The sequence below is a fragment of the Mus musculus genome, chromosome 19 (assembly GCF_000001635.26).
Source record: "Mus musculus strain C57BL/6J chromosome 19, GRCm38.p6 C57BL/6J".
In the NCBI taxonomy this organism is placed as follows: Eukaryota; Metazoa; Chordata; class Mammalia; order Rodentia; family Muridae; genus Mus; species Mus musculus.
The window spans coordinates 45,785,125-46,051,079 of record NC_000085.6 but is presented as its reverse complement, the minus strand read 5'-3'; the positions used below and the strand labels follow the sequence as shown (position 1 = coordinate 46,051,079).

Genomic DNA, 265,955 nt, shown 5'->3' with positions numbered 1-265,955 from the left:
GAACTTACAGAGAATCCACCTGTTTCTGCCTCCTAAGCGATTAAAGGTGTGGGCCAACACTACCTAGCAATTGCCAAACTGGTGTACAAAGGGAGTTTCAGGACAACCAGGGCTACATAGAGAAACCATGTCTGAAAAACAAAATCCAAGCAAAATGAGAATGAGAGAGAGAGAGAGAGAGAGAGAGAGAGAGAGAGAGAGAGGGAGAGAAAGAGAGAGAAATTCCTGAGTGTCCAGTGTGTAGGGAGGAGATGATTTCCTGAGTGGATGTGTATTGCTGATACAAGCACAGCATGTCGGGGACTCACAGCCTTGGATCCATAGGAAAGGCAAGTTCTGCCCTTGCACCCTCAGAAAATGTTGATAGTGTGCACAGAAACTATCAACCACAGCTTCCTGCTCCTACATGACTGCTCCCCTGCAGACACAGAAGCAAAACTAGTGACCCCGCTTCCTGATCCAGGTTCAGCTGTGTCTAGCAAACCAGCTGTGTTTCCTGGCTGCTTGTACATCTTCATCAGAGTGACAGCCCACCCACCCAACTCCAGCTTTCTGTATGTGTTTCTTTAATTCCCCATCATCCATGTCAGGCCAGACCCTAAAGCCATGCAGGTCTAAATGCCAGTACCAGACATGAGTCTGTGGCGCTAGTTTGTCTACAACCTGGCTGCCACAGCACCCTCTTTGCATGTACATGTCCTTGGGGTCACTCCTGAGCACCACAAAACAAAGTACTCCCAAAGGCCAAGAAGAAAATCCTCAGAGACAGGATACCCTAACACTGGGACTTGCCTTCATTTGTCTGGGTGCATGCCCACCAAAGACTGATCTGATTATACTGATGGGTATACTTATCTTTTTGTTACTTGAATAGAGTCTCCCCCTAGAGCTCCAGTTGGTCTAGAGGTGGCCTCTTGGAAACTCTTCCCCAGCTCTCGAATTCCCCAGGGCTCTGTCAGCAAATCCACTTCTTAAAGAACTGGGATTGTGTTTGTTTATCTGTCTGTTTGTTTTGTTCTTTAAAGATTTTTTTTTTTTTTTTTTTTTTTTTTTTTTTGGTTTTTCAAAACAGGGTTTCTCTGTGTAGTCCTGGCTGTCCTGGAACTCACTCTGTAGACCAGGCTGGCCTCGAACTCAGAAATCCGCCTGCCTCTGCCTCTGAGTGCTGGGATTAAAGGTGTGTGCCACCTGGCAGGATGTAAATAAACCTTTTAAAGAAAGGAAGAAAGGAAGGGAGGGTGGGAGGAAGGAAGGAAGGAAGGAAGGAAGGAAGGAAGGAAGGAAGGAAGGAAGGAAGGAAGGAAGTTAATTCAGAGCCTTGCACTTGGTACCGCAGGCCCTCAACCCCAACCTCTCAGGAGGCTGAGGCAAGAGTCTGGGCTACATAGCAAGCTCCACTTCAGCTGAGAGAAGTTTCAAACCCTATCTAGGAAAGCAAAATCGACAGGCATGGGACACACTCAAGAGGTGTCAAGGGCAGGAAAATAGCTGTTGTTTCAAGGCAAACTTGCTCTACAGGAAGAGAGATTCTGTTTCAAACACTCCTTCTCAAAAAAAAAAAAAAAAAAAAAAAGCTTTCCCAATGGCACCCCTCCACCTTTGCCTCTTCCCAGGTCTACCTGCCAAGCCCTGGACAGCTCTTCCCGTTTTGGTTTGGTTTTTTGCTGGTGCCATAATCCCCAAGGCTGCTGTATGCCTGATCCCTGCTGAGAAGGAAGAAGGGGTGGACTAGTTTGTTAGCTCTGTGACCTTCAGGAAAATTTCAATTACACACATTCTCAAGGCACGGTTCCTCTAACTGCCGAATTCCGACCTTAACCACTCATTCAACACTTACTGAGAAGATCATTCCTTACTGGGAAACTAAGTCACCTAGGGTGGGAGTGGAAGAATCAAAGAACACAGTAAGGACACATTTCCTAGGTGGAGAAGAGTGAGAAATGGTTTTGTTGTTGTTTTTTGTTTTGTTTTTATTTATTGTTTTTATTTATTTTAGTTTTTTCGGGAGTTTTTTTTTTTTTTTTTCCTGAGACAGGGTTTCTATGTATAGCCCTGGCTGTCCAGGAACTCACTTTGTAAACCAGGCTGGCCTCGAACTCAGAAATTCGCCTGCCTCTGCCTCCCGAGTGCTCGGATTAAAGGCATGCGTCACCGCCCGGCTTTTAAAGATTTATGTATTTATTTTATTTTATTTTATTTTTTTTTTTTTTTTTTTTTTTTGGTTTTAAGAGACAGGGTTTCTCTGTATAGCCCTGGCTGTCCTGGAACTCACTTTGTAGACCAGGCTGGCCTCGAACTCAGAGATCCACCTGCCTCTGCCTCCTGAGTGCTGGGATTAAAGGCGTGTGCCACCACGCCCGGCTTGTATTTATTTTATGCATGAGTACATTGTAGCTGTCCTCAGACACACCCGAAGAGGGCACTGAATAGCATTGCAGATGGTTGTGAGCCACCGTGTGGTTGCTGGGATTTGAACTCAGGACCTCTGCAAGAGCAGTCATTGCTCTTGACCGCTGAGCCATCTCTCCAGCCCCCATTAATGTTGTTTTCTTAAATAGTTTATTTTTACTTTATGTACATTGGTGTTCTGACTGCATGTATTACTGTGAGCTGCCATGTGGGTGCCGGCAATTGAACCCTAGTCGCCTTTTTTGATTTTTCAAGACAGGGTTTCTCTGTGTAGTCCTGGCTGTCCTGGAACTCACTCTGTAGACCAGACTGGCCTTGAACTCAGAAATCTGCCTGCCTCTGCCTCCCAAGCCTGGCCCCCAGTCTTTTTCTAAGAAGAGCCTGTGTGAGCCAGGGGGACACACCTTTAACTCAGGCACAGGAGAGGCAGGCAGGCGGGTCTCTAAGGCCAGCTACAGAGTCATCTCTCCAGCCATGTACTTTTTTTTTTTTTTTTTTTTTTTTATTCATCCTTCCACTCTTCTTTCCTAGGTCTCTTCTTGCAAGAGACCATATGCATAGAATAACTTCCTCCCCTTTAAATAAGATGTATTCAGCCCTCCGAACCCCAGGGTTTTGGAGCTGACAACAGGCAGAATTGCAAGGGTTGTGGCATGTGCTCCCTACCACTGACTGAGCTGTGTGGCCCAACCCTGACCCTCAGTGTGCTTGCTTGTGCAACATGGGCAATAAGCAGCCCCTTCCAAAGGTCCCCTCGAACTCCAGGTGAGATGCCCCAGCACTTGGGAGGTAGGAGCAGGAGGATCAGTGGTTCCAGGCAAGGGAGAAGCTAAGGTGGTTTGCTCTGCAAGCATGAGGATTTGAGTGTGATTCCACAGCACCTACCTAACAATGCAGATGTGGCCTTAAATGCCTGGAACCCCAGCGGTGGGGATGAACATAGCCTTGGGGCTCCACAGAGGTCAGGGTCAGCCAGCCTAGCCTAATCTGGGAGCCCTACAGCTCACTGTGTGATACTGGATTGTGTGGAAATTAAGATGGTTCCTGAGGAAGTACGCCAGAGGTTGACCTCTGACCTCTGCATGCACACATGAAACTATGCACAGATGTGGGCAGGCATCATTCACACCCAAATGTACAATGTCCTTATAAAGGAGACCACAGGTGTGAACACCCAGCACAGAGCCAGGTCCTTGTTCACTCCTGCAGTTTTATTTTTGTCTCCTTCCTTGCACCTATCTCCACCTCATCTCCGTCCTTGTATTTCACCTTCTACACCTCCAACGTAGAAGAATCTCTCATTCAAAAGGAAGGAAGACCTCTGTGGGGTATGAGAAAATCCCCACAGTCCACCAGGTAGGTGATCGGAATCACCTTGGAATCTGGTCTAGCTAGTTGTTTGGAATGAGTGGCCTTAGGGGCAAGTGGTCCCAGGACTGGGAGAAGGCACATTCACATTCATGGATGATAGAGATTAGGAGTCAAAAGGCTGAAAGATATCCCCCTTCCTCTGTATCAACTCACATTCAGCACCCTCTTGTCATCCTTGAAATAATCTTTACCAAAAAAAAAAAAAGGCATACTTGTACTAATGTCTAACCAGTAGTACTACATGGGGAGAGAGGCTATGCGGGGTACACATTGTCTGGTTCATATCTCATCCAGCTAATTACAGACGGTAAAGCTCAGGGTGGGGCTGTCGGCTGTCATACAGCTCAAGAGGGGTTGTGCAGGGATTCAAATCTGAGCATCCAGAACTCGGGGCTATTTGTTGCCTTAGGTCCTTAGGTCCTCTCCACTCCCTCTAGTGCTGACCTCTGAAAGAAAGTGGAAAGGAGATGGACTCTGGCAGAGGATGCTGCCAAGGAAATGCTGGTGTGTGGATGTCTTTTTTTTTTTTTTTTTGTCAAGTCCTTCTATGCCCTTGGTGGGGACGGGGACGACGGCAGGCGGCGTAATCCCGAGGAGCTCCCCATATTCTAAACACTGGGGGAGGGGTATTCTCATTCCTAGGCACGCCCTCCTTTCAATCATCAGACTCTACTACCATGGTCTCTTGCTCCTTAGCCAAAAAACAAAAACAAAAAAAAACAAAAAAAACCCCTAAGGTTGGGATATGTGGTCTCATGGCACCTTAACCTCCACCTTTGTAACTCTCCCCTGGACAGTCAAGCCAGCTGTGCAAACTCCTAAATCGGGGTAGGGAAATCAAACACCTTTTTCAAACAATCCCCATTTTAGCAACAAAGGGAAGAGGGAAGCCAGTGTAACCAGTCTAGTTCAGATACCTTAGACAGGGAATACCAGCCCCCAGAATCTACCCAGGGAATACACCACGAAGCTTAAGAGAAGCTAAGGCTTGGGGGACACCCCCCCCCCGAACTCCTTCTAGCAGCTCCCCTCCTCCCTGCTAATAGGTATTTCCTGTTTATGAGGCAGCTAGGGCTGGGCTTTGGAGAAGGGATGGAAGAGTTCTTCCCTTCCATGGGTTGGGTTGAGGAGTCCTTGAGGACTGCCTGAAGGTTGGGAGGGTTCTCCCTTTGGAAGATAGACTGACTGTCCAGGATGCCCCACCCCCAACCCTCCCCGCGGCCTCTGCCCCTATGGGTAGGGGGCACTGAAGGAGTAGGTTTCCTGTTCTCCACCTCCAAAACAGGGAGCTGCTTCCAGGGGGCGGAGGATGGGGGTGGGTGGGTAGAAGGCTCCAGGGCTGGAAGAAGAAAGTGGGGGAAGGGAAGTGTCTTAACTGGTGCGTCAGAGCCTGCAAGAGGAAAGGATGGCTTTGGTAGTGCTCCCCCCCTTCCCAGCCTAATGGTCATACCACAGCCCTTGTGTCCCCTTGCAAAATGCGGACCTCAGGCCCTTAGGCGGGGGAGGGTGGGGTCCCTTCTTAATTAACCCTTTTAGCTCTAGTCCCAACTGGTTTAGCAGGCATGGTCTGGTTAATTTAGAAAGGGGATGAGTCTAGGGGTTGCTCTGAGAATTAGGAGAGTGCTCCTTTTCCCACCCAGCTTCGGGTGGAGCGCGCCACACAGGGTCTCCGCAAAGAGCACAGGCAGGGGTCAGCGCCCCATCCCTCCCGGGGGTGGAGAGAGGGTACACCTCACTACCCACCCAGGCTCCGCCTCCCCCAATCCCCGCTCCCGCTCAGCCACGCTCCCAACCCCGCGCACCCGGAGGACGGACGCCGAGCGTGAGGCTTCGCCTCCTCCCGCTCCCCGGCGCCCGCCCTCGCCGGGGTCTCTGCCTCCGTCTCGTTTTTTAAGAGCTGCGTCACACGCATGCCGTTCCCGGGAGCGCTCCCTGCCCCTCGCCGCGCGGCGCACGCACGTCGCCGCTCGCGCCGCGCTCGCCCGGGTCACTTTGACACGGCTCTCCCCTCCCACTACCAGGACAATTAGCATATTAATAAAGCCCGGCCCAGCCCGACTCTGGCCGGAGAGCCGGCGCTTGCGAGAGGGAGAGGACGCGCGAACGAACGGGAGCGAGCGCGAGGGCGGCGGCGGGGAGGGCGGCGGGAGCGCACAGACACGCACACGCACACGCGCACACACGGACACACACTCCGGGGACGCACACCCGCGCGTACACACGCAGAGGCAGCTCGCCTTCCTGCCTGGCTTCCTTCCTGTCTGCTCCGCGCCTGACAGGCCCCTCGCTGCAGGCAGGGGCGGCCCGCACCGGGCAGAGGCCGGGCCGGGCCGGCGGCGCGGGCATCGGGGGCCGCGGGCGGCGGCAGCGGCTCATGCCCGGCCTGTCCCTGCGAGGGGCGGGCATCGTGACTCGGCTGGGCCCCCAGCGGCGGGCGATGTGAAGATGTCAGTGGGCTGTGCCTGTCCTGGTGAGTGGGTCTCGAGGCCGCCTGGCCCCTCCCTCCCTTTCGGCCCCCTAACCCCTGGTTTGGAGAGGATTTGTATGTGGGGGGCATCGAAGGCATGGTGGGGGTCGGGGGCTGTATAGAGTTAGAGGGGCCTCGATCGGGGCCGGGTTTTCTCATCTGTATAAATACGCAGCAGCCCAGCGGCACGGGAAGGGGGTGCTAAGGATGGCTTGTAATTTTTTTTTGAGGGGGGGGAGGCTAACTGGGGAGGGATGGGGGGGGACTGAAATTCCCAGAATTCCAGGGTGTTAGCCAATCAGAAGTGACTTTGGACTTTTGACCCCCCCCTCAGGTCATCGTAGAGTTCTGATTGGCTGATTTGGGTTTCCCCCCCTTCCCTGCTGTTTATTGCCTCTTACATATTTTGTGACATTCCCCCCCTCGGGCTGTTTCTTAGGATGCTGTTTGGGGGAGGAGTTGATTGGAGCCCATCTTACCCCCCTTTAACTTTTCCTGTCTGTTGCCAGGGTAGGTTGGCCCTCCTGAGGGACAAAAAGCACTCCTAGGGGGTGTCAGATAATTGGGCCCTTGGGTCTGCTATCTCAGTCTTCGTGGGAGGGGGAGTGTAGCAGTTCCAGGTAGGCCGTGAAGTTAAGAGTGGTTTGCAGATTCGAGTTGGGGGAGCAATGCTTGACACCCCCCCCCCAGTGAAAACTTGAGGACTCAAATTCAAATCACAACCCTCTCTAACAGGTATCAGAGCTTGCCAGGGAACACCTGTGTCTGAGAGTGCCTTGAGATTTTTCTTGTACGGTCGGGGTATAAGGCCACAAGTGCTAGGAGGGAACAGTTGAGCCATGTGATGGGAGAGGTTAGTCTAAAGAGAATCCCAGAATATAGTCGGTCCCCTTCCTTATAACTCTGTGTCCTCAAACTGGCCTTCCTTCCAGGATGGAGGCAGCTTTCTCTAGAAAGTCAGTGGTCAGTGTCCTGGGTCTAGCCTGGCTGGATCTCTTGCCCCTCTGTATGTCCTGTATTCTGAGAAGCCTAAACTTCAGAACTAGGAGCCCCCCCCCCCCCGCCGTATCCCCGCACCCCAACATTCATACAAATACACAATCCCCCCAGGGAAGCTGCTAGTGCAGAATCTTCTTTGGAAATCACGTGACTCTGGCCAAGTTGGACTGGGTTGGGCCCACACTTCAAGTGGCTGCTGTGGCTGACATTTTAGGGGCATAGGGCCCAGGAGGAGGAAAGCCTGAGGATCCTGGACTATCCGGGTGTGGGAATCCCTGGCTCCTGCTGCAGAGGGTGGAGAAGAGGAGGAGAGAAGAGCTTGCCAAGCTGGAATCCTGCCTAGCTTCATAGCCTTCCCACCAATTTGACTTGTGTGTTTGTGTATGTGTTTTCGCTTTTACAATTTGGCCAATGCTAGACAAGGTAGTTCATGCTCTTAGCCCACCGGTGGGTCATTTCCCTACAACGTGATGTATGAAGACCCAAAGTAAGGCAGGGCTTTAAACAAGCTAGTGGGCTGAAACTTATTTATTTTTTTCCCCTCGAAGACAGGGCTTCTCTGTGTAACAATCCTGGTTATCCTGGAACTTGCTCTGTAGACCAGGAACTGCAGGGCTCGAACTCAGAGATCCACCTGCCTCTGCCTCCTGAGTGCTGGGACTCAAGGCATGCGCCAACCACCACCTGGCCGAAACTTAAATTTTTATTCGTAGAGGTTTTATATGGAGAAGTTGCCAGGCTGGGGGAAGATGGGAGATTGGTCCTGGAATTGGGGCAACTACCTGCATGCATTAGTGGGAAGAGTCTTTGTGGCTGATATGGAGACAGGAAGAGGACCCATGCACAGAAGTGTGTGTGTAGGAGGACCCAAAACTCACGGTCTGTCTGTATGTCTGATAGCTTGGCAGAGGGAGAGAGAGGGAGAGGGAGGAAGGAAGGAGAAGAGAGGAGGGGGGGGAAGGATGGCTGAGAGAGTCTTTTTCTTGATTATGAAGAAGTCTGACAGACTGGTGTCTTGTTGAATGGATGGACATTAGACTTCAAGAGGAGACCACGTGGGAAAGGGCTTAAAGAGAGGCCTGGGGGTGGAGAATGGTAGGAGTTGGGGTGAGGAGGGGAGGACCAGGCTTGCACGAATGGGTGAATGGGTTAAGAAGAGCACATGTTTCACTCGACCAAGGGCATTCTGGCAGCATACAGCAGGTTATGTCTGAGGCCCACCACCACCCTGAGCGCTGAGCAGTCCTGGGGCCTAGGCGCTCTGGCAGGCTGTCTGCCTGTCTGCCTGCCTGCCTGCTTGCCTGCCTGAGTCTCTCCTTTGTGCTCTGCTGTCTCTGGGCTCCTCCTCCTCCCCCAGCCCGACAGAGAGACAGCACATGCCCCACACATGTGACTGAGGGAAGCCAGAGCACACGCAGCCACACAAATGCACACGCAGAAACACCACAAGGTTCACATGCACACACCCCTCCAGGCCCCCCCGCCCCCCCCCCCCCCCGTCGCGCCCCTACGATGAAGAACATCTTGGGGCTTAACTGACTAGAAGACCAGGACAAGCCTTTCTAAGGAGCATCAGTCTCCCGGGGCAGGATGCTGAGGGGCTGAGACCTGTCTAGGGCAGCTTGTAGCTCAGAAGGGTTAAGGCAGGGAGAAGGAGGGGGAGGGGAGGAGGCAGCAGTGGTGGCGGCTGGGAGCCAGGAGAGGAGGATGGCAGAGCGCCAGGCCAACGGGAGGCCGGGCACAGACAAAGGAAGGGGGGCAGGCACACTGGAGGCCTGGGTCAGGGGCCCGGGCAGGGGGCAGTGCTGGTACCTCATACTGTGGGCTGCTTTTCTTTGAGCCCCCACCTCTAGAAGTACTCATAGGCCTCTCTCCCCTTTGTCATTCTTTGTTGCCCCCCAGCCCCCATAACAATTTTTAGGGCCTTCTGACATAGACTTCTGACTAGGTGCCTTGGGCTGGACCTCTTCTGCCCTGTGCTGCTCTGGGGGAACTGGGTCAGAGCAGGAGCAGACTTGCTACAGAAAAGGAACTGAGAGCCCTTTGAATGATAGGTCAGAGTCTTGATACATCTTGGTGCTTAAGGGCTCCTCTCTCGGGGAGAGGGGAGGCCCCTTGTGACTCCTGTCTGACTAGGCAGGCAGGATGGGGGGGTACTGAGCTCTGCCCCCATCCCTATGTGGACAGTCATTTGAAGCCCGGAGAGGGAGGGAATGGACCGGCTACACAGCTGCAGGAGAGAGGGTCTACAAGTCCGACTTCCCAGGCTCAAGCCCTCCGTTGATATTTGTATATTTCATCCTCTGTGCACATGTCCACGTGTGTCTGTGTGTGCACTCAGGTGATGCCTGCCAGCACACTTGGGGAAGTTTATTTGTGTTTTTTGCTGAGGCTGATTTTGAACTCCTTGTTCTTCCTCCAGCCTCTACCTTCTGAGTGTTGGCATGACCCAGGACCCCGTGCTCCATTCCTGTATGTGTTTATTTTAAGACAGGGTCTCACTCTGTGGCCCTGTCTGTCCTGGAACTTGTTATTTAGACCAGGCTGGCCTCAAACTCACAGTGCTGGGATTAAAGGCTTGTGCCACCACATCCAAAAAACATGTATTTATTTTTGAAATGGCCTCTCCATACGGCTGAGGCTGGCCATGGGACTCTGTGGAGTCCAGGCTGTTCTCAAACTCATCGAAATCTTTCTACCTCAGCTTCCCAGAGTTCTGCGCTTCCAGGTGCTTTCACTCTGTCCAGATCCATTTGGAACGTTTAAAGGCACAAATGACAGGCATTACTTTGTTGTTGTTGGAGGAGTGTTTCTTATTTCAGAGTTGGGAATCTAAAACTTAAATCTAAAAAGAATGTCTTCTATCCTGGTGGTATGCTGTCTATTGCAGGTTCTGGCTAAAATGGCATAGATTTCAATGTGAAAGCTGGGGTATAGCATATGAGCAGGCATATATATATATATATATATATATATCTGTATATCTGTGTGTGATAGAGAATGGAGTATGGGTTCCAGGGAAGATGGGGTATGGAGAATGTCTGCATAATAATTGATTAGGATATCCGTGCATAGTCCTAGTTCCTTTATAGATGGAAGCTGGGGGCTTAACTACCTCTGTATTTGTCTACACGCGCCTCTCTGGGCTATGGGTGTATTGAGGGTTTAAGGAGCGTGTGTATCAGACACTGGTTGATGGAAGTGCAAGCTGTATTTATGCGCGGAACATGTTTACAGAGCCAGGTGCAATCGTATCATTTTCTTGCTTCTGTGTGTATGCCATGAAAAATCCCATCCGTGGAGATTGTGCGTGGATATAGTTGGAGAAGGAGGGCAGTAGGGGACACACTCACATGGCAATGGATGAAAGTAGGGGGCCTTCCTCAAGTGCTGCCTGCCTGTGCGTGTGTGTTTCCGTTTCCTGTCTGAAGTAGTAGGGCCTAGACTTCTACCGAAGTTTCAGAAGTATCTCCTCCCCTAGGAAGAGAGATCTGAAGCAAGCCCTATCGCACTAACCAAATACCTGGGGTAGTGAGCAGGATTCTACAGTCTCTTTTAAGGGCCCCTGCTGTAGACCCTTGGATAGGCAAGTTTGCCCTCCTTACCCTGACAGCACCACTTTCTCTAGCATCCACGTGGCTTCAGGGGTGGTGTCAGGGAAGGGTGTTCCCTAGAAAGGGGATCTAATCCAGGGCTTGGGACTTGGTTGGGTTTGTGGCAGGGAAGCCTGGAGTGTCCAGGCTTTTTTCTAGTATTTACAAGATGAACTCAAAATGTGGGTGCGTCAAAAGTAAACCTCCAAGCATCCCACTTAGCTAGCTCCTCTTGGATTTCTCCAGAGTGGCAACTCAGGCTGGCCTTTAAACCTAAGACATCTGTGGGAGGTTTAGCTGACTAGGTTAAGATATTAGGAGTCTGCAGAGACCAACACCTCCCTTCACCCCTGCCTGTGGCTCTGGAGGGTACGTTTCGCTGCTCGTCTCCCCCGGCCTCCCCTCGGTTGGTTCAGGTCTCCAGTAGCCGGATCCCTTCAATCCCCAGTCCCCCGGTCTCAATCTCTTTTGTTTTTCTCAGCAGTCCCTCCTCGCTCCCTCCCTCCGCCCGCTCTTCCTCCTCGCTCGCGGGGAGGGGGCGGGGCCGGCAGGGCAGCTCCACCCTCCGCCCGCCCTGGGGCCTCCTTCGGAGAGAGGCTCGGAGAGCGAGCGAGCGAGCGGGGAGGAGAGGGAGGGAGGAGGGAGAGAAAGGGAGAAAGGAAGGAGCAGGCGGGCGCTGCGTGTGTTTGAGTGTGCCAGTGCGAGTGAGTGTGAGTGCCGGGCCCTGCCTCTGCCGCCTCCCCTGCAGAGGGGCCCGGTGGCCTAGGGAGGGCGGGCGGGCTGCTTGGAGGCAGAGGCAGCGAGAGGCGGCGGCGGGCAGAGCCGAGGAGGAGGAGGAGGAGAGAGGAAAGAGCCGAGCAGCCATTGTTGAGGGAAACCTTGCAAACAAAGAAGGCTCCGGACTCCCCGCGGCCCCCCGCCCCCCAGGCCGGCCCCCCGGCCCCCAGCCCCCGGCCCAGTGGCCATTGTAACTTTCCCCCCGGGCTGTGGACCCCGCGGGGCGGGCGGAGGCTGTGCATGCGAGTCTTTGTGCGGCCTGCGGAGTGGAGCTCCCAGCCAGACCGGCCTGTCCCACTCGGGACATGAGCTGCTGAAGTTGGCTCCACCTTAGTCCTCACCCTTGCCAGGGTCCCTGAGGACTCCCAGGCGCTCCCCGCACCTCCCCTGACCCCCTCAGTTCTCCCAGGTAAGTCTGGACACCTTAAAAGCTTGTCGGGGTGGGCAAAAGGCCCTCTGTCTAGCCCAGGCCTGGTACGTTGGCAGGGGGAGAAGTGCCTCAGTTCTTAGCGTGGGGGCTACAAACGTGCTGACTTATGGTCAGCCCCGAAAGGGAGGAGGCCTGCCTGCAGGTCAGTCTGGTTACCATGGAAATGCCCAACTGGAGGTACCCTCAGCCCCAGGATGCTGCTTCCAACCTCAGCAAACTTTGCTAGTTCTGAGCTCTTCTTTTCAACCCCTTCCTAAAGGCTTCCAGACCGTTGAGGGGCAGGTGTTGACCCTAGGACTGGAAGACACACTTCCTTCACTCCTACCCCCACCTTGGTCCCTGTATTCCTCCTACCGTGGACAGGCAGCAACAGGGACAGATGGTCAGGGTGATGTCCCTCCCCCCTTCTCACTCCCAGCCCCTTGGGCTGGAGCTACTGAGAGTTGCTAAGGCTCTTGGAGAGATGTTGAGTTTGTGTCCATTCACTTGAGGTGTAAATAGAGGCTCCAGCATCTGGGCTTTAGCTCCCCAGAACTTTTAACCTAGTCCCCAACAATGCCCATAAGGAATTCTGCTGTCTTGTTTTCTTTCTTTTCAAGTTCTTGAACTGAGGCATCTCTTCAGGAGGCCCAGAAATTCAGGGCGGAGGAAGTTAGGACAAGAAGAGATGAGGGCCAGTTCTGAGGAAGCCGACTCTTGGTTCACTACCTAGGCTTGGCCCTTGGGCTACATAAGTTCCAACTTTCTGTTGAGTGGAAGAGTCTCGGGGGCTGAGTAGAGACTGTGTGATTTTTCTGAAACACATGTTCAGTCCAGGACTAGCCTGTTTAAAAAACGTGTGGGAAGTGCTTATGAGTGTGGGGACCTGGCCCTGTGAGAGCTCTGCATAAGATGAGGGCCTTTTGTGGGCACCCTGTGACTGCCCGGGGGCTGCTGGGTTCCAGCCCTGGGTAGGCGTGTTGGGGCGAGCTGAAGGTGGAAGCCTGCTAGGCAGGATGAGACGCACGCATGTGCAGGCACACACAAGCTCTGGCACCTTGCGAGACTCTAGTCTGGGCCCCTCTGGGACCCCCCCTTTTGCCCACGTTGTCATATGGGGCCCCTGGAGAGAAAATTAAATGGCACATGTTGGCACAGGGTCTTCCTTTGTCTCTTCCCCCTCAGGAGGAAAATAGATTTTATGTTTAAATTAGGGGGCAGGGCTCAGATGCAGCCAATACAGGTAGCCTTCAAAGTACAATCAAGTTTTAGGGGTAATGAAAGGCCAGAGCCTTCGAGACTGTGCCTTGGTTTCCCCTCTTTCCTGGTGGGGAGGGGAAGAATAGGGTTGCCTGGGTAACTGGCTCCTCTCCAAATATGAATTTAACTGTGGCAGTCAGAAACTAGTATGTCAGGAAGTGTATATGCTGCTTCACAGAGTGGAGGAGGGGCACCCCTGTACATGCCCGGATATACCAGAGACCTCTGTCTAGTTAGTGTTTGCCTCCTGGGCTGAGCTCCTGGGTGGTTGCTTCTTTCCCAGCCTTCTCTCTGTGTTCCCTTTGTAAGTCGAATGCTGTCTAGTAGAGGCTCAGCTGACCTTCCCACCTCAGGTCTCAAAAGAAAAAGCGTTAGACTTTGAGTTTCTGGTCTGGAAACAATACTCTACCCATTATAGGTGTGGGTATGGGGGCTGGGCTGATAAGGGAGTGGCTGTTGGTGGGGAGGCCAAAAGCTCAACTGTTTATCTGGTGGGCCGCACCCAACAGGCACGCCAGCCCCCCTTATCTTTCTATCCCTTGCCCTCCTGAGACCCTGCAGGGTAGCGGAAGAACAGAGAATTCCCTAAATCCCTCTGCCCCCAGCTTGGTCGCTAGGACACACAATTAAAGGGGGATCAGAGGTTAGGATATGGGAACTAGAAGATCTAGGCTCAGGTCCTAGTTTGGCTGGGTCCTACTAATGGTGTGTTCTTCTTGGCAAGTCCCTTTGGAACCCTCAGTTGCTGTATCTTAAAAAACGGGAATGTTATTGTCAATCCCTGCTGCCTCATAAAATTACGAGGATTGAATGAAGCTCTGCAGATGAAAAGGAAGGTTTGTCAGGGTTGTGATGTTTCTGTCGATCCTTCGTCTGTGTCATGGTGTTTCTCCCTTGCTTCCGTTCATCCCTTCGTTTCGTCCAGGCTCAGCCAAAGCCGCAGGATCTTGAGTGTGAACTGGAAGTAGGGCTCAGTACTCCCAGCTTGCTCGCTCCATCCTTCCTTCCTTTCTTTAAAGTTTTGTTTTATTTTTAATTAGGGGGGAGAGGGGTATTAGCCTAAGTGCAAACAAGTGTTGGTACCCGCAGAGGCCAGAAGAGGGTGCCATTTCCCTGGGAACTGGAGTGACCTAGGTTCTTGAGTAGCCTGATAGGCTGGAAACCAAACTGAGGTCCTCAGATAGAGTGAGCAGTTCACGCTATTACTCCTGGGCCAGCTCTCCAGCCCCAGTCCCAGTCTCTTAATAAGATGGGAGCTAGATTTTGAAAGGATGAGAGGTGATCCTCAGAGTAGCTCCCTCCTCTAGTTTACCACTGTCTGGTAAGCAGGCCAGAGACTCCAGAAGACCAGCTCTTTTCTATACAGTCTAGCAGGCTTCCAGGGGACCTCCCAAGGAGCTCAGGGGAGCTGTGCCATTCTCTCTGCTAGGTTGTTCCTCAAAGTCATTCAAGCTGTACTCGCCGAAGGAGCCCCCGAACGGCAACGCCTTCCCTCCCTTCCACCCCGGCACCATGCTGGATCGGGATGTGGGGTGAGTTCTTTCCTTCTTCCTGGTCCTCATTAGACGGGAAACTGCCTGGAAAGGGCCTTCTGCAGTAATTTCTCTTCCACTGTGACTCTCATCATCTCTTCCCTTACACAGCCCAACTCCCATGTACCCACCTACATACCTGGAGCCTGGGATCGGGTAAGTGGATCGCAGCCAGCCAGGAAGCTTTTCCTCTGCATGCGTCTGAGCAGAGAGGGGTGGAACAGCACGGCTCAGCCACTGACCTCAGTTCCTTCCCTCCCCAGGAGGCACACACCATATGGTAACCAAACCGACTATAGAATATTTGAGCTTAACAAACGGCTACAGAACTGGACAGAGGTATGGCAGAGGAAGGGAGCGGGGTCCAGAGGAGCACCCCTGTGAGATATCTTATCACACCCATACTCATCTCTGGGTTTCTTCAGGAGTGTGACAATCTCTGGTGGGATGCTTTCACAACTGAGTTCTTTGAAGATGACGCCATGCTGACCATCACTTTCTGCTTGGAGGATGGACCAAAGAGATATAGTAAGTGCCCTCTGTGGGAGACAGTGTTACGCCTTCTTTGTAGTTCGTGAGTCTGGAAGTGTGAAGGGTACGTCTTGGTCCTTTTTCTCTTCCACTGTGAGACTTATCTCTGTCCTGAAAAAATTTCTCCCATCTCTATAGCCATTGGCCGGACCCTGATACCACGCTACTTCCGAAGCATTTTTGAGGGGGGTGCCACAGAGCTGTACTACGTGCTCAAGCACCCCAAGGAGGCATTCCACAGCAACTTCGTGTCCCTCGACTGTGACCAGGGCAGCATGGTGACCCAGCACGGCAAACCCATGTTTACCCAGGTCAGCAAACCAGCAGGATAGGGAGCCCCAACATGGGCTCCAGCGGTTTCCCCAAGGAGGCGTGGCATAGTGGAAGCAGCCAAATGAGAAGGGAGGGCCTGTAGAGCAACTAGCAGATACCCGTTTAGTTTATTCATGTCAGTTTTCTGGGCCCCGAGGTATATGGTGAACCAGAGCCCGCCCTCATAGAGCGTGTAGTAGATGGGGTTTTCTCTGCCTACTTGGGAACAGGACGAGGTTCTGTTAAGCTTTCCTATGGTGTGTAAGTATATGTGAGTGTGTAAAGGCCAGGTGTGACAGGTGTATGGGATGGGGGCATGCTGCGACAGTTATGCATCCAGATACTCGCACAGGTAGCAGAAGTGTATGCAGGGGGAGAGCCTGTTACTCGTGTGTGTGTTTGTGTGTGTGTGTGTGTGTGTGTGTGAGTGAGAGAAAGAGGGCAGGGATATGATACGACAAACCTATCCCCAGGTGTGTGTGGAAGGCCGGTTGTACCTGGAGTTCATGTTTGACGACATGATGCGGATAAAGACGTGGCACTTCAGCATCCGGCAACACAGAGAGCTCATCCCCAGAAGTATCCTGGCCATGCACGTGAGTTGTGGGCAGGACCTGAGATGGGGGAGGCTGGCTTGAGGGACTGTGCTGTGCTTAGAGAGATGGGTTTGATGATAGCCTTTTTGCTCAGATGACCTGATACCACTGCCCTTCCTCCTCCTCTAGGCCCAGGACCCCCAGATGCTGGATCAGCTGTCCAAAAACATTACCCGGTGTGGGCTGTCCAATTCCACTCTCAACTACCTCCGAGTAAGTCTCTGATGATCCTGGTGTTGTCCCAGCCTCTCTTATCTGAGCTCCAGGTCTCTTCCCCTTAGAGTCTAATCCTCCTTCTGGTCTACCCCCAGCTCTGTGTGATACTAGAGCCCATGCAGGAACTTATGTCCCGCCACAAGACCTACAGCCTCAGCCCCCGAGACTGCCTCAAGACCTGCCTCTTCCAGAAGTGGCAGCGAATGGTAGCGCCTCCCGGTGAGTCCCTTGCCCCAGCCCTCCACAGACTCTTGATGGAACGCCTGAGGCTGTAGCTTTTATCTCCTGACATGAATTTCCCTCCGCTCCTTTCTCACTTCTGGGACTACAAGGCTGAGAACAGGGTAAAGGCGGGTATCTGAGGAGTGGGAATGGAGAACCGGGGTCCAGGGCCCTCTCCCATCTGAGTCTTCTCTCTCTGGCACAGCGGAGCCCGCACGACAGCAGCCCAGCAAACGGAGGAAACGGAAGATGTCAGGGGGTAGCACCATGAGCTCGGGGGGTGGCAACACCAACAACAGCAACAGCAAGAAGAAGAGCCCAGCCAGCACCTTCGCTCTCTCCAGCCAGGTACCTGTAAGCATCTCGGCTTTCTTCTCTTCTGGGCTGCCCCACTGCTCACCCCTGACCCCTGTCTGAGCCTGAGCTTACTAGCAGGCAGAGGAGCAAAGACAGTTCCTCATGTGCTCTAGAGCCAGCATGACCTGACTCCTTCCATTGATGAGAGAATCTTTGCCAGGCACATGCATGCATGGCTGTGGTCACATAAGCTCAGCCATGGGTACCCAGAGCATGGGACAGAATCAGCTGTGAGAATGAACATAAGACGTTCAGAGCAGATTCTGTGTGGCAGACACATAACCATCAGAATACACACGCTGATAGAAGGCTCTGCAGAGTTGGGTGTCACGTATGTAGAATACATGCACATTTGTACACATACACAGTCACCTTCATTTTTGATCTGTTCACACTTACATATATGAACAGAAATTTAAGGGTCCCCTCAAATCTGAGGGAGATGCATTAGGGAGCCAGGGGAGTGAAAGGATATTTCTTTCCAGAATCCAATGGGTAGGGGCTAAAGGCTTTGAGGCTCTGGAGTCCTTTTGTGGGAAGGAATCCAGGAGCTGAGGGTGTCAGGAGTTGGGATTTTAAACTGGGGTGTGAAGAGGGGGCGGGGTGTGGGGGCTCCGGGGATATCTGCTGCCCTGGGTTGGGCGAGCCCCTGCCCCGATTATGTTTGGGGACCTCCGCCACTCTCAGGATGTGATGGTGGTGGGGGAGCCCACCCTGATGGGCGGGGAGTTCGGGGACGAGGACGAGAGGCTCATCACCCGGCTGGAGAACACCCAGTTTGACGCGGCCAACGGCATTGACGACGAGGACAGCTTTAACAACTCCCCCGCACTGGGCGCCAACAGCCCCTGGAACAGCAAGCCTCCATCCAGCCAAGAGAGCAAATCGGAGAATCCCACGTCACAGGCTTCCCAGTGAAGGCCCTACCACGGCCACCCAGCGCTCTGCCTGCCTACCCCTCACAGCTCCAGGGAGCAGAAGACGGAATAAAGAGACTGGGCGTCTGAAATGGGCAGCCTCCATCCACCCACTTCAGGGAGGGACTGGACTCGCTGGGGGCAGGTGCCAAGATTTGCCCCCCAGTTGCCCTGGGCTGGGCCTGGCCCCTGCAGAGCCTTTTGGGGGAAGGGGGTACTCATGTGGATGCCTGTGTGGACCCTGGGCCTCTGAGAAATGTCCCGACCCTCCTCTCCCCAGGGCATTTGCCCTCGTTCTTACCCCAGGTTCTGGGTGCCCCATCTTCCTGATTTCTCCCTTGGATCCTGGGGTTTATACCTACAGCCCTTAGGGGCTAAATGTTGGGGCTGTGGTTGAACGCCCTTCCCCTAGGTGGCTGTCAACAGAGGGTAAAATTCTGGGCTCCTCCCTTTTGCCACTTACCCAGCTCCAAGTTTTTAAAAAAATAATATTATTAAAAATGTAAATTAAAAAAAAAAGTCACTCATGTTCCCCTATTCCCCTGTTGAAAATCCAGCTTCCTCCTTCCTTCTGACGGATGGAGGGCCTAGGGCCCAGGTGGGGGTGAGCATTGGGCAGAGGAGTACACACACAGTTTATACAGTTTGAGCCGCGCTTCAGAACAAGTCTTTGCCATCTCTCTTCTCTTTCCCTCCGGGTGATGAGTTTTGGAGCATGCCATTGGTTGGGGGTGGGATCATTGGTGACCACATCTTTTGACAACCCCCTGTTGTCTGTCTCCCCAACCTCCAGGGCTCTGGCCTGGCCTCCTGGTCCTGGGAGTCCCTCTAGCCCCACCCCTCCACAGTGTGTATTTTTACAGTCCTCTACTAGAGCAGCTGTTTCGGATGGGTGGGGAGGTTCCCTCCCTCAGGGAGCACAGAGGGAAGGGAGCTGCTTTGTTTGTCACTGTGTTTTTGTCTCAGTGTCACGAATAGGATGAGAGGACTTTGTCCCCTCCACCCCAGAACTCTCCCAGCTTTTCAGACTGCATCCAGTCCTAACCTCTCTGAGGGCAGGGAGCCACTAAGGCCATCCAGCTTAAGCCCTTCAGGGAGAGAAAGGCCTCTATCTCCCCCACGTCCCCAACTGAAGCAGACATGCCTCTCCCCATGTCCCCTCAGATGGAGGAGCAGCAGCCAGTGACCTCCGCTCCAGTTCCTAGTTGGAGCCTGTGGAGGCTCAGGGTGAGGCGAGGAGAGGGCAAGAGCAGGGTTCTCGGGCTCGTGGCTCTGCTGCCTCTTCCTGTGGGCAGTCCCAGGGTGTGTGGGTGCCTGCTCTCCCCCCATTCTCCCTTTTAGATTATGGGGTCCCTTGGGTCCTCTGTGCCAGCCACTTTCGGGAGGATGCTCTCAGGAGCCAAAGGAAAGGGTGAGGTGAAGTTGGATGTCCCATCGCCGCTTTTTCCCCCTATTCTTGCCTTTTTTTCTTTTTTCATTTTTCTTTTTTTTTTTCCTTTTTTCCTTTTTTTTTTTTTTTTTTCTTTTTTCTTTTTTTTGGCCATTTGAGTCATGTATGGTACCAATCAATAAAGAGACTTTTTGGGTTGAGAGTGTCCTGGTTAGTCATTGGTAAAGTTTGTCAGGCATGGTAGCACTCAGAGGCAAGAGAATCTTTTTAAACTCAAAACCAGCCTGGTCTCTATAGTGACTTCCAGGGCGACATACACAGAATCCCTCAGGTGGAGGCAGGCCTTCTCCGGAATTTCTTCCTCCTTCCATTTCTCAGCGGAGCTGTCCTGAGTCTGCCTTTCGTTGCAGTTCCCAACCCTTTCTTCCTAGGAGTCCCACCCTAGCCCCGATACCTTAGCTGCTGTCTTTCCTCAGACACCCCCACTTCGATGGCTGCCCCTTACCTCTGGCTCTTCCATGGTCCCTGCTCTCTGAAGCAAGCTCCTAGAAGGAGAGCCCTGGATGAAGATGTAGACTGCTTGTGGGGAGGGGGTCCTTGGAAGGAAATTGTGTTGCAGGACCTTGGGGCAGTTAGAGACTCTGGGATGTTTTCTGGGTGAGTCCTAAAAGAGAAAACAACCCAACCCCTCTTCTCAGATGAGGTCTAAACCAGCCTCCCGCCCCCCCCCCCAAGGCCACCATTAAAGAGACTGTCAAGATAGGTGAGACCCTGCTGTGGGTTACAGCTTGGGTCTTCTATCCATGGTACTCCCTTCCCAGAGCCTTTATCCTGACAGGGGAAGCCATTCCCCTGCCAAGACCTCTGTGGAGCTGCAATTAGACTTGATAGCGAGTACTTCTGCCTTAGCTTCTGAGTTGACAGGAAGATATCGGAGGAAAGAAGTGTCTGGCTGACGTACTCCCATCCCCCTCCACAGTTACCTGTCCTGTTGCCAACCTAAGGCCTTAAGACCCCAAGGACTGCCGGGCGTGGTGGCAGAGGCAGGTAGATTTCTGAGTTCGAGGCCAGCCTGGTTTACAGAGTGAGTTCCAGGACAGCCAGGTATACACAAGAGAAACCCTGTCTTGAAAAACCAAAAAAAAAAAAAAAAAAAAAGAAAGAAAGAAAAAGACCCCAAGGACGATTCACACATGAACATGTGTTCACGCACCCATACACAAGCAGAGGCTTGGCCTGGCCTGACAAGGATCTTGGCCACCCCGCTTTCTCATTCAGCAAACTAGGTAATACCTGCAGGAGGTCTATGTTTGGTGTAGAGTGTACATTTGGCTTTTTTTGCCTGAGTGTGTGCCAGTGTGTTTATGCATCTGACTGAAGCCGAGGAGGTCCTGGGTATGTGTATAAATGTATATACAGTGTGTTAGCATGTATGTGGACATGTGTGGACATGTTTATATATGTGTGTTGGAGAATTCATTTGGCTAGTGTCAATGGAGTCCTCTTAGTTAGCAGACCCAAGTCTACATGCAAAGGGTAAAGTACTGAGAAGGTAAAGAAAGCATGAGCTAGCCTGGCATGATGGCACACGCCTTTGATCCCAGCACTTGGGAGGCAGAGGCAGGCAGATTTCTGAGTTCGAGGCCAGCCTGTTTGTTCTACAGAGTGAGTTCCAGGACAGCCAGGTATACACAGAGAAACCCTGTCTCAAAAAAAAAAAAAAAAAAAAAAAAAAAGAAAGCATGAGGTTCATGGAAGAGGCTCGAAGTATAAATGAAGATGTGTTGAAAGTGAATGTGGCTTAGCCATGAGGTTATGTCAAGTTATTGGGTCCTGGGACATTTTGTTTTGAGACTGAGTTGAACATTAGCTAGCTCACTCTGTGTAAACTCTGTGTATCAGTGAAAGAGAGTTAGTGCAGGCCCTGCCCTGCCCTGCTTTGCTTGGGGAAAAGAGGTGGTCCCAAGAGACAGGGAAACTCAGTATTTGAACTCAGGAAACAGTGGATAGCAGTTTCCTCTGGAGCCCCAGATCTGGTTCCTCCCCATTGTCCCCCCATCAGTCCCTGTGGGAAAGATGCTTGGCAAAAGCAATTTCTGAGGTAAAGAAAGGGAGAAAGACTTTCACACCCTCTATTAGATGTACAGGTTAGTCCCAGGCTCCAGCACGCTGCTGAAGAACGTGTCTCAGTCTGTTCCAGCTGCAACCACAACCTCAACAACCCCAGCTTCTGCCCTCAGCTCCTTTCCCACAGTTCCTGGCTGGATACATCTAACCTGAGTCCTAATGCTTTTCTTCAGATTCCACCTAGCCTTACACAACCTACAGCACTTTGGTTTTGGTTTTGGTTTTGGTTTTTCGAGACAGTGTTTCTCTGTGTAGCCCTGGCTGTCCTGGAACTCACTCTGTAGACCAGGCTGGCCTTGAACTCAGAAATCCGCCTGTCTCTGCCTCCCAAGTGCTGGGATTAAAGGCGTGCTGTTCTGAAGAGAATCAGTTTCCAGCACCTACCGGTCTCCTTGAAACCCCTATTGAAGTCCAGTTCCAAAGCTTCTGGCGCCCTCTTCTGGCTCCAAGAGCAATAGGCATATAGGGAGTGCACATAGGAATGCAGGCAAACACCCACATACATAAAGTAAAAATAAATGCTTAAGAAAGGAGAACTCGGGCTGGCGAGATGGCTCAGTGGTTAAGAGAGCCGACTGCGCTTCCGAAGGTGCAGAGTTCAAATCCCAGCAACCACGTGGTGGCTCACAACCATCTGTAATGATAACTGAATCTCTTCTGGGGTGTCTGAAGACAGCTATGGTATACTTACATATAATAAATAAATAAATCTTTAAAAAAAGGAGAACTCTAGCAGCCTGCACCCTTCAGTCTGATCACAAGCCCCTTCCCCCTAAACAAGAAGCTGGCCTTCCCGGCCCTTCCTGTAGCTCTCTTTGACCAAGTCCAGTTTTATCTTGAGAACTGGTAGCAAGTGAGAGAGGTCAGGAGGAGGGGACCTTAGAAGACAAGGGCTCAGAGATGCTGGCGGTGTTCTGGGTTAGGCTGAAGAGAAGGCAGCCAAAGCAGGGCTTTGGACAGCACTCAGTGCTGATCAGGCCAAATTCGTGGCTAGCCTGACCTGCCTAGCAGACTCTAACTCAAAAAACAAAGCGTTTTGAGACATCACTCCTCTAGTTATAGGCCAGGTTTCAAAGATGTCGCCTTTGTCTTTGCCAACCCTGATGTCTAAGAGCTCAGGATATTACAGTTATCTACTGACTCATCTATAGGTGGCGTGCCAAGAGGCCCATCTCAAGGACTTCTCTGTACGCTCTGGTGTCTTCCATAAAACCTACAAACAATAGGAGATTATACTTTGTGTTTCGTAGCCTGGGAAATATTAACGGAGAGTGTACGCTGATGCCACCCTTCCAGGTTTCTTCTCCAGCCTAGGGAATGGGCTTTTGACACATAGGTAGTTATTTGGAGATGGTCTCCCGTATCCTAGTACAGCCTGAAATTATGTAGTTGGTGAGAACGTTGAACTTTGAACCTCTTGCCTTTACCAGCCAAATGCCAGGATAACAAGGGAGTGCTACAGATCCCCGATTAAGCCACGCTGGGGACCGAAGATGGTGGGGCTTTCTGCATGCTAAGCAAGCACTGAGCTATATCCCCTGACACCACGCTGCCCCATTTTTCTTATTTTTAGATAGAGTCTCACTGTATATCCCTGGCTGGCATATAACTTAATGTATTGACCAGGCTGACCCTGAACTTGTGATCCTCCTGCCTCTGGTTTCTGAGTACTATAAGTATAGGTGTGTACCACTATGCCTGCTCATTTATTAATTTGTGTTTGCGTGGTGTATGTACGTGCTTCTGTGTCTGTCTGCATCTGTGTTTGTAACGCACGTATGTACGTATGTATGTATGTATGTATGTATGTATGTATGTATTTGGAGGCTAGAGGTTGGCATCTGGTTTGTTTGTCAGTTGTCTGCTTTTTTTGTTCATGTGTTTTGCTTTGTCTTTGTTGTTTGTTTGTTTGTTTGTTTGTTTGTTTGTTTGAGACATGGGTTCTCTGTGTAGCCCTATCTGTCTCGAAACTCACTCTGTAGAATAGGCTGGCTTCAAACTTAGAGATTCACTTGGTTCTCTACCACCCAAGTGCTGGGATTAAAGGCTGCCTCTGCCTGCTGCTAAATACTGGGATTAAAGGCTTGTGCCACCACCATCCAGCTTGTGTTCTCTCTCTCTCTCTCTCTCTCTCTCTCTCCCTTCCCTCTCCCTTCCCTCTCCCTCCCTCCCTCCCCCCCTGCCTGTCTCCTCCCCTTCCCCCTTTCCCCAGAACTGAGGACTAAACGTGCGGCCCTCAGTGACCCTGAGCTTCACTGATGTGGCCAGGCTGGCAGTCCAGTGAATTCCAGGCATCCCGTTGCTTCTGCCCCCCTGGCACTGAGATTCCACCCTCACAGCTACAGCCTGCTTTGGGATGTGGGTACTTAGGATCCAAGCTAAGGTCCTAATGTTCACGTGGCAAATGCTTTGCCCGGGTGAGGACTTCCTTGAAAAATAGCTGAAGCCCAACACCACCCTCTTGAAATATGTGGATGGTTACTTGTTTGGTTCCCGTGACAGAACACTAACAAAAGCAACTAAGGGATTTATTTGCGGCCACAGTTCAAGGTTGTAGTCCCCATCTAGGGGAAAGTCAGAGGTCGGAACTCCAGATAGCTGCTCATGTTATCCAGCGTAGAACACCAATGCCTGTATGTCCTTCTTTTCTCCACTTAAACAGTCCAGGGTTCCAGCCAGGCAATGGCCTTGCCCACAGTGGCTGGGTCTTCCCACCTCCATGCCATCAAGACAACCCTCAGTAGGTGTGTCAGAGGCCCGTCTCCTAGGTGATTATAACCTCCGTGCTGCTGACAGTTAAACCCTAGCCATCACCATCACGGCTGGCCGCATGCCTAGAGCATGTCCGGGACTCTCCCTGGTGCTATGCTTGTTTGGGCTGTCACCCTGTGAGACTGTTCCCTCAGTGCGCTCTAAGCACCCTCTACTGCCTACTTCCCGCCAGCCATAGCTGCCCTTTATATGTCCGCTTCCCCCTGACTGTCCACTCCTCATCTCTGGTGGCTCAAGGCTCCTCAGGAGCCCCCACTCTGTGCTGGGATTCCTTTGCACTGCTCTCTCTCTCTCTCTCTCTCTCTCTCTCTCCAAACAGGACCTGTGTAGCTGAGACTGGAATGAACTTTGTGGTTCAGCTGGCCTCAAATTCACTACACACCTTCCTCAATTTCCTGAGTGCAGGGATGCAGCCATGAACCACCCTGGGAGTTGTATGTTTCATTACTAAGAACTTCTCCAGACCAACACCTCACCACATCTGCTCTTCCCTCAGGCCCGGCCCTTCTCCCACTTTCACGAATTGCCCGTGACTTAGACCTCTCTACTCCACCAGTTCCCTAACTTTCCTGCCGCCACCTTTGCCTCTCCCTTGACTCTGCCCCGTCCCCCAGCTTACCTCCCCAGGGGCTGGCAGACCTGTAGTTTCATAGGAAATGAGGACTGGGAGGAAGGCTCCACAAGGAAGACCACTTGCTCCTCACGCAGCACCTACATAAAGGGATGCATGACTGAGTGCACCTGTGTGTCCCCAACACCAAGGGGTTCAGAGGCAGGAGGATCATGGGTTTGCTAACTGACTGCCTATATCCAGGTCTCAAGGGAATAAGGCCAAGAATGAAAGAGCAGGACAATCACTGTCCACCTGGCCTCCGAACACACACTTGCACAAGTGTGCAAACACACAAGACAGATAGATACACACGTGCACACACACACTTAGTGGCCACCTCTAGCCCTCTGAATAGACACACACACACTCAATATCCACTTCTGGCCTCCAAACACACACATTCCCTCTCTCTGCACACGCATACACACACACACACACACACACACACAATCAGCTATATGTAAGCATATCCTTCCTGTGGTTGTCATTTCCCACAGGGACAGCATGTCTAACTTTTATTTATTTGTTTATTTATTTATTTATTTATTTATTATATGTAAGTACACTGTAGCTGTCTTCAGACACTCCAGGAGAGGGCATCAGATTTTGTTACAGATGGTTGTGAGCCACCATGTGGTTGCTGGGATTTGAACTCAGAACCTTTGGAAGAGCAGTCAGCACTCTTAACCGCTGAGCCATCTCTCCAGCCCAGCATGTCTAACTTTTAAGTGCTTAAAAACATTGTCTGTTTAGTTAGGTTGGGGTAGGGGAGCTACCCACATGGTACAATACACGTGTGGAACCAGCATGGTTTAACTTTCCTTCATCTAGAACTTTCTCTCTGGGCCTCTTCCTCAGGTTGCCCCAGAATCCCAGAGCACCAGTGTCCACCCAGAAAGGACCCTCAGATTCTTGGTGTCCTGACTGGCTTATGCCGTCTCATTTCTGTCCCTGCTTCCAAGGGATCCTTCCTGGTCAGGAAACCTTCCCTCAAACTTTCCCATACTCTTGCTATGTTCTGTATGGATAGGTGCCCGTCAGAAAAATCCAGCCGAACCTGTTGAGTGAGTGAGGTAGACACAGCCTGAGCTGGGTGAGGAGGGTGGGGCACTCTGGCGGTGTAGAGTCATCTTATTTTCTCCAGACTTTATGATTAACACGTGGATTGTGCTGCACCAACATCAAACACTCATGCTGGGATCCTTGCCTGACCTGGATTAAGAATCAGTAGTCCAGGGCTGGCGAGATGGCTCAGTGGTTAAGAGCGCCAACTGCTCTTCCGAAGGTCCCAAGTTCAAATCCCAGCAACCACATGGTAGCTCACAACCATCCGTAACGAAATCTGATGCCCTCTTCTGGAGTGTCTGAAGACAGCTACAGTGTACTTACATATAATAAATAAATAAATCTTAAAAAAAAATCAGTAGTCCAGGGCCAGAGAGATAGCTGAGTGGTCAAGAGTGTGTATTAAATGATTCCAGAAGGACCCAAGTTCAATTCCGTGCACCCACATCAGGCAGCCCACACCTTATTCTATTGCTACCTTCTGGGATATCTACCTTTTTGTCATTTGGAGGTACTGGTACATGTGTGGCACACACCTACATACACATGATTAAAAACAAAATAATAAGTACTTAAAAGAAAAATAGAGGTCCAGAAGCCCTTGGGAGGCTGAAGCAGGAGGACTGCCCACAAGTTCAAGGCCAGTCTGGAATATAGAGCAAAAAGACTGTCTCAAAAAAACAAAAACAGGGGGCTGGCGAGATGGCTCAGTGGTTAAGAGCGCCGACTGCTCTTCCGAAGGTCCCGAGTTCAAATCCCAGCAACCACATGGTGGCTCACAACCATCTGTAACGAAATCTGATGCCCTCTTCTGGAGTGTCTGAAGACAGCTACAGTGTACTTACATATAATAAATAAATCTTTAAAAAAAAAAAAACAAAAACAAAAAACAAAAAACAGCCTTAATCCCAGCACTCGGGAGGCAGAGGCAGGCAGATTTCTGAGTTCGAGGCCAGCCTGGTCTACAGAGTGAGTTCCAGGGCTACACAGAGAAACCCTGTCTCAAAAACTTAAAACCAAACCAAACCAAACAAAACAAAACATAAAAACCAAAAAGCGGCTGGGTGGTGGTGGTCCTGTAATCCCAGCACTTGGGAGACAGAGGCATTCGAATCACTGATGAAGGCCAGCCTGTTCTACAGGGCAAGTTCCAGGACAGCCAGGGCTGTTACACAGAGAAATCCTGTCTCAAACAAAACAAAAGCAAAACAAAACGAAACAAAATATTCAACAACAACAAATGTGCAGAGCTTAGAGATGCTCTCCCTTAGTCCCAGCCGGAGACTACATAGCAAGCTCCAGGCCATCAGAGGTTACACAATAAGATCATGACTCAAACAAACAAACAAACAGCAACCACAAAGACCCAGGAGTTTGGCACAGGGCTGTAATCTTAGCACTTAGGAGATAGAGGCAGAAAGATCAGGCTATCGCAGCCCCTTGGGACTCCAGTTCTAGGGGATTCGGTGCCCTGTTCTGCTCTTCAAGGACACCAGCATTGGTGTAGTTGCACATACATACATGCAGGCATTCACACATACAGTAACATAAAGTAACTGATGTGTTAGAATAGTGGCCAAAACAGCTCCACGTGTAAGAGAGGTTTATTGGGGGAGAGAGGAGCAAGAAAGGTGGCTGCGGAAAGAGAAGGGTGGAAGAGGGAGAGGGAAGGGGAGAAGAAGGGGAGGGGGAAGGGGAAGGAGGCGGGGGAGATATTCCTCTTATATATATGGATGGTGATGTGGTCACAGGTAAAGGTGGGAGGTAAGCCAAGGTGGATTCTGGGAATATGGTGGCTGTTGTCTTGGCAACAGGTCTGCAGGACCCGCCTATATGATGTCACAAGTTTCAGAGGTCCTGATGCTAACAATAACAATTGATGAATCTATAAGTAATAAAACTAAACAGAGGCCAGGCTCTCATGGTGCACACCTTTGTTCCCAGCACCTTTGATCATAAAGGAGAGGCAGGCAGATCTCACTGAATCGGAGGCCAGACTGGCCTACAGAGTGAGTTCCAGGACATCCAGGGCTGCACAGAGAAACCCTGTCTTGAAAAACAAAAACAAACCAACAAACACCTAAAACGAAACATCAGTGGTTCATATGCCAATGGATGCTTTGCAAGCACAAGGATTCCAGTTCAAATCAAATCCCTTTGGCTGATGTAGACGCCCTGGGGCAGAGCTAGGTAGATACTCATGCTTAAAGACCAGTCAGTTTGATTAGTAAGCTCCAGGTTCACTGAGAAACCCTTTCTAAAACAAAACAAAACAAAACAAAACAAAACAAAACAAAACAAAACAAAAAAAAAATTAAAAAAAAACCAAAAAAACAAAAAAAACAATGGAGGAGCTAGAGAAAGTACCCTAGGAGCTGAAGGGGCCTGCAACCCTATAGGTGGAACAACATTATGAACTAACCAGTACCCCCCCCCCCCCCCCCCGAGCTCGTGTCTCTAGCTGCATATGTAACAGAAGATGGCCCAGTCGGCCATCACTGGGAAGAGAGGCCCCTTGGTATTGCAAACTTTCTATGCCCCAGTACAGGGGAACACCAGGGCCAAGAAGTAGGAGTGGGTGCGTAGGGGAGCAGGATGGAGGGAGGGTATAGGGGACTTTCGGGATAGCATTTGAAATGTAAATGAAGCCGGGCATGGTGGCGCACGCCTTTAATCCCAGCACTCCAGAGGCAGAGGCAGGCGGATTTCTGAGTTCGAGGCCAGCCTAGTCTACAAAGTGAGCTCCAGGACAGCCAGGGCTATACAGAGAAACCCTGTCTCGAAAAAAAAACAAAAACAAAAAAAACAAACAAACAAAAAAAAACAAAAAAAAGAAATGTAAATGAAGAAAATATCTAATAAAAAAAATTGAAAAAAAAAAAAAAAAGGTGACCAGGTGAGGTGCCTGATGGGCAAAGGCTGGCAAGCCTGACACCTCATTTGGACTCTTGGGACCCACATAACTGAAGGTGAAACCTACTCTTACAGGTATGTCCTTGGCTTCCATTCCAGGGACACTGCATTCATTACACCCAAACACACACCTAAATAATAAATGTCAAAAATGTAAATCTATATAAAATAAGGTGGAAAGCAATACAGTAAGATACCCAACATGGTAGTCTGGCTTCTGTACACCCATGTATACACACACTACATACAAAAGAAGAGAAAGATAGATAGATTAGAAGTTCAAAGTTATCTTCAGCTACATAATGAACCTGAGACCAGCCTGGACTATAAGAGACTTCATCTCAGCAACCCAAGCCCCTGCCAAAATAAACATATATACACACACATATATATACATGAGGGGGAATAAGATTGGCTCCAGCTTTAAAGGTTTAGGGAAGGGCTGGAGTGAACAATCCAGAGCATGGACAGCAAAATGCAATTTGAAAGTTTGAAACTGTCATCACTACCTTCAACTTGAAATAGCTAGCTCTTGGGTAGCTCGTGGGTAGGAGGCACACACAGTAAATAGATCTGAACTTCAATCACAATGGATCTCTCTCTCTCTCCCCTCTCTCTCTCTGTCTCCCCTCTCTCTCCTGTCTCTCTCTCCTGTCTCTCTCTCTGTCTCTCTCTGTCTCCTCTCTCTCCTGTCTCTCGTTCTCTCTGTCTCTCTCTCTGTGTCTCTGTCTCTCTCTCTCTGTCTCCTCTCTGTCTCTCTGTCTCTCCTGTCTCTGTCTCAGTCTCCTCTCTCTGTCTCCTCTCTCTCTCACTCTCTCTCTGTCTCCCCCCTCTCTCTCTTTCTCCTCTCTGTCTCTCTGTCTCTCCTGTCTCTGTCTCCTCTCTCTCTGTCTCCTCTCTCTCTCTTCTCTCTCCTGTCTCTCTTTCTCTCTGTCTCCTCTCTGTCTCTCTCTCTCTGTCTCGCTCTCTCTGTCTCTCCTGTCTCTGTCTCCTGTCTCTGTCTCCTGTCTCTGTCTCCTCTCTCTGTCTCTCTCTCTTCTCTCTCCTGTCTCTTTCTCTCTGTTTCCTCTCTCTCACTCTCTCTCTGTCTCCTCTCTCTTTGTCTCTCTCTGTCTCCTCTCTCTGTCTCGCTCTCTCTGTCTCTCCTGTCTCTGTCTCCTGTCTCTGTCTCCTGTCTCTGTCTCCTCTCTCTGTCTCTCTCTTCTCTCTCTCTCTCCTGTCTCTTTCTCTCTGTCTCCTCTCTCTGTCTCCTCTCTCTGTCTCTCCTGTCTCTGTCTCCTCTCTCTGTCTCTTCTCTCTGTCTCTCTGTCTCCTATCTCTGTCTCCTGTCTCTGTCTCCTGTCTCTGTCTCCTCTCTCTGTCTCCCCTCTCTCTCTGTCTCCTCTCTCTGTCTCTTTCTCTCTCTCTGTCTCCTCTCTCTGTCTCTCTCTCTGTCTCCTCTTTCTCTCCTGTCTCTCTCTCCTCTCACTCTCTCTTTCTGTGCCTCTCTCTGTCTCCTGTCTCTGTCTCTCTCTCTGTCTCCTCTCTCTCTCTCTTCCTTTCTCTCTCTCCTATCTCTCCCTGTCTCTTTGGTTTTCTAGGACAGGGTTTCTCCAGGCTATAAAGGAGCTACAATGGAGCTCTCTTATTGGCACAGTCAACCTGGGTCCAGTACAACTGTGTGTCCTCAGTGAAAGACAAATCTATTCTAAACTGCAGGATCTCAGTGACATCATCGGTTTATTGACTCAAGCATTCTTCATGCTGGGCATAGTGAACCACATCTTTAACTCCAGCTCTTTGGGTTAGAGGCAGGTGGATCTGTGAACTCAAGACCAACTAGGTTCACATGGAAAGTTTCAGGCAAGCCCCTGTCACAGAAACCAAAACCAAGCATTATTTACAAGGTAGACCCAAAAAACAAGTCAACTAAACACCAAACCTAGTATTTAATCATTGACATGTCTCCAGATGAAGGAAAACCTCTCTCAGTTGGACTTTCTAAGTAAAGGATTTAAGGAATTTCCCACAATTAATTTTGACAATATTTAAGTCTTTTTTTTTAAAAAAAAAGATTTATTTATTAATTTTATGTATGTGAGTACATTGTCGCTGTCTTCAGACTAGAAGAGTGCATCTGATTCCGTGACAGATGGTTGTGAGCCACCATGTGATAGCTGAGAATTGAACTCTGAACCTCTGGAAGAGCAGTCAGTGCTCTTAACCACTGAGCCACCTCTCCAGCCCCCAATAATATTCAATTCTTACATATGCATTGACTTTAGAATCTCACTTCTTCATACAATATATTCCATTATTTCTTTTCTTTGTATAATATAATTCTGCTATGTTTACTTTGTGAATTTCCCATAGGATTTAAACGTCTATGTCTCTGTTTTTTCCTGTATAAAAGAATTCCAGAAGCTAGGCATGATTCTGCTCAGTTTTTTTTTGTTGTTGTTTGTTTGTTTTGTTTTTGTTTTGTTTTGTTTTGTTTTGTTTTTTTGAGACAGGGTTTCTCTGTATAGCCCTGACTGTCCTGGAACTCACTTTGTAGACCAGGCTGGCCTCGAACTCAGAAATCCGCCTGCCTCTGCCTCCCAAGTGCTGGGATTAAAGGTGTGCGCCACCACTGCCCGGCGATTCTGCTCAGTTTTAATTCCAGCACTCAGGAAGCAGAGGTAGGAGGCTATGAGTTCCAGGTCAACCAGAGAGATATGGGAAGACTGAAACCTCAAACACTTTCTGTCCTTCTAGAGAATCTCAATTTAGCTCCCCGAACCTAGGCCAGGCAGCTCACAACCACCTATTGCTCCTGCTCCAGGAGATCTGATGCCTCTGCCTCTGCAGATACTGTTGTACACTGCTGTACATCCCCACGTGGAGACACATGCAACTACACAAAAAAATCCAAAAGTAATAAAAGTAAAAAAATCCAAAAGTTGTTGGCTTTTCCTAGATAATGCCTCTGTGTAGCCCTGACTGTCCTGGAACTCACTGTGTAGACCAAGCTGACCTCGAACTCACAGAGAGTCACCTCACCTGTCTCTCTTTGCCTTCCCAGTGTTGGGACTAAAGTTTCATGTGCCAACACCACCCAGATAAAAAATAATTTAAAAAATACTTTATTTTTCATGTATGTTATCTATATGAGTGCTCTATCTGCATGTGTGCCAGAAGAGGGCATCAGATCCCATTACAGGTGGTTGTGAGCCACCATATGGTTCCCGGGAATTGAACTCAGGACCTCTGGAAGAGCAGTCAGTGCTCTTAACTACTGAGCCATCTCTCCAGCCCCCAAAAATTCTTTAATTTTTTTTTTTTTTTTTGGTTTTTCAGGACAGGGTTTCTCTGTGTAGCCCTGGCTGTCCCGGAACTCACTCTGTAGACCAGGCTGGCCTCGAACTCAGAGCACAGCAACTTTCGTTCCAGAGGATCCAATGCCATCAGACCTCTCAGAACACCAGGCATGCAAATGGTGCACAGACACTATTCATGCAAAACACCCAGACACAAAAAAATAAAATAAAAATAAAATTTAAAATAAGTAAATAAGTTCGAAGGCAGTTGGATGTGTGAGACCCTTTCTGATGAAAAAGAGGGAAGGGAATGGGACTTGATGAGACCTTTCCTTGTTTTTGAGACAGGATTTCTCTCTGTGTAGCTCTGGATGCACTGAAACTCACTCTGTAGACCAGGCTGGCCTGGAACACAGAGAGATCTGCCTGCCTCTGCCCCCCAGTGCTGAGATTAAAGGAGTACATCACCACATGTGGTCTCTACAAGCTTTGAAGAAGGTTCTTCAGGGCATGGAGACCTTGTCCCATGTGGGGTCAATTGAACCCAGAGCTTTAGACTCTGGGCAAGTGCCCAGGAGCTCTGTCTAGAAGTTCAAGTTAAACCTAAAGCTGAAGTTTACCCTAAGTCTGGTGAGGAACCGCATGGGAGTCTCAGCTCTTTATTATAAATGTGGCCCGAAAAGATAGCACCCACCCAAGAATGAAGGACGGTCAAGCAAGGAGGACTGGTCACTCTTTTTTTTTTTTTTTTTTTTTTTTTTTTTTTTAAAGATTTATTTATTTATTATATGTAAGTACACTGTAGCTGTCTTCAGACACTCCAGAAGAGGGAGTCAGATCTTGTTACGGATGGTTGTGAGCCACCATGTGGTTGCTGGGATTTGAACTCTGGACCATCGGAAGAGCAGTCGGGTGCTCTAACCCACTGAGCCATCTCACCAGCCCAGGACTGGTCACTCTTGTGAAGGTTTTTTGTTTACTAGAGCTGACATAACAAATTACCATGAGTTTGCTGACATATTATAGAAGTCTATCCCTCATAGCTCTGCAAAGCTAGGAACTGAACCCAAGGACCTGATCATGCTAAGCAAGTACCCGGCCACTCAACTAAGTTCTAAGTTCTTGCACAGACATCATGACCAAGAAACAAGTTGGGGAGGAAAGGGTTTATTCAGCTTACACTTCCACACTGCTGTTCATCACCAAAGGAAGTCAGGACCGGAACTCAAGCAGGTCAGGAAGCAGGAGCTGATGCAGAAGCCATGGAGGGATGTTCCTTACTGGCTTGCTTCCCCTGACTTGCTCAGCTTGCTCTCTTATAGAACCCAAGACTACCAGCCCAGAGATGGTCCCACCCACAAGGGGCCTTTCCCCCTTGATCACTAATTGAGAAAATGCCTTACAGCTGGATCTCGTGGAGGCATTGCCTCAACTGAAGCTCCTTTCTCTCCAGCTTGTGTCAAGTTGATACACAAAACCAGCCTGTTCAGTCCCCATCACTCACCCACAGTTCTGAAGACTAGGAGTCCAAAACTGAAGCTGTCAACAGAGCAAGCTTCTTATGCAGGCATCCAGGGAGAATCCAGTGCTCGATGTTCTCCTAGTTTTTAGTGCCGACCAGAAACCCTCGGTGGACCTTGGGCTATATTTTGATTTTGCCTGTTAAATTGCATTTTCATTTATTCTGTGTGATTGTGTGTGTGTGTGTGTGTGTGTGTGCATCTGCTGTGGTGTGTATAGAGAAATAAAAGAACACCTTTATGAAGTCAGTTCTCTCCTTCTTTTAGCACGGGGGATCAAACGGCCCATCAGACTTAGAAAGCATTTATTTGTTTGTTTGTTTGTTTGTTTGTTTGTTTTTTCGAGACAGGGTTTTCTCTGTGTAGTCCTGGCTGTCCCGGAACTCACTCTGTAGACCAGGCTGGCCTCAAACTCAGAAATCCTCCTCCCTCTGCCTCCCAAGTGTTGGAATTAAAGGTATGTGCCACCACGCCCGGCTAGAAAGCATTTAACTTTACCCACAGACCCATCTCATAGAGCCCCTGTTTGTTTTTTTGTTTTGTTTTGTTTGTTTGTTTTTAAACTTTTCTTTTTAAAAATATTTATATGTATATGAGTGCTTTATTGGCACATGTGCCTGCATGACAGAAGAGGGCATCAGATTCCATTGTAGGTGGCTGTTAGCCACTACCTGGATGCTGGGAATTGAACTTAGGACCTCTGGATCACAGCCATTGCTCTTAGGTGCTGAGCCGTCTCTCCAGCCCCCCAGCCCCTGTATTTCAAGACAGGATCTCACACTGTAGTCCAAGATATACTCAGGATCTCACACTGTAGTCCAAGATATACTCATATAAAACTTATAATAGGGCTGGAGAGATGGCTTAGTGGTTAGGAGCACTGACTGCTCTTCCAGAGGTCCTGAGTTCAAATCCCAGCAACCACATGGTGGCTCACAGCCATCTGTAAGGAGATTGGATGCCCTCTTCTGGTGTGTCTGTAAACAGCTACAGTGTGCTTACATATAATGATAAATAAAGCTTTAAAAAAAACCTCATAATATAGTCCAAGATGGTCTGGAACTCTCAACAATCTTCCTTCCTTAGCCTCCCAAGTGCTGGGGTTCAACCCTTCAGTCCAGGCTAGCCTGTGTCAGCACAACCTCCTTTGCATACCCTCCTCCTCAGGTTATAAGGGCTACTGTTGGATTTAGGGATCATCTTAATCTAGGATAATCTCCCCTTGAGATCCTTAATCACCTCTTCAAAGAGACTTATTTTAAATAAGACCACATTCTGCCAGGCGTGGTGGCGCATGCCTTTGATTCCAGCACTTGGGAGGCAGAGGGAGGAGGATTTCTGAGTTTGAGGCCAGCCTGGTCTACAGAGTTAGTTCCAGGACAGCCAGGGCTATACAGAGAAACCCTGTCTCAAAAAACAAACAAACAAACAAACAAACAAACAAAAAACAAAGACCACATTCTGAAAGTTTGTATGGTATGGAAGTCACAAACTCTATCTCCAAGAAGGTTCTGGTGACCTTTTTAATTTAAAAAAAGTTTTTTTTGGCCTGGTGTGGTGGCACATGCCTTTAATTCCAGCACTTGGGAGGCAGAGGCAGGCGGATTTCTGAGTTCGAGGCCAGCCTGGTCTACAAAGTGAGTTCCAGGACAGCCAGAGCTACACAGAGAAACCCTGTCTCGAAAAACCAAAAAAAAATTATTTATTTTTTTGGTGGTGGTATCCTACCAAGCACACACTCAGCCACTGGACCGTATCTCTACCACATATGTTTCAGTTTGATGGTGAACCCCATTCTTGGAGAGGCCCTGAATTTTGGCATAGAAAAATCACAGCTATTTTAATTTCATTTTAGTTAATTAATGTTCTCAAACAGGGTTTCTCTGTGTAACAGCTCTGGCTGTCCAGTGACTCTAAGGTGGGGTGGCTTTTTCTCCTACTTTTTTTCTTTTGAGATAGGGTCTCATTAGCCCAGGCTGGCCTTGAACTTGCCATGTAACTGAGGACAACCTTGAAATTCTGATCCTCCTGCCTCCAAAGTTCTGGGATTGTCGTCATGGTGATTCCATGTTCAAGGTTTTGTTACTGTTGTTGTTTGTTTGCTTGCTTGCTTTTTACTAGAAGCAGGTTTATCTCTATTTCACACTTTGTGTGTAAAAATGAGACTATATTTATTTTAGAAATAAAGTCTGACAGTCTTGTATTTTATTTTATTTTATTGTTTTGTTTTGTTTTTTCAAGACAGGGTTTCTCTGTATAACCAACCCTGGCTGTCCTGTAACTCACTCTGTAGACCAGGCTGGCCTCGAACTCAGAAATCCACCTGCCTCTGCCTCCCAAGTGCTGGGATTAAAGGTGTGCGCCACCACGCCCGGCTAGTCTTGTATTTTAAATTCATATGCGATATGACCTTTTCCTCTTAGGAAACAGCTGTGGGCGACTCCCTTTCCTCTTCCAGTCCTGAAGAGAATTCCGGTGGCTCAGGTTCCTTTTCCTCCCGGTTCAGTTCTAGGACCCTTTCCTCTTGCCATGACTCTCCTTCCTGAGTTTCCTCCTGGCAGCCTCCCTCTCTTCCTTGTTTTCTCTTGGCTTCTAGAAATTCCTGCTAGTGAACATTTGACGGGTGAAGCTGGCAGTGACAAGAGATGCCCACCAGGAGGCGCCAGTGCCTAAGAAGATGCTGAAGCCCTGTATGGAGGCTCCTGCCTGCAGAGGCTGAAGTCCTGCGCCCTCTAGGACTACACAAGGAGTTCCAGGCCAGCGTGGGCTACAAAGGAGGAGCTAACTCAGTGGCCAAGATTGTTGTTGCTGTTGCAGAGAACCTGAGTTGGGTTTCTAGTATGCATGTCTAGTGCTCACAGTTAACTCTAACTTTAGTTCCAGGGAATCTCAGATGCTCTTCCCACCTCTGAGAGGACATTTGTATATATGTGGTGTACACACACACACACACACACACACACAAATAAAAAGTAATTTTTTAAGATATCTGTAACCCAATTTGCAAAAACACATGAAACTCAAGAAGAACGAAGACCAAAGTGTGGACACTTTGCCCCTTCTTAGAATTGGGAACAAAACACCCATGGAAGGAGTTACAGAGACGAAGTTTGGAGCTGAGACTAAAGGATGGACCATCTAGTGACTGCCATATCCAGGGTTTCATCCCATAATCAGCCTCCAAACGAAGACACCATTGCATACACTAGCAAGATTGTGCTGATAGGACCCTGATATAGCTGTCTCTAGTGAGACTATGCCGGGGCCTAGCAAACACATAAGTGGATGCTCACAGTCAGCTATTGGATAGATCACAGGGCCCCCAATGGAGGAGCTAGAGAAATTACCCAAGGAGCTAAAGGGATCTGCAACCCTATAGGTGGAACAACATTATGAACTAACCAGTACCCCGGAGCTCTTGACTCTAGCTGCATATGTATCAAAAGATGACCTAGTCGGCCATCACTGGAAAGAGAGGCCCATTGGACTTGCAAACTTTATATGCCCCAGTACAGGGGAACGCCAGGGCCAAAAGTGGGAGTGGGGGTGGGGAGGGTATCGGGGAATTTTTGGGATAGCATTGGAAATATAAATGAGGAAATATCTAAAAAAAAAAAAGATATCTGTAACCACAGGGGGCTGGAGAGATGGCTCAGCTGTTAAGAGCACTGACTACTCTTCTAGAGGTCCTGAGTTCAATTCCCAGCAACCACATGGTGGCCCACAGCCATCTATAATGGGATCTGATGCCCTCTTCTGGGGTGTCTGAAGACAGCTACAGTGTACTTCCATATAATAATAAATAAATCTTAAAAAAAAAAAAAAGGTAGGGCTGGAGAGATGGCTCAGTGGTTAAGAGCACCAACTGCTCTGCCAAAGGTCGTGAGTTCAAATCCCAGCAACCACATGGTGGCTCACAACCATCTGCAAGGAGATCTGATGCCCTTTTCTAGGGTGTCTGAAGACAGCTACAGTGTACTTACATATAAATAAATAGATTTAAAAAAAAACAAACAACCCCCTCCCAAAAAAAAGATATCTGTAACCACACTTTTGGCTACTTTATTGGATCGTTTTTCCCACCACTTTTCTCAACCCTTCTAACCTCCCCAACACTAGGTAGGAGAGGAGGTTAGAGGGGAAAGGAGGCGTCCATCTTAGACTAGTTCCTGCTGCAAGCGATGTCCAGTTCCTTGGGGCAGTTTGATCTTGGTAGTCAGGATCTCTCCATCCAGCAGTCCAGCAATGCAGCAGCCTCTGGGGCTATAGCATTTTTATCTTCTCTTAAGACTCCCCAGAATTCCAAACGTAAACTATGTTTAGATGTTAAAAACCATGCCCCTGCCAGGGCATGAGACAAATCATGGGTCAGCTCCTGGGGACATCTAAAGTAGCTGCATACCTCACACCTGGGATTCAAACAAAAACATAGTCACATAACATTTCTGTTTGTTTATTTATTTATTTAATATATGTGACTACATTGTTGCTGTCTTCAGACACACCAGAAGAGGGCATCTGATCACATTACAGATGGTTGTGAGCCACCCTGTGGTTGCTGGGAATTGAGCTCAGGACCTTTGGAAGAGCAGTCAGTGCTCTTAACCACTAAGTCATCTCTCCAGCTCTTTTCTGTGTTTTTTATTTTTATTTATTTATTTATTTTTGTTTCTTTTGTTTTTTTCAAGACAGGGTTTCTCTGTATAGCCCTGGCTGTTCTGGAACTTACTTTGTAGATCAGGCTGGCCTTGAACTCAGAAATCCGACTGCCTCTGCCTCCGGAGTGCTGGGATTAAAGGCGTGTGCTACCACGCCTGGCATTGTTTGTTTGTTTGTTTTTTGTGTTTTAAAAGAAACCAAAATTCTTACTACAGATATTCACACACACACACACACACACAAAAAAAAAAAAAAAAAAAAAAAAAAGAAAGAAAGAAAGAACAAAGAGAAAAAGAAAAGAAAAGGAAGTAAAAGATTTGGGACTGGAGAGAAGGTTCCTTAGAACATAGCTTTCTCTGCTTCTCCAAAGGTCCTGGGTTCAGTTCTCAGAGCCCATGTTGGCTGGCTTATAACTTTAATCTGTCACTCGAATCTAGGCTCCAAAGTCACAAGATAGACACAAGATGGTGAATATACATACGTGTAGGTCAAACACTCATGCATATGACAGACAGCTGCCTGTGGTGGCTCCTGCTTTAATCCCAGTACTCAGGAGGCAGAGGTGGAGGGATTTCGATGGGTTCGAGGTCATGCTGGTCTACAGAGTGAGTTCTAGAACGGTTGGGGCTACACATTGAATCTCCCCGTCTTTTTTTTTTTTTAAAGATTTATTTATTATTTATTATATGTAAGTACACTGTAGCTGTCTTCAGATGTACCAGAAGAGGGCGTCAAATCTCATTACGGGTGGTTGTGAGCCACCATGTGGTTGCGGGGATTTGAACTCCGGACCTTCGGAAGAGCAGTCGGGTGCTCTTACCTGCTGAGCCATCTCACCAGCCCTCTCCCCGTCTTTAAAAATCAAAAATAAATGAATAAATACATACATAAATATTTGAAAAAGACAAAACACCCAGAATGGGATTGGGGAATGGTCTATCACGCAGGGTGGCGGCGGCGGCGGCGGCGGCGGCGGCGGCCAAGCCTAACACTGTGAGTTGGATTCTCAGAACCCACACCCTGGAAGAAGAGCACTGACTTCAGCAAGTTGTCCAAGTTTTTTCTCTGACCTTCATATACTTTCCTTGGTGTCCCAACACAAGCATCCACAAAATAAATAAACTTTAGAAAGAAACCGCAAAAAATCAAAAACAAAAGAAAAAAAAATCAACAACAAAAGTGAGGCACAGGCCTAAAATCCTAACACCAGTCAGAGGTGGGGGGACGGGCATTAATTCGAGGCCAGTCTCAGATACAAAGGAGAGTTTGAGGCTGACTATGGTCACTTGAGACACAGTCTCAATAAGCCAGAAACAGGGTGTGGTGGAGCATCATTCCATTCCTGTAATCACAGAGGCGGGAAGCACTGAAGTTCAAGGCCACCCCTGTCTACATAGCAAAAGTTACCTAGAAGGGAAGAGAGAGAATCAGAAAAAAAGAGCTTTACTGGCCTCCCCCAACCCCCGGAACAGTAAGTATCACACTAATTCAAACTTGGGGTGACTCAATATAGAGCTGAGAGTCTAGAGCTGCCCCAGCCTCCCTCCCTTTCTTTGTGACCACTTAGGTCAGTAGGAACCAAATTTTACTGCATCCGCATACTTGTCTTAGTTAAGGTTTCCATTGCTGTGAAGAGACACCGTGACCAAGACAACTCTTATAAAGGACAACATTTAGTTGGGGCTGGGTTATATTTTCAGAGGTTCAGTTCATTATCATCATAGCAGGAAGCATTGTAACAGGCAAGCAGACATGGTGCTGGAGAAGAAGCTGAGAGCTCTGCATCTTGATTCAAAGGCAACAGAAGGAGACTAAAGCCCACCCCAACAGTGACACACTTCTTCCAAACGAGGCGACACCTATTCCAACAAGGCCACACCTCCTAATAGTGCCACTTCCAATGGGCCTAGCACAGCACATTCAAACATTCAAACCACCACAGTACTATAGAACATTTTTCTTCCTTCCTTCCTTCCTTCTTCCTTTTTTTTTTTTTTTTTTCTTTTGGTTTTTTGAGACAGGGTTTCTCTGTGTAGCCCTGGCTGTCCTGGAACTCACTTTGTAGACCAGGCTGGCCTCGAACTCAGAAATCTGCCTGCCTCTGCCTCCGAGTGCTGGGATTAAGGCGTGGGCCACCACGCCCGGCATGTCCTGCTATTTAATATGTCCTTCTATCCCCTTCTCCCAAGATGATTCTTGCTTAGCTGACCACTTGCTTAGCTGACCACTTGCTTAGCTGACCACTGCTCAGATCTCCTATTCCTTCCCTGAGGCCCACCTGTATTTTGGTGCCTAGATCAATCAGTTGGTCAGTCTGGCTTATGGAGAAATGGGAAGGCGGCCTTTTCAACCAGGCACTAGGAACCCGTTAGATGCTGCATCCAATGATGAGGCTGCAGAACTACAGATAACTATGGTGTCAGCCTTCAAGAAACTTGAATACTAATTAGGGAGACGAACAAATAACTGGGTAACCAAAACATCAAAGAAGAGCACCGGGAAAGAAGACTGGAAGGAAGGAGATGGGACCAGACCTCAAGGAAGGCCTGTGTCGTCTGTCAGGACATTGGCTTTGACATTGAACATTAAAGAACTGAGTGGAACTCCCATCAGATTTGTTTGTTTTACTTTCTGGGTGATTAAGGTGTGGTGGTACACATCATTAAATCCCAGAACTCAGGAAGCAGAGGCAGATAGACAGCTGTGAATTTGAGGCCAGCCTGGTCTACATTGTGAGTTCCAGGATAGCCAGAGCTATGTAGAGAGACTCCATTTCAAACAAACAAACAAACAAGCAAGCAAAAGATTAGCTGTAAGGAGACAGAGCTACCAAGTGAAAGCCGTTGTAATAGTCTCAATGACATGTGGTCTAAGCCATGCCAAAGGACATGTGTCTTACTTTTTTTGTTTCTTTTTAATTTTTTTAAAGGTTTATTTATTATTATATGTAAGTACGCTGTTGCTGCCTTCAGACACTCCAGAAGATCCCATTACAGATGGTTGTGAACCACCATGTGGTTGCTGGGATTTGAACTCAGGACCTTGAAAAGAACAGCCAGTGCTCTTAACCGCTGAGCCATCTTCCCAGCCCCATGTCTTACTTTTCTATTATTGTGATAAGACACCACGACCAATTTATAAGATGAAAGCATGTAATTTGGAACTCCATAGGGTTCGAGTCAATGGCTCCCACAGTGGGGAGCAGGCAGCCATGGCATGGGGGAGGAGCTGAGAGCTTACATCCTGACCCACAAGCACTTGGTCACTGCTCTGAGGGACCTCTCACATACTCCACCAAAACACAGTGGTACATTGACATCTCTCGGATGTTCTCAGAGTCTTGAGATGCAGTTTGGGATTACCTGCATTGTTCACACTGTAGGGACGCCTTTAATCCCAGTACTCAGGAGGCAGAGGCAGGAGGATCTCTGTGAGTCTGAGACTAGCTTGATTTTACAAAGTGAGTTTCAGGACAGCCAGGGCTAGAGAAACCCTGTCTCTAAAAACAAAAACAAGGGAGCTGGAGAGATGGCTCAGTGGTTAAGAACCCCGACTTTACTTCCGAAGGTCCTGAGTTCAAATCCCAGCAACCACATGGTGGTTCACAACCATATGAATGAGATCTGATGCCCTCTTCTGGTGTGTCTGAAGACAGCTACAATGTACTTTACATGTAATAATAAATTAAAAAACAAAAACAAAGGGCTTGAGAGATGGCTCAGCAGTTAAGAACACTGATTGCTTTTCCAGAGGTCATGAGTTCAATTCCCAGAGACCACATGGTGGCTTAAAACCATCTGTAATGGGATCAGCTGCCCTTTTCTGGTCTGTCTGAAGACAGAGACAGTGTAGTCACACATATAAAAAAAAAAAAAAAAAAACCAAAACAACCCAAAACCCAAAAGTAAACAAAAGGGAGGTAAAACTTTACATCTAAGTCTGCCTGCTACCGTCAAAGGGAGCCACATACATAGAAACCTCACTAGTGGGTAGTCATACAACTCTAAGCAAGAAGTTGGCCTGTATGTTCCGTAGGGCCAACCAAGTATAATTCTTTCTTTTCCAGGCACAGGATGAGTCCTGAGCCAAACCCAAAGACTTGAAGAAGATTATAACTCAATAGTATTACAAGCAGTGAGCAGCTTCCCCCTGTGGAGATATAATGGGTCCTAGCTCAAGACCAAGAGGAGGAACCCTTGTCAGACTGGGAAGGGTCTGGTATAGAAACCCAGGGAACGGTTCCTAGTCCTGGGAAAAAGAGCATAAAGTCCAGGAGCTTGGTTCTAGGTGTTAGTAGATAGCCAGGTCAGGACAAGAGCCATCCGAGCGAGCCTTGGATGAGACCGAAGTGTAATCTTAAGACTGTACTGAGGCTAAGAAAGTATTTCCAAACAGGCCGTGCACATGAGCTAGCTGCCTTGGGATCGCCCCGAGACTGAGGAACTAAGACCAAACAACTGTGGCCTTGAGGCAGAAGCTCTGAGGAACTGAGAGGCTGAGGAATCGTCCCCAGACCACTGTGAGCCTAAGTCTAATTTAGGCCCAGAGTGAGGATGAAGAGGATCAAAGCCACAGGCTTTGAGGACAAAATTGGGCAAAGGACTATGTGGTATATGGGATGAGTCCCAGCATGAGGGTCCTAACCGAAGCCACAAGCAGGGCCGGGAAGCCGCAGGGATAGCAGGGATAGTCTTTGTTGTTGTAGTTGCTTAAATTTATGTATAGGAGTGCACTGTCTCTGTCTTCAGACACACCAAAAGAGGGCATCAGATCCCGTTACAGATGGTTGTGAGCCACCATGTGGTTGCTGGGAATTGAACTCAGGACCTCTAGAAGAGCAGTCAGTGCTCTTAACAGTTGAGCCTGTCAGACATCTCTCCAGCCCAGGGATACTTTTTGTACACTGTGTAAAGGTTGTCTTTATATTATTCAAATGCTGACTTCTATTCAGGCAAGGAGTCCGCAAGGTACAGGCCAGACTTTGGTATTGTTATTTTTATGAAGCATCACCTGTCTCAGTATTTTATAAACATTCTTCTCTAGTAACTTCTGATTGGTCAATAAAGAACTGATCAGAGGCTGGTGGTGGCGGCGCACGCCTTTAATCCCAGCACTCGGGAGGCAGAGGCAGGTGGATTTCTGAGTTCGAGGCCAGCCTGGTCTACAGTGAGTTCCAGGACAGCCAGGTCTACACAGAGAAACCCTGTCTCGAAAAACCAAACCAAACCAAAACCAAACCAACCAAACAAAAAAAGAGCTGATCAGACAATTATCTGGGCAGAAGGGAATAGAGAGAGACTACTGATTTGGGTGTGGGGGTATGTGTTCTAGGGGTGGGGGTGGACTTCAGGGAATAGGGGTGGGGGGTGGACTTCAGGGAAGGAAGAGAAGAGGTGAGCATGGTAGAGCGTCCAGGAGGACACCTTACCAAGGGAGTGAGTTCTCTGTGAGGACAGAGGACAGATAGCTACAGTAGAGCGAGCCAAGTAGACACTGAATGCAAGAAACACGAGGCCTGTGGTTGGGATATAGATCTCTCAAAGGGTTAGAATAGCTCAGAACTGGCCCCGTTTAGGCTTGCAGCTTGTTAATAAAAATACCAGCTGGGCATGGTGGCACATGTTTAATCCCAGCACTCGGGAGGCAGAGGCAGGCAGATCTCTGAGTTCAAGGCAAGTCTGGTCTACAGAGTGAGTTCCAGGACAGCCAGGGCTACACAGAGAAAAACCTCTGTCTCATAAAGCCAAAAAACCAAAACCAAAACCAAAACCAAATCAAACCAGCTTTCTGTAGCTATCATTTGGGAGCTAGAACAGGTTGCAGAAACACCCTGTGGTTAATTGGAAGCAAAAGGGGTGTAGCAAACCCCCAGAAAATTCTACTCTAAGAGGCCCCTTGGGTAGAACTGGGCAGAGACCACAGCCTCTTTAGAAGGGTTCTGCTAATGGACCCAGAAAAATAAGAACTTGGTTGTTGCTGCTACTTCTTGGCTTAGGGAGTCACCAGAAGTATGAGGCTTTCTCAAGAGCTTTGCAGTCCGTCTGTCTGTCCCCCAGCTCCCCAGCAGTGACTCATTACTAGTCTGGAGCCCTACAAACAACCCCCTTGTCTGTATAAACCAGGGACTGCTCAAGAATGGGGGGAAGTAAGCAAGGGCTTAGGACAAATATGGGCTTCTTTCCCCAAGGCCAGAAGAGACCCAGGGAAAAAAAAGAGAGCCCTATAGAATTCTCTCCTTGAAGTCCCGGAGAAGCCAGCACTAGGTAAGGAGCTTGCAGGCACTGCTGGGCTATGGAGTGACATGGCTCACATGTTCAAGCCTCTATGTTCTAGGTGATAAACTTGGCCAAGCTCTTTCATCTTTCTAGCCAGCTACTTCTTCTCTCTAGAAAATGGAGACATTAATACTTCATCAGTGGAGTTATGAGAAGCATTAAATAAGGAATTCTATAAAGATCAACAGGTTTCCTAGCACACAGGAAACACACTCAGGACTATTGTTTCCATGACCAGAAGTAGCTGATTTATGCAAGACATCCAGATTCAACCATTCCCTCGATAAGCTACAACCCTTAGCTGTTCAAAACTTAACACGCACAAGAAACCTCTGTGAGTATATTTGGTATTTGCATGTATTTTAAAAATTGTTCCACAACAGACAGTATTGCACACACAAGTCCCACCTTCGTGCTTCATAACCCTAGGTACCCTTCCCTTCGCATCTCTGTGCTCTACAAATGAACTCCCACATCAGCTGCACCGAGCCCTTGTCCAGGTGGTACCCAGGCTTCTTGTCCTGGATGGTCTGATGCCGGGAGAGAAGCAGTGGGTCCACGAGGTGGTGTAGGGGGTGGAGTGCCTGGGTCCCATAAGATGTCCTCATAGGTGCTTTGAACTGGGCCAGACGGCCTTCCTTGAGCCCCAGTCTGTTCTAGCAGGGCTCTGACCAAGCCCACTGTGAGAGGGGGCTCTGCCCCAGGCTCAGGGAAAGGGGTGGTTCCCTCATCATCTGGGAGATGTGTCCTCAGCAGAAGTAGGAGCTCATGTGGAGCCACTTCCGGTGGGCACAGGCGACAGAGGAGAGGGAGGTGTGCATCCAGGCGGCGGTGCTGGGCAAACTCTGCCAGCAGCAGCTTAAAGATCTCACTTCGAAGCAGGGGGCTGGAGGCATCCAGGGCCAGCCCGGCTTCCAGAGCCCGTTCCCACTCTTCTTTCTTTATCAGCTGCCTTACAGCTTGTAGCACGGCTTTGGGTCGCCCACTGCCCAAAAGCAACTCGAGTTCCAGAGCCTCAGGCCTCTTCCCTTCCTCACCTAGCACTGCCAGGGCTCGGCGGTAAAGGGGCAGACTGGGGCCTTCAGCCCCCCAGCCGGGGCCACCCTGCTGCTGTGCCAGTTTCACAAATGGGGGGAGCCACTGAGGCTCGAGCTGGCCCAGGCACTGACACAGGAGTTCAAAGGGCGGCAGTATTCCATTGGGATGTTCCTTTCCAGCTGTTGGAGCCCTTAGGACCTTCTTCCATACATCCGGGGGTGCTTGGGACCTCAGCCTGCCACTCCTATCTGGCTGGAGCTGCAGTGCCTGGAGGGTGGCACCCCAAGCTGCTGTAGGAAGGGCTTGGAAAATGGTGTTGAATTGGGCCAGCTGGTCTCCTGTCAACTGGGTTCTCAGCAGGCGGGCCACCTCGTGCTCCGCTAACTCAGTCCAGCCAGCCTCCTCATCGTCCCCAGCCACCAGCTGGGCCTTGAGCTGTTCTATACTACGATAATCCCGGAGCTCAGCCCTCAGGGTTGTCAGGAGTGTAGACGGGGGCAGGTGGCCCTGGAGGATGGAGGCCAGGGCCTGAGGTGCCCGAAACATGCTGTTGTGTCTCAGTTCTTCTGGGGTAAGCTGGGTACCTCGAAGGCTCCGACGCTGGTAGTACCCACAGGCCTCCTCAAACACCAGGTCCTTGTCTGAAGGCAGCTCAAGGCCTTGGGGAGTTTCCCAACACACACAAAAGAGACCCAAGGCTGAAAGCAATCGTAGGGCTCCTCGGGTCTCCAGCTCTTCCTCGTTCTTCATGCCCGGGGCTGGAGGCTCCAGCAAATGTACTCTGTCTGTACTGAGAACCTTTTTTTCCAACAGCCGCCCACTGCTCATGTCCAGTAGTTCCAAGGTGGAGCCCAGGACACAGGCTAAAGTGCCGTGAAATGTCCCCAGGGCTGCAGACCCTTTTAGGCTTACAGGGGCCTCCTGCAGGATTCCCACGGTTCGAGTACCACCATGGCACTGCACTAGGCTCACCTTCCCTTTCAAGTCAAGCAACAACAAGCCCTGCGAAGATGGGGCCCAAGTGTGTACAGCCAGTGGCTCCCTGGGGGACAGGAATCCAGGAAGGCCTCGCAGCAGGGTCCGGAAGTCCCAAGTGTCCCCTTGTTTGGGATTCAGGCTTTTACTGTGTGAAAGACCAAGAGATGGAGCAGCAACTATTACCTTCCCCTTGCTTGGGCTCCAGATGAGCAGAAGGTGGGCCACACCAGACCAAGTGTTGGTAGTAGGCACCAGGAAGAGGTCCTTGCGGGAGGCTATCAGTCCAAAAAGGGGGCAATGGTGTAGCAGGATGTGGGTGCAGCCTAGTTTGGTGCCAGCCTCCCCGCTGGTTTCCAGGGTCTTGAAGCACACACGGTGGCTGAAGGCCGTTGAAAGCTGCTCTGGTTGGTCCTTAACACCCGGCTGACGCTCCTCGCACCAAACTAGGCGGCCTCGGGTTGCGGCCACGGCCATCACGCGGGCTCCACCATCCGGACACAGCTCAGTGCTCTGAAGTAGCTTCCATCCAGGCTCCATCCCCACGCCCCAAACCTCTGCTAGGCCACTCTCCCATACCAAGATCAGCGCGGGTCGCGCCAGCCACGGCACGAAAAAGACGTCCAGCGGCGAGGGGTCGCCCTCCGGCCAGGCACGCTCCAGCGGCAGGCCGGGCCCACGCACAGCCACTAGAAGCTGTGGGGCGGGCGATCCGGGGGGTCTTAATAGCAGCAAGTGGCGGCCGTCAGGGCTGCAGCGGACTAGGACAGCTGGGTCCCCCGCCAACAACTCGCGGAGCCGGGCCGCGCCGGTGAAGTTGCTCAGATCCGAAAGCAGGCGCAGAGTTCCTGCACGCTTCATGACGCCTCTGCCGCAGGAGCTAGCCAAGGCCTGATCGCCCAGTGGGGCGAGGCCGGACTGCTAGTCCTGGTACCCGGGGGAGTGCAGGGCTGACACTTCCGTCCCTGGTGAATGAGGTGAGCCAAGCCCTGGACTGAACGTCGACTCCGCCCGGCCCCGCCCCGCCAGGCGAGGTCCGGGATTGCCCCAGGGCACGCCCCGCTAGCGCTGCGCGCCGGGGGCGGAGCTGCGGGAAGATGTCCGAGGGAGGAGCATCCGCAGCACCCAAGGGTCCCCGCTCTGGATTCAAGTTTCCTAGGCACCGTGAGAATGTCTCAAAACGTCTCCCTTCTTTCTGAACCTCGCTCTTTCACCTTATTTGTGGTTGAGTACTGACACCGTATCAGCCCTGACCAAATAGCAAATCTCAACCGCCTGGAAATTTAGTGGAAAAACTGTAAGGTTAACAACCCTCCGCTCACCAGGCTGGCCACAAATTCACAGAGATTCTCCTGTCTCTGCCTCCCAAGTGCCGTGATTAAAGTTCATCACTACCATCCCTGGTCTTTATACATATGTTTTAAATTTGAAGTCAGCATACAAAGTAATGAATTTCATGATCGCATCCCCTTCCTCCATATTCTTAGTCCTGTGTGCACCTGTGAAGGCTGGAGGTCAGCCTCAGTGTCTTTCCTCAGAAGCCAACCTTCTACACTGTTTTGAGAGAACTTCTTTCACTAGGACCTCTCACCCACTAGGTTGTGCTAGCCAGCCAATGAGCTCGGGAGATCCTCCTGCTTCAGTCTCCCACGCTGGGATTATAGACTCGAACCACAATACCAAGCATTGAGGATAGAATTAGCGTCTTAAGCTTTTGAGGTATGCACTTTATTGACCAAGCTATGGCTGGCATTTTTACACATATATATATTATTCTACTTTGTTCCTGTTCACTGCCTTCCTCATTAAAAATTTAAATTAAATTATATTGAATGTGTGTGTGTTTGTGTGTGTATCTATGTGTGTCTGTGTTTGTGTGCGTGCAATATTATGGGCATACGCCACAACACCCACTCAGAGGCCAGAGGACAACTTTCGGAGCTGGTTCTTGCCTTGTACCACGTGGTTCCTGTGGTGGTTTGACTAAGAATGGTCTCCCACAGACGCATATATCTGAATAGTTAGTCATCAGAGAGTGGCACTCTCTGAGAAGAACTGGGATTAGTTATGTGTGGCCTCCTTGGAGGAAGTGTGTCACTGGCAGTGAGCTTTGCGATTTCAACCCCCCATGCCAGGTCCAGGTTCCCGTCTGCCTGTGGATGGGACTGGAGCTCTTAGCTACTGCTTCACTGCCGTGTGCATCACCGTGCTCTCTGCCAATGATGATAATGGATTGATGCTCTGAAACTGCAAGCAAGCCCCTCATTAAATGGTTTCTTGTATAAGAGTTGTCCTGGGGCTGGCGAGATGGCTCAGTGGGTAAGAGCACCCGACTGCTCTTCCGAAGGTCTGAAGTTCAAATTCCAGCAACCACATGGTGGCTCACAACCATCTGTAACAAGATCTGACTCCCTCTTCTGGAGTGTCTGAAGACAGCTACAGTGTACTTACATATAATAAATAAATAAATCTTAAAAAAAAAAAAAAAGAGTTGCCCTGGTTGTGGTATTTCTTCACAGCAATAGAAGAGTGACTGAGACAGGTGTCAGGAATCAAACTCAGGTGTGGGAACGTGGTTCACGGATGAAGCTGTGAGGAGCTGAGACCTTGTGGGAGAACTCCGAATAAACGAGTCTATAAACAATAAACAAGATAACCTCTGCACCCTCCCCAGCTGTATCAGAGAGGAGTAAATTAACTTATGTTATTGATTACAACTGACTATTGTTGTCTTTACGCCTCTATGGAAAAACATGTTTTTGTTTTTGCCACATGCGGCTTGTCCTTGTGACTGGACACTTTACTTAGTTGACTCCTTTTAACCCTTAGAGTAAAAACTGTCTGCTGCGAGAAATGAAGTTGGCTATGGCATAAAACTTTAGTTCACGGACGCTTCAGGCTGGCTCTCCCAGGTTCACACCGCCAGCTGGAGTAGCAACATCAGGTTCAGCAGCACTGATGAAAGTCCGTACTCACGCACTGAGGTGTTTCCTCAGCAATATATATATATACATATATATGTATATATGTGTGTGTGTTTATATATATATATATATGTTTATATATATGTTTATATATATATTTTTTGGGGGGGGACACAAATTCTCACTCTGTAGCTCTGTAGCCTGGCTTGTCCTTGAACCCTTGACAATCCGTCGGCCTCAGCTGCCCAAACACTGGAATTATAAACTGTCGTTCCTGTATCTGCATGAACTGCCATACCCTGTTCCCCGAATACTGATTGATTTGTCAGGCTCCCCTGTTTGGGGAGGGCATGCTTTTTTTTTTAAGATTAATTTTTATTTTGGGGTTTTGAAGAGATGGTTCAGCCATTGAGAACACTGTGTTTTTCAAGGGGACTTGAGTTGGCTCTCAGTACCCTCACAAATGCTTACAACTCTAGCTACAGGAATTCACTCTCTTTGGGCCTGCACAATCAGCCAGCCACAACACAAATAGAAAGTATAGAAAGTAAAATCTTGAAAATTTATTTTAATGTATGAATGTGTGTATGCCACATGTGTGTAGCTGCTTAATGAGCCCAGAAGAAGATATCATACCCCCCCAGAAGAGGACATCATATTCCCCTGGAGCTGGAGTTTCGGTGGTTGTCAGCCATTTGATAGTGAGTGCTGGAAACTGAATTCATGCCTCTGGAACTCAGCAGCAAGTACTCTTAACTACTGAGCCATTTCTCTAGCCTTGGTTTTTTTTTTAATGTATGTGCACATCTATGCAGGTGTATGTAGTATGTGTGCAGGTTCCTTTGAAGTTACAGTCAGTTGTAAACTGCCTGACATTGTTGTTGAGAGTCCAACTCAAGTCCTCTCTACAAGAGCACCAAGAATTCTTTGAAAACATTGTTGTTCTTATTTTTGTGAGGCAGGGTTTCTCTGTGTAGCCCTGGCTGCCCTGGAACTCACTATGTAGACCAGGCTGGCTTCAAATTCAGAAATCTGCCTATCTCTGTCTCCAGAGTGCTGGGATTAAAGGTGTGTGCCACCATTGTCTGGCTCACCAAGTATTCTTAACAGCTGAGCTAACCCTCCAGCCTCTGAATTTTGAAACAGGTTTCCCTTTGTAGCTCAGGCTAACTTTGAACTTACTTTGTAGCTTATCTGTGCTTTTAACTCTGCCTCCTCCTGCCTCAGCGTCCCCAGTATTGGTATCACAAGCTTGTGACACCACACACAGCTTCAAAGATCTTTCTTTCTTTCTTTCTCTCTCTCTCTCTCTCTCTTTTTTTTTTTTTTTTTGGTTTTTCGAGACAGGGTTTCTCTGTATAGCCCTGGTTGTCTTGGAACTCACTCTGTAGACCAGGCTGGCCTCGAACTCAGAAATCTGCCTGCCTCTGCCTCCCAAGTGCTGGGATTAAAGGCATGCGCCACCACGCCCGGTTTCAAAGATATTTCTATATCCTTTTCCCTCTGAGGCACTTGACAGCTTTATTGGAAGTTCGTACTGTCATTTCTTCCATTGTGGTTTTTTTTTTTGTTTGTTTGTTTTGCTTTTCCTTTCAGGTATTATTATCCTCAGTGTTAGCCTTGCCTTCGGCTCATCTTCTTCCCATTCCTAAGCCATCCTCTTTTTCTTGGCTTGAGCCGTTACTTCCAAGCCAATGGCTCTAAGGTATAATTTAGCTACAGTCTAATAGCTGGGCTGAGTACCAATAAACGGCATCTAGCAGTCTGCTAGATATTTCTGTCTGGACATCTATCAGGCATTTTGATCCTAATGTGCCCTTAATATCATCTTCCTGCCTAAAACAGTTTTTTCTCCAGGGGCCTTTTGTTGCTATAGGTCTCTTCCCATCTTTTTGTTTGTTTGCTTTTAAGACAAGGTTTCTCTGCATAATCCTGGCTGCCCTGGGACTTGCCCTGTAGATCAGGTTGGTCTAGAACTCCCAGAGATCTGCCTACTTCTGCCTTCAGGGTGCTGGGATTAAAGTCATGCAGCATTGCTGCCTGGCTACCCTTGCATCTCTTGACCAAGAGTTAGAGCCTTTGGAAACTGCACCTAATGACTAAATACAAATCATTTACCCCGATTATTCAAGGCATGGCTCCTTCCTCCCTCCCCTTTCTCCCTCTCTTCCATTTCCTTCTCTTTCTCTCCCCTTGTTTTTTTTTTTTTAATGTGTATGGATGCTCTGCCTTTATCTATGTGTACTTTGTGTGTGCCTGGTGCCCATAGAGGCCAGAGAAAGATGGGAGTTACAGGAATATGGGAGTAACAGACAGTTCTGAGTGCTGGGAATTGAACCTGGGACCTCTGTGAAAATAGCCAGTGTTCTTAATTGCTAAGCCATATCTCCAGTGTGTCTCTGTGACTGTATCTCTCTGTCTCTCTCCGGTGGATCTCTGAGTTTGAGGCCAGCTTGGTCTACAGAGCAAGTTTCAGGACAGCCAGGGCTACACAGACTTTTTCTCGGAAAACCTAAAAAAAAAAAAAAAAAAAAAGACAAGGTTTCTTGTTGCACAGGCTGCCCTTGAATTTGCTATAAAGATGGAGCTAATCTTGAACCTCTCATCCTCCTATCTCTGGTTCCCAAGGGTTGGGATTAACAGACGTGACACATCGTGCATGGCTATGTATATTCTTCTAGACTGCAGCTCCTCGCTCTCACCTGTGCTGGATAATTTTTTGTCAGCTTGATACAGGAATAATCATCCGAGAGAAGGGGACCCCAAATGAGAAAATACCTCCATAAGATTGGGTTGTAGGCTGGTCAGAATTTAAAATAACGAAAACAGCAACAACAACAAACCTCTACTAGAGCCGATTTAAAGCCAGTGACTTCAGGTGAAGGGCTAGTTCTCTCGCGGTGTCTGTTGGGAGTTGTAGTTTTTGCGATGCTTGCTGGGAATCGTGGTCTGAACCCGCTTCAGGAAGAGGGCGTGAAAGAACCTGAAGAGCGGAGGGTTTTAGGACCCGGCGGGGAGCGGCGGCCTGGGGGAAAAGTGTCGGGAGGTCGGGAACGCGCCCGTGATTCCGGAGCAGTGGCGGCGTCGCCGGAGTCGGGAGCGAGCAGGCCTGCGAGCTGCTAGGGTGCTAGAGAAGCCGGGGGCTCGGTAAGCGGCGCGGGCCCTGCCGGGTCCTCGAACCTGGCCGACCTCTGCGGGTCCGCCCTACTAGGCCTGGACGCAGAGGCGGCCCTGGGGGCGGGGCCTGAGTGTGCCGCGGCGACACGGGTGACAGAGCAAGGGGAGGGCTGCGGTTGCTGGGGCCGCTTGCTGTGGGAGGGTCGGGCCTGGGACCTCAGAGTCCGCCTCGCTGCCTTCGATCGCCCGCTACCGGCTGGGTCCGGCCTCTCGGAGGTCCCGCTGGGGCCTCGGGGACGCCGAGGCGCTGACCTTTGACCCCAGCGCGGGGCTGACCCCGAGCCGGTCGGCTCCTGGTGGAAAGCTGCGCCTCGGACGGGAGGTGGCCGGTCCCCGTGAAGTGTTCAGATGCCGGGTCCTGCGCTCTTCCGTTTTTAGCACCCACTTTTTGCAGAGTTAATAAACCCACTGCGCTTTCATGCGAGGAGTGTGTGCCAGCCAGGAAACCCACCCCTTCCCTCGTACGGTGAAGAATGATAGTCACTGGGGAAGTTGTCCCTGGCTAATGGGACAGTGGATATACTTCAGCCATGTCCTAATAAAATGTTGCGGGACTATCGGAACCTCCCCAACTTTTCTTTCTAGAAAAAGTTTTAAACTTAAGTGCATTTTCCTTGAAAATAGGGCAAGCATGGTGTTTAAACATGGCTAGTGTTAGAGCCATCATATGTGTAGCCTTAGGGCCCCTGGCCGGTTCAGAACTAGCTATGTAGACCAGGCTAACCTCGAACTTGTAGCGATCCTTCTGATTCTCCCTCCCAAATGCTGTGATTTCAGTGTACCTCACCAAGCTAGGCTTATCTCCTGCCCATGATTTAGGACAGAGTGACTTGAAATCTTCTTTGGTATGTTTTTGACTGAATGTTGTATGTATGGTCGTTTCCATGGAAACGCTTTCAAGATAGCAGATCTAAGAAAGGTTTTGATAACTTCTCTTCCAATAGTTAAGGAAGTCATTCTTTTCTTAATGAATTAGCAAGCCTTTAATGTGTTCTTATTATGACAGTCATTGTACCTTGTCATGTTTACATTTTTTTGCCTCCCAAGACAGGGTTTCTCTGTGTAGCCCTTGCTGTTAACTCTCTTTGTAGACCAAACTGGCCTCCAACTTAGACCTGCCTGAAATACACATTGAGTTCAAGGCCAGCCTGAACAGCTTAGCGCGGGCTCACACACACACACACACACACACACAATAAAAACAAAACCCAAAAAACTAAAACCAAAACCCACCAAAAATGAAAACAAACCCTGGATAACAACTTAGAACCCAGAATCTGGGATGCGGAGGTGGCTCAGAGGTTTAAGAGCACTTCCTGCTTTTTCAGAAGATCCAAATATGGCTTCCAGCTCCCACACTAGCTAGCTCCTGGCTCACAGGTACCTGTAACTGGCTTCTGTGGGTACTTGCACTCAAACACACATCCACACACAGACACACATATTAAAAAACAATAGCATGGGGTTGGAGAGATGGTTCAGTGGTTAAGAGCACTGACTGCTCTTCTAGAGGTGCTGAGTTCAATTCCCAGCGACCACATGGTGGCTCACAACCATCTGGAATGGGATCCGATTCCCTCTTCTGCTGTGTCTGAAGACACCTACAGCTACAGTATACTCATATAAATAAATCTTTAAAAAAACACAACAACATTAAAAAAATCAGGAAAAATAATAACAGAAACCAACCCAGAATTTGGGGTTTCACACAGCACAGTTTAGGGATCCATAAAACTAGGAAAATGTGACCAAATAACAAATGGATTCAGGGATGTGAGGGTAAATGTTGCTTCAGCACTCATTGAACACTGACTTGAGACGGACACTTAGCTTAAAGTCAGGGTTTTTTTTTTTTTCCCTGCAGTTCCCATTTTATTTTTTAATTTCACAGTATTCAAGTCCAACTTCAAGGCCGATATCAAGTAGCAAATTAATATTACAGCATAACTATTTTCTAAGATAACCAATAAAATTTCCCATACACATTCCTATGGACAGTAGTTTAAAAGTTTAGTTAGAGGAAGAAAAATAATATCCAAAAAAATCTTTGCTTTGTTTTACACAGCTCATAGAGGATGGTGATTCATCTAACTGTGATTACTGAATGGCGAATATTTCATCATACAAGTCTTGAACATTCATGTGACCGAGACAGGGTCTTGCAGTATAGCTTAGGCCAGCCTTGAACTTACAGTGATCCTCCTGCCTCAGCATCTCAACTACTTGGAACATGCATCAAAAGTGAAATATTTTTTTTAAGATTTATTTATTTTTATACCATTGTAGCTGTCTTCTGACACACACCAGAAGAGGGCACCAGATCTCATTACAGATGGTTGTGAGCCACCATGTGGTTGCTGGGAATTGAACTCAACACCTCTGGAAGAGCAGTTCATGCTCTTAACCACTGAGCCATCTCTCCAGGCCCTAGGGTCAGTTTGTTTTTTTTTTTTTTTTGGCTTTGTTTTGTTTTGTTTTTTGTTTTTGTTTTTGTTTCGAGACAGGGTTTCTCTGTATAGCCCTGGCTGTCCTGGAACTCACTTTGTAGACCAGGCTGGCCTCGAACTCAGAAATCCACCTGCCTCTGCCTCCTGAGTGCTGGGATTAAAGGCATGTGTCACCATGCCCTACCCTAGGGTCAGTTTTTAACATCAATCAGAGACACATATTTGGACAAAGTTTTCTCAGGGTGTGTGTTACATATCTGTGTGAAGGCATTTGTCCAGCATGAAGGGAAGACTGCCATTGCCAGAGAAAGTCGGCAGAGCTTTGTAGGGAAGGTGTGTTTGAACCATGTGTTGAAGGTTAAGTAGGAGCTTGCACAATAAGGCGTTTGTGTTGTAGAGAACAGTCTTTGCAGACATGGCATAAACTGTGAAGAGGGAAAAACCAGCATGCTGTGTATATGGGGTAAAAAAATCATCCAAAACAGGCTTTCCGTTGGGGAATTGTCTAGAGGTGAGATCGAAAGGAGGGCAGAATGCCATTGAAACTCAAAAGAAAAACAAACTATTATTTCATGTGTAGTATGCTGCCCATATGTCTCTGTGTACCTTATGTATGCCTGGTGTCTACATAGGCCAGAAGAGGGCATCAGATACCCTGTAACTGGAGCTACAAATGGCTATGAGCTGTCATGAGGGCACCACAGATTGAGCCCTGGTCCTCTTTCTTTATCTGTTTAATTTTACTTTTAGAGACAGAGTTTCTCTGTGTAGCCCTGATTGTTCCTGGAACTGGATCTGTAAACCAGGCTGGTTTCAAACTCACAGAGATCCGCCTGCCTCTGCCTTCCAGCTAAAGATCCAGTACTACTTGTTCTTCTTCTTTTTTTTTTTTTCCGAGACAGAGTTTCTCTGTATAGCTCTGGCTGTCCTGGAGCTCACTTTGTAGACCAGGCTGGCCTCGAACTCAGAAATCCGCCTGCCTCTGCCTCCCGAGTGCTGGGATTAAAGGCATGCGCCACCACACCCGGCCCAGTACTTCTTTTGAAATTATTTTTTCTGTATTTTTTTCATTTTATGTGTATTGGCGTTTTGCCTACATGTATGTCTATATGAGGGTGTCCAATCCCTTGGAACTGGAGTTATAATTTTGAGCTGCCATGTGGGTGTTGGGGATTGAACCTGGGTCCTCTGGAAGAGCAGCCAGTGCTCTTACCGGCTCAGCCATCTTGCCAGCCCTGAAACTGTTTTAGAGAGTGACAGAGTGCAGATTAAAACTCTAGGTAATGAAAGACAGGTCTACAGATGTTATAGTTGAGTAAGACTTGGAAATGTCTCTTAATCTCAGGGTTGTGGGTTCGTGCCCCACTTTGGGCGCCAGATGTTGTGTCCGGCCAGCGGCTCACATGTCTGGGTTCTAGTCTGAAGAGGCATCTTGGAAACCTGGAAGAGAAGAGGGAGCTAGCCGGACGACTGAAAGATGTGTAGCTAAGACAAAATTCTGATCAAAGCTCAATTTTACTATTTCTGACACTCAGTTATGAAGCAGGGGAAGGGATCTGATTCCAGCCAAATCATCTGGAGTAAGGTTGCAGGTGAACACGTGATGGCTCCAGAACAGCTAGGAGGCAGGCAGTGGGAGTGGCAGGACGATAGGGTGGCAAGCTCTACCCCGATGCTCTCAAATACTGAAACCTGAGCAAACAGGTTTCAGACTGGGGAAGGGAGGTTACATCGAGAGAGGTTGGAGACCATACTGTCAGAAGGACAAGTCCTTCACAGCCTCCCACCCTAAAAAGCCAATTGGCCTTGTACTAAGGAGCCGGTCAAGAATGCGGAGGAATATCAGGAATATCCATGTACTCTCCTTCAGTGTTATTCATAATATAGTGCCTTTCAAATTAGTACAGTCAGCCTTCCCCTGGGTTCCAATGCCCTGTAGCTGACTACTTAAAATTCAACTAGGAAGTTACCTATTCAGTACTAATTAGCATTATAAAGTCAGAGCTGAAAGCTCAGGGCTAGTCTGCTTGTGTTTACTAGGACAGAAAGGACAGTCTTATCCAGATATGGTTTACCATAAGAAAAGTTAGGAAATCCCAGAGACAGGTTTCTTCATTAGGCCCTAAAATTCAGGCAGAACTATAGAGCATAAATAAATTTTATGCCTCAGCCCAGCCTTTTCTTTTTTATATTAACAACAGGGAGGAGATGTAACCTCCCCTCCCCAGCCTGAAACCTGTTTGCTCAGGTTTCAGAGTTTGAGAGCAATGGGGCAGAGCTTGCCGCCCTATTGTCCTGCCACTCCCACTGCCTGCCTCCTAGCTGTTCTGGAGCCATCACGTGTTCACCTGCAACCTCACTCCAGATGATTTGGCGGGAATCGGGCCCCTTCCCCTGCTTCATAACTGAGTGTCGGAAATAGTAAAATTGAGCTTTGATCAGAATTTTGTCTTAGCTACATCTTTCAGTTGTCCGGCTAGCTCCCTCTTCTCTTCCAGGTTTTCAAGATGCCTTTCCAGACATGTGAGCCGCTGGACGGACACAACATAACTTGGCTTTGGTAAGGTAGAGAACAGAATGATGTTAGAAATATTTCTGAGGTAGCTGAGACGTGAGTAGGAGGAGAATGGTCTAAGGTTTCAGGCCTGGGGTGGAGGAGATTTCATTTACTAGAATTTGGATATAATAACTAGGAGTCTGTACTTCAGGATACAGAAAAAGAACATTGTTGTTGTGGCATTCAAACCCAGGGGCTTGTTCCTAATGGGCAAATGCTTTACCACTATTTACAACCATAAGGCCTTTCTATCCCAACCTCTAAAGTGATGTGGAGACTTATATTTATTTAAAATAGTGTTAGTCCCTTGATTAGTCTAGTTCCCAAGTAGCACTTGCAATTCATGTTAATCCATTTATATTATTCTATGTTTGCCACATGGCTTCTTACCTATTGGTCTCTAGTACTGGGACTGGGAGTGTTCCCACGCCTGACTTTCCCTGCCTGTCCTCTTCTGCTTCACCAAAAGGCCACCAGCTTTTTTTTTTTTTTTTTTTTTTTAAATAAAACCAGTTAGAAGTTGAGGGGGGGAGTGAGTGCTTACATATATGATGCAGGTGTGAACAGTTGGAATAACAATACCACAGTCCTGCCGATAACCAGATCTCAGTCCCTTTCAGAAACCAGCATCACAGTAATGCAAAGACAATCTTTACATAGTGCACCAAAAGATTATCCTTACAACTATTTTTTTGTTTTGTTTTGTTTTTGTTTTTTCGAGACAGGGTTTCTCTGTGTAGCTCTGGCTGTCCTGGAACTCACTCTATAGACCAGACTGGCCTCGAACTCAGAAATCCACCTGTCTCTGCCTCCCGAGTGCTGGGATCAAAGGCGTGCGCCACCACGCCCGGCTTCCCTACAACTATTTTAATTCTTGAACAGAGCCAACCTTTAAAGGTTAGGTGGTTATGGAAAGAAATTACTTGGGCTTGTCTGGTATATTGAGGTCACATTGCTTGTGGGATATTCAAGGGTAGGTGTCCGTAGGTAGCTGCAACTATGGAGGTCCAGTGAGCTGAATAGGTTGGCAGTAGCTGTGAGGGAAGGGATATGTGAGAAACAATATGGTCAGGGAAAATATTTGCTTATTAGGAAATATCAATATGTGTAGCTTTTTTTGTTTTGTGTTTTTGAGATAGGATGTCACTTGTAGCCTTGGTGGCCTGGAACTCACTATGTAGATCAGGCTGATCTTGAACTCACAGAAGTCCTCCTGCTTCTACCTTCCAAGTGCAAGGTGTAACAATGTGTTTAGCCCGATATGTATCTTTTTCTACCTAATGGTGGGTTCTCAAGGCAGTGATCATAAGTGTGATGTTTTTGTATCCTTTGTCCTATACTGTGCTAGTATAAAGTCTATCAGGATTTGTTGATGTTGTTGTTTGTTTGTTTTAAGATTTATTTATTTATTATATGTAAGTACACTGTAGCTGTCTTCAGACATTCCAGAAGAGGGAGTCAGATCTCATTACAGATGGTTGTGAGCCACCATGTAGTTGCTGGGATTTGAACTCTGGACCTTCGGAAGAGCAGTCGGGTGCTCTTACCCACTGAGCCATCTCACCAGCCCCTGTTGGTTTGTTTTTTAGAGACATGTTTTCTCTGTGTAGGCCTGGCTCTTGTGGGACTCAACGTTGTTTAAGACTGGCCTGGAACTAGCCTAATGAGCCTTGACAGGATTCACCTGTCTCTGCCTTCCTCAGAGTGGGGATTAGAAGTGTGTGTCACCATGCCAGTTTGTTGTTGTTTCTAATGTAGGTTCTGGGTGTCTAACTCAGCACCTTATTCTTGCAAGGCACACACTTTGTCATCAGAGCTGTTCTCTCAGACCCTCCTCTTTAAGTTTATTGTATTGTGTGTGTTTTCGCATTTATGCTCATGTTATGGAGGCCAGAAGAGGATGTTGGGTGTCCTATCATTCTGTCCTGTTCCCTTGAGACAGGGTCTTTCACAGACTCTGGAGCTAGATTTGCAGTCAGCAAGCCCCAGTGATCCTTTTGACCTTGACCTTCGAGGTGCTGGGTTAGAGATGTGTGCGGCCTCACCCAGCTTCTTATGAGAATGCTGGGGATTGGAACTCAAATTCTCATGTCTGCTGAGCCATCCATCTCTCCAGCTACCTCCACCTTTTAAGATTTTGTTTGTGTTTTGAAGCAGGGTCTCAGGTAGCCTGGATTGCTGGTCAGATTTGTTGCATGAGGATATATACCCTGGACTTTCTTTTTTTAACTTAGGTATACGTATGTGTGTCTGTGTATGTGCCTGAGGAGGTGAGAGAGGTGTCAGCTCCCTGACACTGGAGCTCTAGGCAGTAGCAAGCTGCCTGATAGGGGTGCAGGGAAGTGAATCTGGGTCCTACAAGAGCAATGTGCTCTTAATACTGAGCATTTTCCATCCATCCAGCCGAGACCTTGAAGCTCTGATCCTCACGTCTCTTCCTCTGTAGTGAACCACCAATTCCACTGAGAGAGGATATGTCTTTATGTAGCACTGGGTGTCCTGGGACCTGGACCTGTGACTGGCCTCCACCTCAAAGAGATCTGCCTGCCTTTGCTTCCTGAGGTTGGAATTAAAGGCTTGTGCTACTACCAGGTCTGGGCCTTTATAAGATCTGAGTGATAGAACTCAGTTGTCTTCATAAGATGGAAGTTAACTTTGGACGTCTCCTTCATACTCTTCACTGCCTTTCTTTTCTTTCTTTCTTTCTTTCTTTCTTTTTTCTTTTTCTTTTTTTTTTTTTTTCGAGACAGGGTTTCTCTGTATCCCTGGCTGTCCTGGAGCTCACTTTGTAGACCAGGCTGGCCTCGAACTCAGAAATCCTCCTGCCTCTGCCTCCCGAGTGCTGGGATTAAAGGCGTGTGCCACCACGCCAGGCCTTCACTGCCTTTCTTTTTCTCCATCCATGCTAGAGTACTCAGGGCCTCATGCTATGCAGGCTCTTTCCTCCCACTGAGCTATCAGCCCCCTTCACTTTATCTTAGGTGGCTGCTATTCATGTGCTCAGACTGTTGAACAGAACGGAAGTGAGAAGAATAGCATAGGTTGAGAGTTTGAGCATGGTTTTAGTTATATGAGATGAGGAGAGTGTGGCTTTCAATCAGAATGTCCTGAAATCCTGACAATTTGGAACTTGTGAGACAGGTCTTAGGAAGCAGTACTTCTTGTGTAAGATAAGTTGAAAGGGATTCTGAGGTGGTTATGTTTATATAAACCTTTTTGTTTATTTGTTTGTTTTTGTTTTTGGAGGCTAGGTTTCTTTTCTTACCCCTGGATGACCTGGGACTCAGAGATCCACTTGCCACTGTCTCCCAAATGCTGGAATTAATGTTCAGTTTATATATAAACCTCTTTATTTGTGTTGTTGGTTTGTGAAACTAGACAGTTTAGTAAGTGTGTTGTGACTGGAAGTGTGTGTGTGTGTGTGTGTCTATCTGTCTAAGTCCTGGACACAACACCTTAACACAGACAAATCAAAATTCATCTCTTTTAAGATAGTCCACTTGTGGCTGTCTTGGAACTTATTCTGTAGACCAGGCTGGTCTTGAACTCAGATCCTCCTTCTACCTCCCAAGTGCTGGAAATAAAGGCATGTGTCACCAGCGACTTCTGCTTTTATTTATTTGATGTCTTCTGTGTGTGACTTCTGTTCACGCCATGCATGTGTAGGTCAAAGGCCAACTTTCTCCGCTTGGTTTTTACCTTCTACCCTGTGGGATTCTGGAATTGAACTCGGATCTTCAGGCTTAGCAGTAGGCACCGGTCCCCATTGAGCCATCTTACTATCCCTACTTCTGCTTTTAAATACAGACTGAATATAGTCTGAGGTAAGCACTGCGTATAGCACACATGAAATTTGGACACTGACATATATTTATTTATTTATTTATTTACTTTGTAGCTGTCATCAGACACACCGGAAGAGGGCATCAGATCCCATTACAGATGGTCGTGGGCCACCATGCAGTTGCTGGGATGTGAACTCAGGACCTCTGGAAGAGTAGTCAGTGCTCTTAACCTCTGAGCCATCTCTCCAGCCCGAGATGGTGATTTTTTAAGTGTTGTCTTGAGTTAGTAGACTTTTTTGCATCAAGTGGGAATTTTGATTTTAGGGCTTAGTTTGGACTTAGACTTATAAGGTCTGAAGCTGCAGCTCTGCTGTAGAGTTTCCCTGTGTTCAGAGTCCTGCATTCAGTTTTAAGCATTGCCCACTCACTCCCGTAAGTTGTAACTCATACTTGCTGTGGGAATTAATTAAAAAAGAGAACCGTCGCCGGGTGTGGTGGCGCACGCCTTTAATCCCAGCACTTGGGAGGCAGAGGCAGGCGGATTTCTGAGTTCGAGACCAGCCTGGTCTACAGAGTGAGTTCCAGGACAGCCAGGGCTACAGAGAAACCCTGTCTCGAACCCCCCCCCCAAAAAAAAAAAAAAAAAAAAAGAGAACCGGCACGTTCCCTGGCTTGTGCCTCTGCCCTGGAGGCCTGGCCGGCCATGCACTGGCAGGCAATGGCCTACCTGTTTTTATCTTTTGGAGACTCTCTGGCCCGGAGCACCCCAAATGTCTCCACCTGTCTCCACCCAGTTAGGTTGGTTCCCTATGGCGAGTAGCTACCACCTCAACCCCGTGCTTCAAATCCCCCACACCTTTGTGGTGCACCTCAGGCAAACCCACACTTTGCTGCTGTACTTTTCTCTCTTGAACCTGTATGAGCAGCTGTGTGACGGAAAATGCAACACAAACTTAGTTCAGAAACGACGGCAACTCAATTGCTGGGTGCAACAACTAAAATCCTCCTTGTAAGCCTTATTAAATCTAAATCCTCCTGATGAATCCTGATGGACCTACCATTGAAGCCAGGAGATGCTTGTAACTACAGCTTGTCCTCACACTATCCCTGTCCAATAGAGACCTAACTCTCTCACACTTTGTCCAACCCGGAAGTCCCTCTTACTTGCCCAGTGATTGGCCTTTATTCTTTAGGGGATTGGTTCACAACAAGTCATCTGAGTATGACTCACTCCTTGTCAGCAACCCCTCCCAGGAGAGTGGAATTAGCATCAACATACAAACAGCACCAGGTCCTTCCACAACACACACTCAGTCTGCTTTTTAATAATTCACTATTCCTAGAGCCTGATCTTCTATATTCACAAGATATTCTTTTAAAATATATTTAAATTATATATATTTTGTGTATGTGTGTATGTATGTATGTATGATGTATGTATGTCCTTATTTATCATGTTTGTATGTGTTCCTGCTGTGGGTGCCTTCGTGTTGTAGTGTATATGTAGAGGTCAGAAGACAACTGGTGGGAGTCAGTTCTCCTTCCGCCATGGGGGTCCAACTCAGCTTGTCAGGCTTCCCTGCAGGTACCTTTCCTTGCTGAGCCATCTCCTGACTCTATTAGAGTGGATGGCGACCAGAGAAGAACATTTAGTGTCTTTACTATTTGCCAGCTGTGTTATTTTGGGCAAGTAAAATTCATATAAGATTATGACAGTGCTTATTCTATCTGATTATTGTAAAGAATAAATGCAGAGTATTTAAAGCACAGAGAGTAGTGCCAAGTGCATAGTAACTTCTCAGGAGTGTTATCTTAATGTATATCACCTCCCACAAGACCGAAGCAGCGCTCTGAGGATAAGGAGGACTAACTGAAGACTTCCACATCCAGGAATTAAAAGAGCAGCAGCGACGGCATGTGCTCTTCCGTCTCAGTGAAGGCTTTCGGGGAGACGGCTTCAAGAACACAGGCCTAAACGGGCAGCAGTGGCAAAGGCAGGTAGCTCTCTGAGTTGAGGCCAGTTTGGTCTACAAAGTGAGTTCCAGGGTGGCCAGGGCTACACAGAGCCCTGTCTTGACTCTCCTCCACCCCAAAGAAAACTAAGCAAAACAAAAACCCAACCCAAACAAACAAATAGAATCTGGATCTACTCTGTTTTCATTTTGAGGAAAGACTTGGAGTAACTGGCCATAACTGGATGGTTAGCTCAGTTGGTTACAGCATGGTGTGAATAGCCACAGAGACGGAGTGCGGATGACGTTCCATACTTGTTTACCAGTCTTTGGGCTGGAAGTAGGGGAATCTGTTTTCCATGCTAATAAGAGGACCTGTGCCGAGGAAGCCTGTGAAAGTAAGCTAAGTCCACGGGCTGGAGAGATGGGAGGTAGCTTGAAAAGGAAGAGTGGCAGAGGTTGCAAAGCCTGCATCTTCTTAGTGATGTGTGTGGTGGGTCTTGCAATAGACTAACTAAACATAACTAAAGATCTTCTTTCTTCAGTGTTAGGAATAGAACTCAGGCTCTCTTTGAAATGAGTCGTCTCTCTTGGGTGTTGAGTGAATGGGTCACAGCAAAATTGTCTCCTCTGAGAACCACTGACTTGGAATGATAAAAACGACCATGAAAAGTTGACTTTTTTTTTTTTTAAGACTTATTTAATGTGAGTACACTGTTGGTCTTTTCAGACACAACAGAAGAGGTAGGTCATTGGATCCCATTACAGATGGTTGTAAACTACCGTATGGTTGCTGGGATTTGAACTCAGGACCTCTGGAAGAGCAGTCAGTGCTCTTAACTGCTGAGCCATCTCTCCAGCCCCATCTTGTTTGTATTTTGAGACAGGCTCTTGACATGTAGCTCAGGCTGATCTTGATCTGGCAGTGACCCTCCTACTTCAGCCTTTTGAATGTTGCAGTTACAGACACGCCATGTAATCCCTGATGTTGTGCATACCTATGCCCATGTGTCATTTTTTGATGCAGGTCTCTCACTGAATGTGAGGTGGTTCAGCTCCCAGTATTGGGAGTATAGGTGCTCGAACTCATTATGTAGCTGAGGATGACTTGGAACACTTGTTGTTTTTTTTTTTTTTTGGTTTTTTTGAGACAGGGTTTCTCTGTATAGCCCTGGCTGTCCTGGAACTCACTTTGTAGACCAGGCTGGCCTCGAACTCAGAAATCTGCCTGCCTCTGCCTCTGCTGGGATTAAAGGCGTGCGCCACCATAGCCCGGCAACACTTGATTTTCTTGCCACCAATTAATGTTGGAATTACAAGCGTGTGCCAGGAGCCCAGTTTAGATGAGCCCTTCTTAAGCTTTATAGAATTTCTGGAATAGGGTTTGTTAATCTCATCATTCACTCTTGGCATAATGGGGTGGGTACTTCATTGTTGGAGAGGGTTTCCTGTGCATTGTAGAATGCTTAGCAATACCCCTGGTCTTTGGACTCTCTCCAGTAGATTCTATTGATATTTCTCTGGGTTAGGACAACCAGAAATGTCTCTAGACATTGACAAGTGTCTTCTGGGGCAGTTAGGATCCAGTGATCTGGAGTGATTGTTAAAAATGTAGGACTCGGGCTGGTGAGATGGCTCAGTGGGTAAGAGCACCCGACTGCTCTTCCGAAGGTCCAGAGTTCAAATCCCAGCAACCACATGGTGGCTCACAACCATCCGTAATGAGATCTGACTCCCTCTTCTGGAGTGTCTGAAGACAGCTACAGTGTACTTACATATAATCAATAAATAAATCTTTAAAAAAAAAAAATGTAGGACTCCCTCTTCAGCTGTGGATAGCCAGATAGACAGACTGTACCTCAATAGAGGAAAATGTAGACTCCTAGTCTTTATCTTAGCAGTCTGATTCAGTAGTGGGAAGGGTTAGGAGTCTATATAGTTAGGAGGTACTTTAGGGGAATCTAAATCAGGGAATCATCGCTCTGTAGTACTGAATGTACTCTCAGACCTGTACTTGAATTATTCCCCATTTCATCTTTCTCTTCTTGGTTTATAGTGTTTGATGTGAACTTGACACAAACTAGAGTTATTTGAAAGGCGGAAACCTTAATTGAGAAAATGCCTCCATAAGATCTAGTTGTAGGGCCCTTTCTCTCTCTCTCTCTCTCTCTCTCTCTCTCTCTCTCTCCCTCCCTCCCTCCTTCCCTTCCCTTCCCTTCCCTTCCCTTCCCTTCCCTTCCCTTCCCTTCCCTTCCCTTCCCTTCCCTTCCCTTCCCTTCCCTTCCCCCCTTCCCTTCCCCCTTCCCTTCCCCCTTCCCCCTTCCCCCTTCCCCCTTCCCCCTTCCCCCTTCCCCCTTCCCCCTTCCCTTCCCTTCCCCCTTCCCTTCCCTTCCCCCTTCCCTTCCCCCTTCCCCCTTCCCTTCCCCCTTCCCTTCTTCCCCCTTCCCTTCTTCCCCCTTCCCTTCTTCCCCCTTCCCTTCCCCCTTCCCTTCCCCCTTCCCTTCCCCCTTCCCTTCCCCCTTCCCTTCCCCCTTCCCTTCCCCCTTCCCTTCCCCCTTCCCTTCCCCCCTCCCTTCCCCCTTCCCTTCCCCCTTCCCTTCCCCCTTCCCTTCCCCCTTCCCTTCCTTCCTCCCTTCCTTCCTTCCTTCCTTCCTTCCCTCCTTCCCTCCTTCCCTCCTTCCCTCCTTCCTTCCTTCCTTCCTTCCTTCCTTCCTTCCTTCCTTCCTTCCTTCGTTTCTCTTCCCCCACCCTCACTCCCCTCTCCCCCAAGACAGGGTTTCTCTGTGTAGCCTGGTTGTCCTGGAACCCAGACCAGGCTGGCCTAGAACTCACAGAGATCCACCTGACTGCCTTTCCAGAGCTGGAATTAATGGTGTGTGCCACCATGCCCACCTGTAGGCTATTTTTTTAATTAGTGATTCTTTGGAGAGGACCCAGCCATTGTGGGTGGTGCCATCCTTGGGCTGGTGGTCCTGGGTTTTATAAGAAAGCAGGCTGAGCAAGCCATGTGAAACAAGCCAGTAAGCAGGTTCCCACTGTGGCCTCTGCATAGCTCCTGATGCAGGTTTCTGTTCTGCTTGAGTTCCTGTCCTGACTTCCTCAATGATGGACTGTGCAGTGTAAGCCAAATAAACCCTTTCCTCTCCAAGTTGCTTTTGGCCATGGAGTTTCATTACAGTGATAGTAACCCTAAGACAATGTCTTTCCATTTATAATCAAGTTTGGTGGATAATTATGCCCAGAGGACTAAATTTGCTCAATTAACATTGCAGCAGTGAGTTAGTTAGTTAGTTTGTTTTTGTTTCCAACTTGACACAAGCTAGGCTCATCTGAGAAGAGGGGACTTCAACTGATAGAATGCTTCCTTCAGATTGGCCTGTAGGCAAGTCTAGGGGACACTTTCTTGATTGATGGATGATTGGTGTGGAAAGGCCCAATCCACTGTGGTCTCCACTATCCTGGGCAGATGTCCCAGGCGCTATAACAAAGTAGGCTAAGCAAGCCATGGGAGCCTGTTAATGAGTATTGTTCTTTCATGATCCCTGCTTCAACTCCTGCCTCTAGGTTCCTGCCTTGAGTTTGTGCCCTGACTTAATGATGAACTATAAGCTGTAGGCTGACATAAACTCTTTCCTTCCCAAGATGCTTTTGGTCATAGTCTTTTTCACAGCAACAGAAGGCAACCTAAAACGTGCATAAAATTGGGCATAGTGGTGCATGCTTGTCATCTCAGCACCTGCATGGTGGAAGCAGGAGGATTAGCCGTTCATAGTTACCCACAGTTTGAGTCAGCCTGGGCTGTAAGAGATCCTGACTTAAAAAATAAGTTAGTGTGATGTCATCTTTTAAGTAATGTTTACAAGGGATTGGAGAGATGGCTCAGTGGTTAAGAGTACTTGTTGCAGCCAGGCATGGTGGCACATGCCTTTAGTCCCAGCACTTGGTAGGCAGAGGCAGGTGGATCTCTGTGTTCGAGGCCAGCCTGGTCTACAGAGTGAGTTCCAGGACAGCCAGGGCTACACAGAGAAACCCTGTCTCAACCCCTCTAACCCCCCAAAATTTTGCTTAACCCTTACTGACACCAGAGTGACGCATTCCTGGGATCTCAGAAGGTTTTCTTGTGCTTCTTTGCTACTGTCTCCCTGCTGCTGTCCCAGCTCTGTCACTGTAGATGAGTTTTGTCTTTTGATCTTACAGAAATGGAATCAGCAGGCTGTACTCTTCTATGTAGCATTTCTGTGAAGGTTAACTGCTGTTTCATGAATCACTTTTTACTTGTTTGTTTTTGTGTGATTTTTTTGTTTTGTTTTGTTTGTTTGTTTGTTTGTTTGTTTGCTTTGAGACAGGGTTTCTCTGTATAGCCCAAGTTGTCCTGGACTTACTCTGTAGTGAGCCCAGGCTGACCTCAAAGCCAGAGATCTGACTGTCTCTGCCTCTCCAGTCCTGGAATTAAAGGCTTGTGACATCATTCTTCCCAACCCTGGCTGATTTATTTACTTTTATTTTATATGCATTGGTGTTTGCTTGAATGTATATATTCCTGTGTAAGGGTGCCAGATCCCCTGGAATTGGAGTTTCAGACAGTTGTGAGCTGCCATGTGGTTGCTGGAAATTGTTCCAGGGTCCTCTAGAAGTCCACTGGCCATCTCTTTAACCCCCATGTTTCATGTATTATTAATGTCTTTTAATTTTCTGTATATTAAATTGTATGACTGTATTATAATTTTTCCATTTTCTGAGATACTTTTAATAATAATTATTCGAGACAGGAATTCTCTGTGTAGCCTTGATTGTCTTAGAGCTCATTCTTCTTCTTTTTTTTTTTTTTTTTTTTTTTTTTTCCAAGACAGGGTTTTTCTATATAGCCCTGGCTGTCCTGGAACTCACTTTATAGACCAGGCTGATCTTGAACTCAGAAATCTGCCTGCCTCTGCCTCCCAAGTGCTGGGATTAAAGGTACAAGCCACCATCGCCCAGATAGTTTTTATATTCTATGTATGCTCATGTGTTCGAATGTAGGTTTGTTCATGTGAATGAAGGGTCTCCGTTCGTTCCGCCTCCAAGTGCAGTTTGGGTGCTGGAGCCCAATCTCAGGACCTCTGCAAGAGCAGCATCAGTTCTTATGACTGAGCCATCTCTTAAGCCTCTCTGCTGAGAAATATTTCAATACTCTTTTTAAAGAATTTTAAATATTTATTATGTGTAAGTGTACCCATAAGTATATATGTGCACACATGAGTAGTTACTTGCTTGCTGAGGCCAAAGAGTGTGGGCCAGAAGGCAGCATCCGATGTCCTGGAACCAGAGTTGTAGGCTGTTGTGAGCCTCCTGTTTGAGTTCTAGACATCAAACTCTGCAAGAGCAGCAAGCTCTTCTAATGACTGAGCAGTTTCTCCAGCTCCCTTAAAACTTTTTACAAATTATTACATTTACTGCGTGAGTGTGTATTTATTTATGTGTGTTGAGGCGCACATGCAGAGATCAGAGAACAGCTTGCAGGAATCCGTTCCTGTGATCCCAAAATGCACCTGTCCTACTGAGCAGCTTTGCCATCTCTTGAGTTCTCTATATATTTGAAAAGCAAGGGCTAGGAATATAATTCAGTGGTGGATCACTTGTCTGTAATGTGAAAGGCCCTCCCTAAGCCAAACCAAACCAAACCTACACACAACCTAGAAGTATAAGATAACCCCTTCGAGAAACTTCACAGAAGCTTTTCAAAAAGGGTTCACCCTAATGTAGGCTCTGGTGTTTCTGTCTGAACCTGTTTGTGTGCTCAGACCTTGGGTTTATTGTACCTGACCTTCTCTCCATCTTCAACACTTTCCCCCAAGGTTCAGGAGGCTGGTTTCCTCCTGTTATTTAAGTCTAGTGTCTTATTTAGGGTTTTATTGCTGTGAAGAGACACCATGACCAAGGCAACTCCTACAAAGGAAACATTTAATAGGGCTGACTTACAGTTTCAGGCACACATAATGCTGGAGGATCAAGAATTCTACATCTTAACCCCAAGGCAGCCAGGAAGAGACTGTCTTCTGCAGGCACCCGGAGCTACCTTCGCACTGGAGCCTGCGCATAGGAGACCTCAAAGCTCATCTAAACTTAGACACATTTCCTTCAACAAGGCCACATGCATCTTCCTACTAGTGCCACTCTCCATGGCCACACATTCAAACACTTGAACCTATGGGGCCAAACCTATTCAAACCATCACACCTAGTGTCACTTTCTCATTGAGATCTTCTCTAATCTCCTAAAGTGGTCCCCTTAGGCAGTTTGTCTTCAAGGCACTTGAAGATGTCTCATCTTAATTGTTTTATCTCCTTGGATGAAAATTCTATCCACAGGTATCTTTTTTAGTCTGTATTTTGTTGCATCCTGGTGCCTGGTCACCTAAAGAATGCTCACTATATTTGAGGGTTTTTTTTTTTTTTTTGATTTATTTGTTATTCTACATAAGTACACTTTTGCTGTCTTCAGACACACCAGAAGAGGGCATCGGATCCCATTACAGATAGTTGTGAGCCATCATGTGGTTGCTGGGAATTAAACTCAGGACCTCTAGAAGAGCAGTCAGTGTGAGCCATCTTTCCAGTCCCCTACCTTGAACTCTTAATGGTCCTCCTGCCTCAGCTTCTGAGAGGTAGAATTAGAGATGCAAACCATCACATCTGGTCAAAGTGTAAGTATTTTTATTACAGTTATGTCTTTGTGTGGGTGCATGTGACCCACGGCATACAAGCGGAGGTCAGAGGACAACTGGGTGGTTGGTTCTCTCCTTGTACCTTGTAGGTTCCTGAGATATGGATTAAGGTCTTCAGGTTTGGTAGTGTCTTTACCCACTGAGCCATGTCACCTGTTAGGCTATCCTGGAACTTCTATGTATATCTCAGGCTGATCTGGACTGCAAGTGTGCACTTTTTTTTTAGAAGAATTCCTTCCCATCTCAGAATTGGTAAACGACTTCTGGTGAGCATTCCCATGAACCAAGTGTTTCTAAGAGAAGTATATGATGTAGTTCTTAGGATAAAGGTGTTTAATACCTGTTTGGAGAAGTTACCTGTGCCTGGTACATTGTCAGAGGTGGGACTCTCCCTTTTTGGCTGTATATATCAGGGAAAGATGATATCTAAGAATCTTTTGTACTATTGGGTGCATCTCTTATATTCAAGTAAAATTTTGGTTTTTATTTGAGAGGTAGTATATATTTTCAAAATTAATTTTATAAAATGAGTTCAATGTCTTTGAGTTTATCTAGAGGTAAAATCAGACCTTTCCCTAGTGTTCTCCTGTTTGTCTTGTGTGGGCCCAGATTTCATACACAGAGATCAGGATTTAAGAGAGCTGGGACTTGGCTAATAAGAAAACAAATGAGGGAGGGGAGGGAATGTATGTAAATATGCACTGGAGACCTGTGGGATTTTAAGTCTCAGTTGAAAAAGAATTGAGAGTTCCTTGAAGATGTAAAGATTCTAGAACTGCTTTTCTATAGGACCAAAAAATAAGTTTAAGTTTGTTCTACAATAGTATTCTAAATTTATACAGTTAAGTTTGAAAGTAGCATATTACTATTATTTTGAAATCATATTTATTTTTGGCTTCTTAACTTCTGTTTTCTGCCTATAGTCTCTTTCCTAGGACTTGTGAAGACAGTCAAGTGCAGTGTGATTTATGAGGCAGTGAAGGGCAAGTGCCCTGCAGTGGTGAGGACCTGATCGATGGAGCACATGAGTCTGTAGTGGACTTCCTGCCCTAATGGTCCTCAGCGCGATCAATATTTGAAATTTAATTTCACCATCGTTCTGTGGGCACTGCGAGCTCTGCAGCCTGCCTTCTTTCCTCCTCTGATGTGTGTGTGGCCAGACTTCTACAACGCTTTCCTGTTTGCTTTTAGATCAGCCCTAAGCTTCAGCCACTGGCACTTTCTATGGATTTAAAATGTATTGTGTTATGGGGCAATTAATATTTTAAGTCTTGATATTACATGATCTGGGGAGGGGGCTAATGAATAAGATCTATAGCCATTATTTATCATTTCTTCTTCATAAAAAATTCCCATTGAATGATATTTCAATAGATTCTGTAGTATCCTAAAGTGTCTGGCCCTGGCCCTGCCTGTCTGCCTGTTCACCCTCCCTCCCTCTCTCCCTTCTCTCCTTCCATTTTTTTTTTTCTTTTAAGATTTATTAAGCCAGGTGTGGTGGCGCACGCCTTTAATCCCAGCACTCTGGAGGCAGAAGGCAGAGGCAGGCAGATTTCTGAGTTCGAGGCCAGCCTGGTCTACAGAGTGAGTTCCAGGACAGCCAGGGCTACACAGAGAAACCCTGTCTTGAAAAACAAAAAACAAACAAACAAAAAAGATTTATTAATTTATTTTATGTATTTGAGTACTTTAGGCAGATGCACACCTGCATGCCAGAAGAGGGCATCAGACCACATTATAGATGGTTGTGAGCCACTTCGTGGTTGCTGAGAATTGAACTCACAGCCATCTATCTCTCCAGCTCTTTAAGACAGTGTTCCCATAGCTCAGACTGGCCTTGAACTCTGTACAGCTAAGGATGATCCTGAACCTTTGATCATCTTGTCTTTCCCTCTGCCTCCCAGGTACAGGCACGAATCACCAGTAATTCAATGCTCCAATTTGTTTTTCAAATGAGTTTTGTTTTTTACAGGCATTTGGTTCATAGTAAAATTGAGAGAAAGGTGTGGTAGTCCATAAGTTCTGTGGTTTTGCACGTCCACAACTTGTCCCATTCTGTATTTGTTACAGTTGACAAATCTATATTGCCGCACACATCATCACCACCTGGAGTTGGTGTCTGCATTAGGTCTATTCTCTGTGGGTTGGAACAAATGCATCCCGAAGTATTTCTTCTGTTATGGTGTCATATTTACACTGTCCTAAAATGTGTCTCCCCCTCCCCCACAGGTTCTCTAGCCATGGCACAAGTAGAGAAACGGGGAGGCTTGCTCCGGAAATCTTCAGCCTCAAAAAAGCCTCTAAAGGAAAAAGTGGTGCTGATGTATGATGAGATTTTCATGGTAAGGCCTGGGCCCCGCTGTCCTGCACAGCTAGATTGGTTTTCTGTTTCTTTAAAAAAAGAAAAATTAAAGTTGTGTTTAATTTATCTCTATGTATGTACACATATGTGTGTTTGAACAAGTACAGAAGACAAGCCACAGTGCATCCCACTGTTTAGGTTCTGAGGCTGAACTCAGACCCTCTGGCTTGGTTCTTCTACTCAGAGTCATCTGGCTGGTCCTTTGTGTTTAGCAAGAGTCTTGCTGTGTAGTTCAGGCTGGCCTGGAACTCACTGTGTAGCTCAAGCTGTCGTCACACTCAGTGATCCTCCAGCCACATCGCCTGGAGCGCTGCAATTATAGGCATGAACCACCATACCTAACCTTGACTCTTCGGTTTTTTTAGTCCAAATACTCTTTTTTTAAAAATCGAGCCGGGCGTGGTGGCGCACGCCTTTAATCCCAGCACTCCGGAGGCAGAGGCAGGCGGATTTCTGAGTTCAAGGCCAGCCTGGTCTACAGAGTGAGTTCCAGGACAGCCAGGGCTACACAGAGAAACCCTGTCTCGAAAAACCAAAAAAAAAAAAAAAAAAATCGAATTTATTTAATTTTATTTGCATTGGTGCGTTCCTTATATTACACATGTGCCTGTGGGAGGGTGTCAGATCCCCTGGAACTGAAGTTACCTCTGTCTCACTTGGCCCTGCGAGAAGGCTTCAGTTGGGGAATTTTTAAGAAAACTAATAGTAATATGCTTCAGAGTATACCAGGGTATGTGGGCAGCTTGACCCTGCTCTGAGTCAAGCTATTCTTCCGTGTCAGTGACTGGAAGGCATGGAACAAAACGGCTACTGCTTTGCTAAGAGCGCAGCTCAGGGCAACGATTGTGAGCTGCCATAAGGGTGCTGGGAACCAAACTATGGTGTTCTCCGCAAGAGCGAAACTTGCAGTTAATCTCTGAGATATCTTTTCAGCTCCCCAGATATCTTTAAGAAATATTATTTATTTATTATTTCCATGGAGTATGTGTGGAGGTCAGAGGACAAGATTGTGGTAGTACATTCTGTCTTTTCACCTTTGTGTGGGTCCCAGGGGTTGAACTCAGGTCACCAGGTTTTTGAACCTATACTGTCTGAGCTATCCTACTGACCCAACTTTTCTCTTTTAAAAAAGATTTGTCAGTTGGGTGGTGGTGGTGGTACATGCCTTCAATTCTAGCACTCAGGAGGCAGAGGGACAAGCTCAGATTCCTAAGAGTTCTAGGCCATCCTGGTTGGTCTATAGAGTGAGTTCCAGGACAGCCAGGGCTACACAGAGAAACCCTGTCTTGACAAAATGTCAGAAGAGGGAATCGGAATCTGATACCGTGGAGCTGGAGTTACATGTGCTTGTTAGACGCCTGATGTTGGTGTTTGGACTAAAAATCTGGTCCTTTGGAAGAGCAGCAAGTGGTTTTAACTAAGCTGTCTCTTCAGTCTTGTGACTCATTTTTTAAAAAGATTTATTTTATTTATATGAAGTCCCTTGTAGCTGTCTTCAGACACACCAGAAGAGGGCTTAGGATCCCATTACGGATGGTTGTGAGCCACCATGTGGTTGCTGGGAATTGAACTCAGGACCTCTGGAAGAGCAGTCAGTGCTCTTTATCACTGAGCCATCTCTCCAGCCCTCGTGACTCATTTTTTTATGATTATTTTCCTTCCTTCCTTCCTTCCTTCCTTCCTTCCTTCCTTCCTCCCTCCCTTCCCTCCCTCCCTCCCTCCCTCCCTCCCTCCTTCCTTCCTTCCTTCCTTCCTTCCTTCCTTCCTTCCTTCCTTCCTGTGTTTCTTTTTCTTACCTAAAGAGCCTCTCCGTTTTTAAAATGATAGATGTCCTAGGGATTTTCTTTTGTATCTTGAATTCTGTAATTTCAATTTCAGACATTTTAAGAAAGAAGCATTGCTATATTCTATCTCAAGTTATTGGTAGATAGAATAAGTAATCAGACATCCTCACTCTCTAGTTATGTGGGGGACTACAGAATTATTCTGTATTAGATTGGATATTTATTTCAGCCTTCAAATATAAATTAGAAAAATACATACATACATACACACACACACACACACACACACACACACACACACACCATTCCATTTAGGGCTATGTAGTGAGATCCAAGTTGGAGGTGTCAGAGAGCAGCTGTTTTCTTCTTCCATCATGCAGTTCTTAAGGATCAAACTCAGGCCATCAGGGTTGGTGCCAAGGGCCTTTACCTGCTGAGCCATGCTGCTGGTCACAATACTCTCTCATTTCATAGATGAAGTCATTTGTCTCAGAACAGAGGGATGGAACTCCATCTTGACTTGTAACTAACCCCCACTTTCAGCTTTGCCACACTCAAAATAGTGCACTCAGATGAAACACTTCTAATTATTGGCAGGCCTTAAAATCAGAATTTGTGGGTTTTTTTTTTTTTTTTTTGAAACAGTATCTTGTTAGTCTGGCTTGGGACTTAATGATAGTCCTGTCTCAGCACCCTAAGCATTCAGGTTACATTCCTGTGCACCGTATCTGGTTTATTGAGAACAAATTCAGAGTAGATACAATACAGAGAAGATAAAAATAAGTAGATAGTGGAATCTTAACAGGACTACTTCTTATTTTGAGACAGAGTCTCATGTGTCACAGGCTGGCCTTGTTATGTACCTGAGGGTGACAGAGGGTGTGTGTTTGTGCATGTAGTTTTATTTTAAAGATTTATTTTTGTTTTATGTGTGAGGGTATTTTGCCTGCATGTATGTGTACTGTGTGTGACCAGTGCCTGAGAAGGCCAGAAGAAGGCGTTTGGATTTCCCGGAACTGGAGTTAGAGACTTTTGTGAGCTGCTGTGTGGGCGCTGAGAATTGAATCCAGGTCTTTTGGAAGAATAGCCCAGGTTCTTTCCAGCCCTTATTGATTGATTGATTGATTGAGACAAGATCTTTCTATGTATTCCTTGCTGTTCTGGAACTAGATATGTGAACCAGGCTGACCTTGAACTCATAAGAGATCCACCTGCCTCTGCCTTCCAAACACTGGCTTAAAGGCTTGTACTACTATGTCTGCCGGCCTAACTTTTAATTTTTATTTATTTATTTAAAAGAGAAGTATTTAAAGGAAATGTTTTGAGCCATGTTTTACTTTCAGTGTAGGGAATATATATCCATACACTGCCTATGGAAAATGTTGTTCTCTTTCTCTGTTGTTGTAGTTTAAGATAAAGACAGCATTTTCAAAGTTAAATATGACAAGTAAAGCTGACAGTATTTTTTGATGTTTTTTGAGTTTGCAATAAAGTTGAACATGCTTATTTTTTTATTTCAGACGGAGGACCCCAGTAAGTGTAGTCCACGGTTTTGGGAGGAACTCTTCCTCATGAAGGTAGGAGCAGGTGGCATGTTGGAGCTCTCTGCTAGGTAAGATTGTCTTATGTGTTCTGAGTGCTGCCCTGGCAGTCCGCTCAGGCCCTCATTGTCTCTCTGGCAGGTGAATTTGGAGTATCTGGAAGGCAAGCTAGAGTCCCTGGATGGGGAGGAGCTGATGAAGATCAAGGACAACATTAACTGCTTATTTCAACACTGCATCCAGGCTCTGGGGGAGGAGCATCCAATCCGAGTTGTCAACGCCTTGCAGGTACAGGCTGGGAGTCGGGGAGCTCTGTGTACCAGGAGAGCAGAGCTACAGCTCACCTGTAGAAGCTGGCGAGCCTTTAGGTGTCAGATTTGGTTTGGGGTTTTTTTCCTTTTTAGTTCTAATTTTTTAAAATAAAACATCTGTCGTGTTAGCCATCTTCTTGTTATATTTAGTTTTTAAAAAACATTTATTATAGGCTGGAAAGATAGCTTATTGGTTAAGAGCACTGGCTGCTCTTGAGACAACCAGGGTTCAATTCCCAGCACCCATATGGCAGTTTAGAACTGTCTGCAACTGCAGTCCTAAGGGATCCAGTGCGCTCTTCTGGCCTCTGTGGACACATGGCATGTATGTGGTATACAGACAGGTGTTCAGGTAAAACATAAAAATAATTAACACATTTATTACTATTAATTTAAATTATGTGTCTTTGTGTCATACGATTACAGGTATCTGTAAACCAGAAGAGGATATAGAACCCTTTGGTGCTATAATTACAGCTGGTTGTAAATCACCCAACTTGGGTGCTGTGGATCAACCTTGGGTCTTCTGAACGAGCAGCATGTACTCTTACCACTAACCCAGCTCTCCAGTCTAAGCTAAATAGTTTCCTGCATTATTATTATTATTATTACTATTATATTATTATTTGTGTGTGTGTATCTGTGTGTGGTGTATGTATATATGTTTGTATTTGCGGAGGCCAGATACACTGGATATTTTCCACAATTACTTCATACCTTGTTATTTTTATTTTTTTAATAATAAAAAAAAATCTTACTGGAGAGGGGTCTAGAGAGATGGCTTAGGAATCAATAACACTTGTTGCTCTTATAGAGGACCTGGGTTCAGTTCCCAGCAGTTACATGGCTGCTGACAGCTGTTTGTAATTCCAGTTCCAGAGGATCCAACGTCCTTTTCTTCTTACATAGTGGTTTCATAGACACACATGTAGGCAAACATCCATACATGTAAGCTAAAAGATAAATCTCTAAACAAATTTTATTGTGGGTACCCCTTTAATCCCAGTACTTGGGAGGCAGAGGCAGGGGGACTTTTGTGAGTTGGAAGCTAGGATGTTTTGTTTTTTTTTTTTTTTCTTTCGAGACAGGGTTTCTCTGTGTAGCCCTGCTGTCGTGGAACTTATTTGGTAGACCAGGCTGGTCTTGAACTTAGAAATCCACCTGCTTCTGCCTCCCCAGGTGCTGGGATTAAAGGTGTACGCCACCACTGCCCGGCACTAGGTTGATTTATATAGGGAGTTTTAGGCCAGCCACATCTATGTAGTGAGATCCTGTCTCAAAGTAAGCAAAAATAACAAAAACTGTATTTACCTTGTATAGTGTGTATGGGGAGTGGTCATGCCACAGTGCTCCTAGAGGCTGTGTGATGATTGCTTCTTTGCTTCCACTTGTACCTGGTTCCAGGTATCAAGCAGGTCGGGTCACCAGGCTTGTAGGGCAAGCCCTTTGCCATCTGAACCATTTCTCCAGCTCCTCACTTTTTTCCCTTCAGAGATGGAAGTGGTATGTCTATTACTGTCTGCCTTATTCCCCAGATATAGGGTCACCCAGCTATAGCTCACTGTGTTTTAGTTAGGTTAGTGGCCAGAAAACCCAGGCAACCCTCTTGTGTATGTGTACACTCATGAATGTGTGTTTGTATGTATATTCGTATGCATGTTCATGTCACAAGCATCTGTGGAGTCAGAGACCAGCTTGTGAGAGTTGGTTCTTTTGTCAGACTTGGCAGCAAGTGCCTTTATCTGCTCAGCTAGCTCTCTGACCCTCACCTTGAACTACTGATTGTTCTTCCTCCATCTCTTCAGTGCTGGGATTACAGGTGTGCTGTTGTTTATTAATTTTGTGGGTTTTATATGTTAACACTCAAGCTGTTTTCAAATTCAGAGTAACAGAAATTGAAGGCTTGGCTAGTCAAGACGTAGTTCTGTAGTTGCAGTGGGAGGCTACAGACTTAGTGTACCCCTAGTGTGGAGACTTCTTCTCTAGAAAGAATTCTTTTTCTCATTTCTGCAGACCTTGTGTGCACTTATTCGAGGAGTCCACCAGAAGAATAAATCTACGTCTGGATTTGACATCATTAATATGCTGATGGGCTTTGACAAGGCAGAGCTGTGCATGAAGGTGAGGCGCCAGATGTGCGCATGACTGCACAGCTGTCTGACAGCTGATGTGAATATTGCCTGCAGTCAGACATACTAGGAGATTTACCTTCTCTTCTCTTCTCTTCTCTTCTCTTCTCTTCTCTTCTCTTCTCTTCTCTTCTCTTCTCTTCTCTTCTCTTCTCTTCTCTTTTTCCTTTCCTTTCCTTTCCTTTCCTTTCCTTTCCTTTCCTTTCCTTTCCTTTCCTTTCCTTTCCTTTCCTTTCCTTTCCTTTCCTTTCCTTTCCTTTCCTTTTTTGAGACAGGGTCTCTCTACATAACCCTGGCTGTCCTGGAATTCACTATGTAGACGAGGCTTGTTCAAACTTAACAGAGATCCACTTGCCTCTGTCTCTTGAGTTCTGGGTTTAAAGGTGTGAACCGCCATGCCCAGCTTTGTCTGACATTTCTGAACTTAGATAAAATATGAGAAGTTACAAGGTCAGCGATTTGTGGTGCTGGTGATCAGTCCATGGTGTTCGCATGGTGGGGGCTGTCACGCAGAGTCCATCCTCGCCTGCTTTTAGGTATTTGATACAGGGTCTTACAGAGTTGAGGCTGGCTTCAGACTTACAGAGGGTAGAACCTTTTTAAAAAACATTTTTTATACTTTATTTTTAGGTTTATTTATTTTATGTTTATGAGTGTTCGTCTGCATGTAAATCTGTGTACTTCATGTGTGCTTGGTGTCTGAAAGGTCTGAAGAGGGTATTGGATCCTTTCGAATTGGAGTTATGAATGATTTTGAGCCTGTTGAGGGTGCTGGGAACCGATTATGGATCCTCTACAATAACAACGAATGTTTTTAAGCACTCAACCATCTTTTCAGCTTGTCTGTCTCAAGTTTAAAAAAACGAAAACATTAAGTATAAAGAAAAGCCATCAGAGACCACTGTGCAGACAGAGGGAAAAGCCATCAGAGACCACTGTGCAGACAGGGAAACCAGCTCCTGAGGCAGCCTCTTAGTGATGTTTCCTGGGTGCCCTGAGCCTGACGGGCTGGGACTCACTTACACATGGATTCATTGCAGAGGGGATGATCCTCTGGCCATTGGAAGAATTGTTGTGTGCCTGTCTATGTAATGTTTGTGAGCACGCACGCCATGGTGCACACGTGCAGGCCGAAGTCTGACTCAGGTCATCAGGCTTGTGTGGAAGCATCTTTACCTGCTGAGCCATCTTGCTGGCCCTCCTCAGTTTTGTTTTGTTTTGTTTTGTTTTGTTTTGTTTTTTTGAGACAGGGTTTCTCTGTGTAGCCCTGGCTGTCCTGGAACTCACTCTGTAGACCAGGCTGGCCTCGAACTCAAAATCCGCCTGCCTCTGCCTCCCAAGTGCTGGGATTAAAGGCATGTGCCACCACACCCGTCCCCTCCTCAGGTCTTTAGTGTCTTTCTTTGTATGCTTTATACATTTGAAGAGGCAATTAATTATGCAAAGTCTCCAAGTTTGTTCACAGGATAAGTTATTGTTTGAGCCAACTCTCAATGAGGCAACTGATGTATCTCTTCATCAGTTTCTGAAGTAGTCCCAGTTCCTTCTATCGTTGGTCATAAGTGTATAGTCTGCACTGCAGCCCTTGGTCATTTCTCATGTTCAAATAAGCTTCTTCATTTTTGCTGAGTCTGATGAGACCCAAGAGCTCCTCTTGATATTAGCAGTTTGTTGACTATATCTTTTGCTGTGTTTCAGACTTTGTGTCCTTTCTTGCCTCTTGAGATAACTGGACATTAAAGTCTTGATTTTTTTTCCTTCCATCTTCCAACTGTTGGGGTTATGGCTGTACACCACCATGACCACACCAGTTTTCCTTTTGAGATGGGTCTAGTTATGTTGCCCAGGCTGGCCTTGAACCTATGAGTTCAAATAATTCTTCCTGTTCCAACCTCTTAAGTAGGCTCAGATTGTTGGCACATGCTATGATGGTTGGCTTGAATTAAATTTTTGGAAAAGATTTATTTATTTATTTACTTAATATATATGAGTGCTTACTCTATTTGTATGTATGCCTACATGTCAGAAGAGGACGTGGGTAGGATCCCATTCCAGATGGTTGTGAGCCACCATGTAGTTGCTGGGAATAGAACTCAGGACCTCTGGAAGAGCAGCCAATGCTCTTAATTGCTGAGTCATCTCTCCAGTCCCTTGAATTAATTTTTTAGAATTATGCTTATGAATTTATTTATTTGCATACTTGCAAACATGTGGAATAGTTGAGAATTTGGTTCTGTCCTTCCACCCTGTGGGTCTTAAGTATTGAACTTTGGTTGTTAGGCAAGTGCTTTTATTCACTTGCTAACCTTTGAAAAAATTTTTATTAGATTTCTTTTTTTTAAATGCTGTATGTGAGTGTTTTGTGTGCGTATGGTTGATGCCCTTGGAAGTCAGAGAAGGTGGATGTGGAGTTATGGATGGTTGTAAACTGTTATGACAGTGCTAGGAATCCAACCTGGGTCCTCTGTGAGAGCCTCCAGTGCTCTTAGCCTCCGAGTCACTTCTCCAGCCTATGCGCTTCGATTTATTTGTTTATTTTTTGTTTTCAAGACAGGTTTTGGGGTTGGGGATTTAGCTCAGTGGTAGAGCACTTGTCTAGCAAGCACAAGGCCTTGGGTTCGGTCCTCAGCTCCAAAAAAAAAAAAAAAAGAAAAAAAGAAAAAAACCCCAAAATAACAAAAAGATCGGGGCTGGTGAGATGGCTCAGCGGTTAAGAGCGCCGACTGCTCTTCCGAAGGTCCTGAGTTCAAATCCCAGCAACCACATGGTGGCTCACAACCATCCGTAATGAAATCTGATGCCATCTTCTGGAGTGTCTGAAGACAGCTACAGTGTACTTACATATAATAAATAAATAAATAAAATTTCTTTAAAAAAAAAAGAAAAGATCAAGACAGGGTTTTTTGTGTAGCCCTGGCTGTCCTGGAACTTGCTATGTAGACTAGGCTGTCCTGGAACTCACAGAGATCTACCTGTCTTTGTCACCCAAGTGCTGGGATTAAAGGTGTTTGCTACAACCACTTGGCATGGATTTTTATGTCCACTGTTTTGAAACTATGTTAGTTTTTCTTTTTCTTCTCCCCTTACCCCACACTGGGGAATTGAACCTAAGGTTTCATTCATGGTGCATAGACAGGGCTTTAACACTAAGACACTATCTTTTTATTTTTTATAATAACACTTTAATAATTCACATATCATATAGTTGATTCTTTTTTGGGTTTTTTTTTTTTCCCCCCGAGACAGGGTTTCTCTGTATAGCCCTGGCTGTCCTGGAACTCACTCTGTAGACCAGGCTGGCCTCGAACTCAGAAATCCACCTGCCTCTGCCTCCTAAGTGCTGGGATTAAAGGCGTGCGCCACCACCGCCCAGCTCATATAGTTGATTCTTAAATTGAACAAGTATCACCACTATAAATTTTTAAACCAGTTTTGTTTGTTTGTTTGTTTGTTTGTTTCGAGACAGGGTTTCTCTGTGTAGCCCTGGCTGTCCTGGAACTCACTTTGTAGACCAGGCTGGCCTCGAACTCAGAAATCAGCCTGCCCCTGCCTCCCAAGTGCTGGGATTAAAGGCATGCGCCACTGCCGCAGACCCTCTGGTCCCCTGTGCCTGCGTAGGAAAGAGTCTCTAGAGTTGATGGGCAAAGATTATGATGTAGTGACAGACAGCCAAACACACAAGAGAGGTGTTTAATCTGAATGTAATTTTCCAGTCGAGCATCAGACTTTTATAATACAGAATAAATTGCAGAACAAGGCACATTGAATTTTTCCAGGTGCAAAAGGAGTGACTTCAAAAGGAACCAGATAAATGTATAACACTAGAGATTAGCACAGATGCAAGGAGTGACTACAAAGGGAATTTGTAGGGACCAGATAAAAGTTTACATTAGAGATTAGCACTTTCTGCCAGGCAAGAGTTTTGCACTTAGAGTTAATTGCCTCAGGGTAGTTAACTCTTGACACGCCTCAAGAATAATGTAGTGTCACTGACCCCAAAATTCTCTAGGCCTCGTTAATTCTTATCTATATCTGGAGACTGTCCATTTTCAGTATAGTATACTAATTTGCTCTTGGCATGGAATGTAGTCTGTAATAAGAATTTCTATCTCAGTGAGAATTTTAGTCTCTATCTGTAAACAGCTGAGTAAAATGGCAAGTGCTTAATTGTTTACTGAATGGGTTAAGCTCCTTGCTGCTATCTGGAATCTAAGAACACTGGGAAAAGGCTTTAGCTATGTTAGAATACAATCTTAAAAGGCATTTACTATAAGGTGATGCTTAATAAAGTGCACGTGAATCTATACACTAGATTAATGTGGTGGAAATTTGAATATAATGGGTTAGGGAAAGAGATGCCATAACTCTGGGAGTAAAATTTCCCTGGACTCTTATCCTCGTGAAACAGCTTCCAGGCTTTTCACCTGACAAACCGATCCAAACTGGAGAGTTGGCTTTCGCCAGAATATCCAGGAGGAGAGTCCTAGAAATTCATTTCTCATGAGCAGCTTTTTGGCATTTCTGCCTCACAAGCTGACTCCACCAGAGTGCCCTGACACGCCACCACTGCCTGGCTTAAACCAGTTTTGATTGCCTTCTCTCCACCCCAAATTACGTTCCTTCTGACTACTGGGATTATAGACCTGTGTCTTGTTTATGTTCAGGATTGACCCAGGGCCTTGTGAAAGCTAGGCAAGCATTCTGTCACATAGCACATTTCTAGCCTCTGCTCATCCTCATGTGCCTTGAGTATTCCAAAGTCTATCTGTGTGCTTTTCCTTCTCAAGAAAGTCAGTCTCTCTCTCTCTCTCTCTCTCCCTCTCTCTCTCTCTCTCTCTCTCTGTGTGTAAGAGACAGAGAGAGACAGCGAGAGAATGTATGTGTGTGTGTATGTAAGAGAGGGGGGCAGAAACACAGAGAGAGGGAGAAAGAGAGAGAGAGAAAGAGAGAGAGTGTGTGTCAGGGGAAGGGAGAGGTGCCTGTGTATGTGTTTGTGTGTGGGTGCATTGCCTGTAGAAGCCAAAGGTCAACATTGAGTGTCTTCTAATCGAATTCCACTGCATGTTTTTGAAGACAAGGTTTTTTACAGAACCTTGAAACTTGTTAGTTTGGCTCGACTGGCTGGTTCACAAGCCCCAGGGTCTTCCTGTCTTTGTCTTCCTAGTACTGTGATTACAGGATGCACTACTGTGCTAAACCTACATTTTTCTGGTGTGCCGGTGCATGCGTGTGTGCGTGCGTGTACATGTGAGTTGAGGCTAGGAGTTGATATCAAGTGTCTTGTTATTACTTTATTAATAAACTTCACTATATTTATTGATTTGTGTGTGTGTTTGTGCACATGCATGCCATGGTATATGTGTGGAGGTCAGAGAAATTGAAATTGCTTTTGTCTTTCCCATTAAACTAAAAACCTGTTGAAAGTAGATATCTAGGTCTTACTTTGAAAGTATAGGGTAGATGCTCACATGTTCATTTGACTGAAGTATCTTATATTTTATTTTAATTTTGAGACAGGGTCTTTATGTTTCGCAGTCCTGGTTATCCTGGAACTCAGTGACTTGCTATGTATTTTAGACAACGCTTTCCCTGCCTCTGCCCCTGCCCCCCCAGTGCTGGGGTTAAAGGCGGGCATCAGCACATCCAGCTGAAACATCTCGTTTTGAAATCCCAGCATTCTGAGTCCTTAATTTTACTCTTCAAAAAAAAGATTTATTTGTTTTATGTATATGAGGTTTGTTTTGTTTTTGCCTGCATGTATTTATGCACACCATGTGCATACCTGATGCCCTTAGAGTCCAGAAGAGGCTGTTGTATCCTCTGGAATAGGAGTAATAGCTGAACCACCATGTGGTTACTGGGATGCCATTTCTCTAGCCATGAATTCATTTCCTTTATATAATGTAGATTATTTTTTCCTTCCTCCCTCTAGCATAGTATGAAGGCTTCATCTTTCAATTAGTTTATGTCTAAAGGCTATTTTTTAGTGTAAGCCTCACATTGTCAGTTGGAGTTGGTCCTGATGAACCCACCTAGCTTTGTTAGACTGATCAGATGTCACTGATGCTCAGGTGGCCTGTGGTGAATTGATACTATGCCTGTCACCTCTGTAGTGTGCCTGCATCTTGCACTTTCTAAAACAAGTAAGGAAGTTCATGTATGGTTATTAAACCAATAGGTTTCCCTTTTTCAAAATACTTCATTGTTCTGATTTTAAAGTTTCCATATGTACAAAGCTTCAAGCATTCATGTAGTACAAGAGTGAATTCCTTATTGTGCTCTGCAGTTGTTCTAAAACATTTTACCCCAAGTAGTTAGACTTTGAAGTGAAGTCTTTTCTTTAATCTTATAAGGCCTGGACCAGGGCAATGTTACGGTTGATTCCTGTTATTCACATTATCCTTTGTAACATGATACAGTACAAGATGGGGTCTATGTGTTACTTGATTTGCTTTAATGTTTAATGTTTCTTTTCCTCAGAACTTGATGGAGAGTTTGGATTCATTACTTTGTGCAGAAGGTTCTGAAAGTCTGAAGAGTTTATGTCTGAAACTTCTTCTTTGCTTGGTGACTGTAAGTGACCTTGTATGTTTGTCAAGGGTAGTCATTACAGCTGAATCAAGCCTAGTCGAATGATTCCTTCCAAAAATAAAAGAGGAACTCTCTCTTTGGGTATTATAGCATTCCTTTTGGTCTGAACGTATAGAAGGAAGTTAGTTGTATGTAGTTTTGCTATTTGGAATCTATGGAGCAGCTGCTGCAATTTTTAGCCTGTAGGCTCTATGATTCTTAACCACTTTATTTTTTTTATTTTTTATTTTTTGGTTTTTCGAGACAGGGTTTCTCTGTGTAGCCCTGGCTGTCCTGGAACTCATTCTGTAGACCAGGCTGGCCTCGAACTCAGAAATCCACCTGCCTCTGCCTCCGGAGTGCTGGGATTAAAGGTGTGCGCTACCATGCCCGGCTTACCACTTTATTTTTTATTTTACTTAAAAATTTAAAAAATTACTTTTATTTTGTATATCTCCTTCCCCACACATAAGTCATGTTGGTCACAAATTTTAGGAGTTGTTTTTTTTTTCCTTCTACCATGTGTGACCTGGGATAGAACTCAGGTTATTAGGCGTGGTGGCAAATGTCTTAACCCGTGGGACTGTCTCCCTGTTGACACATACCATGTCAGAAGGCTGTTCTAGGAGAACCACCATCTCTAAATTGTCTGAGTTTTCCTTTCCCTTGTGTCTCACTTGAAAATGGTTCTTGGGATATTTTTGTTTGCTCTTGAACATTTCTGTTTCACTTAGCTGCTAGGGTAGGAGTTACACAGGAGCTGTTGTGTGCCTTTTACAGACCTTCAAAAGCTTTCTATTGCATTCAGGTCACAGATAATATCAGCCAGAACACTATCCTGGAATATGTAATGATCAACAGTATATTCGAAGCAATTTTACAGGTAGGTCGACTTTCTGATGACTTTTCTCTTTTACATAGTCTATCCCTTAAAATTTTTCATCTGCCGTCCCAGGAGCCAGGACTTGGTTATACCCTCTGCCTCTGTTTACAGATACTGTCCCATCCCCCAAGTCGTAGAGAGCATGGGTATGATGCTGTCGTCCTCTTGGCTTTACTGGTAAATTACAGAAAATATGAGGTAGGTGGTTTACAGTCGCTGTTTTCCATAATCATTTTGCTGGACTCGGCCATTTCTAAAAGATCGCTTAATGTGGGAGACATGTTCTTGGCAAATTATATTTTTCTCTTTTCACTTAAAAAGTTTTATTTATTTTTATTGTATGTATGTGGGTATTTTGCCTGCATGTATGTCTGTGTACCATGTATGTGCCTGGTGCCCATGCAGGCCAGAAGAGGGCATCAGAGCCCCTTGAATTGGAGTTATACATAATTATGATGGGAGTGGTGTAGGTGTTGGGATGGAATCCACAACTTCTGGAAGAGAAACCAGTGCTCTAAACTGCTGAGCCCTCTCTCCAGCCTCTGCCCCCCAATATTTCTTTTTAAAAAAGAAACAGAGTCTTGCTATATAGCCCTGACTCTGTCTTCATCTCCCTCTCCCTCCCTCCTTCCCTCCATCCCCCCTTTTACTTCTTCCCTCCCTCTTCCCTTCCTCCCTCATTCCCTTAATTCCTTCTTCAGTTCAATACAGAGTTTCACTCTACAGCTCAAGCTGGCCTCAAGTCTGTGGGGAGTTGTCCCTCAGTGCCCGAGTGTTGGGATTACCAGTGTGCCACCATACTCAGGGGTTTTGTTTGTTTGGTTGGTTTGAACTTTTGGCTCTTAGGAACACCCCTCCTCCCCTCTCCTCTCCCCCTCCCGTTTTTGAGACAGGACTTTGCTGATTAGGCCACATGCCTGCTGTTCTTGTACTTGGTTTGTGGCCTAAGCTGGCTTCTACCTTTCAGGAATCTTCCTGCCTCAGCCTCCTCAGCCTACAGACTTGTGCCACCATGCCTGCATCATTGAGTGTAATTCAGATAGCCTGGGAGAGATGGGTAGCTTACCGTAAGGAGGAGAGGCTGTGAGAAGGAAGTACTTGGAGGGACCGGAGTGTGTAGGACAATGCTGATGAACTGGAAATCCCGAGAGCTGGCCACTTTTATTCTCTTGGCAGAACTGACTATGAAGTATAGATCTACAAATAAACAAGTACTTTATCGCCAATACCAGTTTTTTTATTGGCAATCTGAAAGGGCTGGCGAGGTACCCACTGTGGTTGCTGTCCTGTGTAAAGCTTCTGGGCCTTCTGAGAACAGTATAAGGTTCATGACTCACCAAAGGATGGTACCCTGGACTCACAGGCCCTTACAACAGCAAGGAAAACAGCAGAGGAAAGTTAAGAGGTTGTGCTCTGTGTGACAGCAATGTGCTGATGTCAGTACTGAGTGTTTCACAGCATGTTCATGGAAACAGCCATCCTGAGCCAGTGGCTTGGCTTTTCTAAGTGCAAACTGAACCCTGGCTTAGCCCCGTGGGGCCCCGAAATGTCAGCCTGAAAAATGGGAACCAGCCAGTAGCTGGAGAAAACTGTATTTTTACATCTTTGCTGTGTCAGAAACTCCAGGAGAATGAATATACCCGGGAAGGGCAAGGCTAGTGGCTGCAGTTTCTTTGAGATTTGAAGTTTTGAATATGTCACTTACCAGATGCTATTAAAGAATTGCAATTGCAGTAGAATAGGAAGGCTTTGACAAGAGCACCAGTAATGCCAGATGAGCATAGCAAAGTTAAAGGCCAGTGAGATGCAAGCCAGGAGAAGGTGTGCTAGGAAGAGTATTTTAGGGCTGGAGAGATGACTCAGCAAGTAAGAGCAATGACTGCTCTTCTGAAGGCCCTGAGTTCAAATCCCAGCATCCATATGGTGGTTCACAACCATCCATAGTGAGATCTGATGCCCTCTTCTGAGGTGTCTGAAGATAGCTACAATGTACTTACATATAATAAATAAATAAATCTTTGGTCCAGAGTGATCTGGGTCAGAGAGAGAAGAAAAAGTGACTGAAGACAGCTACAGTGTACTTATATATAATAAAGAAAATGAATCTTAAAAAAAGAATATTTTAGCTACTATAGTAGTCAAGCTCATGCCCAGTAAGGCAAGTTATAATCCTTTCTAGAAAGAGGTACAGGTATCAGAGACCAGCTAAAAGCAGAGAAGGCAGAAAAGTGTTAAGATACACGAAATGAGGAAAGAGCTGGGTGTGCTAGGGGACCCCCCCCTCCGCCTGCATTTGAGAGGAGAGGCAGGTGAGTTTCTGAGTTTTAACCTGGTCTACAAGAGCAAGCTTCAGAACAGTAGCCAGGGCTAACACAGAGAGAGCCTGTCCCCAAAAAACCAAACCAAATCAAAGCAAAACAAAAGGAAATCAGGAAAGGACATCATGTGCAGTCATTCCTCATTGTAATAATGCAGTCTGTTTTAGAGACAATGAAAACTGATGGGGAGAACTTGGAAATCTAGGACCCCAAAGTTGAAAACAAATTAACAAGGAAGGAACAGCAAGTATAGTCAGTGAGCTCTACTTCTGTCTGAGCGTCTCTCATCCTCTCTGCTGGGTGAAAAGAGGATCATGCTGGGGGTGCCCTGGTCAGGCAACTAGTGTTTAGGAGAAAGGGATTCTGGCAGGGCTAAGATCCTGGCTTCTGGGCTGGATCTACTGCCCTGAGCATGTTGTTTCCCTAAATTAAAATAGAAAAATTAAATTGTAACTATCTGTAAGTTCTTCCCCCCCCCCCCCGTCTCTCCACCCTTCTTCCCTCCTTCCCTCCCTCCATTTTTCTCTTCCTTTTCCCCTTCTCTCCCTCTCTCATTCTTTTTTTTCCTTTCCCTTTCCTCCTTTTCGTAAAGGACTTTCCTGGGTCGGGGAGATAACCTTGTTGGTAAAGCATGCATAAAATGATGGATGTTCTGGGGAGGGGGATGGAACTCGGGAAAGGGGATACCATTTGAAATGTAAATAAATAAAATACACACACATACACACACACACACACACACACACACACACACACACACACACACGGCAGATGTGATTGCAGTCCACAGCACTCTGAGAAAAGGCTGGAGCATGTGTGTGTAATCCCAGTTTGGAGAGAAGGAGACAAGGAGATCCTTGGAACTTGCTGGCCAGCCAGCCTTCCCGGTTGGCAAGCCTCAAGTCCCAGGTTCCAGTGAGAAACCCAGGGACAGGTCTCTCTCTGTCACTCACACATACACACATACACACACACACACACACACACACACACACACACACACACCCCTCTCAAAATGAAGAGCTTCCTCTGACTAACTATGGAACACAGTAAAGGAACTTTCAGTGTGTCATGTGGTCTGCTAAGGGTTTTATGTGTCTTAACTAAGCTCAGAGCACCAGGGGAGAGGAGACTGAAGATTGAATTAGGTAATTTATGTGGCGTGTCATAATTAGTAAGGGGAATTAGAGTATCAACCTTCCTTGTTCCTCAACTGCTACTCAATCGCATGCTGGTCTTGCTCCTTCCTGAATTCTCACCGTCACCTTACGGTGTTCTTTTGGGAAGGTGAGTGGTTAGTACTTGCAGAAGTCCTGTCAGGACAACGTGCTGTGGCTGGAGAGCGTGCATGCCTCTAATTCCCACCCTCACCAGGGAGATGGGAGGCCAGAGCCAACAGGCGTCTCTGAGAGCCAAAGGCCAGCCTGCACAGTATAGCGAGAGTCAGGGAATCTAAGGCTACATAGTGAGGCCTTGTCTTGGAAAGAAAAAAAGCTTTGCTTTTTCTACTGTTGCTGTCAACATGGTGAGATCTGTAGGTCAGCCAACTGCTGATTTTTCTTTTCCAAGGACCCACCTGCATTGGATCTTGCATGACAGTCTGTAGTGTCATATAAAACACCATAAACATTTGGGTTGTTAAGAAAGCAAAACCTTCATCTGTTCCCAGTTTACTGTGAAAGATGTGCTTTGAAACTTGATTAAATGAGATCTATGTAGGTGATTAGTTTTTCAGTTTTGGTTTTAGGTTTCTTAATAATAAATTTTCTTGGTAGCTGTAAAAGTTGCCAGTCTGAACATTTTGATTACTCGCCCTCCTTGGGCTGGAATTGGTGCTTGGTCCTTAAGAGAACTTTCTTCCTATCCCGTGGGTGGGGGATGTTTTTAAGGGAAGCAGGTCATTGGCTCTCATCTCACTTTAAGAAGTCCTCATATCGTTAATGAGTTTGAATATGTGCCCAGCTGAGACTGCGTCTGGGAAAACTCAAGTCAATCTCCAGTGCTGTAAGTGATGGGACAGCCATTAGACCCCAGTGTCCTGGCCAGATTGTTGCCTGGGTAATAACATCCTTCCTTCAGTGCCCCCTGCCGTGTGATGTGGGGCTCAGAGCTCCATAAACTGCTCTCTGGCTGTTAAGCAGCTGCCACTTCCCACCCCTGAGGTGGCTTTGTTTTCCGGGTGGGTGAATCAGTCCTTGCACGTAGCTCTGAAATGGTTAGGGAGCCTTTGGGGGGAGAGTGTAAGTTAGCAACTTACAAGTACTTGTCTTAAGGGAAAGAAGATGTAATTTCCCCCAGAGGACAGCTATCCCTGAGGACTCAGTAGGGCAGGACAGATTGAGTTTTCAGGATATTCACTTTTTAGAAGCAAGAAGGAAGGAAGAATAGGAGAGGTAGACGAACATAAGCATGAGCTAGCCCAGAGGGAAGTGCAGGAACATAAGCATGAGCTAGCCCAGAGGGAAGTGCAGGTAGGCTGGCGTTTGTGTGCACCAATGCCTGGGTGAGCTCAGAGAGCCTCCGGTGGTGGGGGCTGTCTGTCAGGAGGCAGGATGCTTTGGGAGCATCACCGTGGAAAGAGGGCTGACAGAAGCATTTGTGTTATTACTTTCTTAATTAGCCAGCAGTCTCTCTTAACTTGGTCACACTTACCTTCGTTCCTTTCTCTTAATAGTCTGTGAATCCTTACATTGTGAAGCTGTCTATTGTGGACGACGAGGCTACACTGAATGTGAGTATCTAGAGTCTACATGCTTTGCTGTTGTCTTACTTGCATGCAGAGGCCTTATTTCCAGTGGAGACTGAGAAGAGAGAAGGTGGGTTAGTGGTGCTGGTAATGGAATCTGGTAGGAAAAGTGCAGGTTAAGGCATGTGAGATAGTGTGACCTATCTCAAATGAAAAGAAAAAGGGGATATAACTTACTAGTTTTGGGTTCAATTTCCAGTGCTACACAAACAAATGCAAAATGAATCCCAGGAAGCAAGTGCTTTATTACGAGTTTTTGTTTTCTGAGACAATCCCACTGTTTATCTGTAGCTGGCCTCAAATTCCTGGTCCCTGCTTCAGTGGGGACTACCAGTGTGTGCCATGCACAACCTGTGTGCTGCCTGAAAAGACCAAAAGAAGGTGCCAGATTCCCAGAACTAATAACAGATGGTAGTGAGCCATCATGTGGTGCTGGGAACTAAATCTGGGTCTTTTGCAAGAGCAGCATGGGCTGTTTACAGCCAAGCCATCTCTCCAGCCCTGAAGTTCCTTCTTAAAGAACTAGCTCGATACAATTTGTAGCCTGACTTTAGGAGGCTGAGACATGAAGGATGATATGTGTGTGTGTGTATGTATGTATATATGTATATGTATATGTGTGTGTGTGTGTGTGTGTGTGTGTACGTACAGATATGTATGCTATATGTGTCCTTAAAATTTTGCAAAATAACATCTGCTTTCTAGATATAGGGAGGAAAAAGCTACCAGATATTTGGCTTTACTTCCTTTTATTTCTTTTAAATTCCCTGATTTAAAAAGTCTCTGTATGACTTGCCCTCGTGGCCTTCATAGAGCTTTATGCGATGCTCTACGGATTCTGGAGGAAAGGGAAAGGGACTGCTCACTCTACAAATACTTCTTCCATGCTGCTTTCCTTTACTGCTTGTTTTCTTTACATTTTTAAAATTATGATGGCTTTGGTGCCACATACCTTTAAGCACTTGAAAGGCAGAGGCAGGCAGATTTCTTTGAGTTCATGGCCAGCCTGGTCTACATAGTGAGTTCTAGGATAGCCAAGGCTAGTTTTATAGTGAGACCCTGTCTCAAAAAATAATTTTTACTTTTTTTTAGAGTGTGAGTGTTTGTGTGCATATATGTATGTATGTATGTATTTATGTGTGTATGTGACATATGTCTTATATATATGTCACACACATGACAAGTATGTGTGCATAGAGACACACACACACACACACACACACACACACGCACGCACACACACGTCAAAGGATAACTTGCAGGAGTAAGTTTTCTTCTTTCATTCTATGGGTCTTGGGGATTGAAGTCAGGCCTTCAGACTTCAAAGCAATCTCCTTTCCCCACTAAGCCATCTTACCAGCTCCCTATCCTGTTTTCTTACGTCCTGAGAATGGCTTTCCTAGATTTAGCGTAATTTAATTGGGGACTCACTATCGCCTTTGCTGTGGCTGTGTGATCTGTGAGGTCTCTGTGTTTGAGTCTTCTCATTTACTTGCCTTTTCAGAAGTGAAAACGCTGCTGGTGAACCTCAGTGACCTACACTGGCGTGTTTCGTCTCGTTACTCAATTTTAAGTGGCTTATGGGAACATGAAGCAAAATAATTAGATAAACAATCTTTCTAAAGAGGATGTTCCCTAACCCCCCTTGGTTTAGGAGTTTTGTTGCTTTGACAAAACAAGCAAACAAAATCCTACTAAGAATTTCTGTCCTTCATGTCAGATCTCAGTCAGAACATCCTGGGTACACACTGTAGGGCCTTAATGTTTTCCCTGGCTGAGCTATAGCAATGCAACCAACACCTCAAGGCTCTTTGCTTATTTCAGAATGTTGTATTTTTTTCTTCCAGGGAATGGGGCTTGTGATCACTCAGGCTTTATCTGAGTACAACAGGTAAGTGCTTTTCCATGTTCAGTTGAACAGGGTGAGTCGGGAAGAGGTTTGTTAGAATTCTTAGGTAAAAATTCCTAACCTATCCTAAAGGAATAAAGATATAGCTGCATGCAGACGCATTTGCTTCAGCTTCATATGTCCAAAGGGCTTTTTGCTAACACCAGGGAAAGGCACCCATCAAGTTAGTCTCCACCTTTAGTTTAGCAGTTAGTCACGTTCTTTTCTCGCCTTTGGTATTTTGTTATAGAACATTTCACTAGTCTTTTCTTTTCTTTCTTTTTTTTTGTTTTGTTTTGTTTTTTGTTTTTCGAGACAGGGTTTCTCTGTATAGCCCTGGCTGTCCCGGAACTCACTCTGTAGACCAGGCCAGCCTCGAGCTCAGAAATCCACTTGCCTCTGCCTCCCGAGTGCTGGGATTAAAGGCGTGCACCACCATGCCCAGCTTTTCCACTAGTCTTATAGATAGTAAGCATGCTTTATCCTTTTGCCCAGTGTGTCATGTAAACGCCATTATCACTTTAAAATTCTTTGTTTTTGGTTTTCTGAGACAGGGTTTTGCTGTGTAGCCCTGGCTATCCTGGAACTCACTCTGTAAATCAGGCTGGCCTTGAACCCAGAGATCCTCCTGCCTTTACCTTGTAAATTCAGGGATTAAAGGCATGTGCCTCCACTGCCCAGCTAAAATTATTATTCTTTTAATGGTTTATTTATTTATATTTTATGTGCATTGGTGTTTTATCTGCATGCATGTTTGTGTGATGGTGTCCTATCTGCTGGAGTTACCAATGGTTGTGAGTTGCCGTATGGGTGCTGGACGTTGAACTCAGGTCCTCACGGAGAGCAGCCAGTGCTCTTAACTGATGAGCTATCTCTCTAGCCCCCCTGACTAAAAATTTAAAAGAATAAAAAGAGAAGGTGCATTGAGTTGAGTCTTATTTGACAGATGTGCAAATTTTTCCTTATTCCCTTCTTCTCTCCTCTGAGAGTTGGACCCAGGCCCTTATGCAAGTGAAGGACAACCTCTATTACTGCACTTCACTCGTGAACCAAATGTTTCTTTTTCATTAGTGACTCAGCTTCCCAGAATCTGTGTTTAGTCTCAGGGTCTCATAAATTGATGCTTGATTTTCATCCCATAGATAAGAAAGGATCTGGGGTTCCATGGAGGAAACCAGAAATACTCAAGTCCCACTAAGGCCTGCAGGATCGTTCTTGCTTCTCTGCATATTCCTCACATACTTTTGGGTTTTAAAACTTCAAGTATGCCCCATCTCCTCAGATGTCTTAGCCATTCAACTTTCTTCCTTCTTCAAACACAAACAAGGTTTTCACTGTCACAGCCTGAAAGAATTTTCACTGCCATACTTTTCAAGGAATCATCTGTTTGGGCAATAACTGGATCAGCCGTATGCTAGAGAGTTTCACACTTGTGCAGCTTGCTTTCTAAGTCTCTCCCAAAGTAGCCAGGCTTTTTGGTACACAGTACCTCAAGAGCAGATGGGTTCCTCTCACTTGCGGGGGAACTGCCGTGGCTAGAGCGTCATCGTGCTTCAGATTTCTGGAGTCAGACGTTCTAAGAGTACTCTGCCCTGATTCCCTAGAATGTCAGGGTCGAATAGATATGTGATAAAAAAAAATTCTCAAGTTTAATTTAGTTTCTTTTTAGGCAGTATAAAGACAAGGAAGAAGAACATCAGAGTGGGTTTTTTTCTGCTTTAACAAATATGGTAAGTTCTGCTTGTATTTTTCCCTCCTGTCGAGAAGTCCAGGAAGACCAGGGGTGGGCATCTTGGGACTCAGGAGTTCAGCTGTGTTTGAGGTAATGGTGTAAGGAGGAGAGAACAGATGAGGTTTTATTTGGAACTGCATTTCCTTACTTAAGAGCGTTGGTTGCTCTTCCTCAGCACTCATATGGCAGCTCACAACTATCTGTAACACCAGCAGATCTGACACCATTGTACAAACATATATGCAGACAAAACACCAATGCACATAAAATATGAATAAATAAATCATTAAAAGAAGAATAATTTTAGTTACAGATTGAGATTCTGAGGGACTTGGAACTCATGACAGTCCTGCCCTAGACTTTCAAACGCTGAGGTTACAGTTGTGGGCTGCCATACCCTCTCCAGAACCACAGCGTTTCTAGTAAGTTCCAAAACCAGGGTAAATCGGGTAAAGGGCAGCTTTGGTTTTTCTAGGACCGATTTTTTTTCTCTCTCCCTGATTAATTAGTAAAGAAAAAGTACAACTGGACTTAGTGGCTGCTTAATCCCATCATTGGGAAGACTGAGGCAGAAAAGTAGAAGAATAGCTTGGGTTTCATAAAGAAATCTGGTTTCAAAAAGAAAGAAGCAGGCATGGTGTACAGCTTTAATTCCAACACTTGGGAAGCAGAGCCGGGAGGATCTCTGTGAGGTCCAGGATAGCCAGGGCTACAGGATGAGACCCAGTTTCAAAACAACGACAACAACAACAACCCAAAACAAATAAACCGAAGGAAGGAAGGAAGGAAGGAAGGAAGGAAGGAAGAAGGAAAGAAAGAAACGGTACACATTAATATAGACTTTGGCTGAGGCAGGCAGATGTCTATGAATGTGAGGCCATCCTGGTGAATATATTGAGCTTTAGGCCATCAAAGCTAAGTAGAGAGACTCTTTTTCTCAAACAAAAATAAAAAACCAAAACCCAAAGCCCACCCCCAGTAAAAGAATTGTCTTGGGGCTAGAGAGATGGCTCAGCGGTTAAGAGCACTGACTGCTCTTCCAGAGGTCCTGAGTTCAAATCCCAGCAACCACATGGTGGCTCACAACCATCGGTAATGAGATCTGATGCCCTCTTCTGGTGTGTCTGAAGACAGTGACAGTGTACTTAGATATGATAATAAATCTTAAAAAAAAAAAAAAGAATTGTCTTGCTGTCTGGGCTGCCTAATGAGATGAGGCTTACCTAATCTACATGTTCAAGACCACCTTGAGCACATGGTCAAGACTGACTCTGCTGCCAGGCGTGGTGGCACACGCCTTTAACCCCAGCACTTGGGAGGCAGAGGCAGGAGGATTTCTGAGTTCGTGGCCAGCCTGGTCTACAGAGTGAGTTCCAGGATGGCCAGAACTACACAGAGAAACCCTGTCTGGAAAAACAAACAAACAAACAAACAAAAAAACCCAAAAAACAAAAAGAATCGACTCTGCTTGGAGAATAAGTTGGCTCCATTGACTGGACCACAGGAGTGTGTGGCTATGAGTCCTCCCTAGTGCTGCTCCCTGGTAGCTGAATGAGGAGACACATCACTACCATGCTCTGTTTATATGGTGCTGAGGACTGAACCTGAGCTTTGGGAATGCTAGGCAGGCACTGAACCATCAACACTGTATCAGCCAATGAGATTGATCTTTGAGACAGAAATCTAGAATGGGACAAATACATGTAATGCCAGCATTTGAGAGGCAGAGGACATCCTGAGTCCCTGTCTCAAAAGTACAAAAGAGAGAGCTGCAGAGATGGCTCAGCATTTAGAGCACTGGCTGCTCATGGAGAGGACCCAGGTCCAGTTTCCCAGCACCACATGTCAGTTCCCAGCTGTCGGTTAACTGTCCATTACTCTATTTCCAGTGGCTCTCACACATGTGGCACACACACATACACACGGGTAAAATAACCCCCACACACAAAATACAATAAAACAAATATATTTTTAAATTTTTGTGACAGGGTTTTCAAATTACTGTATCCCTGGCTGTAGACCAGGTTGCCCTTGAACTCACAGAGATCTGCCTGCCTCTGTTTCCTGAGTGCTGGGATTAAAGGTGTATGCCAGCCACTACTACCTGGCAATAAAATCAATCTTTAAAAAGGTTAAAAAAAAATTAAAATATAAAAAGGAGAAAACAAGAGGGGGAGATAAGTATACCTAGTGGGTCCTAAAATGTAGGCAAATTTGGAACCCATTTTGGGGGGCATTAGTATACAAGTGCCCTAGAGTTTAGACAGTTTCTTGAGTTTACTGCACAAAACAACTGTTCCTCCCCCCAGGCAGTTTTTCTCCTGGTACCTATGCATCCTTACCCATTTTTTTTTTTTTTAAAGAGCCTGATTTCAAAAGAATCTTATAAATGCTTTAACTCTAAGACATAAATCACTGAGGGGGTCTCATAGGCTATAGAAATGTGAATTTTATATTAATACTTGATTATGTGAATTAGATATAATTATGTTGTTCTCAGACATTTTCAATTACATTTTCAATTTTTTAGGCCTAGTCTCCTGAAATCCAGGCTGGCCTTGAGCTTGTTATATAGCTGAGAGTGACCTTGAACTCCGGATCCTTCCCCTCCTTAGTGTTTAGTTTAGTTTTTACCGCACCTGACTTCTGAAATCATGTGTATTAGAGGCAGCTTGTGTCAGTTATTTATTTGCTTTCCCTGACTGTGTGTAAGTTAAAATTCTGTGATCTGAAAGGAAAACAGCTTTTCATAGTTGGTATCAGCCTACTTACTCTGAAGTTTAAATAATTATTTTCTTTAATTTTCATTTGAGACAAGTTTCAAGCTGGCTCCCACTCCATATATAGTCCAGACTGAGCTTGAGTTTCAGATTACAGTTGTAGGTTTCAGGACAAGCTTGAAATTCTCTGTGAGTTAGTTTCTGACTGCACTAAACAGCTTCTAGGAAACATACAGCAATGAGAGTGTTTAGGCTGACAGCTACCTTGACACTGTTACAGATTTGAAAGGCTAGATGACTTAGTAGGAATCTCATTTTTACACTTATTACTTGTAAGTCTTTTACAGTTTTCAAGGTCTGACTGATGGTCCAGAGTTCCTTGTTCTCTGTTAGCAGAGGCATGGTTTTTCATGGGTTTAGTCCTTAGGGGCTGAGCCCCTCGCCTGTCCTCCTGGATAAAACCTGCTGTTCCTCTTTTCTTCCACAGGTGGGCAGCATGTTCATAGCAGACGCCCATGAGAAACTCTCAGTACAGTAAGTCCGTGGGCTTCAATGTGGGTTCTCTTGCTGAATATGAGAGCAGAAAATATAACCTTTTAGCAACATTTTGTGAATTAAAAGCTTTTTATGATTTGAGAAGTGTTTCTTGAATTTTAAGCAACTATGGGTTCTTAAAGATCTTTGCTTTAGAGGCTAGGTCTGGTAGAATGCTTGCTTAGCATGCATGAAGCCCTCAGCTTGATCATCCACATTAAATAAACTGAGTGTGATTGGCATATACCTGATATCCCAGTACTCCTGAGGTGGAGGTGGGAGGAGCAGAAGTTTACAAACATCCTCTGCTATGTAGTGAGCCTGAGGCCAGTCTGGGCAGCATGAGACAGTATCGTAAAAAAAGGTCTTGAGACATGATTTTTTATGTGTAACCCTGGCTGCTCTGGAACTCTCGGTATGAATCTTCCTGGCTTCAAACTTGTAGCAATCCTCCTGCTTCTGCCTCGTGAGTGTTCAGGTCACCATTACCAGCTTTGTCTCTGGAATGAAGTGACTGAGGGCTGGGTATCCATCTCTTACAGGTTTAGTTGGGAAGGGGTGGGAAGAACTGGTCCTAGGGTTTCAGGTTCTCAACCTATGTTCATTTGCATAAACCTAAAGGGTGAATGGAGGGCTTGGCAATGAGGAGCTCTTGATGGTTAGAATGTGTCCCATGTCATCTGCTCGTTAGGAAGGAACCTGACTTGTTCTCTTTTTCTTTAGAACCAATGAAGCCATTCTTCTGGCACTCTATGAAGCTGTCCATTTAAATCGAAACTTCATCACAGTTTTAGCTCAGGTTGGTGACCCCAATCCTGGTTGGGGTGGTGGCCTGCACCCTTAATACTAACATTTGAGAGAGAGAAGCAAGTGGATCTCTGAGCTTCAGGACAGACAGGGTTACAAAGTGAGACACCCCCCACCCATCCCTTTCTCCTTCAAATTTAATTTTATTTATTTATCTATCTTTAGTTTTTGTGATGTTGTGGGATCAAATCCAGGGCCTTGTACATATTAGGCAAACGCTTTCTCTGAGCTGTATCCTCAGCCCTCCCCTTGAATTTCACACAGGTTCATTCCATTAAAAAGCCTGTCTGGCCTTGTCTGTCTAAACTCTGCTTTGTGTTAATCAGTGGTAGTAACAGAGTTGCTTCAGTTGCCTTTGCTTTGTGCTATCCTCAAGTGAATGTGTTCAACTGGTGCATGCAAAGTTAGTGGCTGGACTAATCTGCTGATTCTGTTACCCTTTGAAAGAGTTGAGATTGCTGCATTTTATCTATCAGGGTCTGCTGAGGTTATTTGCTCTATGTAGTTTTTGGAGTTTTCTGTCATTATGTCTCTTTTCTAAGTCTTTATGGAATTAGAACTGGGGATAATATAGGCCAAGTCACTTATGCATTATCTTACCAGTTTCCAGAGAACAAAAGTCAAAAAGCCTTCTAGCCAGATGTGTTAGCTGTTAACAGACAAAATAGTGTATACACATTGAAACTAAGAAGACATAAGATACTTGTTCATCTGCCTAAGGGGTATCCTCAGAAGTTGGCACAGGAAGGGACTAAATCAAGCCAGGACTGTAGCCCATGGAAGCCATCTTAAAAGACAGAAGTGTTTTTATCTTAATGACACACTGTTTAAAATATGTAAGTTTCTTTCTTCATATCCACTCCCCCCCCCCCCTTTTTTTTTTTTTTTGGTAAGACTGGATTTCGTGGTGTATGCCTGACTGTCTGTTCTTGAGCTAAGAGATCCATCTGTTTCTGCCTCCTGAACTCTGGGATTAAAAGCATATGCCACCATGCCTGGTGTGTATATTTCTTTTAAAGTAATCTACTAGTAGAATTTTAACCAAAAAGTAAAGCTATGCTTTGAAAACAATGTGCTGTTTGGGGTATGTTTTGGACCCTTACAGTTTTATAAGATAATGTCAGAAAGTTTATCTACTATTCTTGCCAAGTTTCTCGTCTGTCAGATTCCATAAATGGCTTTAGAAGACGTGAGAAAGATGAGGGACTGGCAGAGCTATTGGAAAGTGAAAGGGCTGCTTATAAGCTTTCTTCTTTCAGTTGAGGTGGCCAGGAAAACCAAGGACACAGTGGCCATCTGTGTTGTCTACACTAGATGACTTTCTTTGCCTCTGCCTTGACACTTTACACATTCCTGCTTAACTTTTGTGAGTTGGTTCTCTTCTATCATATGGGTCATGTCATTCAGGTCATTAGCTTGGTAACCAGTACCTTTCCCCTTCAGCCACCTTGCTGGCTCACATGCTCTTGGGTTTTTGTTTTGTGTTGTTGTTGTTGCTCGTGGAACAGCAAGGCTGGACTCAGAACAGCACTTTTATGGTTCCTACCGTTCCCTTGGTCTGTTATGTCTGTCTGTCAATCCTGTGGTCGTGAAAGTAGTCCATACTTCTGAATAATTTTTTTTTTAATTTATATGGCTCAACAGAAAAATCTATAATGGAACCCAAGTTTCATAATGAAAACTAACTCACAGTGTGTCTTGTTAGCTCAGCAGGCACTAATAGTAAGGTATTCAGGAGGACTACATATAGGTCTGCAGGGAGCTGCCAGTCTCATTTTGATTGTGGAAAACCATCTTTGGTAGAGGAGACTTCCCGAGAAGTAGACTTCATGTTTTCTTACCCACCTGTGTCCTCTTTCAGAGCCATCCAGAAATGGGGTTGGTGACAGCCCCTGCCAGCCCTACTCCTACAACCCCAGCCACACCCCTTGGGACTACACCGCCCTCCTCTGACGGTGAGGCCACCACTTTTATTATTGTGTTCTTGATTAATATGATTTTAGATCTTTCTCTCTCTTTTTAGTTCGTTTGTTTTCAAGACAGAGTTTCTCTGTATAGCCCTGGCTGTTCTGGAACTCACTCTATAGACCAGACTGGCTTCAAAATCAGAGATCTGCCTGCCTCTGCTTTCTGGGCGCTGGGATTAAAGGCGTACGCCACCACTGCCTGGCTGATTCTAGATCGCTCAGGGTTAAGCACAGCTGTGTTGAGCAAAGAATACATTTATTAATTCTTTTAATTGTTCTTTTAATTTGTGTAAGTGGGTAATTAGTGTTGGTGTACATCTGTAATCCCAGCTACTTGAAGGCTGAAGTAGAAGGATTATAAATTCAAGGTCTGCTTGGTCTACTTGGTCAACTTTAAATTTAAGAAGGGATGGGGGTATAATGTAGTGATAGAGCTTGCTCATCATGCATGAGCCCTAGGTTTAATCCCCAAGAGGGAGGAGAAAAAGCTGGGAAAGAGAAAGAAAAGGAAAAAGGAAAGGAAGAATTTGTTTGAGCTGGGCTGTGTCATATGCCCAGTACTCCCGGCATGTGGGGTCTGGGATGGAAGGATCGCTTCAGCACAGGGATTTCAGACCAGCCCAGGCAGCAAAGAACACTGTCTCCAACCGAAGAGCATCATACCTGGCCTGGACCAAGCTCCCCCCACCCCCCATCTGTAGCAGAGGGCTGCCTTGACTGGCCTCGGTGGGGGAGGATACACCCAATCCTACAGAGACTTGATGCACCAGGGTTGGGGGATACTCAGAGGGGCCCCACCTTCTCAGAGGTATAGGGATGGGTGAGGGACTCTGAGGGGAAGATGGGGGGCCAGTATTTGGGATGTAAACTAACTAACTAATAATTAATTAAAAAGGAGAAACACTTGTCACCAATGTGTCTCCCCTCAAAAAAAAAAAAAAAAAAAGAGGGGGGGGGGAGTATGTGATGATATGCCTTAGGCTCTGAAGTTCCAGAGGAAAATTTGGAAAGATAGTTGAATGGAGTCTTTCTTCTGTCTGTAAGAAACATGTCGGCTTGCAGAGATGGCTTAGTGGCTAAGAGCACTTCTGTTACAGAGAAGCTGAGTTCAGTTCCCATCACCCATATCAGGCAGCTCTCAACTGGTGTGTACCAGAGGATGTAACACTCCAGCCCTGAAGACTCGGGTGCGTGCACTACTGCCACCTGACCAAAACTAAATCTTAAAGGAAAAAAAAAAAAAGAAAGCTATTTAAAAAGGAGCTATTTAAAGCTATGTGTGGTAGTGCATGCCTGCAGCTGCAGCCGGAGGCACTAGAGGCAGGAGGCACTAGAGGCAGGAGGCACTAGAGGCAGGAGGCACTAGAGGCAGGAGGCACTAGAGGCAGGAGGATCCGTTCAAGGCCAGCCGTAGCTGCATGAAACATCTCAAAACATGAGTAGCCAGGGTTGTGGCAGTGACACACCTTTAATCCTAGCTCTTGGGAGGCAGAGGCAGGTAGAAATCTGTGTGTTTGAGGCCAGCCTGGTCTATATACTGTGTGCCAGGACAGCCAGGTGTTTATAGAGAGTTCTTGTCTTAAATATCCCAAACAATCAAACACAACCCAAGAAACAGTATAAGCTTGGTTTGTCCTCGTTGGGTAGTCTTAGAATTCTGAAAGAGCTGAAAGTGACTACCCCACTGGTTAACACCTGTCCTGCAAGCTCTCTTGGGTTGCTCGAGACGCTCAGGGGAGAGACATTACTTGATTATATATATGGTGGCAGCTGTAGCTCAATGGCAGAGTGCTTGGTTGCCAGCACCTTATAAAAGTCAGCATGGTGGCACATGGTGATGGATGTGGAGGCAGGAGGATCATCTTCAGCTATATAGTGAGTTTGAGACCAACCTGGGCTTTATGATACCCTGTCTGAAACGATTAAAAATATATACATTACTACTTGATGTTATTCTTCAAATGTTGAGCTCATTTTGTGTAATAGTATAACAAATATCCAACTTTGGCATAGGCAGGATGGTTCAGTGAGGAAAGTGCTTGCTCTACAAGCCTGAGAACCCGAACTAGATCCCTAGCTATCGACATAAAGGTAGAAAGAGAGACATGCCCTCACCTTCATATGCATGTTAGAACACACGAGCTCAGCAACAACACTAGTAATGTTTTATTTGTGAAGATTTATTTTTATTTTATGTATGAGTACACTGTCGCTGTCTTCAGACGCACCAGAGAGGGCATCAGATCCCATTACAGATGGTCGTGAGCCACCATGTGGTTGCTGGGAATTGAACTCAGGACCTCTGGAAGAGCAGTCAGTCTTCTTAACCGCTGAGCCATCTCTGCAGCCCTGGCCCCTACATTTTTATGTGGTATTCGTACATTTGCATTCTAAGGCAGTACACACAGCAGAGACGTACAGCACGGAGGTGTCATTGATATCCAGATCTATGACAGCAAATTGGATCTGTTTAGAATTGAAAGCCAAATTCCAAAATATCTTAATGAGAAGAAGCGTAGTGAGGATTGCCTACCCATCTGTTTATTCAGGTCACTGCATAAGCCAATGGAAACACAGTACTTCTTCTTTAAGGATGAAGCTTGCCTAGTTACCATGGATATCCAAAGCCATATATGTGTGGTTGTGAGTGTGAGTGTGTGTATCTATATCTATATCTATCTCAGTTTCATGTGATGTTGGGGTTTGGATGCTTCAGAGCACTGCCTTTCAAACTGTTGATTGTGAACACTTCACCCACACACTTGATTATGCAATGGCAGGATTTGTGCTTACCTACAACCACTGAGCCTTTAGTGTTCTAGTGGGAAGATCAGCCCACTTTCAGATGACTGTCTCCCTCGACAAAAGCTACTGGGAAGAATTATGAAGCCAGCGATTGAGGAATGAAGCTTGCATAGGAAGGAGATTTTAATTTGTGAGGGATTTGATTCTGTCTTTATTTTATTTTTCCTTTTTTAATTCTTCCCTAACTTACTTTCTGTAGGGGTCCTAAAGTATTATAGCCTTGTTTTCAATTTTTGTCTTTTAATTATAGTGCTGCTCAGTAGCCCAGTTATATTTAAAGGTATGTCACTGGCACTATTATTTTTAAAAGCCAGCAGTTAGCTGTAACATTTGTTCGCAGCTCAGACTTGACATTTGACAACTCCGCCTTGGCATGAGAGGACTTTCTGGTAAACTAAAAATACATATAGTTCTATATTTCTACTATATTATGTAAGAGAGTTTTCTAGTTATCACTGTGTGTGAGTAGGGTAAAACTTCCACTTACTAGTTAGATAACAAAGGAATGATCATGGGTTCTGAGTTCAAAATGGCTGTGGTTTGAGATGATAGCCTGTGCTATTGAGCTCTAACATGAATTAAAACCTTTTGGGTTGGTTTGTGTTTGAGACAGGGTCTCACTCCATAGCTCAGTCTGGCTAGGAAATATTTTAATATTTCAATACAAAAGTAAATTTATCTCGTATTTGTTCTTTGCAGCCAAATTATGGGTAAGAGCCAAGGATTAGACATGCTAATTTCTTTTCATAGGGTTTTTTTTTCTGTGTATTGTGGAGCCATAATGTACAGTGCTTCCCATTGTTAATAAATGTCCTCTGCATTGCATTGTAATAACTCCAGAGGGATCCATAATGGCTATGAATATATATTATGACTAATACCCCAAACCTAGCAATGTGTTTATAGTTTAAAATATAGCAGAAAGCTATAGGTTTTCAAACATCCCTGTGCCATCTTGAGGCTCTTTTTGTATATGTATTCTGTTTTAGACATTTAAAACACTTAACAAGCTGACTAATTCTAACGTAAAGTCTTTGAATCTTGGGAGCGCTAAGTTAAAACTGTTGTGGTTGGGTCAGTTCTGGTCTAACTTCCCATTGTTCTCTAAGGCTGTGACTCAGAGAGGGTGGGAGGGTAAGCAAAAGGATCTTTTTTTGCAAACAGAGGCTGCACATGTAAAATTCCAGTTCCAGGGGGCTGGTCGGCGGTGTCCACCTGCTTCCTGTCCGATACTGCGTCCTAGGTCCCTCCCGAGGGGTCGATCTCAAGGGGCAGAGTTTGGACTTAGTTCTTGCCCAGCCCGAGCTCCTTTCCCCTTGGCTACTTCAGACTTGTTCTCAAGACTTCTCTTTATTTGAAGTGAGAGAGCCATCAAAGTCAAGCTCATTTATGCCAGGGTAACTTTTTCCTTTAGTTAGAATTGACAGACTCTCTAAGAGGACCTTGAATTGTTGATTACTTGGGGCCAGAATGGACTCAACATCCTTTTCTAGGGCATTAGGAGAACAACTCTCTATACTGGGCGAAGAAGAAAATTGGCAGGCTTTGGGGGAGTGTGGGGTAGAGGGCCTCCAGAGACCTAGTAAGAGTAGCTGAAAGTCTTATGGAAAGCACTGGGTCCTCCTTCTGTGTGGGGAAAGCTTCTTTAGTCATTTTCTGGCCTGCTGGCAAATTGGCTATGTGGGTAGAAGTGTGAGGTGGAATATGTTATGGGCTAAGTGCTTTATTTGTTCTATTCCAGTTATAAGTTCTGTGGAACTCTCACTGGATGCAGATGTACAGACCAGTAATCTACTGATAACCTTCTTAAAGTATAGCTCAATTGTCATGCAGGACACGAAAGGTAAGACATTCCTTGGGAAGTGTGGCAGGTGGCTCATATCAAAGAGCAGTGGCCATATTGGGGCTTTGACATAGGAATCTTTGGGACCTCCTGTGCGGGTGATGGACCAGGTTTCTGGAAAACAGTGATTTCTCACTTCTGGGCGATAAGTAGGTGCTGTTGGGAAAACCTGGAGTTGGAGGAGAGTGCTTAAAAATAGAAAAGGAAAAAAGCTGATCCCCACAGAAATTACTAAGTCCTCTTAGCGAGGTGGGGTGAGTGGATGCTGGCCCTCCTGTGTGAGAAGCTGGGTGGGTGGGATTAACAGGCACGAGGAGTTCCCTTCTGAGCCAAGCTCTAAGAGCCTCACCTGCATCCCACTGCCGTGTTTGGTTTGCCTCTAAATTCCTTTTTGTACTTTACTCTTGTTTTGGCTGTGCTTCTTTAAAGGAAATCACAAACAACTCTACTTCACATTTAAGGACTTTGGCGTGCATCTTTAAAAATTGAAAATATTTTTCTTGATATCTAAGATGTCATTATATCTAAAAAAAAAATCAACAATGGCTCTCTAATAGCATATGCAATTCAGCCCATATTTAAGTTTCTTCAGTTACCCCTCAAGTCTTTCTCTTTCTTTTTCTTTTTACAAAATCGACAGTTTCATACATTTATATAATGAATTTGAGTAGCTTCCTAGTTAGATTTAAATTTTTTTTGTTTGTATTTGAATTTTGAGTCAGGGACTCACTCTATAGCCCTGTGTGGCCTGGCACTCATTATGTAGACAGGTCTGGCCTTGAACTCATAAAATCTACCTGCTTCTGCCTCAGTTTTCTGGAATTAAAGCATGCAGAAGCATGTCTGGCCTTGATCTTTGATCTTTCTCCTCCCACTGAAGGCCTCTTCTCAACAAGTCCCCATGTTGTTTTCTTCTTTTAAACATATGTTTATTTATGGATAGGAGTGTTTTGTCTCCATGTGTGCATACCAGAAGAGGGCATCAGATCCCATGGGACTACAGTTATAGATGGCTATAAGCCACCATAAGGGTGCCAGAAACTGAAATGAGGCCCTCTGGAAGAGTAGCCGGAGCTTTCAGTTGCTGAGTTGTCCCTGCATACCTCACGCACCCCATCCCCATGTACTTCATGTCTTCCTTTTGTCTACTTGATTTTATGTGTGAATTTTTTTGCTTGATTTTATCTGTGTGTGTGTGTGTTTGTGTGTGCTCACGCCCCTTAGATCATGTTTGTGCACCAAGCACATGTTGTGCTGTTGTGCAGGAGCCTGTGGGGGTCAGAAGAGGGTGTTGGAGCTCCTGGAACTGGGGGTACAGACAGTTGCAAGCTGACTGGTAGGTGCTGGGAATGGAACCCAGGTGATCTGTAGTGCCTCCCCTGCCCCCAGTGTAATTTCAAGTGTCTTGCTCAAGTGTGGAGGGGAAGTTATTTTCTAGAGCAAGAGCAAATCCCAACAGCTGTTAGTTGTCAGCAGTTCTGGCGGGAAGGGTGGGGCCTCATGGGGCCTTCCATATCCATGATGACATGTTAATGTCCAGTCTTGTGTAGGTCTTGTGCTATAACCACAACTATAGTGAGCTCCTGAATGTAATTGTATGTCACATGCAGAAGATACCCCTTTTTCACAGGTCTCCTTATCTTCTGGATCTTACATTTATTTTTTCTGTTCCTTCTTCTCTGAGGTTTCCTGAGCCTTGGAGTGGGTGATAGAGCTGTAGTGTTTAGAGTACTATACCATTGCTTATTTTTGATGCTTTTGTCAGTTACAGGTTTCTGCATTACCATGGTGTCATCATTAGGTTTCTATTGCTGTAAAGAGACAGTGTGACCATGGCAATGTTCACTCTGTTCTTATAAAGAACAACATTTAATTGGGGCTGGCTCAAAGTTCAGAGATTTTGTCCATATATCATTGTGGCAGGAGTCATGACAGCATGTAGGCAGACATAGTGCTGGAATAGGATCTAATCTGGATCTGCAGGCAGCAGGGAGGGAGGATGGGTTTTGACCATCTGAAACCTCAACGCCCACTCCTAGTGACACACTTTGTCCAACAAGACCACGCCTACTTCAGCAAGGCCACACCTACTCTGATAAGGCCACACCTCCTATTAGTGCTATGCCTTGTGGGCCTATGGGGCCCATTTTCATTCAGGCCACCATACCACCGGCTGTTGAGATTAGAAGCTTCTCTGACAAAGGCTAGATTTAACATGAGCCTGTGGGTGCTGAAGCACGAGTGGGTTTTTCCCTCCTCTCCCCTCCCCTCCCCCCCTTCTCTCCTCTCCCTTCTCCTCCTCTCTTCTCTCTCCTCTCCTTTCTCCCCCCTTTCCATCTCCCTCTCTCCCTTTCTCCCTCTCCCTATCCTTTTCTTTTCTCTTTTTTTCTTTCTGGGTCTCAAGTATTCCAGGCTGCCTCAAACTTGTTATGTTGTAGAGTCCAGCCTTGACCCCTTGTTCCTCCCATGTGTTTACAAGCGCTGGGATTACATATGTGTGCTACCATGCCCACTGTGTTATTAACTTATAGTCCATAAGTAACTTCATAGTCCTAGATTTAAAAGCCAACTTGATTATAGAACCAAAAATTATTAAAATTGATTGTTTTACTGCCTTGCTCTTTGTGAGAAGACCATGTATTACCTCTGAGGTTGTCTGAAGCTCTCTTCAGCGTGGTTTGTACTTGAGAAGGCTTTTGTTTGTCAAGTGAGCAGGTTTCTGTTATGAGGGTTTTTAAGAGTTGTAGAAATGAAGGAAAAAGCAGGCTCAGGGACTCTGGAGAGAGAAGAAAAATCTGGTAGACAGAGTTAGGAAGGTGAAGGTCAGTATGGGAAGTAGAGACCGACTAGAGCTACAAGGAGCCTGGCAATGGGCTGAGGCTAACCTGTGCTGTGTTCAGACATTGGGTTTGCTATTGGAGAGTTCTGCCTTGAAAGTGGACTTTTTCCTCTTGTATCTCATGATATTCTTTCAAGAATAAGAGTTACACAGGGGTTAACTACATGCAGATACTCTGTGTTACCACTCCTAACATAACAGTCCATTGGGAGCTGCTGACACGGTTGACTCTTTCAGACTTGGCCAAGTGAGATCTGGCAGGCAAGGATAACAAGACTCCTGTGTATCTGAGTTTCCTGAGGCTATTGCTTCTTTATGGAAACGGCTAACTTCTTCCTTTTTCTGCAAATACTGCAGCAACCACAGAAGAAAGAATTGCTTGGATATGACCCAGAAAAATGAACTTTTACTTTGCTTGATATAACGCAGTGAATTGAGGCTCTTAGAATGTATTTTTAGCTCTTAACAGTTTTATAAGCCCCTGTCCTGGTCACTTCATGGTCATAAATACAAGCCCAGATTAAAGACTATGGGTAGTCACAGTGTCTGTAGAATGCAGTATATTTTTACCAACAAGCAGTTTAAATATGGCTGAGAACAAGGTTAGGTATGATGAATAGTTAATTTCAAAATGTCTGTTTTGTGGCTTTTTCTTTTGGTCAGTCTTTCTCCTTGTCTTGGCTCAAGACCTGCTGTGCTGTGCCCTGGCTACAGGATCTTATTTTAGCTATTATGCCTTTCTTCTGTGGTGCTGGGGATGAGATGTGGGGTCTTCCCCATGAGAGCAAATACCCTACCACCAACCACAACCCAGGCTCACATCATGACCTTAGGAGAGCAGAGCTAACAGTTTCTTTGTCCCAAACAAGACATCTTTTTCTTTTGTTTGTTTTTGTTAGAGAAAGTTTCTCACCTTATAGATGACAGGTCTGGAACTCACTATATAGCCCAGGCTGGCTTTGACCTCACAGACCATCTGCCTATGCCATCCAAGTGCTGGGATTAAAGGTGTTTATTACCATGCCTGGCTCAAAGATACCTTTTTAAAAAAATGTATATATCAGTTGACATCTATAAAATGCTTTCTGTACACTCGCGCGTGCGCACACACACACACACACACACACACACACACACACACACACACACGCATGGGTGCCAGGACAGGTTGTCAGATCCCCTGGAGGTACAGTTACAGACCATGTGAGCTGTCTCACTTATATGTTGGGGACTGAACTTCATTCCTTTGAAACAAACGAACACTCTTAACCAGTGGCCCATGTTTGCAGTGCCTTGTAAAATGCTTCTAGTTGGTTTGTATGTTATGAAGTATGAGAAGATAAATAGTATAGTAATAAAATAAATGTGACCTTCCTACTTAGTTTTTTTTTAAGATTTATTAATTTTATGTATATGAGTAGTACACTGTCTTCAGACACTAGAAGAGGGCATCAGGTCCCATTACAGATGGATGTGGTTGGTCCCATGTGGTTGCTTGGAACTGAACTCAGGAGCTCTGGAAGAACAGTCAGTGCTTTTAACCCCTGAGCCATCTCTCCAGCCCCCTACTACTCAGTTCTTTTTTTTTTTTTAAGATTTATTTATTTATTATACATAAGTACACTGTAGCTGTCTTCAGACACTCCAGAAGATGGCATCAGATTTCGTTACGGACGGTTGTGAGCCACCATGTGGTTGCTGGGATTTGAACTCAGGACCTTCGGAAGAGCAGTCGGCACTCTTAACCACTGAGCCATCTCACCAGCCCCATAAAGTCTGTTTTTAAGAACTGAGTAGGGGGGCTGGATATAATATAATAAATAAATAAATAAAATTTCTTTAAAAACCAGATTTTATTATATTGTTGAATCCATCTCCTCAGTCATTCCTTTTTATACATTCTCTGGAATTATATGTTTTCATTCTGTTTTTAAGGCCTTTTTAAAATCCTTGATATTTGTGTCTTTGGTGTTGTTACCTTAAAGAGAAATCTGCTTGATCTTTAACTAGGCTTTAAGGTTGGGGAGTACGGTGGGGTCGTGGAGATCTTGCTTACCACACGTAACACCCTGGCCTCAACCCCAGCCCTGGAAGAAAAGGCAGGGGCATGATCACAGGAGTGGGTACAGGGTGACGTGCTAGGCACATGTGCTACAAGCTACCAGGATTAAAGACATCTTCTGTGGTAATGCCTTTGTCTAGGAGGAGAGCAAGACTTCAGTACCATCTTGGTTTTGATTCATGTGTGTATGTGTGTTTCAACTGTATACAGGTACGTGCCTGTGTGTGAGTTTGTGTGTGTGTGTTTGTGTATCATTCCTCAGGCACCTTCCACCCTTTTTTTTTTTAAACCTTCTTAGAACTCACCAAGTAGGTAAGGCTGCCTAGGTAGTGATCACTGGGGATCCTGTTTCTGTCTTCACAGAGCTGGGGTACAAGTGTGTATTGCATAAAAGATGTTTTACATAAAATTGGATTGAAATCCACATGCTTGCAAGGCAAGCCCTTCTCTGACTGAACTATCTCCCCAGCCCTTCCTCATGGCTTTGTGGAGTGTGAACTACAATTGCTCCTGTTGATGATGTGTGCCTCTGCTCTTTCTTGGCATGTGGTTTGGATTGTGTACAAAGAAGAGTTTGGTTTGTTTTTCTCTTCACAGATGAACACAGGCTTCACAGTGGCAAGCTCTGTCTGATTATCCTCACATGCATTGCAGAGGTAGGTCTGACTGTGAGTCTTGTGTGAGTTGATGTCTTCTAGAGAACTCTTTTCTGCCCACCCACTTCTGGGTCCTGACTGGAAGGTGTTTTTGTGTTGTCCATCTCCTTCCTCCAGAACCTGAGCTTAGGTAATAGGGCCTTTGCCTTCAGACCACTCTGCTCTCCTTATCTGTCACACTAGAGCCTCAGTTAGCGTTCGTTAGGTGAGTTAGCAGTGAACGTGGAGGTGCTGGAAATGTAGCTTTGGTCGTTCATGAAGCCCTGGCTTTGATTCTCAGTACCATCTAAAAAGTCTGGCATGTTACAGGCTGGAGGTAGAAGCAGGAAAATTAGAATTTCAAGGCTTTCCTTGCTGTAATAGTGCGTTTGTGGCAAGGCTGGAATACATGAGATTCCATTTAAAGTCAAACACAACTGGTATGGTAACTATGGTAGTTGAGAACAGGATGAGTGGTTCTGGCTGGTACTCTATCCATTACCACTTATTTATTTATTTATTTATTTAGGTTTTTTTTCAAGACAGGGTTTCTCTGTGTAGCTCTGGCTGTCCTGGAACTCACTCTGTAGACCAGGCTGGCCTCGAACTCAGAAATCCGCCTGCCTCTGCCTTCCCAAGTGCTGGGATTAAAGGTATGTGCCACCATTGCCTGGCTAACCTTTTTTAAAAAAAAGACAGTGAGGGGGTCTCTTATAGTCCAAGCTGCCCTTGAGCTCCCTATGTAATTGTAGATGACCTTGAACTTCTGATCTTTTTGTCTCTACCTCCTTGATGTTGGAATTAGAGGTACACAGCATACCACCAAACATGCTTTTATGTGGTGTTGGGATTACTTTATGTATGCTAGACAAGACTATTTCAACTGAGCTACATCCCTGTCTGTATTCTGGCCTTTAATAGTCCTAACCAAAAGATTTCAAATTGTCTAAAAACCAGTCATTTCCCTTTGGAGCTGCTCATGTTGTGTCTTGTATTTAGTGAATTAAAAAAGAGCTAAGGTATCTTGGGGATAGAGGAGTAGAAGAGAAACAGGGGAATGGTTGTATTTCGGTGATAAGACCTGAAGGAGGAAGAGGTTCGGATGAGTTACGTTTCTGTAACCAAATTCCAAATAAGTAGCAGTTTACATGTGTGAGGTACGGTTCCCCTGATGAAGGCACTTGCTACCAAGACTGATGGCCTGAGTTTGGTCCTGGGATCCACATGGTGGGAGGAGAGAACTGATTGGCTCTTGCAAGCTGGTCTGTGACCTCCACGTGTACGTGCTTGTGCTGCATGCGCACATAGCATGTCACACACATAATAGTCTAAGTTTTTAAAAAGGGACTTCAAAGAGGATTTCTTTTGACTCATTTTGAGGTGATAGAGTCTGATACCAAGGGGAAGGCATGGCTGTGGTGCATGACTGTGGCAGCCTAAGGCATCTTTTTCTCAGTGTGTCTGCAGTCAGGAAGCAGAAAGAGATGAATGCTGGTGTTTATCAATTAGATGTAGTAAGAATTTGTTTTTTTTTTAAAAAAACACAGAAACATTATAAGGATATGTTTTTATTTTAATTTCAGGTGTGGGATTTTGGGCTGTTTCAGATTGTCCACAGCAGCTGACTATGATTTGCCTCGTGCACTAGCAGGGGTGTGATATTGACAGCTGCAGATAGTTTCTGCAAGTGTGTAGTGGTTGAATTCTGGGGCTCTTCAGGAGCTGTCTAAATGCTAGGGTCCCGAGAGGCATGTGGGCTGGTGGATGCTGTAGGTTGTGGTTTGTTCAGTAGTTGTTTGCAAAGAAGAAACAAGGAGAAATTAGATATCTTGACTTCAAAGACAAAATTTGCCCAAGGACAGCCCTAGTCAGCAGGAAGTGTAAGAATAATGACACTTCTTTTCCCCTGGATCCTTTTGTCTCTCTTGTCTAGTGTTAGGGGGTTGAAAGGTTGGAAGAAAAAAGAACCCACAAAGTAGCCAAAGTCTGGCTACATTTAGGCTTTCTCCCTTTTCTCTTTTTCTTTACCTGAGTCCTTAGCCCATAGAGTAGTACAGGACACATTTAGGATGGGTCTTTAATTCCTTAATTTAATTTCTTGGACGACACCCTCACAGACATAGGTGGAGGATGTCTTAGCAAGGATTGTCAGTGAAGATAAACTGCTGCTGCCTCCCCATGAGAAGGCTCTTCTGGCTGGGCTATCTAGATTCACATTTGTTGTTCATGGTGACACCCAAGCATGATAGGACTTGAGCTAGGCTAGAGCTAAATTTATAGCTTTAGCCTCTGCTTTCAGAATTCCCTGTCCTTGTCTTTGTCAAGGTAATCCGCAGGGGGCAGTGGTCTCCCCCAGGCTCCCGGTTTGTATTTTCTGTGGGAAGATGGGCTCTTTCCCCAAGGCTAGGGGAGGCCAGAGCTGGAAGCGCTGCTTGTTATCAGTGGGCCTTGTAGAATTGCTTTTCAAAAGTCTTTCAAAGAAAATCTTTACAGGAGTTGTTTTCATAGATTGTAACAGTTCCTAGTAATTGGAGTCTGCAGGCTCTCAGGCATGTCGGCTCTCAGGTCGGGGGTGGGACAGGCCACGGGATGCTTATTTCCAGTCCACTGTGGGAAGAGGTTGGTTTTTCCATCAGTCTTTAAAAGCCAGGGAGAGATGGGGTCTTGCCTGCTCTGCACTGCCAGTCTAGCAGTTGCTTCCCGTCGTGCTGAGCTCATTCCCAGCAGAGCGCAGGCCCGCCTTATTCCAAAGCCTCCTGTGGTTCTTGCACATGCATTGTCTTGCCCCTGTGAGAGCCTCCAAGCTGTCACAAACACAGCTGACTCCTCGGGCAGATGGAGAGGAAGGGAGAATAGGAAAGCAGATTCCTCGCAGTGTTTGTCTCAGATCCCTGGCTTTTAATCTTTTTTGAATTTAATTTTTTCAGAGATCTTTGACCAGTTAAGGGCATACTAGGAAACTATACTCAGTTCATGGCATAGGCAAGGGGTTGAGAGAAAAGCTCTAGGCTTATCACTTTAGCTCTCGAATTGACCTGAGAGTAGTTCATGAAAGTCCAAGGATTTGGACTGAGGCTATGTTTCAGTTGGGCAAGCACTTGGTTCAGTATCTGCCTCTGCATGAAACCACTGTGCCTAAACTCCCAGCACTCAGGGTGGAGGTGAAGGCAGGTGGGTCAGAAGTTCAAAGCTGTTCTTAGCTTCACAGGGAGTTGGAGGGGCCAGTCTAGTCTGGAGACCTTGTTTTAGGGTTTGTGGAAGGAGAGAGGAAGGATTCGTAGGATGCATTATTACAAATGTATGCATCCATGTTTGCTTGCATGCCTGCCTGCCTTTCTTCCCACCTTTCAGCTGGGTGGTGCTGGACACCTTAATCCCAGCACCCAGGAGGCGGATCTCTGTAAATTTGAGGCCAACCTGGTCTATGTGGTGAGTTCTAGAACAGCCAGGGCTACACAGTGAAACTACCTCAAAAGAATCAAAACCAAACCAAACCAAAAAACAAAACAAAACAAAACAAAACCCACCCTCATTAAATTTTCTTATCTTCCTTTGTCCTTCCTTCCCCACCTCCATCCCATATTTCTTCCTGCCTTTTAAATTTATTTATTTATTTATGTGTATGTTTGTGTGTATGAATGCATGTATATGCACATCTGTGTCTTGGCTTGCATATGGAAGTCAGAGGACAGCTTTGGATTGCAGCAATGTGGGTTGCAGGATCAAACTCAATTCATTCATCAAACATGGTGGGTGGCAAGTGCCTACCCATTGAGTGAGCATCTCACCAGCCCCTTTTATCCCGTCTTTCTTGGTTTTTCTGGTTTTTTTTTTTTTTTTTTTTTATTGTATTTCTATCTTCCCTCAGAGTCTCATATAGCCCACATTAGGATTAACTTGGCTATATAGTTCAGGATAACCTCACATTCGTGATCCTCCCGTCTCTACCTCCCAAATGCTGAAGATTGGGCATGTGCCACCATGCCCAGTTGAGTTTTAAATGCAGTTACCACATCTTGCTTTTTCTGTTTTTATTAGGATCAGTATGCCAATGCATTTTTACATGACGACAACATGAATTTTCGAGTAAACTTACATAGAATGGTAGGTGTGACTTTAAATTTATGTCTTATTTTTAATAGACAAGTTTTTGTGTGTTGATGAGTTGGGATGCTTCTTTTTTTTTAATATTTTTTTATTACGTATTTTCCTCAATTACATTTCCAATGCTATCCCAAAAGTCCCCCATACCCTCCTCCCCACTTCCCTACCCACCCACTCCCCCTTTTTGGCCCTGGCGTTCCCCTGTGCTGGGGCATATACAGTTTGCAAGTCCAATGGGCCTCTCTTTCCAGTGATGGCCGACTAGGCCATCTTTAGATACATATGCAGCTAGAGTCAAGAGCTCCGGGGTACTGGTTAGTTCATAATGTTGTTCCACCTATAGGGTTGCAGATCCCTTTAGCTCCTTGGGTACTTTCTCTAGCTCCTTCATTGGGGGCCCTGTGATCCATCCAATAGCTGACTGTGAGCATCCATTTCTGTGTTTGCTAGGCCCCGGCAGGGATGCTTCTTTAAGAACAGATGTAGCTGGGCGGGCGAGATGGCTCAGTGGTTAAGAGCACTGACTGCTCTTCCGAAGGTCCCGAGTTCAAATCCCAGCAACCACATGGTGGCTCACAACCATCTGTAATGGGATCTGATGCCCTCTTCTGGAGTGTCTGAGGACAGCTACAATGTTCTTACATCTAATAAATAAATCTTTAAAAAAAAAAAAAAAAAAAAAAGAACAGATGTAGCTGGACAGTTGAGCCTAAAGGCTCAGGGCAGGATTGATTTTCAGCAGCTCCGGCTGCCCTTTAAGGGCATCTTTGTTGCTCACCAACCAAATAGTGTTTTTAGTAATACTGGGCAATAGAAGAACACAGATTTCCAAAAGGTTTCCTGTGAATGCGGCCCAGTGTGAGCATGGAGGTTAGAGGACAGCCTGCAGGAGTGGCCTTAGTCCTCTCCCTTTAGCACACGGGTTCCAGAAGTTGAATTTAGGTTGTCAGGCTTGGCAGCAAGTGCCTTAAACTGCCAAGCCATCTTTTTAAGCCCTGTTCCCCTGAGGACATTGAGTCCTCTGTAGTCTACTCTGACCTCAACCATGTAGCTAAAGCTGGCCTTGAACTCCTGAGTCTCTTGCTTCCAGCTTCTTCATGCTAGAAGTACAGGTGTTCACTACCATCACGCTCAACTATATAGTATGGTTTTTATTATACAAGACTATGGTCTGCTTTGATCTATTCACCTGAGAGGTGGAATGTAGAGAAAATAGAATATGGAAGATGAAGATCAGGCTAGAGGTGTGTTAAAAAGTATTACAACATGGCTTAGATTTGAAACTTAGTTTCTCCCTGACTCCCCCAACTGCTACAGTTGCTGACTGCATAGCTGCCACCATGCCTTCCTTCTCTCTCTAAAAATAGATTTATTTATTTTATGTATGTGAGTACACTGTAGCTGTATAGATGATTGTGAGCCTTCATATGGTTGTTGGAAATTAAATTTTAGGACCTCTGCTCGCCCCACTTGACCCTGCTTGCTCTGGTGGGTCCTGCTTGTTCAGTCCCTGCTCCCTCCAGCCTAAAGATTTATTTATTATTTTACATAAGTACACTGTAGCTGACTTCAGATGCACCAGAAGAGGGAATCAGATCTCATTACAGGTGGTTGTGAGCCACCATGTGGTTACTGGGATTTGAACTCAGGACCTTCGGAAGAGCAGTCAGTGCTCTTACCCACTGAACCATCTCACCAGCCCCCTTCTCTTTTTATTTATTTTTTACTCAAAAATTTTTTTTTATCTTATTTGTGTGGGTGTTTTGCTTACATGTATGTCTCTGTACCACTTAAGTGCCTGATGCCTGAGGAAGCCAGAAAAAGCCTATCAGACAGATCCCCAGGAACTGGAATTATAGACAGTTGTGAGCCGTCATGTGGGTGCTCGTAATTAAACCCAGGTCCTCTGGAAGAGCAGCCAGTTTTCTTAATTGCTGAGTCATCTTTCCAGGACCTGTCCTCTTACAAATGTCTGAGCAGGTACATATGGTAGTCAGAAGATAGCCTTAGGTGTTGCTCCGAACACACTGTCCATTTCTTTTTGAGGCAGGATCTCTGGTTGGTCTGGAGCTGGCCAGAGAATCCTAGGAATTCCACATGGATGGCTTTATGTGGCTTCTGGGGTTGGACTTGGGCTTGCCTTTACCAACTGAAGCATCTCTCCAGCCCCTCCTCTTCTTCTTTCTTAATTATTTTTATTATTATAGAAAAGTACCAGTGCACATTTTTGCTGTTAACAATGCCACGTGCACAGCATGGATAAATGACAGTAGCAACATTCGTCTTTTTAAGGTGTTTTGCCACATACCTTCATTGATAACTCAGAAGCACCTCCCTGTTCTGCTTGCGCTTCCCTCCCCCCACTAGAAAGGGAAAGACAAGGTGGACCCCTTGGAGTAAATCTCTGTGGTAGAGGTTTTATTTGCATGAAAAACATGATAAGCCCTTGGATCCCGTCTCAAGTGTCTGCTAATTCCCTCTCTTTTCGGTGTGTGTGTTTTTAAAGCCCATGAGACACAGGAAGAAGGCTGCTGACAAGAACCTTCCCTGCCGGCCCCTGGTGTGTGCAGTCCTGGGTGAGTAGAGAGCACAGGCAGAAGAGCGCGGTTGAAGCCTCGGTGACTTTCAGGACGGAGACTTCGGTGACGTGCCTGTTCCTCAGCACCGTCATAGAGGAAGCTTTGTCTCTTGTTGTGCCCTGCAAATCACCCCAGTGGCTAACTAGAGTGCTCAATAAAACAGACAGACAGACAGCCAACTTCCCTGGGACAGGACAAAAATGAATATGTTTTCCTTCCTTCTCTTTCCTGGCCTGTACTGATGGCAAAGCTCAGAAGCTTTATAGTCTGAGGTTTAAACATGGAGCACTGCCCTGGAGTAAGTGGAGATGGGGCTGATAGAGCTGCTAGGCAGGGTCTTGTGTCATTCTCTTTGTCCAGAAATCTACATTTACCTTAGAGGAGTTAGTGGCACCTTTTTTTTTTTCTTTTTTTGAGACAGGGTCTCTCTATAGCTTTGGCTGTCCTGGAACTTGCCCTGTAGATCAGGCTGGCCTCCAATTCTTAGAGATCTGCCTGCCTTTACCTTGCAAGAGTGCATCGCCATCCGACTGTTAGAGACGCTCTTGACCTCATTTTCACTTGGATGGTCCACCTCAGTTCCTGAATCTACCTGATCTTAGAAACTGTAATGAAGACTCTGTGTATAATAAGCCTCTATTGACCCAGAGCTCCACAGCCTATTCCAGGCACTGTATGCCAGTCAGCATGATGGTGAACTGGGATAGACTGATAGCTTTAGAGCTGAGGCTCTGCTTGTGTGAATGGGTTCCAAATACTTTCATCTCTGCTGGCTTCATTTATCTAGCCTCAGATTTCCCTTAGGCATTTTGTATTTGTCTTATGTGTGGTATGAGATATGTGCACAATGAAATTTCCCTTGTATCTACGTTTTTTTCTTTTTTAAATGATTTGTTTATTTTTATTTCATGTGCTTTGATATTTTGCCTGCATGTATGTCTGGGCGAGGTTGGCAGATCCTCTGGAACTAGACTTACAGACAACATGGTGAGCTGCCATGTGGGTGCTGGGAATTAAACTGGGGTCCTCAGTTCTCAGAGCCATCTCTCTAGCTCCTCCCTTGATTTTAAACTTATTGGCAGGTCTTTCTAGACATAGGAGAGTAAGATCTTTATTTTGTTAACTTACAAGAGAGTGAGCCATTTTACTGAAACTTAATAGTGCCTGAAGCATTTTGCTTGGTAATTTTCAAGTGGCAAGTGTTTAAAAAGTGGCGTAGAAAATAAGGTAAGTTCATGCAGATAGATGTCCGCAGGGCTGTACTCAGTGAGAGTGCAAGGCACACAATTCTGAGAAGCTTTTCCCTCCAACTCAAAGGTAAGGAGTACATTTTATTGTGATTGATATAATTTTTCTCCTTTCTTCTTTTAGACCTAATGGTGGAGTTCATTGTAACACACATGATGAAGGAATTCCCTATGGATCTCTATCTGTAAGTACCATGGTTCATTTTATATGTGCAGATTCATTGTAAAGAATCAAGTGATAGAAAATGTATGTGCTGCGTTTACTTCAAGAAAAACTCATTGGTCAGAGAGATGGCTCAGTGGTTAAGAGTGCATACTGCCATTGCAGAGAACCTGAGAGTTGAGTTTCCAGCACCCACGTCATGCGGTTCACAATAGCCTGTACGTCTAGTTCCAGGGTGTCTTACACCTCTAGCCTTGTGGGAACCCACACTCATGTGCCTATACCTACATATATACACATTAGTAAAAATAAATCTTTAGGAAAGAAAATCAAGATTCTTTAAATAAAGGAAGGAAACATTTGTGTGTGAAGAAATACCAAGAAATATGTTTGTTGTTTTGTTTTGGAAGGGAGAAAGTACAAGCTACAGTTTGGGTTTTGTGTATCTCTTCATTATCACTTTCAAGCTTACTGCATGGAGATCTGGGTAGATGCCTTGACGCAGATTTCTGGAAGCTTTTGCACTGTAAAGATATGTAAAACTGGCATATCATCTCATTTTCTCTGTGCTAGCATCAAAGCAGTCACTAATATTTAGATGGTAGGTAGAGGTCATGAAAGACCTTTTGATCTGTTCTTAGCCTATACTGTCTTGATATCCCACACCCTTATTGGGTAGGCTTATGTCTCCAGTGGCTAGGCTAAACCCCAGGAGGAAATGTGATTATCTATCACAGTTGTTTACAGGAGAACATGAGAGACTACTGAAGTCATCAGATCTTCATGGGGCTTAGGAAGGCCATTTAATTTCCCATCTCCCTGCTGCTTTTGCATTCTTCCTTTCATCACTCTTGAACCACATTAGTGCCATTCTAGATATGTATATTTTTCTTTCTTCAGAAGAAGCTCAGGGTGGGCATATTGGTACAGGTCTGTAATCCTAGCACTTGGGGAATGGAGGCAGGACAATTAGAAGTTCAAGGTCATTTTTAGGTTCATGGCAATTTTGAGGTGAAGCTGAGTTATTGGAGACTTTGTTTTCACACACACACACACACACACACACAGTCTGACAACAGAATTAATGCCTTTGTGTTTCCCTCTGAGTGCCATTGGTGTGCTAACTTGGCATACTTTATCCCAGTGTCAGGGATGTAGATGTGCCCAGGGCTTTACACAGAGCAGGCCACCAGATTTCAGAGTGCTTACAGACTGAATATGAATATGGCTTGGTTTCCTGGGGCTAGTGTAATAATATTAAATTTTACTTTTGGATTAGTAAGTAAGTTATAGTTTGCCATACTTTTTGGGTTTAGAAGTCTGATGCTTGATTTTAACTCGAAGGCCAGTGAAACTACTTTTATAAGACTTAGCAGATGAATTTCAGCTTATTTTAGATGGAGTCTGTGAACACCAACCAGTACCTTAGGGATTAAATATATTTTTGGTATAGACTTTCTGACTTCTTTTCATTTCTCCTTCATTGTTTTTAAATTTAATCTCCCCTCTCTCTTCCTTCCTTCCTTCCTTTCTTCCTTCTTTCCTTCCTTTCTTAAGACGGGGTTTTACTATGTAGTGCTGGCTGTCCTTGAACTCACTATGTAGACCAGGCTGGCTTTGAACACACAGAGATCCAACTGCCTCTGCCTCCCAAGTGTTGGGATTAAAGACATGGACTATCACTTCCCAACTCTGTTTATTATTATTTTTTATGTGCATGATTTTCCACCATGTAGGCCCCTGGGATTGAACTCAGCTGTCAGAGTTGGTGGCAAATCCCTTTCTCCTCTGAGCCCTCTTTCCAGTCCCCTACCATATGTTTTTTTTTTTTTTTTTTTTTTTTTTAAAGATTTATTTATTGATTATATGTAAGTACACTGTAGCTGTCTTCAGACACTCCAGAAGAGGGCATCAGATTTCATTAGGGATGGTTGTGAGCCACCATGTGGTTGCTGGGATTTGAACTCTGGACCTTCGGAAGAGCAGTCGGGTGCTCTTACCCACTGAGCCATCTCACCAGCCCTGTTTTTTTTTTTTAATTATTATTAATTTGTGCTGCTGTTTTGAGACAGAATCTTGCTGTGTAGTTCAAGCAAACCTGGAACTTGCTGTGTAAACCAGGCTACCTTCTAACTCACGATCCTCCTGCTTCAGCCCTTAAGTTTTAGGATTACAGATGTCTATCACCACCCCTGGGTACATTGTAATTTTAAAATGATGCTATTTATAAGATTGGCATGGTGTTGCATGAATCCAGTTTTTCCCTGTTTTGGTTTTTTTTTTTTTTTCTTTTTAATGGGTTCTAAGCCAGGATGGCCCGGAACCCCCTATGTAGATAAGAATGGCTTTAAATTTTCATCCTTCAGCTTCTGTCTCCCAAGTCCTGTGATTACAGCTGTTCTCCATCATGGTAGACCAAAACACTTGTTTTGTTTTGGTTTTGCTTTGTGTAGCCTAGGCTGTCCTGGAACTCCCTCTGTAGCCCACACTAACCTCAAACTTAGAGCTGCATCTGTCTCTGCCTCCTGAGTGCTAGGATTAAAGGTGTGCACCACCAAACCTAGCTCCAGATTTTTTTCCTGTAAATGTTGGGCTGTCACTGTCCTTCACAAATGTATTATCTATTAGTCTACCCCAGAACCTGGTTAGTTTAAGATGAATATTCATAATTTTGTATTTTTTGTGGTGTAGTAATCTCTGAAAAGTTCAACTGGATGTTTTTAACATAAGACCTCTCATGGGTCTATAACTTATTTATTTTAGACTGACTCTCATGTATCACAGGTGGCATTTGTTATGAGACTAAGGATGGCCCTGGCTTCTGCTCCTTTTGCTTCCTTTTACAGACTGCTAGGATTACATGTGCTACCAGGCTGGGTTTCATGGAGTGCTAGGGAGGGACCCTGGTCTTTGTGCATGCAGGCAGACACTCTACCGACTGAACCTGCCCTGGCCTGGAACTTGCAGTATAGACTACATGTGTCAGTTTGCCTCAGGCTCAGAGGCTGTGGGGGAAAAAGTGTCAGTTGGCGCTGAAGGCAATGACATTCTGAGGTTGGAGAACCTGCTTCCATGCTCACTCAAGAGTTGTTGGGCCGGGCGTGGTGGCACACGCCTTTAGTCCCAGCACTTGGGATGCAGAGGCAGGTGGATTTCTGAGTTCGAGGCCAGCCTGGTCTACAAAGTGAGTTCCAGGACAGCCAGGGCTATACAGAGAAACCCTGTCTCGAAAAAACAAAAACAAAAACAAACAAAAGAGTTGTTGGTAAGCCTTGATTTTTTTTTTTTTTATTATATTTTTTGTGCCTGTGTAGGGGTGTATGTGTGTGTGTGTGTGTGTGTGTGTGTGTGTGTGTGTGTGTATATAGGTGTATACATGTGTAGGTCAGAGGTCACGTTGCAGCATTCAATTCTTTGTACCATGTGTACCTGGGGCATCAAACTTAGTATCTCAGGCTTGGTGGCGGCCATCTTACTGGTACAAGCCTCAGTTCTTCACCTGGATTTCTTTATAGGTTGTTGGGTATGGCAGTTAGCTTTCCTCAGAGCAAGTAATCCAGTAGAGAAAGGGGTGTAGAGCCCAAGATGGAAGGTGCAGTATCTGTTGTAACTGAATACCACATGGATATAACGTGGGAAGGATTATGCAAGGGCACTATTGCTTGATTGTGCCTCTTCTAAATTGTATGTTGGAAATTAATCTCCAGGGCACAGTGTGGGGATGTGGGCCCTAATGAGAGGCATTTAGATCATGAAGACACCACTCTCACGAGTGGATTAGTGCCAACTAAAAAAGGGTTAGAGGTTGTGACCTCAATCACTCACACCCTCTCATTCTCCCTTCCCTCCACGTTCCCAGCCCTTTGTGCATGTTTGTATGCACAGCTGTGTGCAAGCTTGTTGTCCTTGTTTCTTCTGTCTTCCACTGGGAATGGTGTGTAGAAGTTTCCCCCTTCTTAGATGCTAGCACTTTGAGATTGGATTCTATAAGGAATACATTCCCTTATAAATTATTTTATTTGAGACAAAGAATGTGAGTTCTAGGGGACTAGGATTGCCAGAAATCATATTGCAAACTGGTACCTCAGTTTCATGGCTAGTAAGTTGTTGAAGCAAAATTCAAATTCATTTCTCCTGATCTTAGATTGTACTGTCAGCATTTTTTGTGATAAGGAACAACGGAAAGATCTATCTATCTATCTATCTATCTATCTATCTATCTATCTATCTATCTATCTATCTATCTATCTGCCCATGTTGATATGATCCCAGAGTAGGTTCCTTCCATTTGGTCTAATCCATGAAAAACCCTTGGGGGTTTTCTACATAGATGAGTAGAAGGGCATTCCAGGTAGGGGGCTGCACACACCCTTCAGGAGTATAGTAGATTCACAGTGCGGTGTGTTTGGAGAGGAGCGTATCGCCCTGCATAGTTAGAGAACAGGGCACATGGAGGAAGGGTGAGACTAGAAGGAAAGATTGCCTGAGAGAACATGGACAGTGGAAGAGTGCTTGATAGGACCGTATGCCTACCTCTGGGGAGTTACAGGGTGTGTCTCTCCAGTCAACCTTTTTACTTGGCTTACAGTAGCTGTTCTAGACTTCACCCCTAACCTGTGCTTCCTGACTTTGTCCCAGGAAGTCTTCTCATTGCTTTGCTTTCTTTGCAGTTTGCCTTTTCTCTACCTGCTTCCTCCTTGAATGTTGTGAGGTTATGGATGCTGAAGATGATGAGAAGGTTAGGCAGGAGTAAATCCACCCTCATGTGGATTTACTTTCTCCAAGTCTGTATCCGTGGATGTGTTCTAGATCTCCCTTCCCCATGCTTCCATTTCCTTTTTCAGTTTGGTATTTGGAGCGTCAAGTCCTTCTTAGGTGAACTTCTCTGCTCCTAGCTGGGCAGCAGGCCAGGTTGCTGCTCTCCCTTCTCATTGTGTATGGCCTCTCAGCAGCTTGCAGCACAAGGAAAGCGAAATGAATTCATACCACTTTAGATAAGGTTATAATCCTCATGGCGAAGTGTGAAGAAGTATGGAGTACACAGGGAGACTTAGCGCCCAGAGCCAGTACCTGGGTCAGAAGTAGGCAAGCTTCTTTGTTTGTGTGAGTGCTGTGAGTACTGAGTGTTGAAGAAAGGTGCTTGTCCAAGGGGGAAGCAGTCTCGCTGCGAGCAGGAAGTGGTGGGAGAAAACCCCAGGCTAACGACCCAATCCCCACTCTTGATCTGCTGGATTCTTGTTGCCGTTCCTGTACTTACCACAGCGTTTGAGAGGGAGGAGAAAAGAATCCAAGAAAAAAATCCCTTCAAAATTACTCTTATGTGGAAAACTCAAGCCTACCCCACTTCATTTTTGAGCCAGGGTCTACAAAAGATGCAGGAGAAAGGGAAAGTCAGGAGAAAGCAGGACTGTCTTTTCTTAGACTGGGAACCACTGTGTGCATGAGAGAGCCATCCCAAGAAGCAGTAAATCGGGAGTCATTCTGCCAGTATGTATTTTTAAGGATGTAACAGTTGTTAAATTTGTTTTTGTTTCTTTTCTTTTTTAGACAGTCTTGTAATGTATCCCAAGCTGGCCTCAAGCTGTCCAGATTCCTGCCTCAGCTTTCTGAGTGCTGGGATCATAACGTGCCTTACCTCCCTTGGCACCTGCCACTTATTAGAAAAATATCATTATGCGTGGTATTACACACAGTGTGCGACATTGGGAGCACAAGTCCGACAGAGCGCCTATTGAGTGACTGGAGACAGCAGGAGAGCCTAGGAGCAGTGCTGGAGTGACTTGTGTATCCCGTAAGTGAGGCAGAGAGCAACAGGGCACAGTTAGGCGCTGTCACTGTCCACAGCAGCTAAGGCGTGTTTGCCAAGGATCAGCCCACACGGTGGTGACAGACAGACAGGCAGCTTCCAGCTGCAGCACAGCTTTAGCAGCTGGGACCTGATCACTTTAAGTTATATGGAGAAGTTGATAGAAGCTTTCATAGCTGGGTAATTTTTAAGATTAATTTTCTAAGATTGACTCAAATGAGACTATCATTCAGCAGATGGCAGATACACCAAAATGAGATCATGCCACCATCTCTAGGAACAAGGGAATGACTTAGAAACTGGAAGGATGCTTTGTCTGAAGTTTGTATCACTTGGTAGGCAGTTTCAGTACAGGTTAGATTTTTTTCTTGAGGGTAGAAAAATTATTTAAAATTTATTGATGTGTATATTAATTTAGGTCTTACTTTATATTTTTGTGTGATTGCTAAGTATTTTATGTTGGTGTGTATGTGTTATGGTGAACTCATGAAAATCAGCTGTCAATTTTAAGGAGTTGGTTCTCCTGCCTTGTTGAGGCACAATGTCTCTTGTTGTTTCTGCTGTACTGCGCACTTGAGGCTTACTGGCTCACCAGGCTCTGAGTAATTCTGTCTTCACCTCATAGCAGCTTGCTGTTCATGTGTGCCATTGCATCCAGGGATGGAGCTCGGTTACCAGGCCTGTGTAGGAAGTGCTTCTACCCGCTAAGCTATCTAACTGGCCTGATATTTTATTGTTTTGAGACAGAAGTCTTGCAGTGTAGCTTTGGATGGCTTAATATTTTCTTTTTAAAACATTTTATGTGTATGTGTGTTTCACCCTCATGTATATACATGTACTGCCCAAGAAAGCCAGGAGAGGGCATTGGCTCTCTTGGAACTAGAGTTATAAATGGATGTTAGTTGCCATGTGGTTGCTAGGATTTGAACCTGGATCCTCTGGAAGAGCGGCCAGTGCTCTCAACTGCTGAAACATCTCTTTAGCCCCACGCCTAGTGTTTTCTATGTAGTCCAGGCTGACCTTGTTTTCTTGTCAATCCTTCTTCAGACTGGTATTACAGGCATATGCCACCACACCTGGCTTAAATTTAGAGCAAGCACACATTAGTGTGTTTGTCCTTGGTGTGCTGTTAGATACTTTAATTCCTTTAGCCTGTCTCTGGCTCTTACCTCTCAGAGGGAGGTTAGTGTTTTTTCTGTTTCTTTTCACCTTTGATAGGAGGCCCCTAAGAATAGTTATCCTTAATGTAGCTTATTCAGCGACCAGATTGGTACCTATAGAGGAACGCAAGTAGTGTTTCAGGCACCCTCTTAACTCTACCTCAGGAAGTATCCTCTACTTGAAGCTGCCATTCCGTTGAAGTGGTCTTGACTATATTAGAAAGCTTCTGTAAATCAAGGGAGATGGGCCAGAGCCCCTTCCTGCACGGCTGTTTGGTTCTTCCACTTGGACTTTCTCTCCCGTATTCTTTCACGTTACAACGATTTTCACAGAAAGGAACCTTTTAATTTGCTTGAAACTGGTAGGTTACCTGGCACCAATTTGCTAAGATCCTTAGAACTTAAATACAGTAAGATTTAAGTACCAGTCCAACCAGTGTTTGGTGAGTGAATAGATACAAAGTATTGGCCTGAGCTGGGAGAGTGGCCTGTGCTTATACGTTCCCAGCCTTAGGGAAGATGAAGGTCAGCCTCAACAGTCAGATAAAGACAAGAAGTCACCTGAAGCCGCTTGGGGACTTCATCTAATCTTTTAGGGACTTCAGTTCAGGTAAGATCAGATTTTTTACTTCCTTGTAGAAATGAATTTCAAGACAAGCCTATATGTAGTACATTTGGAGTTCAGTAAAATACTTTACTCTTCCTTCCATCCTCCCTCCTTCCCTTCCCTTTCCTTCCCTTCCCTTTCCTTCCCTTCCCTTCCCTTCCCTTCCCTTCCCTTCCCTTCCCTTCCCTTCCCTTCCCTTCCCTTCCTTCCTCCTTCCCTGCCCCCCTCCCTCCCTCCCTCCCTTCCTTACCTTCCCCCCCTCCCTCCCTTCCTTCCTTCCTTCTTTCTGCCCCGTCCCCCTTTGTTATTGTTATTGGTGGTGGTGGTAGTGGTTTGTTTTGTTTTGAGACAGGATCTCATGTATCCTAGGTTAGTCTAAACTCACTTTGGGGTCATTTCTTGGACCTCTTTGCAAAAGGGAAATAAGCAGAAAAAAAAAAAAAAACCTGGCATGGTGGTACACACCTTTAATCTGGGCACTTGAGAGGCAGAGGCAGGAGGATCTCTGTGAGCTTGAAAGTCTACATAATGAGTTCCAGGGCAGCCAAAGCTGCATTGTGAGACCTTGTCTCAAAGAGAAAAAAAAAAATCAAGAAACAGAAAAAGCCAGTGCTAACTGTGCTCTGAGAGGTAAGAGTCAGAGAACTGTCTAGACATGGGCTCCCAACCTGTGGGGTGTGATGACTCCTGTAAGAGTCGATGGCCCTTACTCTGGGGTTGCCTAAGCGGTCCGAAAACACAGACATTTATATAACAATTCAAACAGTAGTAAAACTACAGATATGAAGCAGTAGTGAAAATAATTTTATGATTGGGGGTCACTACACATGAGGAACTGAATTAAAGGGTGGAAGTGTTTGGAAGGTTGCGAACCACTGAGCTAGAGGAATTAAGTGCTAAATCACACAGCAATACAAACACACTCACTATGTAAGCTAAAGTTCGTTACTTGGCATCCTTCTGCTCCACCTTCATAGTGCTCCACCTACATTGTACTCCACCTACATAGTGCTCCACCTACATAGTGCTCCACCTACATAGTGCTCCACCTACATAGTGCTCCACCTGCATAGTGCTCCACCTGCACAGTGCTCCACCTGCACAGTGCTCCACCTGCATAGTGCTCCACCTGCACAGTGCTCCACCTGCACAGTGCTCCACCTGCACAGTGCTGGGGTAACCGATGCCTGCCTGTGTGTCCAGTGTATACAGTGTCCGGGATTGGACCTAGTTGCACTTAGGCAAGCTAGGTGGTTCAGCTTTAGCATCTGGAAATATTTTTTTATAAAATAGATATTAAGCCCAAGTTTTAAGGGAAAGTATTGGGCAAGAAGTTAAGAAATACTTGAAAGCCTGAGTGTGGGTGTCCCCAGGAGACAGCCTTTGTAACTTGGTGTAGCCAGCTAGATTGTTGGGTGGCTTTTGAAACAATTTTCTTCAAAGTGTTGCTGGAAATCTAAATGAGATGCTAGGTGAATAAGGTTACCTCCGGAGCACAGGGATGTAGTGCAGAAAGTTAGGAGGTCTCCACTGAAACAAAATTAATTTTGAGATCCCCAGAAACATCTGGGGTGGAGTGTGGTCCTACCCAAGGTCATACACATTCGGGCCTTAATCCTGGTTCATTGCTGTTTTAGAATTATCTGTGCCAGTAACCTCTTGCTTCTCAGCCGGCGTGAGCCTTCAGCTAGAATCAGCTACGAGTGAAGCATTGTCTTTCCATTCCATTTCCTCATTTTTTTCCCTGCCTCATTAGCCCTGGCTGCGTATCAAGTTCAAGGCTAGTCTAGTCTACATGAGACTGTTTCAACAAAACAAAACAGGCTGGGGATGTAGTTCATTTGGTAGAGTAGTTGCTTAGCATGCATAAAGCTCTGGATTTCATCACCAGCACCCCAAAAAAACTATCTGGTACTATCAGCGCTTGGGAAGTGGAGCCAGGAAGATCAAAAGTTCAAGGTCATTCTTAGGTGTAATATTAAGTTGGAAGCAGGCTTGTGCTACCTAAGATCCTGTCTCAAAACAGCAAACAAAGCACATTGTGTTGTTCTGATGTATTGAACAGTCCATATAATTGAAGAGTCCAATGACTGGACTATTGGTCCCTGTAGCTGCTGCAGCACTTGCAACTAATTCCTTGGTTTGTGCAACTAAGGACCTGGATTTTTGTGTGCTCCCTGCATCCCTAGGCTGATTTTTATTTAATTCCATTCATTATATATCTATTTCAATTTGTTTGTTTGTTTGTTTTGTTTTTTTGAGAAAGGGATTCTTTGAGTATCGCTGGCTGTCCTGGAACTTGCACTGTAGACCAGCCTGGCTTTGAGCTCAAGAGATCCACCTTCCTCTGCTTCCCGAGTGATAGGACTAAAGGTATCCACTACCACCCAGCTTCTTTATTTAATTTTGAGGCAGACTCTTACCTTGCTCACGTTGGCCTGGAACTTGCTATGCAGGTGCCTTTAGAGGCCAGGAAGCTCCAGGAAGTCCTGGAGCTGGAGTCACAGGTAACTACAAGCTGCTGGGACTCTGTTGAAGCCTGGTACCTGCTGAGCCATCTCTTAGAATTGAATTTGATCTAGAGCCTTAATGTCTTTAATTTTTTTATATCCAATCCATTCTTCTGTCTCTTACATTTTTTAAATTAACAATGTTTTATGTGTATGGGTGTTTTACCTGCATGTACACTTGCATAGCACATATATGCCTGGTATCCAGAGAGGCCAGAAGATGTTGGATTCCCTGGATCCGGAGTTACACACAGTAGTTAGCTGCCATGTAGGTGCTAGGAATCGAACAGGCCTTCTGGAAGAGACATTGATAGCCTTTTCAGTGGTGCCTTATTACAGGCCTCTAAGTGGTTGTAGTCCCATGGGTAGCACAAATATTGTGTGTGTGTGTGTGTGTGTGTGTGTGTGTGTGTGTGTGTGTGTGTGTGTGTGTGTGCAAGAGACTGACAGAGGAAATTCATCAGAATTATCTTTTTTCCTTTAACCCCAGTCTCAGTGGCCCCAGCCGAGCTGCCTCCCTACAGAAATGGTCCAGGTGAACTGTGATGGATTCTGAAGCTTGTCCGTTTCCTTTCTTATTGCAGGCGGTGTGTCCAGGTAGTGCATAAACTGCTGTGTTACCAGAAGAAGTGTAGAGTTCGCCTGCATTATACCTGGCGGGAGCTCTGGTCAGGTAATGTTCCTTCTTGAGTCTGTCCTCTTCCTTTGTGCTTTTTCTGACTTTTAGACTCAGGCTCAGACTGTTAGTAGCCCTTCTAGCCTCGCAGTTAGTTAGGATGATTCTGGTTTTACTTGTACTATTTATTGTTCACAATTCGGTTTTGTTTGAGTCTAGACTTCAGCATATTGTGTGGTCCACGCCTGCTTTCTTGTTCCCTCTCTTGCCCTGTCCTTTTGTCTGTGTATCAGCCTTTAGAAACAGTTGATGATTTTTTGAGTTCTGAGGCTTAATAATTAGCTTGGTACAGAGTGCTTGCCTAGCAAGTGTAAGGCCCTGGGGTTTGATCCCTAGCAGTGAGAAAAAAGGAAAAAGAAAAAAAAAATTCAAGAAGGGATATAATTTTTTTAGCCAAGCATAATGGCACAGATCTGAATTCCTAGCCCTGGAGGGAGAGGCAAGTGGATCTCTGTGAGTTCTAGGCCAGCCTGGGATACAGAGTGAATTCTAGGCCAGCCAGTGCCATGTAGTGATACCTTGTCTTAAAAAACAAAATCAACCAAACATGTCTTGAGTCTCAAATATTCTGGCTTTGTGTAACAGCAAGGAGGAAATCAGTGCAAACTTGGACTCTCACTCCCTTCCATTTGGTAGCAGCATATGGACTATAGGGAGCCTCTGTGTTTCCTCAAGATGAGTAATCTCAGAAGGAATGGCATTAGGCGGGTGGGGATGGATGGGGGCGGAGAGATGGGGGGAGCCCTGTTCTTTTGTTACATCTGGCATTATTACTGTTTACAGACTGTGTAGATGGTACCACTCCCCCTGTGCCAGAGACAAAACAGAAAATTACAATGTTTACTTCGGTCTTTATATCCATTTGGTAACCCAGTAAAGTCACTGCCACCCCTGCAGGCGGGAAGTGGCTCTTCTCTAAGGGCACAGTTAATGCTAGCTTGCCACCCTTTCTTTTGTGTGACTAAATTGGAGGTTTGGGAAAGCAAAGCCTGTCCCCTGAGGCAGTTGCTTGCTGCTGTCCCGTGGCTTTGTGACCTGATGGGATAATAGTTTTCTCCAGATGATTACAGTGATGAGTGGCTACCCTCGGGTGGGGTGCTTCTCTCTGTGCTGAGCAGAAGAGAGAGTGTTAGTGTCGGGGGGCTTGGTAAGATAGCAGGCCAGGAGCCCAGCCCCTTCCGTGGAATTCATCTCCCTTGTTGTGACACATGCTTTCCTCCCAGCTTAATTTGGCTTTCTAAATTTAGACCTCCATAATGGGAAGTAGAGATCTTTAATTAATGGATTAGCAAGTTTTCAGCAGTTACTGCGTATGATGGTAATAGGGAGGGCAGGACAGTCACACTAAAGGCAACAGCGGCAATTTTAGTCGGAGTTTTAGGAGAGAAGAATATAGTCATGAGGGTTTAAAATTGAGGGCATGTTAGAAGAGATATTGAAAGAGATTGAAATGACATTTTCTGTGTGTGTGTGTGTGTGTGTGTGTGTGTGTGTGTGTGTGTGTGTGTTGTTTGAGACTGGTTCTTGCTCTGTAACCCTGAACTCAAGACAGTCTTCCTGTTTCAGCCTCCCAGATGCTGGAATTATAGGCATGTACCACCCACATATAGATAATAATATAATTATAGAGCTCTGGAAGTCTAGAATGTAAAAGAGAATGAAAATAGTACAGGTGTGTATACTTGGGGCAGTTGTAGGATACATAACAATGCCTGTGGTTAGAGTCTGTCATGAGATGATGTCATGGTAGTGGTTAGCAGTCCTGTGGCGGCAGCAGTTGTCTCCCGCTTCTGGTTCTCATCTAGTTTTATCCTTTTTTTTTTGGTCATTTCCCTGTGGCCCCTGTGGACTGGCTAGCTGCCCCTCCCTCTCATCCCCTGTCCTCTTACTCACCGTTCCACTGTGTGCTGCTCACTGATCTCCGCTGTACCCTGTTGTGTTGTCCTCCATCTTTCATTCAGGCTTCCGGTTGTTCTGCATCCGTTTCACATTTCCTATCGCGGTTTTCTTGTCATTTATTTGTTTACTCACTTATTTACTTATTGGTTTTTTTTTCTTCTTTTTGTGACAGGGTTTTTCTGTGTAGCCATGGTTTCTCTGTGTTTTGCTCTGTAGACCAGGCTGGCCTTAATTGAACTCAGAGATCTGCTATTAATCCCACTGATAGAGAGTAAAGACCATTACCCAAATTCTTTTACTAGAAGTAAGCGAGCTTTATTCTCTGTCACACAGGGCTGTTTCCTTAGAGCAGGGTTTGAAAGAACCACATTGAACATAGGAGAAAGTGGGATTAACAGAAAACAGGAATGACTTTACCTGGTAACAAGACGGCTTCTAGTCTTAAAATGGAGGAGGCTCTCACTCACTGCCTCTGCCTCCCAAGTGCTGGAATTGCCCATAGGTGTAACTGTAACCGGAGGACGGCTAGCATTTTGTTGGTTTAGTTAGTAATCTATAAAGAAAACAAAAAAAAAACCAAAAAACCAATTCTTTATCCTGAGTTGGTTGGTTAACTTTATGTCTTTGAGAACTTTCTGTCTTATTCTGCTCGGAGATTACTTGCTGTCTTGATTAATGTTCAGCAGTCTGTAATGTGTTAAAGGGAGTTATGTAGGAGAACCATTAGCGACTGCTTGTTCCTAAGGCATAGATGTTTGTGTTTTTTGAGGTTAGTTTTTCTTCTTTTCTTTTGTAAATATCACGTTTACTTATTTATTGGTTGACTATGTGTGCACATTACCCACGCCTGAGAAGATACAAGAACAACTTACTAGAGTCATTTATAACCTTCTCCATTTGGAACCTAGGGATAATACTCAAGTTGTCAGGCTCAGCGGCAAGCACCTATACTTTCTGAGCCCTTCTTCCTTACGGAGTGAGCTCGTCTCTAACCCTGATTCTGTGTGTTCACACATGGAGTATACCGCGAGATGAAGAGCAGCAGGTGTTAAGGAAGCTGCAGAATACAGCGCTCCACCCAGTACAGTTAGAGCCATAATAATGTGTAATATTGCATCCAGAGAGTACAAGTGTGGCTATGTTGGATCCACCCACTCCTTGGCTGGCACTACCCTCATATGTTGGAATGCCCATGTTTTCATTCTCTCTTTGCCTCTAGATGGATTTGAGGGAGGTGTGTGAAACTCATCATGGCAAATAAACCAATGTAGATAAATGCTTGCCTGTGTATGGGTTATGATTATAAATTAATTTTATTTATAAATAAGCGTGTAAGGCATGTAAGGTTAGATTGAACAGCTAGAAGCCTTTGAGCTTACAGCAGATACTTAGTCAGGGCCCAGATGCCCTTGTATTTAGAATGTGGTGGTCAGCGTCACTGTATTTCTTGAGTGTTAATTTTTATTTCTGTGATTATTCTTTGTCTTGGGGGAAGATTGCCAGAAGTCTCCAAAATTCCTGAAGTGAATTTCCAAAGATTGGGAGAGGAAAATACTGGCTGTGTTAGCTCGGGGCTCAGGCCCGCTTTATCCTTCCCTGCAGTTGGCTTCACATGCACAAGCCCTGACCCACTCCCTGCTGCACTTCTTTGTACAGTGGCTGTTGCCATGGAGTCTGAGTGTGTAGGAGGACATCTGTGCTCATTTCAGTTGGAATATGGAAGAAGGAAGTCCTGCATGTCTGCTTTGCCCTTCCTTTTAGGAACCATTGTTTTTCCCAAAGTGTAGAAAATTTGGGAATCCTCTTATGACCTTCAAATGCCAGTCTCTGAGCAAAACCTTACCTGAAACTTCATCTCGGATGAAGACAGAAAATGAGGTTTGGGGTCAGATGACAGTTTCTTATCTGTGAAACCAGAATGAAAGCAGAGCTCTGCGTATCCAGAAAACGTGTTTGTACATTCCTGTGCTCCGGGGAGTTCAGGGCGTTCCTGAGCCCTGTGAGGCTCAGCCGTTACCTCAGAGGGGAAGAAGATGGCTGCCCTGACTTTATGTTCCATGTCTTCCCAATGAATTCGTTTCTCACAGATACCCTAGTGTCTAGTTGAGCTTTTTTCTTTACCCCGTTGTGCTGGTCCTAGCTATGTGGACTTTAAGCACCATCTTCTCTCTGAACTTTTGTCCTTTTTTTTGTTTTGTTTTGTTTTGTTTTTTAAAAAGGGTCTTACTGTATCACCTGGCTGGCCTGGAGTACACTACGTCAACCATGCTGGTCTCAAACTCACCCACCTTTCCTCCCTGAGTGCTGTAGTGCATGCCTCTAACTGCAGCCCTCAGGAAGCGGAGGGAGCATGCGCCACCATAGCCAGCTGCTCTCTGAACTTTCTGTGTCTAATTTCTTGTTTGTTCCTGTGGCACTTTGAAAGGCCATGTATGTATGTATGTATGTATGTATGTATGTAGAGTCTTGTGCATCTCAGAATGGGTTCTGGGATCTGAACCTGGGCCCTCTGGAAGGGCAGCAAGCACTCTTAAGCACTGAGCTAGCCCTCCAGCCCTGACTACATGGCTTTCAATAGGGACTTAGAAAACATTTGAATGAATAAATAAATTCACAAATGACAGTGTAGACATTCCATTAATAATGAATTAACAGTCACCTAAAACAACACAATGTTGTGTTTCTACCTTAAAACAATAACAACAACAGTAATAGGGCCCTGTCACGTGATTGTCGTAATGCGCCTGATACGTTGCTGCTCCTCATCTCTGGATAGGCTCAACCCCGGCTGAGATGCAGAGGAAGTCGAGCCCATTCTCTCCTTCGTGTGCCGCTTCCTTATACGGATAAGTGGATTGCTTTTAACCAAGTAAAAAATGGAAACTCTGATGACTTCTAAGCCATTAACCAAAGAATAGGTGGAGTGTTTAAAGAGAAGCTTGCAGTTGTTGGAATGGGAGCTACTTGAGCAGGGCCTCCTAGAGACAGCTTATTTTACTTCCACAGTAGGCAGAAGGAGCATTGGGAGAGCAGCTTGCATCTAAATATGTGGTTTCCAGTCTGAAAACATGGTTTAGAGGCAGCTTTATGCTGGGATTCTTTATTCAGCATTTGTCTGTAGATCAAGTCCTTACCCCATCAGTATGCCGTGTCTCAGGGCGAGAAGCCAGCCATTACTTAAATCCTTATTCTGGGGCGAAGGGAGCAGAGATACAAAAGGGTTAAGTAACTCACAAAGGATTACGGAGCCAGAGACCAAACAGTCATGGTTGGAACTTAGAGTTCCCGACTTCTATGCTAAGATGTAGATCACTAGGCAACATTTGCCTCTCTGCAGGAAGGAAGGTCCCAAAGCCCCCAAAACAATCTGTTAAGCTTCGCTGTGCTAGATAGCATCCCAAGCATTTAGCTCTGCAAAAGGGAAATTGTACATGGTCTGACCTTTCAGATACCTACTGGGAACCATGAACACCCAAAGAGCGTCACAGTTTTCCGGATCCAGCTGGCTCTTTCATTACTGGCACAACCTGTGCCTTCATGGTTAGGAACAATTTGAGGCTGGGAATTGAGAGCCTGTTGTTGGAAGCTATGTTGTTGTGGGTGTTACAGAGAACTGAAAATTTTTTTTCTTTTTTCTGTTTTTGGTTTTTCAAAACAGGGTTTCTCTGTGTAGCCCTGGCTGTCCTGGAACTCACTCTGGAGACCAGGCTACTCTTGAACTCCGAAATCCACCTGCCTCTGCCTCCTGTGTTCTGGGATTAACCGTGCGCCGCCACTGCACAGTTCAGGACTGAATTTTCTTCAAGAGAAAAACTGGTTTGTTTGATATGTATCATTATCTGGCAATTCTGCTGTAGGTATGACTTTGGCAGGTTGGCAGCCCTTCCCAATGTGTTATTTACTTATCTGTGAACATTTAGTTGTTTGCTTCTTTTGGTTTAGTTTGTTTTTTAAACTGTTACTTGATGTGATTATAGACTTATGCGAAGTTGCAAAAATAGTAAAAGTATGCCTTTTCCCACCCTCCTCCAAAAATAGTAAAAGTACCTTTTTCACCCAGCCTTCTCTAAAGGGAGCCTCAGACAGCTCCTGACTCCTTGTACTTTTGAAGAGGTTATGCAGGTGGGAAAGAATATAGCATGCTTGTGAAAATTATCTAATTCCAGCACTCAGGAAGAGGAGACGGGGTGGGGGTGGGGGGCAGAATTCCAGGGGCTCAGAGTCAGAAGGAGAGAGGAGGTTTAGAAATTGAAGGCTGAGGGTAGCTGTGTGATAGATGAGCAGGCAGCCCTTGCTGCCAAGGAGAGAATTGGCTTTCAAAGTTGTTCTCTGACCTCCACACTCAGTAATAAATAGGTAAACACATAAATAAGCAAATGTGTTGAAAAAGAAGAGTTCGTCTTAAAAGCATCCGAGCAAAGGAAATAAAGGAAAGGGGCAAGGGTTGAGCTGCTCCAGGCCATCAGGTCCTGGTGAGGCAGGGAGACTAAGATTCTCAGAAAGGCTTATATGGTGGTGGGCTTGAAAAGATTTGAATTCCTTTGCATAAAGCCTCATAAGGTAGAGGAGATTTATGAACTATTTGCTCTTAGCCAGCCAGCCACCTGTGACAGAGAGAAACAAACAAAACCATTCCCACTCTTAATTTTTTTTTTTTAAAGATTTATTTATTTATTATATGTAAGTACACTGTAGCTGTCTTCAGACACTCCAGAAGAGGGTGTCAGATCTTGTTACAGATGGTTGTGAGCCACCATGTGGTTGCTGGGATTTGAACTCCTGACCTTCAGAAGAGCAAGCAGTCGGGTGCTCTTACCCACTGAGCCATCTCACCAGCCCTCCCACTCTTAATTTATAGTCTTCTCTGATTTAGGGGAGCATTTTACAACATATAAAGCTACAGGTGCCATCAAGACCTGCTTTAGGGGCTGGAGAGATGGCTTAGCGGTTAAGAGCACTGACTGCCCTCCCACAGGTCCTGAATTCAATTCCCAGCAACCATTTGGTGGCTCACAACCATCTGTAATGAGATCTGATGCCCTCTTCTGGTATGTCTGAAGACAGCTGCAGTGTATTCAAATAAATAAATAAATAAATAAATAAATAAATAAATAAATAAATAATATTTAAGACTGCTTTAGTTTCCATGTATAAAAGACAGACTTTCTTCCATGGATAACCAAGTTCTGAAACTTAGAGTGTTTTTATGCAATTGTGTTAGATGTCACCTCTCATTTTCTGTTATTTAGTGTGAATACCCTGTATGGTAGTATAGAAAGTTCAAGTCCTGGAAAAGACTACCAGGGCCCTGTTTTCATTGTTAGATTATTACATTTGGCTAAATCTAAAACATAAACTATTTTGAATTCTCTTTCGTTCACTCAGAAACGTGGCAGAAGCCAAAAGATAAGAGAATCGAGAAGGCAGGCATCCCAGCTCTCAGGAGGCAGAGGCAGGCCAGCCTGGTCTACATGGTTAAATTGCAGGACACCCAGGACTACACAGAGAAAATCTTGTTTGGGGGTGGGGGGCACTGGAAAAAGATTCTCACAAGGGTTAAGCTCCAAAAGAGCCAGAAATTATTTTTTTCCTTTCTTTGTATGTGAAAGTTTACTTTATATCAAGAGAAGAGTTACCGTCCCCAGGCCAGTCAGTGTCTTGTCAGGTTCACGAACGGGGCGAGGGGCGAGTGAAGGAGCAGCTGCTTTGCTGCTATCCCTGAACTAGTTTCCTAGTTCTAAAGTCACACAGAGTTAGCTCGGTAAGGTGTTATCCTTCTACATCTCTTGCCTGGGCAACACAGGCAGTATTGGTGTCCCTGTAGTCTGGGAGAGAGTAGAATTCTTAGTTCCGGGCCGGCGAGATGGCTCAGCGATTAAGAGCACTGACTGCTCTTCCGGAGGTCCTGAGTTCAAATCCCAGCAACCATATGGTGGCTCACAACCATCTGTCATGAGATCTGATTCCCTCTTCTGGTGTGTCTAAAGATAGCTACAGTGTACTTACATAGAATAAATAAATAAATCTTAAAAAAAAAATTCTTAGTTCCATGGCAGCTGTAGTGTGGACCTGGTCTGTTTCACTGAGTGCTACATCTCATAGAGTTTTGTTATCACTCAGTTGGACACTGTTGGGGAGAGAAGCAGGTACTGAGGGTGGTTCCTGAGCATGCTCAATGACGGGGGCTACACAGAGCTCCTGTGTTTCCCCAAGTCTAGGCTCTAGATCCTCTCTCCTCTTCCCCTCTTTTTCTCCCTCTCTTTTTTTCTTTTTTAAAGGATTTATATTTTTTCTTTAATTATTTTCATTGGGAGTTTTACCTGCTTGTTAAGTCTGTACACCACACGTGTATAGTAGTGGTGGAGCCCAGAAGAGGGCAGCGGATCCTCTGGAGTGTGTGCAGGAAAGGTTGTTAGCTGCCATGTGGGTATTAAGAATCCAACCAATCTCCTCTGGAGGAGAAGCTCGGCCGCTCAGTCTCTTAACTGATGTGTGCTCTCTCTTGCCTCGCTTTAGCTTGCCCCTCCCCCTTTCTTTTTCTGAGACAGGGTTTCTCTGTGTAGCCTTGGCTGTCCTATAAATTGCTCTGTAGACCAAGCTGGCTTCAAACTCAGAGGTACCCCTGCCTCCTGAGTGCTGGAATAAAAGGTCAGCCAGCCACTTTAGTCACTTTTGAGACAGGGTTTTGCTACCCACGAGCCCATGCTATCCTCCGGTGTTAAGCAGCTGTCTTGTCTCTGCTTGCCCCTGCTAGAACTATAGAGGTACAAATAGGCTGAGTCTGGGAACTTTAATTTTAAAAGTTCATTTTATGATGAAGAAGAAGGTAGGTGGTAATCCTTACCAAGTAAACAGGGGATGGGAAATGACAGATGCACATTCACAGCTAGGGAAATGGAGAACTCTGACTTCCATTTAAAGAAAGATTTGGTGTACTGACCTGTGTTGTGTTCACCTGGAGACTCAGAGCACAAGCAAATGCCATGGAGCCGTTTTACTTTATAGTTGATTCCTTTGCTGCTGTGTTGGTGAGGTGCTTAGATACACAGACAAGTGGCTGAATATGTTTTAATGGTTTTTTTCCTTTTCTTCTTTTGTGTTTTGAGACACGGTCTCACGTAGCTAGCACAAGCCTGAACACACTATGTACCTGAATATGATCTTGAGCTCTTGGTGCCTTCCTTTACCTCCCAAGAGCTGGGCGTGCGGGGCAAGTGTCAGACACCACATGGGAGACCTGTATTTTGAGAAGGCATCTAGTGTAGGAGAGGTTGGCAATTATTTCCTTTCTACTCTTTTCTGCACCATTCTTGATTGACAGCGAGCCTACTGATCACTCACTGCCGTTGTCCCTGGGTGATTGGTGGTTTTTCTCCAGGGATGCTGGAATTGGCTGGAGTTTATGGGGCCTCCGGGGTTTTGGAGGCTTTAGCTTGTTATATCAGTGCTATTTCTAGCTTTTCCTTGGCTTCTCTCTTAAGCAAGTGAGATACTAATACTCCCTGTCTATTGGTCACTGAAATTATGCATCTCCCTGTGATGTGATTTGGGTTCAGTGGCACCCAATCCTGCTTCATATCACACCACAAAATAGGCTCTAAGTCTTGCCTTCCCATTGTACCTTTTGCTCTTCATTATATACAAAAGCTATGCAGACAGCTCTCTCTAACCTGTTTTTTGAGAGACACCAATTTGTGCTCAATTGGAATCTGTCTTCTTCCTGTTTTTAATTTTATTTAAATGTCATTCATTTAGTTTTTTTACAATGAAGCCTTCCCTCTGCTGAGCTACCACTCAGTGTGTCTTCCTGTGGCTGGCTTGTTCTCTCTGCACCTGGCTCACTCTCCATGTGGGGACAGGCTTTGGTCCTGGACAAGTTCCTGGGTCCATTGTTCATTCCACTCCTACGTGGCAGTACAATTTGCTGCTATCTTCTTTCCCTCCCCCTGAATCTAAAGCAGGATAGAACCAAATCTGGGGAAGTCCTCGTTGTGTGCAGCACACAAATGCTAAGAACAGCTCGTTAAGTTCAGAGTCTTGCTCTGTGTTCTGTGATGGCAGCCTATGGAAGATGCTAAGGTTTCAAGTCGGTGGCACTGATCCTTCTACTTGGCAATTGATAGCTACTGCTCTCTTTGAATATTGACTCGGGACTTAAAGAATTACCGTAATACTTAGTCTTGGCTCAGCTTTCTAGAGCTTAGACACTGTATGTTCTCGACAATGCTAATGCGTTGTTGACCAATGCGATGCACACACCTCACTGGAGGGGAACATAGGCTGAAGCCTCCAGCAGTGTCACAAGAGGCAGCAGTTGGTGCCAGGTTCTGGACAAACGCCCAGAAACCAAGATTCCCAGGACTCTTGTAGAAAACAACTTTCTTATGAACAAATAAGTGTATTCTAAGCAGCAACTTCCCTTCAGTTTAAGTACATTTATGGGTATATATTTGGTTCTTTGTGGTTTTTTTTTTTTTTTTTTTTTTTTTGGTTTTTTCGAGACAGGGTTTCTCTGTATAGCCCTGGCTGTCCTCAAACTCTGAAATCTGCCTGCCTCTGCCTCCCGAGTGCTGGGATTAAAGGTGTGTGCCACCCCCCACCCCCCACCCCCGGCATATGCTTGGTTCTTGTGCACATGTGGTTATGTTTTTTTTCATTCAGTCAGGGTTATGTGTTTGGAGCCAGATAGCTAGAGCCTTGACGAGGCTAGATGAGAAGTCAAACTCAGGGTCCCTTAAGATCACATAGGGTATTGTTGGCATTTGAAGAGCATAGTTAGCTTTCATTCCAACCTTGGTTTTTTTTTTTTCTTTTTCTTTTTGAAACAGAGTTTCATGTAGCCTAAGCTGGCTTTGAATTTACTGTGTAGGTGAGACCATCCTCCTGCCTCTACCTCCAGAATGCTGGGATACAGGTTTGTACCACCACATCAAGTGAGGAGTTTCTATTCTACTTTGTCTCTATGAGTTTGTCTCTATGACTACTCAAGTAGTTTTTAATAAACTAAATTTAGTTCTTAAACCCATCTTTGGCTTTTTATGACTAGCTTATTTCACTAACATGATTTCTTTCTTTTAAAGGTTATTTTATTTTCATTTATATGTATGTGTGTATATATATGTGCGTGTGCTCAGTTGCCATCAGAGGCTTGATGAGGGTGTTGGGTCCCCTCAAGCTAGAGTTTTAGACAAATGTGAGATGCATCCTGGGCACAGAACTCTGGTCCTTTTTAAGAGCAACAAGCACTCCTAAATGTTGCGCCATGTCCCCACCTGTGATGGTTTGTGGTGGAAGAGTACCTTAGTGGGTCGGGTAGGGGACTGAGGGGGGAAGGAATGCCACAGAGTTCAACACCACACAACAAATCTATATATTCTGTCCCTAATATAAATTAGGGTTTCTCTGTGTACTCTTGACTGTCCTAGTACTAGCTCTGTAGACCAGGCTGCCTCAGGCTCATAGAGATCCTCATCCATGTCTCCTGAGTGCTGGGTTTAAAGGCGTGTGCTACCACCACCTGGCTGGGAATCTTTTTTTTTTTTTTTTTTTTTTTTTTTTTGAGGTGTACATTTGAAATTTTTAGGCCCACGATCCTGATATTTTCAGGGAGAGGAGTATCCCACCCTCAGGGATAAACAGAATAGGCAGGCAGGTGGGGAAGCAGGCTGTTGATTGACAGTACTTATCTGAAGTCCATTTGACCTGCGAGAGGTTGATTTGAGCCAGTTCCCTGAAGCTTACAAGAATTTAAGTTCACAAAAAGAGATGTTTTCGATATGTTAACATTACCACTGTGTAGTCTGTACTGAAACCCACACTGTAGGAAAGACAGGATGTTTCCTCCTTTGACTTAGAGTAAAGCTTGGGAACCCAAAGCATGGGCACTTTTCTCTCTCCAGAAGGCAGGGCGTGTACAGCTTCGACAGATGCTCTTAGCACAGGGAGAAGCACTTTTCAAGTTTAGTTTTAGAAGACAGCCAAAGGAAATTTAAAATAGCAGTCAATGCTTTATCAGAGCTAGATTAATAGCTTATCAGGACTCCATTGATGAATGTTAAAGCTCTGAACTTTTGGAGTATTCTATAACAAACAATCGCATAGTGAGGGAGAGAAGTCTGAAATATTTTTAAATTTTTACATATATCATAAATCACTTTCTTATACTTTTACACATTATATTTAAACACCTTAAGACACTTTCTTAGACCTTTATAACTTGCATTTACGAATATTAAAACACGTTTTAGCCCCTTATAACCCACTTAAGCTTTCATGTCTCATATACATTAACTTTATACTTTTTCCTATCCACTTATTTACCACCAGACACAAGTGGTTGATTACAGAGAGCAGTCATTGTAAAGTGAGTTCCTTTATTTATTTACTTACTTATCAATCATTCTACTCGTTTATATCTCAACTGATATCCCACTTCCCAGTTACCCCTCCATAAAACTCCCATCCCACATCTGCCCTCTTCCCCTTCCTCTTTGCCTCTATGAGGGTGCTCCCAAACCCGCCTACCCTCTCCCTCCCCACCGCTCCAGCATCCCCCTATGCTGGGGTATCAAACCTCTACAGAACCTTTTGTGTGTGTGTGTGTGTGTGTGTGTGTGTGTGTGTGTTTGTGTGTGTGTGTGTTTTAGAGACAGGGTTTCTCTGTATAGCCCTGGCTGTCCTGGAACTCACTCTGTAGACCAGGCTGGCCTCGAACTCAGAAATCCTCCTGCCTCTGCCTCCTGAGTGCTGGGATTAAAGGCGTACGCCACCACACCCAGCTTCCCACTAAATATTTTAAGTGCCGTATTCAGCAGATTTCTGTAATGTTTAGAAGACCATTATCAATGAACTATATCTAAACTAAACAAATTTCGCTTGTGTCTAGCTATTTGTTTAAGGCTAAAACTTGAAAACATAGAGGAGGCTAAATAATGCTTGTTCCTGTAATTAATTACATTAGTAATTAGCATGGCTACAAGTATAGTTCTGAATACACTAAAGAATTTGATCATTTATAAGGTGACTGACTACTAACTTGCATGACTTAATTATCTTAAACAGTTTGCAGTAAGGTAATAGCTTTTTATAAGATGAGGAATTTAAAGCTTTATCTGTGTTAATTTTTTTATTATATATTTATTTACATTTTAAATATTGTCCCCCTTTCTGGTCACTCCTCTACAAACCCCCCACCTCATTCCTATTCCCCTTTGCCTCTAAGAAGGTACTCCCCCCCCCCCACTCCCACCTCCTTCTCTGGAGCATCAAGCCTCCACAGGGCCAAGCACATCCCTTCCCACCGAGGCCAGATAAGGCAGTCAGTCCTCTGCTACCTATGTAGCTGGGGTTACCGACTGGCCCAGGCGTGCTCTTTGGTTTGTAGTTTAGTCCTGAGAGCTTTGAGGAGTCCAGTTAGTTGATACTGTTGCTCTTCCTGTTGGGTTGCAATCCCCTTCAGCTCCTTCAGTCCTTCCCCTAACTCTTCCATTGGGGTCCCCTGGCTCAGGCCAATGGTTGGCTGTGAGCATCTGTATCTGTCTTAGGTGCTGGAAGAGCCTCTCAGGACAGTCATGCCATGTTCCTGCCTGCAAGCACATCTTGGCATCAGCAATAGTGTTGGGGTTTGGTACCTGTGCACGGGATGGATCCTAAGGTGGGGAGGTCTCTGGATGGTTTTTCCTTCAGTCTCTGCTCCATTTTTGTCCCTGCATTTCCTAGATTGTTCCTGCGTTATCATTTAGCATCAAAACAAAGCAGAGATGCAGTGGACTGCAGCTCATGGAGAGAATGGTATTGTGAGGCTTTTGCAGATCCTTCTTGAGGTTTAATAAGATGCGAAGACATTGGTATCCTGTAATGTTGTTGGCCTTTTCCTGGGGGCAGACTCTCAGCTACACCCTAACTTAACCTGACCTTCTGCCATGTTGCTTTCACTCTTAACCTCCATGCTTCTGTCTCCCCTCTGCTCAGCCACCAGCTCTTTATTCTCCAGAAAGCCACATTCTAATCTGAACCAGTCAGCAGCAGGACAGCGCCCTTCCGTGGCTTTGGGTTGCCCTTTGGCAGGGAAGAGGGTTATGTGACCTTGGCAGCTTGCTTTTTAACAGGAACCATCTTTTGGACAGGTAAGAAAGGACAAGCATTTACATATAGAAAGCTGGTAATGGGGCTGGAGAGCTGCACTGTCTTTTTCTCGAGGTCTTGAGTTCAATTCCCAGCAACCACGTGAGGGCTCACTATCATCTATGATGCGGTCTTGTCCGTCTTCTGGTCTGCAGACATAATGCAGGCACAATGCTGTTTACATAATAAATAAATCTAAAAGAAGGGGGGAAAAAAAGCCTTTCCCTAATTCAACCACAGGGATCCCAGACTTCTGTCCAATGGTTGGGTGTAAATATCTGCATCTGTCTCATTCAGCTGCTTGGTGGGCCTCTCAGAGGACAGACATGCAAGTACACCATAGCATCAGTAATAGTGTCAGGCCTTGGAGCCTCCCCTTGAGATGGATCCCAAGTTGGGCCGGTCACTGGACCTCCTTTTCCTCAGTCTCTTCTCCATTTTTGTCTCTGCAGTTCTTTTAGACAGGAACAATTCTGTGACAGAGATTTTGACTGTGGGATGGCAACCCCATCCCTCCACTTGATGCCCTGTCTTTCTGCTGGAGGTGGACTCTACAAGTTCCCTCTCCCTACTGTAGGGCATTTCATCTAAGACCCCTCCCTTTGAGTCCCGAGAGTCTCTCACCTTCCAGATTTCTGGTACTTTCTGTAGGGTCCCCCACCTCCCACCACACCCCCTGAGGCTGCATATTTCCATTGATTCTGCTGGCCCTCAGGACTTCTGTCCTGCACATACCTAGTCATCTCCCCTTTTCTCCTCCCTTCTCCCACCCATACGCCTCCCTCTCTCTGCCTCTCCCCAACCCCCTTAGTTGCTTTCTTCTCCCTTCCAAGTGGGATTGAGGCATCCTCACTTGGGCCCTTCTGCTTGCTAACCTTCTTGAGTTTTGTGGATTGTATCCTAGGTGTTATGTATTTTTTGGCTAATATCCACTTAGTAGTGACTACATACCAAATATCCTTTTGTGGGTGAGTTACCTCATTCAGGATATTTTCTAGTTCCATCCATTTGCCTGCAAAACTCTTGATGTCCTGCAGAAACAAATGGTCCTTACATATCTTAGGAGAGGATGCTCAGGGAACCAAGGAGATGTACCGGCTAGTGAGGGGTATGTGCACTCCGGGCCTGCTCTGCTCCATTGCTCTCTTTCTAGCTCCCACTTTACAACAGACTTACAGATCTATGAACTGTAACTTAAAGATAAGACATTTACACAGTGCGGGGGGAGACCAGACAAAAACAAAAAGGGCTTGGAATGGAGAAAAAAGAAATAGGGAATGGAGACTCTTTCCATTGACCTTGATCTATTGCAGTATTTGTAAAGGTCTTGAATAATATTGGGATCTAGGGTGCTGTTAGCTGGCCACATTTGGGTGACTATCTAAAGGATATTGAGGCTAGATTTTATTGCAAGAGTGAATAAATTTGGAGCCCTTTGGTGGGGTGCTAGGTTGAGAGGTGCCGTTCCCATGGATGAGGAAGAGAAGACTGTCCAATGCCTGGAGCCCAAGGCATCCCTAGGACTTGGTGGGTGAGGGGGATGCAAAGAAGGAAGACACCACTGTTCTGTTCAGTAGGTCATCACTGCACTCCATGGGGGTCAGGGACTAACCGCCTGAGGAGACTTGGTACCTGGTTTTCTAGTTAAGTCGAAATGTGAAAGACAAGCTCAAAGAGTTCTGCAGCCATGGTTTATTGGCGATGCTTAGCTGAAGTCCTGGCTGGAGACACTTTCACCTCCCAGCCAGTCTTAGAGCTGTTCCCATGTAGGAGGATTGGCACTGTGTTACCTGGTTTGTTGGTCCTGTTGATTTCTTTCTTTTGTCTGCAAACAAGATCTTCAGGGGGTTTCCCCTGGTCAAATCTGATTTTTATTAATTTTGAAGGACTTCATAGCTTTTCTTCTCCCGTGGAAACAAATACACCACCTCCTCCCCAACTGTAACACATTTCCTTCCTTCAATTCTGACGTGAGGACATCCTTACTATAAACAGGCTGACTTAGTTCAGCAGTTTTTTTCTGTAATCCATTGTCTCTCGGGGGGTCTTTGTCATCCCTTTTTGTTTGCTTAGCGTGACTTTTAAAGAACAATTCGGTCTTTCTACAACTGCTTGTCTTGTAGGGTTATGTGCTATACCTGTAATTGCTTAATTTTCCAGAGACATATGTTGGAGCATTCTCAATCTTAGTTTGTACAGGTATCCCCATAATTGCTGTAACTTCTAATAAGTGCCTAATTACAGAGTCAGCCTTCTCAGAGCTTAAAGCAATTGCCCATTGAAATCCTGAATATGTGTCTATGGTATGGTACATTTTTTTTCAAACTGCAAAATGAAACATATATAATCTGTTGTATGATGTTGCTCTCAGGAAGCTTCAAACATAATCTGTACTCTTACCTCGGCATGTTGCATTTCGGTGGGTTGCTGATCTTATTCCTCAAGCCTTGTGGGACGTTCTCTTTCGGTACTACCGTTTCTGCTGTTGCTGTGGGTTCCAGATTGGAGTCTTCTGAAGATGCGTTATTCTGATTTAAAGACCCCTCTAACCTCTGTTCTATGACCTGTAACCCAGCGTTCCATTTTTCAGTCCTCTCCTTATCTAAGTCTGCTTTATTCTGATCTCCCTTAAAGGGGATATGTAAAATTGTAATCATTACTAAATGTATAATTATTTTTATGCTGACAGTTGAAACTATATGGGGTCCAAATGCTTTCTTCTATAGTGTTTTCTATATTTTTTAAAGATTTATTTACTTATTATATGTGAGTACACCGTAGCTGTCTTCAGACACACCATAAGAGGGCATCAGATCTCATCACAGATGGTTGTGAGCCACCATGTGGTTGCTGGGAATTGAACTCAGGACCTCTGGAAGAGCAGTCAGTTCTTTAACTCGCTGAGCCATCTCTAGCCAGTGTTTTCTAATTTTTAACATGGAAAATAATTTCTCCTTTAATCTCTCCAGCTCTCTCCTTCCTACAGATACTTTGTTATTTTCCCTTTTCTCTCCTTTCTTTGGAGACTTGACTTTTTATGTTCATTCATTCATTTCTCTCTTATCGTTCTCTAAACTTAGAATCTTTTTGTGTGTTTAATTTTCTCTAAGCTCTTTCTTCTAGGTAATTTTTTAAAATATTATTTAACTCTCTTATTTTATTTTACTATTTTCAAACTAATTCTGTCTATGAATTTTCATACCCAGTTTCTTTCATTCCTAAGCATTAAAACATAATTTCAAACTTTTTATTTTTACCTGATCAGAAGTTTGGCTGTGCTTGGATTTCTTCCTGTCTATTTTTTTTCTGGCTGCTTCTTCTCGTTGCTATAACCAGCCATGCCTCTACCCTTTTGCTCACAGGGAAATTGCGGTCCAGCCCTCTGCATGACTCTAGCCTTAGACTAGCATGTCTCCCATGGTTTGTTAGGGTCTATGTGCCCCCTGGGCTGGGCTGCTAGGTCTAGCAGGCTTTCCTTGATGGCTTTTGGCCTGGAGCCATTTTTGACCTCTGTCACCTACCCACTCTGGGACAGCTGCAGTATTTCGCTGCCTTTTTGGCATCCGGCCATTGCAGGCTAATCCCACCTGCTAGTCTATCTTGGACCCAGGCTGCTCATTCCCTCTGCCATACCTGGACAGTGCACTAAAGCTCCAGCCAGAGAGATGATGAGTTATCTCCCCAGTTACAGGAGCTGTGCTGGGAAGTGTACTGAGGCTCTGATAGAGGAGCTGGCTTTTCTAGTCAGCAAGGGCTTTTTTTTTTTTTTTTAAAGACCCCCTGTCCACAGTGCCTCTCTGTGTGTTTAATTTTCTCTAAGCTTTTTCCTCTAGGTAATTTTTAAAATATATTATTTAACTCTCTTTTTATTTTATTTTACTATTTTCAAACGAATTCTATGTATTTTCATACCCAGTTTCGCATTACGTGGCTAGAAAACCCTCTTCCACTCTGAAATTTCTAGCCACATATTCAGTGCGCCATTTGTAACCATGCTCCTTTCTCCCAGTACCCCAGTTCCCAAATAACCTCTCTGAGACTTAGTTATTTATGCATACATGCCTAGGCCGTGAGCTTGGACTTGTTCCCCGAGTCACCTGGAACTCATATAACTTATTTATTCTATTCTATGTGTGTCACACGACTGGTTACCTCTCCTCAGTTTCATATGCCTGTCACCTCAGAGTCTGGTGGCCAATCTTCCCGCCTCTCACTAACTCACAGAGTTCCTGTCTCTCTACCAGAACTCCCATCTCTTATTTCTTGCCTTTTGCTAATAGGCCATCGGCTTTTTATTGACAGGTGATGCTTCTGCATAATACCTAAGAGAGTCTTTCTATAACCAAAATATCAAAGTGATATTATATACAACAAGCTACAGCATTTTTTGTTGAGAGATGAACAATGATTTCTCACTCATTGGACCAAAGGTCTTTGGTTGTTCATTTGTTTTCGAGACAGTGTTTCTCTCTATAGCCCTGGCTATTTTAGAACTTGCTTCATAGACCAGGCAAACCATGAAGTCAGAGATATGCCTGTCTATGCCTCCGGAGCTGGAACTAAAGGCATGAGCCACCACCCCTGGCTGGGACCAGACCTTTAACTTACTTAAGCCCCTGTATAATATGGTTGTTTTCGAAAACCTTTTAGAACAGGGATCAGAAGTGCTGGGCTTTCAGTAAGGAAGAGGCTTGTGTTTACTCCTCCCCATCCCTGCCTTTTTGAAAACTGTTTAACAGTGAGAAGTGTGATCATTTACAGGGTTAAACTAAGGAAGAGTAGAAAGGCGCAGTGTGCTGCTTGTGTCTCCTCAGGGGCTTCAGCGTGCAGTTCACGACAGCACGTGCTTACAACCACGGGACTAACAGTGCTGTCTATTCAGTCACTCCTTGACTTTTATGGTTATCTTAATTATTCTCTCCATGTACTGGTATTTTTGTGACTATCCTAGGAATAGCTTGGCTGGTCATGTGCCCAGTTGGCATCCAGCAGGCAAGTTGATCAAGGGCAGTTTTCTAAAAATGAATGTGTATGGAGAGAGTGAACTAGGGGCAGCCAGCACAATCTCTGTCCTGTTGGTGTGCTGGCATCAAGAGCCTGGCCGCACGGTTTTGCTTGTCCTTGAAACTGCCCCAGACAGAGGTCACTCTTTCCTTTGGCCTGTTATGTAAGTTCTGGGCAAAGGTCTGTGCCTTAATTGCATAGGAATAAACTTGGTTATTAATTGTTTATGCCCAGTTCTCATTTGTGTTGGTTCTCATTTTGCATGAAGGTCACTCTGGGTTCTTATAAAATCCATTATTCAATCATATTCTGTGTATAGGACATAATTTTGAGAGCCAACTCTTAGGAAATTAAAAACAATTTCACTTGGTAATTATATGTTTTGAAAAAGAGGAGTTGTTCCATAAAGTATTTTCTGGGTGAGCATGAGAATCCAAGTTGCTTATGTACAAAGCCGGATGCCAAGGTGCAGATTCACAACCTGATCACTTAGAAGGCAAAGACAGGACGGTCCCGGAGGTCCCTGACCACCAGGCCTTGTCTAATCAACAGGCTCCCGATCCTAGTGAGAGACCAGGCCTCAAAAGACTGAAGTAGGCAACTCCTAAGGATAGATACCTGTTTCATTCAGGGTTTCTATTCCTGCACAAACATCATGACCAAGAAGCAAGTTGGGGAGGAAAGGGTTTATTCAGCTTACACTTCCATACTGCTGTTCATCACTGAACCAAGTCAGGACTGGAACTCAAGCAGGTCAGGGAGCAGGAGCTGATGCAGAGGCCATGGAGGGATGTTTCTTACTGGGTTACTTCCCCTGACTTGCTCAGCTTGCTTTCTTATAGAACCCAAGACTACCAGCCCAGAGATGGTCCCACCCACAAGGGGCCTTTCCCCCTTGATCACTAATTGAGAAAATGCCTTATAGCTGGATATCATGGAGGCATCTTCCCAACTGAAGCTCCTTTCTCTGTGACAACTCCAGCCTGTGCCAAGTTGACACAAAACTAGCCAGTACAGGGAGGAAGGTTTATTTTAGGGATAGAGGACATGATGGCAAAGAAGGCTCAGTGGCAGGCCAGTGAGGTAGCTAGTCTCAGTGTGTGTCTGCAGGAAGGGGGGGGGAGTACTGTTGCTCCTTTTACTTCAGTCCAGGATCCAGGCTCCCACCCCTAATGCTGCCACCCACATTGAGTATGTCTTCCCTCTTTAGCTATACCTTTCTGGAAACACCTTATAAGACATATAGAGAGGTGTGTTTCCATGGTGATTCTAAAGCCAGTGAAATTGGCTCACCGTTAGTGGGTGGAAATGGGTGTGCATTTTTCTTTTCTAAAATATGAGAAATTGGATTAAATGACCTCTTGAGAGCCTAAATTCTGGAATTTTATTCTCAGCCTTAGTATGAGGGAAGTTGTAAATCTGAAAGTCTGAAGGGGGAAGAGGCTATGTGTGTGGTGCTGTCTGCACAGAGGATGTGATACGTGAAGTCAGTGAGGTGACGAAGGTGAAGGCAGCACTTACAGATGTTAGGACCTTCCCATGAGACACCATCGCTAAGGCAACTAAAAAAAGACAACATTTAAATGGGGCTGGCTTATAGATTTAGAGGTCAGCCCACTGGCATCAAAGCGAGAACATGGCAGACATAGGGCTGGAGGAACTGAGAGTTCTACATCTTCGTCCAAAAGCAGATAGGAGAACACTGACCTCCATGCAGCTAGGACATCCATATCCAAAGCCCACATTCACAGTCACTCACTCACTCACTCACTCACTCACTCACTCACTCACTCACTCACTTCCTCCAGTAAGGCCATACCTACTCCAACAAGGCCACATCTCCTAGTAGTGCAACTCCCTGGACCAAGCATATTCTTTTTTTTTTTTTTTTTTTTTTTTTTTTTTTTTTGGTTTTTGGTTTTTCGAGACAGGGTTTCTCTGTGTAGCCCTGGCTGTCCTGGAACTCACTCTGTAGACCAGGCTGGCCTCAAACTCAGAAATCCACCTGCCTCTGCCTCCTGAGTGCTGGGATTAAAGGTGTGCGCCACCACGCCCGGCTCAGACCTAGCATATTCAAACTACCACAAGGGATTATGGCATTAGGTTTTTTTGGAGCCAAGTTTAAGGTTGCTTTGTTCATTTTAGCTGCCTGTGAAAGGTCCCTCTAGCTAGGCTCAGTAGCTCAGCCACTTGCCTAGTGTGTGAGTAGTACCAGGTTCAGTTCCCAGTGTTGCAACAAACACAAAGAAATACCATCGAGGACAGTAGCTCTCAACCTTCCTAACATCGGCCCTTTGATACTGTTCCTCATGTTGTGATAACCCCCAACCATAAAATTATTTTTGTTGCAACTACATAACTGTAATTTTGCTACGATTATGAATCATAATATAACTATCTGTGTTTTCTGATGGTCTTAGGCAACATGGTGGGAGTCCAGAGGAGAGTGACGTGTGACCTGAATCACAGGGACAAACATGTCTCTGCAGTACTTACACACAAAGCATGTAGCATACATTCAAGCATCCGCGCTAGCCTGTCTTCCCTACTGATTTGCTCTGCCTGTATTTGCATCAGTTTGGACACAAATTGCCTGTTGGCTTGTGCTAGAATTACGCTCTTCTTCTTATTACGTTGTCATCCCTAACTCTGACTCCCAGGGATCCTGACTATCAGAAGTCATCACAGGAACAAATCTGTTGCCAGTTCCCATCCTCCGGGTCTGGTGCTCGTTAATTACCACACGGGCACCGCTGAAGCCGCATCGCTGCTATTCTGGATTGGCTGTGTTAGGAGCCATGTCTTTCTCTACTCCTCCTGCTCTGCCCTCTCTTTCTCTTGCCTCCTGTGAGTTAATGAAGTCTGTTAGGAGCTCATCTATTCACAGTACTGTTGTAAGTGCTATGATTGAGGGAGGAAAGGGTGCTAGGAGGCAAAGAGAGGGCAGAGTCCGCTCCTCAGAGGAGGCTGTTGGTTAGCACACACAGCGGGGATTAGCCTCCCTCCTCTGGGAAACTGAGGAACCCTTTATAGGGGGGGGCTTTGGAGTGAGGAAATTGCTGCAGCCCCACGGGGCTGTGTGGTCTCCCCTGTTTGAAATTGTTTGTTCCAGATAAGATGGATCATCCTGGGGCCTAGGTTTCCCAGCAGACACTTCTTTCTGGGATGCTGATCAAGGCCAGCACAATCTCACAACCACAGCACTCTATCAAAAATAGCTGAGCAAGGTGATCTTCAGCAAGGACAGAGGTTTGGACTGAGCTTAGTCATTTTTATGTGGCTCTTACCTAGCTAGCCTGTATTCTCAGAGATACTAGTAGGAGCTGAGAAGACTGTGTGTGATCTATTGTGGGCACCTGTAGAGCTTCCTCGACCCCTGCCTGGGTCCAGTCCATGAGCTCACTTGTTAATAGACAGCATCACAAAGGCAAGCTGCCTATCATTGGCCTTTCTAACACAAAACCCTAGAGAACTTTCCTCCAGACAGGAGGAGAGTACATGAATCAGGCTGTCTGCCTTCTTCATCTCTATCTCCTTGCTATTTGAGGGGAATAGTGAACCTTTAGAACAGAATGTAGGCGCAGCCAGCCTCTACTGTCCTTGTCTGCTGTTTGAGTAACTCCTAGAGGACTCCATGTGAGGACTGTTGTGTGGCCGGCCGGCCGTCTTTGCACAGTCACTTCACTCATCTTTCCCTGCTGTTCCAAATCAAAACACACAGCCCTTCTCTAAGAACAGTGAACTTCACACAAAGTACAGGCAGCATGGGAGAGTGGACTTCTGGGCTGTCCAAAAAAGATGTAGTTTTAGAAAAATCAGTGAAGCCAGGTGTGGTGGTGTGCTCCTATGATCCCTGTACTTGGTGGGGAAGCAGAGGCAAGAAGATTATGAATTCCAGTTTGGCCTGAGCTACCTTGAAATCTTGTCTTAAAAACTTAACTAAATTAGGGACTAGAGAAATAATCTAGCACTTAAGAAAACTTGCTGCGCAGTCATTTGGAGCTGAGTTCAAATCCCAGCACCACATATCAGGTGTCAAATGCGTGCTTATAACCCCAGCTCCGCAAGAGAACTGTAGCTTCAGCTGGTTTCCTCGCTTCCCACTAAAAAGGGTTGGGTAGTGGGTACGGGTGAGGCAGGATGGGCACAGAAGTTGGATCCCATTCATGACCAAATGTCCTAGGCCACTGTTTTCAACCTGTGGTCAAAACTCCTTCAGGGGTCAACTGACCCTTTTACAGAGGGTGCCTAAGACCACTGGAAAGCACAGATATTTATGTTATGGTTCATAACGGTGGCATAGTTACAGTTTTGAAGTAGCAATGATGCACTTTTTTGCTTGGGAGTCACTGCAGCATGAGGGACGCAGTAAAGGGTCCTAGTGTTAGAAGGATGGGACTGCTGTCCGAGCTGAATGAGTAACAAGGCAACTACGTCTTTTCTTTTTTTTTTCTTCTTGCAAAAAGTTGTTTAAAGTTGCAAAGTTATCCTAGGAACTTGACAGTACTTGCTTAGTCTGGGCAATCTCTTTCCTGAATGCCAGGCAAAGAAAATTCTTTCTGGCAAGTGTTGCTGTGAGTGGACAGAACAGGCTACACTTTCGTTTGAACCAGAATGCTTAAGATCCCGTCCTACCCCACCCCCAGGTGGCGGGAGGCTGGAGCTTGTTCACTGGTTAGGAATGGTGGCTGCTCTTGCAGAAGGCTGGAATTTGGGTCCCAGCACCCAAGTTGGACAGCTAACAGTTACCTGGAGCTCCAGCTTCCAGGGATCTGAGGGCACAGACACTCGTGCGCACATATACACAATGAAAAAAATCTTTAAAAAAATTAATAAAAAACATTTTTTTCCTGTTCTGGTACTGGGCATTGAGCACACTAGATAAATGTTCTACATTTGAGCTATGTTGCCGGGATTTGGGGGGCGGTGGTTGGTTGATTTTTGTTTTTAAGAGTCTCATTCAATAACCTATGCTGGCCTGTAACTCATTATATAGCCCAGGTAGCCTAAAATTTACAACAGTCCTTCTGCCTGTTCTCCCAAGGCCAACCCTTTAAATACAGTCACAGTAAGTAAGCCACTTCTGTAAGCCTAGACTTTGGCTCAGCCTAGTCTCCAAAGTAGCTGGGCTAGCAAGCGTGTGCCAGCTCACCTGACAGGACTTTTTCATCTTTTGATGGGCTGTCTTCCCACAGGGTAGTAGTGCTGCTCTGGGTTCTTCAGTGTGGCTGCCACGGCTGGTAAGCATTCAGATATCTACATGGCTCTACCAGCACTGATGTCTGGAACAGATGTGGACAGCAGATGCTAGTCGTATGAGGTGGAAGGGCAGGAGATGCTAGTTGTGTGAGGTGGGAGGGCAGGAGATGCTAGTCGTGTGAGGTGGGAGGGCAGGAGATGCTAGTCGTGTAGGGTGGGAGGGCAGGGTTGTGGGAGGGCAGGGTCATGGGAGGTGGAAGGGCCCTTGGTTTACTTGTAAATTGGGAAAGTTTGATGGGGAGGTCACCGTGTAGGAGTGGATTTGGAACACTAAGATGTCAGTTTAGCAGTCACATCTCTGAGCTTAATTGCTTGTAAGAAGCGGTGAGACGAAGTAGATGTTTTAAAACCTTAAATGGGAAGGTAAGGAGCTGTGTGCCTGGGAAGATCAGTGGGTTTGTTTTAACATGGTGTCATGTAGCGCGGGCTGGATTGCACTGTTGTCCCCTCCTACTGGCTCTGCTTCCCAAGCCCTTTCACCTCTGTTCCCAAACTCTGCTTAGCCCACTCCGCAGTCTCTGACATCAGAGACTTGTCAGCTCCCCCTAGTCTTTTTCAGAAGAGTATACATGAAAACCATGAAGCAGACCCAAAAAACCCCCTCTGGGGACAGGGTAGGAGACCTCCCATCTACAGTAGCTGCTATTTTGCCAACCTCCTTAAAGAACATTGTTAACCCCTCATAACCTGAGGACCTTTCCTCTACCACATCCAAAGCAGAATTACTCTCCGTGCCTTGGGTGCCTTGGGTGCCGCCTGTTGGCTTAGATTGTTCAAAATCAACTTTTAATAAGGTGTCTCAAATGCTTTGAAACATCCCCCTTCTAGCCCACAGTCCAAAGGTAGGAGAGAAAAGATGGTAAATAGGACAAAGAGATGTGGAAGTAGTTCCTGGGGCAATTCCAATTACCATTTGACAGAGTACCCCAAATCAGCAGCAAAATGAAGATCTGCCAAGAGGAAAATGCGAGACCAACAAAGTGTTGCAAGGCTAGTGAACCATCACTGTCCGTTGAGTCTTTATTTCTACTCTCTCCATATGGCATGTGTCTTCCCATGGGTCTTTCCTCAGCAAAACATCACATGAGTCTGCATCACATGACCCAGCCAGAGACTTCCACTTTATCACTGTGTACCCTAATAATCCTGTTCTTCCCACACAAGTGCTAGGATGGGTGTGCTACCACACGGGCCCACTTTTTAAAATGTCCCTGGTAATCTATGCTAGGGAGACCCAGGTCCTTGTCTCCACTAGACAGACTGTGTAGCACTGAGCTACATCACCTAGTCTTTAGTCTGCTTTTAAAAGACCTTGGGTTTAGTGGCACAGGCCTGCTACTCCATCTAGCCAAGTCAAAGCCATTTTCCTGAGTAAGTTCAGGGCCAACTCAGGCAACTTAGACCTGTTTCAAAATAAAAACATTAAGAGCTGGGGGTGTGTGTCAAGGACTAATGTACTGCTCTGCTGAGCAATTGTGAGGGCCTGAGCTTGAGTCACCAGAGTCCTTGTGTGTGTGTGTGTGTGTGGGTGTGGGTGTGGGTGTGTGTGCGACACACACAAAGAAAACTGTAGCTGAGCAGTGGTGGTGCACACCTTTAATCCCAGCACTTGGGAGGCAGAGGCAGAAGAATCTGTCGGTTTGAGGCCACCTTGGTCTACAAAGTGAGTTCTAGGACAGCCAAGGCACAAAAAAACACAAAGAAACCCTGTTTCAAAAAATAAAAAACCAAAAGCCAACCAAACAAAAAGGACTGTATAGTAGAGACTTACTTAGCAGGTACAAAGTCCAAGGTATTATCTCCACTACTGCAAATAAATAAAAGGCTGCAAGAATGCATACAATAAAAGCAAAAAATATACAATAGGATTATATTAGATTATACATAGCAAAAATAGAAGTAATGTGGACAGCCCACAAAATGGGAGAGAGATTGTCAAACTGTTCATCTACCAAAAGGTTAAAAATTGAACGCTTGGGCTGGTGAGATGGCTCAGTGGGTAAGAGCACCCGACTGCTCTTCCGAAGGTCTGGAGTTCAAATCCCAGCAACCACATGGTGGCTCACAACCATCCGTAACGAGATCTGGCGCCCTCTTCTGGAGTGTCTGAAGACAGCTACAGTGTACTTACATATAATAAATAAATAAATCTTTAAAAAAAAAAAAAATTGAACGCTTTCTTTTTTGAGCTGGATATGTTGGTAGAGGCCTTTAATCTCAGCACTAGGGAAACAGGCAGGAGGATCTTTGTGAGCTCAAGGCCAACCAGGGCTTTATAGTGAGACTGTGTGTGTATCTATATTATTTTTAAAAATTATGTGTATGGCTGGTGGTAGAGGCCAGAGGATTGGGTTCCTTGGGAGCTGGAATTATAGGAAGTTGTGAAAGCCCCACTTACCATAGGTGCTGGGAAACAAACTTGGGTCCTCTGTTAGACTTTACCTGCTGATTCATCTCTCTGACTTCCGGACAAATGATGAATACTGAAAGTTATATAGAACTCAAAAAATATAACAAAATCATACAATTTAAAAGTGAACAAGAGTTTCAGATGTGGTAATTCTAGCATTTGGGACGTGGAGGCAGGAAGATCAAAAATTAAGACCAGCCTCTATGTAAAACAAGTTTGAGGCTAATTTGGGCTCCATGAGATTCTCTTTTACACATGGATGGGGGAATGGACTGAAGGTGCAGTTAAAAATGGACAGGAGTCTGGAGGTGTAACTCAGTGGTGGAATACATCCTTAGGACTTAACATGGTTCTGGGCTCTCTCAAACGGAGCATTATTCTCAGCTATACAGTGACTTGGAGGTCAGCCACCATCACCCCCATGCATGTGTTTATGATATATATACACATAGATTTATATGGTATAATATGGTAGCGTGTTTCTGTGATCCCAGCACTCAGAGACAGCGGCAGGAAGATCATGAATTTGAGGTTAGCCTGGGCTATGAGTTGGACTGTCTTCTGTTCCTGTCTTATTCTTCCACTCTGTGACAAAACCATAGCCAGCCATTATTTTACTGGGCCGTGATTCCTTAATTTAGAGTTGTTTTAGGATTACTGCTGCTGTGGTGAAACACCATGACCAAAGCAACTTGGGGAGGGACGGGTGTATTCGGCTTAAGCTTCTGTGTCACTGTTCCTCAGAGGAAGTCAGGAAGGGACTCAAGCAGGGCAGGAATCTGGAGACAGGAGGAGATGTGGAGGTCGTGGAGGGCTGCTGTTTACTGGCTTGTTCCTCATGGTTTGTTCAGCCTGCTTTCTTATCGAACCCAGGACCACCAGCCCAGGATTAGCCCTACCTACTGTGGGGCTGTGCCCTCCCCCATTAGTCACTAATTAAGAAAATGTCCTACAGGCTTGCCTGCAGCCCAATCTTATAGACACATTTTCTCAATTGAGGGTCTCTTCTCTCAGATAACTCAGATAATGTATGTCAAATGGGCATAAAACTAGCCAGCATAAGTGTCCATGCAGGTTGAGCAAATGCATAGCAGCAGGAACAGCTGAGCTCACATCTTGATCCAAAAGCAGAAGGCAGATAAAAACACGATGGGAATGGTGTCAGTGCTTTGAAAGCTTAAAAGCCCACCCCCAGTGACACACCTCTTGCCACAAGGCCACACATCCTAATCCTTCCCAAACAGTACCACCAGCTGGGACCAAACATTTCAATGTATTAGTCTATTTGTGGTCATTTTCATTCTAACCGCAACAGCTTCCCCTTACTACCAAAAAAATTGTGTACAGAGGAGTGGGATATTACTCAGCCCAAGAAAAAATAAAACCTGTCATCTGTACCCAAATGAAAAGTGGTATGGAATTAGAGGATGTATGTCAGTGAAATAAGCCAGACACAGAAAGACAAATACCATATTCTCGTAGATATGGAAGTTTTAAAAAAATATTTGATCTTAATGTAGAGTGTTGATTATTAGACACTGGTAATTGGGGAGGGCAGAGAACTGTTGGGTAATGAGCACTGGAAGGCACCTGGATAGAAAACTAGGTGCTAGTGTTTCATACTATGTGAAAGGGTTGTGTTTTGCAACAACTCATTTTACATAAACACACACAGGGGGGTTCTTTTTGTCAATTTTTAACTTTCAAAAACTTTTTTTCGAGACAGGGTTTCTCTGTATAGCCCTGGCTGTCCTAGAACTCACTCTGTAGACCAGGCTGGCCTCGAACTCAGAAATCCGCCTGCCTCTGACTCCCGAGTGCTGGGATTAAAGGCGTGCGCCACCACGCCCGGCTAAAAGTTTTTAAAAGTTAAAAAAAAAAAAAAATGAAGCTAGGAAGTGGTGGCGCACGCCTTTAATCCCAGCACTCGGGAGACAGAGGCAGGTGGATTTCTGAGTTCGAGGCCAGCCTGGTCAACAGAGTGAGTTCCAGGACAGCCAGAGCTATACAGAGGAACCCAGTCTCAAAAGAACAAAAAACAAAAACCTTTTAGCTTTTTAAAACTTGGAAGCTCTCAAAAGCTCAAAGGCTCTAAACATAAGTAACAAGGAAAAGGAAATACTAATTACTCTGGTTTGGTCTTTTTTTTTTCTTACTGAATATATTGAAATAGCACACTATAACCTATAATTTAGTCTAAGTATTGTGTGTTTCTTTTCTGTCTTCCTTTTTTTTTTTTAGTTACCATACCAAAGAATGGATTTCTTCCTCCCTAGGTGGTTCCTTTCTCCCCGCTGAATAGTTGATTCCACTTTCATGTCACATATATTCTAGTAGTCTCTTTTGTTTTCCCACCCCCTCCCTTTACACCTCTTCCACTCCTTATTACCTTTTACTACCTTCAGGTCATAAATTCGCTTTCGAGTGCACATGCACACGTGTGTATGCACAAATGCATGTTAATAATAATGGAAGGCCTTGGTTCCTGAGACTCTTCCGACCTGTGGGTTTCTATAGAGCTATTTTGCTTCTATTTATTTATTCTTTGTTTATATTTATTTATTTGTGTGTGTGTGTATTTGTATGTGGACAAGAGGTTAGATGACACATTGTGGGAGCCAGTTCTCTCCTTCTACTAAGTGCATCCTGAAACCACTGTGGTCATCACACTCAGTGATGCCACTGAGCCATTATGCTGACCCTTACTTACTTTTATTGATAATATTGATTACTATTTGAATAATTTGTTGTTGTTGTTTTTTCTCTAAAGCCTTGATAAACTTGCTGAAGTTCCTTATGTCAAATGAAACTGTACTTTTGGCCAAGCACAACATTTTTACATTGGCCCTTATGGTGAGTATTAATAAAAATATTTGTTTTTCTAAGGCCAGTATACTAAGGCAGAAATGGGCTGGTTTGTAATGGGCGCCAAGGTCTGGGATCTAAGCTGTATTTCCTTATGGATTTGACCTGGGAGGTATGGATACAGGTCACATCTCTATGAGCAATGAGTTTGGTTCCAGCTAAGAATCGCTCCTGTACTCTTGCAGTCTCTATGTGGGGAATAGTAAGTTTTCTAGGGGCCTCCTGGACAGATAAGTGGATCTATCATCATTGCACTTAGCTTCTGAAGGGTACAGAGAAATGTCTATCTGGCTAGTAATTCAGGGGAGAAGGAGGTATCATACCTTTCAGTTGTCTATACAGCTTGTAAATGTTAAGTATTTGGTGGGGATGAATGTCCTGATTTTATAGTATCTGCAATTTGCAGAACTATGCCCAAGATGGCCAATTTTCAGCTCTCAGCATGACAACAAAGTCATGTAGGGTTGAGACGTGTGGCCACACCCTATCATATGATATTCTCTCTACATGCATGGATCAGTTTTCAGAGCACACTGATTGGAGGTAGAGAATAAGCAAGAATCAGTGAAATTTTAATAATTGTTTTACAGCCAATTTACAAGGTTCCCAAAATAGTGTATATCTGGAAACCAATAAGAGATGCCTACAGCGTACCACTGGTAATGCTTTTCTGATCTTCCCAGCTTGATGCCTGGATATGGCTATTGCTTCTTTTTCAGATTGTGAACCTATTTAACATGTTTATCACATACGGTGACACATTCCTGCCAACCCCCAGCAGCTACGATGAGCTTTACTATGAAATTATCCGCATGCACCAGAGCTTTGACAACCTCTACTCCATGGGTAAGCTCTTCTGGTCTTTTTTTCTTGTCTTTCTCTGCCCCCTGTCTAGTAAGTAACAGGAAAATGCTACAAAAGACTGTGTAGTTGGACGGTACCTTTGTATGGTATAGAAATAAGTAGATCAGAGCCAGGCATGATAGTGAATGACTTTAATTCCAGCACTCAAATGAAAGAGGCAGACAGATCTCTGTGAATTCCAGAAACCAACCTGATAGAGATAGATCCCTGGGGTGTACTGGCCATCTAGCCTTGCCTACTTGGTGAGCTTCAGGCCATTGAGAGTACCTGTCTCAAAATACAAGGTGAACAGCAACCTTGAGGGATTACATCCTGGATGCTAGGCAAGTGTTCTTGTCTACTGAGCTACAGCCTCATCTCTTTTCCCTTTGCAATCCTTCTCTTGTTGACCCTTTAAAAAACAAAGCAGAACAAAACAGCAGCCTTGCCTCTTCTTGGGATCCTCTATTATGAAAAAAGTAGGAGGTAATATAAATAATAAAATATGTTTTAAAAAAGCCGGGCGTGGTGGCGCACGACTTTAATCTCAGCACTCAGGAGGCAGAGGCAGGCGGATTTCTGAGTTCGAGGCCAGCCTGGTCTACAGAGTGAGTTCCAGGACAGCCAGGGCTACACAGAGAAACCCTGTCTTGAAAAACAAACAAACAAACAAAAAAATGTTTTAAAAGGGCTAGCAAAGACTTACTCTTGCCAGGAGCTTGGGTTCAGTTACCAGCAAAACATGTCAGTGACTCAAAACCATCTATCAGTAACTCCAGTTCCAGGGGAGTCCAGTGCCTTCTGGGCTCTACATGAACGTATGCACACGGTATATATAATCTCATACAGGAACAAGCCCGTACAGACAAAGTGTCTTTAAAAGTGTGTTAAAGGGGAAGGGCAATGAGATGGCTCAGTTGGTAGTAACAATGCTTATTGTACAGTCCTGGTTACTTGATTTCAGTCACTGGAATCCATGGTGAAAGGAAAGAGCAGATTCTCAAAAGTTGTCGTCTGACCCCTACGTGCACATTGTAATTTACTTCAAACTAAAGCTATTATTTATATAGTAAATTATGGAAAACAAATATAATACACTATTAAAGTCATGAAAGAAAGGCTGAAGAAATTTACCCCAATTGGGGATTTTAGGCTGAGGATGTAATTCAGTTGATAGAGTGCTTTTCCTAGAATGTAGGAAACCCTGGATTCAATCCCTAGCACACAGTAGCAGTGTGTGCTGGCACACACTGTAGTCTAAGCACCCTGGAGGTAGAAGCAGGAGAATCACAAGTTCAAGGTCCTTTTCATTGACATAAAGAGATCTAGGTCAATCTGGGCTACACGAGACCTTGTCTCAAAAAGCAGCGGTAGATTGGCTGGGGAGATAGCGCAGAGTAAGGTACTTGTCTAGCAAACATAAGGACCTAAGATTGGACATCTGATATAGATACAGTAGCTGTGTAATCCCAGTTGGAAAGTTAATCGGGAGAAATTTGAGTTCAAGTTAGAGCAGGCAGAGCTCTGTGAGTTTGAGGCCAGCTGGTCTACAAAGCAAGTCCAAGACAGCCAGGGCTATTAAGTTCTGGGGTGGCAAATCAGTTGGTAATGTGCTTATAATACAATTATGAGGACCAGAGTTCAGTTTTCAGTTGGAAGGAAAGAGAGAAGAAAGGAGGGAGGGAATGAGGGAGGGAGGGTGGGGGAGAGAGGAGACAGAGAGAGAGAGATCTCCACTGTGATTGAAGTTCAGATCTATTTCCTGTGTGTGCCTCCTACCCATGAGCTACCCAAGAGCTAGCTATTTCAAGTTGAAGGTAGTGATGACAGTTTCAAACTTTCAAATTGCATTTTGCTGTCCATGCTCTGGATTGTTCATCCCAGCCCTTTCCCAGACCATTAAAGATGAAGTACACATACACACACACACGCACACATGTGTCATGTGCACACTTGTTTTTCCCTCCCTCCCTCAAATACATATTTGAAAACAAACCAAAAAATTCTTTAACAACCCTCTTGAAGTCAGCACAAGGCACCTCAAGACCAACAACAGTGTACTCATATACATAAAATAAATCTAAAAAATTTTTAAAAAGTAAGAGAGATGCATCAAACAGAGGAAGAAGGAGAAGAGGAACAAGGGAGAGGGGAGAAAAAGAACAAGGGAAAGAGGGGAGTGGTATTTGTCCCAGAGGGATAAAAGCCTGCCTCTGTGTGTACTGTTGACTTGGGTCTTCATGCTCGGGCAGCAAGGGCTTTACCCACTGAGCCATCTCCTGAGCCACATATATGGCTCGCAGGCAAATAGCAGTTTATAAAAAAGGAAACTGTTGGGAAGAGTTGGTTTATTTTGATTGTGCATGTTAATTAGGGCAGCCAAAGGGTGACTTTTGATTGTTGAACTACATTACTTTGATAGCTGGACCTTGGTGGACAATCTCAGAGGGGCAAGGTGGCCACATAAGGAATAGACCTTGTTGGCTAGCTTTAGGAGTGTTTTCTAACAGTTTAGTAAAGCAGAAGTGGATTGGGAATGGGAAAGGCCTGCTAGAGCCATGACTTATGTGTGAACCTGCTAGACCTCTTCACATACACACACACACACACACACACACACACACACTCACACAGTACAAAACAACTATGAATCATCACAATCACTTTTATTCTCTGATTCTGAGTTTCCTATTGTTGTGTGACAAGACTTTTGCAGGGGAGGCAGCACAACATACATGTCTAATCACACCAGATAGGAAGCCCAAGATAGACCAAAGTGCAGATACCAACAAAATCCAACTTGGTGAATCAGTTATGTTTTATTAGGGTTATTTATAAGAGAGGGTGTAAGGAGTTACAGGAACAGTAATGACTCAAAGACAGCTTCATCACTAATGTCCACCTCAGCACAGGTGACAGCTAGCAAAAGCCAGGAACCTGGAAAATACTGCACAGCCTATCAGGTAGCTCAACAGGTTAGAGAATGTCCTTTCTAAGTGACTCTGGTCTAAACCTTTTTCGGGCAGCTCAGCTGACGTTGCTTCTGGGCAGCTGGTCTGGTCTCTTAGTTCTTCTTTATAGTTTGGCTTATCTAAAAAGACCTATTTTTATTTTTTATTTATTTTGCTTGGCTTGTTTGAGAGCAACTCTCAGGAGCTTGGCTTGTTAACTCTTGCAAGGAGGGGCCTAGTAAATCTGGTCAGTTTCAGGGACTTCCTGAAGTATCCCGAGTAGTTCTTCCTGCTTAAAGAGCTTCTCTGCAGACTGGGATGTTTTGATTTGGGGGGAATCAGTTATATATAACACCTATTTGTATGTTATGTTATATATAAAACCTTTGTTCGGTGCCTAGTACTTTGCAAACATTCCACATATTTGCCTCATAATCAGTCTTTAAGAACATATTTGGGGGCTGGGGAGATGGCTCAGTGGGTAAAATCCTTGTTGCCCACGCAAGAAGACCTGAGTCAGCAGTACACACATTATGTGTATGTGCTTATGATTCCATGCTGGGGAGATGGGGACAAGCGGTTCCAAGGCTTGTCTCGAGACTAGTTTTGTCGATCAGTGACTTCCAAGTTTAGTAAGAGACCATATATCAAAAAATAAGGTAAAGGGGCCACCTAGATGGCTTGGCAGGTAATGGGGCTTGCCTCTAAGCCTGACAACCTAAACTCAGTCCCTGGAAGCCACACATTAGAAGAAGAAAATCAACTTCACAAATTGTCCTCTGACCTCCATAAGCATGCACTTTAACACATATAAATTAGTAAAGATAAATTTTAAAGGTACTGAGTGATAGAGGGCAAAGTTCATCTCTGTTCTCTATGTGCACATGTTCCTATACACATGAATACATATGTGCATGTATACAGGCAGCAAAAACAAAAACTTAATTGAATGCCTGCTTCCTGCTCATCATCCAGGGAGTGCTTGTGCTGTCGTGTCTCTTCTGACTGGCTTGGTTGTGACACCTGTGAGGCCTGAAGCACAGCTGTCGAGGGATGTGCTCACTTTTGTACTTCTGTGATCCTTTCCTCCCACTGTAGATGTGTTTGTGAGAGAGAATTTGGTCAGATAGTGAATGCTTTCAATTGACTGATTTTTCAGATTTCTCAGCTGGAGAGGCAAAACGGCTTAGTCCTTGTTTGAAGCATGATTATCCTCTATCTGGAAAGGTCATCTGTCCTATTCAGCTGGATGTATGGTTGGTTTATTGAGATGTACATAGAGCAAGGAGGGACACCAGCTCAGCCAGTAGGAGTGCTGAGTTTAAGGCCAGCCTGGCCTACATAGTTCCATGGAACCAAGTGTAACCCTTGCCATTAGGGAAATGGTAAACATGGCAACCAGGTTGCCCTCACAATGCCACTCCTATAATAGATATCTGTGAGTATGCATGTGTTGTGCAGGCACGTGTGCATGGAGGCTGGGGTCAGTCTCAGGTTATTACACGGGAGCTGTGCACCTCAGCATTAAGCAGGGCCTCTCATTGGCCTGGGTTTGCCAAGAAGACAAAGCTGACTAGCCAGGAGCCAGCCCCCGGGTTCCATCTGCCTGCTTCACCAGTGCTGGGATGACAAGCATTTTATACCAGACATTTTCCTGTGGGTTTGGGGATCTAACTCAGGTCATCCTGCTCTAGTGGCCAACTGGGCTATCTCCTCAGCTTCTTTGCATATTAAGTGAATATAAAAACTAAACTTTGGGGCCTATCTATTACCAGAGGAGGTGTGAGGAACAGCCTGAGGCAGAAAAGGAGTAGTGACTATTTTGATGAAAAGTAAGACCGGGTGGTGGTGGTGCACGCCTTTAATCCCAGCACTTGGGAGGCAGAGGCAGGCGGATTTCTGAGTTTGAGGCCAGCCTGGTCTACAAAGTGAGTTCCAGGACAGCCAGGGCTACACAGAGAAACCCTGTCTCGAAAAACCAAAATAAATAAATAAATAAAAAGGAAAAGAAAGGAAAAGGAAAGGAAAAAAAAAAGTGAGAAGTCGGAGAAAGAAAAATTCCTGGAGAAAATAATTGAAAGATTCTAGACGCTCTCATTTGTTGTCCTGTAAAAACAAGATTGGCACAGGTTTTGTTTGGTGTTTGTAATCGTGCTATTCTAAGCTATGTCTTCATTCCTCATATTTGTTTTGTGTCAGGAGCTTGACAAATCTGTCTTCTTTCTTTCCCAGTCCTTCGGCTTTCCACCAACGCTGGCCAGTGGAAGGAAGCAGCAAGCAAGGTGACACACGCACTGGTGAATATCAGGTAAGGAATGGAAGTTTCTTTCAGAGTTCGCTGCTCATCGAGAGCTTTATTGCACCTTCCCAAGGAGAATGCTCTAAGCACTACTACTATTTTAAGCCCTGATGTCTGTAGGAGTGGAAGAAATTGTCATACTTGATCAAGAAGCAGGAGTACATGAGGCTCTCATTTTGTCATATTGAAATAGCTCAAAGTGCTGGCTGTTTTGTGAATTTTCTACCCCAGAGATGGTTGCATGGCCTTCGCAGGCACCTGAGCTGCCAGAGTGTTCTTTATGCATAAGCTCCTCACGAGCTTCCCCTAAGGGTTCCTCTGCTCTTCACCAGGGTTTCTCCATGGGGATCTAGAATGTTCACATTGTACTATAGATAGCTATTTCTATTTGTGGTAAATACAAGCAAAGACCCTAGGGGCTACATCATATTTAGTTTCTTATGAAATAGCAAAATAGAGCGTGCTGTGTATGTTAGGTAAGATTGTGTCAGGCATGGTGTTCACCGGGCCAGGGGAAGCGGTAATCTCAGGAATATGTGGTCTGTAAATGGGGAGGGGATGGGCTGCATGTTAGATCTCAGTCTGACTGTCTCCCATTCTTTCCTCCCTTTGTTCCTATGATTTTCCTTTTTCTCAACAGTTATTAAGTTGTTTTTGCAAACAATCAAGAAGTTAATGTTGATTAAAAGAGGCAAAACCCAGCAGATGGGGAACTTGATTTAGCTCCAGATGTAAGGCTTGCCAGACACTCCAATAATAGTAATGTGTATTTACAATTTTGTATAGATTCTAATGTGTGAGGGAGCAGGGGTGTGGTGTTTATTGCTTTCTTTCTTTTAAAGTAGAATGTCTCATCTCTGCAGTGATTTACTACAGCGTGTCACATCTGGGAATAACAGGGAAGCTGTGAACTGTGTGTGTTAGCTGGGCTGGGACGAGGGAGCAGGGGGTGAGATGTGCTAACAAGACACAGTGAGGAAGGTTGGACTGCCTGCCTACACCCAGAGACATTTTGCAGCAAACATAATTTTATAAATCTCACCAATAAATGCAGATCTGCACCTAGCAGTCAAGACACTGTCGTGAGTCCCTAGGATAAAAGTCAGTTTCTAGAAGAGTTTGGCATTGCAAACCTTCTGCCACGTCCCGTTTATGACCTAAGGGCAGTGAGACAGATGTGGATGTTTGAGTGCAGCAGCAGGTTCTGGGTCAGAGTATAAAGTATATAAGAATATAGTGTAGGTATTATTTATCCTATATTTCCACAGGCTTCTCGGGCAGCTCTTTTTCATCTGGGGCCCGTTTACTGTATCTTCTACTTTGTTGCTATTGCTTTCAATGATTTCTGCCTGGGCTGCTGTCCTTATTCTCCCCAAGGGCCACCAGGCAGCTAGATTAAGTTCCCTGCCTTCTCTGAATAACTGAAAGTCAGGCTGAGCCTGAGAAGGTGCCTGTCAGCATGGTTGCTTCTCTCCTTTCATCCCAGTTCTCACACTGGGCTTCCTGCAGAGGCTAAGCACACCCATTTCACTGTTGCTAATTAAATATTGGGCTGAAGAAGGAAGGACCCACTCAGCTTCCTCAAGAGATTGCTGGAAAGATGCGTGGGAATCTTACCACACTGATGAAAGCCAGACCGTGAACTCGTATGATGATGCTAAGAACAGTATACCTTCACTCCTTACTGTCATCTCTTTTCCATTACTAAATGTCAGGCTTGGGATGTTCTTCCATATGCTAGTTCTCTAATCTTTTAATCTTCAAACTCTGTAGAGCATAATATAGGCTGCTTATCGCATCCTTGTTTTTGCCACTTGAAACAGATTCTCACATAGCTTTGAACTCAGGACGTAACCAGTTGTCACCTCCTGCTCTATTACTGAAATGCTGGGATTGCATGTGTTTGTCACCATACTTTCCTCAAAATACAATGTTTAAAGATTAAAGAGTGACTTTTGGAAGGCCCTACTTTTGTTATGTGGTAAAGTTGTAAGCCTAGACTCTTCCTTTCGGGATGTAATGTTCCAGGTTCACAGAGATGTCTTAGGCTACTCTTTCTTCCTCTCCGGGCTGGAGGGCATGGGGTGAATCAATTAAAGAAGCTGCTGCTGTTTGCTGCATGACCTTGAGCAAGTTACCACCTATTAAATGGGTATGATGACCCCAGCCACTAGCTCCTGATAAACTATAAAGCTGTAGTCATTTCATGCAGAATATCCCCAAGTTTCCCACATCTTATAAGATTCCAGGGTCCTTCCTTCTTTTAGACCAACTAATATTTTCATGGTGTTTGTTTACCATATTTCATCTGTCCATTTGTTGATGGATACTGGAGTTACCATACTTTTGGGGTTTGTGTATGATGCTTCTATGAGTACAAGTTGTGTTTGGGAGCTTGCCTTCAAATCAGTATGGTGTTGCATACTTAGTACACTAGCACTTGGGAGGCTGAGGTAGGTAAATGGTTTGGCATTTCTAGGCCATCTGAGCTATAGAGCAAGGCTCTCTTAAAATGGGTAAAGAGGCCCTGCTTCATTTCTTTGAGGCATAGGCCCAGTTGAGGAGTTTTTGTATGGTAATTCTGTGTTTAGGGTGTGTTTGTTTGTTTGTTTGTTTGTTTTGAAGAATTGCCATGCTGCTTTTGAGGTTTCTTTCTTAAGTTTTATGTTACATGTATGAACAGCATATGTGTGCCTGGAGGGCAGAAAAGGGTATTGAATCTTTTGGGCCAGGGTTACAGATAGTTATGAATCACCAGGTGGGTGCTAAGAATTGAACTTGGGTCCTCACAAAGCTAACTATTGCTTTTAACTACTGGGCCAATTCTGTACACGCACACCCTTCCTTAACTTTGAGACAGGGTTTCACTGTGTACCCTGGCTGGCCTAGAAACCAAAAGTAGCCAAGGCCTGCCTCACACTCAGATCCACTTGCCTGTGCCTGGTGATGCTCGGGTTAATGGCATGTGCCTCTGCACTTGGCTTTCGTTTTGAAGCTTGTTTAGAAATTCCTAGATACATTTTATTTTTCTGTTCTGTGAAAGTTAAAATGTTTTGGGTTTCCTTGTAGATGAACACTGATGAGAATGATCAAAGAAGTTGCGTCATTTTCTATAGTTATATCCGAGGAAGAAGAAAAGGCACAACGGAGCCAGGCTTCCCTGCTCCTTTGTCTTCTTCTTCCAGTTTGTGATGGGCATCTGTGACTTGGGGTAGTTGAGAAAACAAGAGCCTGGGTCAGCAATCCCACCTCTGAGTCTCCAAGATACCATGGAGTAAGGCTTGCTAGGACAATTATGGTGTGCACAGTTTATTTTAGCTGTGTCTAAAGGTTATGTGTGCTGATGTGTGTATGAGGAGGATTTCTAAGGCAGCATGAACAGACTCTTATCACCTGTCTTAGAATGTTATTTGATATCTCCAGGAAGAGATGAGTTGAAGGCCAGCTTTCAGATGACAGTGTAAAGTGGTATCTTTGGGTCTCCTGGCATGTGGTGGGTCTGTTGGCTACCTTTAGATCCTCCTCAACAGATGGGAGGCAGCTGAAAGACCACAGACCCTTCTGTCCTTTGGAGCACGGGTTTTGTCAGTGGGAGTTAAAGTACTTCCACAAGCATGGAGTCTCTGGTGCTCTGCTTTTTTTGTCTTTCGTGGTTTAGTCATGCTGGTGCTTCAGTTGTCCCAAGTTATTTGCATTTGAACAAGCCTCTCTTCCTGTTTATCCTCAGCAGATTCTGACAGTACAGCTGCTTAGAGCTGCTATTGTAACTGGAACTCCTGATGTCAAAGAAGAGCCCACGTTGTTCCTCCCCATAGAAACTGTTGTGTCCTTTCATAAGAAGAGTGAAATACACTATGACACCTTGAAGGTTCATTTAGAGGGTTTGCCTCCTTTCTCCCTGCACATTCTGTGGTATTTATTTGTCTATATGAGACAGGTCTCAATATCCCAGGCTGACCTTGAACTTGTTCTGTACTCAAGGCTGGTTTTGGATTCCTGAGCTTTGTGCTGCTACCTGCCAAGTGCTAGTAGCTAAGGCAGGTTTGGAATTTATTACACAGCCCAGGTTGGCCTTCAATATAAGATCTTTCCTGCTTCCACTTCTCTCTGGTATGGAAATTACAGGTGCATACCACCACCCCTAGCCTAGTCATCTCTGTTAATGGAGGCAGAATTAGAGAAGGAATTGTGAGGTCCCGGTCCTCTGAGTCTTCCAAGACTCATTGCTCATGCATCTGTTTGGACTTCAGTATCCTCCAACCTAGAGGTTCTCTTGGTAACATGAGCATGGAGTTTGATGCCTGGGCACTTCAGCAGAAGGACGCAACTTAAGTTACTGAGAAATGAATTTGGACTAACGTAGAGGATGGAGTACAGGCTAAAGGAAAAATACGAGCAGAGGCACTGAATTGATGACTTGTAAGTAGCAGGGAGTATATGACCATAGAGTTGTCTGTCTAGGCTTAGATTATCACTGAGTCAGACTTTATCAATGATAGCCCTGCTTTTGTTAGTCAGACCCTGATCCACTCCATAAGACAGAGTGAGAAGTGTTATGCACATTACAACAAAGCACTAAAATGAAGCCACAAGAATATTGTTTACTTGGTGTTTCCCAGTCTTCTAAGACTGCAGCTAGGTTTACACTGCAAAGTGAAATTTTGCATAAGGACATAGCTAGGTGAACTGCAGTGAACTTAGGAAAATCATGTATTTGCAATGAAATACTGAGGTTTTTATCTGGGTCTGTAATAATTTGTAGGTGAGGCGATTTTAGTTTACCTCTCTTAAACTGAGCTTAAAATTCCCTTGGAGGGCTGGTGAGATGGCTCAGTGGGTTAGAGCACCCGACTGCTCTTCCGAAGGTCCAGAGTTCAAATCCCAGCAACCACATGGTGGCTCACAACCATCCGTAACAAGATCTGACTCCCTCTTCTGGAGTGTCTGAAGACAGCTACAATGTACTTACATATAATAAATAAATAAATAAATCTTTAAAAAAAAAAAAAATTCCCTTGGAGTTCTTCTGCACTTTGCTTCCTTTATATCTTCATCATCCTCATGTGCATATTTTTCCTGTGTGCATGTCTATGCAGCATGTGTGTGCAGTGCCCAAGAATGTCCGAAGAGGTATTAGATCCCATGGGACTGGAGTTACAGATGGTTGTGAGGTGCCATGTGGGTGCTGGAAATCGAACCCAGGTCCTGTGGGAGAGCAGCTAGTGCTCTTAACTGCTGAGCCATTTCTTCAGCTCCTGATCTTAATTATTTTTTAAATATTATTTGTTTATGTATGGGTGTTCTGTGCGTGCATATATAGTGCATGACACAAGAGGGCATCGGATCCCATTACAAATGGTTGTGAGCCACCATGTGGTTGCTGGGAATTGAACTCAGGACCTCTAGAAGAGCATCAGTGCTCTTAACCTTTGAGCTGTCTCTCCAGCCCCATCTTTAATTATTTTTAGCCATACAGTTCCTTGACATTAAATGTATTTACATTGTTACACAATCACTACCACCATCCACTTCTAGGACTTCTGTATTCATGAATGGTTTGGGGACTGAAAGTAGAGCCTTGTATAGGTTAGACCAGCACCTTTACCACTTGGCTCAGCTCCCAGCCCAAACTATTGCATTCCCATTCTCCCTTTCCTTCTTCCTCTAGCTTCTGGCAATCACCATTCTGTTTTCTGATTTTCTGACTGACTGCTCTGAACTTCATCTCAGTCCATTGTGAATGACTTAGTTCATGTAATATATTGTCTTCAAGCATCAACATGTGTACTATGTGTTAGCATTTGTCACATTTTCCTGCATGAGCCAAATAGTGTTCCAGTGTATATATTTACCACATTTTGTTACTCTGTTGTCATGTTGAAAATACTTGAGTTGCTTCTACCTTTCGGATGCTGTGAGTGATGCTTACATGAACAGGATTGTACACAAATCTCTTCACTACCTTGCTTGCTTCAGAAGTGGATTACTACAATATACGATAATTTATGTATGATATTTAGAGAACTTGCCAACCGTTTCTCAAAGTGGCTGCACTATTTTACATTCTAATTTTATACATTCTTACTAATACTTTCCCCTTTTTTGGCACTATCCATCATAATGGGTGTGAAGCTGTATATCATTATAGTTTTAATTTGCATTTCTCTAATGACTAATAATAATGTTGAACACTTTTTTTGTTTTGTTTTTTTGAGACAAGATTTTTTTCTGCGTAGAGTCCTGGGTGTTCTAGAACTCATGTTGTAGACCAAGCTGGCCTTGGACTCAGAGAGATCCACTTGCCTCTGCCTCCCCAGTGCTGGTATTAAAGGCATGTGCCACCTAAAAGTTTTCTTAGGCATTTATATTTCTTCCTTGGAGAAATACTGTTCAAATCCCCCTCCATACATACACACACACATAGCTCTCTTTCTTTTTCTTTTTTTTTAGGGGGGTGGGGGTGGAGGTAGGGTGACAGTGACTACCTGTGTATGTGTAATCCAGGCTGACCTGAGGGTACTCGGATTACAGGCATCTGACACTGTATGTATCCACCCTCCCGGCCACTGCTGCCTTCTGTAGCACTAAGGTCAGCTCAGGGCCTCATATGTGCTGTTCAGAGAACTCTGCCACTAAGCTATCACCTGGGCCTTCCAGTGTTATTTGAAAGGGGGTTGTTTGTTTTGAGACGGCATCTCACTTTGTAACTCCACCTGTCCTGGAACTCACTCTATACACCAGGCTGGCCTGGGACTCACAGAAATCCTGCATTTGCCTCCCAAGCTGGAATTAAAGGCCTGTGCCACTATGCTCAGCTAATTGAGTTGTGGTTTGTTGTTGGATTTTAGGCATTCTTTACGTAATGTATATGCCAATCCTTTATCAGATGACTTACAATTATTTTCTCCTATTCTGTGAGTTGCCTTTTTTTTTAAACAGTTCCTTTGGTGCATAGAAGGGTCTGACCTTTATCTGTGGTCAGTCCTAAACTGTGTTATTCCCAAGCCCTGGTGACTCTTAATGCCTCAGCTTCCTGAGTGGCAGGTGTTGACCACGGGTCTGTTCACCCCACCACATTGTGTAGCCGAGACTAGTTTCAAACTTCCTGTGTATCAGAGGCTGTCCTTGAACACCTGATCCCCTGGCCTCTCTCCCTGTTCTCCCAGTCTCTTGTCCCATCTTTGGACACCACCATACTAGAGTCATGTGGTGCTGGAGGTCAGTTCCAGTGCTCACACCCTGGGCTTTGTGCATGCGCAGCGAGCACTCTGCCACTGAGCTCTGTCTGATTTATATACAAAGTTAACCGAGGGCCCAGCTTTTCTTCCTTGTGTGTGGAAATGCAGTTTCACTAGCACCTGCTTTGGTTTTTAAAAGATGATTCTAGAATTTTTTGAGAAGTTCCTGAGAATGGAACTCACGGTCTCGTGCGTGCTAGGCGAGTCCTCCCACTGGTATCTGCACACTCTTAAGCAGCTCTGAGTTCTCCTCGACACCCAGGCTGATAAAGAAATTTAGCCTCTCTATAGTTTTTCTACCTGTCCCCTTGGTCTTTGCTGTGTAGGTTTACTCATCCCAGTGTGGTTTATGAGACTGTAATAAAATGTTTCAGAGTAGAGACTGTAGAGAGTATCTGATTTTTGAGTTCCAGTTCTATTCTTCCCTTAGGCAAGTGTTTCAGCCATGCTGTGCTTCAGTTTTCTCAGACACAAAGTGAGGCTAATCCTGGGTTGTTAAGGAGACCAGTAAATGGCATATATACAAATATTTACTAATTTATTATAAAGTTTTTGTCGCTTTCGGCCATCGCAGCCATCTTCCGTAACTCGCCAAAATGACGAACACAAAGGGAAAGAGGAGAGGCACCTGGTACAAGTTCTCTAGGCCTTTTAGGAAACATGGCGTTGTTCCTTTGGCCACATACATGCGAATCTACAAGAAGGGTGATATTGTAGACATCAAGGGAATGGGCACTGTTCAAAAAGGAATGCCCCATAAGTGCTACCACGGCAAAACCGGAAGAGTCTACAATGTCACCCAGCATGCCTTGGGCATCATTGTCAACAAGCAGGTTAAGGGCAAAATTCTGGCCAAGAGGACCAATGTGCGGACTGAGCACATCAAGCACTCACAGAGCAGAGACAGCTTCCTAAAGCGGGTGAAGGAGAACGACCAGAAGAAAAAGGAAGCCAAAGAGAAGGGCACCTGGGTGCAACTGAAGCGCCAGCCTGCGCCACCCAGAGAAGCACACTTTGTGAGGACTAACAGAAAAGAACCTGAGCTGTTGGAGCCCATTCCATATGAATTCATGGCCTAATGTACACAAAGAAATAAAATACCAGCACCAGGAAAAAAAAAAAAGTTTTTGTCCTGATTATACAAGTATACAGATCTCATAGTCTCGGTTTGGATAGATCTCAGGGAGAACTAGGTCTGTCGGGTTAGATTAAGCCCTTTCACATCCAGTTTCCTTCTGCTCAGTCCCTACTCATGTGCACCTGGAGAGACCTGAGACATGAAATGACTTTAATGACAAGCTGGCATTAGAGGCCATTTGGGAATGTAGGCTGTCAGCCTGTTCTTGCCTATCAGTGATGGGAAGTAATGTGGGGAAGTGATTTGTGTCCCCTCACTCTGAGTCTGCAGAAAGGATTGCTGACCTAGCTTTACTCCAGAGGTTTGCCTTCTTGCTATATTACGATAAAAGAATGTCCCAAAATGATTACGCATGTAATTTTTGATTATGCATGAGAAGATATTAACCATTCTGTTTTCATTGCTTCCCAGATTGACTCTTAAAGAGGCCTTGAATTTTTTTCTTATATATGTATTAATCTGTAGTTTCCATGTGATGTTTTAATATGAGGGTAATAATGGCACTATGGAATAAATTGGTATGTGTTTGTTTACTTTTTGTATTTGGAAGCATTTGCAAAAGATTAATATTAAATGTTTGGTAGAATTTATTAGAACTTGATGTTCTTTTCACAAATATTGTTATTTTGTACTATTTAATTTTTATGTGTAAGGGTGTTTTGCCTGAAATATCTGTGTACCATGTATGTGCCTGGTGACCATGTAGGCCAGAAGAGGACATTGGTTCCCCTGGAACTGGACTTACAGGTGATAATGAGCTGCTGTGTGAATGCTAGGGATAAAACCTAGGTTCTTTGGAAGAACCGTCTGGTTAAGCCAGTGCTTTTAACCATTAAACCATCTTTCCAACCCCCAGAAGTAGCTTTTTAAAAATAAGTGATTTAATCCCTCTATTTGTTATAGACCTCTTCACAGTGTTTCTTTCTTCTTACATTAGTCTTACTATTTTTAACTAAGTCTGTGTGTTTGGGGGTGGGGGTGGGGTGTGAACATCTCCAGCTCTGGAGAATCCAGTGCCTCTGACCTGCAGGTGACACACACACGAGGCATGGTGGCACATGCTTGTAATCCCAGCCCTTGGAGGCAGAGGCAGGAAAGTAGAAGTGCAGGATTATTATCTGTTCTATACTGAGTTCAAGGCCAGCCTGGAATACAGGAGATCCCATCACAAAAACAAAAAACAAACAAACAAACAAAACCAAAAAAATTTTAAACTGAAGTTTGGTTCACTGTCTCACAAATGATGCACCTTGTATAAACATCCCACTCTTGTTCAGAGTGGGTATAAAGCATCTATAGATGTTTTAAATATATATAAAATGTTAACTTGTAAGTTTCTTTGCCAATTATATTTTCATTCATGACATATATTTTTCCATTCTTTTATATTTTATTTGTTTTTACCTTTCTAAAATATAGGTGATAGATCGTTGGATCTGGCTTCTTTGTTTCTTTTCTTGCAGACAGAGTCTCACTATGTAGCTTCGGCTGGTCTGGAACTCTGTGTAGACTAGTCTGGTTTCTAACTCATGGAAACCTGTCTCCTAAGGTCTAGGATTGAAGGTGTGCATTGTCATGTCCTGCAGGACATGATGCAGACTCTTCATCTGGTCTGACAGGTTCTGCATTTTGATTGGAATGTTTATTTTATTCACATTTAATATTCTTGTGGATTCAACTGGACTTCATCTGCCCACTACATCTTTCTTTAATTCTTTTCTTTCCTATCTGCTGTGGTTTTGCTGTGTTAGGGATTGAAGCAAGGGCCTCACTGGTATGAGGAAGTATTACACTGCTAAGGTCTATCTGCAGTCCTCTTTCTATGTTTTAAAAAAGATTTAGTCATGTTTAATTATGTGTATGTGTGTGCATCTACATGAGCTTATGTGTACTGTGTGTGTGCAGGTGCCCAAAGAGCCCAGAAGGCATCCGATCCTCTAAGTATGCATGTGCTGGGAACCAAACCCAGAACCTCTGCGAGGGCATTGCATGCACTTAACCTCTGCACCATCTCCTCAGCCCCTCTTTGCTTTGTATATTGAGACAAGGAGTCCCTAAGGTGCTCAAGCTGCCTGGCTAATAAGCAGCCAAGATCCACTTCCCCAGTGCTGACATTACAAACACTTACTACCATACTGGCTTACTTAAAAATAAAAACAGAGAAACGGTGGGGTGCCGGGGCGGGGGTGGGGGGAGGTGGGGGTGGGTAAGGGATTGTATTTGATCTCTTGTTTTTGCTGGGAACACAGGAATGTATCAACATGCCTGATTTTATTCCTCCTCCTTCCTACTCTTCTTCTTCTTCCTCCTCCTCCTTCTCCTCTTCCTCTTCTTCCATCTCCTCCTCCTCCTTTTTGCGTTTTAATTTAAATTATTTTATTTATTTACATTCCAGTCATTGCCTCCCTTCTGTCCCCTCTCCCACAGTTCCTCATTCCATTCCTCCTCCTCCTTGCCTCTGAGCTCTCCCCCTACCCCCACCAGTCCTCCACCTTCCCTGGGGCCCCAAGGCTCTTGAGAATTCCACTGAGACCAGACCAAGTAGACCTCTACTACATATGTGCTAGGCACCTCGAACCAGCCTGTGTTTGATCCTGGTTGGTGGCTCAGTCTCTGGGAGCTCCCTGGAGTCTGGGTTAGTTGAGATGGCTGATCTTCCTATGGATCGCTCACCCCTTCAGCTTCTTAAGTCCTTCCCCTAATTTAACCACAGGGCTACCCTGAGATTCCATCTCACACCAGTCACAATGGTTAAGATCAAAAACTCAAGTGATAGTGCATGCTGGCAAGGATGTGGAAGAAGAAGTACAGTCCTCCACTGCTGGTGGGAGTGCAAACGGGTACAGGCACTCTGGAAACTATACCTTCCTTTTCATAGATAAAATACCACTATGCCCAGCCAAGATTTATACTAATTTAATTGCAGTGAAATATAGAAATTTCTGTGCAGCTTTAAATAATATATACATACTACATTCATCTCAGTAATTTTTTTTTTTTTTTTTTGCTTTAAAGAAAGAAAGAAAAAACACTAAAGGAATTTCTTAGTTTCAGAACAAGTGAGGTGGACTCTTACTGTTCTCTTTGCTGTGTTTGGAGCTCTGTGAGAGTGGGGAAGTTTGGATTTGGTTTCATACATGAACATTTTTTTCCTTTGTGGGAGATTTTCTCACGTGTAGGTGTTAAACACAGCATTCCCCAGTGAGCTAATAGCCTATAGCTATTTCTTCTCTGTATTCAGGATCTGAGCAGTCAAAGCTCGTTGGCGTTTGATGCCTGCATGTTGAGCGTTATAACAAAGAAAAAAGCTGGTTCAAAAGTAGCAGGACTAAACTGATGGAGTTATTGAGTGTGCTTTTTAAATGTCTAGAGTCAGCATTGGTCTAGAGAAGATATTCTTGTGTGCTCTGCCTTCTGCATCTCATTTTCTTCCAATAAGGCTACTGATTGCATCCCGTTTTATTGGTTCAAATAAGGGGCTATTTCTGGAGTATTGCTCCTAGGGGAAAAGGAGTCAATCTTGAGCTGAGCCTGAATCGCGCTGTTGGACTGAAATAGAAGCTTAGCAGGGTCCAAGTGCACAGTGATGCTCCGAGACACTCACTCAAAGGCTCATCACTTGTAGAGGCTTTTTTAGTTTTGTTGTTGCTGTTGTTTTGGTGTGTGTGTGTGTGTGTGTGTGTGTGATGAGCATGTGAGTGTGGGCATCTGCATGATACTGAGCACATATGGAGATCAGAGAACAGCTTCTGGAAGTCTGTCTCCATTGTTGTTCTGGAAACTGAATTTAGGTTGTCAGGTTTGTACCACAAGCACTTTTATACACTGAAACATTTTGCTAACTCCAACTTCAGGAAACTTATAAAAGCATTTTATCATCATGATTTAGTTCAAAGAAATCTTATGTTATTTAAATCTGGAAACCTTACTTTGTTGTTTTGGCAAATAATCTGTTTGCTTACTAATTATACTGACATTTTTCTCTTGCTTCATGACTTATCACAAATATTTGTTGACTGCTTTGTCAGTAGTTGATAGGAAATACCTTTGTGTCTGAGTTGGTGATAGTAGGAGAGTTACTTCCTGGTAACTTAAGATAACCAAGCACCCCGGGCCTTGAGGTAAGTTAAAATATTATATGCTTTGAGCACTGTTGCAGCTGAGATTGCAGAGGGCACTGGAGAAGAGGGTGAGTCCCAGGTCAGTGCAGAAGCTCTCAGTCCCAGAGATGAGTCTGAATTACCTCCACTTGGCAAGGGAGCAAATTGCTGACCTCAGCCCGTCTTTTTTTCTCTTCCCTTTTTAGTGTTGGGGATCAAACCCAAGGCCTTTTATGTGTTTGTGTAGGCTGCTGTGACTTACACACCAGCTGTCTTTTCAGGACAGCACAGGCCTCCTGTATACAGTTAGTAAGCTCTCCTATTCATAATTTCAACTACAGTCTTTTAAATGTTATGAATATCTGAGATGAACCATGTCAGGTGTGTCCTTTAGTCCAGCCTTTTACTCAGGAGAACGTCCGTCGTAGGCGTTCTGCTTTCTTTAGGTAAGCATCAGAGGTGGGAGGAGAAGGGACAGGAGACTATAATGTGCTTACATTTGGAGATCTGGAGTGCTTTGTGCCTTTATTCTCCTGCTCCACTCTTGTTTCCTTATCTTTGAAATTATTCCATAGGCTCAGTCATGGTGACCTGTGTAGACATTTTGCCTGCATGTATGTATGTGCACCGTGTGTGTATCTGTGGTGCAGATCCTCTCTCTGGAACTAGAGTTGCAGCTCATTGTGAGCTATCTTGTGGGTTTTAGGAACTAAGCCTGGGTCCTCTAGAAAAGCAATTGATATTCTTTAACCGCTGGTCCATCTCTCCAGTCCTATTTACTTAATTTTAAGATAAGGTTTCAAATAGTCTATCCTGGCCTCCAACTCTCAATATAGCCGATGACGTTGAATTTCTTTTTACCTTAGTTTGTTTTAATTGTCTGTGTGTATAATGTATTTGGCACAGTGCACATGCGAAGGTCAGCAGACAACTGTCAGGATTTGTTCTCTTTCCATGTTCATCTCCAGGATGAAACTCAGTTCACCAGGTTTGCTTGGGAAGTATCTTTACCCACTGAGCCATCCTAGCCTCAACCTTAAACGCTTGATTCTTCTACCTCCAAGATGTTGGGAAATATATACATGTTCAGTTTTTCCTGTGCTGAACCCCGAAACCAGGGATTTTTGCACACTGGGCAAACCCTCTCTCATGAGCTCCATCCCTGACCGGCATTAGATTATTTGTCAGTTGAATTATGTAGCTAGTTCATAGCTGACTTGTAGCCCATGAGAGCCTTCAGAGCTGCTTCACGTGACCTCCCTCCTCAGTTCTTGCATCCCGTGCTTGTTCAGTTGGTAGGAGCGTTGTGCTACCACATTTGTGTGGCACTTAGTATAGAAACTTAGAAGAAAAGTATGAAGAACAGAGTAAAGATGATTTAGACCTTACAGTCTCACCCTGCAGTAGAGCGCCGGGCACTGTTTTGGTGAATCTCCTTCTCAATTTCTACAGCTTTTCCCCCCCTTTTGTATCTAACCTATATTCAACACTTTATCCTTGTTTGATTTGTTTTGATGTTCAACCCATCGTTTTAGCTTATCAGGGCGTGTGTGGATCCTGATTATGTCATTCTGGGTATTGGGATCTTCTGCGGCAGCTTTGTATCGTCAGCACATTTCCTAAATGTGCCTTCAGAATCTTGGTCCAGATGCTTTGATCTATTCCTGACTCTGCCCCTGATTTGGTAGATGATTTGGGACTAATCTCTCTCCATTCTGGGCTCTGCTTTGTTACTGTTATATAAAATGGCCCCAAAGTCTGAAAACTTTCCTGAAGAGTCAACTGCAAAGCCCTTGGGAAGAAAAATTGTGGGTAGAGAGTCTTCAACCACGGCCAAACTTGAAAAACAATAGCCATAGCCGATGACCTTCATGGCATGGTTCAGATCTTCCTCTAGTCTCCTGCTCTCTCAAAACCCCAGCAGGACTCACCAGCTAAGAACTAAAAACGAAGGTTGCAGCAGACATTGGTTCTTGCTTTGAGCAGTGCAGGCCCAGGGGAGGGGCAGTGAGAAGACAGCAGGGGAGGGAGGGCAGTGGAGAGCTCTCTGAGGGTGGCTGCCCTGGTCTCTCTGTGTTCTTCCAGTTGGGGTCCTGTTACTTGCTAATTGTCCCATGAGTGTGCTCGCATTTCCCCTGGGGTTGTAACAAGGACGTGATAGTCTGCAACTGAAACTGAAACACTGGTTTAATAAGCAGGCAATTAATGACATGCTAAGAATTTTTAGCTCCGGTAGATTAATTGTTAAATGAATTGTGTCTATGTGGTACTGTCATTTTACTATAATATCAGCCTTATTATAAATATAGGTTTACATTGTAGAAGATAATAATGAACAGAATTATACACTTAGTGATCAGACTTCTGGAATATCTGAGGAAAATATTTTCTTCTTACACTGTCTTTTTATGTAGGTTTGATTAATTTTACCTCAATTGTACATTTCTCCCTGGAGCTCAGATACTTTGCATGTTCTAGCAGAGTGAGCCCCTGTAGTAACAGGTTTAATGAGATTGTTGTTGTTGTTGTAATTGGTTTCTGTATCATTTCTTTGAAAACCAGTCATATGAACAGGATGTGAAGCTCAGGATGTGCTGATGCATTCCCAAGACCCTCACATCAGAGAAACTCATTTCTCACCTTTATCTTCATGTGATGGGGATTCTCAATGGTCAGCTTGGTAGGGTACCTGAGAACACAGCTTCTGCCATTGGTGCTGACTGTGCTGTTGGAGCACCCCTGATTTCTAAGGTTTTTACAATACCTCATCTTAGAGCAAATACCTGACAAGAAACAGCTTAAAAGGGAGGAAGGGCTGAGGAGGGTTAATAGCGGGAGCCTGGGGCAGCCACCTCCCTTCTTCCAGAGCTGGGAAGCACAGGGCTAAGTGTGCTGCTCAGCTTTCCTCCTCCTCTGCCTTTAAAATGGAAGCCAGGGCCAGTCCAATGCACTGGTGCTGTCCACACTATAGTGCGCAGCTTCCCAGTTTGGGTAACAGTCCTGAAGTCCCTCACAGGTCTGCCCAGAAGCTTGTCAGTTTGGTGACACTAGATCCTGTCAGGTTGGCAGTGGCTGTGTTGGTCATCATACTGGGACTTGGAGATGCAGAGGCGCTAATATGTATTTTATCTCATATGGTTTGTCCGTCCTTCCTTCCTTCCCTTTCCCCCTCCTTCTTTCTTTCTGTCGCCTGCCCTTCCTCCCTCCCTCCCTCTCTTCCTGACAGAGCTGGCCTTGAACTCGTCAAAGGTTTTTGGGGTTTAGATTTATTTTATGTGTATTGTGTTTGCCTGTGTGTATGTTTATGCCTCGAGTGCATGACTGGTGCCTGTGGAGGGTGTCAGGTCATCTAGAACTGGGTTTCATACAGTTGTGAGCCACCATGTGGGTGCTGGGAGTTGGACCTAGATCCTTTGGAAGAGCAGCCAGTCCTCTTAACTGCTGGGCTATCTCTCCAGCCCCTTGGCTTTTTTCTCTTCTTTGAGATAGTTTCACCACGTAACCCAGGCTAACCTGGAACTCACAGCAATCCTCCTGTCTCAGCCTCACAAATTTTGAGATTATATCCATGAGTCACCATGTATGGCTGAACTATTTTCTTTAGTAAAAAGAATGATCTCTTTGGCTAGTTATAAAGAGGGACTTGGAAGAGTATAGACATATACCACCAGGCTCAGCCTCCATCTTTACTAGTCTAGAGAAGGTACATTACTGATGTGCTAGCTTTTGTGGGTAAGCCAGAGAGCCACGTGTGTTTCTCTGGATAAACTCTTTATAGGCTGCATCCTTTTCTGGAGTGTCCGGAGCCAGCTTGTCTCTTCAGGGTACTTATTCAGCTTCAGCTCATCTTTCAAGCCAGCTTGACCATATTCCAGAGTAGCTGGGTGGTGTTGTCCTTTATAGACATCTATTGAAGGCAGGTGGCATCTGTGCTTGTGTTTGCTGATTATTTATTGAATATAGATGGGCAAATAGTTTCTTTCTTACAACTAGAGATTCTGAATAGAACCCAGGCCTGGCGTGGCATGGACAGGGAATAATGGTACTTGGAAGTTCACATGATGAAGGGAAGCTATAAGATAGTTCAGAGACAACAGCTCAGAGAAAGTCTGAACAAAAATGCCAGCAGACTCTACCACTAAGAAATCTACTGAAGGGCAAGGCGAAATAGAACCCAGGTCAAGCCAGTGGTGCAAGCCAAAGACACCTGCATAAAGTAGAAGGTGGTGTAACAGTTAGTCTAGAAGACAACAGCTTGGGAGAAAAAAGGATATTGGCAACAACTTTTCTCAAACAGAAGAATTGGGAACGCTATAACAGTTTAAGGAGCCATAGGATCTAGCACTGGAGACGGCTACACCAGTAAAGACAACAGTATAGTTGCAAGCCTCATCAACTTGAGGTTCTGCTGGGCGCCTTAGTCTGTAGGGATGTTCTAAAAAGAGAAGCTAAATCCTTTGATATTGGCACAAATAGGAAAGGGCATGGGGGTGAGAATGTTATGAGCATTCTTGGCAACCAAAGGGCAGGTTGTATAGTCACATATATGTCACAGAAGAAGCAAGGAGGAGGTGGGAAGATATATCTTACGCACTCTTAGCTTAAGCTTATTGCTATGTCTTAAAATATTAAAATTATTTTAAATTTCAGCCTGTTAGTGGGATTTGGTGATTCATATCTTTAATCTCAGAACCAGGAAGGCAGAGGCAGGAGGATCTCTGAGTTCAAGGTCAACTTGATTTACATAGAGACTTACAGGCCAAACAAAACTACATAGTGAGACCCTGTCTCAAAAAAGATCCGCTTGCTGATAATCAAACTGGAAAGGCTGTTAGAACTTAAAGAAATATGACCGGGCAGTGGTAGCTCACACCTTTAATCCCAGCACTTGGGAGGCAGAGGCAGGCAGATTTCTGAGTTTGAGGCCAGCCTGGTCTACATAGTGAGTTCCAGGACAAACAGGGCTACACAAAGAAGCAGTGTCTCAAAAAAAAAATTTGTGTTATTGTTGAAAACAAAGAGAGTCCAGGCACTGATGGCACACACTTTTATTCCCAGCAGTCCAGGGCCAGGGACAGGCAGATCTCTGTGAGTTTGAGGTCAGCCTGGTCTACAGAACTAGGGAAGAAGGAAGAATTTCTTTGAGTTAAATTTCTGGACATTCATGTGTTCCTTCTCCCACCCCTTTTGCTTGTTTTGAAGAACGCTCTGTTGCCTTCCATTTTGGAAGTATTTTGGTAATATTTCTGGCCAGTAATGTTTACTGTTAATACTAGATATTTTCTCTTTGATTTACTTAACACTTGTGATTTCATTGAACCATCTGGACTTAGAGCTCCTAAGGTCAAGGCCTCCATGCTGATTGTTAGCGACTTCTGCCCCTGATGCTTTAGCACAGTGGGTGCCCTGCAACTACGGCTTCCCTTGAAAAGCTAAGGGTTCTTTTTTAATTAGAAACCCATTTTCTGCTAAGGCTGACAATTCATTGTCTCCTAGACAATTTTGAGTTGGGATAACAAATTAGGGTGTGGGATACATTAGAGATGATAAATGTGACTTCCTTAAAGGGAAATCCATTTGTTTTGCTCAGTGTTTCTGTGATTAATTACTTGCCAGATTAAATTGCTCCATAAAAATGCATAGTATTTTATTCGATTCCTCTTCATAGTGATTAATTGGGCCATTGTGTTGCTTTGTATGTTAATTATGCTGACTTTCCCCCCCTTCCCTCTAGTTTAATTAATATAGCATTTCTTTAAGAGGCTTTTAAAGGACTGGGTGCTGTCTGTTTTAGGGGCAGCAAAGCCCACAGTTGCTTTTAAGCTGATGTTAGGGAACAGCACATTGAATTTTCTGAGTATACTCCATGTTAGCCTTAGATGATATCCATGATTAATGAAAACCACATTGGCTGCCAATGAGTTGGGAAAAGTTTGGCTTCATTTTTCTGTAGTTATCAGAAAGGACGGCAGTGGATGTGGTGGTACCCATCTGTAACCTGAACACTCAGAAGGCCGAGACAGAAGATCAAAAGTTCAAAACCATCCTTCTATCAATAAGGGTTTGAGACCCTGTGAAAACAAAACAAGAGAGAAACAGTTGGAAAACGAGCTGTGAAATGTGTGTAAAACAAAGAGTGTGTGGGTTAGGAGGGACTCTTGTTTCCTGGAATGCTGCAGGCACTGATGATGCACCCAGGCCCCGTCAGCATTTTTATTAAGGATCTGAGACTAAAGGAAGCAAAGTGTTAATGGAATCTGAAAGTGAGCCAGAATCAGAGATGTTTTCTACACCCAGAAGGGCAGAGTATTGGTATGAACAAACCACGAAGAGAGGCTTCACCAAGGATCTCTGCTATATAGAAAACGCATGAGCGTGAACAAAGTCAGGCAGACGTGTTGTGAAGCAGATCCCCCTGCCATCCACTCGTGAGTACCCACTTAAGAGCAGTAATGACTTGGCTTAGACAGGTGTTCATAGTGGCTTTACTCATAAGCTGTCAAAGCTGGAGAGAACCCAAATGTTTCCTAACTATGGAATGTCCATGTAATCAAAGTGTCACTTAGCAGTCGAGAATAGCTGTGATACATGTAACATGGATGAATTAAGTTGCATTATACATGATAAGAGAATCTAGACTATGTATCATATGATTCCATTTATATTACATTCTGGAAATGTCAATCTTTTTTTTTTTTTTTAAAGATTTATTTATTTATTATATGTAAGTACACTGTAGCTGTCTTCAGACACTCCAGAAGAGGGCGTCAGATCTCGTCACGGATGGTTGTGAGCCACCATGTGGTTGCTGGGATTTGAACTCCAGACCTTCGGAAGAGCAGTCGGGTGCTCTTACCCACTGAGCCATCTCACCAGCCCTGGAAATGTCAATCTTATAGGGACAGAATTTAGATCAGTTGCTAGGCGCTGGGGTTGAGGCAGGTTGACTGTCAGGAGACACTGAGGAGCTTTGGGGTGATGGTGCTGGTTTGTATCTTGATTGTAGTAGGTTCATAATGTATGCACTTTCTTCAAAACTTGGGAAAAAAAATTACGTAGGCAAACAAGGTAATAAAGACATACATACAGATGAAGAGACTTATTTTAAGCAATGCCAAGGTGGACTACTCCTGAGGAATGACAACCAAGTTAAACTCTCACCTCAACACACATACAGTGTGCATACACATTTGCACACATACATGTGCAAACCATAAAGAGGTTTTAAGTGGAAAATGCATTTACAAATGAGCCGTCATATCATTGGAGTGGGTATGTTTTACTGTATGAAAACTATACTGTAATTTTTAAAATTAGGGGAAAGATCTTCATAGAAAAAGGATATAAGCCGGGCGTGGTGGCGCATGCCTTTAATCCCAGCACTCGGGAGGCAGAGGCTGGCGGATTTCTGAGTTCGAGGCCAGCCTGGTCTACAAAGTGAGCTCCAGGACAGCCAGGGCTATACAGAGAAACCCTGTCTCGAAAAAAAAACCAAAAAAAAGAAGAAAAGAAAGAAAGAAAAAGAAAAAGGATATAAAAGGGATTCATCTTTCTTTGAAAAAAGTTTAAAGCAGTCTAGTGGAGCCCAGGCTGGTCCTAAACTGGCTGTGTAACTCAGGGTAACCCTGGGCACCCGCTTGTCTTGCCTCACTTCCCAGTGCCGAGATGCAGGCTTGAGGCACTGTGCACTGCCTGGAAGACACAGCCTAGGGCGCTTGCTTTCACAGTCGCTGTGTGATAACTTTTTCAAAATAATTTTAGTGAAAGAGTTAGAATTTGAGTGCTTAGATTTTCTTCACATTTCTTCCAGGTTTGAAGGTTTTGTATATTTTTGAATGGGAGGAGAAATGGGAAGATAGGACTCCTGTGCACTTTCCTATGTATGGGCGTTATATAAATCAGTACAAGGGCTGTTTTGAGAAGGACGGCTCACTGTAAAAGCTATTGTATCTTGCTGATGGCCTCCAGGCATAGATGAGAGGATCGTTTCCCTAGTTTATGGGTTGGATCTAGTTATTCAAGTTTTGTAATATAATTTAGACTCTGTTTGTTTCTGATACAGGCTCTTGGTATGTAGCCCTGGTTGGCCTAGAGCAGGCTATACATAGCGGTCTGGCCTCAGGCTCATGGTTACCCTCCCGCCTCTACCTGCTGAAGGCTGGGATGTGTCACCATGCCAAGTTTAGTCTCTCTTTTAAAGCTTCATTTATTATTTGTTTTATTTTATTGAGATAGGTTTTTCTGTGTAGCCCTGGGTGTTCTGGAACTCACTCTGTAGACCAGACTGGTCTCAAACTCACAGATATCCCCCTGCTTCTTATTTCCAAATGCTGAGATTAGAGGTGTGCACCACCACTCCTGGCTAAAGCTTCATTTATTAAGACCAAACATTATGGCATAGACATACTTGAAATCCGGCATGTAGAAGATAGAGCAGAGCAAGAGTTCATGGTTAGGTGCACTGATGCAACAAGTTGGAGCCCACCCTGAGACAGATGAGACCAGTCCCCAAAACAGACTTTTAAAAAAGCCTTGTTTAGCAGTATCTTGAACCTTCCCGGTTTTCTTTTTATTTTATGACCGATAGTAATGCCAATAGGTTATCTCAGAGCTAACCTGAAAACTATACCTCTCTGTACTTAGTCTAGAACAGAAAACTTTGTTACTTTATGACTAGAAGGCAGATTTACACTATGTCAGGCAAAAGCAACTTAAGGGGAAAAGCATTGTTTGGCTGCTGGCCCAAGAGAAGACCCCATCATGGCAGGGGAAGCATGGAGATAGGAAGAGCAAAGAGGCTGGCGACATTTTACCTGCAGGCAGGAAGCAGAGAGTGGAGCATGGCGACACTCCTCTTGCTTTTCTCCTTTATTTAGCTGAGGGGCACACAGTTCCAAACGGGAGCATGGCACTGTAGCAGTAGCTCAGAGTTTACATCCTGAGCCACAGGCAGAGATCGAGCTAACTGGAAATCGCATGGGTTTTGAGATCTCAAAGCCACTCCCAGTGTCATTTCTCCTCCAACAAGGCCATCCCCCCTACTCCTTCCTAAACAGTTCCACCAACTGGGGACTAAGTATTCAAATGTATGCGCCTGTGGCAGGCATTCTCACACCACCACAGAGCCCATGGAATGGTTCCCACCTCAATTAGCCCAATCCAGAAACTCCCCACAGGGATGCCCTGAGGTTTTCTCCTAGGGATTCTATGTGCTGTGAGTTTGACAGCCAGTATTAAGTATCATGTCCACTATGTTTGGCTATTTTAACTGATAGTGAAGCACCAAGAGTAAAGGCTTCTGTCAGTAATTTATCAGATCTGAGCCCATTCTACGTCCCTTAAGTCCCAGGCAGGGACTAAAAGTGCAGTTTCCTGACTAATCACAGGAGACATGTCAATATTCCATGTCTCTGGAAAACGAAGGCTCATTCTGGCTAAGTCTTAATTGTCATTATTTATTTATTTATTGTGTATTTTTTGTGTGCCTAGCTCTGCTCTAGCTTCTGAACACATGGATAGAGTACTCCGTGACAAGATTGCATAAGCATGGCATTACAGTTAAGACTTTGAGAGACTACAATCATGTATAACTAAAATAGAATATGACTTGTATTTCTCATTATACCTCTTTTGAAAAGCTCCAGGAGACAGCACACTACTGCATACCACATATCATTTGCTTCTAAAGTTTTTAGAGTGACCCCACTGTGCAGTCATGGCCACTTCAGGAAAGAGCATTTTAAGCATTAAACTAAACAAGACTGACTGCTTAGGATATTTACCCACTAGAGTCCTGGTTTTGACTTGGGTTAAGATATTCTGTTTCCTCTGTCTGTCCTGTCAAACAACATGATAACTCCCAGAGCAAAAATTCCTTTTCTCTCTCTCTGTCTTCGCTGTCCTTCCAGAGAACATGTGTATATTGTAGAACTATGCACTACCTCTCTGGCCTCATAACCCTGATTTTGAATCATGCTTTTTCCCAGGTCACTTATAGCTGAAGAACAGGCCTGACTTTGGTGGCATACTAGATTTTTACCTATTCCTGTATTTAGATGTCTTTGTCAGTGTTTATTGCAGTGAAGAAATGCTATGACTCTTATAAAGGAAACAGTTAACTGGGCTGGCTTACAGGTCAGAGGTTTAGTTCATTATCATCATGGCTGGAAACATGGTGGCACACAGGCAGAGGATGTGCTGGAGAGATATGCACAACTTATCCAAAGCACCACAAAAGGTATATAGTACATATTATATACTACAGGAGCAAAAGTATTGTACCAGCTCTTGGGTTTCTGTTCACACTTTGATAAAACTAGGAAGAGAAAGAAAAAGTTACCAGAGCAAGGTGTAGTGAGTTACATCTGAAGACCCAGCTACTCAGGAGGCTAAGACTGGACGATTACTTGAGCCTAGGAATTCAGGGCCTGTCTTTGCAATCTCATGAGTTTAGAACGGTTTGTCTTGAGGATCATATTAATTACTTTTCTGTTGATTGATTAAACATCAATTGTTTCATCAATTTTTTTGTAGAAGTTTATTTTGGCTTATGGTTTTGCAGAGTTAGAATCCATGTGGCAGGTGCAGGAAACAAAGTACTCACATTGTGAGCCACAGACACAAAGCAGAAAGAGCAAACTGTAAGTAAGGAGGCTGTTACTCTCACAGCGTGCTCCCATTGTCAGTGGCAAGGCTGCATTACCTAAATCCCCAAAGAGCACCGTGGGAATCCTTTGATTTTTTTGGTTAACATAGTTTGTTTCCTCTGTCTGCTCAGTCGAGCCAGACATACTCTGGGTGACCATAGGGGACATTTCTCATTCAAAATACCACAAACGCCAACCTCTCAAGATTTAGTATCATCTAGGTAGATGTGTCTGGGCACACTTGTGAGAGCTTTTCCAGGGAGACTTAACTGAAGAAGGAAGACATGGCATTCACTCCACACACACCCAAATATCAGTGACACTATTCCAAAGACAGAGGCTTAGACTGAGAGAAAAGGAGACAGTGATGGGATGCCCACCCTGCTTCCCGGCTGCCAAGGCAGTGTGACCCTCGGCCTGTAGCCTTTGCTCCCAAGGCTTCCTCTGGGATGGACTCTACCACCCCATCCACCTTGAGCCAAATAAACCTTCAGTCCTCAAATTACTTTTTGTCAGGTATTTCATGACAGTGAATGAGAATACGAACTGATACAAACCCCATTGCAAACAAAATAAAAAGTAATTAGGGTCACAATTCAGAAATTTCTTTCAAAAGAAAAGCACCGGGCTGGTGAGATGGCTCAGTGGGTAAGAGCACCCGATTGCTCTTCCAAAGGTCCAGAGTTCAAATCCCAGCAACCACATGGTGGCTCACAACCATCCGCAACAAGATATGACTCCCTCTTCTGGTGTGTCTGAAGACAGCTACAGTGTACTTACATATATTAATAAATAAATCTTTAAAAAGAAAGAAAGAAAGAAAGAAAGAAAGAAAGAAAGAAAGAAAGAAAGAAAGAAAGAAAGGAAGGAAGGAAGGAAGGAAGGAAGAAAGAAAGAAAAGCACTATTCTATGGCTGTAGAAAAGCAGTGGGCCAAAGTCAGAGTGTGGGAATGTAAGTCTGTCTATGATCAGGTACACGGAAAAGAAACAGACCGTCTCCTTGCTGAGCTGGATGCCATCGCTTCTCCCTTTGCTAGGTGTTTGAAGCACAACTTGGTATCTCTAAGGTCTAGGACATGAACCTGTCTTCTTTCATCCCTTCCTATTTTATCTCAAGTAGGAGGTATTAGTCTAGACAGGCAGAGAGTAACATTCAGAAATAGTTCAAAGTTAGAAAGATAGCTGGTATCATGGGGTGTTCAGCTGATTTCCCCCGAACCTGAAGTGGAGAGACTAATGTTAACTAGGAGAGTGCCATTCTTTGTATTATGTCCTTAGCTGACTGTGTCCACACACTTGATTCTTTGTAGCTCCCCGGCTGAGCAAGCTTCCAGGTCTTTACTACTAGCATGGCCTTGCCTCGTTAACTTCATAAGCTGCCTAATGTGACTCACAGGCCTTCCACATGACCTTACAAAGAGTAGTTGTCAGCTTCACAAAGTAAGGGTCTTTTCCTTCTCCAGGTTGTCTCAACTCATGGTGCTGTTTGCTATTCAGGACCTAATGTAGAAATCTTAAAAGTGACAAGATTTTTCTTTCCCCGTTCCCCTCAGTCAGTAGGTTCTTTGAATTCCCTCTCCATTCCTACAGCCACTGTTTTTATGTAAGGCCTTGTAACCTTCCGCAGAGAGCAGGACGTTTCAGAATATTCCTTTGTCCCATTGCAGTAGCCACCGTCCAGTCTGTTCAATTACAAGGGCTGGAGAAGTGCAGGTCTTTCCACTGAGGAGAGCCATAGACGGCAGCCCCATGTTTGAGGGATTCAGTCTGTTCTTTTCCTATACCTGAAATATCTCATTAGAAAGATTCTGGGTTTAAAGCGTTCCTTTACTCTCTGTCATTGATAGGATGATGTCCAGATTTTCCACAGGTCACTGTGATCCTAATCTTCTTACTGTTAGTGTCACTCTTTTGTCTGTCCCATAATATGGACAAGTTAGACTTGGCCAGTCTCACAGTAGCTCTGCATACATGCTTTACCCAGAAGGCTTTGCCAATCTTCTTTTTACTCAACAAAATTCTACTTATGTTTCAAAATTTAGCTCAGCGATTACTGTTCTTAAAAACATCCTGGATCCTTTGTGGCAGAATGATTCACACCTGTATTGCCATAGGACTTTGTACATTTCTCACGGAAAACATTTGTCACGTGGATGTAGCTATTCGTATCTCTGTTGGTCACAGCTGGCCATTTCCTAAGGACAGGACCCCTGGTTTTAGTTATCTTTCTTCCTTCAGTAACCTCTGCTTCTAGCATAGAACAGTACAGTAAGTAAGTAAGAAGTGCCACCCTGGGTCTGCTCCTCCCCCTCAGATACCCAAGCACAGCACACACTGGGCTGGACTGGAGGGAATGGAGCTTAGCTGGCACAGGTGGCGTAGGCAGGATCTGGGTCCTCCAGAGACAGTTTTCAGTGAAACAGCTCTCCTTATCAGGGGAGAATAAAGGCTATATGAATATAACCTTAGGGAGTGGGTAGGAGTTGGGGGGGATGAGTGTACATCATTGGGTGGGGCCTGATGTGCTGGGGAAGGTTTCATTTGCATGAAGAATTCCAGGTGCTTGCTGGATATGTCCTTATAAGGAGAGAAGTTTAACCTGTAACCTAGCCACCAGACTACTTGACTACACCTTAGGGCAGGCAGAGGTGGAAATCGCAAGGCTACACGTAGGAACATGCAGGCCCGAGCAGGAAGGAAGCAGTCCTATTCCTGCTGGTCTCAGGACAAGATTTTTGCAGATTAGACACATCTTGACCTCACTCTTGCTCCAGACTGGCCCCCGATCGCACAGCCTTCCAGCCCCACAGTACAATACATGTAGTGCTGGAAGGAATGTTTCATCTCTCGGGTCCTTATGTTGCTATGATGCTGACGGTTTGCATGAGCATGACTGGAAAGATGGCTCAGAGATGTTCTTCCAGAGGACCTAGGTTTGTTTCCCAGTACTCACATGGTGCCTGGTCGCTTCTATAACTCCAGCTCCAGGTGATCCAGCACCCTCTTCTGGCCTCTTCTGGCCCCAGTACAAAGACCATTTACAGGCTAAATACCCATGCTTATAAAATAAAAATAAGTCTTAAATTAAGAAAAAAATTAAAGCACACTCCCTGTGATTGTGCTCCAGTCTGAAGTATCTGGAGGCTTCCTTATGAGTGTCTCTGTAGATCTTCGTAGACAGTAAGAAATCATGGACAGGCCCTAACTTAGTGTGGCCAAGGTGTGATGTGTGTTTAGAATTGCCACTAGTTTCCTTCCTTGGTGATAAAGTGAATTGTTTATCCCAATACAGTAGAATTTACTGGCTTTTAATCACTCCAGAATAATGAGAAGAGAGCCAGAAAGTTTTAATTATCCAAATGGGGGCTTTGAGACAGCTAAAGCTACGGCGAAGTGAATTATTGATAGCATTGCTTATTGTTTTTCATCTGTTTTTAAGCAACAAATCAAAGCAATTAATGCTGTTTTTAATCTTTGCCAATTTACTGAATGATAAGCACTTTTAAGAGTGCCTTTGGAAACCGTCATTGGCTAAATGCTAGGTTCCTGTTATTTCTGTAAACTAGAGGCCCTGCAGCTTGTGTGTTCTATGCTGTCATGGCTTAGGTGCACACTGGCTTAGGTGTCTAGAGATCTTACTGCCAAGAGCAGTGAGATGTTTGCTGGGCTCCTTTCTGAGTCAGCGCTCCTCTGTTGTCATCTACTGAGGACCTTCCCAAGCATACTTCTTTACCTTTTTATTTCATTTTATTTTATTGTTTTTGGGGGACAGGGTTTTTCTGTGTAGCCCCGGCTGTCCTGGAACTCACTTTGTAGACCAGGCTGGCCTCGAACTCAGAAATCCTCCTGCCTCTGCCTCCCGAGTGCTGGGATTAAAGGCATGCGCCACCACTGCCTTGCTACTTATTTACATTTTTAAATTAAATTTACTGAGAGGAGGACACACCCGTGGAAACCAGAGGGCTACTGCTACCAGATCAGTTCTAGAGGTCAAATCCAGGGCATCAGGCCTGGGGATAAGTAAGACTATCCTGCTTGGGATAGTTTTCTTTCTTTTTCTCTTTCTCTCCTTCTATCCTTCTCTCCTTCTTTCCTTGCTTCATTTCTTTTCTTTTTTCTTCTTTTCTTTTTTTTTCTTTTCTTAGATTTATTTATTTTTTATATGTAAGTACATTGTAGCTGTCTTCAGACACACCAGAAGAGGGCATCAGATCTCATTACGGATGGTTGTGAGCCACCATGTGGTTGCTAGAATTTGAACTCAGGACCTTCTGAAGAGCAGTCAGTGCTGTTAACCACTGAGCCATCTCTCCAGCCTTTTGTTGCTGTGATAACTCATCCTGACAAATCAACTCTAAGAGAGAAAAGTTTTATTTGCTCCAGAGAGTTGGGGGGGGGGGGGTGCACAGTTTAATTCTAGCACTTGGGAGGCAGAGATAGGCAGATCCCTATGAGTTTGAGGTCAGCCTGGTCTACAGCCAGCCAGGCCTATGTAATGAGTCTCTGCACCAACCCTAAAATATCCTAACAGTCAGAGATTCAGTATGTGCATTATGCACGATTAGCCCTGTATGTGGTCCAAGACCCAAGCCCAGGGACCAGTATTTTCTCATTCACAGTGAGTCTGGTCACCGCAATTACAAAAATTCCTCATGAGCGTGTCCACAGGCCAACCTAATCTCACTGAGAATTTTTCCAGATGATTCTGGGCTATGGCAAGTTGACAGTCAGAACTAACCATCCGGGCCAGCAAAATGAGTCTGTGAGAAAAAGCTCTTGCCACCAAGTGTGACGACCTGAGTTCCCCAGGACCTACACCTACGTGATAGAGAGAATGGATTCCTTCAAGTTACCTTTTGGCCCTCACATACATATATACTCCAAGATATACATAGTAAGCAAAGAATTACAAGAAACCCAAAACTAAGCATCATACCTACTAAGCTAGCTTGCTACCTCCCAAACATCTACTCTTACAAGTCCACAGAGAACCAAAGAACCAAAAGAACCAAAGAAAAGTAGTGTGATGACAAACCCAGCTCTTAGGAGGCAGAGGCAGGTAAATCTTTAAGTTTGAGGACAGCTTGGTCTCCAAAGTGAGTTCCAGGACAACCAGGGCTACACAGAGAAACCCTGTCTCGAAAAACCAACAAAAGGGTGTATTTGTTTTGATTTTAAATTCTGTGTATCTGAGTGGAGGAGGTACATGTGAGTGCAGTGCCTGCCAAAGCCAGGGGCGCTGGCCTTACCATCATGAGTGGTCCAAAACGAGCTCTGGGACTTGGCCTCAGGCATCAGCAAGAGCCCTGTGTGCTGAGCACTGAGCCATCTGTGTGTGTGTGTGTGTGTGTGTGTGTGTGTGTGTGTGTGTGTGTGTGTGTGTGTGTAGGTATTGCACATAAGTCCAGGTACCTGTAGAGGCCAGATGCATTGGGTCTTCTGGAGCTGCACTTAGAGGTGTGCCTACTGTCTGAGTGAGCACTGAACGGATAGAACCCCATAGGCAGAGGTCTTATGGCTGGAGGAGTTTTAAAGTAAGACCTTAGGTAAGAAAGTACATATTTCCTGTGTAGTTTAGTGGACAGTTTTGACCTTTTATTAGATGTGTGAATCTGACTTACTAGCAAGCCTGCTCTTATGTAATTAGTAAAAATTAGGTGTGAGTCTCTATCCCTGTAAAAAAGTATCCTTCCATGCCTGAGTAAAGCAATTGTGGTTTTAGACTACTTAAATGCCATATGCCTTCCCTACAGAGGGGTTAAGAGCTGCTGCTCCAGCCAGGGCTACACAGAGAAACCCTGTCTCGAAAAACCAAAAAAAAAAAAAAAAAAAAAAAAAAAAGAGCTGCTGCTCTCTGCTTCTGTGGAACCCTTGTTACTCCTTGTCTTACTCTTGTTACTCCTTGTCTTACTCCTTACCCCATCCCAGGGAAATTGTGTCTGTAGTGTGTGTCTCTCCCAGGAGTCTGTATGCTCCTGAATATCTGGAATCATCTATGGTGCCTGCACATGGCAGGTATTCACATATCTGTCAAAACAGTCTGAATAAACAAGAGTCACCAGCCTTCACTTCAGACATCACAGGCTTTGTCCTGGAAACAGAGTGTTCCTTGACTGTATAGAAAACAGTACTGCAGGGCTAGTGAGATGGCTCAGCAGGTAAGAGCACTGACTGCTCTTCTGAACGTCCTGAGTTCAAATCCCAGCAACCACATGGTGACTCACAACCACCCATAATGAGATCTGACGCTCATCTATAATAATAGATAAACCTTTGGGCTGGAACAATCAGTAAGGCTCACAGCCATCTGTACAGCTACAGTGTACTCTTGTACATTAAATAAATAAGTCTAAGAAGGAGAAGGAGAAAAGAAGGAAAAGAAAAGAAAAGGAAAGGAAAGAAAAGAAAAGAAAAGAAAAGAAAAGAAAAGAAAAGAAAAGAAAAGAAAAGAAGAGAAAGAGACTAGGGCAGGGTCGAGGCCACAGACATAGGGCAATTATTAAAAAAAAGAAAGAGCTGGGCATGGTGGCGCATGCCTTTAATCCCAGCACTTGGGAGGCAGAGGCAGGAGGATTTCTGAGTTCGAGGCCAGCCTGGTCTACAGAGTGAGTTCCAGGACAGCCAGGGCTCCACAGAGAAACCCTGTCTCGAAAAACCAAAAGAAAAGAAAAGAAAACAAAAGAGAAGAAAGAAAACAGTACTGCAGCGAAGGAGAAGAAAATGCGAAAGTTATTTCTTCAAAGTTCTCAAATCACTGTTTATTTTCCTTTTATAGCTTCACCTTTGGTGGGGGAGCACAATTTCTAATATACTGGAAAGAAAACAGTTAATAGCCTTTTGTGCACATAAAACAATGCAATCCATACCATAGAGACACTGTGGTGCCAGAGCCAGCCCCTGCCCCGTGCCCCAGCCTCAGTTCCGTACACTAGAATCCCACAGATGCTCCCCTAAGGACCTTCATCCTGCCCTATGGTGATGAGTGTTTAGAGCTGGGTCTCACCTCTGCTTTACTGGATATCACTGAAGGTGCTGTCAAAGAGCAGGGCCCCAAGTGTATTCTGCTCTTAAGCCCTCCCCTGGGCAGCACTGCTAGATCTGAGCCACACAGCTTCTGCTTTTCTCATTGCCCTGCACTGAAGGGAACTGCAGGCCCTGCTGCAGACAAAGCTCTGGAGAAAGCGTGGCTGCAAATCGTCCCCTTCCATAGCTCCTTGTTTGCTCCTGTTGAGGGCCTATCGAGAGGAGAAGCTGGTGTGCGTGTACGTGTAGTCAGCTCTCCAGCATCCGGTTCATGCTGAAACCCAGTTGGTGTCACATCTGTCACCCAGCAGTGTTGTCAGGTCTGTTCTATTGTGAGTTACAAGTTTATTGGCTTCTAGATTCCAGCCTTACCTACCTCTGTCTGTCCTAATCTTCTCCTTGACGTAATAGACATGTGGTCTTTGATAAGGTTTTTAGAAAGAGTTTAATTGGTGTTTGAATTTGTCTCCACAGTTACTTTTCTACTGTTCCCCTTTAGAGAGTTCCTGTAGCTGAGTCTCTGACAATCAGCCATCATTTAGTCCATTTTGAGCTTTTATTTTAGCTCCCCAAACTATTCATAGGACAAAATAGAACCAAGAGGTGTTCAGGTGCCATTTGTAAAGCTTAGAATAAACAGCCATTTCCTCTAGTAAAGAGTAGTTTATTAAACAATGGTACTGATTAGGCTGTTGGAAACCTGGGTGTCTGACACCGGCTCATTAGTGAGGCTGATGCTGACCTGCCTTTGGCGTTGTGCTGTTTCTTCTTCCAAGCCGGTGGTTCACAACAGGTAGTGTAACGCTTCTCCTTTGAGGCAGTCTCACTGAGAGTTTGTTCTTCACCTACTTCTTAGTTTACTAGCCCAGCCTGTCCCTTCCTCGCAGTACCACCATCTGGCTCCTCTCCTCCGTCTCTCCAGCTTCCTTACCTTGCACGGTTCTTTTTCCAGCCGGCCGTCACCTGCTCACAGAAGCAGTACTGCGGCTTATAGGAAACCACTGTGTCAGGATTCTAAATATGTCACTGCCAAAGCAGGTGACAACAGCCCTCTTCAGAGCTGGCAGGAAGGGCAGAGCACTCTGTCACCCTTAGTGGAGAGCATTCAGGGCAGAGCAGTGCCACGTCTCGGTGGTTAGCACCTGCAGGCTCAGGGCTGACAGTGCACTGTAATAAGATTCATCTCTGCTCACTTAACTGATGTGGGCTTTATGGTAAATGCTCACTTGCTTAATTACTTTGGCAGTCTCAATGATTGCCTTTCCTAAGGAGTTCTAAAAGGTTCCCCTGGGATAGAAAGCAAACCTCTTTCCTGTCTTTTAATGTCATTTCATTCTTTTCTTGGAGCCCTGGAGATTCAGTATGGGATCCATATGCCCCATCCACCATCCCGTTTCTCTTATGCACAAACATTGGGACCTCTCGTGTAGTACAGAGCTCTTGACAGCTGCCTTCCTCCTCTGTTCACAAACAGGTCTGGTTTTGTTGGTTGGTTTTTGTTTTTGTTTGTTTTTTGTTTTGGGGGGGGGATTTTTTTGGCTTTTGGAGACAGGGTTTCTCTGTGTTTCCCTGGCTGTCCTGGAACTCATTCTGTAGACCAGGCAGGCTTCAAACTCACAGATATGACTGCCTCTACCTCCCATGTGCTGAGATTAAAGATGTGCACCACCACTGCCTGGCTCAGTAGTGAGCTCCTCTTCCTCCTTCTCTAGCACTGCGATGTATCTGAGGTGTATGTGGGGTGTATCTGAGGTGTATGTGGGGTGTATCTGAGGTGTATGTGGGGTGTATCTGAGGTGTATGTGTGTTATATCTGAGGTGTATGTGCGGTGTATCTGAGGTGTATGTGCGGTGTGTCTGAGGTGTATGTGCGGTGTATCTGAGGTGTATATGCAGCTGACTGCCCCGTTTCTCATAGGTGGAGGACCGACCCACCGAGGGTTTTCCTCCATCCTCAGTTTGTAAACTGCTAAAACTGTGCCCCCGTTTTTGAAGTGGTAACCTTATTGTTTTGCCTCCTTCCCTTTTCATGCTTACTTTTTCTATAATAGTAGATTGGCTGGGCTAATGAGAATAAGAAGTACTAAAGTATCTGAGGCTTTTGCCCCATCCATTTTTGGAACATGTTCAAGTTGTATTCAAAAGGTCAAGGGACTGGTGAGATGGCTCAGCGGATAAGAGTACTGACTATTCTTCCGAAGGTCCTGAGTTCAAATCACATGGTGGCTCACAATCACCCGTAATGACATCTGACACCCTCTTCTGGTGTGTCTGGAGACAGCTACAGTGTACTTATATATAATAATAAATAAATAGTTTTTTTTTAAAAAAAGTTTAAAATGTTTCCTATTAATTAAAATTAGGTTGCTTCTCAGGATTTTGGCTGATTATCACTCTTGAGAATTTCTCAAGAGAAACAGAAGAATGTAACATATAATTTCAAATGACCTGTTTTGTGTTTTTACCTTTAGTCGATGTTTCTGAGAGTAAAGCAAGATCTTGCTTCCAGAGATAGGAAACCCAGGGCCCAACTCAAATAGTTTTATTCTCCAGCCTCAGGAGCATTTCCCATGAGCTGTTCCTGACATGCTGACAGACAAACAGACAGACACTGGGAGGGAGACTGAGAACCGAAGAGTCCTCAGCAGTTAAGAGCGCCAGCTGCTCTTCCAGAGAACCCAGGTTCAGTTCCCAGCACCCACATAGCAGCTGCTGTCTGTAGCTCTGTTCCAGGGGCTCCAATACACTCACACATACATACATGCAGGCAAAATAAGCATGTAAGATAAAAGTAAAATCTAAAGATTTGTAATTAGAGACAATGTGGTGGTGGTGGTGGTGGTGGCACACACCTTTAATCCCAGCAGAGGCAGGGGCATATCTGTGAGTTCAAGGCCAGCCTGGTGTATAGAGTGAGTTCCAAGACAGCCAGAACTACACAGAGAAATTTGTCTTCGATGGGGAGGGAAAGAAAACCCTCTGTTGGGCTGGTGAGATGGCTCAGCGGGTAAGAGCACCCGACTGCTCTTCCGAAGGTCAGAAGTTCAAATCCCAGCAACCACATGGTGGCTCACAACCATCCGTAACGAGATCTGACTCCCTCTTCTGGAGTGTCTGAAGACAGCTACAGTGTACTTACATATAATAAATAAAATAAATCTTTAAAAAAAAAAAAAAAAAAAAAAAAACCAAAAAAAAAAAAGAAAACCCTCTGTTATAGAGTAATAGAATCTGAGCAGGTTGGGTCCATCACGTGAGTCATTTATCCTTAGGAAGATTTTATTCCGTTCACGTATTGAGGGAAAGATTTGCTAAGAAAGTGGACGTGTCTAAGAGGAATGTGTAGCTTATGTCCTTTATAGAAAGAGGGAAGCCCTTTCAGATCCTGTGGTTAATTCTTTATAGTCATTGATTGCAAAGCCTGGGTGGGGGGGAATGTAAGGCTAGCTGCTAAAGCAGGAAGACATATCTGTTGTCTCACAGGGAAGTGCAAGAGACGACTTAGCCAAGCATAAAGGCTGCAGTGTCTTACTCAGCTGAAATCTGTGATCTGAGGACATGAGAACTAGAACTCAGCTTGTTCTCCACCAAACACAGGGAATAAGAATAAACCACCTCGATTTTCAAGGAAAGTAGCTATAACCTGTTGCCTAATTTCCAGCAGGTGAAGCCATGCATCAAGGTAGAAAGCCTCAGCTCTCCAACTAGAGAGCCATGCACAGGTTTTGGAAGAGGAGGCAGCTACCCAGAGGCCATGCGCCTGTGCGGTTCATACACGTTAATCCCCTGCTCTTTCCAGATGTTGAAGGACGTGAGGTGCTCAGACACTGCCAACAGTGGTGCACATTCCCAGTGCATTGCTTTCAGCAGCAGATCTACTGCCTACACTAGTCAGATTCCTAGGCCGCCTGACAAGCTTGGAGTAGTGAGTAAAGCAGGCAAGCAACTAGATGTCCTGGCCAATGGCTGACTCTTCTTGTTGACTGGCAACATGGCTATCCATCTCCTTTTTGTATCATGCTAATTACACATAAAATTAAGGAGCTTCATTATGACCTTTTCACATGTGCATGTAATTTGATGTTACTTTGACTATTTTTATATTAATGTAGAACTCCTGATCCTCCTGCCTCTACCTCCCACACGCTGGGATCACAGACACCCAGTTTATGTGGTACTGGAGTTGAATGACGACTTCTTTCATGCTGGGCAGGCACTGTACCAACACTTTTTCCTGCTTTTTCTTATCCTGCACCCCATGTCCACATCCCTAGCTTTTTCATTATTACTTGTCAAAATGCCTCTCCTACTAAGATTCTCTTTTTTCCATTTAATTTTAAAAATGTATGCATTTGCTTATTTATTTTGGTCTTTGGTCTTGAGAAGAATGGCCACAGGGGCAGGCGTGTAAGGAGGGGCACTGGCGTGGATGGACAAGGCCTGAGGAGAAGGTAGAGGAGTGCCCAACAGGTCAGTCGAGGAAGTTTTTGCTTAGATGTTTCAAAGGGAAAAGGTTGAAAGGAATTGTTATTTGCGGATGTATTTTGTTAAATGTTAATCAGCAGAGGCTCTGAGGCTTGTAATGAATGCACTGCTGTTAACGGGCATCAAGGGAAATTGCTTTTTTTGTTGCTTTTGTTATTGAATTGTATGGGCTAAAGATTCATTGGCTCCATAAGGTAAGAAGTTTATTATTGCATAAAATGGCAGTGTGTGTGAAGTTGTGAAGGTGAAAAGAAAAGTTAGTATAAAATTAAATAACTAAACCTCAAAGTATTTATCAACTGACACCACTCAATCGTGCCTTCCCCTTTTCTCAGAGGCCAGTGTGTTTGAAGGTTTCTACTTTTAAGAGTATTTAGGAGCATACAATCTTTTTCCCACTTATAATCACCAGATACTCAGGAATACACTCTGTAGTATATTGTATACTATATCACAGGATGCTCAAGGACAGGAGAAATTGCTTAAAAGAAAAAACTAGGGGCTGGTGAGATGGCTCAGCGGTTAAGAGCGCCGACTGCTCTTCCAAAGGTCCTGAGTTCAAATCCCAGCAACCACATGGTGGCTCACAACCATCCATAACGAAATCTGATGCCCTCTTCTGGAGTGTCTGAAGACAGCTACAGTGTACTTACATACAATAAAATAAATAAATAAATATTTAAAAAAAAACTAAACAGACAAACAAACAAAAAACAGATGAGGATTTAGCTTACTGGTAATCAGCAGCAAAACACACACACACACACACACACACACACACACTCACATACAGATACATATACCCGTAGAGACACACACATACATGCACAAAGATACACACACTCACACAGAGAGATACACATGCATACAGACACGTACACTCCGAGAGACACACACACATTCACTTCTTACCTTTGGGGCAAGTTAGTGAGATGGTATATAAGAAAAAAGAAAAAAGGGCTGGTGAGATAGCTCTTCCAAAGGTCCTGAATTCAAATCCCAGCAACCACATGGTGGCTCACAACCACCCATAATGAGATCTGACGCCCTCTTCTGGTACATCAGAAGTCAGCTACAGTATATAATAATAAATAAATCTTTGGGCTGGAGCAAGCAGGGACTAGCAAACAGCGGAGTTTTCCGGAGAGAGTGGGGCCAACTGGAGTGAGTGAGGTTGACCAGAGCAAGCAGAGGTCCTAAAAATTCAATTCCCAACAACCACGTGAAGGCTCACAACCATCTGTACAGCTACAGTGTACTTACATACATAAAATAAATAAATCTCAGAAAGAAAGAAAGAAAGAAAGAAAGAAAGAAAGAAAGAAAGAAGAGAAGAGAAGAGAAGAGAAGAGAAGAGAAGAGAAGAGAAGAGAAGAGAAGAGAAGAGAAGTAAGGAAAACATGAAAAAGCCAGTGCTTGATTCCTACGGCAAATAAGTAGAAGAGTCAGGATTTTCCCACTACTAAATGATCTAACCTAAGGTCTTGCACATGCTGGGTGGATGCTTTCCCACTGAGATTCATCGGGATCTCTGTATTTTGAGACAGAGTCTCTTTTTTTGTTTTTGTTTTTGTTTTTGGGTTTTTTGAGACAGGGTTTCTCTGTGTAGCCTTGGCTGTCCTGGAACTCACTTTGTAGACCAGGCTGGCCTCAAACTCAGAAATCTGCCTGCCTCTGCCTCCCAAATGCTGGGATTAAAGGCGTGCGCCACCAAGCCCGGCTTCGAGACAGAGTCTCCTTTACTTAGGCTGGCCTTAAATCCTTCAACCTCCTGAGTGCTAGGATTATAGGTATGTGCCACAGTGCTGAGTGAGGAATCAGGATTTTAACTGGGGACTTCTTTCTCTATATCTAAAGTCCTTGGATTTGGGTTTTTTGTTTTGGGTTTTGTTTCTTTTTTCATTATGTGTTGTTCATGGAAATAGTGTTATTTTAACTAGGCCTTCTGGGAAAAATAAGACTCAGGTCTTTTGGTGGTGAAGAGAAATAGCATTCCATATGACCAAACCCCAGAAGGCAAAATGGAGACCCTTTCCCTGATCATCACAGTTGAAAATAAGGACTATGCCTCTTCTGAATGTGGGGCCTGAGCTTCCAAGCTCTGAGCACCGTCAGGCAGTCACCCCTGTGTTCCCTCAGACACTTAATGTAAGTCTGGTGACCTTAAAGAGATCATTTTAGTGTAAAACTTTGAAGAATCTTTACCAGTAAACACCTTTACTTTGTTTCCCTTCCTGCTCAAAGGGTTTGTTAGAGACTGCCTGACTCTTCCAGGGAACTCAGGAATGGAAACAGTCATTCTATTCTGGTCTCCTGGATAAAAACTAGGATTTATTTATTGTTCATAAAAGACTTCGGTATGTTTCATCCATGTGCTATATCTTTTTTTTTCCATTTTTTATTAGGTATTTAGCTCATTTACATTTCCGATGCTATACCAAAAGTCCCCCATACCCACCCACCCCATGTGCTATATCTTAGACCTGGGAAGTTGCAGCCATCGATGGAAGAGTTACGTTAGATCCGTAATGGATGAGAGAGAGGACCAATCTACAGTCTTCTCAGTAGACTACATTACCTACAATTTTTATTTGTATTTGTATATGTTAACATAATTAATTTTATTGGGATATTTTCGTTCATGTATTTGACATATTGTGGTAATATCCATGCCCCAGTTGCCTTCTCTTGCCCCACTTTCACCCCCATGGACCCCTTCTACTTTAATGGCCCTGTTTGGTATGTGTGACCCCATTAAGTATTAAGGCTGCTTACATAAACATGGGTAAAGGTTATTTTATGGGAGCATGGGCTCCTTCCCGCTGGATACACCACTAAAGAACACGCTTCTCCTTACCCCATCAACTCCTCTCCACTATGGATGTTTTAGTATTTTTGCTAATTCTCTGGGAATTTTATAGTGTACTTCAATCATATTTACCCCCAACTCTTCCCTCTAACTTCTCCCAGGTCCACATTCCCTTCTTAATATACCCCTAACTTTGTGTATATCATCCTTTTTTTTTTTTTTTTAATAACCCATTCACTGCAATTTGTGCTGCCCATCTATATACTCCTGGGTGTGAGGCATTACCAGAGTATGGTCATGTTACCAGGAGCCACATCCTTTAATAAAATCCTCTCCCTCCCCCAGAAACCATCATCTGTTCACAACTCCTCAGTTAGGAGTGGGTACCTGTGCTACACCGGTGAATGGCTGGATTTGTACAGGCAGCTCCAGCTGCTGGGAGCACATGACTGATAGGACTCAGAAGAGAGCATTTTGCTCTCTTCGCCTTGATCTCTGGCTCTTGGAGCCTTCCATTCCATCATCGACGGTGATCCTGGACCTACTAGAGGGGGTGTGATATAGATGTGTTCCATATGTGGCTGAGCACTCCACTGACCCTGATTCTCTGTGCTTGACCAAGTGTGAGTTCCTTCTCTGATGAGGTGTGAGAGCTACAGTAGGCCATGGTTGAGAGATACAGATCTGTAGGGCAGTTTGACATTAAATTCATTGAGCTGGACAGTAGTAGTAGGTTCATTCCTGGGACCTCTGAGCTTTTCAACCTTCGGTTCTAGGCCAGATTTGCAGTACTAGACATGTGTTTCCATCTGTGCAGCAGGCCTTTATAAACAAGCAGAAAGTAGTTACCATTCATATTCATGACACTACTGTAGCCATGGGAACCTAATTTTTAAAAACACAATCTCCTCTCACTGAATCTGGAGTTCATTATGTTTCACTACACTGGCTAGCCACCCAACCCTCTGTCTCTACATGAACACATGTATGCGCAAGTGCACACACACACAAAAACACACGCACTATTTGGGGACGCAGGCACACAACTATGCTCAGCTTTTATATTGGTGCTGGGGTCTCTGAACTCAGGTTCTTGTGTTTGCTTAACAAGCACTTTTTCTCCAGACCCTCAGAGATTTTTTTTTGGAGAGGTAAATGTAACCAGCTGTGGTGACTTCAGATGTGATCAAGTGATACACTCTGATCTTGGTTTCAATGCATAGAATTTAAATTATGGTTTGGAACTAATACTAACAAGCATAAAGACTGAATGTCAGCTTTAATAAAGCTTAGCTTCCTCAGAGACTGTATTTTATCTACATGTTAGCCTGTACTGCTTGTTCTGATTGGAGCACCATGGCCCCCTAGTGGACACCCCCTGGGACCTTTTTCATCTCAGGAAGTCTTAGCATGATTTTTGTTTTTATGTTTTTCTCTGAGTTCATTTGCACATCAGAGGCATTTGATTCTATCCTTCTGTAAGTTATTAAATCCTTCCCATGTTGGTTTCCAGGTCATAATTTTTAGCCTCATGCTTAGGAAGAGGACAGTTGTGCTTGTTCTCATGCTGTGATAAACACCGTAGCCAGAAGCAACTTGTAGAGAAAAGGGTTCATTTCATCTTACAGATTCCAGGTCACTCCCTCAGAGCAAAGTCAAAGCAGGAACTCAAGACAGGAACCAGAGGCGGAGCTGAAACAGGCCATGTGCATTGTCTTCGTGGCTTGCTCAGCTTGCTCACTTGCATGCTTTTCTCTCTCTCTTTCTCTTCCTTCCCTTCCCTTCCCCCTTCCCTTCCCCCTTCCCTTCCCCCTTCCCCCTTCCCTTCCCCCTTCCCTTCCCCCTTCCCTTCCCCCTTCCCTTCCCCCTTCCCTTCCCCCTTCCCTTCCCCCTTCCCTTCCTTTTATTTCTGTGTGTGTGTGTTTGCCTATGTGTGTATACCAGGCACATGCAGCATCCTTAGGGGCCTGAAGAGGGTGTCAGATCCCCTAGAATTGGAGACAGTTGGGAGCTACCCAGTGTGGCTGCTCGTGTGATCTGGGTTCTTTGTAAGAACAGCAATCAGTCTTGACCATTGGCATCTCTCTGGTCCTTCAGCATGCTTTCTTATACTATCCAGGACCACCCGTCCTGAGGTGGCATTGCTCTCCCACATCAATAATCACTAATCAAAGAAATTTCATTAAGGGTTGCCTAGAAGCCAATGTGCTGGAGGCTTGACACTGTAGCTTATGTCAAGTTGACAGGAATAAACCCAAGGCTGCTCACTCCTGATTAACTGGATTGTCACTGTATTCCATCTGGGACCATAGTAATGTTAATTCTTTATTTCAGAGCCATCATCAATCACTTTAATCCCAAAATTGAGTCCTATGCTGCTGTGAATCACATATCTCAACTGTCGGAGGAACAGGTAAGCCACTGCTCTCCCCAGAATGACCTTGCTGGTGGGAAGGATCAGGAAGCTCTTTCTAGTAATGGGACTCTGTTACTAAGCTTTGAGCAAAGGAAGGAGTAGGATGGTCAAACCAGGCTGGTGAGAAGAGTTGGTGCAAGATTGCTTGCTGCTTCTTTAAACCTAGTAAACCCTCCTTCCCTTGTGCCATCTGAAGGGTTTGTTTAGTTGTACAAAGTATGAGCTGAAGCTTCATGGGTCGCTGTCTTAGAGCAGGTGATGGGACATCCATTGTCACGCTCTCAGGCACAGGGATTGTGATTTCTGAAAGTCAGACATGTCCACATGATGGTGCATACCTGTAATCGCAGCACTTGGAAGGTAAAAGCAGGAGTTAGAGGTGTCCTTGGTTATGCAGTGAGTCCAGCAACAGCCTGTACTGCATGCCACCCTGTCTTAAAACTCCAACAAACCAAACAAAAGTAAGACCTGATAACTTAGAAATGAACATAAATTCCAGCCACATGAAAACCTTGAGTTCAGCTTAACATGAAGGCATTTGGCTCATTAGAGCATGAGCTTTAATTGAGAGCTCATTGAGATGGGTTTTCATTAGTGATTGTGTTCTCTTTGCCTTGAACAGTTATTTCTGGGCAGGTTTGAGTTGAGGATGCAGATAGCTTTGTACATTTGTCTTCTTGAGGCTGGTCTGATTTCCCCTTCTCAGTTAGCACTTGTGCTCAGCTCTACACCATGTAAAAGTACAGATGGGATTCAGCCTGGCATGGAGTTGAACCCTGCTTCATCTGAGTTCTCTCTCTCTCTCTCTCTCTCTCTCTCTCTCTCTCTCTCTCTCTCTCTGTCTAAATAAGAGTCTTTATTAGAGTATAGCTTGATAAGTGTATAGCTTTATATAAATCTGCTGCTACAAAGAAAAAAAGACATAAAGCCAGGCTCATATAGCCTATGTTGGGTGTATGATTTTAGCTCATGTATATGGCTAAATTCCCTGTGTAGCTGAGGATGACCTTTCAGCTCCTGGCCCCCTCCTATACCTCCCAGTGCAGGAATGCCCCACCTTGCTCTTTCATTTGGGCTTTCGAGTCTTACACGCTGCTGAGGTGATGTCTTATTTGGGTAAAGCGCTCGCTGCCCAAGCATGGGAGCCTGAGCTCAGCCCCCAGCGCACACATACAAAAGCGAGGCGTGCCTGTAACTCCAACATCAAAAAGGCAGAGGTGTGTGGGTTCTCGGAGCCTGCTAGCTAGGCAGTCTAGTTAAACAGGTGACCTCTAAGTTCAGTGAAAGACCCCGACATACACATACACACACCACATACATACACACACACACACACACACACACACACACACACACACACACACACACACACACACGTACTTACATACCTGAATCTCCTTTTTTGCATTTCATCCTTCTAAGTTGGAAAAGCCAAGGAATAAATTCCAAACCTTGTATTTTCTGGTCTCCTTTTCTTGCCAGTGCATCCTTGTAGCACTTCTGAGTTTCTTAACTGACAGGACCAGCTAGCAGCTATTTTGTGACCATGTGTTCCAATGTTCTTGAAAGGTATTCAGTTCACCCAGTGAGGCAGCAGGCAAGCTTTTTTTTTAACAGAGCCTTCTCAGTTCTCCCTCCAGCAGCTCTCTGCAGCCAGGTGAATGGAACTCTATTGATCGATCTGTCAGTTGTTTCCTATTCAATATTTGTTCTCTTTTGTGACGCCAGCTGTGTGACTCCATCCTCACACTTAAAAAGCTGCCTTTATGAGTGGCTTTCATTCTCTTTTTCCTCTGCCTGTGGAGCAGAGCAGATTCCTGTTCTTTGCTGTTGGAGCTGTCTGTGTCATTTTCCTGCAGAACGCCTGTGTATTCTGTTCTGTGTGTTAGGGAAGGAGATGGTCCTCCTACCACTGTAAGCTTTGGGCAGCCTGAAAGCCATGCAGCAGCTTGGGAGGACAGCTGACATCGTTCTCCAGAGGTAGCAGCCACCAGCCAATGATAATTTAAAACAAAACAAAGCAAAACAAGACAAAAAACAAAAAAAACAAAACAAAACAAAAACCATGTGGTGCATGAGAAAAATCAGAAAAGGGAAAATTGACAAGCTGTCTCCTCATCCTCTTTCACCTCCACTCAAGGTTTAAAGTGATGCTAAAAAGTGGTCCTTGGATCCACAAGCCAGAATCGAGGAAAGGAACTCAGGTTACTCACCCATAGGGAAGAGGGCTGGGGATGGATAGGTGCCTGTGAGTGCTTATCTAGCATTCATTCCCCAGCACAGCCAACAGGAGGGGTCCTCGGTGATCTATTTACTGTGTGACAGTTACATGCTGTGACAGAACGCAGGGCAGTGAGGGTCACTGGTGACAAGTCCACGTGGAATCTCTGCAGTCCTGGTTATTGTGCGCTTGCTCGCTAGCTAGCTCGCTCGCTCGCTCGCTTCCTGTAACAGTACTGTTACCCCAGCACTCTGCTCTCAGAATGGTGGTTTCTCTTCCCCAACTGCCTCTGAAGGCTTCTAAATGAAGGCCCTTTTCCTCCCCCTCCCCCTTCTCCCTCCCTCTTCCTCTGTAGCAACAGCAAGTGAACTTGTTTTTTATCAGGTTAGAGTTATTTGACTACCTTGCCTGTCTCCAACACGTGGAGTACTTCTCTCCTGTTACTTATGAACTTTAATCCTAATGTCACAAAGTCAAAAGGATTTCCAGCTTCCCAAAGAGCTGGCTTTCAGGGCAGTGAGGCCCTGCAGCTGTTAGCAGCTACATTAGTAGAGAGGGGGGGTCGGGGGCAAAACAAAACAGGATTTTAATCTTTAGTAGATTCTAAAATACTTCTAAGATAAAACCTAAAGCCTGTTAATAGGCATTAGCTGGGGTTTATGGCATTTAGTAAGTTAGGCAGACAGGACAGGCTCTTTGTTAGCTCTGCCTGCCAGCTTTCCATTTTGTTCCTAGAAAAGATTTGTGAATTCTTTTTTGGGTGATGGAAACAGGGTTTTTCTGTGTGACAGTCTTGGCTGTCCTGGAATTCGATTTGTAGACCAGGCTGGCTTCACAGAGACCTGCCTCCCTCTGCCTGTGGAGTACTGGGATTAATCCTTTTTTAAAAAATACAGGGTTAGCCTAGTCTAACCTGGGACTCACTGTGTAGCCCAGGCTGGCCTTCAGCTCACAGAATCCTCTTGCTTCAGCCTCCCAGGTGCTGGCATTATAGACAGGAGGCCACCATTGCCACCTAGTTTTGTGAGGATTTTTGAAGATTTATTTATTTTTATAAGTTTAAATGTTTCATACATACTAGGCAATGTAGAACATTGTTGTAATCCCTACTGGGTGTAATGGTATCCTCCTTTAATACCAGAGGCAGGTAGATATCTGAATTTGAGGCCTGCCTAGTCTACACAGTGGTGAATTCTAGGACACCCAGAGCAACATAACAAGACCCTGTCTCAAACAAAACAAACAAAAGGGAGTGTGCTACCAATAGTGAAACTATGAGGTATAGTTATTCCTAGAACAGTTGGAGAAAAGTTACTCTCCAGGCTTATTGTCTACCCTCAACTGAGATTTAGCTCCTGTCTCTCTCCAGTGTAGCTCGGTAGTAAACATTCATGCTTATCTCGTAGAAACTGGAATTCCTTGGTCAAGGAATAAGAACCTTGAAAAGGATAAATCTATGATGATGTGACTGTTCTTCATGCCTGTAATCCCAGCATGCAGGTGGATGGTTGTTGAAGGTCAACCCAGGCTGTAGAGTGAGACCCTGTCGTAATGCATGTCAGCAAAAGAACTTTGTGACTTGAAGAGCTTTGTGTTGGCTTTGAGTCTTTTCTTTCTCACCACTACTTTCCTTGGTATTCATTTCTAGAACTCGGGCCTAGGACACAGAAAGAGCAGCTGCAGACCACTGGCCTTTTAATGAGTTGTCTGCTCCCTCACTACTGCCCTGGCCCCAGTTTTCATTCCCATAAGGTATTGAGTCGAACAGCCTATGTCTCCTTGGGACATTTCAGGGACTACTTTATCTGTACTAAATAAATGTGGGTTGAAGGCATATAATGGAAGCCCCTTCCTCCTGTACTGCAGTTAAACCCAGTGGTTCACACATTTAGTTAAGCAAGTGTTCTGTGATTGAGCTACATTCCCCAGACCCCCTTTCTAGTTTTTATCTTGATAGAGTCTTACTAATTTGCTCAGACTGTTCTTTAACTTGCTGTGTAGCTCAGGCGAGCTGCAGGCCTCCTGGCGCCCGGGTGTACATGCCTGTGCCGGCGGATCCCACTGATGTCTATGAAAAGTCCTTGGGGGCTGGAGAGGTGGCTCTGACTGCTCTTCCAGAGGACCCAAGTTCAACACCTACCTCACAACTACCTGTAACTCCAGTTCTAGGGGATCATGTACCCTTTTCTGGCCTTTGTGGTTAGCAGGCTGGCATGTGGTACATATATGCAGGCAAAGCACCCATACGTATAAAATAAGATAATTTTAAAGAGAGAGACTACAGCTGATGTTACACCATCAGCTGTTTTGTTTTGCAGGGCTCTGCAGTTGTCGTGCTCAATAGACAGAGAGGAAAGAAGAGCTTAACTCAAAAGAGGAAGGATACGGTTAGATAATAGAGAGGCATAAATTGGAAAATAATACTCAAAACTAGGACCTGAACAAGTCAGGAAGAATGGAGAATTCTAGAGTTTTTGAATGTCATGTCCTTGGGTCACAAAATGGTCTGAAGCTTTGTGGAACATAATAGCTCTAATTCCAGCACTTGGGAGGCAGAGGCAGGCAGAGCTCTGTGAGTTGGAGACCGGCCTTATTTCTACCCCACCCACCAAAAATCATCTAACTCAATTAGGCTGCCTACCACAGCCACGTGGTCCTTTACCTTTTTTTTTTCTTTTCTTTTCTTTGGTCCTTTACCTTTTTTTAAAAAAAAAAGATTTATTTATTTTTATGCATATGAGTACGCTATAGGTGGACAGATGGTTTGGAGCCTTCATGTTGTTAGGAATTGTATTTAGGACTTCTGCTCGCTCCGGTAGGCCCACTTGCTCCAGTCAACTCTGCTCACTCAGTCCCGAAGATTTATTTATTATTCTACATAAGTACACTGCAGCTGTCTTCAGACGCACCAGAAGAGGGCATCAGATCTCATTACGGGTGGTTGTGAGCCACCATGTGGTTGCTGGGAATTGAACTCAGGACCTCTGGAAGAGCAGTCTCAGTGCTCTTAACCACCGAGCCATCTCTCCAGTCCCCGGTCCTTTACCTTTAATCTGAGTCTTGCCCTTGCTCTTTCTGTTCCATGTGTGTCCTCATGGAGACTCCTCATGGTACATCACCTGCCTCCTGGTGACTTTCTTCTCCTCCCGGTCCCTCCATTTGGTCTCTCCACACCTTCTCCCCACCTTCCCCTCTGGTCTCTATGGGACTCTCAGATAGGTGCCTGTCCTTTCTTGCCCAACCATAGGGTGATAGTTCTTTTTTTTTTTTTTTTTGGTTTTTCAAGACAGGGTTTCTCTGTGTAGTCCTGGCTGTCCTAGAACTCACTCTGTAGACCAGGCTGGCCTCGGACTCAGAAATCCGCCTGCCTCTGCCTCTGCCTCCTGAGTGCTGGGATTAAAGGCGTCCACCACCACACCCGGCTGGCTGATAGTTCTTGATTAACCAATCAGAGATAATGGGAGAACATTGTTTACACAAAGCAGATACAGGAGATGGCTCAGTGATCGTGACAGTGCCAACGTCTAGACTGTAACCAGGTCTCTGAGCACAGAAGTCAGCCCCTGAGTACACAGTGCACAAGATACACCCCCACCTTTAATTTGTTTTCCTTTTTAACAATGCTTAAACTGTAGCATGTACTACATAACTCTGACTAGTTTGACTTACAGCGATCCACCTGCCTCTGCTCCTGATTACTGTGGTTGTTACATGTATGCACCACCATATCCAGAGTCTCTTCCTAATTATTTGCTTTTAATTTGGTCACAGACACTTATTATGGGCCTATTGAATCCAGGCTTGTGGTGAGGTCTAATGGACAAACCTTTTTTTTTTTTTTTTTTTTTTTTTTTTTTTTTTTTTTTTAATTGCAGTAACAACATTTGCCATCTTAACCCTTTGTTTGGAACAGTTTACTTAATAATGTGTGCATTGTTGTGCCCCAGCCCTTTAAGCCATTTCCATCCTGCAGAACTGCAGCTCTGTCCTCTGAACAACTCCCTGTTCCTCTCCGCCTGCTCCCTTGGCAACCATCATCCTACTTTCTGTTTCTAAGGGCAGGGAAAACTATCTTGAAGCTTTACTTTCACCCCAGTGGCCTAGAGCTTACTAAAAATTCCTCTGCATTCTAGTTCTAGATTTTCTGAGACAATCTTTAGGGTTGGGCTATAGCTCAGAGTTTGGGTCTTTGCCTAGCATACTGGAGACTCCTGGTTTAATTTCCCAGTATACCCCTACAAAGAAAGAATGCTTAGGAGAAAGACATTCTGTTGGGGCCCACGGTGCTATAGACCCTAGGCTGATGCAGGCAGACCCTCTAGTTTTCTATGATAGGAATTGTCACTGGTTAGTATTATGACATAATCAAAATTTGTTGTTTTAGATTTATTTACTTTTTTTAGTGTTTTTTAGTGTTTTTTATTGTATGTACGCCTGATCACCACAATCCTGCATTGTTTTTTGAGTTAAGGTTTCATATAGTCCAGGTTAGCCCAGAACTAACTTCCTTGTAACTGAGAGTGACCGTGAGTTTGTGAAATTCCTGTCTCCAACTTCCCAAATTCTGGGATTATAGGTGTGAGCCAGCTGTGTTAGCAATCTTTGCTGAGGTTTGAATTCCTATTTTCTTAAGTTTCTACTTTACCTACAGCTTTGAATTTGGATCCAGGGGACGCTTTATATAAAGTTGTATAAGATGCTTTTTACATGTACGTATGCCCATACTACATATGTGCATATTGTGTGGGGCCGTGTATGTATGCGTGGTCAGAGTTTGTTCCTCCCTTCTGCCATATAGGCTTTGAGGGTTTAAGTGGTCAGGCTTGGTGGCAAGTGTTTATATCGGCTGAGCCATCTTGACAGCCCATAAACATTTTTAAAAGCATTATTACAAGCAGAGCAGCCTGAAAGCTGCTAAGTATTACTTCAGTAAAGTCTGTAAGTCCGTCAGTTTCTCCTGATTCTAAGAGCTATTAGAGAACTGCGGAAGGGTGGAGAATGGCTTCGCAGTTAAGAGCACTTGCCGCTCTTGCAAATCAGGACTTGGTTCTCAGAACCCACACGGAGCAGCTCACAGACACCGGCATGTGCAGGATACACATATATACTTGCCAATACTCACAGATACATATAAAATAAAAATGAGTCTTAAAAGCTACAAATGACTGTTAGGTATGTAGAAATCCAAATGATACCTGCCTTTTTTCGCTTTCTTGTTGTTTGGGGTTTTTTTGTTTTGTTTTATTTTTTTGATGCAACCCTGGAACTCCCCACATAGCCCAGGCTGGCCTCCAACTAGTGACTATACTCTTACCTCAGCCTCCTAGGTGCTAGAATTAGAAGTTTGACCCACCAGGCCCAGCCTAGTTTATTTCCAGTGGAAAATGAAATGTTACTAAGAGGGGAGCCCACTTTGTGTGGCACTGTGTCTTTATACTTTGTGTGAGAAAACTTTCTCAGAAAAAGCTTGGTGGAAGCCTCAGAACTTAAGGCCCCTGAGGAGAACCAGGCCTGATGTTTCATCGTCAGAGTTGTTCTACCCATTGATGTGTTGTGCGAGTGTGTAACAGCTCTGTGGGTGTGAGCAGTGGAGAGGACTGATGTGTGTGCTTTGGTGTGAAGTTCCTACCATGGTACGAGGTGAAGCCAGTTGTTCCTATGAGGATTTTCTAAGCAGGAAGTTCCTATGGTTCACTTTCCTCATGGAGCCACTGCTGTAGAAATTCTCCCTAGCCAGGCAAGGTTGAGCACACCTTTAATCCCAGCGTGGGAGGCAGAGGCAGAAGGCCAGCTTGGTCTATATAGAGAGTTCCAGAATGGGCAGTGTTACTTTGTCTCCCCCAAAACAAAATTAAAGCAAACTAAAAAGAATGTCCCAGTGCACTTCTGCCCTTTAGACAGGGTGCTTGCGGCCTCTGAGCAGCATACTCCCAGGTGCCCCTGTGCCGTTCTCCCCTCTTAGAACAAGGCAGCCTTGGCAGAAGGCACATGTTCACGATGGAAGACTCCCACAGTAGCCATAACTCAGCTTCCCGTGCCTGACAGCGTGCTTTTCTACAACAGCCTGTAGCTGTTGTTTTCTACAACTCTCTGTACCCGCGAGTGTGGGTTGCTGTGGGAACGCTGGCTGAGGGAAACATGTGACCCCAACACTAGCTGCCCTACCCTGCCTGCCTTGCCACCTTTATTTGTGTCCTGGCATTTCCGTTGACTTGTTGGATGGAGTTGTTAGTTCACTGAATTCATTCCCTTAGCAAGAAAGACACAGCCAGCTGGAAGGGTGGCTCCTGCCTGCCTGCTGCCCGCCTATCCCCATAGGCGTATTGAGAAGCCCACAGCAGAGAGCCAGCTCCTGGGGTGGATGTCTCAGCCAGACCAGGGAGTTGACTCTACCAGCAGAGACCTGTGTAGGAGAGGAAGTAGCTTGGATTTAAAACAGATGCAAATACACAGAGGACAGGAACACTTTATAATTATTGAGGGAACACTTTTGTATGGATTATTTACCTTATTTTATATCAAATATTTGGGATAGGCATAATTATTATTCTCTAGGTGAGAACATTACAAAGAACTGACTTGTTCAGGCCTACAAATGTAGCTAGACCGGTCTTTCTCTAGAGTCTAAGTGTCTGTTTTGTCAGGCTGAGACATGTATGGCAACTTGAGTCTGTCAGATAGGCTGAAGGAATAAGCCAGGGCTATGAAGGCAAGAAGCAGGAGAGTGGTGGGGTTAGGCCTGTCCCTGGGAGGTGACCAGAAGTCTTAGACAGAAGATACACAGTACCAATCCATGTAGAGTTTGCTTGCCACAAATATCTGTGTAGAGAGTCCCAACGTGGTGTGACAACTTCATAGATGAAACGAATCCCTTTATTCCAACAGATACCCTAAGGAAGCTTTCTCCCAAAAGGGGTCTGCTGACTTTTCAGGAATATTTCTAGTTACACGGTAGATTTTTTTTTATATTCACATTTTTTTCACATTAACGTTTAATCACCCCTTTAGGAATTCACTTTGTATCTAAAGACCACCTTTAATGTCTGGTCTTTCTGCCTCCACTTTGTTGCGTGCCCTAATTACAAGGAATGTGCTACCTAGCATACCTCCTTTCTGTGGTACTAGGAATCTAACCCAGGGCTCGGCAAGCTGGCCAAGCATCTAAATATCTACCCAGCCTCTTAACCACTGTGGTGGGTCTGTTTCATTCAAGTCTAGTCATGTTGCACAGCTAGGCTTGCTGACTGCCCTGGTGCATCGGTTTGTTCTTTGTGTCTGCTGCTATCACACGATTCTTCACTGCAGGAGAACTTTGAAATGACCACCACATAAATCTCTGGTCTTCCTCAGTGTGGCAGCTATGAAGCCACTTTGTCAGTGTGTGGAAGGAACAGTGCTAGAGAGTGGCAGTAAGCACCGTGACTCAGGGTCACAGCGGAGCAGTCCTGCTTCCTTCACGTGCACTGAAGGGTCTCCCTCCGGTTGCTCCAGGCAGAGCAGGAATGCTCAGGAATACTGATGTCTTTACAGAGGGCTGTCTACAACCACTTCCTTCTTTCATTTGCTGTGTGGGAAGATTGTTTTATCTCCACTGCCATCTCTTCTAGGAAGTTCTTTAAAGACCTCTTACAGAGATGTGTGAAGCTCCTGGTTTGCCACTGGTTGGCAATAGTAGCAGAGGCTAGAAGTACCATTATGCAAAGTTGTATCTCTGTTAAAGTTGTATTGACTTGAATTATTCTTCTCCTTATTACTTTGTGTGGATGAGAGTTTTGCCTGTATGTATGCCTGAGCACCATGGGTAGTCCTGTCGCCCATAGAGGCCAGAAAAAAAGGATGGACCCTTGGAACTGGAGTTACAGATAGCTAGGAGCCACCATTCAGGTACTGGGAGGTAAACTTGGGTCCTCTGCAAGAGCGGCTGAGCAATCTCTCCAGCTTGAAATAGTTTCAGGAACCATAACAGTATTTTGATTTAACAATTGTGATCATGTGATCGTTTCAATCTGAATAACCCACTCAGATAAAAGGGACACTGAGCATAGCTCACACATAGGATTCTGTCAGGGGTGGGAGGTAAGTGAGGCCCTGACACGGAGGCAGAGACTGGTGAGTTAGAGCCAGAAAAGGCTGGCCTCAAACCTTATCTATCACCAAAGCTGGCCTTGAAATCCTGCCTAGTCGTCCTGCTCCCCCCTCCTCCCACGTGCCATGCCGGGATTGGAAGCTGTGTGCACCGCTGTGCCTGGTGGCAGATGATGATTCTTCAGCTCCTCTCCCAGATTCCATGTTTCCAAGGAAGGGGCCTCAGGTGGGGATTGAGACGCGTCTGTCTGTTGGCTGGATCTGGACAGCGTGTAAAGAAGGCCTGATGGCGGAGGTCTGATGTTTCCTCCGCTCCCGTTACCTTGGCACCCTTAGGTATGATGAGGTGCCTTGCTTATACAGAGCATGGGTCTGAATGTGTTGGACATGTAATTAGTACAAAGAAAAGCTTCACAGGGCTGTCTATGGATTCAGCCAAATAAAGGGAGGTGGTGTGGCTGCCCAGGGAAATTAAGGAAGGTCACTGTCACCAATCCTTTACCCAAGTGGCAGCCTCTTACTAATCACCCACTGTGAGGTTCATTATCCGGCCCACCTTGCTGAAGGGCAGGTACAGCCTGTCACATCAATAAGTCTCACGGCATTAGAAAGCCCATTGGTAGCAGCCTTGAAAGGCATAGACCAACTGTGAGACCTGGGCAGCTTAAATTGGTTTTAAAATTGAGTTTATTCCTGAAGTACAGGAGATGAAAATAGAGAGGGAGGAAGAAAAGCAAAACAACAAACTTATGCATATTGTACATAGGCGGATGCAGGCAGAAAGCTGTTCCTTTTCAAACAGACAGTTTCTCAGAAAGTGTAGGGGCTGGCTTCCACCCTTAGAAGCCCCGTTTCTAAGCAAGTCATATTAAATGGTACTTCCCTAGGTGAAAATCAAGTTATCTCAGATAGAAAGTCACTTAAAGTACCAAGTGGAAGGACAACAACTCAGCGACAGTTTGGCTTTGTGCTGGTTGCTGCTTGTTTGGCTCTTGGTTTTGGTTTGGTTGGTGTTTGTTTGTTTGTTTGTTTGTTTGTTTGTTTTTTAATCCTTTTTTTAAAAAAGATTTTTATTTATTTGGTTTGTAAATATACTGTCACTGTCTTCAGATACACCAGAAAAGGGCATCAAATTCTATTATAGATGGTTGTGAGCCGGTTGCTGGGAATTGAACTCAGGACCTCTGGAAGAGCAGTCAATGCTCTTAACCTCTGAGCCATCTCTCCAGCCCCTTGTTTGTTTGTTTGTTTTGTTTTGTTTTGTCTTGTTTTTCGAGACAGGGTTTCTCTGTATAGCCCAGGCTGTCCTGGAACTTACTTTGTAGACCAGGCTGGCCTCGAACTCAGAAATCCACCTGCCTCTGCCTCCCAAGTGCTGGGATTAAAGATGCGTGCCATCACTGCCTGGCTTGGGTTTGATTGTTTTTTGTTGTTGTTTTGTTTGTTTGTTTTGTGCATGTGGGTTACATATATATATATATATATATATATATATACACACATGTGTGTGTGTGTTCGTGTGTGTGTGTGTGTGTGTGGTTTTTCCTCTCTGTTCCTTTCTTTCCTTTTTCAGCCATTTTGAGCTCTATAGTACTCTGAAAAAGAACAAGTTCTTCCCTCTGAAGGAAACTCTGAGGAACTGCTTTGGTCTGAGACTCCCTGCTTCAGAGCCTCTTTGGTACCAGACAGGAAATCTGTGCCTGCCTGGGCTGACTCTTGCCCACTTTCTTCTGTGTGGAGAGTACAGAAGTACTTGCTGTACCAGGCTAGGACTAAACAAACTCCAAAACTGTATCAGCCCCAGAAGCACAGTGCGCGTGTGGCTGGTTTTGGATAGTTCTCTCTGGAGATGAGAGAGGACTCAATAGATGGCCAACACTGGCTTTAACTGCTGTGCTCCTTCTGCATCCCCCTCCCACGTGCTGTGAGTGCAGACGTGTGCCATCATGCCCAGCTTAAGCCTCCCCCACTTCATTGCCATAATACCAGTGAGGCAGAGGCAAGAGTCAGGAGTTCTGCTGGGTCGTGGTGGCGGTGGCGGCGGTGCACGCCTTTAATCCCAGCACTCAGTAGGCAGAGGAAGGCGGATTTCTGAGTTTGAGACCACCCTGGTCTACAGAGTGAGTTCCAGGACAGCCAAGGCTACACAGAGAAACCCTGTCTCGAAAAAAACAAACAACAAGGCCAAGCCTATCTACAAAGTGAGTTCCAGGACAGCCAGGGCTATACAGAGAAACCCTGTCTCAAAAAAAAAAAAAAAAAAAAAAAAAGAGTCAGGAGTTCTGAGTCACCCTTTGCTACATAACAAGTTCAAGGACATCCTGCATACATCTTTACCTATTCCTAACTGCAAACGTTTTCAACTTTTATTTTCTCCTATAATTTTCTTAAATTACATTTGTTTAGCCTGACAGTGGTGGTGCATGCCTTTAATCCCAGTGTAGCTGGTCTTTGCTACTTCGTGGGTTCTTTTTGTTTGTTTGTTTTTGTTTTTTCGAGACAGGGTTTCTCTGTATAGTTCTGGCTGTCCTGGAACTCACTCTGTAGACCAGGCTGGCCTCGAACTCAGAAATCCGCCTGCCTCTGCCTCCCAAGTGCTGGGATTAAAGGCGTGTGCCACCACGCCCCGCTGTGGGTTTTTTTTTTTTTTTTTTATCTTTTCCCCAACCCCTGTTTCACCTGCCTCTCACTAGTAGGAGAGAAAGAAGGATGGGGGGTGGGGGTGGGGGAGAGAGAGATTCCTGAATCTAATTTTTTCTTCTTTGCTACTTTGTGGATTCTTTTTCTCACCCCAGCCCAGCCCCCCCCCCCACACACACACACACCATTTCTCCTCCTATTACTAGATAGAGAAAGAAGGATACAGGAGAGAAAGGGAGAAGTCTGGTTGTACTTTCTTTCTTCTTATTTCTTCTTTGCTTATAGCTGGGTTTTGCTACTTTGTGGATTCTTCTTTTTGCAACCCTTTATTCCCCTGGTTCCATTCTCTCTCAGGAGATAGGGAAGAAAGAAGGAGAGGGGGGAGGATTGGAGAGAGGGAAGGGAGGGAGGAAGAAAGAGGAGAGAAGCCAGGAGGGAGGAAGAAAGAGGAGAGAAGCCAGGCATGGTGGCGCACGCCTTTAATCCCAGCACTTGGGAGGCAGAGGCAGGTGAACTTCTGAGTTTGAGGCCAGCCTGGTCTACAGAGTGAATTCCATACACCCTGACAAGTTCCCAGAGTTTCAAATGTCACACAATCGCAGAAACTAACTGCAGCTGGCAAAACCATGCCTCTGCTAGAGCACATAGGTAAAGCGTAGTCAGCTGCTGTCGACAGTCTGAAGCAGCCCCACATCCCACACCTGGGATTAAAGTGAAACACATTCTTAAACCGTTTCTGTGGATCTTTCTAAGAAACCAAAATCCCAGAATTATCACCACATTTCCTTCATGTTAAGGCATTAGTTATGCTGTGTGTAGTGGCAAATATAAACATATTTTCAATGAACTTTTCAGGACAGTGGGCAAGGTTTACAGGAGACCTCTCCTGCTCAGTTCTGATCTTTATCTGTGTTAAGAATATCCGCAGCTTTTCATTTCCTGTCGATATATAAGCAAATCTGTGTCGCCAACATAAAACTTTTGTTGGCTTTCATTCTAGTGTTAACACATCTGCCAGGTCCCCAAGGCCATTTCCTGACACTAAGAAATGACCTTGACTCTTGGGGATCTGCATTCCTGAACGGAGCTTGGCCTTTTCCGCATCACATACACACCCAGGGAAGCCTAGGCGCTCTTTCTGTTTGAGATTTAGGAAAACCACTGAACCTAAAAACAGCTAATTCACTTTTCCAGTGCCAAGTACTGTATTTCTTGCAGTTAATTGTTTGGTCACAGTCTCTTGAAGCACCAGGCATTTTGGTATCAGGGACCTGGTGCTATACCTTGACCTATTATTATATTAGCATGGTATACATTGGAACCAATATCAGTCATATCCCTTTTCCATTCACCTGTCAGCACTGTTCACACTTTCCATGGTCCAATAACCTTTTTACATTGGTATTTGCACTTTCATAATCCAAGATCTCTATCAACAAGCTGTCTTGCATCAAGGTCTGATGTGGCTTTGTTCACAGCTGAAATTAATCATTGTAAAAAAAATCAGTGAAGGCTTCTCCAGAGGTTTATATGATCTTTGTAAATGGGGTGAACTTTTTTTCCAAGCTCTTTTTTGGGTTGTTTGTTTGTTTGTTTTTATTGTTGTTTTCTTGAGACAGGGTTTCTCTTTATAGCCCTAGCTGTCCTGGAACTCACTTTGTAGACCAGGCTGGCCTCGAACTCAGATATCCGTCTGCCTCTGCCTCCTGAGTGTTGGGATTAAAGGCAGGCGCCACCACGACCTGCCGAATAATACAGTTTTACATGGTTTTTTGCTCCTTTCTTTAAGATTTGTATACATTTAGTTTCTTTCTCCTTTCTCACTGTTCTGCCCAGAACTTCTAGTCCATGTGGAGTAAAAGGGAGAGCATTGCCAGACTCAGACACATCTGGAAGAGTCCAGAGTGGTCCTGACCCAGAGCAATGTGAGGAGACAGGGAAGAGGAAAGGGAGAGGTTAGAGAGGGGAACAAGGTGCAGCATCCAGGATGCCAAAAGTACAAAAGGGGCAGGAAGCCAAAATGGCTGGATTGTATAGGAAAGAGGCTCTGGGGGAAGCCCAGCCCCTGGCTGGAGAGTTGGAAGGAAAGAGTGAGTAGAGGCTGGGATGTGCCAGCCACATCCTGAGCAGGTAGGAACTGAGGGATGCTGGGGAACCTGGAGGTCATGTCCACTTTAATATGTTAAATAGGTTCCCCACCCATCAGGTTTGGAAAGTAACATTATTAAAACTGGCCTGAGTTAGTTCTCTTTTTCCACCCTGTGGTTCCTAGAGTGGACCTTAGGTGTCAGGCAAGCATCGATTCCTGCTGAGCCATCCTCCCTAGCCCAGGGAGGATGTTTGTTTTTACTTTATGCTTGCAGCAGTTTTATTAATTTCTCAGCCAAGGTCTCATGTACCCCAGGATGGCCTGGAGCTCGGTGTAGGTGAGGATAATGTTGATCCTCCTGCTGATAAGCATGTGACACACACCAGGTTTATTTAAGAGAGTTGTTGAATTTAATAGGTTATTGAATTTACTGACGGTTGGCTGCCCTATCCTTTTTGCTTTGATATGCCTATAGGATGTAAATGCTCTCCCCTCTCATTAGTGATGTAGGCAAAGTATACCTTTTTTCTGTTGTTCCTTACCAGTCTGGCTAGAAGTTTATCAATTTTATTAATAATTTCAATAAATCTGCTTTTAGTCTCATTGCTTTGTTGTTGTTGTTGTTTGATTGGTGTCTAAGGTTATCTGACTTCCTCCTCTTCACTTTGGTTTATGTTGCTTTTCTTTCTCTAACTTAAGTCAGAAACAGGTGATTTATTTAAATCATGTTTTATTTCCTTTTTTGTTTGTTTGTTTGTTTGTTTCAAGACAGAGTTTCTCTGTGTACTCTCATTGTCCTGGAACTCACTCTGTAGACTGGGCTGGCCTCAAACTCACAGACACCTGCCTATCTCTGCCTCTGTAGTGCTGGGATTAAAGTCATGTGCCACCACTGCCTGGATATTTTCTAATACAGAAGTTGAGTGGCCTACGTTTTCCTTGTGGTTAACATCCCATAAATTCTGTTTACATTTTCATTCAGCTGAAAATATTTTCTTTTTTTTTTTTTTTTTAAAGATTTATTTATTTATTATATGTAAGTACACTGTAGCTGTCTTCAGACATTCCAGAAGAGGGAGTCAGATCTCATTACAGATGGTTGTGAGCCACCATGTGGTTGCTGGGATTTGAACTCTGGACCTTCGGAAGAGCAGTCGGGTGCTCTTACCCACTGAGCCATCTCACCAGCCCTGAAAATATTTTCTGATTTCTTTTATGACATTTAGAAATGTGTCATTTTATTTTGATTATTTGGGGATTTTCTAGATATATTTGTTATTAACTCCTTATTTAATTCCCTGGTGGTCAAAAAATGTATTTGGTGTGATTCCAGTTCTTTTACTGCATTGAGGTTTGGCTTATGGTGTAGCATATGGTCTGTCTTGTTGAATGTTCTGTGTGTACTTGGGAAGAATGTATTCTGCTGTCGTTGAGTAGAGTTTTTCTATAAATACCCTTTAGGTCAAGTAGCCCTGGCTGTCCTGGAACTCACTTTGTAGACCAGGCTGGCCTCAAACTCAGAAATCCTTCTGCCTCTGCCTTCCAAGTTCTGGGATTAAAGGCGAGCGCCACCACACCCAGCTAGTTGGTAGTCTTATAGTTGATGCTGGGTCATGTCTGCTTGTCCTGTCAGTTACTAAGGGCAGTGATGGAGCCTGCAGCTATAACTGCAGGTCCCATGTTCTCTTCCTCCAGTCTGTCAGGTTTGCCTCATTCAGAGTTTGGAAGCTGTGTTACTGTCTACACACATGCAGGGCTGTTGCGTCTCATGGTGAGTTGATTCCTTCCTCATGTAACTTGACTCTTAGTGCCTGCTGTTTCTCTTTTTATATGTGTTTATTTGGGGTAAGCCTGTGTATGACTGTTGGAACAACTTGAGGGAGTTGATTGATTCTCTTCAACATGTAAATCCCATGGATCAAACTCAGGTTGTTAGGTTTGGTGGCAAGCATCTCTACCCTCAGAGGCATCTAACCAGCCCTGTTGGTTTCTTAAGTTAGACTTCATTCACCAAGGCAGATAGGTTATGTGTAGAGCACTGTGATCCATTTGAATCTTCTCTTCATGTTCAGATAGGTAGACTTGGGAGGAGCCCTCATGTGGCGGTGTTACCAGGAAGAGTAGAACCTACCTGATAATGGATTTGTTTGTTTGTTTGTTTGGTTGTTGTTGGGGTTTTTTTTTTTTTTTGGATATATATTTTTTTTTTTTTGGTAGCCATGACTGTCCAGGAACTACCTCTGTAGACCAGACCAGGCTGGCCTTGAATTCAGAGATCTGCCAGCTTCTGCCTCCTGTGTGCTGGGAATAAAAATGTGCCGCTACCACCTGGCACCTGGTACTGATTTTGAAGTCTGGGTAAATAGTACTCAGTTGTGATTGGTTAAAATTCAGATATCTCTGTATCCCCTGCGCTCTGTATCCCGTGCCCTCTGAGGACTATTCACCCTGAGACATCCCTTTGTCTGCCTGACCTGCATGTGTACAGTGTGTGTGTGTGTGTGTCTGTCTGTCTGTCTGGAAGAGAGTTGAGGGGGCTGGAGAGATGGCTTAGTGGTTAAGAGCACTAAGTGCTCTTCCAGAGGTCCTGAGTTCAATTCCCAGCAACCACATGGTGGCTCATGGCCATCTGTAATGAGATCTGATGACCTCTTCTGCTGTGTCTAAAGCAGCTACAGTGTACTCATATAAATAAAATAAATCTTAAGGAGAGAGAGAGAGAGAGAGAGAGAGAGAACATGAAGCTCTTGGATTCCGTATTCTGTCCTTCCAACCATCTGTTTGATCCTGTGACTGTTTTAGGCCACATTCATAAGGACATGGCATAGTGTGACAGAGCCATAACAGGAGCATAGGATTGACAAGATGGCTCAGTGGGTAAGGTGCTTACAGCCAAGCCTAACTGCAGGTTTGATGAAAGGAGAGAGCCAATCTGCAAGTTATTCTCTGGCCTCCACACTTAGGCCATGGCACATTCACACACACACACACACACACACACACACAAATAGGCGGGTGGAAAATGGCTCAGGGGTTAAAAGCACTGGCTGCTTTTACAGAAGACTAGGTTCAATTCCCAGCACCCACATGGTGGCTCACAACTATCTATTTCTAGCCCTAGGAGATTCAGTGCCCTCTTCTGGTCTCCAAAGGTACTACACACACATGTTACACAGTTCAGTCTAAACACTTACACACACAAAATAATAAAAGAATTCTTTTAAAAGGGAAAGAAAAGAAATGTAAAGATGGGGAGCTGGGCAGTGGTGGAGCACGCCTTTAATCCCAGCACTTGGGACGCAGAGGCAGACAGATCTGTGAGTCTGAGGCCAGCCTGGTCTGCAGAGCAAGTTCTAGGACAGCCAGGGCTCCACAGAGAAACCCAACTTTAAAAAAAGTTTAAGATTGAGCTAGAGAGCTCTCTGGTTAAGAGTGTTCTCTGCTCTTGCAGAGGACTGGCATCCAGTGTCCAGTTCCATCACGGGGTGATGCACAAGCACCTGTATCTCCAGCTCTCAGGGACCCACATGGTCTTCTGGCCTCCACAAACACCTCCACACTCACATACTGTTCTGTAATGAGGGAGACCGCAGGACAGTGTCTGAGGGAGGGAATCGTTAGTCTCCTCTGGGTACTGTTAGACCTGGAACTCATGAATCTCCTTGTTTGTTCTTGTCCTTTGAGGTGCAAATCTTTTAGTTGTTCTATGTAAACAAGTGCTAAAAATAGCTCAGCAAGTATTTGAACCTGGCTGCTCGAAGATTACCATGTGTGTCTGCTTAGCTTGTTGGCATAGTTATCTAAATACACTGCACATTTGAGTTGAATTTCTGCTGTGGAAATTGTCACTAACTAGAACACACCTCAGTACGACATTTCAGAATGGGGTGAGTCTGATATCTGAGAAACTTAAAATATAGTTTGTACGTCTGTGGAATAAAGGAGCATTTCCATTCTTTCTGTCTTCCCCCACCCCCATGCTTTGTATATGAAAATCTGCCTTTCTAGTTGGCCCGGATGGGAGCTGTAGATGTCAGGGCAGGGTATACTTGTCCAAGTCAGTGGCCTTCCCTGAAGCTGCTGTCTTAGGGCTCCTGTCATGCTAGAATGTGACATTCTGTATTAACTATCACAGTAACATAAAGTGGAAGAAATGATGATCAAAGAGACCTTGACACTCAGTGGCCAGAGATAAAGACACTTGCTACTAAGGTTAAGGACCTGAGTTTAGTCTGTAGGACTAACATGGTGGGAGAGAATGGACTCAAATTACCCTCTGGCCTCTACATGTCATGGCAAGTGGACGCACGCACACACACACACACACACACACACACACACACACACACACGAGATGTAAACTTTTGTTTTAAAGAGAAGAACCCTTCAGCCCCTTCATTCCCCTGTCTGTGAAGACAGGTGTGTGGCCAGGCATAGAGTTACCTGTAATCTTAGCACTTGGAAGGCAAAGACTCAGGAGTTCAAAGACAGCCTCAGTCACATGGGGAGTTTGAGGCTACTTGAAATCCTGTTTCAAAGAATTGAGTAGCAGATCTCAACCTAGGGCACATTCATTGTTTCACACCTGACCCTGCTTAGCTCCGAATGTATTTGAGTCCCTGTTTTCTTATTGGCTTCCTGAAGGCAGGACTTGGCTTGAAGGTTTCAGAAGCCTATCAGAGTGCTGAGAACAGTGCTGAGTGTTAGATGGTCAGGGCTAATTCTGATCTTACCATGTGACCCTAACGAGATTCCTTGCCTTTTTAGTTGAGCCTGTGTTACTAAATTAATTCCACAAGCTTGTTGAGTGTTTACTGTTCTTTGGACTCTGTTTGGCAGTATGAGAAATCCACAAAGTCACACTGACTCTGCTCAGAGAGTGAAGCGCCCACTAATATGGCACTGTTGAGTAAGGAAATTAATGGTAGTGATCCCATGTTTGTTGCCCCAGAAGAGGGCCTGCTGGCAAATATCTCCTTGGGAAACCTGTAAGATATAGGTGTCTTCCAGAGATCAGGAGGGTAGGAGGGGCTTGTTTATGAAAGGAGTGGAAGGGAACCTCAGGCCCTAAAATAACGATAGGTTCAAGCAGGTAAAAAAGTAACAGGAGGAATAGCTGCAGTTATAAGCACTGCCGTGTCAAACGTGGTGGCTGGTACCTTATAGTCATCATCCTATGTGCCCACCAGAATTAGTGCAATTTGATAAAAGTGTCTTTACCCCGCGTGGTAAGAAAACTACCAGGGGTGTATTAACGTACACTTTTAATTCCAGCCAGTGGGCAGATTCTGTGAGTTGAAGACCAGTGTGATTCCAGGCCAGGGATGTCTCAGAAACAAAACAGGAAACAAGAAAACTGGCATGAACATGCCCCAGCACACGTGTGGAGGTCAGAGGAGAGCTCGGGAGTTACTTCTCTCCTACTTAGTAGGTTCTGGGGATTGTTCAGGTCATGGGGTTTAGTGGAAGGTATCTTTCTTTACCCACTGAGCCAGTTCTCTGGCCCTTCATCTTCCCTTAACAGCAGTATTGCCCACCCAAATACTTTTGATTGAAACTTTTTTTCAGTACCCATGAGCACGGAGGCCCAACAGCCAGGTTGAACATCTTCTCAATAACCAGCCATAATCTGTCCTGAATCAGGAACTGTAAATGTGAATTCTGGGGAAAGAATTGGTATTTGCTTTCTCTCATCAGAATCAGCTCAAAGGTCAGCCATTGGAAGTAACTTGCAGCTAACTTGATGATTCTTGTTCACTGTGATAGTCAGGCTAGAGTAATTTCTTGTTTCAAAGCCAGGTGTAGTTGCACAGGCCTTTAGTCCCAGCACTAGGGAGGCAGAGGCCGGTAGATCTCTGTGAGCTTGATGTCAAAGTGAGTCAAAGGCCTTGCTTGCTTTAAAGAGTGAAACAACAAAACAAAACAAAACAAAACCCACAACCTGCCTGTGCTGTGAACAGCCAGGCTTCTCTGAGCCTGTCTCCTCAATTGTCCTTTCATACAACCTGTGTCCCCTTGCACAACCAAGGTTTAACACACCAGCCATGGGTTTTAGGCACTCCGACTTGGGATGTGTCCTGCATTTCCACTGCATAGGAGAGCCTGGTGTCCTTAGCAGAGAAGCCGTCAGCTGAATCAGGATTCGAGAGGCCTTTCTCCTGCCTTATGGTTAGGGTTATCTGGGGACAGCGAGAACATCCCAAACCCCCACCCCCAGAAAGCTTTCTCTATATAATTAGTAACTATTTACTGTGTGCCAGGTCCCGGAAAGTCACTGTCTCCCGTCATGTCCCATCAGCTTGATGAGGCAGATAGTGCTACACCCCTCTATAGCTTGTAAGAACTGAGGCTAAAAGACCAGAAACTGACAGGAAACTTATATAGTTAATCCGTACTTAATGTGGAACCAAAACTCAGACCTGTGACTTAAAGTCCATGTTCTTAATCACTCTGCTGTTTTCTCCTGCCAATGTCTCCAGACCCGAGAAACAGGCACCCAGTTGCTTTCTCTTGGCTTTTTTGAGGTGATATTGTAAACCAAAGCGGGTATAAGGTCTTAGAAATGGAGCCGTTTGTCTGTCTCATCTTCCACTGGAATCTAACATTCCTTTGTGATGAAGAATCCCTTAGGCCTATAGTACCTTGGGGAATTTAAAATAGGTACTCCAATGCCTGGCTAGCTCAGTCGGCAGAGCACGAGACCCTTAAAATAGGCACCTCCTGGCCTGTGAAGCTCCTGAGACCCAGGAGCTGTCAGAGCAGCTGTGTAGCTGTTTGGGAAGCCAGTGTTTCCATCATCTGTGGTAACCTGTGATACTCAAAACCTTTATTGCTAGGTCATTTTAGAAAGGAAAATTCAAGTTACATTTCATAGAAGAGTTGAGGCGCAAAGATGTCAGCTGTTGCCGTTAGGGAAAGGACTACAAGTGAAAGTGCTCTGCGGGCATGGGTGACAGAGTTAGACATTTATTCACGCCCCGAACAGGCCAGGCATGGCTGTGCTTGCACCTGTAACCCAGTGCTGCGAGGGCAGAGACAAGAGCCCTATGTACGCCTCCAGCAAAACACCAGGTTCAGAGACCCCCGAGGGCAGAGACAAGAGCCCTATGTACGCCTCCAGCAAAACACCAGGTTCAGAGACCCCGTCTCAAGGAAGTAAGGCCGAGTGTGATAGAGCAGAGACCTGACATTGTCTTCTGGCCTATGCACGCACGCTCGTGCACGCACACACGCACACATACACACCCCAGCATGCATTCTCCCCTGCATACCCCTGTGCACAGACCACATACACTCACACGTAGACATAAGATGTCAAGCGTTATCTGAATTTTTGTAGCAAGAGAGCTATAGTTATTCTTAATAATAGCCTCAGTTACTTTGTCAGAGTCTTTCCAGATTCAGTTTTTTGGCTACCCACGGTCATAGTGGTTTGTGAAGATTCCTTAGAAAACATGGCTAGTAGGTAGTTTTCTTACTCTGAAGCTACTGTGGGCTAAATTGTAGATATGGATCTAGGAAACCTACAAACCCAGCAGTGTATGAAGAAAGGTGGGCCTGCATTTAGAGAATAGCTATTTATGTGGTATTCGTGATGTTGGTATGGTGGTGGTGGTGGTGTTTTAAGACAGGGTCTAACTCTGTAGCCCTAGCTGGCCTGGAAGTCAATCTAGACACACTGGCCTCAGATTCACAGGTTTCTATCTGTCTCTCCCTCCCCACTGCTAGGATTAAAGGTATGTGATTTGCACTTGGCTAGAATAATTTGAGAGGGGATCTGAGCTCAGCCTGGTGTCATAGGCCTCTTATCCCAGCTACTCGGGGCTCTTGAGTCAGGGGATTTGCAAGTCAGAGAAAGAGCTTACTAGGGGCTACTGCAGTTGCCAAGAAGCTAATACCAAAGGTGCAAGCTATGGAAAAGCTCAATGGCTTTAGGCACATGGAGGCTTGGAAGATTGCTGCCTGCCCAAGTTCTACCTTTGCCATGACCAGGCTGGTACTGAGGCTCAAGTAAGACATACACTAATGTCCAAGTGATGGTGGCATATGTCTTTTTGTTTGTTTGTGGTTTTTTTTTTTTTGTTTTGTTTTGTTTTTTCGAGACAGGATTTCTCTTTATAGCTCTGGCTGTCCTGGAGCTCACTTTGTAGAGGCTGGCCTCGAACTCAGAAATCCGCCTGCCTCTGCCTCCCAAGTGCTGGGATGAAAGGCGTGCGCCACCATGCCCGGCTGGCATGTCTTTCATCCCAGCACTTGAGAGGCAGAGGCAAGTGGCTGTCTGAGATCAAGGCCAGCCTGGTCTACATTTTGAAAAGTGATACAGGGGGCTGGTGAGATGGCTCAGTGGGTAAAAGCACTGACTGCTCTTCTGAAGATCCCAAGTTCAAATCCCAGCAACCACATGGTGGCTCACAACCACCCGTAATAAGATATGACGCCCTCTTCTGGAGTGTCTGAAGACAGCTGCAGTGTACTTACATATAATAAATAAAAGTGATACACTAAAAGTGATATTCCTGCAGCAGTAGAAAGTCACTAAGTACACTCAGCCCAGCCCTGAGCCAAGCATGTCTATTAAGAACAGCGGAGATGGCAGGAGACAGCAGAGCCTACAAGAACTGACAGGCCACTTTCCTGCTCTAAGCACACATAGCTTTACCTTCCACTCTGACCTGGCAAAAAAAATATCCAGGCGGTCCAGAAAGTTCCCAAGGCTGAGGCTCTGGGGATACACTTGGAGGAACAGCTCTCTTCCTGAGCTGCACCTGATTCTCCGCAGCTGGCTTTAGTGTGATTTTTATCATTTGGTACCTGCCTCTCCTCAGGGAAGACTTAAGCCAAGGTGTTAGATTATAGGCATCACTTAGGCTGCCCAGATTTTAGGGCTTAGGAAAGCATATATTACTGTTTTGCCTGGTTTCTAGGGCCTGGCACCATGTTGGGGGAATTTTGCCCCTTTTTTGGCCATAAGCCAAGACCTTGGCTGCAATCCTCGCAGCCGTGAATGCTGCCCACAGCATGAGAGGGCTGGGTTATTTGTGTGCCTGCCATGGCTGGGTACCAGTCCCCTTGCTTATGGAGCTGGAAGCAGAGCAAGCAGCCTACGCAAAACCCAGCAGGCTACAGTCTGTCTGGTCAGCCTGGATGCTTGGAGGGACAAGGGGCTAAGCCTTAGTCCTCATTGCATCTTGCCTTGAAACCCGAACACAGCTTCTCCTCTCAGGGTTCGCCATTTCCTTTATTGTCTCAGGAACTTAATAGGCAGAGTATTTATTTGCTCCCAAGTAAAGTCTGGCCCACCACAAATTTGGTCTGAAAAAGAAAGCAATCCAGAGGTATACCTTGCTGTACATGGGGAGACTGGCCTCTGTCCCACTGATGTGTCCTGATCCTGGCTGACTCCCTTTGTCTTCTATCAGAGCCAAGTCCCTCACACTTAAATTCCCAGTTCCCTGATGAGCAAGGTTTTCCTTAATGTCACGATTTTCCTGCAGATCAGATACCTCCATGCAGGTTACCAGACTAAGTGAGAGTCCTCGACATCCTTGCTCCTCCTCTTCCTCTGCCCTGTCCACCTCCACTAACTTGGCTAGTGCCTGTGCCTCCCACCTGCCCCACCCTTGCTTTTGTTTGATTCAGAGTCTTAGAAACTCAAGTCACATCAAGTTTGGCTTTCAGACTGTTTATTATTAACCTCAGATATCCAGGGATCCCAAAGTCATTTGAATTTTGACTCCTTACCCCATAGAGAATCAGGCCAAGTAGGTCAAGTGTGGTAGTAGACACTTATAAGCCCAGATATCAAGAGGTGAGACAGGAAGATAAAAAATTATAGACCAAACAGAGCCATGTAGTGAGTTTCAGGCCAGCCTAGACTATATAGCAAGACCCTGTCTCAAAAACAAAAGTCAGAGCAGCATTGTTGAGGAGATGCACACCCTTTCGCCCCGTCAGTGTCCACTGTAACTCAGTGCTTGGATACTCAAAAGTTTGTTCCAGAAGGTGGATAAGAATGATGGGCTGGCATTGAGAGGTGAAAACAAGTGGCAGATGGTGCTAAGGAACATCCCAGGGCTGAAGAAAGATGGTTTCCAGGAAGGGAGAAGCAGTTAGGCATACTCAGTATCTGGGACAACCTGACCAGAGGAAGCCATATGCAGAGGCTAAGCGTACACTGGCGGTATCAGGGACAGTGGCGACCATAACCACAGTATATAGGTCTTTATGTCCAGGCTGGTCTGGTCAGGAAAGGCAGGGAACGAAAGAGATTCAAAGGTGGTCCTAGAAGCTGGGCATGATGATGCATGCCTATAATATCAGCACTTGGGAGGCAGGGGCCAAAGGATAGAGAATTCAAGGCCAGCCTCACACATGAGACCCCCATCTTAAAAGGGGGGGAAGGGGACTTTAGCCAGGCAGTGGCGCACGCCTTTAATCCAAGCACTCAGGAGTCAGAGGCAGGAGGATCTCTGAGTTCAAGGCCAGCTTGGTCTACAGAGTGAGTTCCAGGACTGCACAGAGAAATCTACACACACACACACACACACACACACACACACACACACACACAGTCTCATAAACCAGAAAATTTTTTCCCTGCCATCCTTCGTCCTTGCTTTCCAAAGACTGAGACTTGCTCTCCAGGACTGAGACCCTGCTTGGCCCTTGACTTCCCTCAGGTACTAGAAGTAGTGCGAGCCAACTACGACACACTCACACTGAAGCTGCAAGATGGCCTGGACCAATATGAGCGCTACTCTGAGCAACACAAGGAGGCTGCCTTCTTCAAAGAGCTGGTGAGCTCCCCACCCCACCCCATCCCTGCCTGTGTCTGTAGACTCCAGGGTATGTCTGCAGTTTGCTAAAGATTAATAGAACTACAGGGGCTTGCTATGCAGCCTTTCTGTCAAAGCAGTTTGGAGTGAGGCAGTGAGAGACAGATAGTCAGAAGCCAGCATTACCCACCTTGTCTGCAGCCACAGAGACAACCTTGCACAGCTACAGCTGGGCTGGGCTGGGCTGGGGTCTGACGTGTATTACCAGTGGCAGCCATGATACATTACCCCCTTTCCTGACCTTAGAACAACTAGACAGAGTAGTTGATCCTTCCTCTCTCCCCGACTGGTTCCTGGCTTGAGTCCCCTCCTATCTCTATCTCCGCAGGCTTCACTATCTGTCCCTACTCCCATTTCTTACCCATGCTGGCTCTCCCAGGCATGGCTCCAAGCTGGCCTCTCCCTTTTGAATGTCCCTGACATGAAAGGCCTCAGGATTTTTCTGTGGTGAGTTAGTTGTGAACAAGAAAACTGTCATGGGGGCTGGAGAGATGGCTCAGTGGTCAAGAGCATTGACTGCTTTCCCAGAGGCCCTGAGTTCAATTCCCAGCACCCACATGGTGGCTCACAACCATCTGTAATGGAATCAGATGATCTCTTCTGGTGTGCATGAAGACAGCTACAGAACTTATATACATACATAAATAAATCTTTTTTAAAAAGAAAGAATAGTGATTTTCACATCAATGTGGGAATTTACTGAGTGCCAGAAACAAATAAGAGAATGGCTTAACTTACGGAGAGGGTTGTAAAGGAGAATTAGTCGGTCTGTCTGTCTGTCCTCATGACTGCCTAGGCTGGCCTGGGATTCTAGCACAAGCCTCCCCAACAGGAGCTGGCTTTTGGATCCATGGCACTGCCTCTGCTCGCCTCACCCCTGGCTGAACCTCTGGCACAGGGGAGCCAGTTCCTGGTCCTTAATGAGGTGCAGTTACCTGCTGTTTCCTCCTTTGCTTCCTGCCTAATGACTCCACTTCCTTTCTTAGAGCAAAGCAAAAACTCAAGAAAAGCTCCCTGGCTCTGCATGCTAAGGCAGATCCACATTCTCTCCCTCTGCGCTTGGTTGGATCTCATGAAAACGAGTACTTGTGTCCATGCTCAGCTTCCTTGCAGAGGCCGCGGAGTTCCTCATAAAGCTTGGAGAGGTGGGAGTTTGGCTCCCCAGCAAGTCTTTCTTCTGCCAACACAGTGAACACTTCATCTTGGCCTGCCCTCTGCTGTTTGTAATGGGCTGTTTTCTCTGCCCTTCCACCCAGGTTCGGTCCATTAGTACCAACGTCCGGAGGAACCTAGCCTTCCACACACTCAGCCAGGAAGCCCTCCTGAAGGAGTTCTCCACCATCTCCTGAGGCTGCACTGCCTGAGAGCCACTGACTGCCTTACCCATGAGGCTCCTGGGCTGGAGGGCGAGCACAAGGAGTGGGGACTGACTTCAAGGTTGGAGAGAAGCGCAGACCCCGAGGCTCGTGGTGAAGGCCGTACTTCAGTGAGCTTGGACAAGCAGGGGCAAGCCCAGGATGCTCTTATTTGGGGAGAAATGGGAGGGTAACGGGAGAGGCAACCAAGAGTGGCATTTCCAGGCTGCATTCCCTGGGTACTGCCCCATGATGCCAATTGAGATTCCACGTGCTGGCTTCTGACTATACAGGTGCTGGTTGGACAGGCCCAGGCTGCTGCCAGCACTCTGGAGGCCAATGGCTGGTCATGACTGATGATGGCTGGTCATGGCGGATGCCACATCCTGTTTCCTTTTGAACCTGAGCAAGGCCCCTGCCCCCACTGCAGTTTGCCCAGTCCTTAGCACCTCAGCTCTGGCACAGAGTAGGTCAAGGATGGGCGCCTTTTTTCTGTCTTTAAATTCAAAGTTGACACCTCTGAGAAACTGGAGATTGGATCTGCCTGGTGCTCTGCTGTCCGACCGCTCCTTTCTGGATTTTAGTTTTGGCACCAGGAGCACCTGTTCGCTTTCCCTTGCCTTCCCACGTTGACTCGTCAGCACAATAGGCCCACAACTTTAGCCTTGCCTTTTTAGTCTGTTTTAAACTGTCTTAAAGGAGCGCGTGTGAAATAAACATTGACAGGCTTTCTGGAGCCCTCAAGGTGCCTACTTTGCTGGTCCCCTTTCCAGCAGCTCCCCCTCCCCACCCACCCCTGCAGTGGGAGCCTAGATGAGCTCCTCCACGTGTTCCACCCCCTCACCCTGCTGTTGTTTACATTCAGCCTGCCTAAGAATTTCCTCTGGGGAGGAATCTGTTCCTGCTGTGGTCTGGTGCTGGCAGAGAACCTGCTGGGGGTGGGGTGCTGTTCATAGAGACAGGCTAGGTGAGCACCACGCCCCCAGCCTCCATCTTGTCTAGCCATATTCTAGCTGGGCCTTGGGCACATCCAACCTCCGTGAAGTTGGCCTGTGGATTCTATCATTGGATGGTCTCCATGGAACCACTGTAGGGTTTTCCCTTCCCCACAGCTCCCCCTGAAATAGCTGCTGCTCTAAGTCCCTCCGATGTAAAGCTTCGTAAAGTCCCAGGTTGGCAGGGGCAAACCGCACAGTGAGGACCTGAGGAGGCTGAGAGTAGGCCTGGGGCGTCCTGGGCTCCTGTGCATTCAGCATCCGTCTCTCTGGAATCCTTGCCCTCCCTGGAAGCCAGCCCTGACTGAGCAGAGGTGTGATCGTTCTCGAGAACCTGTTGGCACACTGACATGCATAGATGTAGAATCTTAAGCCATTGTAGGGTGGGTCATCTCTAATCACGGGTCCCCGGATGGATAACTTGACCTGAGGCTTTAGTGTTTCCCATGGTGATAAACCCCAGAGCAGCTGGAGCTGGAGCTGGTGGCAAATCAAAGCTATTAAAAGTTGATTTGTGTGTCTTTAGTGTCTCGTTAGTGTCTTTTCCCCTCGTCATCTCTTTGATGCAGGTATTGGTCCTGTGTCATAAAAGGACCTCTTGGCCTTGATAGAGGCCAGCTGAGTTCAGAGAACTGTGGTTTCCCTTGCCTTTGGGTGAAAGAAGGGAGTAATGTTATGAGCAGGTCCCTCCGGTTCCGTCTAGGACAAGCAGCCCTAAGCAAAGCTCTCCTTTTTTCCTGACTAGAAGCCCACCCTTGCCGGGTTCCTTCCTGTACACCTAAGACGTTTAGCCTGGAGTCTACAAATCAGCTTGGCTGGTGCCTCTGACAGCTCTGTGGAGGTTTCTGGGAGCGTTCCTTCCAGAGACAGGCCTCCTTAAGGCAGCTGCCTGTCCCAGCCTCATACAGGAACACCCGCCACAGTTCACTGACTCAAGTATTTGGAAAGTAAATCTGACTGAAAAGACTCAATGTGTTGAGGTACTTTAGCTGAGACCTTTGGTCTTAACAGGCCATTCCTGGAGACAAGAGGTGGAGAGAGAGGGAGCTGTGTGCCGGGCTGTGCAGGGCTGTTCCTCACTTCAGAAAATGAGGGAGACATCTCGTCTCGCTTCTGTATCACACTCGGATCCCCAAACCTTTCAGAAGCTCCCTAAATCTGCCGGGAAAACAAAGTCTAGAACAGCAGGTGGGGGGAGAGAAAGGGGCAAAAAAAAAGTTGACTTCTTTCTTTTGCCTTCCCAGTTGCCTGGGGAGGGGGGTGGGTAGGAAGAGTCATCAGATCTGGGAAGAGGGCATTCAGAAAGTGAGGCCCCCTCCGGAACTTGAGATAGACAAATGTACCCAGTGCCACCTGTGAGCCCGTGTCCAGAGGCTGGGTTGGTTGGCTCTGCATCCTCATTCCGCTAGAGAAGGGTGGCTGCTGATTAGGAACACGCAACTCTCGGCAGGAGGAACAACCGAGAATATAAGGCTGAGATGAGGAGCAGAGGGAACCAGGGACTCAGACATACCCCAGGCTCTGGCCCAGCTGTGCAGGACTGGCTGACTGGGGGGCGGAGGGAAAGAGGTGCCTGAGAATTGGAGGCGGGGTTTCTTCACAGCGGGGCTTTTCTGGCCCCCTCTTCTCGAAGCCCCGCAATTGTGGGTGGTGTAGATGGAGAGCTATTCTCCCTTCCGGCACTTTCCAGTTCACCCCTTCACCCGGTGCCTCCTCCGAGCTGCAGAGGGTGGGGGGCGGGGGTAGGGGGAGCCAATCCCGGCAGCGCCTAAGGGGGGAGGCGGCAGTGACAGCCGCGGGGAGGGGGCGGAGGAGAGGCGGCTGGGCTCAGGCTCGGCTCTCAGCTCCACGCTGCCTTCTGCTCCGCTCTCACTTGCTGCCCAAGGATCCTGCTCCTGCCCCGGGACTCTGAGGTGGGCCCTAAAATCCAGCGCTCCCCAGAGAAAAGCCTTGCCAGCCCCTACTCCCGGCCCCCAGCCCCAGCAGGTCGCTGCGCCGCCAGGGGGCACTGTGTGAGCGCCCTATCCTGGCCACCCGGCGCCCCCTCCCACGGCCCAGGCGGGAGCGGGGCGCCGGGGGCCATGCGGGGCCAAGGCCGAAAGGAGAGTTTGTCCGAATCCCGAGATTTGGACGGCTCCTATGACCAGCTTACGGGTGAGTAGGTGGCTCAGGGGTCCTGGGAGGGTGAGCAGACTCCATCCCCCTAGACCCTTCCATCTCTCTGCCCCCTGGCTTGGCCCTTATGCACACTCTGCCCCATTCCTGTGCACCTTGCAGGCTGGTCTAGGGAACAAGACCCTAGGATTTAAAGCTTTGGGTCCCTAGGGGGCTGAGGAAGAACAGGTGGGGCAGGTGTAGAGAGGCAGCAGGTGTAGGCGTGTGTGACACAGGGCTAGGAGTGTGTCTGGAGTGGGAGGTGTTACGTGCGGGAGCACCTGTCGTTCCTGTGTGTCTGTGTATGTATGTGCACCTCCCACAGCTGTTTGCCGTGTGCCTTGAGCGTTGGTGACAGCCGGGGTGAGTGTGTTTGCATGAGGCAGTGCGATTTTATGGGCTTGCCAGATGTTTGAGTGTGGTTGTGTAGGACCCCGGCTGCACTAGTGAAGTTTGTTCTAACCATATGTCTGTTACATGTTCAACTGTGTGCTTTGAATGATTCTGTGTGAAATGGCGTGTGACAACCAGAGTGGTGTCACTTGGTGGTGTTCTGTCCCTTAAGAAGACTTCTGGCATGAGTATTCATTAAAAGTGTTTGTGATTGTGGGGCTGTGGGTTGTTTCAGCATTTGGTGCTGTCCACTCTCAAGCATGATGCCTGCAGTGGGGGCCCCTGTGACTGTTAATGGCATTTCTGTCCTCTTTGCCTCTCTGTCTTCCGGGTGTTAGCAAGGGTCTTTCTTTAGTGCCCCCCATTTGCTCCCTCTATTTCCTGCAAAAAGCTCAAGGACCCAAAGAGAGACCCACCACCCTGGGGTTCTAGCCCTTGGCCCCTGTAGAGAGTCTTTGGTTAGTCCTGGGTTAGTTTCTACCCCGGAGGGTAATTACTCAGGTCATTCTGAGCATGCAAAGCTTCTTTAATTACCAGCAACCCTATTAGAACTTCATCTAAACCTCTTGCTTTCCTTCAGAATAAAGACAGAAACTATGGGCCTATGAAGTGTGGGAAGGCTCCCCTCCCCCCAACCCCTCCCACACCCGTCACTTTGTGGCCCACCTTGGGAGGGTCTATATGTGTGTGTAGAGTACTAAGCTTGGTAGGTAAATTCTGTTTATGTAAATGACTTTGTCACCTTTGTATATTTCCATATTTGTGTCTCGTTGTGTAGAACTCCTAAGAACTCCAACGAAGAGTAGGAGGGGGGCTGTCTGTCCAAAGACAGAAACAGCGATGGGCAAGTGGGGAAGACCATAATCCTTGCCCTTCTCAACAGAGTCAGGGCAGAACCTGGGAAGCAGTGAAGGGGACCAGGATCTAGTGCTCTGAGAATAAGTCTCAGCTACTGACTTTGGGATGACCCTAGTTGCAATGTCAGGACACCAGCGGTGTGTGAATGTGTGACCCCATTCTGCTCTGTGCCCGCCATCAATTCAGGATCCTTGAAAGCAGTAAGGGTCCAAGAGCCCCCATTAACATGCGATTAGTTAGTTTACTTCCTACACCATTCTCCCCTTTAGTGAAATATTCTCCTCGCTGGGCTACTCGATTTATTTATCGTGAGCGAGTGTTTTGCTGCATAGTCCTGGCCTTACTATGTAGCCTAGGCTGGACCCAAACCTTAACTTCTCCAGTCTTCACCATCCTTGCTGTAGATGGCTCTGCACGTGACTGGAGAGCACTATGGAGACCTCTCCTTTGTAAAGAGAGGCTTGTCTTGTGACTGGAGTCCTCTGATTGGAGCCCTAAGGAGGAGTCGTTGTCCACGGTGCTGAAGCGTGCTCCCGCCGCGCCCCCCCCCCCCTTCCTTCCCTATGCAAGTTGGATTCCTCAGTTGCATTTGGGATAGAGGAAGAGGCTGTATCCCTATCAACTTGGTTCATTATGCTGGCAGCAAAGTGGTCTTAAAGTTATTATTCGGAGCAACTTGGATACACCCCAACCATCGCAGTCTTATCCCAACCAAGCTCAAAGCAATTGGGAAAGACTTTCTTAGTAGGGGTAGGGTAGGATGTGCCCACCCCGTAACCCCCAATTCTTCGTATTCTTACCTGCCTGGGGGGGGGGGAGGGGGGCTGTTTGGCAGTGCTGCACAGCGGGGAAAGGCTGAATCAGCGCTCAGCAGCAACCCCATCTAAAGAGAGGCCTAAAAAGAACTGTCCAAGCTGAAATTGCGAGTTGGGTCCTGACTGGCCATGCCCCAGGGCCTGGGTCCAGGATCCCTGGAGTCTTGTTCCTTTGGCAATTAAAGTATCGTTCCTGGGGATGGAGCGCCCCCGTGTGGCCAAAGAGCCCTGTGTATGAAACTAATTCCTCGTGGGCACTGTTGCCAGTGGGTTCGAGTAGACAAGGTGTGGTGTTTAATGGTAGCTCTCTTCTCTTAATATAGGCGTGTTCCCCTACCCTTCGCGCACACACAGTGGAAGAAATGGGAGCATACATCTTCTATGGCCTTTCCCAGGATTTTGAAGTGTTTGTAGGTGCTAGAAGGATTTACATAGCAATAAGTCCCAGAAAGGGGTTTACACAGAGATTGTTACGGATGGTTGCGAGCCGGGATTTGAACTCAGGACCTTTGGAAGAGCAGTCGGTGCTCTTAACTGCTGAGCCATCTCTCCAGCCCTACACAAAGATTGTTAAATGAGGGGGCTTCTACTTGTTGTAGTTGGCTGGGAGCCAGCAAGTGATGGTTGAGTTTTTTTTTTTTAAGAAAGGGAACTCTAAAGACAGGCATAGTTTTGAAAGGAATCTGGAGCCAGGAGGCAGCAATAGGTTCGCTAAGCTAATGTAATGTCCTTTCTCCCTTCCTGCTTTTTCTCCCATTGGTCCAGGAAGTGTGGAGAGTTGCCATGACAACTATGTCCTCTCACCCCTGTAGCGTCCCTGTGCTAATATGGGAGATGGGGGTGGGGAAAACAGCCGGAAGAGGGGTTGAAGTGGAGCAATAAAAGGTAATAAATAAGATCTGTAGTGGCTCACATCTGTAATCCCAGCACTTGGGAAGATGAGACAGGAGGATTGCCATGAATTTGAGGCCAGCCTGAATCATGTCGCAAGTGCCAGACAAGACCCGATCTAAAATAAATAAGTCATTCGTCATTCAGTCATCCAGGTTTTCTTTCAAAATTCGTGTGTACCTCTTTTCCTTACCAGAAATCCTGAAGACGTTTGGAGAGAAAGTGGTGAGGAGCGAACGCCCTGCCCTGCCCTGCCCTGCCCCTCCGCCACACCCCCATCTCTAAGAGCTTTGCGGGTGGGTGCAGAGCGCTTATGACCTGAAAAGGTGCGCCTATGAGGCCAGCAACCTGCATCTGAAAGGCTCAGGGTCTGAGACACTCCGCCTGTCAGTCTTGCCCTCTCGCACCACCCACTCTAATGGGGGCGGCACCGCCCTCAGTCAGAAACCTTGGGGGCGGAGCTTGGACACTGTGCTCTCAGCCAAGCCATGAACCGCTGCCCTCGCAGGTGCCGGAGCCCGTTGGGGCAGGCAGCTCGGTCTCTCTACCAGTTGGTGACTGGGTCACTGTCGCCAGGTATGAGGAAGGGAAGGGAGGACCCCTCTAAAAATGAGTGGCTCGGGATTGGAGCCTTACAGAGGTGGAGAGAAGGGCTTCTCACAGAGATCGGAGGGAGCAGGGACTTGCACTTCATCAGGGTAAGAGGGCAAGTTCGCTCAGAGTATAGCAGGGGCTAAGGACCACTCACTCACAGAGCATCAGAATAAAGGAAGCTTCGGGCAGCATAGCTCACAACATTGGATAAGGCTCATTGAAGCCTCAAGAAAGGGGCAGGGCTCTGGGATGAGAGGAAGACGCTTGTGCTGGGCTGGGGAAAGGCACAGCCCTGTATTGCGTTACTTGGGTTTAGGAGGAATGTCTTACAATGACCTATCAGTGCCCCCCCCAAAAAAAAAAAAAAGGCTAGAACAAGCTGAGCTCACTAGTGAGTTCATGCCTGATCAGACAGATGGAGTTGTGTGTCTCCAACACTGTGGTGCATCCTGGATTGCACATCCCTAGGATTGCCAGGGTTCTAGTGCTTTGGAGTTTGGTTTGAGAGCCCTGAGTCAGATAACTAGCTTTCATGAAGTTGTACGTTGGCATGAAGTTTGTGGATTTATGCTGTGAATTGTGGGTTCCACATGACGCTGTTGAGGTTTGCGCACACCTCCACTTAGGTTTCCTTAGGGCTACCTGGGCGCACAGAACCTGGAATTCTCCCCTCATCCTGGCTTCAAAGAAACTGAAACAACGTGGCCCCATGGCATTCCGGGATCTGTAGTTCTCTGCCTCATTACATGGGCTTCACCTGAGCCCCTGCGGTATGTTCAGGGCCTATGGCTGCTTCACGCCATGTGCCTTCAGAAGGAGGACTGTTGGGGCTGAATGAGAGCCATGCTTACAGGTCTCTTGGGGAGCATGTATCCCCTCAAGCCCCCTGCTTGGGCTTGTCTCCGGTGACAGATGGATGGAGCCAGGCGGGGCCAGCTCTCAATCACTGCAGGCTTGACTTCCAGGACCCAAAATAGCCCCAACGCCTAGGGAGGTCATTAATCACCTGATGCAGCTGGGGGCTGCAGGATCTTCTTGATTGGCTGGGGATGGAATGGTCTGGGGGGGCTGAGACAAGGGCTTTGGGGTCTTTGCTGACGGAGTGACAGTGGAGAGCAGATGGCTTAGGGTGTGGGTTCCTCCACAAGGCAGTATTTTTCCAGCCTTGAATTGTGGATAGTAAATGGTTGCTAGCAGCACCTCTGTGGTGAGATCTGAGATGTCTGGGAAGGACCAGCCCAGTGCTCTCACAGTTGAGTCTTGAGTTCTTACTTTGCCTAAAGTGATTCCATTAAGATTTCCCGGGGCTGGTGAGATGGCTCAGTGGGTAGGGGCACCCGACTGCTCTTCCGAAGGTCCAGAGTTCGGGTCCCAGCAACCACATGGTGGCTCACAACCATCTGTAACAAGATCTGACTCCCTCTTCTGGAGTGTCTGAAGACAGCTACGGTGTACTTACATATAATAAATAAATAAAAATAAATAAATAAATAAAACAACTAGTGCCCTTACAAGATGAGGCCAGAGGCCTAGCATCCTCTTTAAAAAAAAAAAAAAAAAAAAAAAAAAAGATTTCCCTCTGGGGGCTGGAGAGATGGCTCAGTGGTTAAGAGCACCGACGGCTCTTCCGAAGGTCCTGAGTTCAAATCCCAGCAATCACATGGTGGCTCACAACCATCCATAATGAGACCTGATGCCCACTTCTGGTGCATCTGAAGACAGCTACAGTGTACTTAGATATAATAATAAATAAATCTTTAAAAAAAAAAGATTTCCCTCTGGAGCTGGCTATATGGCAGAGTCATAGAGTGTTCACCTCAAGTGTGCATGGCCCTCAATTCAATCCCCAGCACCAACCCAAACCAACATGGTTATAGACAGTCTGGCCACACATACCCGTGATCTTAGCACTCGAGGGACTGAGGCTAGAAGGTTGTTGGAAGTTTGAAACTACCTTAGGTCACATATTAAGTATCAAGGCAGCCAAGGCTACATAGAGAGACCAAGAACTTGGGGGCAGGGCAAAGCCAGGCAGATCTCTGAGACAGAGAGTTCCAGGACAACCACAGCTGTTAAACAGAAAAACCCTGTCTCAAAAAACTAAGAAGAAGGAAAAAAGTAAAGACCCTATCTTCAAAAGAAAAGAGCCGGGCGTGGTGGCGCTCGCCTTTAATCCTAGCACTTGGGAGGCAGAGGCAGGCACCCTATCTTCAAAAGAAAAGAAGTCTGAGCATCATGGCTAAGGAGTGTCATGAGTTTGAGGCTAACCTGAAGTGCATGTTGGGTACTCAGGTAATTCGGGCTACAGACACACAGTGAGAACCCATTCTGAAAAATAAAAAGTAAAATTCAGGCTGGGTAAAGAGCTCACCTTTAGCCCCAGGACCCAGGAGGCAGAGCCAGTGGACTTCTGTGAGTTCTTTTGTTTGGTTGGTTTGGGTTTGGGCTTAGGGTTTCAGAGACCCTGAGGGTTTCTCTGTTTATCACTGGCTGTCCTAGAACTCACTCTGTAGAACAGGCTGACTTTGAACTCAGATTCTCCTGCCTCTGCCTCCCCAGTGCGTGTGCCACCACCTGGCTTGACCTCTGTAGGTTCAGCTCCCAGGTCTCATGTTTGCCTCCCAGGTGATAGACCCAGAGTTTAATCGCCAGGCGCTGCGAACTGGACAATTGAAGCCCATGGATAAGCCAAGTCAAGTCTGTATCAGTCTCTCATTGGACTCTCTTTTTTTTTTTTTTTAAGATTTATTTATTTATTTTATGTATGTGAGTACACTGTAGCTATACAGATGGTTGTGAGCCTTCATGTGGTTGTTGGAAATTAAAGTTTTAGGACCTCTGCTTGTTCCAATCAACTCCACTCGCTCAGTTTCTACTCGCTCCAGCCCAGAGGTTTATTTATTATTCTACATAAGTACACTGTAGCTGACTTCAGACGCACCAGAAGAGGGCATCAGATCTCATTATGGGTGGTTGTGAGCCACCACATAGTTGCTGAGATTTGAACTCAGGACCTTCGGAAGAGCAGTCAGTGCTCTTACCCGCTGAGCCATCCCGCCAGCCCTCTCATTGAACTCTTTTTTTTTTTTTTAAGATTTATTTATTTATTTATTTATTTATTTATTTATTTATTTAAAGTGCACTGTAGCTGTCCTCAGACATTCCAGAAGAGGGAGGCAGATCTTGTTACAGATGGTTGTGAGCCACCATGTGGTTGCAGTCCGGTGCTCTTACCCACTGAGCCATCCTGCCAGCCCTCTCATTGAACTCTTAAGACTTGAGAAGTTTCTGTAGGAGGAAGAGAGACTCTGAGAAAAGCTCTGTCTCTTGCTTCCCAGGACGCCTGGTGGATTTAGAATCAGGAGTTCCTGGGAGGCTGGATCAAGGTCTCTGAGAACTAGAAGGAAAAGGGAAGACATGTGGGCAGGACACCTGGATGCAGAGTTGTTAGTCTGCACATCTACCCAGTAGCACAATGTCGGAGGCAATGCTATGAGGCCTTTTTGGTTTTTTTTTTTTGGTTTTTGAGACAGGGTTTCTCTGTATAGCTCTGGCTGTCCTGGAACTCACTTTGTAGACCAGGCTGGCCTCAAACTCAGAAATCCACCTGCCTCTGCCTCCCGAGTGCTGGGAAGTGCCCAGCCAAAGTCATTCTTTACCAGAATTTTAACGACTTTCTTGGGAAAAGTCACTTCATGAATATTAGTTCCTCTCAGGACATAAAATAATACATACTGATAACTAATGTGCTTACCAAATGCTGACCCTTTTTTTAAGGTGGACTGTTGATGTTTGAGCCAGCGTTTTTTTTTTTTGGGTTTTTTTGTTTTTTTTGTTTTTTTAAGATGGGTTCTCATTATATAGCTGTGACTGGGTAGCCTGGAATGAGCTATGTAGTAAAAGCTGGCCTTAGACTCCAAGATCTGCATGCTTCAGCCTCGTGAGTGCTTAGTTTTGTAGGCATGTGTGGTCAGTTTAAAATTAGACACAGTAGCACGTGTGGTTCCAGCACCTAGGAGGTGGAAGCCGAAGAACATGGCTACCCTGAGCTACATAGCAAGACCCTGGACTGAGGATATGGCTTTAAAAATAAACAACACTCCAAAGGTTTGGGAATATAGCTCAACAGTAGAACTACTTTTTCAAAAAATATGGATGCCTGTATATATATATATAATGTCTGTCCAGATGCCCTCAGGGGCCAGAAGAGGGCACCAAGTTTCCTGGAGCTAGCTTTACAGGAGGCGGAGAGCTGTTGGGTGTGGGAACTGAACCCACATCCTCTGGAACAGCAGCAGTATATGCTGTTAGCCACTGAGTCTTCTCTCTAGCCGCTCCATGGTAAAACGATTGTCTACCACGTACAAGGCCCTGGGTTTGAGCCTCAGTACCATGATAGCAGTTTAGACTGGCTTTTCCCTGATTCCTCAATCAGAAAACATTTGCAATATAGCTCTTTTAATGGCTTGCCTAGAACAGTTTATCTATAGTAGCCATATAAGAGAACAATTTTAAATGAGTTTTTCTCAGTGGGAGCTGTCTCCCCACCTAATGGCAGGCTTGCGTTTGGATCTCCTTCACCTTGTTCCACCTTGGGATCAATTTGTGTACGTTGCTTTGCTATGTGTTTAGTGGGTTTCCTTCTGTGTGGCTCAGGCTGGCCTGGAACTTGAGAGATCCTCCTGCCTCACTCTTTCCAGTGCTGACATCGAAGGTGTGTGCTACCATGCCTGCCTGGTTCAGTAGAGTTTTTTGCTATTGTTGTGTTTGGTTGGTTGGTTGGTTTTTAGCCTCTTTACCATCTTAAGAATCTAGTTGAGGGTACATTGAGATCTTGTCCAGTCTCCAAGTTAGCTGCTCTCAGCTGAGTGCCTTGAGAAAGTCACCCTGGACCTTCTTTACCTCGCCAGTGCAAGGTGCACAGTGCTAGTTGCTGTAGACTTCAAGGGGTTGCCATGAGAAGCCATCAGAGTAGAAATGTTGCTCAGTTTGGTGGAACACCCCTGTAATCCCAGCACTTTTTCGGCAGAGGCAGGACAATCTGGGGCCAGGCTAGGCTATGTGAAGATCCTGAGCAGGGGTTAGAGAGATGGCTCAGCAGTTGAGAGCAGTTGTTTCTTGCAGAGGACCTGGATTTGGTTCCCAGCACCATGATGGCTCACAATCACCTGTAACTCCAGTTCCAGGAGGCTCTGACCCCTTCTGCAGACCTCCACAGGCACCATGTATGCATGTGGTACACAGATACACATTTAGGAAAAATACGTAAAAAAGAAAAAGAAAAGAAAAATATGTATATACGTAAAATCTAAAAGGGGGGAACCTGTCTGGGGGGGGGGGGGGACAGTAAAAAAAAGAAATAGTGACAGTAACAACTCTGAACCATTTGTGAGCTGCTGCGTGCTGTGGAGCCCTGGGACGAGTGCTCTGTCGCTCTGTCGCCCTGTTGCTCACAGTGGCAATCCATGCTTATTCAGCACTTACGAAGTTGTCCAGTGTTCACGTTCTAGTTCATCAAAAGCTTTGTAAGGGGAGAAGCTCCAATACATACATGCTAAGAACTCATCAAGGTACCAGGTGGTGGTGACTCACACGCCTTTAATCCCAGCCCTTAGCAGGCACAGGCAGGAAGATCTCTGAGTTTCAGGCTAGCCTGGTCTATAGAGTGAATTCCAGAGAAACCCTGTCTCAAAAAACAAAAAAACAAAAACAAAAACCACTTGTCAATGGCTCAGCCAGCAAAGGCAGTTGACCCCCTAAACCTCATGACCTGTGTTCCAGCTCCAGGACCCTAGAGGTAAGACAGACTCCTACAAGTTGTCTGCTGACCTCCATACGTGTGCTGTGACAGTTCCCTGAACTCTTCCCCCAAATGTGTTTATTTTTCTTTTTATTTGTGTTTTGTTTTTGTTTTTGTTTTTTTTTTTTTTTGTTCGTTTGTTTTTTCGAGACAGGGTTTCTCTGTATAGCCCTGGCTGTCCTGGAACTCACTCTGTAGACCAGGCTGGTGGCCTGGAACTCAGAAATCCTCCTGCCTCTGCCTCCCAAGTGCTGGGATTAAAGGTGTGCGCCACCACCGCCCGGCTGGTTTTTGTTCTTGAGACATGGTTTATCTCTGTAGCCCTGGCTGTCCTGGAACTCACTGTAGACCAGGCTGGCCTTGAACTCGGAGATCTGCCTGCCTCAGCCAACCGAAAGCTGGTACTAAAGAAGTGAGCCACTATGCCCAGCTCAAATAATACTTTTTTTAATGTGAAATAAAGGAGGTCGGGAGTTCCCCCATTTGAGTACAAGTTATAAACTGATTTGAACTCAGGGGAGTCTGGCATTTTCAGCTTCTGACACTACCTCTCCTTTCTCCTGTTTCTGCTTAATAACATTGAGTTAGGGGTTGCATTTTGTGGATTCAACAGGATTTTAAAAAGCAAAACAAAAAACAAACAAAACAACAACATGATTTCAAGTGGCCCAGATTGGCCTTAACCGACCTGTATAGATAGCCAAGGCTGTCTTTGAATGCCAAATCCTCCTGCAGCCACTTGCAGGTGTCCTGGGGTTACAGGAATATGCTGCCGCAGCCTACCCAGCTCAAAGACTTGGGTTGTCAGCTGCGGGCTGAAAGAGGAAGGAGAATTCAGCTGCCTAGAAAGATGAGGACCACCTCTGGATTCTGGGGTAGTGAAAAGGGAAGGCTTCATGGGCTTAGAGGGTGATGAGTCTGTGGCCATTCAGGTAGGACCACCTGTGGGACAGTGGCTGAAACGGAGGGCTCTCTTGATGGTAAAAGGGCATCACAGGCTCGTGGGATGTTTACTGTTTTCATCTGTGAAGCAGTAACTTCTAAGGTATGAGAAACTGCAGCCAACTTGTGAGTTGACTCTCTTCTTGCCACCGGGGGGGGGGGGGGGGATGAGCGCTGAGGCACAGCAGGCACAGCTATCTTCCTCCCCAACGTCCCTGGGCTGGTAAACACACAGGGTTACGATAGGGTATGAGGTAGACACTGACCCCCAGTGGTAGCTCTGTAGAAGTGCAGTTGGACCTTCAACTGGAGCAAAGGGACTGATTCCCGCCCAAGCCCAATGGAGACCCAATAATCCTGGAGTTGCAGGGTGGGGGGAGCCTTGCAAGGGCCACCCGGACAGAAGCGGGAGCTTTTCAAGAAGGGAGCCACAGAGGATAGGCTCAGAGTCAGACTGGGCTGAAATGGAGGCGCTGACATTGGACCTAAGCTTACTCTGGTTCTGGCTTAAGGGAGAATGCCTTCAAAGATTCATAGGGAGAGTTCCATTTGATAGCATCCTAAGCTGTAATGCATCATCTAGTAGAAGTGAGTGCTCGTTGCAATGCCATGGTAACAGTGTTAACTCCCAGGGCCCTTGTCTTGTGGTTTGCAGGCTCTGAAGGCCTCTCCATCCCCACTCTCTGCCCCACACCAGGAAGGGCGAGACTTCAGCGATGCTTCAAGGCGTTGGGAGATGATGCCATGAGGGCTCATATTTCCCTCCTATCCTGCTATCCTGGGCTTCTCCCCAAGGAGGGGTCAGGCTTTGGCATATCAGGATGAGTCTCTAGCCTGAAGAGGGGGAAAACACAGCCCCCCCCCACCCCCCAGGAGCTTTAGTTGTCAGAGTCCCAGAGGTAGCCTCAGTAAAGTTCCCTTCCTGGAGGGTCATAAAAGGGCCAGTGGCCTTCTTCCTGCTTCTGTGGTGAGACCTAATCCTCCCTTCCTGGGGCCTCAGTTTCACTGCCTGTGGCCTGTGGGAAGAGAGTGCTTCCCGCCTCACAGTCTCCATGACAACCGCAATCGATGCTGATAGTGTCCTTCTGACAGGAGAGGTCACTCTTCTTCTCTTCCCCTTGTGTTCTCACACAGTCCTCTATCAATCTATTAATGTAACCATAGACCCATTGCCTCCCTGTACAGCACATGCGTGCCTACCCAACCTCGGATTCCAACCCAGAAACTTCCTAAGACACACAGCTCACCCCCACACTCCCAAATCCCCACACAGATTCACACACACACACATATACACACATATATACAAACATATATACAAACATATATGTATATATATACATATATATACATATATATATATATATATATATATATATATATATATTCCATAGACACCCAAGCCAATCAGACTCCCAAACACACCTCTGTGACACACACACACCATCACACACAAACACAGTCGCCCTTAAAAGGTGATTGACGTACACACTATAAAACACCCAGAACTCCTAATGCATTCTTACCCAGATATCTATCACTTTCCCGGGTACAGTTCATAGTTTCACACGCACGCATCCTGCCTGCCTTTTAAAGCTCAGCCCCTCACTGTCCCGTCCCTGTGTCACAGAGTGCCTCGGGGAAGCTCTCCACAACAGGAGCAGGTCACTCTTCTAAGCCCACCTCCCTCACACCAATAGATCCTGTGGAGGAGATGCTGGTCCAGAGGCTGAGGTGGCCTGAAGAGGAGGGAAAAGGCGGAGGCTGTGGCTGGGAGGTGTGTGGGGCAGAGGCGGGGAGAGAGGGGAAGGGAGGAGACCCAGGGCGGGAGACAGGGAGGGAGGCTGCAGGGCAGTCTTACTCAGCCTTACTCAAGCAGGGGAGCCTGAGGGGGAAGTGTTGTGGAGCAGTGTGTCCTGTCTGAGCATCAGTAGGTGGGGGCCATGCCCCAGGACTGCCATGACCCTGGAAGGGCTGGAAATGGTGGCTGTACTTGTGGTCTTGGTTCTTTTTGTCAAGGTTCTGGAACAATTTGGCCTCTTTGAGCCTGTCTCCTTGGAAGGTAACCCAGGTAGCTGGGCATATCTGAGTTACTGTTTGGGGACTGGGTTGTGCTATCTTCATGCCCGGGTGCAGAGTGCGCAGGTGAGTGAGAGAGAGAGGCGCCGAAGAAAAAGGACAAGTGGGAATGCTGGGAACAGGCTTCGGATTCGTGGGCAATGACAAAGGGAAGAGAGGTTGGCATGTGGGAGACGGGGGTGGGGGGTGGGGGTGGGGTGGAGAGAGTGACAAGAACCTGGGCACACCAGGAGCCATCTGGCAAACAGTGTCTGGTATAAAGAAGGAAAACCAGAGAGCACAGCAGGGTAAGTCTCTTTTGGAGCCAGGGTCCCACAGTGACTCTCAGGATGTGTGACACCAGGGGTCTGGGTACTGACAGAGGTTTTCAGGAAGTGGCGGGGGTAAATTATTCACTGTGTGAGGTGTCTCTCTGTGTTCATGTGTAAGAGGAGACAGGGTGTAAGTTTGCGTATGTGACAGAGATATGACTGCACGTGTAGAAGTGACAAGACTGTGGCTTTGTGAGATAGTGGATGCTACTGTTTCTGGGCTGGTCAGGATGTGTGGCTCAGCTTCTTTGGGTAGTAGGTTGAATGTGTAACTGTTCCCAGTGTTCCCAGAGGATATATAGCCCCAGGCTGGGGCATAAGGTGGGAGTGGATTCGGGGGCACAAGAGTGGGAGCATTGTGACCAAGACATCTGTGGCTCTGTCCAGACTTGGGATCAAGAGTGGATCAGATCATAACCTGGATATCTAGAGCCCTTCGCCTCCCAAATTCCTTGACGTAAGGGAAGAATGGTCTCTAGGGCTTCCACCTGTCCTGTCCCATGTCAGCTAGGAGGATATAGCATTGCCAGCGCACAGGGAACCACTCACGTTCCACCTGCCCAGAGTTTCGGCCCCGCCTTCTTCTCCACAGCAAGAACATGTGGCACACTGTCACTCAGTGACATTAGACACAGGCAAGGGGAGGGGGGGAGGAGGCTGTAGGATAGACACCTGGCAGAACTGGAAAGATGTTAAGGAAGCTAGAGACAAGGGGAGAGGTCTAGGGATTGCCTGTTCTGGGGTTCAATAAGAGCACCCTCCGTCCTCTCGCCACAGTTATTGAGGTAGAAACAAGGAGTCAGAGTCAAATCAACTGAGGAGCTGGGCTGAGCTGCTCATTACAGATGAAGTCGTTTGCCTCTAGTTCACATCCCCTTTAGACTGTGATGGTGAGCAAGGGGCCGCCTGGAAAACCCCATTATCACAGAATATGCGAGAGAGGAGACACATGAGGCTTAGGAGCGTGCAAGCAGGTGACATGGGGAGCAAGGAAGGTGGGGGCCCAGGAGAGCCACCCACCACCTGGGTGGCTGACACCACCACCAGAGGCCCTGGGTATATATAATCCAGCTTTGGGAAACCGGAGTCCAAGCTAATGGAGGCCTGGGCCAAGGGCCAGGCCACCATCGATCTCTGCCTGGCCCATCGCTTCCCCCACTACCTTTCAGTAACTCCTGGGTGAGATGGGATGGGTTGGAGGGGAGAAGGCTGTAACCTTATAGAGTCGCCCCCTTGGAGCAAGGTCTGGGCCTCTGGGTAGAGCCTGGCTTGGCAGGACAGTGTGGCATAGAGAGCTGTGACAGAAGACCAATGTAACTGAAGGACATTGGGCCCCACTAGGAATGACATAACTCTAGTCAGGGTACCAACTCCAGCGGATCTGTAGTAGTAGGTGAGTGCAACTGAGAGACACATGTAATAGTGTTAGGGGTCTCCCGGGGCTCAGCTACAGTGATGGACACATGTAGAAATGAGGAGGATGGGGCTGGAGAGATGGCTCAGCAGTTAAGAGCACTGACTGCTCTTTTGAAGGTTCTGAGTTCAAATTCCAGCAACCACATGATGGCTCACAATCATCTGTAATGAGATCTGACACCCTCTACTGGTGTTTAAAGGCATCTTATAATAAATAAATCTTTTAAAAAAAAAAAGAAAGAAAGAAATGAGGATACAACCAGTGGGCTAGCCTTGAACCCCTGATCCTCCTGCCTCCAATTCCCAAGTGCTAGAATTATAAGCAAGAACTATCACACCCAGCTGTCTAAGAGCTGTCACTGTGTAAAAGTTTGCTGTGCCGCCGGGCAGTGGTGGCGCACGCCTTTAATCGCAGCACTTGGGAGGCAGAGGCAGGTGGATTTCTGAGTTCGAGGCCAACCTGGTCTACAGAGTGAGTTCCAGGACAGCCAGGGCTACTCAGAGAAACCTTGTCTCAAAAAACAACAACAACAAAACAAAACAAAACAAAAACAAACAAAAAGTTTGCTGTGTCACCTTCAAAGAGCTGGTCATATAGTCAAGTTCCTACCTCGCTTCTCCAAAGGAAGATTGAGGGTGCTATGGAGTGGGGCATTTCAAGAGGGACAAGTAGATGTGCCAGGACAAATTAAGCCTTTTTTGTTTTTGTTTTGATTTTTTTGAAACATGGTTTCTCTGTGTAGCCCTGGCTGTCCTGGAACTCACTCTCTAGACCAGGCTGGCCTGGAACTCAGAAATCCGCCTGCCTCTGCCTCCCAAGTGCTGGGATTAAAGGCGTGCGACACCACTGCCCGGCTGAAATTAAGCCTTTGTGGATGAAGGACAGTCATAGCGTGTGGGTGCTATGTATGTGGTAACTGCATTCGTTACTTTTCTCGTTGCTGTGGCAAACGAACTTAAGAGAAGAAGGGTTTCTCTTGGCTCATAGTTTCAATGTATAGTCTACCATAGGGGGGAAAGCAGTGTAGTGATCTGTCTTTAGCTGTGGCCGCAGGACCCTGAAGCACCTGGACACAGTCAGAAAACAGAGGACCAAGTGCTGCTGCTCAGCTCCGTCTCTCGTATTTAACGGGGTATTCAATCTGCGCTCCGAGCCCAGGTGCTACTGCTGCTCACATTCATGATGGGGATTCCTGCCTCAGTGAAAGCCATTTAGAAACATCTTCAGAGACGGTCACTGTTCCCGTGCTGTGAGGAGAGAGTGTGTGAAGAGAAAGCATTTAATTGGGGGACTTGCTTCATTTTCGAGGGTTAGGCCATGATCATCTTGCGTCTTGGTGGGAAGCAGGCAGGCATGGCGCTGGGGCGTAGTAGCTGAGAGCTTTACATCCTGATCCACGGGCAGCAGGCATGGGGCGGGGAGAAGAGGGTGTGTGTGTGTGTGTGTGTGTATGAGAGAGAGAGAGAGAGAGAGAGAGAGAGAGAGAGACCACCCTCAGTGACACACTTCCTCCAACATGGCCACATGTCCTAATCCTTCCCAAACAGTTCCACTAACTGGGGGCCAAGTATTCAAAGATAGTAACCTCTGAGGGCCATTCTCATCCAAACTATCACAGGCACACATAGAGGTGTGTCTCCCTAGGTGAGTCTAAACCTAGTCATCACAGGTCTATTCTTTGTCTGCCCAAGCCAGCTCAGTCAGTCAACAGGTTCTCCAGCACTGGAGAAAAAAGACAGTTAAGACAACATTGCGGCACGACTCCAGTCAATTCTGAAACTGAAGGCAGGTTTAATTTTTTTTCCAATCCACTTTTATACCATTTTAATTACATGCAGGTATTAAGGACAGTACAACGAGGAATCAAGCAAGACAATAAACACGAAGCCCCATGATAACGTTTCTAAGGATGATCAAGATATCTGAGCCTACTTCTTTGTTCTACCCGAAAATGAGATTCTTACTTCCTTGTCTTTGGCCAATGTCAGGTCCCTACCTGAACTTACTTCTTTGTCATGCTGTAATGTCAGATTCCTGCCAAGCAGTACCCCAAAAAGGCTTTCCACATTTGTCAACTTTTCTTTTCTTTATTTTTTTTTCCTGTTTTGTTTTTGGTTTTTTGTTTTTTCAAAACAGGGTTTCTCTGTGTAGCCCTGGCTATCCCAGAACTCACTCTAGACCAGGCTGGCCTCAAACTCAGAAATCCACCTGCCTCTGCCTCCCAAGTGCTGGGATTAAAGGTGTGTGCCACCACTGCCTTGCCTTGTCAACTCTTCTATCCCTGGTCTTCAAAGGCTCTTGGTTACCTCATAGTGCAAATGTGTTCAGTTCATCTGTATGAGCAGACATGCAGGCACGCATGTAAGCGTGTGTATGTATACATATGCCATGATGTGAAGGTCAGAGGTCACCCTTCAGGAGTCCATTCTCACTCTCTGTTGAGTGAGGGTTTCTCTGGTTTCTGCTACTGCTTTGTTGTATACTCCAGGCGAGCAGGCCAATGAGCTGCGCAGGGATTATCCTGCCTGGGCCTCCCGTCTCCCCATAGGAACACTTGGGTTATAGATGTGTGCCACTACCTCCCACATTTTACCTGGGAGCTAGAGGCTGAACTCAGGTCAATAGGCTTGCGTGGCTAAGCTTTTATCTAGTGAGCTTTTCCTTGGCACAAGATTTCCTAGAATGTTAACAGTTCTAAATTTGTTCAAAATCCCAAAGTCTCTTTTGAGACGCGGGACAATCTCTTAGCTGCGAGCCCCAGTAAAGTAAAAAGAAGTGATGGGGTTCCAGTCCGCAATGGTACAGAGCAACTCTTCTCATCTGAAAAGAGGGGTGGGGGTGGGCCCAGGACAGGCTGGGCCAAAGCAAGACTTAAGCCTAGCAGTTAGGCAAACAGGACATTCTGCAGTGCTGCGTTTGGTTTTGGGGGTCTTGGTGGCAGCCACTGGGCAAGTCTTGGGTAGTCCCTTTCTGTGTTACTTGCAGTATCTTGTGGACCTTCTCTATTAAATGCCTGCAGCTTCCCATAGCTCTGGCTTCTCCAACGTCCTGAGGGCTCCAATGCAGCTTAGGTTTCAGTTTCAGAGTTTCATGTAATATATTCTCAAGGTCAGGTACTCTTCCACTAAGCTATATCGTGAGCCCCACTGTCTGCATTTCTGTTGGCATGCTTGTCTGCCACAGTCTCACTATAATGGCCATGTAAGCCCTACTTAGGTCTTCTCTATCCCATGGCTTCTCTCATAAACTTGTTCTAAAGGCCTACAAACCACCCTGGTTTACAGTAACAACCCCACTCCTGGAACCAGTTTTCTGTATTAGTCGCTTCTTACTGATGAAATGACCCGCAGACAGTTGTAGCTCCCATGTGTCATGTCAGGAAGGTGCAGTAGTTGAGGGTCACAGTAAGCTGTCACAGTCAGGAAACACACATTATTGCTGGTCTCAGCCCACCTTCTCTACTGTCCCCTTTTTATTCATGAGATGGACCCCAGCCCATGGGATGATGCCACCCACATTCAGGGTGGGTCTTTCCTCTTCTACCAGAGGTGTTCAGAGGTGTGTCCCCTAGGATATTCTTTTTGTTGTTGTTGTTTTTTCAAGACAAGGTTTCTCTGTGTAGCCCTGGCTGTCCTGAAACTCGCTCTGCAGACCAGGCTGGCCTTGAACTCACAGAGATCCACCTGCAGTGCTGGGATTAAAGGCGTGCACTGCCAGTACCCTGCTCTGCATCCAGAGATGGTTCTAAGTCCGATCAAACTAACAATAGATATTAACCTTCACAGAGATCTAGGTCAGAATGTCATAGATGAGTCCTAATAGCCTTGGTCATTATGTCTTGAGATCCCTCATACATAGCAGTATGGTGCCTGAGAGTCCTTGTATATTGTATTTGGTTCGATCATGCTGTGCACAAGATAGATGGTCTATATGGCTCTCTGTTTGTGTGATCATGTTTTACTTTGGTCATATTTGTGTATATTAGAGTATTGGGTAAAACTTTGTGGTTGGAACAATGCTTAGGCCATCAAGTGTTATTGTCCTTTCTATGTCACCTGCCATTCTAAATGGTTACTGTGCAGCACGTGTGTGTGTGTGTGTATGAGAGAGAGAGAGAGAGAGAGAATCCGTGTTCAGACAATCCCTTAGACATTACCCCAAGTGGAGTTAGCCATTAGCAGACTCTGAGGCTGCCTCACTCTTGCCTGCCATATGTCTCTTTATACAGCACGACCAAGCCTGGCCCCAGTTGACTTTCCATGCCTATAAGACCCAGTAGGCAACCCAGCCCCAACTGTCCTGCCCGTCCACACATCCCCCATTTATTTATTATCCCCATCTCAGCCAGTGTTGACTTGTGATTGGTGGGGGAGCAGCCAGGCAAACGGAGACTGGAGGGGCAGTGGGAGTTAACCTGCCTTCCTGGGCTCTTCTCTCTTCCCAGGCCACCCTCCAGGGCCCAGTAAAAAAGCCCTGAAGCAGCGTTTCCTCAAGCTGCTGCCGTGCTGCGGGCCCCAAGCCCTGCCCTCAGTCAGTGAAAGCAAGTGTCTCACCTATGCTTCCGGGGGTGGGGCGTGCGTGCGTGCGTGCGTGGGTGGGTGCGTGAAGTGTGGTGGGATTGGGAACTGGCTGGGTCCGAATGTGAAGGGTGTAGCTACAAACTGGAATGTATAGTCGGATCGTGCATGCTTGTGAGCATCCCTAGCGTGCAAAATGGTGAGCCAGGGCTAGAGTGTTAGGCCTAAAGCCTGAGCCCGCATCAGCACGGCCATGGCTGTGATGGGGGGTGGCTTAGCTGGTGAGGTTGGGTCTGCAGTTCTGTGGCCTTCCTGTTTTTAGACCTTGGAATGTATGTCACCTGTATGCCTTAACAGGTGACAGGTGTAGATGTCAGGCTATTGAGGTTTTCCTGTGCTAGCCTGATCTTCAAATGATTGGCCCCCAATTGAGTAGTGACCTCCTTTTGTCTATAAGTTCCATTTCTTCCGCTGAGCCTTGCCCAGCTTATAAAAGCATACTGAATTTTGTAAGCCATAAAGGCCCAGTAGCAGTTATTTGAGCACTTAAAGTTGCGTCACTCGGATGGTGCCACCACGGAGAGTTAATTTGGACAAGAAGGGGGGAATCCATTTCATCATGAGTGTCTGTGTGCACTGTGGTGTGCTTTTGATGTGGGTCTGGGGTTCGTGTGTTGATATACTCAAGTCTGTGAGATTTCCTGTGAGTGTGGGGCCAGGGGAGTGTCTGCAGTTGGCCTGCTCTTCTGCCGCCTTCTCGGTGACAATTCGCTCCCTTCAGCATTAGCTGCCCCAGCCTCCCTCCGCCCCCACAGACCCCGCCCGCTGGACCCAGGTGACTTACTCTCCTGGTTGGGGCGGGATGGGGATACTTGCCTGGGGGGATGGACGTTGGGAGCTAGGGTGGGACTGAGGGTGGAGTTGGGATTGGGGTCTGAATGATGATTGGCTGGAGCTGGGCGGGGCATGGCTCGGGCATGGCTGGGATGGGCGGGGTTTGTTTGGGATCGGGTTGGGTTGTGGGCCCTTTAGAATTGGGGTTGGGAAGCACTAAGTTGGTACAAAAATGGTTCAGACCTTCTGGCGTGCCTGGGCCCCATTCTGTCCCCTTACTGAGAAGATGCAACAAGGGATTGTCTCCCACCAGGGGTCAGGGGCCAGTGCTGAGTCCGGAGCCAGGCATAGTCTTAGCCCCAACTGACCTCGAAGCTGACCAGTGTCTTTTTTTTTTTTCTTCGACGTTCTTAGCTCAGAGTCTGGCAAACTGTTCTCTCTCACTCTCGGGTGTGGAAGATGGGACAGGGAGAAGGGGGTGGGGTGGAGGATATGCGTTAGTTACTTTGCAGATTGCCCAAGAGATCTCAAGGGCCTGACCTGAGGCAAAGCTATCCCCCTACCACTCCCCGCAGACAGCGTGGAGGATGAGTTTGAACTATCCACGGTGTGCCACCGGCCTGAGGGTCTGGAACAACTCCAGGAACAAACCAAGTTCACACGCAGAGAGTTGCAGGTCCTGTACAGAGGCTTCAAGAACGTGAGTGGAGGGTGGAGCTGACTGGGCAAGGGCTGACCTGCAAGTACCTGCTTTCAAGAGGGAGATGGGGGCGGGGGTGGGTGGGTGGTGAGATGGCTCAGTGGTTAAGAGCGCGACTGCTCTTCAGGAGGTCCCAAGTTCAAAACCTAGCAACCACATGGTGGCTCACAACCATCTGTAACGAAATCTGATGTCCTCTTCTGGAGTATCTGAAGACAGCTACAGTGTACTTACATATAATAAACAAATAAATCTTTAAAAAAAAAAAAAAGAGGGAGATGGGTGGGGCCTGGAGACCCAACTTCTAGCCTGAGGTTCGGGGCACTGGGATTGGCAAACTGGGCTTGTAATGGTTTAGTCCGTGTTTATTTGTACACGGGGAAGAGGTCTGCTTGCCAGTCCTTACCAGAACTCTGTGGTAAGTTCCACAGAAGCAAGGTGATTTTTCCCCCCTCCTTATGGGAGACTGAGGGTGGTGATGGAGAAGGGAGTGGGGTTCGTGTGTCTGCTCAGCCTGGTTGTCCCCACCCAGGAATGTCCCAGCGGAATTGTCAACGAGGAGAACTTCAAGCAAATTTATTCTCAGTTCTTTCCCCAAGGAGGTGAGGAGACAGACACCCAAGAGGCGACAGCTGCCCACCCCTAGGCTGGAGGGGTGGGGAGGTGGGAGGAGGGTTCTGGAGGTGTGGGGGTGCTGAGAGACTGAAGGGCTTAGAAAGCCGAGGAGAAGTGGGTATGCCTGCCTGAAGGCCATGTTCCTGTCCCACAGACTCCAGCAACTACGCTACTTTTCTCTTCAATGCCTTTGACACCAACCATGATGGCTCTGTCAGTTTTGAGGTGAGCCAGGAGAGATGATGGGCCAAACAAGCCTGTTTCCCTGGGCTTCCGGGGGTGTGTGGGGGGGGTGGGGTGGGGGTGGGGGACGACCAAGATTTCCATGCCAAACCCAAAGAGTGGGTTGGCAAAGTTCCCTCCACCTCCTTTTCCAGGACTTTGTGGCTGGTTTGTCAGTGATTCTTCGGGGAACCATAGATGATAGACTGAACTGGGCTTTCAACTTATATGACCTCAACAAGGATGGCTGTATCACGAAGGAGGTGCAGGGCCACCGGGGGCAAGAGGGGTGGCGTGTGGGGGCGCTGGGTGGCGATGTGCAAAGGGATCTGATATCAGGTGTCAACAGTAAGGGGTGAGTGAGGTCTGTCCTTGGCCCTTGGCTCCTAAATTTGGAGGCCAGAGGCTCTTAGGAAAAAAACCTCATTTGGCTTAACAGGAAATGCTCGACATCATGAAGTCCATCTATGACATGATGGGCAAGTACACCTACCCTGCCCTCCGGGAGGAGGCCCCGAGGGAACACGTGGAGAGCTTCTTCCAGGTGCCTGGGTCTGGGTGGGCTGGTGGCCCTGGGGTGGACAGAAGGACACCGGGGCCCCGAAAGGCACTTACCTAAGTATCTTTCTCTCTCCTGTTCCCCCCTCCCCCATTCTCCTGCCTGACTACCTTCTTACAGAAGATGGACAGAAACAAGGACGGCGTGGTGACCATTGAGGAATTCATTGAGTCTTGTCAACAGGTATGGCTCCACTCTCTACACATCTCTGTCCTGAACTAAAGTTCAGACCTAAATCCATGAAACAGGAAAAGGCTCCCCTCAACTTCATGTCACACCCCACCTCCCAATCCTGTTCTCTCATGACCAGGGCAGATTTACCCCTTCTCCGCCTCAGATCCCCCAGGTAACCTTCTTAATTCCTGAATGTCCCCCTCTTCGACTAAACGTCTTTCTCTGTGTCTCTGACAAGCTTTCTTTCTCTCTCTCTCTCTCTCTGCCTGCCTCCCTCCTGCCATGACCACAGGACGAGAACATCATGAGGTCCATGCAACTCTTTGATAATGTCATCTAGCTCCCCAGGGAGAGGGGTTAGTGTGTCCCAGGGTAACCATGCTGTAGCCCTAGTCCAGGCAAACCTAACCCTCCTCTCCCCGGGTCTGTCCTCATCCTACCTGTACCCTGGGGGCTGTAGGGATTCAACATCCTGGCGCTTCAGTAGTCCAGATCCCTGAGCTAAGTGGCGAGAGTAGGCAAGCTAAGTCTTTGGAGGGTGGGTGGGGGCGCGCAGATTCCCAACCCCCGACGACTCTCACCCCTTTCTCGACTGATACCCAGTGCTGAGGCTACCCCTGGTGTCGGGAACGACCAAGTGGTTCTCTGCCTCCCAGCCCACTCTAGAGACCACACTAGACGGAATATCTCCTGCTATGGTGCTTTCCCCATCCCTGACCGCAGATTTTCCTCTAAGACTCCCTTCTCAGAGAATATGCTTTGTCCCTGTCCCTGGCTGGCTTTTCAGCCTAGCCTTTGAGGACCCTGTGGGAGGGGAGAATAAGAAAGCAGACAAATCTTGGCCCTGAGCCAGTGGTTAGGTCCTAGGAATCAGGCTGGAGTGGAGACCAGAAAGCCTGGGCAGGCTATGAGAGCCCAGGTTGGCTGTCACCGCCAGGTTCCACAGGGCTGCTGCTCTGGGTCAGCAGAGTATGAGTTTCCAGACTTTCCAGAAGGCCTTATGTCCTTAGCAATGTCCCAGAAATTCACCATACACTTCTCAGTGTCTTAGGATCCAGATGTCCGGTCCATCCCTGAAACCTCTCCCTCCTCCTTGCTCCTATGGTGGGAGTGGTGGCCAGGGGACGATGAGTGAGCGGTGTCCTGGATGATGCCTGTCAAGGTCCCACCTACCCTCCGGCTGTCAGCCGTTCTGGTGACCCTGTTTGATTCTCCATGACCCCTGTCTAGATGTAGAGGTGTGGAGTGAGTCTAGTGGCAGCCTTAGGGGAATGGGAAGAACGAGAGGGGCACTCCATCTGAACCCAGTGTGGGGGCATCCATTCGAATCTTTGCCTGGCTCCCCACAATGCCCTAGGATCCTCTAGGGTCCCCACCCCCACTCTTTAGTCTACCCAGAGATGCTCCAGAGCTCACCTAGAGGGCAGGGACCATAGGATCCAGGTCCAACCTGTCATCAGCATCCGGCCATGCTGCTGCTGCTTATTAATAAACCTGCTTGTCGTTCAGCGCCCCTTCCCAGTCAGCCAGGGTCTGAGGGGAAGGCCCCCACTTTCCCGCCTCCTGTCAGACATTGTTGACTGCTTTGCATTTTGGGCTCTTCTACCTATTTTGTATAATAAGAAAGACACCAGATCCAATAAAACACATGGCTATGCACAGCCCGCTGTCTCTGCCTCTTTATCCCTGTTACCCTACAATTGCCACGGTGACAGGCCTGCAGGCCTTTAAACTCTCAAGGAGCCAGGCGAGGTGGCACACGCCTTTAATCCCAGCACTTGGGAGGCAGAGGCAGGCGGATTTCTGAGTTCGAGGCCAGCCTGGTCTATAAAGTGAGTTCCAGGGCAGCCAGGGCTACACAGAGAAACCCTGTCTCAAAACAAAACAAAACAAAACAACCAACCCCCCCCCCCAAAAAAAAAACCTCTCAAGGAAGTGCTTGTCTTTTCAAGTGTGGCTGCGACTTGGCACATGACCAGGACTCACGTTGGAAATCAGCCCCTACAGGGATCTCCTCTCATGACTCGAGAGGACACAGGAAAGGTGGGATGCCGTCTAAAGGCTGTATGTGCTAAGCGTGTTGTCTCCCCCCACCTTGCCATAAATGTATTTTATCCCCGTTCTGGAAAATGAAAATTTTGCCATTCCATTTCAACATGAATGTGAATTCTAAAAACTAAAGCAAATACTCACACATGATATATCATGCATATATACATTTACATATTTTCAGAATTTAGCTTCATTGACTTTTCTTATGTTCTCTCTCTCATTTTGAGAAAATGTTTCCTACCCAAGGATGGCCTTCAATACTTTTTCTTAGAATTTGTTGTTATCGTTGTTAGCATACAAAATAATAGGGTTTCCTATGATATTTTCCTTCTTTCTTGTGTGTGCCTGTTTGTGTGTGTGTGTGTGTGTGTGTGTGTGTGTGTGTGTATTTTCTGTGTGGGTTGTAGGTGCTCCTGCATGTGCCAGTGGAGGCCAGAGGGCAGTGTTTGAGTGTCTTCTTCCAGCCTGTATTTTGAGGCAGGGTCTCTCACTGAAAATTCAGCTCACCTGTTAAGTTAGACTGGCTGGCCCAAAGTTCCCAGAAATCCACCTGTCTCCACCTGACTCACCTGTCTCCACCAGCTTGGGCCTAGGATTACACCCAGCTTTGGCAAACTTTCTTAAAATCTTTTTTTTTGTTGTTTTTTTGTTTGGTTTTGTTTTTTTTGTTTGGTTTTGTTTTTTGTTTTTTTTCCCCAAGACAGGGTTTCTCTGTGTAGCCCTGGCTGTCCTGGAACTCACTGTATAGACCAGGCTGGCCTCGAACTCAGAAATCCACCTGCCTCTGCCTTGCAAGTGCAAGTTGGGCATTATTAAAGAGAGTCCACAACTAATGAGCTGTCTCAGCAGGTTAAGATGTTAGCTGTCAAGCCTAAGGACTTGAGTCCCACCCCTGGGACACCCGTTGTGGACTGGACAGAGAGACCCAGGCTTGCCTCCAGGCCCGATGACCTGTCTTCTGTCCCGTGGGCCCTTTGATCTCCACATGAACACCATGTCACCAATTCACAAGTTGTTTGCCATTAAAAAAATTGTTCCCATCAAATGCAAATGGGGGGGGGGGCTGCCATTATGTAAGTGACTATGTGATCAAAGGGACTGACTTGGGCAGGCCACCTGGGGCAAGGACCTATTTCCTGAGTGCTTGTTCACTGGGCGTGGTGAATGGTAGGAACTCTTTTGCGTGCTGACTCACCCAAAGGAGGAAGTCAGGCCCTCTCCCTCCCTATACACTGACGAGGTCAATGGAGAGGTTTGTTTCAAAGAAGTAAAGGCTCCTGGTAGGACTAAATACTCAGGACTTTGGAGGCCCAGGCGTCAGTCCCAAGTATCACAGAAAATACCTAACTTCCCCAGTGGTCATGTTGTCTGTTTCCTGAGTATCTCATCAGAGAACCCTGTTCCTTTGGTTCTTTGGTTTCAAATTAAAGATATGATCGAAATTGTGGGTTTTGATCCGCAGGGAGTGAGCAGGGGGTGGGGCTAATGTTTGTTTCCATCTCACTGGTTTGGTTTTGAGAGGTTGCTGGGTGTGAAAGCCAGGGCCTGGTATATACTGTTCACTGAGCTGTTACCCCCCCTCCCAACCCCCACACCCCACTCCCTGAAGTTCATCCTCAGATCCTAAGTCAAGAACCTAGGATGGGGTATACCCTCCAGATGTTTTTCCTTTTTTTTTTTTTTTTTTTTTTTTGGTTTTTCGAGACAGGGTTTCTCGGTATAGCTCTGGATGTCCTGGAGCTCACTTTGTAGACCAGGCTGGCCTCGAACTCAGAAAATCACCTGCCTCTGCCTCCCGAGTGCTGGGATTAAAGGCGTGCGCCACCATGCCCGGCTTCCTTTTTTTTTTTTTTTTTTTAATTTATTTTATGTATATGAGTACAATGTTGCTCTCTTCAGACATATCAGATCAAGACATGGAATTCCATTAGAGATGGTTGTAAACCCCATATGGTTGCTGGGAATTGAACTCAGGACCTCTTGGAAGAGAAGCCAGTGCTCTTAACCACTGAGCCATCTCTCCAGCCTTATTGATTTTTTTTTTTTTTTTTTTTTTTTGGTTTTTTTGAGACAGGGTTTCTCTGTATAGCCCTGGCTGTCCTGGAACTCACTTTGTAGACCAGGCTGGCCTCGAACTCAGAAATCCACCTGCCTCTGCCTCCCAAGTGCTGGGATTAAAGGCATGGGCCGCCACCACCACCCGGTTTATTTCCTTTTTTTGATGTTGTTGCTGTTGGTGGTGGCGGCTTCTGGAATTGTTATGGGGGGGCGGGGAAGGGCTAGGGTTTCAGTCTGTGAGTTCTAAGTCTCACTGTTAAATGAGCCATAGAGACAGACTCTGAAGGAAGTTCAGGACTGTTTCATTACTTTATTAGCATCTGGGAGAACAACAGGGCAGGCAAGGTGTAAATCTTAGCAGCGTGGAGCAGAGGAGGGAAGGTTTGCAATGGGGTCAGCAGTGGCCACACACTCTAGAAGGCAGGGGAGAAGTCTTTCAAAAAACAAAGCTCAGAGTGTAAAGGCAACCGCGCTGAGAGTTTGGGCTGCCATTCAAATGAGAGGAGGAAGGAGGGAGTTCGTGAAGGAGGGAACTGTTCTTCCCATTGCTTTTTTGTTGTTTGCTTTTGTTTTTAGAGACAGGGTTTCTCTGTGTAGCCCTGGCTGTCCTGGAACTCACTCTGTAGACCAGGCTGGCCTCGAACCCAGTTTATCTCAGTTGGCCCACTTACCTCAGTTTCCCAAGTGCTGGGATTAAAGTCGTGCACCACCATGCCTAGCTTCCTCCGAGTTCCTTTTTTCTTTTTCTTTTAAAGATTTATTTATTATTATTATACATAAGTACACTGTAGCTGACTTCAGACTCACCAGAAGAGGGCGTCAGAAGGGTGGTTGTGAGCCACCATGTAATTTGAACTCGGGTCCTTCAGAAGAGCAGTCAGTGCTCCTATCCACTGAGCCATCTCTCCAGCCCCCTTTTTCTTTCTTCTTCTTCTTCTTCTTCTTTTTTTTTTTTTTAAATATCTTTAGGTGAATCGGTTTTCCTCAGGAGTGGTCATGGCCAGATGGTTGTTAGGCCCAATTAGATGCCCATCCCTTTTAATTTTGAATTTTAAGCTAAAGGACCATTTTATTAGAATTTAATTAGGAAAAAAAAAAAAAAGAAACCAGGGCAGGCAAGTTGTAAATCTGTAGTCCTGGGAAGAAAGAGGTGAAGAAAAGCAAAGGCAATGTCTTTTTGAGTTAAGGTCCAAGAAAGCTGGCAGGCTCCTCAGGGGAGGTTGGCAAAGAGCTACATGAAAGGGAGAGAGGAAGGTTTCCGAGAAACCTAGATAAAGCCTATGTCCGGGCAAGCATGCTTAGGGCTGGGCTGGTATCTGAAGATCGTGAAAGGTTATGATTAGTTTCCATCTGGATTCATTCATAAGGGAGGAGATGACGGCATGTAATAGTCTAGTTCTTGAGGCAGGTGGAATGGAATGTTCCACCCAAGGCCAGAGGCAGAGCTTACAGTCCATTCTTCTGGAGAAAGCAGCTTTCCCTAAAAGGGCCTCTGCAAGATACTTCTGCCTTCTCATAAGGTATTTTACACCTTAAAAAGGCTTTTTTTTTTTTTTTTAATTTATTTGGGCTGGCAAGATGGTTCAGTGGTTAAGAGTGCCAACTGCTCTTCGGAAGGTCCCGAGTTCAAATCCCAGCAACCACATGGTGGCTCACAACCATCAGTAACGAAATCTGATGCCCTCTTCTGGAGTGTCTGAAGACAGCTACAGTGTACTTACATAATAACTAAATAAATCTTTAAAAAAAAAAAAAAAAGCCGGGCGTGGTGGCTCACGCCTTTAATCCCAGCACTCGGGAGGCAGAGGCAGGCGGATTTCTGAGTTCAAGGCCAGCCTGGTCTACAAAGTGAGTTCCAGGACAGCCAGGGCTACACAGAGAAACCCTGTCTCAAAAAAACAAACAAACAAAAAAGATTTATTTATTATTTATTACATGTAAGTACACTGTAGCTGTCTTCAGATACACTAGAAGAGGGTGTCAAATCTCATTACAGATGGTTGTGAGCCACCATGTGATTGCTGGGATTTGAACTCAGGAACTTCGGAAGAGCAAGCTCTTAACCATTGAGCCATCTCTCCAGCCCCTTAAAAAGGCTTTTATTGTATGTGTGTCAACACACACACACACACACACACACACACACACACACACACACCTGTCATGTGTGAGGTCAAAGGACAGCTTGTCAGGTGTCACTTCTCTGTCTCCTTCCACCATGTGAGCCCAGGCACGTTTATGCCACGAGCCAACTCACCTGCCCTGGTATTTTGACTCTTAAGGAGAGGCATTTGTGACATAGCCAGTTTTAGAGTTACCAGGGAAACAGTGGGTGAGATCCACAGCTGATTGTGAGGGAACAGCCCATCTTAAGTGGCTACCTAATAGAATCAGTTTTGTTATGTGGCTCAGGCTGACAGGGAGCTCAGATCTTCCGGTGTCTGCTTCCCCAGTGACTGGGGTGTAAAGCCCTGATTGGTTCTTCCTTCAGCTGACAAAGTGGGCTAGCTCAAGGCTATCTGGGAAGTTTGTAGTACGAAGTTAGAGCAGACTCAGACCCAAACCTCTGCCTAGGGAGGCCTTGGAGTTAAGACCTGTGTAGTTTGGTGTGGTACACATGTTCAGAACTCTCACACATTTCAGGGTAGCCTCATCTACATTTTAGTTTCAGGACAGCCAGGACTATAGAGTGAGGCCTTGTCTCAAAAACGAATAGGGCTGGGGAGATGGCTCATTTGGAAGTGCTTGTGTCTCAAGCTGGAGGACTTGCATGGGCCTTGTGCTCATGACCCATCTTCTCCCATAAAGGTCTCCTTCTCTTTCCTCTTTCTAACCCGCTCTCTCCTGTACCTGCGACCCTCTGCCCAGTAACTGAAACCCTGCCCACCTCTAGTCTCCCCAGTAATTGGCTGTAGCCATTTCTATTTAACCAATAGCTTTAAACTAGGGAGCCAGTAGCAGCTCTTGTTCGACTTGAGGCTCTTTGGACTTGGGGGCAAGCCAGTAAAGAACATCCCTACATGGCCTCTGCATCAGCTCCTGCTTCCTGACCTGCTTGAGTTCCAGTCCTGGCTTCCTTGGTGATGAACAGCAGTATGGAAGTGTAAGCTGAATAAACCCTTTCCTCCCCAACATGTTTCTTGGTCCTGATGTTTGTGCAGGAATAGAAACCCTGACTAAGACAAATTGGTACCAGCAGAGTGGGGTATTCCTGTGACAACCTGACCATGTTTTGGGGAGGTCTGTGCAAGGACTTTGGAACTTTGGGCTTGAAGATCCATTCGTTAAGAGCTCTGTCAGATGTTTCGTAGGAGCTTGGAAGATAATGTTGAGAACAGTGCAGAAGATGGAGGCCTGGCTTGTGAAATTTCAGAGGGAAAATTAAAGACTCTTTTCAGGGCCATTCCTGTTTTGATTGTGAAGATTCTGTAGTTCTGGTTAGCTGGGGCTGAAGAATCAGCTGTGATTAACAAGATACCAGAACTACTAAAGCAAAAACTTTGCATTACTGGGACTATTGATGCTGGTTAGCTGGAGCTAAGAAATTAGTGGTGATTAAGAAGAGACCAGCATCATTGAGGTGACATTTTCTGGGAAGTGTTTTCTGAGAGCACAGTGGCTGTGTTCCAGATATAGCCAAAGTTGTACATTGTGCTGTGGCTGGACTTGGTAATGTGTAAGGGTCACCCAGGTGGTACTGGTTTTGAAGGCATGAAGGAGTTGAGCAGTTGTATTTTTGAATACAAAGCAGCACCAGACCGTCCCCCAACACGTTACACACGTCTGTGCACTGCTGTGTGCAAGTGCCCAGGAAGGCTAGAAGAGGGCATTAGATGCTGCCACCAAGAACCAGAGGTACTTGGGAGGCAGAAGTAGGTGGTTCTCTGAGTTCCAGGCCAGCAAGGACTCCACAGAGAAAGCCTGTCTCAAAAACAACAAACAAAAATTCCCACCTTTCAGGTTTGGGATGTAGCTAAAGGAGTAGAGTGCTTACCTAGCACATACGAGGCCTTGGGTTTGGTTTCCACACTGAAGGGAAAATAAATGTTCTTCAGCTGGCAATGGTGGCTGGCAGGGATGATTTCACACTACCCCAGAGCTCCTTAGTGAGAAACTGTCTCAAAAAGGGCAATGGAAGAAACAAACAGAACAGAAGGAAACAAGCTGGACATAGGCGGGGCATCCCTATACAGCAAGCACCATGAAGGCCGAGGCAGAGAGGGGAGGAGCAAAGAGTATGAAATTACTCAGTGTTCCCTCTAACTACGGAAAGAACTGGTCAGGGCACCTGCATGGAAGGCTGGAAGGGAAGAGAGAAGGTACTGCTCTCTTCCAAAGGACCTGAGTTCTGTTCCCAACAAACACCTTCAGTGGCTGGCCACTGCCTCTTCTGCTGCCCCCCCCCCCACACATTAAAACAAAAAAGTCTTGGATGGGGCTGGCAATAAAGGGGCTCCCACAGCTTGAGCCTGACAACCTGAGTTTGATCTCCAGGATCCACAAAGGGAAGACAACTGACTTCCTCAAGTTGTCCTCTGGGCCATGTCCAAATGGGCTACGGCCTGTGAACCCACACAAAATAAATAAGGCCACCAAATCCCTGGAGTGTTTGTATAACACGTACAAGGCCCTGGGTTGGATACCCAACACTGCATAAACCTGGCAAGGAAGTTCTCGCCTGTAATGTGCACCCCTGCAACGTCCCTGGAGCTACAAGGTGGGCTACTGCGACGAAGTATTAAAAAAAAAAAAGACTACTTTTTATTTTTTAACTT

The 265,955-nt window shown here is 45.7% G+C and overlaps 4 protein-coding genes, 1 long non-coding RNA gene and 1 pseudogene across 19 annotated transcripts; 4 read left to right on the top strand and 2 right to left on the bottom strand.

The window, feature by feature from the left end:
- The first annotated feature begins 2,934 nt into the window (after nucleotides 1-2,934).
- On the top strand, nucleotides 2,935-19,555 carry Ldb1 (LIM domain binding 1). 6 transcript variants are annotated; one of them, XM_030250759.1, is made up of 12 exons: nucleotides 11,464-12,025; nucleotides 14,010-14,121; nucleotides 14,715-14,817; nucleotides 14,929-14,973; nucleotides 15,081-15,156; nucleotides 15,243-15,345; nucleotides 15,487-15,659; nucleotides 16,134-16,256; nucleotides 16,386-16,469; nucleotides 16,568-16,691; nucleotides 16,900-17,048; nucleotides 17,739-18,491. In XM_030250759.1, the coding sequence occupies exons 3-12, from the start codon at nucleotides 14,798-14,800 to the stop codon at nucleotides 17,967-17,969; spliced, it is 1,128 nt and encodes a 375-aa protein (XP_030106619.1). In that variant the 5' UTR covers nucleotides 11,464-12,025; nucleotides 14,010-14,121; nucleotides 14,715-14,797; the 3' UTR covers nucleotides 17,970-18,491. The 6 variants fall into 6 exon arrangements, with proteins under 6 accessions (XP_006526786.3, NP_001106879.1, XP_030106620.1 ...); XM_006526723.3 differs by lacking the exons at nucleotides 11,464-12,025; nucleotides 14,010-14,121 and adding an exon at nucleotides 2,935-6,250 and having other exon boundaries at nucleotides 16,900-17,042; nucleotides 17,739-19,555; NM_001113408.2 differs by lacking the exons at nucleotides 11,464-12,025; nucleotides 14,010-14,121 and adding an exon at nucleotides 5,769-6,250 and having other exon boundaries at nucleotides 17,739-18,490.
- An 18,138-nt stretch (nucleotides 19,556-37,693) lies between these two features.
- 4930505N22Rik (RIKEN cDNA 4930505N22 gene) lies at nucleotides 37,694-52,943 on the bottom strand. The gene is made up of 2 exons (NR_152221.1): nucleotides 52,361-52,943; nucleotides 37,694-38,055 (listed from the first exon to the last, which is right to left on the bottom strand). It is a non-coding gene; the product is annotated as an RIKEN cDNA 4930505N22 gene (long non-coding RNA).
- On the bottom strand, nucleotides 44,907-47,602 carry Hps6 (HPS6, biogenesis of lysosomal organelles complex 2 subunit 3). The gene has a single exon (NM_176785.3). The coding sequence runs from the start codon at nucleotides 47,452-47,454 to the stop codon at nucleotides 45,037-45,039; it is 2,418 nt and encodes an 805-aa protein (NP_789742.2). The 5' UTR covers nucleotides 47,455-47,602; the 3' UTR covers nucleotides 44,907-45,036.
- Nucleotides 52,448-233,718, top strand: Armh3 (armadillo-like helical domain containing 3). Of its 4 annotated transcripts, XM_011247345.3 has the most exons (27): nucleotides 52,577-52,664; nucleotides 57,640-57,701; nucleotides 72,368-72,480; nucleotides 75,805-75,861; nucleotides 75,967-76,113; nucleotides 78,150-78,257; nucleotides 84,746-84,838; nucleotides 85,644-85,718; nucleotides 85,830-85,916; nucleotides 90,711-90,767; nucleotides 92,630-92,673; nucleotides 94,340-94,400; nucleotides 97,610-97,656; nucleotides 98,380-98,455; nucleotides 100,325-100,418; nucleotides 104,977-105,078; nucleotides 110,577-110,635; nucleotides 114,653-114,718; nucleotides 117,225-117,294; nucleotides 118,669-118,729; nucleotides 129,375-129,463; nucleotides 158,932-159,014; nucleotides 159,746-159,872; nucleotides 165,053-165,128; nucleotides 204,894-204,972; nucleotides 230,690-230,806; nucleotides 232,102-233,716. In XM_011247345.3, exons 3-27 carry the CDS (start codon nucleotides 72,379-72,381, stop codon nucleotides 232,192-232,194), a joined length of 2,070 nt encoding a protein of 689 aa, XP_011245647.1. In that variant the 5' UTR covers nucleotides 52,577-52,664; nucleotides 57,640-57,701; nucleotides 72,368-72,378; the 3' UTR covers nucleotides 232,195-233,716. The 4 variants fall into 4 exon arrangements, 3 of the variants coding, with proteins under 3 accessions (XP_006527407.1, XP_011245647.1, NP_938038.2); NM_198296.2 differs by lacking the exon at nucleotides 57,640-57,701 and having other exon boundaries at nucleotides 52,592-52,664; nucleotides 232,102-232,936; XR_386511.3 differs by lacking the exons at nucleotides 57,640-57,701; nucleotides 204,894-204,972 and having other exon boundaries at nucleotides 52,448-52,664; nucleotides 232,102-233,718.
- Gm6813 (predicted gene 6813) lies at nucleotides 172,916-173,469 on the top strand (annotated as a pseudogene).
- A 939-nt stretch (nucleotides 233,719-234,657) lies between the features above and the next one.
- Kcnip2 (Kv channel-interacting protein 2) lies at nucleotides 234,658-258,734 on the top strand. 7 transcript variants are annotated; one of them, XM_017318315.2, is made up of 11 exons: nucleotides 234,666-235,211; nucleotides 235,265-235,349; nucleotides 253,894-253,989; nucleotides 254,748-254,801; nucleotides 255,376-255,500; nucleotides 256,033-256,102; nucleotides 256,270-256,340; nucleotides 256,493-256,600; nucleotides 256,777-256,881; nucleotides 257,017-257,079; nucleotides 257,363-258,731. In XM_017318315.2, exons 2-11 carry the CDS (start codon nucleotides 235,277-235,279, stop codon nucleotides 257,408-257,410), a joined length of 813 nt encoding a protein of 270 aa, XP_017173804.1. In that variant the 5' UTR covers nucleotides 234,666-235,211; nucleotides 235,265-235,276; the 3' UTR covers nucleotides 257,411-258,731. The 7 variants fall into 7 exon arrangements, with proteins under 7 accessions (XP_006527533.1, XP_017173804.1, NP_663749.1 ...); XM_006527470.4 differs by having other exon boundaries at nucleotides 234,658-235,349; nucleotides 254,700-254,801; NM_145703.2 differs by having other exon boundaries at nucleotides 235,017-235,349; nucleotides 257,363-258,734.
- Nucleotides 258,735-265,955: the final 7,221 nt, after the last annotated feature.

Coding starts and splice junctions, on each gene's coding strand:
- Kcnip2 (XM_006527470.4), top strand. CDS start 235,277: ATGCGGGGCCAAGGCCGAAAGGAGAGTTTGTCCGAATCCCGAGATTTG. Junction 253,990..254,699: donor CCTGCCCTCAGTCAGTGAAA/GCAAGTGTCTCA, acceptor GAGTGTCTGCAG/TTGGCCTGCTCTTCTGCCGC. Junction 254,802..255,375: donor ACCCCGCCCGCTGGACCCAG/GTGACTTACTCT, acceptor CACTCCCCGCAG/ACAGCGTGGAGGATGAGTTT.
- Hps6 (NM_176785.3), bottom strand. CDS start 47,454: ATGAAGCGTGCAGGAACTCTGCGCCTGCTTTCGGATCTGAGCAACTTC.
- Ldb1 (XM_006526723.3), top strand. CDS start 5,368: ATGAGTCTAGGGGTTGCTCTGAGAATTAGGAGAGTGCTCCTTTTCCCA. Junction 16,257..16,385: donor GAAGTATCCTGGCCATGCAC/GTGAGTTGTGGG, acceptor CTCCTCCTCTAG/GCCCAGGACCCCCAGATGCT. Junction 16,470..16,567: donor CCACTCTCAACTACCTCCGA/GTAAGTCTCTGA, acceptor GTCTACCCCCAG/CTCTGTGTGATACTAGAGCC.
- Armh3 (XM_011247345.3), top strand. CDS start 72,379: ATGGCACAAGTAGAGAAACGGGGAGGCTTGCTCCGGAAATCTTCAGCC. Junction 85,719..85,829: donor TATTCGAAGCAATTTTACAG/GTAGGTCGACTT, acceptor CTCTGTTTACAG/ATACTGTCCCATCCCCCAAG. Junction 98,456..100,324: donor TCATCACAGTTTTAGCTCAG/GTTGGTGACCCC, acceptor GTCCTCTTTCAG/AGCCATCCAGAAATGGGGTT.